At 41.7% G+C, this 288,358-nt stretch overlaps 9 protein-coding genes, 1 long non-coding RNA gene and 3 gene segments (V, D, J or C); 8 read left to right on the plus strand and 5 right to left on the minus strand.

Annotated features, from left to right (window-relative positions):
- Nucleotides 1–3,876, plus strand: part of LOC308078099 (cornifelin homolog B-like) — an 8,056-nt gene extending 4,180 nt beyond the window's left edge. The window contains exons 3-4 of the mRNA XM_080419175.1: nt 1,163–1,317; nt 2,311–3,876. Coding sequence (XP_080275301.1) covers nt 1,163–1,317; nt 2,311–2,547 — 392 coding nt within the window. The 3' untranslated portion in view covers nt 2,548–3,876. The remainder of the gene's footprint in view (nt 1–1,162; nt 1,318–2,310) is intronic.
- Nucleotides 3,877–24,573: 20,697 nt separating this feature from the next.
- Nucleotides 24,574–27,417, plus strand: cldn5b (claudin 5b). Its single transcript, XM_080419676.1, has 2 exons — nt 24,574–25,156; nt 25,692–27,417. Exons 1-2 carry the CDS (start codon nt 24,830–24,832, stop codon nt 26,007–26,009), a joined length of 645 nt encoding a protein of 214 aa, XP_080275802.1. The 5' UTR covers nt 24,574–24,829; the 3' UTR covers nt 26,010–27,417.
- A 4,291-nt stretch (nt 27,418–31,708) lies between these two features.
- On the minus strand, nt 31,709–42,205 carry acads (acyl-CoA dehydrogenase short chain; the record flags this gene model as incomplete). Its single annotated transcript, XM_080419704.1, is given in 11 exon segments — nt 31,709–32,052; nt 32,308–32,364; nt 33,090–33,185; nt 34,103–34,240; nt 34,383–34,553; nt 35,249–35,400; nt 36,280–36,391; nt 38,742–38,891; nt 39,753–39,824; nt 39,830–39,912; nt 42,178–42,205. Coding segments are annotated over 11 exon segments (1,212 nt in total). The 3' UTR covers nt 31,709–31,899.
- Nucleotides 42,206–46,886: 4,681 nt separating this feature from the next.
- Nucleotides 46,887–48,098, minus strand: LOC308078953 (Ig lambda-3 chain C region-like; the record flags this gene model as incomplete). The annotated part of the segment is given in 2 exons: nt 46,887–47,453; nt 48,059–48,098.
- Nucleotides 48,099–51,550: 3,452 nt separating this feature from the next.
- Nucleotides 51,551–53,466, plus strand: LOC308078954 (Ig lambda-3 chain C region-like). The segment is given in 3 exons: nt 51,551–51,569; nt 52,884–52,999; nt 53,263–53,466.
- Nucleotides 53,467–56,222: 2,756 nt separating this feature from the next.
- LOC308078448 (Ig kappa chain V region Mem5-like) lies at nt 56,223–59,279 on the minus strand. The segment is given in 4 exons: nt 59,214–59,279; nt 58,531–58,825; nt 58,044–58,075; nt 56,223–57,007 (listed from the first exon to the last, which is right to left on the minus strand).
- A 2,315-nt stretch (nt 59,280–61,594) lies between these two features.
- LOC308078497 lies at nt 61,595–64,284 on the plus strand. Its single transcript, XR_013932525.1, has 3 exons — nt 61,595–62,503; nt 63,412–63,530; nt 63,782–64,284. It is a non-coding gene; the product is annotated as an uncharacterized lncRNA (long non-coding RNA).
- Nucleotides 64,285–66,680: 2,396 nt separating this feature from the next.
- Nucleotides 66,681–69,609, minus strand: crybb1 (crystallin, beta B1; the record flags this gene model as incomplete). Its single annotated transcript, XM_080419016.1, has 5 exons — nt 66,681–66,855; nt 67,431–67,573; nt 68,031–68,163; nt 68,699–68,817; nt 69,487–69,609. 5 exons carry the CDS (start codon nt 69,607–69,609, stop codon nt 66,681–66,683), a joined length of 693 nt encoding a protein of 230 aa, XP_080275142.1.
- Nucleotides 69,610–76,178: 6,569 nt separating this feature from the next.
- Nucleotides 76,179–79,388, plus strand: cryba4 (crystallin, beta A4; the record flags this gene model as incomplete). Its single annotated transcript, XM_080420294.1, has 6 exons — nt 76,179–76,313; nt 76,415–76,480; nt 78,179–78,297; nt 78,468–78,609; nt 78,920–79,062; nt 79,241–79,388. 6 exons carry the CDS (start codon nt 76,179–76,181, stop codon nt 79,386–79,388), a joined length of 753 nt encoding a protein of 250 aa, XP_080276420.1.
- A 1,616-nt stretch (nt 79,389–81,004) lies between these two features.
- grk3 (G protein-coupled receptor kinase 3) lies at nt 81,005–156,866 on the plus strand (the record flags this gene model as incomplete). The annotated part of the gene is made up of 21 exons (XM_080418709.1): nt 81,005–83,321; nt 102,948–103,024; nt 128,597–128,670; nt 129,180–129,281; nt 130,973–131,047; nt 134,522–134,583; nt 135,480–135,531; nt 136,072–136,163; nt 137,153–137,252; nt 137,882–137,960; nt 139,257–139,387; nt 141,515–141,609; nt 141,987–142,094; nt 143,175–143,241; nt 149,785–149,885; nt 150,540–150,606; nt 151,306–151,401; nt 152,420–152,582; nt 153,584–153,720; nt 155,891–156,004; nt 156,705–156,866. Exons 1-21 carry the CDS (start codon nt 83,209–83,211, stop codon nt 156,864–156,866), a joined length of 2,067 nt encoding a protein of 688 aa, XP_080274835.1. The 5' UTR covers nt 81,005–83,208.
- Nucleotides 156,867–177,513: 20,647 nt separating this feature from the next.
- On the minus strand, nt 177,514–181,908 carry LOC308078956 (uncharacterized protein; the record flags this gene model as incomplete). Its single annotated transcript, XM_080420295.1, has 1 exon — nt 177,514–181,908. The coding sequence occupies one exon, from the start codon at nt 181,906–181,908 to the stop codon at nt 177,514–177,516; it is 4,395 nt and encodes a 1,464-aa protein (XP_080276421.1).
- Nucleotides 181,909–183,620: 1,712 nt separating this feature from the next.
- On the plus strand, nt 183,621–230,110 carry myo18b (myosin XVIIIB). Its single transcript, XM_080419203.1, is given in 48 exon segments — nt 183,621–183,769; nt 188,074–188,266; nt 190,310–190,311; nt 190,313–190,450; nt 190,567–190,746; nt 191,909–192,265; nt 193,804–193,867; nt 194,024–194,136; nt 195,032–195,199; nt 195,557–195,767; nt 197,535–197,677; nt 197,882–197,982; nt 198,757–198,820; nt 199,127–199,271; nt 199,815–199,985; nt 200,324–200,414; nt 200,600–200,801; nt 201,302–201,382; nt 201,635–201,755; nt 201,851–201,998; nt 202,165–202,348; nt 202,890–203,040; nt 203,284–203,393; nt 203,628–203,693; nt 204,351–204,479; nt 205,440–205,583; nt 205,908–205,997; nt 206,365–206,484; nt 206,615–206,720; nt 207,509–207,633; nt 208,212–208,366; nt 209,247–209,370; nt 209,644–209,844; nt 210,334–210,444; nt 211,018–211,122; nt 212,227–212,391; nt 213,031–213,144; nt 213,364–213,480; nt 214,185–214,268; nt 215,736–215,873; nt 216,429–216,614; nt 221,766–221,899; nt 222,518–222,559; nt 224,219–224,401; nt 224,965–225,317; nt 226,067–226,380; nt 228,087–228,489; nt 229,931–230,110. Coding segments are annotated over 46 exon segments (6,681 nt in total). The 5' UTR covers nt 183,621–183,769; nt 188,074–188,223; the 3' UTR covers nt 228,474–228,489; nt 229,931–230,110.
- Nucleotides 230,111–238,173: 8,063 nt separating this feature from the next.
- Nucleotides 238,174–288,358, plus strand: part of sez6l (seizure related 6 homolog (mouse)-like) — a gene marked incomplete at its 5' end in the record, with an annotated part of 81,704 nt that continues 31,519 nt past the window's right edge. The window contains 5 exons of the mRNA XM_080420296.1: nt 238,174–238,234; nt 279,073–279,446; nt 280,523–280,658; nt 282,413–282,552; nt 284,128–284,323. Coding sequence (XP_080276422.1) covers nt 238,174–238,234; nt 279,073–279,446; nt 280,523–280,658; nt 282,413–282,552; nt 284,128–284,323 — 907 coding nt within the window. The remainder of the gene's footprint in view (nt 238,235–279,072; nt 279,447–280,522; nt 280,659–282,412; nt 282,553–284,127; nt 284,324–288,358) is intronic.

Genomic DNA, 288,358 nt, shown 5'->3' on the forward strand with positions numbered 1-288,358 from the left:
TAAGCTTTTTATAAGCGACTTTTGTTAGGCACTTGTTGTGGGCTTGTTTTCATAGACCTGGCTGCTTATTTCTCTCGCAAGTTGTCGCAACCTGGCAACACTGGCTCGCTGCAAAGCAACATGTAGTGAGCGGCTATTTTGTGCCTGGTGTAACATGACGTAATATTAAAATACTACAAACGCACACACGGTGAAATGCAGTGCTTTTTAAAAGCTATTATAGGCCTATAGATTGATATCATTAATTTAATTCCCGCACTATTTCACCCGCGGTTTATCCAATATTAATTAATAATTATATTTGATAGACCCAAATCCACCCAAACTGCGGTTAACTGCGGCAACCGCGGCTAAAACCGCGATCCGCGCATCTCTACCACACGCATAACCGTTAACTTCACCAAAGTAAGATGACACCGACATGCACAGCGGCGAACTTCACCCTGTCAAAACAAGATGGCACAGAGACAAGTCGACTTGCTTGGTCTCCATACAACCTTTGATTTCCTACACTAATACATCTGGTCAAAATTCATGTCAGATCCTGTGTGAGACATGACCTTTGCCACGATCTAAATGTCTCAATAAAGAGGCGAGCGGAGGGGGAAGCCAGAAACACGGCAAATGTGAGAGCAGAAGTGTGGCCAATTGCATTTTAGGGAAGAAAAAAAAACTGCCAACCTAAAAGTACTCAGTACTTTACAGCCTTTCTAGAAATGTACTTGAGTAAAAGTTAAAAAAAAATCTTGGAAATGTACTCAAGTAAGAGTAATAAGTATTTAAAAAATCTAATACTCAAGTAAAGTACATATCCTCAGAATCTGTACTTAAGTACAGTACTCAAGTACATTTACTCCGTTACTGTCCACCACTGGGTGTAAAGACCAAGACTAACATAGATATGCAAATGTAAAAAGGGACTTTATTAAAACACAACAGATTCCACAATCTGAAATTACACCTCCTGGAATCTGAGAAAGGAAACCGTCATCTGCTCGTCATTTCCATTCACATATTCAAAACATATACAGTATTTCTAAATTAAATCATTTTCATTTCTGATAAGCAGCAAGCTACAGTGTGCTTTGAATGATTTGATTTACAGTAGGACAAATCACCCACATGTATGATTTCATTGTCTCTGACTCTGCATGCCTTGCAGGTTGCTTTGGGTTTTGGTGCCCATGGTGCTTGAGCTGTCAGACCAGCTCAGATTTTGGAGAATGTCTGTGCTTGCCTATGGTGGAGATGGGAGGCTCTGTCCCTGCCATTGGTCTGGCCATGAGGACTGCTATGAGAGAGCGCTACAACATCCAGGTAAATATTACACAGTTAAAGGAGCACTTCACCCACTTTCAACCGTATCGCTCCATATAATTGGTCCTCACTAATGCTCATTATAAGATCTGCGTCTCATTGGTGGACTGTGGACAGTTCAGAAACCCATGCCTACCAATGACATCAATGAAAGGAAAGTTAGCATGCTGAAATAGAAGCCAATACTATTGCATTAATAAACAATATATCAAAGAACAAGCCAAACCTGCCTACAGATGATGTCACTGGTGGTAGGCAGGTTTATGAACTGTCCACAGCCCTCCTCTGAGACACAATTGAGTAGACACAAATGGTGCCATCTGCTCCTTTAGTAACTATAGTAACTATTCAAATTCAATGCCCCCAACAAATGATTATGGAAAAATACAATAAAAGTGAAAAAAATATTATATTTTATTGAATAGAGTATAGAGTTATTGAATAATGACATTCACGTTGATATTTCAATGACAAGATGATCCTTAATGGTCAAAACAATATTAGAAATGAATTATGAATATCAGAATTAGTTGGATTAGACTTATTGCACCTGTTTTTACTCCTAATAATGGCCAAGCTATGGCCAAGGTCTTCGGAATAGCAAAATGACCTTGACCATGACCTTTTAAGGTCAAAATCACCCAAAATGGTCATAACAATATCAGAAATGAATTCCACACACCACAATTAGTCGAAATGGAGGTACAGTATTACATGTGTATATACACAAATTGTTTTTTATCATAGCCGATGGCGGACATATTTGACTTGGCCATTGCGCCATTCGTGGCACTATGGCGGACAAGCACCTCTGTGATTTTTCATGTTTAGGGACTAGGTCTACAGGCCAGGTACAGGACTATAAGATTTTAGCAATTTCGGTTCCTTAACGAATTCCTCTTAACGGTGTCCACATAAAAAAAAGAGGCCACACACCACATCCCATGATAAAATGAATTATGTGCCTCTCCTCTCCTCTGCATGCCTCGTCAGGGCTCCATGTGTGAGGATTTCTACACTGTCGCTTTCTGCAACTGGTGCTCTTGGTGCCAGATGCACCGTGAGCTGAAGATACGCAAACAACAACAGGCTGTCCGACAAGTTGTCCAACAAGTCCAACAGCAACAACAATACATCCAACAAGCTGTCCAACAAGTCCAACAGCAACAACAATACATCCCACACCCCTCCTACGCAACTGCATCAACATCACACCTGCTCCAGCAGTAACAGTCCAAGCTGAACGTACAGTAGTACCTCTCCCAGTGGACTTTAATAGAGTATCGACGTCATGACGTCACTCTGTTATCCCTTGGGTCACACAGTATTTTTCTTCTATTGAAAAAAAAATACCATAGGGTCGGTAATCTTAGAACAATGGTGCTCTAACTTAAAAATGTCAAGGTCTCCCTTCAACTATGGAACCAAATGGACCCATTAGGGTCCATTTGGTTCCATTTGTATACTGTCAGAGTTACAGACTTGTAAGGGTCAGTTTAGACCCCCCTAAAGGAACCCAGAGAGTCCCTGCAATCCACTTTGAGAACCACTGATCTAGAATCACGTCATATAAGAACTGTGTTCCAACAATAAACAAATCAGCCAGGTCACCTGATTCTGTCAGGTAGGCCTATGTGACTCTGTGTCGTTTATGATAATATTGACTTACATTTGATAATGTCTGTCGAGAAAATGTATACATTTTAATTTTTCACCATGAGTTGATGAGTAAAATCGCCAGGCTCATTTGTTTATTTTTGGAACACAGTTTTTGTGTACCACGATGCTATTGAGACCCTATGGTATTTTCAATAGAAAAAATAACTCCATGACCCAAGGGGATAGCGGCCTCTCAGTGATGTCAGACTTCGGTTCTCTATGGAGAGGATGATAAACGTATCCACTGCTACATCACGTATACATGTCACAATGCTTTGATATTTGTAAAAGGTATTTACAGGTAGAATGTCTGAAAAGGTGTCCAGAACATTAACTATGTATGTGCAGTTTGTCAACCTGTGGATATCTATAACAAAATAATATATTTCTAATAGTCAAATAAGAATATCATAAATGTGTCCTGTTTTTCCAGAAATAAGGTTAATAATTCATTCATAATCATTCTGCTCTAATGGGACGAAATCTACCCGGACATACATGTGGTGATGTCATGATGATTCGGCCTATTTGGTGGACAGTTACTTCAGCATGTTTATAGTTTTTTTAGACTTTCAAATGACTTCTCTACATTTTGACTCAACTACATTTCTTTACTCATTACTTATTATGTTAAGCATAGCTTTGAAGTCAGCTGTCTGCTGATTTCTTTCTTTTGCAATTCGCATTTGGTTAGCCCCCCTAAAAACGAAAAAATACTAAAATGAACAATGCAAATCTAACTATAACTAAATGGAATTGCATGTAAAAATCATCTTCAATTTGCACTAAAGGACCACACCGAACAGTTAACGTACTAGTTTGTTCCTCAAGGTGGCAGCAATGTAACATAGCAGAGGATGGCTGCCAAAAAATAACAAAGTGTGTGTGTGTGTGTGTGTGTGTGTGTGTGTGTGTGTGTGTGTGTGTGTGTGTGTGTGTGTGTGTGTGTGTGTGTGTGTGTGTGTGTGTGTGTGTGTGTGTGTGTGTGTGTGTGTGTGTGTGTGTGTGTGTGTCCATTCATCCTCCCCTCTGCTCTCCACTAAACTCTTTTTTTTTTTTACAAATCAGTCAAAGAGCAGGCTGTGCAACATGTTTTCTTAAATCATTTTTAATCAATGAATTAATTAGAACATTTGACCTTGTTATTATAATTTTACATATTTTAAACGTTTGTTGGCCTACAGTGCATGTTGCAAATAGTTTTTCCACAACAAAGGGGAAAAGAAGGTTAGCCTAGTATAGATATGGGGGACTCTGGTCCAATGAGTATAAAGCATGATGAGCTTCTACTTAGATCCACAGGTGATGAATACAAATAAATAGCTCCAAACTTATACTGTAATTGTTACGCTTGTGTATGAACTTATTAAAGCGTTTGTTAAAGGGATAGTTCACCCACAATATTAAAATGTTTCTATCGATTAGAGCACAAGTAAGACGCGCGAACGCGGTAAGCGAACGCAAAAAAATAATAATAATAATGAATAAAAAAAAATAAAAAAAAGTAACCAATAAAAAAAAAAAAAAAAAAAAAAATCTGCGTTAAAAGGAGCATCTTAGAAAAATACAAATTGACAAAAAAAAAACTTTGAATGTTTTTGAACAATTCAACAAAGTGTTTGAAGTGCCTGTTTCACCCACTTCCGGGGGGCGGAGCCAAAATCCGAGCCCGAAGTATTTGTTCGTAGACCCCCACTTAGGGGGGGTAGAAAAAGTTTCGGAGCGATTCGGGCACTTTTCATTTAACATGGGGTTTCAATGGGGAGTTTTTAGTAGCCTTCTCCGGGGCGTGGCTTCCGGGGGAAGGGGCGGGCTTAAACGCAACCTTGACAGGTGTGTTCAGTTTTCAAAGACCTTTCATTTGATGTATGGTACGTCTAAATTGGACATTTACTTATCTCAGAGGAGCTGCACACAGGCAGTGCACACAGAGACACAGAGACACAGAGAGAGACACAACCCGAGCACGGTTTCATAGTAAGCTCCACTTGCGCGGAGGCGCGCCTTCGGCGCGCCTACTTGCGCTGCGTTCGCAACAACCCGAGCACGGTTTCATAGTAAGCTCCACTTGCGCTCCTTCCGCTGCGTTCGCAATTAGACTAATCAATAGAAAATGTGTCATTTTAAGCAGTGGTTCTTAAAGTGGGTTCCGGGGACCTCCAGGGGTCCTTGAGGGTGTTCCAGGGGGTCCCCAGCGAAATTAGTTAATATAGCATCAACATCAGTTAAACTTTAACCCTAATATACATTGGCTGGTTGAAAATAGCAGATCTACAAGCTCAACGCATCGCAATGACATAATGGTGATAGTGAGATAAAACAAATTATTAATGTAGCCGTGATGAAGACCCTTGTAGGTAGAAACATGTTGGCGTTTGCCTTGTAACCACTTACACCTCGGCATCCCCATTGTGGGGAAAGCTTTCGCTGAAAATAGGCTTGTATAGAGCCCCGAGGGGCTCAACCATATGGCGCTTAAGTGGTTAATAAAGGCTGTTACCTCCTTTTTACACTGAGTGCCCGGATCCTCCGTTTTTTTTATCTGATGTATAATTCAGTGTGATAACAGGAGCATCTTTGACAATTGTAAAAAAAAATTACTACTTACGTCTCCAGTGAGCACCACCTGGTTGCTGTGTTTTCAATGGTGATAGTGATTTGAAGACATTGCGACTAGCCCTAATAGTTCAGAGTGAGCTCACCTGCGCCTTATTCCCCTGATTGCGTGAGAGTCTTTAACCCATTTAGACCTCTTACACCTATAGAGCATCGCAGTTCCCGCCCACTTCCTGGTTTTTCGTGGTGCCGGAAGGAAAAGCTCAATGCATTTTTCCCATTGACATTTCCAAAAATATTTATATCAATTGAATTTAAGCCTCGAATCAAGCCATCCAGGGTCCTGGTGAATCATGACCATAAAACGTTTGATTCTGTGAAAACTTTTTTGAAAACGGCAAAACAGAGGGTATTTATTAAATATAGTATATCATATCATTAAATATAAAATAAAATAAAATCACAGAAAAAAACGTTTTATGGTCATGATGATGGTCATGTTTTATTGGCTTGATTCGAGGCTTAAATTCATCTATATAAATATTTTTGGAAATGTCAATGGGAAAAATGCATTGAGCTTTTCCTTCCGGCACCACGAAAAACCAGGAAGTGGGCGGGAACTGCGATGCTCTATATGTTGCTGCATACCTTTCAAGCTGCATGGGAACGCCTCTGTGTCATTTTAATTAGTGCTATTGTATATCGTTGCTGTCGGCAGAAACCTCCCATCTCCATATTCTAACTTTTTTCGTAGATTAACGCCCTACTTGATCATACTACAGCGTCACACACACAAGTAGCAGATCTACAAGCTTGCAGCTAGGTCTGCTACTTTAGCTTTTTTTTTCATTTGAATTCTTTAATTAATGAACAATGCATGCTATTTCAACATACTAACTTTCCAGAAAGAGAAAGGCTGTACTTTCTATTCACTTGGATTCCCCATCGACGATGTCATTGGTAGGCAGGTTTCTAAACACAGCCCTCCTCTGAGACACTTGAGTGGACAGAAATGGTGCCATTGTTAAGGTTAAAGTCTATAGGTGAGCCCAAATGCAGACTCCGACACGGAGGCAAGGATAAGTTTAAAAATAAATAGTTTTATTGCCAGCCCAGAGAGCAACAAAAGCAAAAAGGCAATAGCAGGCAAAAAGGACAAAACAAGGAATAGGCCAAAACTTGAGGCTTAGGCTGGCAGAGCAGGCGAGGCGAGGTCCAGGGACGCCACAAAAACAGAACAGGAATCCGACAGGTTCTGGTTTCAGAAAAAGCAACAAAAAAAAGTTACGGATCTGACAAGAATTGGAGAACAGGGCAGAGCTTATATAGAGGCAACTAGATTGCTGAAGAGGTGCAGCTGAGGAGGCTCCAACTAGCCGCCACACCCCTGTCTCTATAGTCACCCAATCCACACACCACAGCCAATGTAACAGCCATTTTATAATGAGCATTAGTGAGGACCAATTATACGAAGTTATGGTTGAAAATGGGTGAAGTGCTGTACTGATGCAGAAGTTGGTTAGGTTGCTTGTTTATGAAAATCAATCGTTAGAAGCTTTAGCTGTTGTCAGAGATTCTTGAGTTTGTGTTTTTCCCTAAAGAGGTGTATTTTGAGTCATTCTTTTTCCAAGTAAAGTCTGCTTAAGGTCCATCCTAGTTTGATCAGTCTTATGTTCTGCACTTTGGGTCCAACCTGAGTTGGAATTGGTGTCACAGGTGGCATTGACTGTTGATACCAACAATCTGAGAGGCAGAGGAGGAAGAGATTAACTCTTTCCTTCTTTTGTTTTGGTGTGAGCAACGGCAGCATCATCTGCAGGCATTACATTCTGTGGTGGTTTGGGACAATGTCACCGTGCTTTATAGATCAGTGCTTCTCAAACTTTGTGAATGTCAGAAACCCCCAAATTAATATGTATTTGGCCCGCCAACTGAAAATATTTTGTGCCAGGGACCCCCATAAGAGAAGATTTGTGTCGATTCAGAATTTTTCCAAATGTTTCGAAAATAGCCGATCTACGAGCTTACAATGCGCTGCAGCGCGACGCGTTAGTGAGCTTGTAGATCTATAAAATAGGGCTTAAGTGTGTAAACTGATCGTTGTTTCGCTGGGGACCCCCTGGAACCCCCTCAAGGACTAAACATTGATAAATCAGAGAGAATAATACCTGGGCACTTCAGGAGAGTCTGATAATATACTGAAGCACTCAACTCAATAAATACGTGCAAACTGGTCTATTTTGCAATAGTGACTGGCGTTTTGAATTACGTCTTCCTCAGAGTCAAACCAGTTACTGAAACCCCTACTATACCACAGACAATCTATTACAGACAATGGAATAGGCTCTATGCACAGCAGCCATATTGGAAATAAATTGGGCCTCTTCCTTACTTCCTTCACAGGTCTTACCTTAATTTCAAAGATCCTCATAACACTGAGAGTGCAAAATGGAACCTTACATATCCATTTGACCCCCCTCCCCAAACCTAACCTCTAAAATGTCTAATCCTAACCTTAATTTCTGAGTATCTGTGCTTTGCTTGTGTGCTTACATTATTATGAATTAACCAATTACTGATCAACGTCGACAATCACGACGCATTGTGAGCTCTTGCTGAAAAAGACAGCTTTTGAAAAATGTCAGTACTTTTACTTTTGTGAGGCCAATACTTTTCTATTTTCTCCTCAAGTAAAATTCTGAATACTGGCCTTTTAACACATTATCACACATTATCATTATTATTTTTTCACATTATCGTCTCTGTCGGGTGGAAACATGTCCAAAACTATAACTTTTCAGAATTCGGATGCAAATTCAAAAATAGCAAAAGTAGCAGATCTACAAGCTCGAAACGCGTCACGCAGCATTTCGAGCGTTGTGGATTTTCTTCTTTTGATGCTTTTGTGTGACGCTGTAATATGATCAAGTAGGGCGTGAATTTACGAAAAAACACAAAAAAGTTAAAATATGGAGATAAGAGGTTACGACAACAGCTATATATTGTGGTATTGTTTCTTCTTCCAGTACAGCTGTATATCACAGTGAGAAATGTCAGTGTGTTTCCTTCCTCATTATGACTTCAGAGGAAACGGACTCACTCAGGAAAGTGTTCATACTGTCTGCCTTGAAAAAAAAAGGCACTTCCTTTTTACATTAAAGACAAGGGCAACATATAAGTTGAAATGCTGGAAATTCACATAATGTGGTGGGGAAAAAAATATATCAGTAATTATGCAGTCATTTGGGCATTCTCATAAACAATGAATTATGTTATATATATTTCAGAAATCTGTGAACAGCTAAACCCGCCCCCAACATTTTCCATACTCAAGGCCAGGGGTCTTTCAACGTTTTTCAGGCCAAGGACCCCTTAGCTGAGAGAGAGATGAAGCAGGGACCCCCCCACTACTTATTGTATACAATTGTGTTTCAGATTAAACTTTTTCATAGATTTCATAGATAACTTCATAGACTTGGTTGACAGCACTAGCATCATCATTAATGTTTTTTTTTTGTTTACACAGTTGTGTATTTTCAGACATTTAACCACTTAAACTCTCAATACTTAGTAAACTTGACCTTTGGCTCTGTACTTGGTCTGTTCTTATTTCTCTCTACACCAACCCCCCCCCCCCCCCCCTCTTCAGGAGTGTAGACTAGGGGTCCCAGATATTAACAATGGTATCACTATGGGGTCCACCTATGCCCGCCTAATGCACAGAAACCTTGTATGTCCAAAACTGTTCGTTTTCAGGGAACTGCTACTTTTGCTATTTTTTTATTTGAATCCTGAAAAGTAGCCTAACTGTTTTGGACATATCAGGTTTCCACCCGACAGACAAAATTTAAATATACTAGCGAAATAGCCAATCTACAATCTCACAATGCGTCGCACCGTGACGCATTGTGAAACATAGTTAGTGATACATAGTGATACACGCGTGCGTGAGCGCCTGTGCGTGCATGTGTGTGTGCGTGTGTGCGTGTGCGTGTGCGTGTGTGTGTGTGTGTGTGTGTGTGTGTGTGTGTGTGCGTGTTGGTCTACTTTTGTTATCACTGTGTGTTCTGTGGAGACGGGAAACGGTGTTGTTTGGCACAGGAAACGAGCTGATGGCAGAGATGGAGAGAGAAATGTTTGTTTGTTCCCATCATAGTTCACACACACACACACACACACACACACACACACACACACACACACACACACACACACACACACACACACACACACACACACACACACACACACACACACACACACACACACACACACACACACACACATACACACACACACACATACAGTTTTCTTTGCCGTTGCTGTCAGGCAGAAACTCCATATTTAAACTTTTTGTCATAAATTACTGTTTTTTCATAAAATGTACGCCCTACTTTTATCATACTACAGCGTCACACAAAAGCATCAAAAGTAGCAGATCCGCAAGTTCGAAACGCGGTGCGAAGCGTCTATTTTTGCAACTTTTGTGTTTGTCAAATTTGTCAAAATCTTTTGAAATATGAGTATAAAATAGGGCTTAATTGATTACTGTATGTTTTGTAATAATAATCCAAATTAAAAGTAAGTTGTGTAAGTTGTAGTGGAGTAAAAAAGTACAATATTTGCCTCTGAGATTTAGTGGAATAGTAGCATAAAGTATTGAAAAATCTATAGTAAAGTAAAAGTACCTCAAAACTGTAATTAAGTATAGTACTTGAGCAAATATACTTAGTTGCTATTGTAGCAGATAACAGCATGGCTAACCCAGTGTAAACAAGTTGAAAATATGTAGTAATGTAAACACATGCTATCGGTCACCACTAGGCGGACCCTCCCCGGAAGCAGAGAAGATTAGCTTCATTAGTTCCATGCATCATGCATCTCAGGTCCTTAAGTTAAATCCTCATTTCCTATAGTTTGCATTCTTTCCTTGCATGTTAGTCCCTCCCACTGAGGAAACATGTAGGAGACGAGAAGAGGAGAGGAGAGGAGAAAGCAAGGAAGTTAATGAGTCAATGAGGGCCAGGTGGACCAGCTTGTAAATAATCACTATATCTGAATGACTGAGACCGTTGTAAAATACCCGGTCCAGGAAAATAAAAGAAGACATAATATCACACATTGTTTTCTGCTGTGTTGCTTTTCGACGTGTACACTGTATAATTTTATAGAGGTATTTAAAGAGCACAAAGTAAGTTTATGAACATGCCAAAGTATCGCGAGACTGTCCATCATTGCCAGTCCATCATCTCCATATTCTAACTTTTTTCGTAGATTAACGCCCTACTTGATCATACTACAGCGTCACACACACAAGTAGCAGATCTACAAGCTTGCAGCTAGGTCTGCTACTTTAGCTTTTTTTTTCATTTGAATTCTTTAATTAATGAACAATGCATGCTATTTCAACATACTAACTTTCCAGAAAGAGAAAGGCTGTACTTTCTATTCACTTGGATTCCCCATCGACGATGTCATTGGTAGGCAGGTTTCTAAACACAGCCCTCCTCTGAGACACTTGAGTGGACAGAAATGGTGCCATTGTTAAGGTTAAAGTCTATAGGTGAGCCCAAATGCAGACTCCGACACGGAGGCAAGGATAAGTTTAAAAATAAATAGTTTTATTGCCAGCCCAGAGAGCAACAAAAGCAAAAAGGCAATAGCAGGCAAAAAGGACAAAACAAGGAATAGGCCAAAACTTGAGGCTTAGGCTGGCAGAGCAGGCGAGGCGAGGTCCAGGGACGCCACAAAAACAGAACAGGAATCCGACAGGTTCTGGTTTCAGAAAAAGCAACAAAAAAAAGTTACGGATCTGACAAGAATTGGAGAACAGGGCAGAGCTTATATAGAGGCAACTAGATTGCTGAAGAGGTGCAGCTGAGGAGGCTCCAACTAGCCGCCACACCCCTGTCTCTATAGTCACCCAATCCACACACCACAGCCAATGTAACAGCCATTTTATAATGAGCATTAGTGAGGACCAATTATACGAAGTTATGGTTGAAAATGGGTGAAGTGCTGTACTGATGCAGAAGTTGGTTAGGTTGCTTGTTTATGAAAATCAATCGTTAGAAGCTTTAGCTGTTGTCAGAGATTCTTGAGTTTGTGTTTTTCCCTAAAGAGGTGTATTTTGAGTCATTCTTTTTCCAAGTAAAGTCTGCTTAAGGTCCATCCTAGTTTGATCAGTCTTATGTTCTGCACTTTGGGTCCAACCTGAGTTGGAATTGGTGTCACAGGTGGCATTGACTGTTGATACCAACAATCTGAGAGGCAGAGGAGGAAGAGATTAACTCTTTCCTTCTTTTGTTTTGGTGTGAGCAACGGCAGCATCATCTGCAGGCATTACATTCTGTGGTGGTTTGGGACAATGTCACCGTGCTTTATAGATCAGTGCTTCTCAAACTTTGTGAATGTCAGAAACCCCCAAATTAATATGTATTTGGCCCGCCAACTGAAAATATTTTGTGCCAGGGACCCCCATAAGAGAAGATTTGTGTCGATTCAGAATTTTTCCAAATGTTTCGAAAATAGCCGATCTACGAGCTTACAATGCGCTGCAGCGCGACGCGTTAGTGAGCTTGTAGATCTATAAAATAGGGCTTAAGTGTGTAAACTGATCGTTGTTTCGCTGGGGACCCCCTGGAACCCCCTCAAGGACTAAACATTGATAAATCAGAGAGAATAATACCTGGGCACTTCAGGAGAGTCTGATAATATACTGAAGCACTCAACTCAATAAATACGTGCAAACTGGTCTATTTTGCAATAGTGACTGGCGTTTTGAATTACGTCTTCCTCAGAGTCAAACCAGTTACTGAAACCCCTACTATACCACAGACAATCTATTACAGACAATGGAATAGGCTCTATGCACAGCAGCCATATTGGAAATAAATTGGGCCTCTTCCTTACTTCCTTCACAGGTCTTACCTTAATTTCAAAGATCCTCATAACACTGAGAGTGCAAAATGGAACCTTACATATCCATTTGACCCCCCTCCCCAAACCTAACCTCTAAAATGTCTAATCCTAACCTTAATTTCTGAGTATCTGTGCTTTGCTTGTGTGCTTACATTATTATGAATTAACCAATTACTGATCAACGTCGACAATCACGACGCATTGTGAGCTCTTGCTGAAAAAGACAGCTTTTGAAAAATGTCAGTACTTTTACTTTTGTGAGGCCAATACTTTTCTATTTTCTCCTCAAGTAAAATTCTGAATACTGGCCTTTTAACACATTATCACACATTATCATTATTATTTTTTCACATTATCGTCTCTGTCGGGTGGAAACATGTCCAAAACTATAACTTTTCAGAATTCGGATGCAAATTCAAAAATAGCAAAAGTAGCAGATCTACAAGCTCGAAACGCGTCACGCAGCATTTCGAGCGTTGTGGATTTTCTTCTTTTGATGCTTTTGTGTGACGCTGTAATATGATCAAGTAGGGCGTGAATTTACGAAAAAACACAAAAAAGTTAAAATATGGAGATAAGAGGTTACGACAACAGCTATATATTGTGGTATTGTTTCTTCTTCCAGTACAGCTGTATATCACAGTGAGAAATGTCAGTGTGTTTCCTTCCTCATTATGACTTCAGAGGAAACGGACTCACTCAGGAAAGTGTTCATACTGTCTGCCTTGAAAAAAAAAGGCACTTCCTTTTTACATTAAAGACAAGGGCAACATATAAGTTGAAATGCTGGAAATTCACATAATGTGGTGGGGAAAAAAATATATCAGTAATTATGCAGTCATTTGGGCATTCTCATAAACAATGAATTATGTTATATATATTTCAGAAATCTGTGAACAGCTAAACCCGCCCCCAACATTTTCCATACTCAAGGCCAGGGGTCTTTCAACGTTTTTCAGGCCAAGGACCCCTTAGCTGAGAGAGAGATGAAGCAGGGACCCCCCCACTACTTATTGTATACAATTGTGTTTCAGATTAAACTTTTTCATAGATTTCATAGATAACTTCATAGACTTGGTTGACAGCACTAGCATCATCATTAATGTTTTTTTTTTGTTTACACAGTTGTGTATTTTCAGACATTTAACCACTTAAACTCTCAATACTTAGTAAACTTGACCTTTGGCTCTGTACTTGGTCTGTTCTTATTTCTCTCTACACCAACCCCCCCCCCCCCCCCCTCTTCAGGAGTGTAGACTAGGGGTCCCAGATATTAACAATGGTATCACTATGGGGTCCACCTATGCCCGCCTAATGCACAGAAACCTTGTATGTCCAAAACTGTTCGTTTTCAGGGAACTGCTACTTTTGCTATTTTTTTATTTGAATCCTGAAAAGTAGCCTAACTGTTTTGGACATATCAGGTTTCCACCCGACAGACAAAATTTAAATATACTAGCGAAATAGCCAATCTACAATCTCACAATGCGTCGCACCGTGACGCATTGTGAAACATAGTTAGTGATACATAGTGATACACGCGTGCGTGAGCGCCTGTGCGTGCATGTGTGTGTGCGTGTGTGCGTGTGCGTGTGCGTGTGTGTGTGTGTGTGTGTGTGTGTGTGTGTGTGTGCGTGTTGGTCTACTTTTGTTATCACTGTGTGTTCTGTGGAGACGGGAAACGGTGTTGTTTGGCACAGGAAACGAGCTGATGGCAGAGATGGAGAGAGAAATGTTTGTTTGTTCCCATCATAGTTCACACACACACACACACACACACACACACACACACACACACACACACACACACACACACACACACACACACACACACACACACACACACACACACACACACACACACACACACATACACACACACACACACACATACACACACACACACATACAGTTTTCTTTGCCGTTGCTGTCAGGCAGAAACTCCATATTTAAACTTTTTGTCATAAATTACTGTTTTTTCATAAAATGTACGCCCTACTTTTATCATACTACAGCGTCACACAAAAGCATCAAAAGTAGCAGATCCGCAAGTTCGAAACGCGGTGCGAAGCGTCTATTTTTGCAACTTTTGTGTTTGTCAAATTTGTCAAAATCTTTTGAAATATGAGTATAAAATAGGGCTTAATTGATTACTGTATGTTTTGTAATAATAATCCAAATTAAAAGTAAGTTGTGTAAGTTGTAGTGGAGTAAAAAAGTACAATATTTGCCTCTGAGATTTAGTGGAATAGTAGCATAAAGTATTGAAAAATCTATAGTAAAGTAAAAGTACCTCAAAACTGTAATTAAGTATAGTACTTGAGCAAATATACTTAGTTGCTATTGTAGCAGATAACAGCATGGCTAACCCAGTGTAAACAAGTTGAAAATATGTAGTAATGTAAACACATGCTATCGGTCACCACTAGGCGGACCCTCCCCGGAAGCAGAGAAGATTAGCTTCATTAGTTCCATGCATCATGCATCTCAGGTCCTTAAGTTAAATCCTCATTTCCTATAGTTTGCATTCTTTCCTTGCATGTTAGTCCCTCCCACTGAGGAAACATGTAGGAGACGAGAAGAGGAGAGGAGAGGAGAAAGCAAGGAAGTTAATGAGTCAATGAGGGCCAGGTGGACCAGCTTGTAAATAATCACTATATCTGAATGACTGAGACCGTTGTAAAATACCCGGTCCAGGAAAATAAAAGAAGACATAATATCACACATTGTTTTCTGCTGTGTTGCTTTTCGACGTGTACACTGTATAATTTTATAGAGGTATTTAAAGAGCACAAAGTAAGTTTATGAACATGCCAAAGTATCGCGAGACTGTCCATCATTGCCAGTCTGACAACCAAATCTCGCGATACTACCGAGCCTGAAACGATACCTGCCTCTGTTTAGATGCCTCAGCCTCAGTAAAACTACCAACTGTGCACATGGAAAAAACAGTGGTCACAAAACAACCTGCGATAATGATGTCTTCTTTTATATTCCTGAACCGATTATATAACAACGGTCGCAATCGTTCAGAAATAGTGTTTGTTCACAAGCTGGTCCCGCCGGCTCTTACTCACTGCCATGTATTTCATCAAACTTCCAGTGCAGGTTTTGCAACCCATGAGTGTCATGGCGCATGCCTGGTGTCCAGCGTCTGTTCCTTAATCTACCTTCCTTGGGGGAAAGGAGGAAATCTTTAGTTTAGAGAAGTGGGATGTAAAATTCCTCTTAAAGGGTAAGACCACTTTGGTAGAGGTTTGGGTTGTGTAGTTACCTTGCCATGATGTAACCCCAAAGGCGGGCAAGAAATCAAAAATAATTTCTCCATTGATTAGAAATTGATCATTCAAAAATATGCTCCTCATTGCCTTACATTGTATGGTAAAACAGCTCTCAAAGTCACTCTTTTAGCACATAAATGAACCCAAACATAGCTGATTCAGGCAATATAGAACATCACCAAACCCAGTACTGTTTGTTTTTTTAATAAAAATGTCAACTTCCTGTTGATTTTACTATTTGAAGATCTGGATCCGGATCCGCGGATCCAGTCCAGGTTTTCTACTTATTAAAAATGGCAAAATCAACAGGAAGTTGACATTTCTATTTAAAAAAAAAACAGTACTGGGTTTGGTGATGTTCTATATTGTCTGAATCAACTTTGTTTGCGTTTGTTTATGTGCGAAAAGATTGACTTTGAGAGCTGTTTTACCGTACAATGTAAGTCAATGAGGAGCATATTTTGAATTATCCATTTCTAATTAATGGAGCAATTATTTTTTATTTCTTGCCCACCTTTGGAGTTACATCATGGCAAGGTAACTACACAACCCAAACCTCTACCAAAGTGGTCTTGCCCTTTAAGTGTCATGTCGTGCAACGTCCATTTCTGATGACAACAACACAGGTGACACGCCCCCTCCCTTGTAGGGGCGTTATATCGCCTTATCCTTTTAGCCTTAATGCCTGACTACCACGTGCTGTTTACATTTCTGACTATTAAAGTATTCAATCAATCAATCAGGAGGAGGAGCAGGAGGAACCAAGTCTAAGTAAGTTAGTAATATTCAACCAGGAGAATCTACGCTGAGCACTTTGTACACCACTGCATGTGATGGACAATAAAAAACATATCATGTGGAAGGGAGGGGTAAGGGGGGGGGGGCATTCCCGGTGGCCTGTAAAGACAATGGACTCAAAGGGAAGTGATAAGAAACAGGACATCCTCACACTTCATCTTAACCGTCCACTAAACATCATCTGACATCTGTGTCACTCATCTTCCTTTATGTAGTTAGAGTGACCATCTGTGTCACTCCTCTGACGTCAGGTTAGGACGGTGAACCTTTTTAATCTCAAGGATTTTCCCCCACTTTGATATCATGTCTCCGTCGGGTGGAAACCTCATATGTCCAAAACTGTGACTTTCCAGGCTTCAGATTGAAAAATAGCAAAAGTAGCAGATACACAAGCTCAAAACGCGTCGCTTCTTGGTGAATAGTCACCAAAAAACCTATAAATTGCACACATATGGGGCACTACAGTTACAGCAATGTCAAACATTTCAAATGGCCGTAACTTGGTGACCTTTGATCAGCGCAATATAGGATATAGGATAGGATATTCAAAAGTGCATGCTTTATAAAATACTTAGGAAGTATAAGATCGGCTATTTTTATTTATTTTTGTATTTGATCTTTTTATTCATTTATCAAACCATTTGGATGAACTTGAAGAAGTATCTACAGTAAATGTATTCTGAACTATGTTATTGCAGAGCATAAATTATGAAAAGTACACAATTGCAGGACAATATTTGACCAAATGCCAACATTCATTATGCCATAGGAAGAAAAAAAAGAACAGGATGCATCTGGCCCACCGAGGACGCACGTGCACACAGGCAGACACACACACAGGCAGACACACACACACACACACACACACACACACACGCACACACACACACACACACACACACACACACACACACACACACACACACACACACACACACACACACACACACACACACACACACACACACACACACACACACACACACACACACACACACACACACACACACACACACCCATTGTCTTCATGTATGTGTTTTGTATTACTTTAGACTGTGATTAAGCTATTAGTTTGATTAGACACACGGATTGGACTGACTCACTGACCTACTACATGACATCACTTCCTGTTCTAGTTATCAGATTGGTGTGGCACACACACACACACACACACACACACACACACACACACACACACACACACACACACACACACACACACACACACACACACACACACACACACACACACACACACACACACACACACACAGTGATGCATTTTCCAGAAGGAGCAGTGATTGTTTGCTAAATGGAATGTTGTTCGTCAGCATGTTGACAGCTATTGTGGACACGCAACACCTGCAGCCACACACACGTACACACACACCTGCTCGTGTTAACTGCAATTTTAGGAATGATCTCTGCTGTCAGGAACAAATAGCAACAGTTAACACGTGCACACACTGTAGAAAGCTGCCCCCACCCTTGGGACTTTTAAAAACATGCTTAAGACCCACCTTTTCACAGTAGAGGACTCCTATTATATAGGTTCACTGGATGTTTTGTGTTTTTTGTGTGCGTACGCACGTACGTGCGTACGTGCGTGCGTACGTGCGTGCGTACGTGCGTGCGTACGTGTGTGTTTTGTTTCGAGTCCCTCCTGTTGTGACTGACTGACAGTGTGGGAGCACGGCAAAGTCACAGCAGGACAAAACAGGGCACAACTGACAGGGAAGGGGGACACCCGGGAGGAAAGAGACCATGACCGTGACCCTATTTGTTCCCCCATAAATTAATGCCCTAATGCAGGGGTCTTCAACGTTTTTCAGCCCAAGGACCCCATAGCTGAGACAGAGACGAAGCAGGGACCCCCACTACATTGCATATATGCAATTGTGTTGCAGATTAAACCTTTTCATAGATTTCATAGATAGCTTCATTGACTATCATCAGTGCTGTGTAAATTAATGCCTTTTGTTAATTTCAGACATTTAACCACTTAAACTTTCAATACTTGGTACTTGATTTGCTCCTTTCCCAGAGAGTTCCTCGTACTTTGTAACACTTTCTGTGATTATTATTAGTAGTACCACCTTATGTGGACAATGCGGTCGAACCTGACACTCTGCACCTTAATCCCATGTGCAACACGCTGATATGTATTATTCTTGCGCTGTAACTAACGTCCATATCATGTACAGTATATGTCTGCTGCTATGCTCACACACCTTATGTCTAACCTCAGGTACAGGACATACCATGCACAGGATAGATACTATGTATAAATATGTAGATACATCGTTTTTTATTGATCTTGTGATCTTCTGATTTTACACTTGGTCCTGCAACCGAGTGTAAAATCAGCCATTACGATGCCATCAAGGCCCACCAAAATACATTTTTGTCGACTAAATCAACTGTAGATTTAGTCGACTATAATCTTATATTTTGTAGACTAAAACTAGACAAAAACTAAAACATTTCAGATGACTAAAATATGACAAAAACTAAATGGAATTTTATTCAAAAGACTATGACTAAAACTAAATCAAAATTTGCTGTCAAAATCAACACTGGTCCATATCATGTACAGTATATGTCCCCTCTTCTTCCCTTTCTCTGGAAATAACAGAAACGTTGGAGCTCGCACAAAAACATATTTCACCCTCTGTTTTTCACCTGTAAACCTTGTGATGTGACTATAAAGTTTATTCAGATTCTGATTTATTTTTTGTACACTCAAGACAAAGATATTTTTGTTTAGTTTAATTGTTTTAGTTTGCCTAAGACAAATTCTTTATCTCATCCAGCCAGTGTTTCCTCCAGCTTGTTAGTGTTTATCTACTGGGTCATCTCCCCTTTCCGCTAACCTCCAGAATAGACAGATATGACGAGCAGACCTTGGTTATTTGTTCTCATGTTTTTGTTACTTAGGCTTGTTTTTCTTGACCACAAAGTTAATATTTAGAATAGCAGGTTATTTAGACAGATGCTAGGTCCATTGTTTACCTGGTATCCTAATAGTTTCAATGCACAGATTATTATTTTGATTGTACAGTATATTGTTTAGACTGATGCTAGGTTCCTGGTTTACCTGTGTCCTAAATCTTGATTTACTGAGGCACTACACTGTCACGTTGCATTTGATGTATGTGTTTACCTTGCTTAACATCGCTCTGGATAAGAGTGTCTGTTAAATGCCTACATTGTAAATTGTGATTGCATAATGATTAATATGCTACGATAAGATGAGTAATGGCACCACCGTCTGAGTTTTAGGCTGTCCTGAAAGTGTTTTTTATTGTATGTAGTAGCCTTTACTTATACTAAAAATAGAATTTTGCCGTGAGACACTGTCATTGGACGGAGCATGAGATCAGGCTTAACTGATTGTAATAGTCACTTACTGTAAACCCTAAAAGACACAGTAGTCACTGCCCCATCTCGTACTGTATACAGATGCTATCTTACTGAGCGCTAGACCCCTACAGTAGAAATGACTCATCATCCTAATGACTCATTTATTGCTGACTCTAGTTAAAGATATGCAATAGTACTGGTGCGTAATGACATACAGTAGGCCTACTGTGGGGAACAGGGCCATTTTTGCCTATTATTTGCAACAGCAATGGGCCTCCTTACTTACTCCTTCTTCCTTCCGCCTCTTTAGGGGGTCTCTGGGTATACACTGCAAATTAGGTTTATTCACCAACTTGTCAGCTGTTTGCAATAAACAAACCAAATAAGAACAATTTCATTAGCTCAACACAACTAATATTACAAGTGGGTTTCTTCCAAATTCAACAACAATATTCCACTTTTCAAGGACTGACTGCTGTATTGTGCTTCATCGATTTCAAAAAGGCATTTGGCTCGATCCACAGAGGCATGATAATGAAAATCCTTAAGGCCTACGGTGTTCCTCCCAACTTACTCCGGGCAATAGAGACCTTGTACGCAGGAACAAGGGCCAAGGTGGTGACCCCAGATGGCAACAGTGAGGAGTTTGACATCCTAATGCAATGCAAGGGGACACCCTAGCCCCCTTCCTCTTCGTCATAGTCCTGGACTTTGCGCTCAGGAAGGCCATCAGTGGTCGAGAGCAGGATCTTGGCTTCACTCTAACACCAAAGAGGTCGAGGCGACATCCCACAGTAGTCCCGACAGACCTGGACTATGCGGACGACATCAGCCTGCACTCCAACCACGTGGAACAAGCACAGGAGCTCCTGAACAGAGTGAAGTCAGAGTGTGCCATGGTTGGCCTTCGGCTAAATGCCAAGAAAACTGAGGTTATCACCTATAACATCCTATCGGAACATCCACCTCTGTCAACAACAGGAGGCACTGCTCTGAAGGAAGTCAAGGACTTCAAATACCTGGGCTCATGGGTCAACTCAGCTGAGAAAGACCTTAAAGTGAGGAAGGCACTTGCATGGAGGGCCCTGAACGGCATGGCCAGTGTATGGAACTCTAATCTCCCCCCCGACAAATCAGCTTCTTCTATGCAACGGTAGAATCTGTTCTCCTATATGGCAGTAAAGAACAGGGAAAACTGTTGCGCCCTTCTTTGTCCTTTGGTCACGGTTGACTGCAGGTGCGGTGGTCTGAAAACTGGCAGAAAAAGACTCGCTCGCTGTATAAAAATTAAGGAAAACTCCTTTGACAGACTAAAGAAAATATTATTTCTTTATTTTAAATGCTCATAATGTGCTCTGTGCTCATAGTGAGGGGTGAATTTAAAAAAGCAAACGTCCTGGGACCTTCGCGTCCTGGGATAGCACTGACGAAGGTCCCAGGACCGAAACGTTTAATTTATTATTTTTTGTGTGTGTGTGTGTGTATGTGTGTGTGCGTGTGTGTGTGTGTGTGTGTGTGTGTGTGTGGCCCTCCACTCACTTTATCAAAGTCAGTATGACCCCCTGCTCTGGGGAAACAATGCTTCCCAGCCCTGATGGAGGCTATCTTAGGTCAACAGCAGGAACTTGTGAGTCAGCGCATTCTGATGACAAACGGGTGACGAGTTGTTAGACATGAGGGGACGCTCCCACTATGGTGCATGTTGACCAGGACACCTTGCCTAACCCTTCCCCCACCCCTGACCCTAACACTGACCCCAACCATTCCACACCTATGCCTAACCTTAACCTTAACTTTAACCATCCCTCCTTGTTTTAGACCTGGAACACTAGATACAGTACGATGTTATACCTTTCAATCCGGGAACACCTTTGTGTAATATTAGCTGTTGCTACCTGTATATATAGCAACATATTGTTTTTTGAAATGTTTTAATAAAAATCAGAAGTTTTTCAGAAAACTTCAGATTTTTAGAATCAGTTTTTAGAATCGGCCTCAGGTCTAAATGGGTTAAGTGTTTTTGGCAGAATCGTCAAACCTATTAGTTGGGAGTGAGAACAGCACTTCCGCATCCCAGTGTGGGCGATACTACGGCTGGGCAAGTAACCGAAAATATATCAAAACCGATATTTAAAACCAATAACAATCGACTTAATCTTGCTCATGTAGGTTAATTGAATAATAGAGAAGCTTTTTTTTTTGTATTATATATATTTTTCTTATATCAACAAATCAACACGAAAACATTCTGACCACACTCTATTATACTTTGTTGTACAACGGTGGGATACAGAAATCGTGAAAATATCCGATTTACAAGCTTGTGAGCTTTGAGCTTCACAAGAATCTTCCTGGCAAACTCATGCACTGCATTCCGCGAGGACCCTGGTGGGGGATTTGAGGGTCCCAAATAAACCCCGCAAGGATCCCAAAAGGCACAAACATCTCTGGTAGGGGTTCACCGTCTCATATTGTCTCAGTCGTGTGGAAACCTCATATGTCCAAAGCTGTTAGCCACTTTTCAGGGTTAAACAAATATATATAGAAAAAGTAGCAGATCTACAAGCTCAAAAGGCTGGCTTCGCGCCACGTTTCAAGCCTGTGGATGTGCTACTTTTGATTTGTGTGTGATGCTGTAGTATGATCAAGTAGGGCACTAATTTACGAAAAAAAGACAACAAGTTAGAATATGAGGATAAGAGGTTTCTGCCCGACAACAACGATATTCTCATGGATTTTCTCAGGAATATCTAAAATAGAAGGGGACCCACCCAGGCCAGGTCAGGTCCACCAAATGGAACCCCTGAAAAACAAGATGGCAACAAAAAAGGCTGAGGGAACATTACGTCAACACTGTCAGAATACAATGGTTTGTGTCAACAATGACAATCTTCCTATATCCTCTGCATGTAATGCATCCTGTGTCACTGCATGGGTACGTGCGTGTGTATGTGTGTGTGTGTGTGTGTGTGTGTGTGTGTGTGTGTGTGTGTGTGTGTGTGTGTGTGTGTGTGTGTGTGTGTGTGTGTGTGTGTGTGTGTGTGTGTGTGTGTGTGTGTGTGTGTGTGTGTGTGTGTGTGTGTGTGTGTGTGTGTGTGTGTGTGTCCAGGAGCTGAACCTGGCTGTGCATTGTCAGGTGATGAGAGGATAAGGTGTGTGTGTGTTGTGTAACTTTCTTGGACACACGGCACTGAAGGGTTTGCAGTCTGACTTAAAAAAAAGGAACCCTCCATGGTTAGTATTAAGCCTTGTATGCCTTGATTTAATACACTAGAATTGCCCTCTTCTAGTAAAGTAAATATATATATATATATATATATATATATATATATATATATATATATATATATATATATATATATATATATATATATATATATAGGCTATACATAAAATATTGTCATTTAGATAAATAATGACAATTTCCCATACATGGGAAAGGGGGATGAAGAAGTGTGTTGTCCCTGGGTGTGGTCCGGCCATTGTCCGTCCCTATGGGATGTAATAAGAGCTATTTCAAATATTGTCTTGACACTCATATTAACTGGAGAAAGTATTAGGTTGTTTTATGTTAAGTACCATTATCTTTTGTGCCTGTAAAGAGTTGAATTAATGGCATTGTTCATGTTGCATTTACTGTGTGTGGACGACATTTCTGCAGTACGTGTAGTTGACTAGCAGGTGTTTTCTTCATTATTCACTGTAATGTATTGCATGTTGTTCCTTCACCTTTCACCTTCACCTTTCCGCCACACCTGGTGTCAGATCATAAACAAACAGTTTACTGGCAGCGCTCGGCTCCTCTTTTCTTTGGATTGGATCCATTACGTCCAATCCAAAGGATTAGATCCAATCCAATGGATCAATTTCCTGAAAAGTCAGAGTTTTGGACAGACAAAGTTTCGTGACAGTGATGGTCTTGCTGTTCAAAGTTCAAAGTACAAAATGTGGAGTGACGGCCAAGTGACCCAAAGGTTACACACTGTAGCTGAAAATCTATGAGAATATATCAGGTACAGTTAAATATGACAACTAGGTAACACAATCTCAGATGGCCTTGCATAGCCTACATCAACTCAATATGAAGCTATAGGGATACACATGATTATGATTATTCATTTGTTTGGTAAAGTATAACTAAAGATATATTTTTCCCAAAGATGTAAATTATTTTGAGCTGAGAAAGTGTGCAAATCCTGTCTGTCAGTGAGTCAGAATCTTGTGTTATAAGGAGGACCAAATAAATTACAATGTCATTCTATTCTATTTAAATTTCTTGTTTGAATATATATATTATGTATGTAGCACAATCTGAGGGACAAGTCCCAACAACATTTCACTGCTTGTGCATGTATATAAGTCAGCGACAAATAAAACTTGCACCTCACTGTTCATCCATGAGTGACTAAATGGGTTTAAACATAAACAAATATATGGACCCAAACATAACGGTTCTCTCAAGTGCACATATGCATCCTCCTCATAACAACCCTCACCAATGCTACTGGTCTGGTTCTCCTACAATGTCATTGGCAGAGGCTGCGACCAGCTCTACAGCTGATTGGCCAGAAGTTGGTGCGCTTTATTTTCGTGTGTAAACAATAGTGCCAGCTGGGGGTGGGCCGTGGGGTGGGGGGTCCCATGAATGACAAGTCACACACCACCGGGAGGAGGGAGGGGGAGAGAGAGGGAGAGAAAGAGCCGACACCCTTAATAACCAAAAGAGCATCTGAACGCAACAAGACCAGCAGCACACAAGTGCATAAGGGCTCCATTTCCATTGGATTCCATCTCAGGACTCAGGAGGACACAATTAAGACACAGTAAAACGACAAGAGAACATCTTATTGACTGGAAACAAGCGGACATCGCACACTTTGGGCTACAATTCTAATTCTAAGAAAGAAGGAGAGCAACAAAACAAAAAAGCCGTTATGTTTTCTGCGTGCTTGGAGCTCCTGGGCCTGGGGATGTGCGTAATGGGCTCGCTGCTGGTGATGGTGGCGTGCGGCCTGCCGACGTGGAAGGTGACGGCCTTCATAGACTCCAACATCGTGATCGCGCAGACCATCTGGGACGGCCTGTGGATGTCGTGCGTGGTGCAGAGCACGGGCCAGATGCAGTGCAAGGTGCACGACTCGGTGCTCGCGCTCTCCCAGGACCTGCAGGTGTCGCGCGCCCTCACGGTGGTCGCGGCCGTGCTGGGGGTCTGCGGCCTGACCGTCATGATCGCCGGCGCGCAGTGCACCAACTGCATCAAGGTAAACTGTCGACTGTTTTCTTATAGCGACTATGTTCTTATGTTCTAACTTCAATCAATTACTTTTTTTTTAAATTAAAAGTGATGTTAGTCAGTGGTTCTCAAACTTTTTCATATCAAGGACCCCCAAATTAACATGTATTTGGCCGTGGAACCCCATCTGAAAATATGTCGTGCCAGGGACCCTCATACATTTTGTATAGGCCTATTTAAAATGTTTCAAAAATATATTCCAACATGTTCTTAGAGTTTTTGTAAATATCTACAAGCTCACAACAAGGGTTAAAGTTGTACAACTGATGTTGATGCTTTAGGGCTTAGGCTATTAAGTAATTTAGCTGGGGAACCCCCTCAAGGAATCCTTAGGGTCCCCAGACCCTGAAAAAGCTCTATATTCTGATAGTAGCCTAATCATTGCTATAGTGTGATAGTTCAGTAACAGGGTTAAATAGCTCTATATTCTGAATTCGACAGGTGGACAATTTTTTGGGGCGAAGTATTTATTTAACCGTTTCATCCCTAATATACATCAACAGGACGAAGTGGTCAAAGCCAAGGTGGTGTTCGCGGGGGGCGTGGTCTACATCGTCAGCGGGCTCTTCGTGCTGGTGCCGCTCTGCTGGATGGCCAACAGCATCATCGTGGACTTCCACGACAACCGCGTGCCCAACTCCAAGAAGAGGGAGATCGGGGCCGCCATCTACATCGGCTGGGCCGCATCGGCCCTCCTCTTCATAGGGGGGTCACTGTTGTGCTGCTCCTCCTGCCCCCACCGGGTGAAGAGCGCTTATCCCATCAAGTACACTAAGAGCATCACCATCAACGGAGACTTTGACAAGAACCATTATGTATAATTATAATTATTTTAATATTTATTATTATTATTAATAATACCCCATCAAGTACACCAAGAGCATCACCGTCAACACAGGAGACTTTGACAAGAACCATTTGTACTCTATAAAATGTATAATTATAATGATTATTTATTATTATTATAATATTAATAATCATTCATCATTAATAATAATGAATAACATCCCATCAAGTACAGTATCACCGTCAATAGAGACTTTGACAAGAACCATTATGTATAGACTGTATAATATTATAAGAACTATTATGTATAGAACTCAATAATATTATTGTACCTGGAGCATTTTGTTTTAAAGATGGAAGAAGTACTCATTTTTTTAAAACTAAAAGTATCAATAACATAATGTAGACATACTCTGTTACAAGTAAAAGTAAAAGGTTTTCAAATGTATAAAATTTATAAAAATCCTTTGAAAATAGCAGATCTCCAAGCTTACAATGAGTCACAGTGCGACGCGTTGTGAGCTTGTAGTTCAGCTATTTTCAAATAGTTGAAATATATGATTGAAGTGGTTAATGAAGGTAATCATAGGCAAGATCTACAAAGTAACTAGAAACTAAAGTTTTCAAATTATTGTAGTGGAGTAAAAAGTACAACATTTGCCTCTGATATGTAGTGGAGTAGAAGTAAAAGTATTGAGAATTGGAAATACTCAATTAAAGTCAAAAATACCTCAAATTGTACTGAAGTACAGTACTTGAGTAAATGTACTTTCCACCACAGTTTAAAGCAGATACTTGACCATGTAAGATCAGCTATTTTAGCCTTAAAGTGGGTGTAAGTGACTATTGCATTTTCATGTCAGACTACCAATTTGATCCAATCAGGAGAGAGAATGTTTGTTTATCCTGTGTGTCTGCCTAGGCTTTATGAGCTGATTGGGTCAAATCGGTATCCAGGGGGCTAATATGTCTTTTTAATATTTCACAGCAGTGTTATGGTAATGTACAAAGTCTAAAGCATCTTTCAGGAACTTTATTGGAAGTATTACAGGACATTAAATGTACAAAGAACAACACAAGCTATGAATGAAAGTAACGGAAATGATTTGATGTTTATTTTGATGTTTATGTTTTATCTAATTGTGTCTCGTGTGTGACACTGGAGCCATATCGTTATAAAAGGCATACATGCGTGTCTATTATATCAAAAGGCTTTTAGAAATACTGTGTAAATAGTTATAACCTTTTCTTTAGAGTTCATGTGAATGGCTCATGCAGCCTGTTCAGACCAATGTGCACTGAGATTCTGATTAAAGGATGGCCTACATATTTGCATGTCAATACATGTAGGCTAGCCTATTGTGCTTTTTAAACACTGTAATTTTCTATGACAATGTTTTTTTTATAATAAAGGGAACACAGCAATGTGTCTATTTATATGTATAGTCAAGTGTAATGCATTGCATGTAAGATAACTGTTTTATACATCAAAATCTTTTAAAATAAATATTCAGACACATATGCGACAGCATGCAACAATAAACAATAGGCCATAAGGGAAATAATAACTCTTATGTTAAGTGTCACTGGAAGGTTCAAATACTTCTGGGATATTAACACTTTAAAACATGTCACTGCATGCATTGTGTTGTGCGCAATATACAATAAGATTGCATTGTTTTGTTATTGTATGCTGCGTCCCATTGTTCAGTCTATGGTTATTGTACGTTATGATGTGAATATCCTGGAGTTGAGGGGCTACAGCGCTTATCTACAATCAACCACTTAAAGCTGATATATATTTAGTTTACCGGGGTCCCCCAGGGGTCTGCACAAGGCCTCGTCCCTTTCCCACCATTTACACTAAACATCTCTCCACCTCAGACTAGGGACGCTATAGAAAGTGCATTTTGCAGGTCAGGATACCAATTTTATCCAATCAGGAGAGAGAACTCATACGACACAGGATACACGATAAGTGAAATTTGAAGTATTCAAAATGAGAAAATGAGCAGACAAAATTGGGAACTGGCACACTCAAATGGATAAATTATTATTTGGGGTGTTCTCTCTCTTGATTGGATGAAGTGGTGATCCATGACCTGAAAATGTATTTTCTGTTTTTACTAAAGAGCTGGAGAGACTAGGAGACGCCTGTTAACTGAACAAACAGCATGATCACTATCAGAATACAGAACATTAACTTATCGCTTACACACAGTTTTTTTTTAAGGCCGTTTTGTTGCAGTGGGAGTTCCAAGATGACAGGGCAAAGAGCTCTGATGGGATGGTGTGATAGTGGGGGTGGGTGGGGTCCGACTCTCAAAAAGCCTACTACAGCATTTGACCTAGATCAGTGGTTCCCAAAGTGTGGTCCAGGGACCCCTTAGGGCAAGGGTTCCCAAACTTTTCAGGCCGCGACCCCCCAAAATAATCATATTTGAACTGGGGCCACTTTGACCCCCCACCCTGACAAGCACTTGGAATTGTAGGAATTTCATTTGATTCGGTTCCACAGATAAATAATATTGTGGAAATAGCTGAACTACAAGCTCACAACGCCTCGCACCATGGGTCCATTTGGATCCGTTTGGTTCTTAAAAGTCATTCAATTGTAACTTGAAATGTGCAGATACCCTGTATAAAATTACTGTATATGTTGGTTTAACCAAAAATAGCCGATCTACAAGCTCACATTGTTGTTGTCGTGAGCTTGTAGATCTAGGCTATTTTCGATGTGCAACATGCTTCCATAGAAGACATGCTGGCTTCTATTGAATCCAAATGACTGAAATCACAGTCGTGGTGACTGAGAACTTTACTCCATGAGTCATGCCTGTAAGCTGAGGGAGTGTGGGGCCTGTTTTGTGTAACAGACCTACAGTTTATTTCAGTGGTTCTCAAACTTTTTCATATCAAGGACGCCCCACATTGATGCATATTAAAGGCAGTTTCAGATCCCCATCTGAAACTAGTTTGTGCCATTGACCCCCATGCAAGTTTTTTTTTGTTTTCTTTTTTTATAGCCGATGTCTATAATGGTTAAACTGATTTTGATGCTAGCTTGTGGGGAGGGAACCCCCTGACCCCTTCTTAGCCCCCCCCCCCCCCTATGCTATCATCATCATAATCAGTGTGGTCATTAAGCTGCTACTGGGCCAGGAAGCTGGATGTGGGTCAGCGTGCACTGTACCCCCCCCCCCCCCCACACACACCACTCCTACTGCACATAACATGAACATGCAAAGGACAACAACTTTGCGCGCAAACAGTCACATACGCAGGGAAACAAAGGAATGCAGCCAGCCAGCCAGCCAGCAAGCCCCCCCCCCCCCCACACACACACACACACACACAATAGAAAACCTGGGGTGACTTCTATTGTAGTGGCTAGTGGGCAATGTATGACACGTCACACGCTAGAAAATAGCATATCCTCTCTGTCGGGTGGAAACCTCATATGTCCCAAAACCTTTCAGGATTCAAATTTAAAAAATATTTTAAAGTAGCTTGTAGATCTGCTACTTTTGATGCTTTCGTGCGATGCTGTAGTATGATCAAGTGGCGTTAATTCACGAAAAAACAGTTAAAATACATTGAAGATAAGAGGTTTCTGCCCAAACAGCAACAATATGCGTATCCACACATGTGTCGCAAGACTCGCAATGCAATCTTGTATCTCCATATTTCAACGTTTAGTTTTTTTTCCCGTAAATTCATGCCCTACTTCACCATACATGAGTGTCGCACAAAAGTAGTGAAAATAGCAGATCTACAAGCTCATAACGCATAGCCGTAGAATAGGCCATCTACGGCGTAGATGGTCTATTTTCACTAAATATTCTTTTTTAAAGGAAAGATTTTGGACATCCAAGGTTTTCGCCAGGCAGCAACTATACAGATTTTCCATCACTCTTTCTTAAGTGACTGTAATATTAGTCATTTTAGCTGCTAATGAGCTTTGAACATGTGAGTTTGTGGGATCATCACATAGGCTACTATAGATCAGTGGTTCTCAAAGTGAGGTATGGGGGGGGGGGGGGGGGTCCCCCAGCAAAATGTTTAATACAGCATCACAATCATTTTATCCATTTTTGAAAAATTCTGGAAAAATTTTGAAAAATTCATTGTTTTTTGAATATTTTGAATACACAAATCTTCTCTTCTGGTCGTCCCTGGCACAAAACAGTTTCAGATACATATCAATTTGGGGGTCCCAGACATGAAAAAGTTTGAGAACCACTGCTATAGATGCCAAGCTCAAATCAACAGCAGAAATTATAAATGTACCATTATGTTGAACCGCAGTGGTATATTAATTACTCAAAATTCAGACATGTAATCATGTGTTTTAATATCATTTACACAACAGCATAAATTACAATGAAATATGTACAGTTTTCTATTGAGGCACAAGAGAGTGGGCTGCAAAATGTCATTAGAAAAGACACATTTCAACATGTAGCTCCTTAGTCCTGATAAATTAAGTGTACTGTTATTGTTGGCTGGATCATTTCATTGCACAGAACAATAGGCATTGTGTGTCAAGCACATTTAATCAAGTGACTAATTGTCCTATGGCACCCGAAACACAAAAAACACAAAGAAAAACTAAATAAAACAAATAATTTCCCCATCAATACAGACTCAATAAGTGTTCCTTTTAAAACATTCTGTGCTGTATCTGCTTATTATACTGAAATTAAACATTGTAATTCCTGGAGACACTGAGGCACACGTGCAGTCTGTTGTGGAATCCAAAAAAAACACAAGGATCACCACTGCCCTCTTGTGGCCAGCCTGTGCCATCGCACCATCATTGAACAGCAGATAATGGAAGCAGGAGTGGATGAAGTGGGATCTGTTCATTCACACACAAGTAGGGTCCAAGAACTGTTTTAGACTACAAATGGGAAATGGCTATTTTAGGTATTATTAGTTCCGAGTTGTGGGTCCCACCTCCTGAAAATGGCCTTCTAATGAGTCGAAGCATAATATAGCTTGCTGCTAAGCAGAAAATAGACATTTCAAAATATATATATTTTAAGATATATTTTTTGGAAATGACGAACAGATGATAGCTTCATTTCTGGGCTTTAAGAGGTTGTAGTTCCAGACTAAATAGTACTGTATATAGCATTCAGAGATTGTGGAGCAGTTGTCTGGCTAGGCTACTACTACTTAGTCGTTGTAGTTTAAAAGAGACATAAGTGTGTAATTCTGACGTGTTTATGAGCTGGTGTTGACAGCGCACACTAATGTCTGAGTTTGGAGATGATTCTCTAAGGACAAAATGCCTTTCATTTGTTCAAAAACATTGCAGAACAACTTTTGAGTGCCTTGAACTACGAATTAAACAGCGGCAAGGGATACATGTAAATTATGTCTGATTTATACCTTCTTGTGCAGCGGAAAACAGACGATCGACCAGCTCACAACGTGTTGCAGCGTGACGCGTTGTGAGCTTGTAGAGTCTATTTTCGGTGAGCAACACCGGCACGCAAACCATGTATAAATCCTCCATTTAGGACCTCTGAGAGCAATGTTTTTACGTCACTTAATGCCCTAATTTGTCGTACAAGAGTGTCAAGCCTAAGTAGTGAAAATAGCAGATCTAGATGCTCACAACGCGTCGCAAGTGAGCTTGTAGATCGGCTATTTTCAGGTTTTCATTCCGTTTCCCGAAAAGTAGCGGATTTTGGACACCCGATAGCGACGATATTTTTTGGAAAGGTGGAGCTTGACACAGCAAATCCGGCTCCAGATGGCAGAAATCTTCATTATCCTCTGACTTCTTCTTAGCTCAGTGATGTGCTTCTGGTCACAGTGACTAGTAGACAGAGGTCTATGGCTGGATCAGTGTCCAGGCTGGATCATATAGACAGATGTATCATATATAGACAGAGATCATGTAGACAGAGGTCTCTACTGCTTGTATTCCTTCAGTAGTTGTCCAGCGATCACTAATCTCTGGATCTCGCTGGTTCCCTCGTAGATCTCGGTGATGCGTGCGTCACGGTAGTGCCTCTCCGCCGGCATGTCTGTCACGTAGCCCATCCCCCCTAGAACCTGGATGGCCTTTTAAATGGTACATAAAAGATAATAAAAATAAATAAACATGTTGGGAGGGGTTAATTTAGTGTGGGTGGGACACACACACACACACACACACACACACACACACACACACACACACACACACACACACACACACACACACACACACACACACACACACACACACACACACACACACACACACACACACACACACACACACACACACACACACACACACACACACACACACACGTTTGAATAGTGTTTCTGTACCTGGTGTGCGCAGTACGTGGCCGCTTCAGATGCTGCCAGTTTAGCCATGGCTGCTTCCTGTGGGTCAGGGAGGACAAATGAAGGTCATGAGGACTGGACAGGCTGGTTCACATGGCTGTGATCTGCTTCAAATATAGCAGCATCATACTGTACCTCTTCTCTCTCCTCAGCTGCCAAGTGTTTTACTGGCAATTATTATTGTGATTCATTGTCCTTTGGTGTTATGACTGAATTCGCTGTGAAAAGCCTGGTTTCCAATCCATTTTAAATCAGTGCCATCCACCTTTGAACCCCCCTTCTTCAAAACTAGATCTGGTCATTTCCACACACACAATACAGCACATGCACGCACGTTGCACACGACCGTTTCCGTATCCGGCTGTGTGAACCTTTAGATCCCCGTCTGTCTATCTGACCGCGACATGTAGCGTCCGGGGTGAAAACTACAACAATTCTCTGTCCTTCTGCTTGTTTTCTGCACGGCGAGATATCCGTGGACGGCCGAGAAATCGTCTGTAATGTCTGCGACCGCGGAAACGCAGAATCCTGGGGGGAGACTAATTAGTAGGTCAGAAATGAAGCATACTATTGTGTATTATGCTCAAAAGTATGTCGAAGCATGTCAAACGCAATGTTGTGTACCTTAGTGAAGGGTTTCTGGTGTGAGTGTTGTGCATCTTACTGAAGGGTTTCTGGTGTGAGTGTTGTGCATCTTACTGAAGAGTTTCTGGTGCAAGTGTGGTGTACCTTAGTGAAGGGTTTCTGGTGTGAGTGTTGTGTACCTTAGTGAAGGGTTTCTTGGCGTCTCGTAGCAGTGCAGACTTCCAGGTCAGCAGACGGGCGCTCTCCAGAGCCAGAGCCATGTCAGCCAGTTTAAACTACATAACATAGAATGATACGCAACGGTCAAGTCCTTTCACACAAACTGGACTCCATCATAGCTCCATAATGGCTATGGTTTTGGACTATGTGTGCATAAATTGGCATTACTTTATTTATCATATATTCTTTAACCACATTAACCCTATAGCATCCATATTCTGAGGGGCGAACATTCTGTTCGGCTAGATCGGCTATTTTCAGCGAAGAGATTTGATCAAGAAGGAAAAAAGGAAGGGGGCCTAATGTAGACCCCTAGGGGACACCGGTCAACAAAGTATGTAGAGTTTACACCAGTCCTCTTGCATATTTTTAACCAGAGTCAACACTAAATGAGTCATTTCTACTGTAGGGGTCTGGAGCTCAGTAAGATAGCATCTGTATACAGTACGAGATGGGGCAGTGACTACTACTGTGTCTTTTACAGTTTACAGTAAGTTACAATAACAATCAGTTACTGTAAGCCTGATTCACGCTCTGTCCAATCATGGTGTCTCACGTCAAAATGGTATTTTTAGCATGAATTAAGAATTACTAGGCTATTACACATTACATACAATGGAGGGGTCAAAAACGCTGGTCGTCGAGAGCGCTGAAGCGCTGGACACAGGCCCTTAGGGCAAGGGTTCCCAAACTTTTCAGGCCGCAACCCCCCCCCCCACAATAAACATATTTGAACCGGGGAACCCCCACCCTGACAAGCACTTGGAATTGTAGGCATTACATTTAGTTTGACTCGGTTCCACAGATAAAATAGTCCCCAAATAATAGGACTCCCCCTGGGTATCGCAATCCCCAGTTTGAGAACCAATGCCTTAGGGAAGCTATAGTCCAACTCAGGATGGGATAATATTCAAACCTATCAGATTAGAGAGTACAGATAAACAGATGTGTGCTTATTGGTTCTCAGCCATACCTGGATGGCCTGCATCTTGCTAATAGGCTCTCCAAACGCAGTGCGTTTGAGTGCATAGTCTGCAGCGCAGTCCAGAGACGCCTGGGCGATGCCAAGAGCCTGGGCTGCGATACCAATACGCCCACTGTCCAGGGTTTGCTGTCGAGATCAAACAACAAAGACCATCAGAAGCAATAACAACAACTATTATTGTAATAATACAAGGTTTCTGCTCGACAGCAATGATATAATATTCATATAACATGGTGTAAAGCATTGTAAGTGAAGTGGTGCGTAGTACCATGGCTATTTTGAATCCAGCACCACGAGGGCCCAGCATGTTGCCCAGAGGTACCCTGCAGTCTTCCAGGATGATGTTGGCAGTGGATGAGCCTCGGATGCCCAGTTTGTCTTCCTTCTTTCCCAGTGAAAGGCCTGGATGTGGCATGGGCACCAGGAACGCACTGATACCCTATATAGGATGGGTCAATGGGGTAAAGAAACAATAGACAGCCGTTAATGGCACTTCATAACCTTAACACCCCCGTTTCTCATTGACATTGGTCCCAGGCTCCAGCCAGAGCAACGGGAGTTCATTTCATCTCTTTGCTGTCTGTGCGTGTCTTCATGGAATAATTATAACAACTCAACATGGACAGGTAGCTAGCCTATAATAACAAAATACTGCTGAAAACTTCTTTTTCAGGGAAAGATCAAACGCGTTTCAGAAGCCATAATCAGCGTCGCGCTGACACACACACAAAACTCAATCAATTGCATGTAAAACTATCGTAGTTTTCCACCTGTTGACGTCACATGCATTCTATTATCCTACCTTTGTATTGCTTCTATAAGGCATTCCTTGAAAAACGCTACAAAGCCTAAAGAAAAGAACTAAACAAAAGAATGGTCAATATTTCTAACAAACTATTTCAGCACTTGTAAACCTAACAAAAAAAATATCTAAAATCAAACTAAAAATGGCCTGGTCGGAGAGTCTCTGTGCGAATTCGCGATCGTGCGCGTGACGTAATTAAAATAGCGTACGTCCAGCTATAAAATCAGCACTACAACACTGGGAGTGAGAATGTGTTGGTTCTCTATATCAGCCAGTGAAACGGTCATGTCAACAACGTTATGGACCTTTTAAAACCAAGCCAGACATACCTTGTGTTTGAGTTTCTTGTCTGTGGTGGCAAACACCACGGTAGCAGAAGCATCCCAGCTGTTGGTGATCCAGGCTTTGGTTCCGTTTAGAACCCACTCATCTCCCTCCTGCCGCGCCGTTGTGGAGGCCGCACCTGCATCACTGCCGTTACCTAGAAATATAAAATGATGGTGCGATTTATTAGGAAGGGCTTTTTACTGAGAACCTAATGTCTAAATTAACAACATTTCTAATTTGTCGCATTCAGAACAATCTAGAAGCTCTGACCTTTATCAATTCCTTGTTAATCAATGTATGTGTTTCATACATGGCATTTTTATTCTATGTGCTTCTCCTAGCCCATGTTTACGTGCCACACATTGATAATGACTTGATTAAAAAGATCCATAAACTGTATTTATCTGTTGTGAAAATCTCCATTGTGAGGGTCTAGCAAGCATCTATAGGTTTAGAGGTTATGTGCATTGTGGAGGTCTTCCTAGCATCCAGGTGTCTACAGCAGGGGACTTCAATAGGGGGTCCGGAGAGTTACTACAGGGGGGCCGCCAAATCTTTGTGTGATGGGATTTTTTTTTTTTTACATGAACGATTTGAACCCTAGCATCCCTATTTTAAAGGAGAACTTAAGCCAAAAATAGCTGATCTACAAGCTCACAACGCCTCACACTGCAAAGCGTTGTAAGCTTGTAGATCGGCAATTTTCGGCAAAGAGAGGGAAAAAAGAGAAAATCCATGAAATCTATGAAAAAGTTTAATCTGCAACACAATTTTATACAATAAGTAGTGAGGGGTCCCTGCTTCATTTTTCTCTCAGATAGGGGGTCCATGGCCTGAAATTTGTTGAAGACCCCTGGTCTACAGTAGCTATATGAAATCATGCATCCCTCAGTGTATTTTTTTTTTTATCATTTCCAGTTTGCAAAATGATCAGTCATACTTTATGAAAGTCAAGACTTTTTCATGAACATACCGTTTTCTTCATCTCATGTATTTGAGTGACAGGGAGACAATAAACAAGGTATGTTATTACCTGGTTCACTGAGTGAAAAGCAGCCCACTTTCTCTCCGGTGGTGAAGGGAGTGATCCATTGTTGTTTCTGTTCTTCTGAGCCATTCTTCAATATCGGACCAATGTAGAGAGACTGCAGAAAACAATCACACGCACATTACAAGTGCTGCACCATCTACGAAGTTCAACAAAGCCATATTGTATTCATATTAAAGGAATGACTATTGGTGCTTTCATTAATTATTTACATAATCATCAGCAATGCTGATGCCTATATAATAAGTAAGGTTGGTAAAGGCAAGGCAAATGTATTTCATGTGTTCAAGCCTGGAACTAATGGAGACGGAAAAACTAAAACCTTTTTGAGTTCAACTTGAACTTTTGAACATTCCTCATTTCCTTCTTTTTTTTTTTGCTGCTGAAAGCCAGTCAGTGTAAAGAGGTACACTCAATCAACCACCACAAGGACAACAGGTCATTACATTGCTTAACAGCTTAAAAGCTTTTTGGAGTACAGGAGTCGAGACCTAATATACAATATGGATTCATGGATTGCTACTTAACAATGATGAACATTGCAGCTTGTGTGAGTTCAGAGACTTACATCACTTTACTGTAAATGCAACCTTTAACCACTTAAACCCCATATGTAGATATGTAGACTGTAGATTTACAGATACAGTAGATACTAGTAGATTATAACCACACAGAGGACATTCAGTTGCCAATGGCAGGATAGACATGGTTCCCTCATTTTCCCCCCCTCTACACAAAATAGTTTTGCCAAAAATAGGCCATCTACAAGATTGGATAATTCACCTGTTCGCCTAGTGTCGCCTATTAGTACGGCATGGCCAGAATAGGGACGCAAGGGTTCATGTGGTGAAAAGCAGGAAAAGACAACACTTTATGCCACATCACAATATTACCATATCCAAAATCCCAGAACCATATCTAGTCTCATATCGCAAACTCCTCAATATAGTATTGATATATTGTGCAGCCTTATCAACACCTTCTTAGCCTGTGTAAACAAGACAGCATGGTGGAAATGGATTGGGCATGCAATGCGTAGAGAGCAGGACAACATCACCCCGACTGCCCTTCCCTGGACACCAGACGGTAAACATAAAAGAGGCCGATGACCCAAGAACACCTGGCGTAGGACAGTGGAGGGAGAGCTGAGGACGTATGTCTCAAACTCAGTTTAGTATATACTACAGAGGGTCTAAAACATGTAATTCTCTGCCATTACATCTACTGGAGTTGTCTTCTCACCAATTCAAGAAAGATCTGAAATCTCTTATCTTATCCACCAAATACTTTCCAATTCAAGAAAGATCTGAAATCTCTGATCTTATCCACCAAATACTTTCCATAAAGTCTGCCTAATTAACCTGGGTCCAGTCAATATTTTCCCCAGAGGTTTCGTTTTTGTGACTTTTATTGTTGCGATATTATTTTGTCGTTTATTTTCTTTGGTATATTGTCCATATTGTTTTTTCTCATCTGTATGACATGTCTAATATTGTATTTGTAATAGATGTGTATGTTCCACATTGATTTTATCCTACAATGATGTACTTTTATCCTACAATTTTAGGCATTCTCCTTCACATTTTTACTGATTAGTTACTGATTTAATGATACACAAAAGGTGTATCATTATTTGATTCTGTTGCAAGTGAAAATAAACAAACAAACATGCCAGTCGGCATAAAAGGACATTAACAACTCCTTTAAAGGGTCTACACCATGAAAATCACTTTTTTCTTGTTTTTTTGTATTTCTTGGGGTCCCCAGTGTCTCTTAATTCAGTCATTCCTTCTCATTTCATGGATTTCCAGAATGGGCGTGTCTGAACAGGCGATCTCAGAATGGAAATGTTTATGATGTCACAAACATTAATGATGGCAAACCCAATGTTAAATGAAAAGTGCCCGAATCGCTCCGAAACTTTTTCTACCCCCCCTAAGTGGGGGTCTACGAACAAATACTTCGGGCTCGGATTTGGGTGAAACAGGCACCTCAAACACTTGGTGGAATTGTTCAAAAATGTTCAAAGTGTTTTATTTTCGATTTTGTATTTTTCTTATATGCTTCTTTTTATTATTTTTTTAAATAATTTTTTTAAATATTTTTTTTAATTAACAGACAGAATTGCTCAGTAGCCCCCCCCTGCACAAGAGGACGTTTTGGTATTGCAGCTGAAAGTGCTGTATAAGCCAGAGACAATTGACTTGGGATGAGTATATCTGAGTGATGATTTAGGCTCAAACCTTTTGAAAAAGGTTTGAGGGACATACACCATATGATATTAAATATCAAATATTTTTTTTAAATTCATGGTGTAGCTCCTTTAACAACTCCAATTGACAACTCCTCGTCTCATTCTTTAAATTCTGTTGCAAGTGAAAATAAACAAACAATATAGGACATAAAGGACATTAAGTAAGTATCCATCAGATTGTGTGAGTACTTGCATTGTTAACGGAGACCACTACTCCTGTGCTAGCACAGCCTCTGCTGATCTCCTCCATGGCCAGGCTGTATGCCAGGTAGTCCATCCCAGCCCCGCCAAGCTCCTCTGGGACCTCTATGGCCATCACTCCCATGGCACCTAACTCCAGGACCTGGAAAACATGATCAGAGCAGGTTTCTCATCCATCCTCTCCATCGTAGGATTGTCTCCCATTGGTGGATACCATAGTAACTTAGTAAGTATATTTACTCAAGTACAGTACTAAAACCGGATGTAACTTTTTTAAATGAATACATTTTTACTTTGTCCAATCTGTATGGTAGACTATGTTAACACATTGACTGCCAATCGCGTAGATCTACGCAAACCTATTTAAAGCCGCCACGTGCCAATCGCAGTTCGCGTAGATCTAACAAAAAGTGCACTTTCTGAAATTTTTGATCCACTTCCGGTAGCACCACCGGAAACGGAATTATTTGGGTTCCGGTTTTTTCGATCGTATCCGCTTCCTGTCTGGGATCCTGTCTAAAACTTGATTTTCTCAGTTGTTTTTTTTCTCCTCGCTGATCACTGTTTAGCGTTCACCGCTGTATCTTCAAGATGGCGGCTCGGATTTGGAAAGGGTTTTCGCTGGCCGTTTCACACAGATCCCCTGTGTGTTTAGAACCAAATGAATGCGCACTTTTAACTTATTTAGCGAGGTCTGTGGCGACATGAAAAAAAAAAAAAAAAAAGCACTGGTGAGTACATTATGATATTAACCTCTGGCATGGAATGTGTTAATACAATATAACGTATACAATTGGGGTGGTTGTATTTTGTCTCCCTGCTCTTCTATTGAGACATTTAGATCGTGTCAAAGGTCATGTCTCACTCATAGACATAGACGCGTTGTGAGCTTGCAGAAAGGCTAATGTTGGTGCACAACATGATTCCATTGAAGACTTCTGTGGAATCCAAATGACTGAAATCAGTGGTGTCGTGGCGACTGAGAACTTGAATCCATGCGTACCTGTTTGGCAGGGTACAGGTGTTCTTTATCCAGTTTAGCAGCGATGGGGGCCAGCTCTCTGTCTGCGTAGTCCTGCACGTCTGCCTCAGCATCTGGTGCATCTCTGGTAACTCTGCCAGCTGGCTTAGACTTCTACAGCCACTCACACACAGACCCACAGCTGGAAAAAGACAATTTACAATGTAGGCATTTAGCAGACGCTCTTATCCAGAGTGACTTACAATAAGCAAGGTAAACACATACATAGAATGCAGAGAGACAGTGTAGTGTCTCAGTAAACTAGGATCTCAGGTAAACCAAGAACCTAGCATCAGTCTAAACAATATACTATCAAAAATAATAATCTATACATTGAAACTATATGTTATTAGGTAAAAAAATTACCTAGCATCACAGCCCATTAGAAACATCACAAACGTCAGCAGTTCACTATTTTTAATCTGTCAACCACGGAGACCAAACCAATCAAAAATCAAGATTGTTATAACCTACACAGTATGTGTACACACACAAGGAGTACAATTATTTGGTTTTGGTTCCTCAACATTGTAGCAGTCAAAGCAAAACAAAACAAACATGGTTCTTAAGACAAAACAAAACAGGAACACACAAGTGCTAATAAACCACTTCATGCAGTTTGTAAGTTGTCCATCTCTGTTCTCTGGAGTGTGCAGTCCCTTTCTTACGCAAGGTCCATCCTTTTTTAAAGTTTATATGCCTGCTGCCTAGCACCTCCTATGTTTTTTTTGGATGTGCAGGAGTCCTCTTTGTTCTATATTATATATGTAGTAATAAATGTATATCCAGCATACCTGCACTCACATCATACAGTAAAGACATATCCTCCTGTCCATCAATATCCCAACTCCTCTATGATGAACATTTATTAGGACCGCAATGGAAACCCAGGACGTTTTTGTGTTATCCTTTTAGCCTAAATGTCTGACAGTACCTTGTGCTGTTTACATTTCTGACAAATAAAGTATTCAATCAATCAATCTAATTGATTGAGCCAGAAAAATGTCCCATAGTTTGCTAGTTTTGTTTGGAACATCATTTACACTGGTGGCAATCATACTTTAAAAGCAGCCGTTTCGGTCATGAGTTTCAGCCACTGTGTACATTCTGGCATAATGTGGACTCTTCCAGTTAAGTAAAATTAGCCTGTCTGCTACAGCCTACAATAAAACCTGTTCCTACTTAAATCCCATCTCTGCTGACATGAGGGATTTGTCCCCTAAAAGACACATGTGGGGAGACACTGGTGAACTTTGTTTAATCCAGTATTTCAATACCATCTTCCAAAAAGGCAGTACCCCAGAGTAGTCCCATAAAGCATGTAGAAAAATAAATGTGTTTTTTTCTTCTTCTTGCATTGTTGTTGTTTGCATGTTGCATTTCCAACATTTATTGTCTTGGGTTAAAGCCATTCTTAACAGTTTCATGAAGTGTAAAATATTTGGCCTGGAATCCAGACTAATTATTTTTTTCCTCATTTCGCTACTCAGTGAGAAAAAGAAAGACTCCAAAGGTAGCAATCAGTCTGGATTCTAGGCAATAAAATAAATCCATTATGTAAAACATATAGCCTATCTATCTCGTTTCTCTTTTATGTGTGAGTTAATATATGTGTTCATCATTCAGATATCATTGCATGCCATGAGCAGTGTGTGGCCACCACTGAAATTATCAGAATATAAAACAATGATAAAAGGGGCCAGTTGATCTATTAATCTAAATGCTTTACTATTCATTGCTAACCTGTCTGGGCTATATCTGGGTGAAAGGTCATGTTCATCCACTTACACATAACCTCTGTCCCAGTTGGTAGACTGTAGCATGAGTTAGCAAAACATGTCTTAAAAGCAAGAAACATCCTGGTGTTATAAAGGAAATGACTTTTACTAAACTATGTGTCTAAAGTGCTTCTTCTATGCGTCTTGTATAAGCATTTGACACGTTCTGTTCACCAGGGTATAGTTAGGTAAGGAAGCTAGCTCAATGCATAGTCGTTACTCAACCTAAATTAGCAATACAACTGTTCTTTGAGACGAGGTTGATGCTACTGGTGACATGCTACTAAATTAAACTTTTTAAGCAATAATTAACGACAAAGTGTGCACACAAAGATAGCCTCAGATGACCAGAGAGGGACATTGTTACATGTTGACATTATACCGGGGTCAATTCACTTTGCAATCTGCAGATCTGGTCTAGAACGGATACGGAAACGGTCTTGTCAGTGTGTATTGTCTGTATGCATAGAAACTACCGGATACAGTAGGCGGGCTCTAGACCGGATGCGAGCACTGAGAAGTACATAGAGCTCACAAGGCTTGTCGCGAGGTTACATGTATGTGATTTTGTAAGCAATAAGTCATAAAGGCAGCGAGCACTTTTATAATATTTAAGAAATACTACTGACCTCTCCTCGCCTTAAAAAGGGCCGCCATTCCTCCTGGACTTGCCTGTAAAGTTAAACGAATGTGGAAATATAACTCATATACAGCGAACAGTCACACATAAACACAAGCTGTGTGTGTGTCTACGCTGCGACGACGCGAGTCAAAGCGGCAGATGACGTCAGATGACGACGACGTATCAAGGAGTAGGAGGGTCTTTTTCTTGGCTTTAAATCAGGGGTCTTCGACGTTTTTCAGGCCAAGGAAGGACCCCTTAGGTGAGAGAGAGAGATGGAGCAGGGACCCTCACCACTATATTGTATTCAATTGTGTTGCAGTTTAAACTTGTTCATATATTTCATAGACAGTTTCATAGACTTGTTTGACAGCACTGTCATCAGTGTTGGATTCATGTATGTGTATTTTTTAACGGTATCAAGAAGACTCACTCCAAAACCAACTCACCCCATTGCTAGGAAAACTCACTCCGGAAAACTCACCCCACAGGGTAGGAAAACTCACCCCCAAGATTTTCGGGGGTAGGAAAACTCACCCCAGGACCTGAGAAAACTCACTCCGGAAAACTCACCCCAATGGTTTTTAACTTTGTGAGCTTTCCATTTTCACAGAATGCTTGGGGTAAAACTTTTTCAGTCATCCGCAGACTTCTTTTTTTCGCCGATAAAGTATAGTTTTGGACCATGACGGAGGCACGCCGACTCAGCAGACCTTGAGGCTGAGGAGTTGCGCCCGAGCGCCTCCAGGCGCGAGTGCCCGCAACGACCAGCCGATGGTCTGCTAGTCGAATCAGCGCCGTCCGAGTTATGTACCGATAGGGACAGAATAGTAAATATTTTTGGTGGGGACTGCGTTTGCCCCACTGACTGCGTTTGCCCCACTGACTGCGTTTGCCCCAACTGCCACTCAAAGTGACTACTGGCCAATCACAGTGCGTCTCCCCCGGGGTGAGTTTTCCTACCCCCGGGGTGAGTTTTCCTACCCCCGGGGTGAGTGTTCCGGAGTGAGTTTTCTCAGGTCCTGGGGTGAGTTTACCCACCCCCCGGGGTGAGTGTTCCTAGCTCCGGGGTGAGTTTTCCTTTTTGAGTTGGGGTGAGTTGGTTTTGGAGTGAGTCTTCTTGTATTCTTTTTTAACCACTTAAATCGTCAATGCGCAGTAAACTTGACCTAGCTCTGGACTTGTCTACTCTTTCTTCCCTCTACACCAAACCTCTTTCCTGAAAATAGCCGATCTACAAGCTCACAACTCTTGCAGCAGGAGGTGTTGTGAGCTTGTAGATCGGCTATTTTTTGGCAAAAGTTCCTCAGAATACGGATGCTATCAGGGTTCAAGTGGTTCACTTAAAAGAATATGCTATCATACAAAGATTTGGTGGCCCCCCTGTAGTAACTCTGAGGACCCCCTAGGGGTCCCGGACCCCCTGTTGAAGACCCATGCTTTAAATGTAATGTTCTTGGAGTTTAAATGTAATATTATGATTGACAATTTACAATGTATTTACTTATTTAGGCATTTAGCAGATGTTCTCATCCAGAGCGACTTACAAATAGGGCTTTGTTTAGGCTATTATTTGGTTAATAATGAATGTTTTGTAATGATAATCTAAATCTACAAAGTAACTTGTAACATAAAGTTTGCAAATAGTGGAGTAAAGAAAAGTACAATACCTGGCGTAGGCTACTTGCCTCTGAGATGTCGTGCAGTAGAAGCATAAAGTATGGAAATATAAAGTAATTGTACAGTAGGCCTACTTGAGTAAATGTATTTAGTTACTTTCCACTATTAGTTGACAGGGTGTCAGTCTTACTCAAGGTCACATGGGTGTTAGCCTCGATCTCCAGGCTTTTATTGTTGGGTGTTGACGGAGACGGTAATCAAGGTGATCAAGGACATGGTGGCAGTCTGGCAGACATACACATTATACGACACTGATAGCAGGTAACAATAAGTATAGCCTTTCAGAGCCATGATGTGGCCCCACAGGGTCAGGAGCCTATCTATGTTTCTGTAGCGTGAGGCAGCATGTTGTACAAGTACATCCCCTGGATATGACCCAAGAAAACTCAAACGTTTTACTCAAGTAAAAGTATCAATACTGCAATGTAGAAATAGTCTGTTACAAGTAAAAGCATGGAATTCAAAATGTACTTGAGTAAAAGTACAAAAGTATTGGTATCAAAATGTACTTGAAGTACTCATGTGCAGAATGTCCCATTTCACAAGTTTTCAAATGTATAAACATCTTTTGAAAATAGCAGATTGACAAGCTCACATTTTCAAACGGACAAAATATATATAGTAACTAGTAACTAAAGTTTTCAAATAATTGTTGTGGAGTGGAAGTGCAATATTTGCCTCTGAGAGGTAGTGGAGTAGAAGTAAAAATACTCCAGTAAAGTCAAAATACCTCAAAAAGTATGGTACTTGAGTAAATATACTTAGTTACTTTACACCACTGTGTCCAAGTACACCCCATGGACCCCATGGATATTATGTTGTAGGGACTTGCTCATCCAACCCTTGATGCAGACCATTTGTATAGTCTTTGGTATGACTCAGCCGGGGATTGAACCCCTGACCTCCCACTCTCAGGCTAGACACTCTCACCATAAGGCCACTGAGCTAGTTTATACAACAGTTTAAACATTTACATTTCTCATCTCATCTAATCTAATCTCATATTAACAGATTTTTACCTTAATTTCATATCTTATTTGACATGGGATCTCATCTCCTTTAATCTCATGAAGTGAAAACCAGTGGTGGAAAAAGTACAAACTCATATACTCATCTACTTAAGTACAATCTTAAGGTACGTTTACTTTACTTGAGTATGTCCATTTTTCAATACTTAATACTTCTATCAGCACTACATCTCAGAGGCAAATATTGTACTTTTTACTCCACTACAATTATTTGAAGACTTTAGTTACACTTTACTTTGTATATTTAGATTATTATACAAAACATACATTAGCCCTATTTTATACTATGGGCCACATGGCTCGGCAAGGCTTACTATTTCTACATTGTGCTATTGCTGTACTTTAACTTAAAGCTGCACTATGTAACTTTCCTCCTCTACCCCAGATTTGAACCTGTTATCCTGCGCGAGGGCAGATTTTTTTTTGTCATTGAGCTAATAGAGACTGCCTGCTTGCTCAGGGGATAAATTGAATATTGACCCTCAGGTCAAATTTTGTGTCAGATCCTGTGTCTAGGTGAGACATGACCTTTGACACGATCTAAATGTCTCAATAGAAGAGCAGGGAGATCTGTATTGTAGAATGAATATTCTACAATACAGATTGGACAACATTACATTTTATTCATTAAAAAAAGTGACATAGTACCACGTTAAGTTAAAAAAAAGAAATCTGAGTGCTTCTTAAGTTCCACCGATGGTGAAAACCCTCTGACTTGCACCAACATGTAGAATGTTTGCTGCTTAACTCAAGCAAAGCTTGGTTTTCACAGTAAAATATGATGACAGTATCAATATCAAGTAGGAGTACAGCATCATCATTTATAAATCATCACAGAAATGAAACTCTACAGCATCTGCTCAATGGAGAGTGAAACGGTGATACATGTCAGCTGTCCCGGGGGAATCAAACTAAGATTTGCATCTTCAAGTTTCACCAGTTTGTCCTGTGACCCATTCTGAAGAGACTTCATGATCATCAAGATACTGTTCTTAGCAGAACACTGGTTGTGATCCACAGGAATTTATTATAGAAACTCTGTTCCTTTATAAACAGTGATGTCACCATCAAGACAAACTGATTCCCCCTGGAAAGAGAACAGAGCAACATGTTCAGCACATCCTCACAGCCCAGAGGAATCCCATGAATGAATAGTTGAATTGAACTGTATATGCCTTCGGTCTTTGATTTGCATAATCATGGTACAGTGGTCTGTGCTGCTGACTAGAATAGAACATCAGAAGCTCCCAGATGTTCTGCTGTTTCCTCAGAGACACCAAACACTCCATCAGGGCTTTAATGCTTCATGGAACACATAATGTTCTGAACCGTCTGAATGTGTCTTTTATGAACCAGTGTTGACATACAATTATTCACGTATACTGACATACTGTATAAAGAACAACTTTAATAGAATAGGTGGTGCACAATCTAGTATTCCAATACATAAGTATACTGTATATTTAAAAAGATCTACTTAGAACCCTATTATTGCTGTTGTCAATCCCAGCAGATTAGAATAAAAACTTGCAATACTGTTTGACCCACTATATTTGAAATATATATATATATATATATATATATATATATATTTACTGTTTGAAATATGTGTAAACCATGACATTATGTAAGCACCAACATCTTCTCACTCCTCCCACTGTGAGTACAATAATTTCATTTTCTTTTTCTTTCTGTAAAGCCTTCTACGTCTTTGTGTGTTGGATGAAGCAATCATACAATCGAATGAAGCATCTCTCTGCATCCCACAGTGTAACAGTAAAAAATAATGACAAAATGCTTACTTCATCAACATTTATAACATTTTTTATTATCTTTTTCTTTATAAAGGCCATCGAACCAAGCCAGTAGTCAGTCAGAGCATCTCTCTACAGCCCACAGTGTACGTACGCTTACGGTATTAATGACAAACAATGACATTCATTATAATCAACCACATCTTGATGTTTTGTATCTTGTGTTCTATTGATCTCTGAAAAATGGACACATAATCTCTTTTGACTGTCATTGAAGTGTCCAAACTTTCCTAAACCTTTGAGTTGTAGAACCATACACAAACATAGCAACAGTCAGTGAGTTTTAGAAGCCTAGTAAGAAATGTAGACAAGCAGCTATCTGTCGCTGACACTGTGAGAGTATTTATGGCAATGACTACTGAACATCATGTTTTTTGTATTTACTTTTTATTTACTTCTATAAAGCCATACATGTTCAGAAGCTCTATCAACATGTTTCTACTTCCCACACTGTGTCCTGGTGATTTCAGTGGACTGTGTGTCTCCTTCATGGGTCACCTTGCAGCTGAACACCTCTCCCTGCTCCCACAGTGCCTTGCTCATGGTCAGGGTGCTGCTGCGCCCGTAGCGGCCGTCCTTCTCCACCTCCTCTGAGGTCAGGACCCCGGCCGTCACCTCCTTCCCGTCCACCTCCCAGATCACCTGGGCTCCTGGGGGGTTGTAGCCACTGAGCAGACAGGCCAGGGTGGCTGAGTCCCCAGCAGAGAGCTGCTCAGATGAGGGAGGAAGCAGAGAGACAGAGGGCCTGACCGGCACACCAGCTGGACAGAAGAGAACACAGTGAGTTCTATTTGTACCTACAACTAGCATAGAACCATACAGTTATACAGTACATATAGAGAGAATAGATAATTAATTATATCAACTTGATTTTACTTTGTATACAACTATCAGAGCAAGCATGAAGTCATTTAGTGTCTATGTATATTGTGTAGTACAACAGCAAGAAATTATTTTTCACTATGGAACAACCAACCCTTGGGTACAAACAGATGCTTTGTGGGGGGAGCTGACAATGAACGTGTAAAAGTAATTAAGTCAATACATATGGGTAAGCATAGGGTGTTCTAATTAAAATTAACACTTTCTAAATTGTTCTAATTATATGTATTTATATGTTTAAAGAGAAAGATTTTGTGATATTCGTGATATTAGATATATCTCTGTTAATTTCTTTTAAATTGATGAACACTTGGGAAATTTATTTTAGGATAAAAAATAAATATTGACTACTTAATGACTCAGCTATCATTTAATAATAAATGAACTTTTGCATCAAAATTCTTCAATCACACGTTTTGAGAATAAATCCAAACACAGGTCAGTCATCTATGAAGATAAATGGAAAAATAAAATCACTACTTACTCTTGACAATGAGTTTGGTTCCTCCACCAAACGTGTACCACAGTGATCTATAGTGGTGAAACCATCGTACAAAAACCTCCTCTACACATCAATGACTTCACTCACTCACATACTGTAGTAACACTGCAGCTAAAGCATTATGAATAACTGACTAATACTTTAATATGTTATTTATATATTACTAACAATGATCTAGTACTTTTTAAATACTTATGACTGTTCACACACTCAGTGAAATGATTCAATGTGTAGTGTAAAAGTGTAATGTTTTGAATTTGTATTAATGCATCAATTGTAATTATAACAATATCTTACTTAATTCTTATTAACTAAGTAATAACTTTGTGTATGACAATAAAAAATGTTTTTATTCTGTGACAAAAACAAAAATTTAGCATTTTTGATATTTTTTATTCTGGATAAGAAAATAGAAAAAATGTGCCATTTTTTATTTTTGTTCTGTACGGGGACGAAAATCACAAATGTGATTTTGGAAATGTAATTTCAAATTGAAAATCTAATTATACTAAGATCCCCAGACCGTATTCAGTAAATATGAGTCTTACCACAGACAGACAGGAGCCATCATCTTGTTTCAGTCACTTCACTTGGTGTTTTACTGTAGGAGGTTTTTGTACGACTCTGTATCACTGTGTGAACGGAGTGTCATAACGCTGCTGACAGTGGTAAACTCCTGCATCTTCAGTCTGGATGTTACTGATGGTTAAACTGAATTCTAGATCACGTTTACTGCCTTGGTAACGACCGGATGTGGAACTTGTATAAAAATCCATGATTAATTTAGGAGCTTGTCCTGGTTTCTGGTGGTACCAGACACAATAACTACCGATGGCACTACTACTAGCTGTACAGCTGATGACAGCAGACTCTCCTGGCTGTACGGTGACAGATTCTGGAGTCTGGCTCATCACATAGTCTCCAGTACATCCTGAAACACACAACATAGGAACATTAACTCACCTTGTTCTCATATTATGCTGTTTAGACCTATAGCCATGTATTTATGAGTCTTATTTATCTATGCCAAAAACTCTTGAACCGATCTCATACCAAAACTGGGTTTCTTATAGGGTCGCTAGGGTTCACGTGTTTCATTGTTAATGCTATCTGAACAGTTTCTGAGTCTACAGTATATCTGCCAAATCTTCCATGTAACACTATTTATGTTACACCTTACAACACACAAATATGGGAACATTAATTATGTTATACCTCTGACAGCTTTGATGCATAAAACAAGCAGCTCAAAATGTTAAGCAGAAAGTAATGGTGTGTTTTATGAGTTAGAAATCACTCACCTTGGATGTAAAGGGTGATGAAGATGTACATGCAGATGACAGACATGTTGCTTTAACAGTATGATCTGTAGCACTGAGGAAAAAGAGTCACGCTGGCAGATATAAAGCACAGTGTCCTCTCTATGCAAATGAACAGTGGACTGACTCATTTTACTTGTTGTGTGTTGAGACTCCATACTGACATGTTTTCATTTGTAATGGTCTGGACAAGAGAGGCTCATTCTATAGATATTGACTTGATTGTTTGTGTAAAAGTTATACAAAAAAAGTTATATAAACAATCTTGTGTATTTAATACAAGGTGTTTACTTGCCACATGGGTGTCACAGTCATAACCACGACAAATGCATGTTAAATGCAGGTAAGAATTGACAACCATTTTTTCGTAATGCATTTTGATTAGATTTGTATGTTATTATAACACAGCGGTATTATAACATTAGTACTGTGTCATTCAGAAGGCATTAGTTATTCATTAAGTAATTTTTAAGCAATTTAATAAAACTGACAGACCTACAATAAATGACAAACAGCTTTGAGGTAGAGCAGAACTGGAAGGTGTGTGTGTGTGTGTGTGTGTGTGTGTGTGTGTGTGTGTGTGTGTGTGTGTGTGTGTGTGTGTGTGTGTGTGTGTGTGTGTGTGTGTGTGTGTGTGTGTGTGTGTGTGTGTGTGTGTGTGTGTGTGTGTGTGTGTGTGTGTGTGTGTGTGTGTGTGTGTGTGTGTGTGTGCTCGTGCGTGAGAATGGGTGAATGTTACATGCCTTATATAGAGATAAAATAGAAATGCAGAACACACTATGAATGAAATATTCAACTTTACTCATTTTTGTCATAAATTGTCATCATCTCTCATTCTTCATCTACTCAAGGTCACATGGGTGTTGATGGACAAGGTGATGAAAGTGGACAAGGACATGGTGGAACACAGTTAAAAAAAACATTTCCATTTTACATTTACCTAATCTTATATCTCATACTATTAAATGATTTTACCTTATCTCATATCTTATTGTATGGTGGTATCTCATTTAATGATGCAAAAACCAGTGGTGGAAAGTAACAGAGCACATTTAAAAAAAAAAGTAATTCTGTATAATGAGCACTTTTCTTTTTGTACTTTAAGTATATTTTGATGCCAATATTGTTGTACTTTTACTCAAGTACAATTTTGAATACAGGCCTTTTACTTGTAACAGAGTATTTCTACATTGTGGTATTGCTACTTTTACGTAAATAAAACATCAGAGTACTTCCTCCATCCCTGTTCATTTGCATAGAGAGGACACTGTCCTTTATATCTGCCAGCGTGACTCTTTTTCCTCAGTGCTACAGATCATACTGTTAAAGCAACATGTCTGTCATCTGCATATACATCTTAATCACCCTTTACATCCAAGGTGAGTGATCTTTAACTCATAAAACACAACACTACTTTCTGCTTAAAACTTTGAGCTGTGTTGTAAGGTGTACCATAAAATAGCGTTACAGGGAAAAATAGGCAGATATACTGTGTAGACACAATAACCTGTTCAGATAGCATTAACAATTAAACACATGAACTCTAGCATTCCCATTCGGGAGTGAACATTCAGTGAAAATAACAGATCTATTTTTGGCTAAGACTGTTGGTATGAAGAGAAAAAGGAACAGACCATAGCCCTGGGGGACCTCGGTCAAACTATACTATAGGGTTAAAGTGTAAACACCGGGATAGTTACTTACTAGATAGTAGTTATAAGACCCATACATGTATGGCTATAGGTCTAAGCAGCATAATGAGAACAAGGTGAGTTAATGTTCCTATGTTGTGTTTTTCAGGATGTACAGGAGACATTGTGATGAGCCAGACTCCAGAATCTGTCACAGCACAGCCAGGAGAGTCTGCTGTGATCGGCTGTACAGCTAGTACTGCCATCGGTAGTAATTGTGCCTGGTACCACCAGCAGAAATCGGGACAAGCTCCTAAATTCATGATCAGATTTTCTTCAGGAATGACATCAGGTCGTTACCAAGGCAGTGGACGTGATCCTGCATACAGTCTAACCATCAGTAACATCCAGACTGAAGATGCAGGAATTTACTACTGTCAACAGTATAACGCCTTTCCGTTCACACAGTGATACAGAGTCGTACAAAAACCTCCTTCACCGAAACACCAAGTGACTGAAACAAGATGATGGCTCCTGTCTGTGGTAAGACTCAAAGTAATTACTGAATACAACCATTTTGTATTATTAATAAGAAACATAGTTCAAGTATATACCTTATGTACATAATATATTTTTATATATTCAATGTGTGTGTGTGTGTGTGTGTGTGTGTGTGTGTGTGTGTGTGTGTGTGTGTGTATATATATATATATATATATATATATATATATATATATATATATATATATATATATATATATATATACACATATATATATATACACATATACATATATATATATATATATATATATATATATGAACTGAAGTCATTAATAGTTATCATAAATAATTTTTCATTATCCTCTGAATTATTTCACAAAGTGTGTGAAAAGTGTGTGAACAGTCATAAGTATTTAAAAAAGTACTAGATCATTGTTAGTAATATATAAATAACAGATAAGTCAGTTATTCATAGTACATTAGCTGTGGTGTAATTACAGTATGTGAGTGAGTGAAGTCATGGATGTGTAAAGGAGGTTTTTGTACGATTGTTTCACCACTATAGATCACTGTGGTTGACTTTTGGTGGAGGAACCAAACTCATTGTCAAAAGTAAGTAGTAATTTTATTGTTCCATTTATCTTCATAGATGACTGACCTGTGTTTGGATTCATTCTAAAAGTTTGATTGAATAATTTAATTTATTATTAAATTCTATTATTTTGTGAAGAAAAATTGCATGAAATTCACTTTTTAATAAGCAAAAGACCCGCAATATTTACTGTTTAGTCATTAAAACAGAATAATAGTCTGTAAAGCATTAATGAAATATATGCTTATTTACTTTACTTAAATAAGTGAATATTTTTAGCAGTTATGCTCTGCATGTTTTGTTATACTAATAATAATAATATCATAATTAAATAGCTTATGTAGCATTTTTACGTCTTTATTTGATGTGAAAACCATGACTTGTAAAATTCTAAAATAGGTTGAATGGAAAATGTTATATAATTAAGTAAATGTCAAATGAAGTGCATATAATTCATAGCTTCTTCCATGTGTACGGTATCACTGTAGGTGATTTTATGCCACTTGTACAAATATAATTCATTTTGATTTGATTTGTATTCAAATACAACATTTCACTATGCTTACCCATATGTTTTGAGTTCATTACTTTTGCAAGTTCATTGTCAGCTTCCCCCACAAAGCATCTGTTTGTGCTCAAGGGTAGGTTGCTCCATAGTGAAATCCCTGTGCAAAAAAAGGAATTTCTTGCTGTTTTACTTCACAATACAGAAACTCTACATGCCATAACGCTTGCTCTTTATGGTGTTCTCTTCTGTCCAGCTGATGTGCAGGTCAGGCCTTCTGTCTCTCTGCTTCCTCCCTCATCTGAGCAGCTCTCTGCGGACTCAGCTACCCTGGCCTGCCTGCTCAGTGGCTACAACCCCCCAGGAGCCCAGGTGAATAAACCATTCCTAATTACTGTACAACCACATGGCCAAAACATACACTACATATAGTAAGTTATGTCTCATTGTTACATAGTGCATAAATATATATTACATATTCAAGCAATGTGTAGATCATGAAAAGTTCTCCTTCTGTTTGAATACATAACATATGTGAACTATGTTGCTTATGGTGAGAGTGAGAGTAACTTATAAGTACATACGTAGCCACATAAGTATCCATTGTACGTTTTGTAATGAGATGGTGTTGCCAGGTGATCTGGGAGGTGGAGGGGAAGGAGGTGACGGCCGGGGTCCTGACCTCAGAGGAGGTGGAGAAGGACGGCCGCTACGGGCGCAGCAGCACCCTGACCATAAGCAAGGCACTGTGGGAGCAGGGAGAGGTGTTCAGCTGCAAGGTGACCCATGAGGGAGACACACAGTCCACTGAAATCACCAGGACACAGTGTGGGAAGTAGAGAGACGTGTTGATAGAGAGCTTCTGAATAGGTATGGCTTCAGAGAAGGAAAGAAAAAGCAAATAAAAACACATGACATTAAGTAATGTGATTGTCATTAATACTTTTGTGATCAAATTCATGCACATCCCCCCGTGTTGGTGAGTCAAACAGTAAAACATGAAGAAGCCTTCCTTTGAAATTGACTTAAATACTTTCACAGTTTCAGAGGCAGAGAGCTGCTTAATTTCTTCAAAAACTCAGTGACTGTCGCTTTATGTTCATGTATGATTCTAAAACGCACAATTACTGTCATCAGGTTTGAGTTCGGCCACTTCAGTCTAATCAATATAGATTCTGTGTCCATTGTTCAGAAATCAATAGAACACAAGATGTGGTTCATTATAATGAATGTCACTCTTTGTCATTAATATCGTACGTACATTCACAGTGTGGACTGTATGCTCTGGCTACTGGCTTGGATGAATGGCCTTTACAAATAAAAATAAATGTTACATCTGCATAGTTTGAGTTCTTCAGACACACATACTGTACTGTACATCATATCTGCTGGTGATAAATCAAATAGTGGGTCAAACAGTACTGAAAGTATGTTTTAGTATTAAGTATGTTTTTGTTCTAATCTGTTGGTATTAACAAAGCAATGATCTGATTCCAGGTAGACGTAAAAAAGAAAAGAAAACCTCTTTATTGGAATACTATATTGTGCGTAGATCACAAAGTGAAAACTCAATATATAAATCACCACATTACTCTTTGTCCTTTATCTGTGACTCATGTGAATAATTTTATGTCAACCCATTTTTGAATAAACACTGGTTAAAGACGGTTGGATCAGAACATCTAGTGTTCCATGAAGCATTAAAAACCTGATTGTTTAGGTGTGTTTGTAAAAGCAGTGTGAGTCTCTGAGGAAACAGGTATAATATTTCTATTTGATCCCTCGGGGGAAATTCAGTTTCCAGCTTCACCCAGCTGATTGCTCTTCAGTTCAGACTTCAGTGCTGGGGGTAGTTAGGGGTCTTGCTCAGGGACACCTCGACACATTGCTGGGGCTCAAACCTGGGACCTTCTGCTTCACCAGCAGACATGGTTACTTTAGTTTAGACCCTTACATTTATGTCATATTAAGATACAGTATGTCACGAGGAAAACTTCAGACAATATCCGTTTCCATTAGGACAGATTGAAAATAACTTTATACTTCACGTTTAATCATTCGAACATCCCAGCATCCCACATTTGCCCAAAATAGCAGATCTATAAGCTCACAATGCGACTGCTATTTTTGGCGAAGAGATTTGACGTAGATTAAAAAAAAAGAGCGCACCAAGTACAGTGCAACTCAGCTCCGTTTCACTAAGTATGGTGGATATAAGTGGGTGCCACAGCACTCACTTTGAGAAACCCTGCTCTATAGTTAGCAGCATAAACCACTCTACCATAATGACCATGCAAATCTAAGTCTTAAGGGAAATGCTAACAGTTAGCACAGTTTCACTGTCCACTGAGCAGATGTTAAAAGTTTCATAATCAGGTTTAAGACAGTGAAACTGCTTTTAGCTGTGAGTTGTGTAGAGGCCCCAATATGTGATTACAATTTGGGGATTGGACGATGCGTTCATGATTTTAGTCATTCTTTTGTGAAATAGACCCCTCCTACAAACTTTGGATGGCAATTACAGGCAATCAGAATGGAATATGAAAAATCGGACTCATATTATCGCATGTCTCCAGAGATAATGTAAGTGTGAGATAATAATGGCCGTGGCCTATATGGGGAGTTGCCATGATCCAAGGAATCCAGGGAACTTTCTCTCTTTAATTGTATGACCCCACAGTTCAAGAGTTATAGGCCAAAACGTAAAGTGGCCAGGTATAGCGCAACCATGAGGCCGATTAGAAACATTTTAGGTGGAGTGTCTTCCTTGGCCTACTTGACGTTGCCATTGAAAATAAGCCCATCTGTCTTGAAGGGCAAGTGGACAGGGGAGATAAAATGTGTTCTCTTTTAAACAGTGAGTTCATCATCAAGACAAACTGATTTCCCCTGGAAAGAGAACAGAGTAACATGTTCAGCACATCATCACAGCTCAGAGGAATCACATGTATGAATTAATTGTGAATTGAACTGTTGCCTTCAGTCTTTTATTTGCATAGTCATGGTACAGTGGTCTGTGCTGCTGACTAGAATAGAGCATCAGCTCTCCCAGATGTTTTGTTGTTTCCTCAGAGACACCAAACACTCCATCAGGGCTTTAATGATTCATGGAACACTATATGAACCAGTGTTTATTCAAATGTGGGTTGACATAAAATTATTCACATGCACTGGCAGATAAAGAACAACTTTAATAAAAGAGGTGGTGTTTATATTGAATCTTGTCTTTGTCGTCTACACTCAATCTAGTATGCATCTTAAAACATATTTCAGCTGTAATCAGATTACTGATTTGTCAATCCCAGCAGATTAGAATAAAAGCTTACAATACTGTTTGACCCACTATATTTGATGTCCTGTAAGACCTATATATGTCTGAACAACTCAAACAATCCAGACGTATCCAAGATAAACCATGACATTATTTAATCACTGACATCTTCTGACTCCTCCCACTGTGAGTACAATAATTTCATTAAATTGTTCTTCTATAAAGCCTTCTACGTCTTTGTGTGTTGAAGCAATCATACAATAAAATGAAGAATATCTCTGCATCCCACAGTGTTACAGTAAAAATGAATGACAAAATGCTTACTTCATCAACAATTATTTTTATTAGCTTTTTCTTAAAAGCCATTCATTTTCATAAGCATTGAGCCAAGCCAGGAGTCAGAGGATCTCTCTACAGACCACAGTGTACATACGTGTACGGTATTAATGACAAACAATGACATTCATTATAATCAACCACATCTTGATGATTTTATCTTGTGTTCTATTGATTTCTGAACAATGGACAGAATCTATTTTCACCGTCATTGAAGTGTCCAAACTTAACCTAAACCTTTGAGTTGTAGAACCGAACCGAACCGAACATTTAGCAACAGTTAGTGAGTTTTAGAAGCGTTAAAAAATGTGGACAAGCAGCTCTCTGTCTCTGACACTGTGAGACTCAGTATTTATAAAAATGACTTTACTCAACATCATATGTTTTTATTTACTTTTTATTTCCTTCTGTAAAGCCATACATGCTCAGAAGCTCTCTATCAACATGTCTCTACTTCCCACACTGTGTCCTGGTGATTTCACTGGACTGTGTGTCTCCTTCATGGGTCACCTTGCAGGTGAACACCTCTCCCTGCTCCCACAGTGCCTTGCTCATGGTCAGGGTGCTGCTGCGCCCGCATCGGCCGTCCTTCTCCACCTCCTCTGAGGTCAGGACCCCGGCCGTCACCTCCTTCCCGTCCACCTCCCAGATCACCTGGGCTCCTGGGGGGTTGTAGCCACTGAGCAGACAGGCCAGGGTGGCTGAGTCCCCAGCAGAGAGCTGCTCAGATGAGGGAGGAAGCAGAGAGACAGAGGGCCTGACCGGCACACCAGCTGGACAGAAGAGAACACCATAAAGAGCAAGCGTTATGTCATGTTTCAGCAAGAAATTCTTTTTTTTTACACAGGGATTTCACTATGGAACAACCCTACCCTTGAGTACAAAACAAAGCCAGACATCAGACATCAGACATAAAAAAAGAGTGTAGGAGGAGGCTTTGTGGGGGAAGCTGACAATGAACTTGTAAAAGTAATGAACTCAATACATGTGGGTAAGCATATAGGTTGTTCTCATTTAAATGAGTGCTTTGCATATTGTTTTAGTTCTATTCATTTATATGTTTTAAGAGAAAGGTTTTGATATCAGAAGGTTTTAGTACCTCTGTTATGTTTGTTTTACATTAAGGACCACTTGGGAAATAAGTGTTTTTAAGTGCTGTCCTCATGGATTTTTGTTTCATGATGCCACGAGATGTTGTGTTTGAATCCAAATAGAAATCAAATCAAAGTTGATTCTATTTGTATGTACAGTCCAGCTAGCAGAATCACCACAGTAATACAGTGAACATAGAGAGATGATAATGAATTCTATTAACTTCATTTGACTTTGTTTGTACGACTATGTACACGTAGCCTACTACATGTATATGAACAGAGAGAGAGACGGTTGATTCTATTCACTTAAATTACACTTAAAGTCTACTGTATTATTATTATTAGTATTAGTATTATTGTTATTATAACATGCAACACATAACTACTACAACTGTAATAAATAAATACAATTATTGACTACATAATGAGTCAGCTACAGTATCATCTAAATAAACTATACTAACCATTAGTAAAGCAAAATTATATCTTTCGTAAATGTTTTACTGATAATTGTACGGGGATTTATTTTCCAAAACAGTACATATTACAGGTCTGCTTATTAAAAAGTGAATTTCATGCTACTTTTCTTCCCAAAAATGATTTAAAAAAGTGTTTAATAATAAATAAGCTTTTGGAACAAAATTCATTTATAAATAAATCCAAACACAGGTCAGTCATATATGAAGATAAATAGAACAATACAATCACTACTTACTTTTGACAATAAGTTTGGTTCCTTCACCGAACGTGAACCACAGTGATCTATAGTGGTGAAACCATCGTACAAAAACCTCCTCTACACATCAATGACTTCACTCACTCACATACTGTCATAACACTGCAGCTAATGCATTATGAATAACTGACTTATACTTTAATCTGTTATTTATATATATATTACTAACAATGATCTAGTACTTTTAAATACTTATGACTGTTCAAGTGAAATTATTGTGTGTAGGCCTATAGTGTAAAAGTGTCATTTTTGTATTTGTATTATTGCATCAATTGCAATTCTAACAATATCTTACTTCATTATTATTAACTAAGTCATAACTTTGTGTTTGTATAACAATACAAAATGGTTGTATTCAGTAAATACATTGAGTCTTACCACAGACAGACAGGAGCCATCATCTTGTTTCAGTCACTTCACTTGGTGTTTCACTGTAGGAGGTTTTTGTACGACTCTGTATCACTGTGTGAACGGAAAGCTTTGACGCTGCTGACAGTGGTAAACTCCTGCATCTTCAGTCTGGATGTTACTGATGGTTAGACTGAATTCTAGACCACGTTGACTGCCTTGGTAACGACCGGATGTGGAACTTGTAGCAAAATCCATGATGAATTTAGGAGCTTGTCCTGGTTTCTGGTGGTACCAGACACAATAACTACTGATGTCACTACTACTAGCTGTACAGCTGATGACAGCAGCCTCTCCTGGCTGTACAGTGACAGATTCTGGAGTCTGGCTCATCACAATGTCTCCTGTACATCCTGAAACACACAACATAGGAACATTAACTCTCATATTATGCTGCTTAGACCTATAGCCATGTATCTATGAGTATTATTTATCTATGCCAAAACTCTTGAACTGATCTCATACCAAAAATGTTTTTCTTATAATTCTGGTTCACCTCTGAATAGGGTCGCTAGGGTTCATGTTTTAGTAATGCTATCTGCACAGTTTCTGAGTTTACAGTATATCTGCCAAATCTTCCATGTAACAATATTTATGTTACACCTTACAACACACACACATGGGAACATTAATTATGTTACGCTATACCTCTGACAGCTGACAGCTTTGATGAATAAAATAAGCAGCTCAAACTTTTAAGCAGAAAGTAGTGCTGTGTTTTATGAGTTAAAGATCACTCACCTTGGATGTAAAGGGTGATTAAGATGTATATGCAGATGACAGACATGTTGCTTTAACAGTATGATCTGTAGCACTGAGGAAAAAGAGTCACGCTAGCAGATATAAAGCACAGTGTCCTCTCTATGCAAATGAACAGTGGACTGACTAATTTTACTTGTTGTGTGGTGAGACTACATACTGTACATGTTTTCGTTTGTAATGGTCTGGACAAGAGAAGCTCATTCTATAGATACTGACTTGATTGTTTGTGTAAAAGTTTGCAAACAAAAGTTAGGTAAACAATCTTGTGTTTGTGTTTGTGTGCGTGTGCGTGTGTGTGTGTGTGTGTGTGTGTGTGTGTGTGTGTGTGTGTGTGTGTGTGTGTGTGTGTGTGTGTGTGTGTGTGTGTGTGTGTGTGTGTGTGTGTGTGTGTGTGTGTGTGTGTGTGTGTGCGCGTGTGCGTGTGCGCCGTGTGTGTGTGTGTGTGTAGTAGTGTGTGTGTGTGTGTGTGTGTGTGTGTGTGTGTGTGTGTGTGTGTGTGTGTGTGTGTGTGTGTGTGTGTGTGTGTGTGTGTGTGTGTGTTACATGCCTAATATAAAGATGCAATAGAAATGCAGAACACAATAGAAATGCAGAACACACAATGAATGAAATATTAAACTTGACTAATCTTTGTCATAAATTGTCATCATCTCTCCATCTTCATCTACTCAAGATCACATGGGTGTTTATGGACAAGGTGGTGAAAGTGGACAAGGACATGTTGGAGCACAGTTTACAACATTTACATTTTACATTTACCTAATCTTATATCTCGTACTATTAAATGATTTTACCTTATCTCCTATCTTATTTTACGGTGGTATCTCATTTAATGATGTGAAAACCAGTGGTGGAAAGTAACAGAGTACATTTACTCATGTACTGTATTTAAGTTAAAACATTTTTTTTTATCAAAAGCAACCAATCAAACCCTATGTTATTTGATGTATATTCGAAAATAGCCAATTTATTACTCTTGAAGACGTTTGAAAAGACATGTGAAATGGGCCATTCTGCATAATGGGTACTTTTCTTTTAGTTCTTTTAGGTTTTGATGCCAATATTGTTGTACTTTTACTCTATTTATTACTATTTTGAATACAGGCCTTTTTACTTGTAACAGAGTCTTTCTACATTGTGGTATTGCTACTTTTACTTAAGTAAAATCTCATACTTCTTCCACCCCTGTTCATTTGCATAGAGAGGACACTGTGCTTTATATCTGCCAGCGTGACTCTTTTTCCTCAGTGCTACAGATCATACTGTTAAAGCAACATGTCTGTCATCTGCATATACATCTTAATCACCCTTTACATCCAAGGTGAGTGATCTTTAACTCATAAAACACACCACTACTTTCTGCTTAAAACTTTGAGCTGTGTTGTAAGGTATACGTAAAATAGCATTACAGGGAAAATTTGGCAGATATACTGTAGACTCAGTAACCTGTTCAGCATTAACAATTAAACACATGAACTCTAACATCCCTATTCGGGAGTGAACATTCAGTGAAAATAACAGACCCATTTTCTGCTAAGAGTGTTGTTATGAAGAGAAAAGGGAACAGACCAAGTATAGAGCCCTGGGGGACCCCGGTCAAACCAAGTATATAGGGTTAAAGTGTAAATAATTAAACCGGGATAGTACGTAGTTATAATACCTATAAATATAATGACTATATAGGTCTAAGCAGCATAATGAGAACAAGGTGAGTTAATGTTCCTATGTTGTGTGTTTCAGGATGTACTGGAGACATTGTGGTGAACCAGACTCCAGAATCTCTCACCGTACAGCCAGGAGGCTCTGCTGTCATCAGCTGCACAGCTAGTACTGCCATCGATGATGACTTAGCCTGGTACCACCAGAAACCAGGGCAAGCTCCTAAATTCATCATCGATTTTGATACAACAATGACATCAGGTCGTTACCAAGGCAGTGGACGTGATCCTGCATACAGTCTAACCATCAGTAATATCCAGACTGAAGATGCAGGAGTTTACTACTGTCAGCAGCATGATGACTTTCCGCTCACACAGTGATACAGAGTCGTACAAAAACCTCCTACATAACCAAGTGACTGAAACAAGATGTTGGCTCCTGTCTGTCTGTGGTAAGACTGAATGTATTTACTGAATACAACCATTTTGTATTGCTAATAAGAAACATTGTTAGAAATAAATGAGTATATATATGTACATACACATACAGTATACAGATTTTTATATTTAATATATATGTGTGCGTGCATGTGAGTGTGCCTGCGTGTGTGCACGACAGTGCATGCATGTGCGTGTATATGTTTATATGTATATCAAAAGTTATGACTTGGTCAAGAATAGTTATAAGACATTGTTATAGTTACAATTGATACAATAATACAAATTCAATGACATGACCTTTTACACTACACACTGAATAATTTCACTGACTATGTGAACAGAATGTATTTAAAAAGAACTAGATCATTGTTAGTAATACAAGTAAGACGCGCGAACGCGGTAAGCGAACGCAAAAAAAGAAAAAAAAGAATGAAAAAAAATATTTAAAAAAAAGTAACCAATACATTTTTTTTTTTTTTTTCAAAAAAAATCTGCGTTAAAAGGAGCATCTTAGAAAAATACAAATTCACAAAAAAAAAACTTGGAATGTTTTTGAACAATTCAACAAAGTGTTTGAAGTGCCTGTTTCACCCACTTCCGGGGGGCGGAGCCAAAATCCGAGCCCGATGTATTTGTTCGTAGACCCCCACTTAGGGGGGGTAGAAAAAGTTTGGGAGCGATTCGGGCACTTTTCATTTAACATGGGGTTTCAATGGGGAGTTTTTAGGAGCCTTCTCCGGGGCGTGGCTTCCGGGGGAAGGGGCGGGCTTAAACGCAACCTTGACAGGTGTGTTCAGTTTTCAAAGACCTTTCATTTGATGTATGGTACGTCTAAATTGGACATTTACTTATCTCAGAGGAGCTGCACACAGGCAGTGCACACAGAGACACAGAGATACAGAGATACAGAGACACAACCCGAGCAGGGTTACATAGTAAGCTCCACTTGGTCGGAGGCGCGGCTTCGCCGCGCCTCCTCCCGCGTTCGCAATAAAATAATATTACAGTAACAGTATTAGTCAGTTATTCATAATGCATTAGCTGCAGTGGTATTACAGTATGTGAGTGAGTGAAGTCATTGATGTGTAGAGGAGGTTTTTGTACGATGGTTTCACCACTATAGATCACTGTGGTACACGTTCGGTGGAGGAACCAAACTCATTGTCAAAAGTAAGTAGTGATTTTATTGTTGCATTTACCTTCCTTAGATGATTGACTTGTATTTGGATTTATTCTAAAAATGAGTGATTATTTTTATACAGAAGCTCATTTATTATTAAAATGTACTTATTATTTTGTGAAGAAAAGTGGCGTAATAAGCAAAAGACCTGTACTATGTATTGTTTTGTAATTAAAACAGAATAATTATCTGTAAAGCATTAATGACATACTGTGCATTTTACTTAAATATTAACTGACTCAATATGTAGTATGTTTTAATGTAATGTCATTAAAATTGTAGTAGTAGTAGTAGTAGTAGTAATAATAATAATAATAATAATAATAATAATAATAATAATAATAATATCATAATATCATAATTAAATAACGTAACGCTTTTTTACATCTTTCATTTAATAGGAAAACCGTGACAAAACTTTTTCTTGAATGTAAAATATGATAGAATTAAGTAATTAATCAGTAATAACATGCTTACTAGTAGTAAGTACTAAGTAGTAAAGTAATACTATGTATATCACCAAAGTTAACTAGTTATTTAGCTGGGATTTTCTGACTCTAATCTATGCAGTTAATATAGTAGAGACGATACAGTTAATAATAGACGGTACAGTTAGACACTTATGTTACAGTAGATGCTGTACCATGTTAAATGTAGTGAATAGTAACTGTCTCTCTTCCTGTTCAGCAGTGCTCTTCTACAGTACTGAATGTCTTAGTGCCGTGTTCTAATAATGAACTTCATCTATTGTGTATCTGTTTGCTGTATGTGATTCTATATTATAGCTGTACGTCAAATGAAGCTCATATAAATTCATTGTTTCTTCTCTCTATTACATGTGATGATTCTATGCTAGTTGAAGGTACAAATAGAATTCACTGTGTTCTCTTCTGTCCAGCTGGTGTGTCGGTCAGGCCCTCTCTCTCTCTGCTTCCTCCCTCATCTGAGCAGCTCTCTGCTGGGGACTCAGCCACCCTGGCCTGTCTGCTCAGTGGCTACAACCCCCCAGGAGCCCAGGTAAACTATTAACCGCATGGCCAAAACGTACACTATAAGTTGTCTCATAGTTACATAGTGCATAAATATATATTTAAACAATGTGTAAATCATGAAATGTTATTATCAGTTATGTATTTTACTAGTTTTACATTTTAACTACAACTCAACATGTTACTTATGGTGAGACATAACTTATTCTAAGTACATACGTAGCCAGTAGCACACAAGTATCCATTGTACATTTTGTAATCATGAGATGGTGTTGCCAGGTGAGCTGGGAGGTGGAGGGGAAGGAGGTGACGGCCGGGGTCCTGACCTCAGAGGAGGTGGTGAAGGGCGGCCGCTACGGGCGCAGCAGCACCCTGACCATGAGCAAGGCACTGTGGGAGCAGGGAGAGGTGTTCAGCTGCAAGGTGACCCATGAAGGAGACACACAGTCCACTGAAATCACCAGGACACAGTGTGGGAAGTAGAGACATGTTGATAGAGAGCTTCTGAACATGTATGGCTTTATAGAAAGAAAGAAGAATCTAATAAAAAACACATGATGTTAAGTAAAGCCATTGTCACCTGAAGAAGCCTTCCTTTTTTAAATTGACATAAATACTTTCATGGTGTCAGAGGCAGAGAGCTGCTTGTCTACATTTCTTCTAAAACTCAGAGACAGTTGCTTTAAGTTTAGGTATGATTCCAAAACTCTTGGCTCAATGCTTATGAAAATGAATGGTCTTTATAAAGTAAAAGCAAATAAAAATAAATGTTGATGAAGTAAGCATTTTGTCATTCATTTTTACTGTTACACTGTGGGATGTAGAGAGATGCTTCATCCATAAGATGTCGGTGACTAAATAATGTCATGGTTTATCTTGCTGCTGCAACACCCCAGCACCCCTATTCTGGGGGTAACATTCGCCCAAAATAGCAGAGCTACAAGCTCACAATGCGTCTGCTATTTTTGGCGAAGATATTTGGCGTAGATCGAAATGGAGCGCGCCAAGTACAGTGCAACTCAGATCCGTTTTAATAAGTATAGTCATTTTCAAGTAGTCAAACTGAAGTCACCCTAGGGTGCCACGGCACTCACTTTGAGAAACCCTGCTCTATAGTTAGAAGCATAAACCACTCTACCATGACCATGCAAATCTAAGTCTATACGGAAATACAGTTGGTGGAAATTACCTACCTGTACTTAAGCACAACTTAGAGGTACTTTTGCTACTTGAGTAGCCTATGTAGATTTTTCAATACTTTATACTTCTACTACATCTCAGAGGCAAATATTGTACTTTGTAGGCTACTCTACTGCAGTTATTTGAAAACATCACCTTATAGTTATTTTGTAGATCCAGAATGTATATATATATTTTATATAACATACATTAAGGAAGGAATGATCTTATGTTGACCATGTTGCTCTGTTCTCTTTACAGGAGAAATCAGTTTTTGCTGAATTATTGCATGTTGGGTCAAATTGGTGGTTAATGCTGTGATTAGAAGGTGTCTGCTTATACTATAGTTTCATGGTTAGAACATTATGAAGTGATCACATTGTTTCTCATTCTGATGGGCTTTACATGGTATATTTACAGTACATTTATGGACATTGAATTGAAGAATTATTCGTTATAACTTTATATTTTACTTTTGAAACTAACTAAAACATACTAGTGCAAACAGCATATTCCATTCCATGTTGCATCTCTTCTCTTTACAGATGAAATCAGTTTTTCTTGATGATGAAATCAAGGTTTAAAAGAAGAGAACAGAGTTTGTATCACTATTCCTGTGGATCACAACCATATAGTGTGCTCAGAAGAACATCTGAAGATTATCATGAAGTGTCTTCAGTGTGTGGAGAAACCAGAGAACCGTGAAGATGTAAATCTCATGGAGTCCCCTGGGACAGCTGACATGCTAACAGTTAGCACAGTTTCACTGTCCACTGAGCAGATGTTAAGAGTTTCATAATGGGTCTAAGACAGTGAAACTGCTTTCGGCTGTGAGCTGTGTAGAGGCCCCACAAGATGTGATTACAATTTGGGGTTGATTGGACGTAGAGTTCACGAGTTTAGTCATATCTTTGGTGAAATAGACCCCTCCTACAAACTGACTCATAAATTAGCAATCTGACTCATAAATATTATCACATGTCTCCACAGATAATTTAAGTGTGAGATAATAATGGCCATGGCCTATATGGGGAATTTCCATGATCCAAGGAAAGCGAAAAGCGGCTTGGTATAGCGCAACCATGAGGCCGATTAGGAGTGTCTTATCCTTGGCCTACCCCATTTGACTTGAAGGGCAAGTGGACGGGGGAGATGTTATAGCCTACTTGCCATGCACAGATTGCAAAATTATTCTGAGAGCGTCTCATTGATTGTGAGAGTGATTGGCAGAGTGGGGCAGGTGGTCAGCCACTGGACCTCACCTGGGGTTGATTGAGGAGCCTATATACACTGCAGCAGTTTACTTTATTCCCTCCTTTGTCACATACAACACCCGGTATGTGACAGTTACAGTATATATGACTAAATATGACTACTTATTTTTTCTCTAACATAAAAAATGCATGTTGCTTTATTCTGGATAGATTACCTGCAATACTCGATATTAAACCAGTAGGCCTAGTTGTTTGTCCCCTGTCTCCAACAGACAAGGTCACAAAATATGTCATTATTATTTTTTTAAATGTATGCCTGTATAGGCTATATTCTGTAGGGGTGCCAACCATAGACTGTAAAAAAGAATGGACAAATTGGTGGTGCCAACAGAAAATGTGGGAGTGCTTCAACACCCCCTACAAGTGGGCTAAAATGCCCCTGATGGAGCTCATTGGAGGTTTAAACAGAATGTTTCACTTTGATGTGTTGTTGCTGGAGGGCCCTGAATAAAAGTTAGTCCACCCAAGAGGCTCACGTTTTTCCAAACACGTTTATTTTGGCATAAAAAGTCAGTTAAGGCTGTCCGGTACACTGTTGTCATTCTTTATCCTTTTGGGCTGGGGGGGAGGAGGGGGGGGGGGGGGTAGAGGGGGTGAAGGTTGGGGGGAAGGGGGGAGGGTGTTCTGGGCCAATGAGGGGGGGTTAGAGAAATAAAAAGCGCCGGATGGGCGGTTGAGAGTGAGACTGGTTGCAACTACACCAGGTGTCCAGCAGAGGTCACTGTTCACTTGCTGGCGGTGAGGTTGAAGCATCCCCTCTGGTGGAACTGCATGTCCCTAACGCGACGAATGGACTGGATCTGAGGCTGGAAGGCGCAGAACTCGTTGTAGTGTCTGTAGTCACCACACTCAAACAGGTACTGGTAGCCTCTGTAGCCGGGGTACTGGTAACCCACCCAACTGAGGACAAACACAAGAGAAACTTCATTAGAAATGTGTCTTTGACCCCCCCAAACAATGTGCCCTTTCTCTTTGCAGATGTATAGAAATGTTAGTCCTTGGGTCTATTTTCTATCTATCTTCACTTTAGTTTCTACTTCCTCTGAGCACTGTATTTAGTATGGTCTAATTCTCTCAAGGTTATGTCGACATTATTATTCCTCAAAGTACTAAGCCTTTGTTCTGTCAAGCATAAATGTGAAATGTGCCCGTGGTCTATTTTAGAAGTGTGCTCTGTCTTCTTCTCAGCCTTCTCATGTTGACATAGAACTGAACCACTTTTAAAACCAGCCCTCATTATTTCTGGTCATGTCATCAGAGAAAAGAAATGATGGAGCTTGTACGAAAAAAGCTAATTTCACCTGTAAAATCTGTGATGTGACAATGAAGCTTATTCCGATTCTGTATAGCTCTGGATTCTGTGTGTGTGTGTGTGTGTGTGTGTGTGTGTGTGTGTGTGTGTGTGTGTGTGTGTGTGTGTGTGTGTGTGTGTGTGTGTGTGTGTGTGCGTGTGCGTGTGTGTACTGTGTACTCACACTCCTCCGGGCACCCTCACGCTGCCCACTCTGTCGCAGAAGCCATGCGCCCAGAGGGTGGGCACGTCATCCTCCTGGATCTCCATCTTGTTGCCCTTGAAGTCGGAGAGCTCAAATAGGCAGATCTTGTGCTCCATGCTGTCCTGTGGAGGGGAGGGGGTGGAGTGGACAGGTTTTAGCTCAGTTTTCTGTGTTGTTCAACCTGTATGTTGACTACTTCAGAAGGTCGAGGTCATACTCCTAACTGCCACTTATGTTTATGTTGAAATGTCTTGTCTGATATATGCTGCTATATGATGTCTCAGCTGTATGAAAGACTATAAATCCCAGTCCACACCAATGCAACTAGTCGCAACTTGCATCCAGGAGCAAGAAGTTGCAGTGGTCTGGACTGACCAGTTGCAGACCGGTGCCATTTGGGGATAATGGCTGCAAGGAGTTGCAAGTAGTTGCAGTTGCAAGGAGTTGCATTGGTGTGGACTGGCCTTTAGTCTAACTTCAGGCACCGTGGTAGGTAGGCTAGGTAGTGGTTCTCATGAGGCAGTCACTGCCGTAAGAGTTGTACCTACAGTAGTAGCAGTAGGCCCTACTGTAACTCACCATGCGGATGGGCCTGAGAGACATGAGGCAGTCACTGCGGTAGGAGTTGCTCCAGGTGTCCCAGCGAGGATACTCTCCCTTCTCCAGGATGAACATCTCCCCACGGAAGTTAGTTTGCTCAAAGGCGACAAAGCTGAAGAGGGGGTGCAGCCGCCGAGGGCAGGGAGAGCACAGGGGGGGAGAGGAGGGGAGAGGAGGATTATTGGAAAGATAGTGACCCAAAAGGAAAGATATAGTGACCCAAAAGGAAAGATATAGTGACCCAAAAGGAAAGATATAGTGACCCAAAAGGAAAGATAGTGACCCAAAAGGACACCTTGAGTGCCCTCAGAGGTGGACACTCACAGTCATTTTAAGTGCATTTACTCTGCATTTAAGCATAACCTAGAAAGCTACCCAACCATATATCATCTGTAGTATTAAAGTGAGCAATCACATGATGTACTGTATATGATTCCGAAATGGGCATTCTGCGTAATGACTACTTTTACTTGTTTGTTACCTGATTGTCCCGACTTAGATAGCAGAAGTACATTTTAGAATGTGTTTGCCTCATATTAGTGGGTTACATTTGGGACCCATTGGGTGTGTGTGTGCATGCATGTGTGTGTGTGTGTGTTGTGTGTGTGTGTGTGTGTGTGTGTGTGTGTGTGTGTGTGTCCACTTACGGGCCGCACTCAACAATGATACTACGCACTCTATCCATGCCGCGGTCACACACGTTCATACACTCGTTCTGGACCTCCATCATTCTGCCCTGGAAGTTCTCCTGGTCGAACAGCATGATCTGAAGAACAAGTTAAACACACAAGCACATGTTCATGATCTGGAGAACAAGCTACACACAGAAACACATCTTCATGGAGTACTGGATTCTCTCTTCATCTCTAGTCTCTCTCTCTCTCTCTCTCTCTCTCTCTCAACTTATGACTTATGTTGAATTACCCATCCCTGTACTGCTTAAGATTTATGAAGAAAAGAAGTATGTAGGCTTCTGTGTAGCCTATGGATAAATACTTGAAAACAATGGCAATACCATAACTGTGTGTACAATGTACAACATCTACTCTGTGTGACTATACCTCACCGCCAACAATTAAAAAACATATTACAACATTTTCTAAAGCTGCTGTTTTTGGGGAAATCGGCTATTTACCCTATCATCATAATGAAATGCCAACATCTCAATTAGGTTTCTTTAAAAGTGAATTGATCGTGACCCCTGGTAAGCAATAAGCTGCATGTGAAGTTCTGCTCCTTTTTTTTTGCTGTTTGCCCCCAGAATAGGGACATTCAAGTTGGTTAAAGAAGAGTAGGATGATGTTGGACATAAACAGTAGGATGTTGGACACAAACAGTAGGATGATGTTGGACATAAACAGTAGGATGTTGGACATAAACAGTAGGATGTTGGACATAAACAGTAGGATGATGTTGGACATAAACAGGGACTCACTCTGAAGTTGCCCATGCCAGGCTCTCCGGTCTTGGTGGCCTTGCTGCTGGCAGCGGGGGCGGGGGCACCCTTGTCCTTGGCATCGGTGCCCTGGCTAGAGGCGGACTTGGCGGTCTGAGACATGGCTAGTGAGTCTGCGGTGAGGAGGGACAGAGGAAGAAGGCAAGACGGCAAGATGGTGAAAATAAAGTCATAGTGGTAGCATAGAGAAATAGAATGGCTGAATGAATGAGAATGGGAGGGCAGAAGACCAAACAGTCACGCCCGATCCCGGAATAGGTGGCACTGGCTTAATGGTGACAGGTAGACATGTAGGCTTGCTGGTGACAGGTAGGCATGTATGGGCTTTTTCTGTACAGGTTCTATATCCAAAAGGAGTGCAACGATCGATTCTTTTCATAGCGAATATTCTATCGATTACTTTTTCAATTAATCATTCAAACGTGTATTGTTATTTATTTATTGATTTTACATCAATCAATCAACGCGGGAACAACTTTTCTAACCGATTCTTTTATGGACTATATACAAAAAATATAGTCACGCAGAAATGGCAACAATTGCCAATATGCAAGCTCACTTGTGAGCTTGTAGATAGGCTATGTTAGATCACCTATTTCCGCCATTTATTAAAATAGATAATTGTTTTATAATCAATTAAATTGATTAGTTTGATTAACTGTTGCACTCCATAGGTGGTTGGGATTTGGACTAAAAGCAAGGCATCCCAGGACAGGAGCCTGCTGTTTCTGTGACACTGGCAGGCCTGGGCTTCTGTTTGGAGTCTTTCACCGCCTGTGGGTGGGTCGTGGTGGGTACAGGGAGACTAGTGCTATGGCTGTGAATGTGTGGTGGTGGTCCCTGGTTATTACTATGACAGTGGATGGATGGCCTATGTTGGCTGTCTGCTGTAGTGTGTGTCTGTGTTGTGTCCTTACCTGTGTTATACGGCTTGCGGTGCCCGTGTGTGTGGGTGGCTGGCTCGTGCTGGTCCCTTCAGACCTGCATCCAAGCTTTTATACCCTGGCAAGGGCCGAGTGCAGGGGCTCACAGTACAATGAAAAGCCCCTCGTCATCACAGTCGGCCCGTGCCAAAGCCAGCGGGTCATTGCATAGCCTAGAATCGCCACTGGCCATGCCTGTAAGCAGTTTGCTTGTCAAAGGAAAGCCCTGACAACGCACTTTGTGCACTCTGTTGGTGCCGTACGGGGCTCTGAGCTGTAGTTGAATATGGAGAGAGGCAATGCAAGGGACCAGAGTGCTTAAAGAGTTAACTTTATTCAATTTATTACCCACCCCACCTACCCGCACAAACACAGCTTCAGTGTTGAAGTTCAGTTTATTTGTAGACTATTTGTTTTCGTTTTTACTTGTGTTACTTGCTAATTGTATAATTCAAGTTAAATGTTCTTTTCATTTATTGAAGTTTATATACTAAAACATTTTATCTATCAGAAAGTTATTTGTGTTTATATTTTAAGTTGCTTTACGGTAAGTTAAATGTTAGCTAGAAACTTTAATCTAACTTGTTCTCCTTTTTTTTCTTTGCACTTTTTGACAAGATATTGCTCAAAACATCAGTAATTGGTGGTTTAGGACTCTGGCATCGGTCAGGCTCTGATTGGATGCCTTAAGAAAAGTCACTTTAAGGCAGTGGTTCTCAAAGTGGGGTCTGCAGACCCCCAGGGGCCCTTGAAAGGGTTCCAGGGGGTCCCCAAAAAGATTAGCTAACAAAGCATCAAAAATCAATATAACCACTTCAACCTTATTTTATACTTTGGCTATAATTTGGCAACACAACGCTCACAATGCAGCACATTGCGAGCTTGCTATCTGCTATTTGGCTGTGTGTTGAACAATTGTAACAACACAAATCTTCAATCATCAAGTGTGCAGTGCTTCTTGAAATAACTATGAAGAACAACATCCAGAATACAATTGATTTATAACAATACAGTTGCTGTTGTTGCTGTTGTTGTTGTTATTCTGTGTATCAGCAATCAAGTGCAAAGTGGAAAATTTGGCAAATCTTTAAATTGTTTTGGAAAATGACAGACAGACAGACAGACAGACAGACAGACAGACAGACAGACAGACAGAAGCCTTTCCCTCACAATCCAAACAGTCCTAAACAGATATCAGCATCAATGAAATTTTCCTGTTACGTTATCAAGTACACTGTTACAGTACATGTTTGATATTATGAACTTACACGCAGTCATGATTCATAGAGTTTGCGTTTATACACACAGATTAGAATCAGACGGCTTATTATTGGATTACATCACTTAGACTGTGATTATTTCTAGCGGAGGGATCGGGGTTAATCTGATCATGTAAATCTCTCACATCACCATCACTGTGTAGATTTCATCCCATACAACTGCTACATTATGTAATCCTTCACGCTCTATGCACTGCAGCCATATTGGAAAAAATATTGGACCTCTTATTTACTTCCTTCCTTCCTTCCACAAGTCTTATCATCAATTATACTAATCAAGGCTCTGTACCATTTAGTGTAGCACAGTGGTTCTCAATCCTTTTAATTTCAAGGACCCCCATAACTCTCATAGTTACTGTACACATCCTTAAGGGGCCATTCGGAAACCTCTCAAGGAACCATGAGGGTCCCTGGACCACACTTTGAAAGCCACTGGTGTAGCAGAGTGTTTCCAGTGAGCCAACATGCACAATATCAGCACCCTGACTCTGTTTGACCAGAATGGAACAGAGCCTTCAATAGTATCATTGAAAACACCTATGAAGGAAGTAAGGAAGAGGCCCAACTTCTTTCCAATATGGCTGATATGCATAGAGCCCATTCATTTAGTATTTATAGTGTAAAGGTTTGCAGATGTAATAAAAAATATATATATATATTTTCTAACCGATTATTCTATTGATTACTTTTCGATTAATTGAATACTTTGTTTTTTTTAATAAATCAATGAATCGATTTACCATTTAAGTCCTATTTTATACTTTGTCACACAACAGGGTTGCTGACATTGAAAATAGGTGATCTACAAGCTCACAACGTGTCACACTCCTATGCGTTGTGAGCTTGTACATCGGCTTTTTTCAAAAGTTGTATTTTTGTGGAATTTCTTTTTTGCTGGGATTTCTTCTATGTCATGCCCAAAATAGAGATAGATATTGATTATTTTTGTAAATTATCAATTATTTTTCATAATTGATCATATCGATTAGTTCAATAAACTATTATGATAAATAGCCAAAATAACACATAAATGAAATAATTAATTTTTGCAATTTGGATTGTAAGTAAAAAAGAAAAGGTCATTGAGCATTAAGTCGTGACTGTTAATAATTGGTATTTATAGAAATAATCATTTGGTAAAAAAAAAAGAGTGGAAATGTCTCAGCTATGCACTTGGTGAAGAGATTCCAGAGTCATATGACAGTAATTGCAGGGTCCATTAGGCACGGTTGGCATGAGAGTTAGGTACTTAACTTCCTTTGAGATCTGCAGTATTGTTCACATTCTGTGAGCAGCATGAGCAGGAATGTGGACTTACTGCCACAAGCAGTGTTTGTGTTCACTAGTACAGTGGTCCTTTGGCTGTTATACACCAATGTGCACGCACGCACGCACGCACGCACGCACGCACGCACGCACGCACGCACGCACGCACGCACGCACGCACGCACGCACGCACGCACGCACGCACGCACGCACGCACGCACACACACACACACACGCACACACACACACACACACACACACACACACACACACACACACACACACACACATATTGTGCAGATGCTATTAGCGATTGATATAGTTACTATATCTTGGGCACTTGTTTTTGTGTTTTTTTTTTATTCTATGATCGATTTGTTCATTAGACCACACATATTAAGAATTTTATATTTAGATAGCATGTTATTTAGAGAGATGGTAGGCTCATTGATTAGCTGGTATTCTATAGTTCCAAATATACACAACGTGACTTAGAGAGCATGTTGTTTAGAAAGATTCTAGGTTCATGTTTACCTCCTAGTTTCTTTGAGGCCCTGTAAGGTTCTCTCTGCACTCTATTTATGTGATTTAACCTGTTATTGACTAGAGACAGAGTTCAATAAATACTTGGCTCTGTATAAGGGTAGGTAGGTACTTTATTCATCCCCGAGGAGAAATGAAAGTGATACAGCAGCTCTCAGAGAGACATCAATAAAAACACATTAAAATAAAGAAATAAAAAATAGGCATCTAAGCATAGTCAACCTACTATATACAAAAGGTCTGCTAAATCAATAAATTGTAATTGTAATTGAGGGCTTAGCTAAATTTCCATGAACTGCTGTAATACAGCAGCCTCCTGCAGAATATTAGTTTTTCAATAATATCAGTTTAGTTTTAAAAATAGAAAATAATGAAGATATTAATTTAGCCAAATGAACCATGGCGTCCCTATTCTGGTGAGGAACATTTGTCAAAAACCTACAGTATGAGCTCACAACGTGTCACAACGTGTGCTTGTAGATCTTTCGCCAAAGAGATTTGGTACATAAATGGGGGGGAAAAGTGTGCGGGCCTAGTGAAGACCCCTGGGGGATTCGGGTCGATGAAGTATTTTACTAGTAGCGTTTAATTGGTTAGAGATATTGGATTTCCTTTATTACATCAACACACCTGAAACAGAAAATAACACATCTCGAAGTGCTCGGGTGGCGCAGTGGCGCAGTGGTGAAGTGCCTTCCCGCCACCATGGGGGTTGTTAGTTCGAATCCACCGTGGTGCATCCGGCTTTGCCGGGAGACAACACTATTGGCCCGTGTTCGGTGGAATGACGCCGGGCAAAGAGGGTGATGATTGTCACTGCATGTACTTCTTCCTACATGCTGGGGCGGCACCTGTCATCAGTGGTGTAAAGTAACTAAGTACATGTACTCAAGTACTGTGCTTAAGTAGGCTACACTTTTGAGGTACTTTATTGGGTATTTTCAATTTTTCAATACTTTTACTTCTACTCCACTGCACCTCAGAGGCAAATATTGTACTTTTACTCCACTACAATTATTTAAAAACTTTAGTTGCCAGTTACTTTGAAGATCACTTTGATTATTATTACAAAACATACATTAATCACTTCAGCCCTATTTAAACTTTGGCTATTTGAAAATAGCCGATCTACAAGTTGTGACGCACCACGTTGTGAGCTTTGTAGATCTGCTATTTTCTGCTAAGATTTTCTAAGATTTCTGCTGAGATTTTTTATAAATGGTATACATAATGATAATTTGTGAAACATTCTGCATTATCAGTACTTTTACTTTTGGTACTAAGTATATTTTGATGCCAATACTTTTGTACTTTTACTCAAGCAAATTTTGATTACTGGACTTTTACTTTTACTTGAGTGTTTCTACATTGCAGTATTGAGACTTTTACTTAACTCTTTCACTGCCAGACTTATTTCTGGCTGCGTGCACCCATTGCCATCGATTTTCTGATTTTCTTACCTTACTGGAGAGAATATTTATCTCCAGTATGATCAATCCCCTGATAGTTGGTAATCACGGGGTGTTTCACTGTGCTTCCGTGAAAAGAAAAGATTAATGTCATCCGCGACCCCGGCAAAATAGTATGTCTCGTCAAAAATACATAATAAAACACAGGAAGCGAGATACAGACGATTTCCCAAAGTCGTTAAGTACAACATTTTAGTACCTTTCCCACCACTGCCTGTCAAAAAAAAACAAATGAAAAGGAGAGTAGTAGGAAAGGGGGGAGACAATAAAATTAAAGAATGAAAATTGCATTCTTGCTATAACTCGTATGTACACTGCTTTGTAAACTCTACTATGTGTAATTTTGTATGCTGTGTTCATGAATATGTTCTGACCCTCCTAAATAAACAACTAAAGTAAAGTAAAGATGAGCGAAACAGACATGGTCACAGTCTTTTCTCGTCCGTCCATGATGAAGGCCAAAACAGGTTTCTGAATCGTTTCCATATGAACTGGCCTGGAATGAAAGCTTTTGAACTTTATGAAGACTGAAGAGTTCCATTTTGTTTTTGATTGGATGTTCTCTCCCCTCTTTGAGACACAGATCACCTTCTAACAACTGTTCATTTGTCTTGAACACCGTAAAGCGCTCTTTTTTTAAATCCAACCTACAGACCAACCTCTTTTCTATTGATTTTAGCTCTGTCTAAGGGCAACTAACTCCTGTTTTTGCAATGGCCACTGAACATAACATAATGTAGATTCTGTATTGTAAATTTCTGTGTTTAAGTTTTTTTTTTAAAGGGTTTTTAAATTGTATTGCTATTTATGTTTTTAGTTAGCCTATCTATATTTTATTTTTTAATTGTTTTCTGTGGTCCCTAATTTTGAGGTCTATTTCATGTTATTTTGAATGGAAAGCACTTTGGATAAACTTGTGTTGTCTTTAAATGTGCTATATTACAAGTAAAGGTGACTTGACTTGACTTCTCTCTATTTTTAGACAAGGCCAGTCGTCTGGCTTTGAGGCGGTCATCACTTGTCTCCTGTCCACCCTATACCATCTCCTCGGCCTTGGCCATTCTCTCTGCTGCCCCTGCCGGCTGGCCGGCCGCGTGTCTCTCAGTGTCCATGGCACCCATGGGTGATACTGTGGGCGTCTGCACTTCTGCTCCCTCCATAGATTAACCCTGCCTTTGTGGCGCGGGACAATGCGAAGCCCCTCCCTCGCTGCTGAGCCGGTGCTTTCAGCATGGCCCCTTGCCAGGGGAGGCTTTAAAAGGGTGGGGGCGCGTGCTGGCCCTCACTCTCACGCCAGGACATCCCCCCAAGGGCATCAAAGCAAGGTGAGTTCCTGTCCCCGTTCTCCCTCCATTAGCCCAGCCAGCCAGCCAGGGCCAGCACAGCCACACATAGGCCCCACACTCACACCCTCTCGCCCCCCTAGCCCCGCACCACACAGCCAGCCTTCCACACACACAGGCTCCAGGGCCAACAACACCGCCAGTCCTTGGTGAGTTCAGGGGCGATTTTTACTCTGGTCGAGCGAAGGGGTCGCGCACCAAAAATAGGCGATCTACAAGCTATTTCTTTTTAAGCTTATATTATATATATACGGTAAGCTAAAATATATTTCAATATATTTTTATATATATTTTTTTTTTTACAATTTGCATTTTGTTTTATATTATTTATTTACTGTTATATGTTGCTACTATTGTTTGAAAATAATGATATTCATTTATTCATTCATTTATTTATTTATGTATTTTTCATTTATTTATTTATAATATTAATTATCAGAGGCCTACAGCGCTTGTAGATCTGCTATTTCCGGTGTGCGACACACACAGTACAACTAAGTACAATCCGGCAACAACCTGTGGTGGTGGTGGTGAGCACCGATGAAATTTGAAAAAAAACAAAAACATGTGAGATCAGGTATAGAAAGAGGAGGACAAAGCTACAGCTCTCCCCAGATGAGGCCTCCCCTGGCTTCTTTTCCTTTCCTGCATTTGTGTAGTCTAGTAACTGTAAATAGATGCTGATGATGCTTTCAGTGCTGGAAATTATTATGCACCCAGGCCAGGCCGACCCTGCATGCTATTCAGGCCATTCTACTGCTAGTGCTGTGGAGCCCTCTCTAATAGAATGTAGCTGCATTGTGCCTTTTCACACACTGCATTGTAGCACTGCAAGCCTTTCATTGCAGAGACAAAAGAACTATGTAGTGTAAATGGAGTTGTGATGAATACTTTATAACACTGACAGTGTCCTGAGGTGCTGACCTCCTGCCTATTGGAGCGACAGTACTCTGTGTGGATTTTCAAACACCATCTTTCAGCTCCATTTCTCCATTACTGTTCAGCACTGCAGCTGTCTAATGTGTTTACTTACTAGCTCAGGGGTCATGAATTTGCTGTATAGTAAGCGTTGCAAGGTTTTGATGGTTAACTTTGTGTGTTGAGCCTGGGAAATGGAGAGGGGTGTGTGTGTGTCTGTCTGTCAGTAGTGTGATAGATAACATATTAGAGAGCCTATTTTCATAGTGAATGTTACAGGTTTTTGCCCCAAGTCCCCTTAAAAAAGTATTTCTTTTTCTTTTTCTTACAGACAACATGACTCATCATTGCACCAAGTTTTCCGGCCACTGGAAGGTGAGAATATTCATTGAAATGCATATTTAATGTCAATGTCAAGAACACCTCTCAAACTTGCGTTAGTCTAAGTCAGGATAAAGTCAACTGTTTCTTGCGACTTGATCTCAAAGTCACACAAAATATCCTCCACACGACTTGTCTGGAATAACAGTTCTTTCTAGTCTTGAAAACATAAAGGTCTATTTATGTCTTAGCAGAAGAATACTATAACAGAATAAATCCAGATGAAATACTGAACATATTTAAAGTACATAGCATCACTTTCCCTTCTATAATGAGATGCTGTACAGAGACATAGGCCCACACCACACATCCTAAACAAAGCATGGCGACAATCTAGGCTGTTTGCCTGCCAAATACATATTAATTTGGAGGGCCTGGGACCCTGCAGGCTCCTTGAGGGGGTTCCAAATGGACCCTTACAGGTCTGTAACTAAGTTATGAGGGTCATTGAAATTAAAAAGCTTCCAGCATGTGCACTTCCTGTCCCTGCTTGTCCCTCAGATCATGTTCTTTACTAAAACTGTCCTGTCCCTGCTTGTGTCTCTCAGATCATTGTCTTCGACGAGGAGTGCTTCCAGGGCCGTCGCCATGAGTTCACCTCCGAGTGCTGCAACGTGATGGAGTTCGGTTTCGAGACCGTGCGCTCCCTCAGGGTGGAGAGCGGAGCGTGAGTACACTTTTTACACGATCACAACATAATTATACAGGATATAGACTAACTGGGTTTGGGTTCAGTTTTGGTCATATTAGTTTTAGGGATAGTTATAAGTCTATATACATCATCATCATCATCATCATCATCATCTACTCTTGTGCCTTCTTTGTCTGGGTGTGTAGCTGGGTTGGCTACGAGCATGCCTCCTACCAGGGCCAGCAGTTCGTGCTGGAGAGAGGAGAGTACCCTCAGTGTGATGCTTTCGGAGGCAGCAACGCCTACCACATCGAGAGGATGACTTCCTTCAGGCCCATCGCCTGCGCTGTAAGTCAAACGGCAACAACAACCAAACCAAACCGGTCTTTGCCACCATCGCTTTTTACTACATCTGTTTCCATTATGCTAGTTTATCTTTGTTTGCATCCACAATATTCAGTGTTTAGCCACTTCAAACCCTATATATACTTAGTTGACCGGTGTCCCCCGCAGGGCTCTATAGGTCCGCTGGTATTTCTCTCTATACCAAACCCTGTTGGCTTATAGATCTCTGGAGCCGCAACTAACTATAAATCAGGCTTTATTATTTACTGAGCAAATGAGTGATGTGTTTGTATTGGTGCCTGTTGTCCTGCAGAACCACAGGGAGTGCCGCATGACCATCTTTGAGCGTGAGAACTTCATGGGCCGTAAGGGCGAGCTCAGCGATGACTACCCCTCCCTCCAGGCCATGGGCTGGTGCAACAACGAAGTGGGCTCTCTGAGGGTGCAGTCTGGATCGTGAGTGGCCATAAAATAACATCTCTCTCATCTTTTATGTTCTATTTTTGTTTCACAAGCATCATCATAGCTGGTTTTCCTGTAAGACTTGGTTCACACATGCACATCTCTCTGAATGGATACAGGCCTATATCTTCATCTTCATGTATATTGATGTATTTTTTCTTCTTCCAAACAGCTTTGTGTGCTACCAGTATCCCGGTTACCGTGGATACCAGTACATCATGGAGTGCGACCGTCACTGCGGAGAGTACAAACACTTTAGGGAGTTCGGATCCCATTCCCAGACCCCTCAGATCCAGTCCATCCGCCGCATTCAGCAGTAACCACTTCAACTCCTGACCCTCACTCTCCCATGTGATGCTTCACCTTTGACCCCTCTAATGCTCTTCCCAAATGCTGAATAAACTGTCTTTCTTAAACCCTACCGACCTCCGACCCTATGTGTATCTATATGTGTGTGTATATTATTATGTGTATTCAAATTAGAATGGATTAGAAAACAGTTGTTTTCCAACTAACAACTCAAAAGGGAAGTTGAGTATGTGAGTACCATTGATTGATTGATTGGTACTTTATTTAGTAAGACATGAGAACAACAGTACATGGAAGTACAAATTCACAATACAAGGTCTACTAAACTGGAAGACTCATTAAGCACTGAGCTTGTTTAAGATGAGATCCCCATGCACACAAATCATGATGACATATAAGAGACAGACAGATATACACACTATATACAGAACGTCATACAATCAGCTTACAGGTTACTGGTATGAAGAGAGAAAAATATGTACAAGAGAAGAAAAAAACGGGTAGGTTAAGACTTAGACAGGAACCATTTTCGAATTGCAGCCTCCTGAAGGTGTATCTTTAGGGCAGTTTTGAAAGTGAGTAGGGTTTTACACTCCTTTACTCCTTTTGGTAGGGCATTCCACATTTTTGTTGAATAGCATGAGAATGAGTTCATTCCCTTTGTTGAGCCAAATCTGGGTTGAACATGATTCGTGGAGCTGCCCTTGGTGTTATGATCGTGGACTCCATTAACGTTTTGGAAGTATTTTGACAAATACAGGGGGATACCAATGTTGTGGTGTATCTTGAAGACCAGGCCCATTGTAAGTTGCTGTACTCTGTCCTCAACCCTAAGCCATCCAATCCTAGAAAAATGAGCAGTCATCACATATTACCAGTGGGGAAAGGGGTAGCTACACTGCAACTTGTATTCATTTTCTAACTGGATTTTCTCTCAATTTTATGAATTCTTTAAAAGTGTAAATAAAGAACATAAACTATTTTAGATATTAAGATGTAAAGAGCATTACCGTTATTGGCCACTACACGGCACTACATTTCCATGTTTGTAAAAAATTAGATCATGGAGTCATTCTATCGAGATTTGGTTTTGTTTAAAAATGTTAGGAATTGCTGCTGTATAAAATGCTATTTCTAGCGTTGTAACATGTTATCAGTTGAGGTTACAAACATGGCATTTAACCTCCTGAAGCCAACACAACACACACACACACACACACACACACACACACACACACACACACACACACACACACACACACACACACACGATGTCCATCTTCATTCAGTGCTTTTGGATGCTATACATACACACAGTATCCACTATTATAGTATCTGTTGTAATACACTAGCACACATGGTCAGGTGCAACGAAGATTAAAACAAAAAAGTGTGTGTGTGTGTGTGTGTGTGTGTGTGTGGGGGGGGGGGGGGGCGCAAAACATTTTCAGATGGGGGGGTCCACGGGCAAATAATACCAATGTGGGGGTCCTACTTGAAAAAGACATTATTTGACTCCGTTCCAGATCCCCCGACTAGCCTCGGCTCCTCCAGCTCCATGTTTTGCGGCTGACCTCGCGCCGCAGTGGGAGGAAGTTGGTAGTCAGAGAAAACGCAACACTGAGCTTTAGCAAAGAGGAAAAGGAGAAGATCTGTGAACGTACCGTACGGAACGGGATTTAAAAACAAACAGAACAAAGATATATATACATATATAAATATATATTGAATCTCCCCTTGCCTGCATGTGTGTGTAAAGTTTAATAACATGAAAACGAACGGCGTCGTCGTCAGGATCGATACGATTATAGCAGCTTCTTCTTCAAGCATCAGCAGGAACCCAGTAAGAAGAGGACTAGTATGAATAGTTGCTAACAGCAGTACACAGCAGCTACTGAATGTAATCTGCTGCCTGCCTGGGAGAGGGATATTGTATATATGACATACTATGGACCACATATTATATATACATATTAGCACAATGCCGCATTAATATATATATATATGTGCGTGTCGGGCGTTTATACACGTTAAAGGGAGACTCTACAGTGTTTGTTAGAAGAATCACTCAGCCCCTCCCCCATCCATCCATCCCTCACAGCCGTCACAACCTCCTCCTGACGCCCGCGGTTCAACGCTGGTCGCCGGGCTGCTTCACAGCCACCGACCCCCTGAGACCCAGAGAGCCACCAACCAACCAACCAACCACCACGCAATGGATTATTATTACCGTCATTATCTACACCTGTGTTATTTTTTTAAACGATAATAACGTTGGATTATTATATACCCCCCCCCTTTTCGTGGCTTTATTATTGTGGGAATCTTTTTTTTTTTGACGTGTTCAACTTGTTGCTGTTTAGGTGTGCGCGTGCGTGGCGTGCGCGTGTGGAAGCAAGCAGCAGTATTTCTCACGTCCCAGTGTGTCGCTAACGTTAAAGCTAGCTCCGCTCGAGCGGCCAAGCCAGCGTGAGAGGGAAGGTTCGGTGTCCTGCTGCGACAGAAAAAAAAGGGACATTTTGGCCCTTATTGTTATTATTAATATCAAGTGATTTGATTTAACAAACCCACTGGCGGTTGGAGATGTATTTTGTTATTTAACAATATTCGCTGGCTAAACCCTGCTATGGCTAATGCAAAACCAGTGCTATAGCTAGTTAAACCTGTATCATCGTTTAAACGGAGAGACGTTTCACACGCGTGGTTTGGCTGGATGGTCCCGGATCCTTCAGCCCTGTTTGTTTGTGTGACTTCATATTTTTTAATGTTTTAAATCTTCCCCCTCGTTGGACCGAAGGACTGACTGACTGGACGGCGGTTGCTAAAGCTTCTTATAGCTTCTAAAACAACCTTCCATCCATGATCCAACATTTTGTGATTGATTGAGCCGATAAGCAAGCATCTAATCCCGGGGAAACAGGAAGCCAGCGGACCGACGGCAACATAAACATCCATCGGGGCGACGTGGTGTGGATTTCATGGAATGCAAATCATCATGAATCTTGTCGTTTCCCCCCCATTTTTTCCTTTTTAATCCACTTTCTCGGTAGCTGTGGTGTTTTATTCTAACATTTTTTGGACTGACATTATTAATAATACCTCCTCCCGCGATATACGTCTCAAAGAAAGACCATTTGAGGCGGTCATCTTTTTGTTTTAATTACAAATTGAATATGCCTTGGGCATTATTAGTGAGTAAACGACCATAAAACGCACACATGTCACCCTAGTGACTGGAGGACAGACAGAAGCGGTATTTGTGGACGTCGCTGCCAGCATTATTCTGTAAGACCCGTGGGAGCTGAAGGCTGCATGCATGTAGATCTGGCAGATCACATTACTACAAACCAGCGTTACCTTGCAATATTTACACTTCTGAACAAGAGGCTTCTATAACACCCCCCCCTCATTTTGCACTGAATGGGATTGTATTGATCATCCATCCAGCGACCTTGGTAATAACAATAATACGTGATCATCGTCAAGTCACCCCAGATGTCTTCTTCCTCGCCTCCGAATGTCATTTTCTCTATCACACTGATTGTCGTTTGACACGGAGCGTGTGACTGACTGAGTGTGTGTGGACCCCCCGAACGAACAGTCGATGGTCCGGACCCACCACCACGACCACCACCACCATCATCAGCCGCCATCAGATCACCCACTTCGGTCCCGGTGTTGTCATTATGCACGTTGGTGGCCCTTGATGCAGGAGGCCACAATTTTGCCGGACATTTGTTTTATACCCCCCCTGTCCCTGTAAAACATTCCAAATTGTAATCTGACGTTGTGATCGACTCGTCGTCGATCGCTTTGGCCCAGGGGTTGAAGATGGCGGACCTGGAAGCGGTTCTCGCCGATGTCAGCTATTTGATGGCGATGGAGAAGAGCAAATCTACCCCGGCGGCCCGGGCGAGCAAGAAGATCATCCTGCCCGAGCCCAGGTAAACACTATATAGAGATGACATCTGTGCTTATTTACCTCTCCGTGTAATTGCATATGTCAGTGTCTTCTGTGTAATGTATACATGCAATTACACAGAAGACACTGATATATATCAGTGTCAAAAAGGCGTGTTACACTCTTGCAACGGTCACTAGTCTAGTGACAAAGTGAAAGGGGGCTTGTGAGCATCTTTAATCATTGAACAACAGAGCATGTAACACTCAGACATGTAGCACCTGCTGTGTAGTAAACTGATTATTAACTAGCAGCTGTGCAGTGACTCCTTGCATCGTGACACATCCACAGCAACCTTGCATTCGGGTTCATTTTGCATGCTGCTGCCACATTACAATATGAATATTTTTATGATGCCATTTCCTACATGGAAGCATCTAGCCCGCATGTTTCCTGGGATTTTCAGCTAACTTACTATAAACACAGTGTGCTTGATATTGTACAGTATGTTTTGTCAAGATGCTGTCAACTCTTAACCCACTTTTCAACCTGTTGGGCCTATTTTGGACATATTGTTTTGCAGACGCAAATGTAAAAAAGAAAAATGTGTGCAGATTTTTTTAAAACAATGTCAATATTTTCCCAATATTTTAAGAGATTTTCCCATTTTATTAGATTTCTTTTGTTAATAGCAGAGGAATCAAATATTATTTTAAGTAGTGTTTGAGTTATGAGGAAGATTGCAGGACCTCGCTGTGTTTGAAGCTGCTCTAAGGCCTGACCTACACTTGCTCACATCACACATGCACACTGGATTGTCATCTGTCTCACGATGTGTGCATTGATCTGCTCCTTTACAGAGAGAACGGCTAATCTTATCTTAATATCTTTACTGCTTTACAAGACCTTTGTACTTCCATAATTAGCCCCACTTGTAACTGCTGCTTTTTTATGTCGGCCTGTTCTCTTTCGTTTTGAGTTTGGGTGGGTGCCACTAATTAAATCTAACCCTTTAGATCAGCTGCTTATAATCAAAGTTTGCATTGGCATCCATCTCTCTGCAGTCTGCACAATGCAAATCCTCAGATTGCATAACATTAGTTGTTCTAATTGTTCTTTGAATTAGACTGTGATGTCTAGGCAGTAGAGAGTAGGTAGCAGATAAACCGTCTGCGACTGGCCCGAAAGAGGATGTGGTTACGGTTTAGTGATACAGAGGGTTGCCTTTCATACAACAAGGCCTGTCTCATTTCTCACTGATCGTAAGCTTTGCTGACATTTATAACAGTCAATGTGAGCCAGCAGATCTCTTCACCAACTTAACAGTCTGGTTGGCACTTCAGCACAGTTCGACATCATACAACACTCTTTGTCAAATTTGGGCCGTGCAAGTTTTGCACTTGCAAGTTTATTTAGCATTCACTCAGTGAAATGCAATTTCACCGACTCGTACTTCTGGTAATATTGGCCCAATACTCTGTGATTTCAAAGGATTAGGCTACATATTGGACCAGCCAGTCGTATGATTGATTTGTGTTAGTGTCTTGTACTTTTAAGGCAGTTTCCAAACATAAGCAGAGACTCGATGTCAGACAGTGTTGGATCGCACATGTCACTGCTGAAGATCCCCCGGCTTCCTGTTTTGCCAGTCAAAGCATGTTGCTGGGGAGGTCACAAAGGAGGAAGTTAAGGTCTTCTTAGCCAACCCTGCACATTTTAAGCCTCAGTTATATACTTTAGTTGCGTGGCGGTGTCGTGCTCAGTAAATAGCAGATCTGCAAGCTCACAACTGCGTCACGAACGCGACGCAGTTGTGAGCTTGCATATCTGCTATTTTACGGCGTGCAACACCGATGTGCGACCAAAGTATAAATCGGGCTTTACTTGATACCGTCGTGAGTTGTTCCTTGTAGCTGCCTATCATGTTGAGTCAGCCAGCCCTTGAAAAATAAACCCTTGAGATGTGCATTGTGTGTACATAGCACTCAGGCTGGGCTTTGCACAGTGGAAACGTTCACAGTTCACACAGATTCAGTTCCCTTGAAACTAAAAGTTGCACTGACCTCAGCTGCATAGAGTGTAGAAACGTCTGTCTGACTGCGACAGTTATACAGAATACAGATATTTCCATTTTGTGAAGTTATCATGCCAGTCAAAAACCAGATGACAATGTCAAACGAATGATTGTGAATATAAGTTCAAGCGATTTATTATTTACTGAGTTCTTTGTCGTCTGGATTTTACTAGTTGGCTGAAGGCACCCTCAATGTAAGAGCTGGGCAATATGACTTCAAATCTATATTGCAGTTATTTCAAACTTTTGCCTCGATTACGATTAATGAACGATTATTCCTTTTTAAATAGTGAAAATAGCAGATCTGCAAGCACACTGGTTGCGTTGCCTGTGACTTTGAGACTATCATACATGGACATTATGTTTCAAACAACAACATTTTGTGACCTGCAATAGTTGAGTGAAATTTTGACACTGTAAAGCCAGTTTTGGTTAGGTCTGACTCTGCAACAGTTATCAATATCACTTCAGTTTAACTACATAGACCCTCTATGCTTTGTACAACGGACCTGAGTTGCACTGTACTTGGTGCATTCCTTTTTCGATCTACACCAAATCCCTTTGCCAAAAATAGCCGATCTGTAAGCTCAAGTGAGTTGTGAGCTTGTAGACCTGCTATTTTTGGCGAACTTTCCCCCCCAGAATAGGGATGCGGGGGTTCAAGTGGTTAAATGTCAAGTATAAAGTCATTTTCAATCTGTCCTATAATGGAAAAACAGATATTCTCAAGTTTTCCTCCTCGAGCTATACTCTATCTTAGCGGGAAAGATTTACATATCTACGATGTGCCGTAATATATGACATAAAGGTAAGGTGCTGTAGTTTCAGGGGTGCCGTGGATTCACGGGGTGACGGGGCTGACCTGAGCCAAAAAGAAGTTTGAGAACCACTGCAGTAGGGAATGGAATTGGGAGGGATGGCACGTTGCATCCTCCCGGTGATAACTCCTCTCTCAACACATGTCACATGTAACATCTGAGCCACCATAATCAAAAGGATAATGCGGAAAGAGCCTACAGCTCGTTTCCATGGCGGTCCTTTAGTATGAGGTGTGTGTGTGTGTGAGGTCATGAAGTGTGGTGCTGGTGAGCGCATGAAATGTATAGAGTTCATGATGTGCTAATGTGTGTCCCTGGGCACATATATGAAGAAGTCTCTGAGTGGATGCGTGGGTGTACCTGCCGCTCAAAGTGTGTGTGTGTGTGTGGAGGGGGGGATACATAGGATCAAATACATACTTACGATATACCATCTACAATATCGATACAGGTCCTAAAATGTGTACAAATCTTTGAATAAATGTATTTTTTAAAGTGAAAAATGTTCCCTTCGGCGGCCAAATACATATAATTTGGGGTGGTCCTTGACATGAAAACAGTTTGAGAACCACTGATTATAGCAATATAAGTTTTTAAATGCCTACTACCTACTCAGTTAGCAGGCCTAAGGGTTGGCAGTGACCACTGACCAGGACTATGCAAACTTGGCGATGACTAAATTGGACAGAAGAAAAAAACAAAATCTACCAAGTTGATGAATAAATAAAAAAGTGCTTCTTGAAAAATAGATTAAATGCTAAGAAAACAATCAATAGTTGCAGCTCTATTTTGGATTCCAATGGACAGTTTTGCACCTGTTCTACTAATATATCTTCACTTGCGAAAGGATATGTCAGAAATGTTTCTGAACGTTTTATCCTGTCTATGGATGAGAATTTATACAATTTAAAAAAAAAATTTTATTGGGATTTTGAACCAATTGTAACAACCTGTCAAAAACCCACTTTCCTGGTAGTTTATTTGGCAGAGTATCTGTCCACCCAATTGTGAAATACCCACTTTCCTAGAAACTACCCCATTTTCTGCAAAACAAATTGGCTCCTGAACCGGTTCCCAATGTTTACAAGCTCAGAATCTGGGAACGTGAGGTCATGCAACCTCAGTACCCTGACCCTAACCCAGTGGTTATCAGACTTTTCATGTCAAGGCGGGCGGACCCCCAAATTGATATGCAGGCCCCCATCTGACAATATTTTGTGCCAGAGGGGGACCTCACACAAGATTTGTGTTGTTAAAATGTTTATTAGATATTCCAATATTTTTTTGTTGAAAATCTACAAGCTCACAACGCAATTTTCAAACAGCCGATGCATAGAGGGTTAAAGTGGTTACCCTAACCACATATTATCATGATCGACAACAAGCGTCATGTTGTCTTTCTCCGCCGTCTTTGGGGCCGGCTCTGTCTGTGCAATGCATTGTGGGACATGGGTATGATACTGGGGCATCATGGAATAGCAGAGGATTTTACGCAGTTACAAATCAAAATGAAACGTATGTGTGCAAATGCGAAATTGCACTGAATTGTGAGTTTCCACACTTGTCCGAACCATTAATTGCCTAATGATTCTTCCACGTCTGCGTTAACCACTTAAGCAAAAAACAGCCTATCTTTTATTTGTGAGATTTAGCTCCAGACACACAGACAAACATGCATACACAAGACCCTCTTCTAAATGGAGGATCCACGGCGTAAAAATGAAAGATACTGTAAAACTCATTACTAGCTGTGCCACCAACGGTGAGAGGAAGCAGAACAAAACACATGCACATCATTTTTCATGCTGTCAAATACCGTAGTTCCCAAATATTACCGAGGTATATATGTTATTATTACCAGGTAGGTCATTACAAGAAGGGGGAAAAAACATCGCAGGGGGCTGGAGGGAGCTGTTCTAATATCATCCAGTTGTTTACACTATTCCATCTGTCTTGGATCTTAATTAAAGCGGCATGAAACCTGAGGCAGATTTTTCTAGTTAGTTTGCTTAACGTTTTTCAGGTTGAAAGCTACGGAAGCGTAAAAAAACATGGCAGGCTAGTTGAGCAATGCAGCTTTCAGCTAATCCAGTGGGTCTCAAGCTTTTCTCCATTAGGGCCCACTTGAAAATCTTGAAAGCGTTTCGGCGGCCCACCCATCTGACCACAATAAAGGTCCCTAGTACTTACATGCTTCCAAATGAAGCCATCCACCCACCCAAACTTTCTTCCTATCACTCATCCACCTAAAGTTCACCTAAAGTATTGATGAGACACCATCAATCCCCGCCTCCCTGTGGTTCTGATGGGGTTGGTGGGTGGAGAGCAGGGGTGTACTGGAGGTTGGGACGGCGCTACACTGGTTCCAGAGCCTTTTGACTAGTTGTTTGAGCTGCTGGGAGTCCCTGGAACAACATATTTTGAGATGGGGGGGGGGGGGGGGGGGGGGATCGTCCGTGGCCAAATACATATCATTTTGGGGGTCCTTGACATTGAAAAAGTTGGAGCACCACTGATATAGCAACATACTCTAGAAAAAAAAGATTTTGCCTGTGGACCCCTATCTCAAAATGTTTTGTTCCAGGGACCCCCCCAGATTCAAGCCAACGATTTGAGTTACAAATGTTCGCTTCAAAAAACAGCAGATCTACAAGCTCATGGCGCGGCACTCGGTGCCGTGCCATGAGCTTGTATATCGTCCATTTTTTTTAATAGCCAAAGAAATCTTAAAAATGACAGATGCGTTCCCGGATTGAATGGGTTAACATGATAGGAATGACCCTGGCTGGATACATATCAACGGTCCATTGTGTGACCCGATACGTAAGTACTGTAGGGTCCATTGTGTGCAGGTCAGATGTTCTGACGCAGTCTATAGAGAACGTTTGGATAACAGTGGCTGATGGGTTCATGAACTAAATTACAGAGGTGACGGTGAATGCCATTATGCAAGTAAATGGAATAAAATTTGAAATATGTATTGTGGGTTAATAAGTAGGCCTACGTATTAAGGAGGCTATTTCAATCGGCGATCACGCGTCTATGCGCGTGCCCATTCACGTGACGTAGCGCTCCACTCGTAAAAGAAAATCCACAGTACAGTATACCACTGGCGGAGAGTAAAATCAGCTGGGTGTGCTGAGGTGACCACCGTCCTCACCGCTTATCACCGCCGTTCAGTGACGTCAATTCGTAGCAATCCATCCACCCAGTGGACAGAGCCATGGGTCTGAGGTGCCAGGTGGGTGTGTTAGATTTGGTGTTGCACAGCAGTGGTTCTCAACCTTTTCAGGGCCCCAAAATAATCACATTTGAACTGTTGACCCCCCGAAATATTCATATTTGAACTGGTCACCCCCCCCCCCCCTACCCTGACAAGCACTTGGAATTGTAGGACTTGAGGCATTACATTGTGTTTGACTCGGTTCCATAGATAAATATTGCAGATCTACAAGCTCACAACGCATGGCGAATTGTGGGCACTGGGCAGTTCTTGATGGTGTGTCACTTTTTTTAGCTTCATTTGTTTTCTCCCCAATTTAGTCATTATGCCAATGATTTCCTCCCCACGCGCATTTATTTCTGTGTGTTGTCACTGCTGTTGTATCCTACTGTGTACTGACTCACCTGCCACGGTGAGGAGCCCCCACCGGGAGGACGTAGAGCCTTTAGTCCTGCTCCTCCAGCCCAAGCCCTGCTTGTAGGATTACATGCAGTAACAAATATCACCCTCCCCGCCCGGCTTCCCTCCCCCCAAACACGGGCCCAATTGTATCCGTATAGATAGACACTCAACAAAGCCGGATGTACCACGCCGCTGGATTCAGATCCACAACCTCCACGGTGATGGGCAGACCACCCGAGCGCCCACTTAGGCTCTAGTTTCTATTAGCTTAGAATCGATGATGGCACTGGTAGGCAGGTTTCTGAAGTGTCCATAGCCCTCCTCTGAGACACAGAGCAAGTAGACACTAGACAGAAATGATACCATCTTATAATGCAGTGGTTCTCAAACGTTTTCATGTCAAAGGACCGCCAAAATGATATGTATTTGGCTGCGGACCCCCCCATCTCAAAAATATTTTGTGCCAGGGATTTTTCAAAAAATAGCAAATCTACAAGCTCGCAGCGCGGCACTCGGTGCCACGCTATGAGCTTGTATATCTGCTATTTTTGAATAGCCAACGTATAAAATATGGTTAAGTGGTTAAAATGATTGTGACGCTATATTAACTCATTTTGCTTGGGACCCCACTTTGAAAACCAATGTTATAATGAACCTTAGAGAGGACCAGTTGCGCTATATGAAGATTAGGTCGAAACTGGGTGAGGTGCTCCTTGAATGAATGAAGTTGGCAAATGTTAAACATAGTATGTTGGCCTATCATTAAACACAACTCTTTATCAGGTAGTCCAAATATTCTTCAATCAGACTGAGAAGACAAGTGACTCTTTTTTTTGTTTAGATTAGTGTATGTGCTAAATATTCAAGAGACTGGTTTGTTTCTGTTTGAATATATCTATTCAGTTCTGTTGGCTGATGTCTGTACTGTCGCTTTAATACTAACACAAAAGGTTGCAGGTTTGATTACGTCATTGCTAGGTGTCGTTGAGTCATATCTACTACAAACTAACGTGTCATATTGCAACACGTTGTTGGCTTGTAGATCTTTTTATTTTATTTATTGGGACATGACAACATCCATTATACTAGGGACTGGAGATAGCTCTGGTCCATAGCGTTAGAAGGAGTCAGAGTGTATGTTTTGGTGAGTAGCGAAAGTGATTTTAAAAATGTTTACTACAGCCGAAAGGCTGCGCAGCCGACTGCGCTACCGGGGGTGTGCGGGCAACGGCTCTAAAGTAACATAGCGTTAAGGGGAACTCCTTCTAACGCTATGGACTAGAGCTAGACTGGAGTATGCTTTTAGGATTTCCCTGATGTGCAATGTGAGCTGTGTTGATATTGACGGCTGTGTTCGACTAAATTCAAATACTTCATTGGACAATCGACCATTTGTGCACCTGTTAATTTGATTAAATGACATGATTCTCGTCTATCGATTCACGATGTCACTTCAGAGACCCACTAGACTTGATAGGGGTATTGATAAGCTCAAACCTTATTGATTTTTCAGGGTTTCGATAAATCGATAAATGAATAGATCCGGGTTTCGGTCCCCATCCCTAATTACGAGAGGGAAAAGACAGAAAGTTTCGGCCACACTGGCGTCATTATTATGCAGCTCAGAATGAAGATTATTTTTTCAGATCTGCAGATCAATGCCAACATGTGCAGACAAGTTAGGTGACGTATAGAACAGATGAGGTATTTTCACTAGCAGGGTAATGTCACACAGCAGGATGCCTACATATAGGATAATGACTTGTCATGCTCCATTCACTATGACTGTGTCGCTCGCCAAAAATAGCCGATCGAGGCTATTTTTGGCGAGCGACACCGTTGTATGACGACGTATAAATCAGAATTTAATCTCCTCTGATGTGTACATAAGTCATGAGTTGTGCTTAAAACAGCCTACAGTATAACTGATTAACCACAGCACAAATGCCTGTGCTGTGTGTGTATGTGTGTGTACGCTAGCATAACAAGGCTGGGTTCACTTCACACCGGGCACCTTTTTTAAAATGTTGTAAATTAAACCTAATGAGAAATGACCAAAAAGGTGACGCACAGACCGCATAGTGGCCGCTTTTAGAATGCACTGGGTCAGAGGAGCACTTTCTGACCGAGGAGTGCTTTGAATAGTTGTAACTTTTTGTGGAGATGTGCTGTGTGATGTGGACTTTTTATCAGCTGTGTCCAATCACAACTGTACACAAAGACAGAGTCTCTCTATGGACTGTGTTGACGGACCACAAAGTGGGTTCGGAAAAGGTTGAGAATCACTGTCTTAACCCTATTGTTTGCTAAAATTCATCATTGCGTCGTTATTATCTTAACCCATTCAATCCGGGAACGCATCTCTGTCATTTTAGATTTCTTTGGCTATTCAAAAATAGCAGATATACAAGCTCATACGCCGCGCTATGAGCTTGCAGATCTGCTATTTTAGAAAAATCTTGAAAATTTGTGCAAATCTTGGAATGTGTATTTTTCAAAGCGAACATTTGTAAAATATTTTGTTCCAGGGACCTCAGGAAGCAAAGATCTGAGTTACAAATGTTCGCTTTAGAAAATATATATTCAAAGAATATCAAAAAAATAGATGATCTACAAGCTCATAGCGCTATGAGCTTGTATATCTGCTATTTTTGAATAGCCATAGAAATCTAAAAATGACACGCGTGCTGCGTTACCGGTCTTAATGGGTTAAAGGCAGACCTATTTAATATGTGGCCGATTCACCCACGTCAGCTACACTCACTGCTCCAGTACGTACAGAGAGAGGTGACAGCTTTTAAGGGGAGAGACAGCAGGAGGTGACAGCCGGCGAGGACAAACAGACATGTCTGTGTGCGTGTCTGTCTGACAGCTTGTCTATAAGCGATCAATACATTTTAGGCAAGAAATATTCCATGCAATTGCTCAGTCCTGATTTATGTCACATATTACACCCGCTAAGTTGTCAATATTCAGTACGTCCCGTAGATTTATATTGGAGTCTTGTTTATGCCAATCCCCTCGCTTGTTTATTGTATCGATTCTCCACTCTTCAAGGGCCATGTGGTACAGTGGTTCTCAAAGTGGGGTCCCCCAGGGGTCCTTGAGGCGTGGGGCGGGCTAACACTCTGTTAGCTGGGGGTACTACATGTTAGTTTGTGGATCTGCAGGCTTCCAGAACTATTAGACAACAGCAATGCACTTTGTAACCTTGTTTTGAAAAGTGCAAGTAAAGTTAATTATTATTGTTATTACTAAGAGTCACTGGGTTTAGCTAGCTTAGCTAAGCTATCGGCTATGTAGCGAGACAGACATTTTGGCTACTAATACTACTTTACTGTCAGCTCTCACAGAAATGTGTCTGGCGACACAGTAGCCTTGTATGCAACACATAATACACATATTTTACATAACGCAGACACAAACAAATGAGTTGCATACATACAAACATGAAGACGAGGCTTACCCCTTGGCCAGATTCTAAATTTAGCCTCAAAATCGACTGATGAACAAAGGACTTCTTTAGTCTGACCGTATTGAACTTTGGAACTCTGTTAATCCTTTTTGAAGGTAGCAACTTATATTCCACATACAGAACAGGCTAGTGTTTGAAGAGATATTCCTTGTCAACCTCAATATACTGTTATTATATGTAGATTGGTTGATTGATTGAATACCTTATTAACAGTTTGCAAAAAAGGCACGGTGGTACAGATTCGTGCCATGAATGCAGGCTTGTAAATCTGCTATTTTTTTTAATTTTAGAAAAATCTTGAAATAGTTTGAAACACATATCTTCTCTTCTTGGGGGTCCCTGTCACAAAACATTTTCAGATGGGGGTCAAATATATATATATCAATTTCGGGGTCCTTGGTGTGAAAAAGGCAACAGACAAACATCCATACCAGGTTTTTACTACAGCACTGAAGAACAGTCATAATCTCAGAGGTCATTCATCACAGCACAGCAGCACGCTGTTTCACACTGGTGGAAAGAAGAAGGTATAGTCACTTCAAAGGCTGTGCACACACTTACGACATGTGGAAAAAAGGAGAAAAATAAGACAATAGCAGTACTGTGAAAAGACAATAGCAGTAGTGTGAAAAGACAATAGCAGTAGTGTGACAATGGGGCGTGTTTCTACCTTTATCTGAATCCTTTCGAGACACCGCCCTTCTTTCACCAATTCACAAATGACCCCCCCACCCTTATTTACAATGTAGGCATTTAGTAGAATCTCTTATCCAGTAAAGCCAGGTAAACACATACATAATATGCAGAGAGACAGTGTAGTGCCTGAGTAAACTAGGATCACAGGTAAACCTGAAGAACCCGCATTGAAACTATAGGAGATACCAGGAAAACGATGAACCAAGCATCTGCCTAAATAACCTCTAAATATTTACATTCGTTTTTGGGAAATAAAAATGGATTTGATTAATATTGTGTTGGCCACAGACAGACCGACCTGTTGGCCTTGTAGTGCAGTGGTTCGGGGACCACCAGTGGTCGTTAAGGGTGTTCCAGGTGGTCCCCAGCTAAATGATGGAGAGTTCGTAACCAAATGGACCCTGTCCAGCGTAAAATGAAACCAAATGGACCCTTATGGGTCCATTTGGTTTCATTTTAAGAGTTAAATTATTGTTGAACCATCTGCATTACTTAATTTACAGGAAGTCTACACAATTAGAGAATGTAGAAGAATTGTTATTTTGATCAACGTTTGCCTGTCGTCTTTCCTAATGGTACCAACAAAATCTCATCCAACGACAACAAAATATTCTAAGTCTTGGGGTCTGAGAGGCTAGATCTCATCAAACGGTGGTTCCGTGACTCAAATGCCGAATAAATAATGGACCTTGATATGAAAAAGGTTGAAAGCTACTGTGGGATTGATGGCCGAAAGGCACTGCAGTCATTGTGAGCCAGTCAAGAGTAACTGCCTTATTTCTCCCCCTCTATACAATCACCCTCATCTTTGCCAGGGTGATAAATTCGTTTCCAAATGGAGCCCAGAGGAGAGTGATCAGACGTCCCAGGTTTGGCAGGCATTGTCCCGATTACAAGCCTGCGTGTCCCGAGGTCTCGACAAATGAAATGTTAAGTGGTCGTATGGGCGGGCCACGTGCATTTTCGAATGTTTATATTGTAATGATCAATCAATAGATTGTGTTCCGGCTTGGATCAATATGGAGCTAACACAGTATGTTGACGTTCCCGTTTATAGGTATCACTATGAAAACGAATTTTTCTAGATTTATAAAGGAAGAAAAATACCGTACATTTAGTTTTTTTTTACACAATTACCATTAATGTTATATTGTCATTACAATCTTAGTCGTTTTACCGATTACTTGGGGCCCCACTACTTGCAATATTATCCTCACGGCCCACCAACTGGGCCACGGCCCACAGCTTTGGAAGCGCCGCTGTTGTCAGTAAATTGATGACTAAAGACCAGCAGTAATAAAAGAATATTGATTCGACAGACGGTTTGGTTGATCTTTCTGACCTTTGCATAGTTCAGATGGCTTGGCTTTAGAGAAACTATTTGTTTTTAATTTGATTTGAATAAATCAGATGATGACGAGGTCACCTTGTGACCTCCTGAAAGTAGTTATACGGGAAAGAAGACGGAGACGACTATGTGTAATAAAATGACAAAGGAAATGCTTGCATAGCTTAAAGTTCGCAGTCGTTTGGATTCCCTAGAAGCCGGCCATGTCTTTTTCTGCCTTTTATTGATAGAATACAGTATACTGACAGGAAATGGGGAGAGGGCGATGGGGAGCGACACGCAGCAAAGGTCGTCGGGAACGGGATTCGAACCCGCATTAGCAGCCTAGGTGCCCGGACCGGTACGCCAGCCGTCCAGGCCTAGACGGCAGCCATGTCTTATGTGGAATCATGATGTCGCACACAGAAAAAAGCAGATCTGCTATTTTCGGTTATTTAGTTATATTAAAGGGGTACTTCACTCTCGGGCCGGCGACACATTTAAAAAAAATATTAAAAATAAATGAAAAAAGTTATGGAAAATTCATGGCCCCCTCACGACACGCAGTGTCCTACTAATGTGTGAGGGGGCCATGAATTTTCCATAACTTTTTTCATTTATTTTTAATATTTTTTTTAAATGTGTCGCCGGCCCGAGAGTGAAGTACCCCTTTAAGATTAAAGAGTATTTGAAGTGGTCAAACTACCGATAGAATACATGTTCTGAAGCATCTTCCATAAAGCGCTAATAGTCTGGGATATTTCATAAAAGGAGAAATTGGCTCGTGTTCGGGGGAGGGTGATATCTGTCGCTGCACAGGCTGGGAGGCGGAGCCTGTCAGCAGGGACTAGGGAGTGTTGGGCGGGAGGAGTAGGATGAAGGCTCTACTACGTCCTCCCGGTGGGGGCTCCTCACTGGCAGGTTGACATGTTGAGTCTAGTTGCTTGTAGCTTTGGCTCTCAAAGTGGCGTCCGGGGACCCCCAGGGGTCCTTGGTGAGTTCCATCGGGGTCCCCAGCTAAATGTTTTAATACAGTATCACAATCATTTCAACCACTCAATCCATTATGTTACACGTTGGCTATTCAAAGATGGCAAGATATACAAGCTCACAGCGCGTCACTATGTGCTTGTACATCTGCTATTTTTGAACATAAAAAAAAAAAACGAAGATTTTGTTTTTAGTTTTTTTTACTTTTCAACACAAATTATTCTCTTCTGGGGGTCCCTGGAACAAAATGTTTTCAGATGGGTGGGTTCGCGGCTAAATACATATCAATTTTGGGGTCCTTGGCAAGTAAAGGTTTGAGAACCATGGCGTGGAGATCGTTCGTTCTGTGTGTGTCAGTGTGGAGGTTTAGCGTGGCGGCGCTACATTCTCTCTGGGCCCAGGCTGGGTCTGCTGGCAGGGAGGTGAGACTTTGACAGCACCACTGCAACACAGCTGAGCTCACATGGATGCATGGGGGGAGGGGGTTTCTGGTTTTGTTTTGTTTTGTTTGATGGACCCCTGTGTTTTTGCCCTAATCGCAATGATTACATAATCGCCTTTTAATCGCAATTATTTTAGATAGTCACAGTTTCCATGTAGATTTTTTTTTTATATATTTCAAAATTATTTTCAAAAATAAATAGCGGAAATGACCACTTGCAACACCCTCACGTCCCACCAGTGGGCCCCGGCCCACAGGTTGAGAACCGCTGACAACGTGCAACAATGAATAAGTGCCCCGCCCACATCTCTAATTACATGTACTGTAAAAACTTTCCCTGGAGGGCCGTTCACCAAACAGGCTTCCTATCCAGGCTGTTCATTAGAACGAGGACTAGGGGACGGCACACACTAGGACTAGGGGACGGCAATTCATCTGAAATATATCCAAACCCATATTTAGAGCCAATAAACTTATAGCCGAATTATCAATAAGCAAGGTTTTTTTTTAAAATAGTTTTTTCCTTATATATCAATAAATTGACAAGAAAAAAATGTAAACAAATTTTTCATATCGATTAGTCTCATTAACCACTTACAACAAAGAACTGTATATTGGTGGCGTGCGGAAATAGCGTTGTAAGCTTGTAGATCTGCTATTTTCACTATTTGTATTCTTAAATACCGTAAATTTCGGACTATAAGCCGCGACTTTTTTCCCATTTTTCGACCCTGCGGCTTTTATAACGGTGCGGCTTATCTATGGATTTTTACAGCTAACGGCCACTAGGGGACCTCCTAAATCTATGGATTTTACACCCGCGGCTTATAGTCCAGTGCGGCTTATATATGTTCCAAACATTCAATTTAGCTGCTGCGGCTTATAGTCAGGTGCGGCTTATAGTGCGAAAATTATGGTAATTGTTCATTAATCGTAATTGAGGCAAAAGTTTCAATAGTCGTGTTATTGATTGGAAGTCATATCGCCATATCGGCCAGACCTATAACACACAATACAGGAAGACTGGGGACCCCCCAAAATAACCATATTTGAACTGTGTGGACCCCCCAACACAACAAGCTATTGCAAGGAATTGTAGGAGTTGAGGCAGTTAGTTTGACTCGGTTCCACAGATAAACATTGTGAAAATAGCAGATCTACAAGCTCAATTGTGAGCTTGTAGATCAGCTATTTTCACAATCTTTGCCTCTTTCTTGTGTTATTTGACAATTTGGCTAATGTTTGACCAGTTTTTATATTATAGTTTGTTGATTACTTGTGATGCAGTGATCATCATCATCATCATCATCCTTAAATTGTCACTTTAGTGTCATGTGGGGACCCCCCCTGGGGGTCCCGACCCATAAATTGAGAACCACTGGTCTATGGATACTGACTTGAGTGTCAGAACATGATGTCTGGGTGCAGGACACAGACACAGTGGAAATGAAAGCCAAACACTGTTGTGCAAGAACTTAAGAAACAGATTGCAAAAATGTATCTGAAATTTAAATAAGTTATATTATAGTTAGATAGTAGACTATGTGCAGGCCTCTCTTTGAAAGGCTAATTATAAACACATATACTGTATATAAAACATTTTTTTTTTATTTCTTTTTTTTTAATGGAGGTACTGTTGGCAGCACCACACGATATTTGGCACAGATTGGTCCAGCTGTCTGCAAGATTAGCCCTGATGCACGCACATGGCGTGCGCGCGCACACACACACACACACACACACACACACACACACACACACACACACACACACACACACACACACACACACACACACACACACACACACACACAGAGAGACCCTCTTTTAAACGGCATGCCTCCTACAGAACAACATCGTAACGAACAAGAATTGTTTTGTGTAAATTAGTTATCGTCACGTGATAAATTGCAGGATACATGAGATTGGTGCACAGTATAGGGATGGGCATTTGGAGCTTTTTTTGGTAAACGTGTAACCTTTGGACTGTGGCCGGTTAACCGTCTATGACGTCATATCAATAAATAAAGTTGTAGTCCTGTGTGTGGGCAGTTCAAATGGCGCCAAAAACATGTTTTTTAACGTATATATTAGGTCTATAGCTCATTCTGTAAAGGTTGTTGGCTTCTCTTCAAATGTGTTTTTCTTTATTAGGTATTGTGAAATGTTTTATGAGGAACAATTATAGATTATATTTGTTTAATATTAGTATTCTGTTAATATTTTATTTATTTTTATATGACTTAATGTCGGTTAATATCGGTCATGAAGTCCAAAACCGTGGGTGGCACACTGTTTAACTGTCCCATCCCTGGCGCACATACCTGCGTATTCCAGATAACTATGACAGCATTTTAAGCAGTGTGCCTGAGGCATTTCCGAGACCGATATCGCTACAACTCTACCACTGAGTAATTGGTTGGTTCTCCAATCAAATCAGTCGTATTAACTGTTGTAATTTATCACTGGATGCAATCTGAAACCTGTTTCATTGATTTTCATACTGTAACTGAAATTAAACTGAATCCAGTGACTTCCCGGGAAATCTAACTAATCGCGTAGGTATGTTTTGGTAAAATGGTCGGCAGGGATGTCAAGAATAGTAAATCAACGGAGCTTAAATATGCCAGCTTACTGGCATGGTCCTTTGTAAAGTTATGAGCTTGAAAAGCTGAATTAGTTTTTCATCACTGAGCTAATAGAGCCTGCATGCTTGCTCAGGGGAGAAATTGAATTTAGACTTTAAGGTCAAAATGTGTCTCAACCACCCCAATTGTATAAAGTTATATTGTATTAACATACTCTACCATACAGATTGGACTAATTAAAAATGTTTCACTAAAATAAATTGCATAATAGGGCTTTGATGTTACATTAAAATCGTAGTGTTTCGGCCAATTATTTGGGGGGCCCACCTGCAATACCCTCGCAGCCCACACGATGGGAATCACTGAATTCATTAATGAATTTATTTATTTGGAGATAAAAGGAAAGCACCGAGGATATCACGAGAATAAAAATTTCCATTGTGGTCGTCTAAAAACACAGAACAGTCACAACATAAACAAAACGACCGCATCCGGCAACCGCAGCAGCATTACAGTTTACTGGCAAACAGTCTACGCACCTTTATGTATTCTAATTTACTTACTAAACCATAAAATTATGGCATTGTTGGGACTGATTGGGACTTATTTGACATGCTGTCAAATAAAAGGAAAGAGCCGAGGACATGCTGTCAAATAAGTCTATGAAGCTGCCTATGAAATCTATGGGGAAAAACAATATTTTATACAATATCTAACGGGGGTCATGGCTTTATCTCTCTCTCAGCCAAGGGGTCCTTGGCCTGTAAAACGTTGAAGACCCCCTGTTTATAATGTTGTTTTGCATGTCAGCTGCTCCGTGACTCAGAGGGTTCAGAAGCAGGCTGCCTTAAATGAGGAAGTGTTCAGGCTACTTCCTGCATTCTTGTTCCTGTGGCTTATAGAGTTTATATGCTGCTGTTGTGTGTCACTCATCCTCCCCCCAGTCCACCGTTCTATCAAATGTGTACTGGTTGGTTCACAGAAACATGCTGTAGGGTGACCACCACACGCCCCGGTTTGGCCTGGGATTGTCCCGGTTTTCAAGCTGGGTGTCCCGAGTCCCGACACATATCTCTAAAAACACTTCACCTCTTTTAGTTGGCCTGGTTTTCGCCACAATTAAAATATGTATAGACTAGGTGTGCTCTTCAGACTCCACTTTAGCTCGTAGCACTTGCCCTAGCCTTGATGACCATGCAGTCTTATGCAAAGGTTAAGATGTAATTTAGGGCCCGGACCGCTGGCGTAGCTCAGTGTAGCCTGACAGCGTGTCGCGGGTTCGAGTCCCGATCCCGACGGCCTTTGCTACGTTTCACTCCCCATTTCTTGTCAGCCTGCTGTCCTGCCAATAAAGGCATAAAAGTGGCCAAATGCATATAATTTTGGGTGGTCCTTGACATGAAAAAGTTTGAGAACCACTGACATAGCATAAGTAACTTATAACTTAGAAAACTGGATTTAGAAGACATTTTGTAGACTCGGAACCTCAGGCCTTAATGGGTTAATGCTCACAATTAGCTGCATTTCACCTGAGTTTTTGACCACTAGCTAAATGTTGGCAAACATCTATGGATGTTATACTTTATGTACTAGCCTCTTCGCTGCACGACAGAGACAACCAGAACTCTGTGATAGTGCATGCCGCCATTATTTAGTGCATGATGCTTCTGGTGTACACACACAGGGGGTTGAGTGCAGGTAACACGTGTGTGTGTTTGTGTGCGTTTGTGTGTGTGCTTGTGCTTAGGGCACTGGTGTGGTGCTAATGGGCCCGTGGAGGGGGTGCTAATTGATTCGCTGTCCCCAGCCTTGTTGTCATTAACACGCTCTCCCAAGGTAGCCTGCTCCTCACCATACTCCCTACTGCTGCTGTCCTCCTCCCCTGTGCCGTGCCCCCCCCGCCTTGCGTCCCCTTCCTTCCTTCCCTCCCTCGTTGCCACTCTGACTTTGTCAGGGGAACAGGTGGCAGGGAGAGTCCCAAACTCTGGGGCACGGATCACACATGGAACACGGAAGCAGGGAGGGACAGGACTTAATAACTTTAGTCATATATTTATAATGATAACGTAGTCTCTCCACTCCTTTGGGATACTTTATGTCAGCATAGTTACATTTGCTCTTTTTGAGAAAAAAATTTAAGCAAACATTTGTTACTCAAATCCCTGGAACTAAATATTTTGAGATGGGGGCCAAATACTGTTAGGATTTAGACATTTTTATATATCAGTTTATATCGGTTCTCAAACCTTTTCATGTCAAGGAACACCCAAAATTACATGTATTTGGCCGTGGACCCCCCACTCAAAATATTTAGTTCCAGAGACCCCCCAGAAGCAAAGATTTGAGTTACAAACGTTCGCATTAAAAAAATATGTATATATTCAAAGATTTGCACAAATGTTCATGATTTTTGAATAGCAAAAGTAGAACATAATGGTTAAAGTGGTTAAAATCTAAAATGACAGATGCTTTCCCGGTCTTAATGGGTTAATCCAGCACCCAGGGTCCAGGGAGCAGTTGGAGGTTGAAGTGTCTTTGCTCAGAGACACTTCAACACATAGACTGGGGCTGGATGGATGGAACTGACTGGGGGACCAAAACGGGGACCTTTTCTGATGCTGTGGCTTATTTTTTCCATTGCGTTCTTGTTATGAGCGGCTCGGCTTCTTTTGCAACGTGTGTGTGTGCGCTGCCGCATACCTGTGTGACCTCAGACTGAGTCATGTCATACCTGTTGACAGTTCTCAAAACATACTGGTCAGGTTACTACTAGGCCCTCACACCCAGAACTCACCTAACCTCTGCTCATTATCCCATTCATTCCGGGAACGCATCTGTGTCATTTTAAGATTTAAAAAATAGCAGGACCTACAAGCTCATAGCGCGGCCGCGTTATGAGCTTATATATCTGCTATTTTTGAATAGCCAAAGAAATCTTATATTGACACAGATGCGTTCCCGGTCTTAATAGATTAAGCTAGGGTGGGATGGCTCAAGGTAGAGAGGACAGAGTAAAGCAACTTGCAATGGGGGCCTGGTCTTCAAGATGAGCGAGACTACAGGGATACCCATGTACCTGTCAGACTACTTTCAATAGCATAAAGGACACACACAGGAGGAGCCCCACTGATCTCACTGAACCCGGTTTCGGCTCAACAATGGGGTCAAATTCGTTCTGCCGCCAGAATGTGGAATGCCCTACCAACAGGCATACAAAAGTGTGACTCCTTTACCCTCCTTCAAAACCGCTCTAAAAGAGCACCTACGGGTGGCTGCAAATTGTAACTGGCCCCTGTAAAAAGTCTAAGCTTATCAGCGGAAATGACTATTTACTGTAAATATCTTTCTTTCATATTACTACTCGTATATATGATGTTATTTTTTTGGTTGCATGCTATTGTATATTATTGTTTGTCTTTAAATGTCTCGATGAATTCAATACACAGGAGCTTAATGGAAACAAGCCCTGAGGGCTTATCTGGGTTATCCTTTTAGCATTCTTTACATTTATAATGGGGACATGCCCAAAAATAGGGGAACTTGAAAGTGGTTAATGTTGTACCGTAGATGACCAAATTAACATCAGATATGCATATTAATGTTTTTTATTTCCCTACTCTTCTTGTGTCGACAGCATTCGCAGCGTGATGCAGAAATACCTCGAAGAGAGAGACGAGCTGACGTTTGACAAAATCTTCAACCAGAAGATTGGTAAGTTTGATCCTTTTCATTAAGACGTTTCATTAACCCTAAAGAGGGGCCTGCTGGATTGTCTTTGGGACTAAATGTGATGGTGACAGACAGACAGGCTGATATTGAGCATGGTCAGGTTTTTTTAAAAGGCTTCTTTTCATCACTGTCAGAGAGGGCTTGGTTTGGGGCCCTCTGGCCTTCATCAATGCCTCTGGGGGGATGGATTTGTTTCCATCTTGAATTAGATGTTCATCGTTATAGTATTAAAAAAAGATTGTACAAATGTTCATTTGGTTATCTAATTGGTCATTTGTTGCCGTCTGTATACTCCGAAATCATGCTGTGGATTGACTACTAAATCCTCCTGTGGCAGGCAGGGTTTGTGCCAGAATGTCTTGCACAAGAGAGCCTGTAGCAAAAAATAGCCTGAGCCTGAAATCTCCAATCTTTTCTTGTTGTTTACCTGGAAAACGACAAATTTAGACAAATTGAGTGGGTGGTATCTGCCCCCTGATCCAGTTTTCTTTTTTAGTTTTTGGTGGAATAAAATGGCATTAACCACTTCTTCTTTCCCTTTCGGCTGTTCCCTTCTGGGGTCGCCACCACGATTCATCTTCCTCCATCTCACCCTGTCCTCTGCCTTCTCTTCTCTCACACCAACTAACTTCATGTCCTCTTTCACTATATCCATACATCTCCTCTTTGGTCTTCCCCTAGGCCTCCTGCCTGGCAGTTCCAACCTCAGCATTCTTCTACCGATATACTCACTAACCCTCCTCTGTACATGTCCAAACCATCTCAGTCTGGCCTCTCTGGCTTTATCTCCAAAACATGCGCTGTCCCTCTGATGTACTCGTTCCTCATAAACCCTATATATATATACTTTGTTGCACGTCAAGTAGCGTAAATAGCAGCTCTACAAGCTCACAGCGAGTTGCAACGAGAGGCAGGCGATGTTGATGGTGACTAATGACTGACCATGTCAGATTAGGTGATTATTATAATGCCAGGCAACTCTGCATGACCTTCTGGTACTTTTAATTCTTAAAGGCACGGGCAAAATACACCGGCACATTTCGGCGTCAAGCCTTCCTCATGCACGCTGAGGAAGGCTTGACACCGAAACGCATCCGTGTATGCTTTCCGTGCCTTAATTAAATAAAAATACCAGAAGGACTTCGGAGTGCTGGCTGTTATTTTCTTATTGTGAGTCTTTGTGAGCCATTTTGGAGGAAGGTCAAGAAACGGTTAATCATGGCTACAGAAGCGCACCAGGGTTTTCTCGTTTTCTCCCCACTTTAAGGCATTATGGAAAATGTGTTTTTGATGAGAATGCCAGAAGATGTGGTAATTAGAACATTGAGGATAATGTCAGGTCTATACTATAGGACTAAACAGGAATGTACAGCTTAATATATTTTATGTTATTTTCATTACGTTACATACACTGTACAGGAGCCTTCCACCTGCCGTGTCCAAGTATCCAATGGCCTTTCAATTACAATTTACAATGTAGGCATTAAGCAGATGCTCTTATCCAGAGCGACAGTAAGCAAGGTAAACACGAGCATCAAATGCAGAGAGACAGTGTAGTGCCTCAGTAAACTAGGATCACAGGTAAACCAAGAACCTAGCGTCTGTCTAAATAACCTGCTATCTTACATTTTTAACATTGTGGTCAAGAGAAAACAAGCCCAGTAAGTAACAAACATAAGAACAAATGCCCAAGGCATGTGTGCATGGTTGTCATTTCTAGGTCAAGTATTAAGGGCTGAGTCTGAAGAAGTGAAATTTTCAGGTTACGGCAGAAAATTGGGAGTGAGTCTGCAGTTCTAACTGCAATGGGGAGTTCATTCCATAGTTTGGGAGGGAGAAGGGTTGTCTAGGGTGTTTTTAGGGAAGGAAGAAGAGTCTAGGACGTGTGGAGCGTTGTCCATAGTGTTTTTGGGAAGGGAGACGAGTCTGGGACGTGCGGAGCGTTGTCCAGTGTGTTTTAGGGAAGGTTCAGACGGCTTTCCTGTGATCTGAGTGAGCGGGAGCTGTTGTAGGGTTAGATCTAGGGGTATGGGGGTGCCATACCTTTGGTTCCTTTGTAGGCCAACATCAGTGAGCCTATGGCACTGTGTGTTGTGTGACGGAGGGAGTGCGCATGGTGCAGTTAATACGGTGAGAAGCCTGAAGCCGGTAGGTATACAGTATAAACATATCAGAACTGTTTGTTCATTTTACGGCAATGACACTATAGACTTTGTACAAAGAATAGAACAATTCCAAGTAGAAGCCATGTGAGTTTAATACCTTTCCACCTTCCTCCAACACATTTTAATCATACCAAAGAACACATTCAGATGATAACATAAATGATGAATGCCAATTCTGTTTGTGGAAACGTTCAAATGAAATCCATATTAGTCTAATCTTTCCTCAGTCAAAGTGGGTGTCAGCCAGCCAGGCAGAACTTGAAAGCACCTCGGGGATGACGTCACATGCACACTTGTTCATGGCTTCCTGACACGTACACTGGCTTCATGTGTCTGTGTGTCATTATGAAGCGTATAGCTATTGTTTACCATAGGCTGTCTTCTTTATGAAGCGTATAGCTATTGTTTACTGTAGGCTACACCAGGCTTTGTACACCATAGTGTACAAATGGAACCAAATGGACCCTTATGGGTCCAACCCATTCGTTTTTTTTGGGGGGGTGGGGCACCACCTCCCTTTTTTGTCTTTGGCCCCTCCCCTTTCTTAGTCCACTTCCTCCCGGGTGCTTGCGTGTTAATTCCTAACTAACAACACAACGTGTTTAAGGAAGTGGTCAAGGCAGTGGCGCTGACCACTAAGAGATTACTCCTCGGGGGGAAGAGTTGCGCTGGACAACACATGAACCACACGGTCAGCTGAAGGCGCTGTTCTGCACCTGTGTGTTATAAGAAGTGACTCCATAACAAAACTTTTCTCCTACAGTCTCAGAGGCTTTCTCTCAAGATCATTTTGAGTGAAACAAATGTTTTTGCTACTCCTCCTGGACAACAGGGGCACTGTTGGCTTTAGGCCATCATGGATGCTGCTTTGTGAAGGTTATGCCTCTTCTTCTAACGACTGTACAAGGGTGCTGATTGGACAATCATTTCTCTAGGCGGGGTTATGGCTCGGATGCCTTTTGCACCAGAAGGTTTTGCAAACCACACACACATGGTTTGCATGAGCGACACCACTGTTTCACAACCTGAAGCACAGTTAGCACATTGTTTAAAAAAATATGTTTTAAAAATGACTACAAGCTCACAAGTTGTGAGATTGTAGATGGGGTATTTGTCATACAGGGCACAGTTAGTTACCATGTCTTAAAAACGTGTGTATGTGTGTGTGTGCATGCGTGCGCCGTGCGAGCATGTGTGGAGGGTCTCAGCTTTGTCAGATGTAACAAAGAGAAAAAGGTTGCACTATACGTTGGAGCTGTTTGCTAGAGTTGACCGATACGAGTATCTGCCTTGTTTTCAAGTGATTAGAGAAGTCAGTGATGCTGGTGTTGTCATGGTTTGTGAAATGTTCTGCTGCAAAAAGACATGGCCACTTGTGTTTGCATCAAGCCTATCCATGGCTGTGTGGTAAAGTGATCCAGGGTTTTTTCCTGCTTGCTCTTGTACTCCCCAACGCTTGATTTTAGTTGCGTCTCTTGCGTGCCTAGTGTTGCACGCTGGAAATAGCGGACCTACAAGCCCACAACGTGTTGTGGTGCGAAGCATTGTGCGCTTGAAGAGCGGCTATTTTTCCAGCATGCGACACTGTATAAATCAGCTTTGCTACTATGTTCATTGTTTAGCTGGTATCAAAGTTTCCTCTCTCTTCTTTACCTTATGTATTGACTAGAGCTCATGCTTACACCGCTTATGTAACAATATAATATCTAACGATTTCAGACTTGTAAGTAAGGCTGGATAAGAGCATCTGCTAAATGCCTACATGGTAATTGTGCTCAGGCTCCTGGAGTGAGTGAGTGTTCCCATTCTCTGCAGACTGACAGACAGACAGACACCAGGGGACCACAGCAAGCCCTACAGGCCTCTAACAGTGTTACTTACTCTTCTAGGTCTCATCCTTCCTTAGAGAATCCACTGCAGTAATTCTCTCTCTCCCTCCTGTATTCAAGATTCAATAAGTTGTATTTGTTTCTGACTTGTATACAGGTACAAGCAGCAAAATAAAATATTAAGCAAGACTATAAAATAGAATGATAGTAATACAAATATGATATATACAGATATACGACTATACCCTAATCATAGACTGTAAAAAATAATGGACAAAGCGAAGCCATTGGTTTCTACAGAAACCAATGGCTTCTTTAGCCACTTTTTTGGTGAATAGAAATCCGCCCCTCTTTGAACTCCTGGTCCCAAAATGCTACCGGAAACGACTCCTATTGGCTGCAACCGCAGCGAGGGCGGGTCTTCACTCGGAAGAACCAGTAGAAACCCTAGAAACCCTTCTTTATCATTATTTTTTTAGTAAAAGTACAAAAGTATTGGTATCAAAGTGTACTGTAGGCTGTACATGTACAATAGGCTGTTATTAAAGGAGTAGTTCACCCAAAAAAGGACTTATTTCCTATCAATTACACACCCCACGAAGCCTTGAATTCATGGCGATTTTTTAGTTTGTCGCATTCCTGAGCCAATGATTTTATGACCGGGTCATCGGTCGTCAGTAGGATACTCAGTAGGAGACTCCGCCAGTCATCAAATGATTGGCTTAGGAATGCGACAAAAACTGAAAGATCTCCATGAATTCAAGGCTTCATGGGGTGTGTAATTGATTGAAAACAATTATTTTTTTGGGTCCTTTAAGATAAATGCAGTTGGGGGCATGTAGTAGTAGTAGTAGTAGTAGTAGTAGAAGAAGTAATGTGCAAATGCAGCATAAAACAATGTGATCTTGTTCCAGTGGAATAATGAAGTAATATATATTTCCTTTCAACAGAGGCTGAAATGCATAAACTGAAAACACGAAACCTAGGCCTGAACTTGGCCCAGCCCCAGCTTGTAGATTGGCTATTTTCGACCCTCTGTCAGCCAGCCTATGGCTAAAACAATAGTGATAAGTAAAATGAGCAGCTGTGTTAACCCATGTGGACAGGTTAGAACAATGCAGTGCTGTGCTGAGAAACCCAGCATGGCTGGAAGCCACCGCTGCATCATGTGGTGGGAAGAGTGTCACAACAAGGTTGTAACGGTGTCAGCGGTACGGAGTCATTCTCTTGTTTTACCCCGTGATGTAAAACCCTGCATTTGTCATGCAAATCCACTCAGCGTTTGCATGATGGACCTCTACCTCGCCGCTCTCACACTGAAAACGTTACATGCAAGCTAGAGCGCCTCGCAACATGGTCTGTGTTTGTACAACAGTGGTTCTCAGGCGCTCCGGTGGTGCAGCGGTAAAGTGCCTGGCTCCCCACCACCACGGAGGCTGGGGGGTTGAATCCACCGTTGTGCATCCGGCTTTGTCGATGGCGTCTATGGCCCGTGTTTTTTGGGGAACGGACGCCGGGCGGGGAAGGAGGGTGATATTTGTCACTGCAGGTAATTCCTACGGGTTGGGGGCGGAGTCTGTCAGCAGGGAGTGTTGGGGGGCGGGAGGAGTAGGACGAAGGCTCTACGTCCTCCCGATGGGGGCTCCTCACTGGCGGGTGAGTCAGTAGTAGGATACAGCAGCAGTGACAACGCACAGAAATGTGTGAGGGGAGGAATTAATTGGCGTAACGACGACTAAATTGGGGAGAAAAGGGGGTATATCAGCAAAAGTGGTTCTCAAGCACAGCTATTTTTGTACATGTTTGAAGATGTGTGCCTATAATGATATGCCCAAACATAGGAGGCGGGGTCCTATAATGATATGCCCAAACATAAGGAGGCCGGGTCCTATAATGACATGCCCAAACATAAGGAGGCGGGGTCCTATAATGACATGTCCAAACATAAGGAGGCGGGGTCCTATAATGACATGTCCAAACATAAGGAGGCGGGGTCCTATAATGACATGTCCAAACATAAGGAGGCCGGGTCCTATAATGACATGTCCAAACATAAGGAGGTGGGGTCCTATAATGACATGTCCAAACATAAGGAGGCCGGGGTCCTATAATGACATGGCCAAACATAAGGAGGCAGGGTCCTATAATGATATGCCCAAACATAAGGAGGCAGGGTCCTATAATGACATGTCCAAACATAAGGAGGTGGGGTCCTATAATGACACGACCAAACATAAGGAGGCCGGGTCCAAAGTGTCAAGTGCTCAATTTCCTGTCTGCAGTCAGACGACACTCAGACAACGGCAGCAGCCAAAAGAAGAGATTCGATTATTGCTGTCGGGCAGAAACCTTGTATCTCCAAATCGCTACTTTGTACGTTTTCTGTAAATGAATAACCTACTTTGTCGCACTAGAGTCCCGTGCGAAAGTAGCGAAAATAGCAGATATGCAAACTCGCAACGTGAGATCTACAATTTTTTTTAAGTGAAAGTGGTTAAGTGTGGGTTTTATAAATATTTCACCAATGAAAAGCATTAACACATTCCATGCCAGAGTTTAATCTCATAATGTACTCACCAGTGCCAGCGTTTTATTGTTGTTTTTTTGTTTTTATCATGTCGCCACAGACCTCGCTAAATAAGTTAAAAGTGCGCGTTCATTTGGTTCTAAACACACAGCGGATCCGTGAGAAACGTCCAGCGAAAACAGTTTCCAAATGCGAGCCGCCATCTTGAAGCTACAGCCGATACACGCTAAACAGTGATCAGCGAGGAGAAAAACAACAAACCGAGAAAATCGAGTTTTAAACAGGATCCCAGACAGGAAGCGGATACGATCGAAAAAACCGGAACCCGAATAATTCCGTTTCCGACCGAAAACCGGAAACGGAAATGGATCAAAAAAATTCGGAAAGTGCACCTTGGGCGATTAACATGGGAATCGGCGGTTCGCGTAGATCTACGCGACTGGCACGCTGCGGCTTTAAATAGGTTCGCGTAGATCTACGCGATTGGCATTCAATGTGTTAACAAGGGTTAATAATAACTGCATTGAATCCACTGGAACACAGGTCATTCTTTTCCTGTTTTGGACATACAAGGTTTCAACGTGTTGCAATGCGACACGTTGTGAGCTTGTAGATCGGCTATTTCCGATGTATTAAGGGTAAAAGGGGTTTAACCGATTCAGGCGCTATATTAACTCATTTTGCCGGGGACCCCTGGGGGACCCCCTCCTCAAGGACCCGTGGGGGTCTCCGGCGCCCACTTGAAGAAGCACAGTTCTAGGAGAACCTAATGAGACGCTGGGAGCTGCTAATGAGCACATATTGGTCTGCTTGGTATTAATGTTTTTTTTCCTAGGCAGGTTGGAGCACTATAAAAATGGACACATTCAGACGGGTTGCTAGTTTGTTGGAATCACAATTAAATTGTGCAACGGTGAGAGAGACCTTTTTAATACTGGGGAAATGTACTGAGGAAAGGAACATTGGAGCTGGGGGACTTGAAAGAAAAGAAAGGTAGAACGGAGAAGAACTGTTCACTTCAGAGCAAGGTTATTATGGTTCATTAAAACTAATTAAAAATGCAAAGTCTAATGTTGCTTCAGGGATATGCCACGGGAGGGGGGCTACTGTAAGAGTTGGTTTTAGGGTTTATGGGATCCTTTAGGATTTGAATCATTATGGTTCTTTAACGATTCCCTCTTAACGTTCTGATTCCTTAAAGGGCAAGACCATTTTGGTAGAGGTTTGAGTTGTGACCTTGCCCTGATGTTACTCCAAAGGTGGACAACAAATCAAAAATAATTGCTCCATTAGAAATTGATGATTCAAAATATGCTCCTCATTGACTTACATTGTACGCTGAAACATCTCTCATTTTACTATTTGAAGATCCGGATCCGCGGATCCAGTCCAGGTTTTCTTCCTAATAAAAATAGCAAAATCAACAGGAAGTAAACATTTGTATTAAGAAAAAAAACGGTACTGGGTTTGGTGATGTTCATTATTGTCTGAATCAGCTTTGTTTACGTTCGTCTACGTGCGAAAAGAGTGACTTTGAAAGTTTCACCGTACAATGTAAGTCAACGAGGAGCATATTCGGAATTCTCAATTTCTAATCAATGGAGCAATTATTTTCTTGTCCACCTTTGGAGTTACATCATGGCAAGGTAACTACACAACCCAAACCTCTACCAAAGTGGTCTTGCCCTTTAACATTATCATTATGACAACCTAACCTTAGCGTGGGGACATTCTCCTTGGAATGGTAGAAGAGTAAAGGATGGCATGCATCCTGCTCAGACCTATTTGGAATTCACAGTAAATATAGGCAAAAAGGATGCAAGCGAGAGAGAGAGAGGACTTCATAGAGAGAGAGGGGACATCATGGTGAGAGAGGGGACATCATGGTAAGAGAGGGGACATCATAGAGAGAAAGGGGACTTCAGGGGACGTCATAGTGGGAGAGGGGACATCATTCAGAGAGAGGTGACATCATACAAAGAGAGGGGACATCATACAGTGAGATAGGGGACATCATACAGAGAGAGGGGACATCATAGAGAGAGAGAGGGGACATCATACAGAGAGAGGGGACATCATAGGCCAGATGGCTTGTGTTCAGAGCCTGTGTCTTTGTGGTACAGACTCCACACTGAAACGCTACAACACCTACTTGACATGTCTCTCATAGAATCTCTTAACTATACCAACATTGCTCCTGTGAAGTAGTTCTGTTCATATCAGTAGTTTATAGAGATGCCTGTCTCTTCAACATTGCACCTGCTGATGCACACATACGAGACAGCGAGAGAGCAAGAGAGGGAGAGAGAGGATATCAATAAATTGTCCGACATGACACCATACACACTGCACACCTCTGACAGGGGAACATGTGTGCACATGCACGGTTCAATGGTGTCTCATTGTGAAGGTTATGTAAGCACTTTGTTTACATAAGGTACATTAGTCAACTATGACCGACCACACCATCAAATGTTACACTAGACTTGAATTAAAAATAGAAGTTTCCGGTAAAGGCCTTTTTTAAGAGATGCTACCACGCTCCCCTTTAACCTATCAAAGGTTAATCGGTTCGTCCTTGACCATACAAATCAGTTTCCCAAGATATCCTGAACATTTTGAGATAGATGTTTCTCTCTGTATGTATCTACATTGAGGCTGGTCTCTGTCTCGGTATGTATCTACATTGAGGCTGGTCTATATCTCTGTATGTATCAGCATTGAGGCTGGTCTCTCTCTGTATGTATCTACTTTGAGGCTGGTCTCTGTGTCCGTATGTATCATCATTAAGGCTGGTCTCTCTCTGTATGTATCTACTTTGAGGCTGGTCTCTTTGTCCGTATGTATCATCATTGAGGCTGGTCTCTGTCTATGTATCTACATTGAGGCTGGTCTCTGTATGTATCTACGTTGAGGCTGGTCTCTATCTCTGTATGTATCTACATTGAGGCTGGTCTCCCTCTCTTCTCTGTATGTATCAGGATTGTGAGGCATATTCTTCAGTGCTTTGCAGCCTTCATTTAGCTTACAGTTGCCTAGTAACTGAAGACATCGCCGGTGACAAAGGGATACAAGCCGGGTCAGTTGACCCATAAGTTGTGATAAACCAGGCTGTGTTGGACGCTTCACGTTGCCTTCAATTTGAAACCACACATTTTGTGTCACAAACAAACCACCCAATTTTCTGTGTGACGTACGCTCACCTGTCATAGGTCCTAGTTTTATAAATAATCATAATGTTGCACATACGAGGCTGCACTTGTTCATGTTGATATAGCCGTGGAAACTAGGAAGCCTCAGAAAGACAATTTCTGAGACACTATAGTAATAAACACTGTAGTAAAAAAAAGCAAATTACATTTATTTGTGACTAAATTATATACCGTAGTAGAGAAAAGCACCTTTTGTGTGTTTGGCCCCTTTCCTATCTGAAAGCGTCCCCAACACTCCCGCCCCTCCTTTGAGGATAATGTATGATCATGTATATTGTATACATACGATTAATCGATTCATTCTCATCATAATAATGACAACAGTATCAGAATAATCCAACATGATTTTGGTCATGCATTGCACGTCCCTATTGTTAGGCTTGTAAAGGGACAGTGCTGATGAAAATCCGTATCTCCTACATTACATGAGTTCAGAAGCTTAGATATTTAGTGTGCACAATTTAGTCATTGTAAACACACACACACACACACACACACACACACACACACACACACACACACACACACACACACACACACACACACACACACACACACACACCCTAGCATCCCTTTTCTGACCACGTGAACCCTAGCATCACTATTCTGGGCATCCTGTGAATATGGGCAATCTACAGGTGACATCGCAAGTATAATATTTTTAAATCCCAAAAATATTATTGATTATTAGTATAATAGATTAAATGGACTAGCTTGATTAACCGTTGACACCCTTGCTTGTATTCCTCTCCTTAAACCTCCCCTCCTCTCCATTTCCCTTCTTCTCCTCTGCTCTCATCACCTGTTTTATTCTTCCTTTAATCAATTTCATTTCTCTCCCCGTCGACGATAAAAAAAGAAAGAAAAACACACACACACGCACAAAAAAAACACACACACACTGCACAGGAGTTCTGGTCAGGTTGCCGTGGCAACTGCTAGTTGCTAAGCAACGCACAACTCTCCGTCATCCATTCCTGAAGTCTGACAGATGGAGAGAAAGAATGCCAAGGAAAAGAACGAAAGAGAGAGAGACAGACAGAGAGAGAGAGAGAACAAGAGAAAGAGAGACGGAGACAGAAAAAAGAGGGAGAGCATTTAGAGAGACAGAAGAAAGGAATGAAGGGAGGGAGAGAGCACTTGTAAATAAAGTAATCAGCATATCATTCTCCATCCCTCCTTTTGTATCAAGTATCATTATGGCAGTGGTTCTCAAACCTTTTCACGTCAAGGACCCCCAGATTGATATGTATTTGGCCGCGGACCCCCATCTGAAAATGTTTGTGCCAGGGGGACCCCCTGAAGAGAAGATTTGTGTTAACAAAAAATCTAACCCTAACCTCACAAACACTATGCTTGCCTAACCCTAACCTCAAAACCACGCCCACCTGGGCAAAACACCGGGAAAAGAGAGAGTCCGGGTCCCCTGCTGCTGGGGGGTCCGCGGCTAGATGTAAAAGTTGGGGGTCCGTCGTTGACATGAAAATGTTTGAGGAGCGACACCACTGCTTTATGGAGTGGACATCATATGTATCCCAGCCCTGGTGTTCTGTACTTGATATTGTTCACACGTGCGTCATGTTCATCTATGCATGATGCCACGGCCCTGGGGATCACCGACCCACTACGGGGAATTCACTCTCATTAACTAGTAAGATTGTTTGCAAGCTTTAAGTGTTGAGGGGAAATAATTGTGTGTGTGTGTGTGATTGTATACTTGTGAGGGCCAGATGTCGCCACAAGCATTGTAGAATTTGAGAAATAGACCTTGAGAAATGCTTGTTTTATGGTTAAAAAAATACTTTTAGAGATGGCTTAGCAATTAGGAAAAGTCTGTGCGTGTGAGCGCGCGCACGCACGCACGCACGCACCCACACGCACGCACACACACACACACACACAGGCGTCCAGTAAAGTGTGATGGATTGTCATGTGTGTGTGTGCTCAGGCAGACTGGTGCATTAATTGGCCAGTCAAGCACATCATTTCCTCTCTGTGAGACTGACTGGAAGGAAGGACAGAGGGAGGGGCCTTGATGATGTTAACAGAGAAAGAAGATACTGATGCTTTGATGTGATGGAGAATTGATCTTCACACACAGTCATGATGATCACAGTTATCGTACACTACGCAGCATATAGACTTTGATTGATTTGATACAAGTTTAAAAAAAAACAGTTCAAAAAGCTATGCTGATAGGATAACACAAACAATGTAGGCATTCAGCAGACGCTCTTTAACCAGAGCGACTTACAATAAGCAAGGTAAACACATGCATCAAATGCAGAGAGACAGTGTAGTGCCTCAGTAAACTAGGATCTCGGGTTAACCAATAACCTAGCATTAGTCAAAAATAATAAGCTGTACATGAAACTACAGCATACTAGAGATGCACCGATACAGGTTTTTTCAATTCCGATCCGATATATCAATTAGGATATTTTTCGATATCCGATATATATGCCGATATCCGAGCAAAACTTTAAATACAAAAAAAATGCATTACCTTTCAATTAAAGACATTTATTACTGAATATTTTAAAGTACAATAACAGTAGAAAAAAACCAAATACACTATAATCTATCACCAAAAGAAAATACCTACAAATAATAAATTACGGTATCGGTATCGGTGCAACTCTACAGCATACCAGGTAAACAATGAACCTAGCATCTGTTTAATCTATATCTGTCTGTCTGTCTAGCTATTGTGGTCAAGCAGATTCTCGAAGCGCATTTAGGAACGCCTTACTGCAACTGCTTACACCCTATATACTAGGGGTCTATCCATCCTCCCCCTCCTTTTTTCCCTCTACACCAAATCTCTTTGTCGAAAATAGCTGATATGCGAGCTTAATATAGATCTTCCCAGAATAGTTGGGGGACATCAAGTTACAGGAGGTTAACTTGTTGTGGAGGTTGTAAACAAGAAGTTGTTTGAGGATCAGCTGACTGTGTGCAAACTGCAGTGACAGGCCTGCAGACAGTTTTACCTCCATCTGTATCACTCTATATCGATTCTGTCTCGCTTTGCTGGCTGGCGCTTTTCTGGCTGCCTGCAGCTCCCTGGCATCTGCTGTGTGGTGTGTTTATCAACTCTTCTTCTTCACCGGCCGTGGGTTTCTCTCTCACATATTCACACTAGACTGTTTATCTGTATGCCAAGCACTTTGTTTGGGCCGGTTCATGTGGTTTTTCTTTTTTTCCTTGTAAGTTTAGAAGTGTAGATAATATACAGACTCCACACCACTGTGACCGTATCAGAATCTAACAATATTTACATTGTCCAAGATTTAGATTGTCCAATATTTGGATTGCTTCGGCTAGCCATCTATAAGTGTGTGTGTGTGTCCGGAGATAATCTTGCAAACCACCAGACCGATCAGCTCTAAATGTCTTGTGCACACTGCCGGTAGACTAACGTAGTGCCTCCACAAATTTATTTTCACATAATGTATGTTTTATACTTATTCTTAATATGTAACTTTCATTTCATAACGGAATTCAAGGCAGCTCTGATCGGGGCTGAAACGAGTGATGTCATAGACTACTGATAGTCATAGACTGGAGCCAGGCCGTTCCTCTGTTAATCCTGAGATTCACCATTCAATCTTTGTTTTTAAATATTATTAATAACGATCACCTCTGAACTGTAGCTGTTTAATCACTGTCAACCTAGTGCCACTGTTCTGGGCTCTGTTCTAGCTTGTAGATCGGCTATTTGTTGTGTGAGCTTGTAGATCGGCTTATTGTTGCTGTGAGATGCCATCGTACGATGAACTATAAAACAGGGTTTAAGTGGTTAATGAATACACAGTCAAAGAGTCAACAGTGCTATCATACTGCTATCACTCACATGAAGTTATTTGTACATGTCGTGTTTACAAAGCTGAAGAAGACGGCTGGTTAAAATGACTGTGATGCTAATATATTAACAAACTTAGCTGGGGGACCCCCTGGAACCCCCCTCCCAGGACCCCTGGGACTATAGAAGTTGACATTTAGCAGTGTCCATAAGTTGAATGAAGCTCACTACGCTCAGGGACAGTGTTGCCATCTCTGCTTATTATAAGCGACTTTGTCCTTGTTTTTCTTTGAAGTCGGCTTGTAAATATTGGTAGTTTGCGGGTTGCTGCTTTTTGGGCTTGCTTCCTAAATGTTGTGTAAACCAGTGGATCTCAGACATTCGCATGTCAAGGACCCCCCCAAATTATAATATATTTGGCCACGGATCCCCATCTGAGGCCAGGGAGGTACCCCCCAATGCCATACGAGATTTGTGTTGTTAAAATGCTTCAAATATATTCCCAATATTTTCTAATAATGATAGTAATGTCTCAAATTTATATAGTGTTTTTTCGAAGTACCCAAAGATGCTTGAAAATAGCCGATCTACAAGCTTGTACGAGCTTGTAGATCGGCTATTTTCAAATAGCCTATGTATAATAGGGTTCAAGTGGTAAGACTGATTTTGATGCTGTATTAACTCATGTTGGTGTGCGTGTGTGTGTTTGATCATGCTGCCTATAGACACTTCTCCTGAGCTTGTTGATCGCTTGTTTCTCTCACAGAACCTGGCAACACTGCTCGGGGAGCATGGTCAGTATAGCCAGCAGTCTATAAAGTAAACACACACTCAGAAGGTTTTTCCAGGGCCACATCCGCTCAGTCATTTGTTTAAGTTCTTCTGACAGTCTTTGTGGGGAAGATAAAGTTTCTCTCAACTTATATAAGTTTTGATGCTAGTAACAGTTACCAATGTACTTTTAGTAAGAGGATATCCATTATTGTTTGAAATTACACCATTTATTAAATAAGGTAATCATGAATCATGATGCACTCAGCTAAAAGCATGAGTGCATTTCATAATTTCAGTCATTTGGATTCTATAAAAGTCAGCATGTCTTCTATGGAAGCGTGTCATGATTGTGCTAGCGAGCTTGTAGATCGACTGTTTTCGGCAATTGGTTATGTTAAGATTAAAGAGTATTTGAAGTGGTCAAACTAGCAATAGAGTCCATGTTCAGAAGAAGCATCTTCCATAAAACCCCCATGATCTGTTCAACTGGTTGGCTGTATGTATGTAGAACAGCAAGAACCCAGGTATAAGGTGGCGCGGTGGCGCAGTCAGTAGCGGTGTCGCCTCACAGCTAGAAAGTCCTGAGTTCGATTCCCGCCGGTGATTCTCCTCCGCGTCATCAGTGCACATACCCTAGGTGGGGTTGGCGAAAGGGCCTTTCTGTGTGGAGTTTGCATGTTCTCCCCGTGTCCCGGGGCGCCTGATGGAGGGGAAAGGAACTGGTTGGAATAACGTGTTCCTTCCACGCGCTCCGTCCTACCCCCGCCTGGGGAGGGGCCCTCCCCAGGCTGGCAGAGGGAGAGTAGCGCCCAGGATTACACCGTAGGCATTGGCACTAGGGTGACAAAATGTGTTGCAAAATAACCCAGGTTTACAACTAAACACCTGAACACCATAATTCTGCATATTGTGCTAATTGATTAGGAGACAGTGCTAATGTGTTTGTGGGGGGGAATGCTGTTTCACAAATCACAGATTAGGACTTGGCCTGGCAACAAAATATTGCAGTCGGTGAGTTTTTATTTTGCTTTCATCCATACTGTGTGCCTAGGAGGAGCGTCAAGTCAGAATGTACAATCAACCAATTTAGCAGCTCAGCAGTTGGGAGTGTCCGCCCTGAGACTGAGAGGTCAGGGTTCGATCCCCCTGTCGGGTCATCATACCAACAACTAATGGGACCCAATGCCTCCCTGCTTGGCCCTCAGCATCAAGGGTTGGATTGGGGGTTCAGTCCCTGTGACATACTGTGCTAGCATCATGTCCAGGGAGGGTACTTGACTTGTACATCCTCCTTGTATACAACCTATACATCAAGCCGCCTCACGCTACAGAGACAGGAGATACAGTATAGGCTCCTGACCCTATGGGTCATAAGGCTGTCACCATTACACATTTAAGTCGACGATTAATTGTCTCGCTGATATTTGCGATTAACGATTTAATTATGTTTTTTGGCATTGAACAGTGGAACATAATGAATAAAAAAATACATTTCTGTTTCCCTCGTAATACAAAAAAAAATGCACAGGGCAGATATGAAAAACAACGAAACAAAGAAATTGTGATTGACATTTATTAATTTTATACTTAAAAAAAAGAAGCTTGTAGGTCAGCTATTTCAGCTTTTTTTATGTTTGAACATATCGATGAAGATTATGATGATTATGACAAAAATAATTGCGATTATCTCAAATAATTGCGATTAGACTATTCTGTAATAATTGTGGTTCACATGGCTCGGCGACCGTTGGTTCCCAAGGCTTGCTTACTAACGGACCGGTCGAGAAGATCCCCTGTTCACGCATCTGTTGGCCAATTTGATTTTTTTAAAAACATGCCTGTCTTGAATTATGTCTAAATGTTTTGTCAATAAAAAGATGTTCCCGTGTGCCAGTAGTGTGCAACAGTAGACGAGTGAGACTGTTTTTGGATCCGTTTTTGGGTAAATGCTTTCTAGACCTCGCCAACCTTTTAGTTGTGTAGAAATGTTAACCCATTCAATCCGGGAACGCGTCTACAAAATGTCTTCTAAATCCTAACAGTTTTCTATAATATCAGTGGTCCTCAGACTTTTTTCATGTCAAGAACCCCCAAAATGATATGTATTTGGTCGCGGACCCCCATCTCAAAATATTTTGTTCCAGGGACCCCCCAGAAGCAAAGATTTGAGTTACAAATGTTCGCTTTAAAAATATATAATCAAAGATTTGCACACATTTTCACGATTTCCCCCAAAAAAGCAGATCTACAGTACAAGCTCATAGAGTGCCGGGCTATGACCTTGTAGATCTGCTATTTTTGAAAAGCCAAAGTATAAAATAATGGTTATAGTTTAAAATCTCAAATGACACGGATGCGTTAACGGATTGAATGGGTTAATGGAGTAAGGCAGCAGCAGCACAGTGCCCTTTGGGGAGACATAACCAGAGCCTTAGTTTAGTCGAACCAGGACTTTGCTGAAGTTCGCATCACTGCAGCAGGGCCATCCGTCAGGGGGAAACAGGGCTCTGCCTCACATTGTGGTTACTCAGCTGCTTTTAGGACAGCAGTGAGAGTTAATGCCCAACTCGCTGTGCTTTTTGCAGTGGGGGCACGTTATAGAGTAGACTGTGTACTTCTTTAACCACTTCAGCCCAATATGACAAATGGCAAACAAATATACAAGCTCATTGACTTACATTGTACGGTTACACAGCTCTCAAAGTCACTCTCTTAGCCCCGTAAACAAACACAAACAAAACTGATTCAGACAATAGAGCATCACCAAACCCAGTGCTGTTTTAAAAAAAGGAATTACAAATGTCAACTTCCTGTTGATTTTGCTATTTCCATTAGGAAGAAAACCTGGACTGGATCCGCCGATCTGGATCTTCAAATAGTAAAATCTACAGGAAGTTTGTTTTACGGGCTAAAAGAGTGTCTTTGAGAGCTGTAACGCAATGTAGGTCAATGAGGAGCATATTTTGAATGATCAATTTTCTAATCAATGCAGCAATTATTTTCGATTTCTTGTCCATCTTTTGGAGTTACATCATGGCAAGGTTACTACCCAAACCTTTACCAAAGTGTTCTTGCCCTTTAAGCCCAATATAGTTATGATATATATATAATATATATAATATATATAATATATAACGACAAATAGCTAAAAAGATCTACAAGCAAAAAAAGATCTGCAAGCTTGTAGATCTGCCTCTTTTTTTTTTACAACAATGACATGCCCAAATTAGGGACACGCCAGCGGGGTTAAAAAAGGTTAAATCCTTAATCTAGTGACTCCTCCTCCTATATGCTTGAGCTCTAGTCTACACACAACCACGCGTTAATGAATGCAGCACGAACAGTCTGCACAGCCAGGAAACTGCTGTTGGAGTGAAAGTGAAAGTGTGGAAAGAAGTCGTCTGCCTGTCGGTCGGCGGTCTGACTGTGCGTGTCAAAACGTGCCCCCTGTGAACCTCCTTAATTACGCCGTAATTGTTATTTTGAAGCACTTTTGTACTTTGTTATAGATTGTTATCGCACGGATTAAAGTTCTCAGTCGCCACGACTGATCTCAGTTATTTGGATTCCCATACAAGTTCAGCATGTCTTCTATGGCGGTGGTTCTTTAAAGTGGGGTCTGAGGACCCCCAGGGGTCCTTGAGGGGGGTTCCAGGGGTTCCCCAGATAAATGATGGATAGTTGGGAACCAAATGGACCCCTTATGTTGCTGTTACTCTTGAGAGTGTACAAATGGAACCAAATGGACCCTTACGGGTCCATTTGGTTCCATTTGTACGCTCTCAGAGTAATGGTGGTCCATGGTCTAATGCATTGGGTTCTCAAAGTGGGGTCCGGCCGGGGACCCCCAGGACCCTATATACACGTCAGCCATTTTCAAACAATCTTGATATCCTTTGAAAATGTTTGAATATTTTTGACATTTTTAACACCACAAATCTTGTATGGGGTCCCTGGCACACAATCTTTTCAGATGGGGGTCCGCGGCCAAATACACATTAATTTAGGGGTTCTTGACATGAAAAAGTTTGAGAACCACTGTTCTATGGAAGCGTGTCACCCAATGAAAATGGGCGCCGAGTTCTTCTTCTGAAGTGATTTGGTGAGATTTAATTTTAGCTTTAATCCATGTTATTCTGAAGCACCTTTAGTACTTATAGGTGAAGAATATCTTCACAGTCGGGGCAGGAACCTAGCATCTCCATAATTCATCTTTTTATTTATTTATTTATTTTCATTAAATTATTATTTTTTAAGTAGCCCATCTACATGCTCACAACACCGAGCATGTACTGTAGATTGGCTATTTTCACAATATTTATCTGTGGAACTGAGACAAGCAAAACTTGTTCGCCTCAACTCCTACAGTTCCAAGTGCTTGTCAGGGTGGGTGGGGGTCGTCGTGGTGGGCCTGAAAAGTCTGAGAACCACTGCTCTAGCACGTGTGAACCAACCAACCAGCAGCCATTCAGCCTGCATAGTGCAGCTTCACGCATTGTGGTTTCTGTGTGGCTTTGTTCTCAAACTGCACACCCAGTCAGTGCCATAGTGTCTAGCATTTCCGGGGGCCCTGTGTGTGTGTGTGTGTGTATGTGTGTGTGTGCATGCGATGTGTGCACAGTGCAGTTGAGATGTTTCCTGACTGTCCAATCCCAGCGTTCACAGAGTTCATCCATCCACAGCGTCTGTACATCGGTGTTGATTTTGACAACAAAATGTTGACATTTAGTCATAATCTTTTGACTTTAGTTTTTTTTTGTATTTTTGTCATCTGAAATATTTTAGTTTGTCAACTAAATCTACTGTTGATTTAGTCGACCATAATTTATTTCAGCGGGCCGTTTTGCTGTCGTAATGCGTCATTTATACCTAGCTGCATGCCGAAAATAGCGGATCTGCAAGCTCACAACGCGTCGTGAGCTTGTAGATCGGCTATTTTCGGAGCGTGACGCCCGTGAGCAACCAAGCATAAAGCGACTTATCTTAGTTCTACTGGATCTTTTCTCCACTAGTCCCTCTTATCCCTAACATTTAGTCTAGTTTTCATTTGTTGACAAAATTGTCAGTATTTTAGTTTTTTATTTAGTTTTCATCAGTGAATTTTTTTTTTTTTGTCATAGTTTTACTCTACGAAATGAACACCGCTGTACGTCAATGCATCATGAGTAGGGCTTGTTTACACTCGGCGCTGGTCCTCAACCTGTGGCCCGCGGCGCCGCTGGTGGGCCGTGATCATATTACAAGCGGGGCCCTTGTCATACGTCATAAAAAAAAGACTATATATACAAATGGCTTTGCACTCAGCAGCATCAAGGGGCTGCGACATACTAGTGTCATGTCCAGGGGGTGTACTTGTACATCGAGCTGCCTCACATGCTACAGAAACCCTATGGGCCACATGGCTCTGTCTGGAACCATTGCTTCCCAAGGCTACTTAACCCATTACATCCAGGAATGCATCTGTGTCATTTTAGATTTTTAGCTACAGTATAACCATTATTTTATCCCAAATCGTGAAAATGTGTGCAAATCTTCTGGCAGAGGGTCCCTGTAACAAAACATTTTGACACATATCTAAACAAAAATTCTAATTCCAAGCAGTATCTTGCTATATCAGTGGTGCTCCAGCTTTTCCATGTCAAGGACCCCCAAAATGATAGGTATTTGGCCGCGGACCCCCATCTCAAAATATGTTGTTCCAGGGACGCCCAGAAGCACAGATCGGAGTTAAAAAGGTTCGCTTTAAAACATATATATTCAAAGATTTTCCACGATTTAAAAAAAATGTAGATCTACAAGCTCATAGTGCCGCGCCATGAGATTGCTATTTTTGAATAGCCCAAATAAATCTTAAAATGACACAGATGCTTTCCCGGTCTAAAAGGGTTAAGAGGACTTTACAACCTCACGCTACCCCCCCCCCCCTCTCCCCCCTATAGTAATGTTAAGTATGTAAGCTGCTGCTGTTAAGCGGATGTTAATACTACTTCATATTTATTTGGTTATCAGGCAAAACAGTGAGGACATGAATAAAAAACACAGAGATTTAAAAAACAACTAAAAGCAAGAGTGAATAATTAGGTCTTGAGCTGTGCTTTAAAGCTATCCACAGAGACTGCCTGTCTTAGGTGTAATGGGAGTTTATTGGGAGACTATAGCTTGGCTATTAGAACAGGTTCCTCTGTAAAAGGTCTTAGGGATAGATAGTGGAGCACTTGTTTTTATGTACTGTATGTTACTGTCATTTATTTTGTATTGTAAAGTGTTTTTAACGTATTAGTTAGTTAGTTGCTTGTGAGAGGAACCACAATGGACAATACATCTTAGGACTTTGTTGTGTTTATCCTGGACTGCTGTAACCCTTTGGTTTTATTGCGTTTCAAATCAAATCGAAAGATACTATAGAAATTATCTTTTACTTTTTTGAAAAACTAATACAAAAACAGTTTTTGTATTAATATGCATAACGTGTCAATTTCTAATACATTTAGTGTCTTGACTCTTGTACCCAGCATATAGAAGTTATCCTTTTTTACAGTAACTATAAGCAATTTTACAGTACTTTATTGGCATTTCTTTGCCAGTTATTAACTGTACATTTTACAGTCAATTCGTTACAGTGTAGCTAATGGATGTATTCGCATAAACTGACACAAGTATCTGTGGGAAAAGATTGATTGTTTTTTTTACAACTGGATACGTTTAATCCTCCTTGCACTGTGCCGTTAACAGCCTTTCTCTTCCTGGAAAGTTAGCATGCCGAAATAGAAGCCATATGTTCTTGTATAAAACAACAAAACAGCACCAACAACAACATAGAAATCTTGCATGAAATTACCAATTCCGAACTGTCCACAGACAGAACAGTGAGTAGACAGAAATGGTGCCATCTTATAATGAGCATAATTGAGGACCCATTATGATGAAGATAGGGTTGAAAATGGGTGAAGTGCTCCTTTTTAAAGCATGTTGTGAAAACGGCTCAATTTTCCCATTAGTTGCGACACACTGGCATGCAGCTAAGTTTAGATGTGGCTCAAAGTTCACAAAGAGAGAATAAATGACAAAGAGGGCAAAAATTGTATTGCGGTGTGTGTGTGTGTGTGTGTGCGCGTGTACGTGCACGTGTCGCTCCACAGTCCACACACATCCCAGACTATTCTCTCTTCTGGCTCCTACGCTGTGGATCAAACTCCCCATTGCAGTTAGAACTGCAGACTCACTCAGACTCCACCTTTAGCCCGTAGCACTTGACCTTGCCTTGACGCCCATGCAGTCTTATGCAAAAGGTTTTAATTTAGATAGATACAGCGTGCTATTTATTTAGACAGGTTCCAGGTTCATTTGTTGACCCTGGCATCCTATAGTATCAGTTTGTATAGTTTCAATGCACAATATCATTTATTTGATATTATACCGTTTAGACTGGTCCTAGATTACTGAGGCACTACACTGTCTCTGTATTTAATGCATGCGTTTACCTTGCTTATTGTAAGTCGCTCTGGATAAGAGCGTTTGCTAAATGCCAAAATTGTAAATTATGTGTGTGTGCGTGTGTGTGTATGCGTGTACAGTGAACACGCCGTACACCACAGGGCCGGTAGTCAGTAATCAATTGAGAGTGTGTGTGGAGCGCAGCAGAAGATGGGAGCCATTGTTGAAATGACCCGGCCGACCGGGTTATTTTTAGAGCGTTCAGGTGATCTCACTAATCAGCCGAGGCACAGAGCAGCTCATGTCTGATTGTGTGTTTGTGTGTGTGTGTGTGTGTGTGTGTGTGTGTGACTGTGTACAGTGCTGAAGTGTCCTTCCATTAAGGTTAAATCCCTGACTCTTGGTGATCTAACGGCTTGATTTATAAATGGCCACGCGCCGGTCGGTGTCTCTGACCAAAAATACCAGATCTGAAAGCTAAGAGCGTCTGCTAAATGCCTAAATTGTAAATGTACTTAGTTCCTTCCCTGCAGTGGAGTGTCTACATTATTTGTGGAGGAGCAGCAGCAGTGACTCCAGTCAGCAGAGGAAATGCTCCATGAGGTCTGTTAGGTCTGATAACGCTCAGAGGGAACACATGAACGTGGATGATAGCAGATGATCTCAATAATAACAAACCGTTGGCAACAGAAAAGAAACGCAGGCTGATGAGCTAAAAAAGAAGCAGAAATAAGTAATACAAAAACATCTTGTCGTCCTCTTTTCATCCACTGGGTCTGTTCTCCAGGCCCTTGGGTTCCAGGCTGGGGTGGAATCAGACTGGTGATCCAGTCAGGATGGGATCTAATAAGATCCCATCCTGACTGGATCACCAGCCTGATTTGGAATTAGTGCCACTGAAATAGATTAGCTAATAGCTCTTCTATTTCAGTGGCACTAATTCCAAAACACTAATCAGGTAACACCACAGGTCAGGGCAGACGTGCGCAATGACCATACTTAACCACTTGAACCCTTATATGGTTGACCGGAGTCCATCAGGGCTCTATACTAGTGTCTTTTCTGTTATTGTGGGGAAAGCTTCAGCTGAAAATACCCTGGCGATCTGCTATTTCCCTGCGAAAGCTTTCCGCAAAATACGGATGCAACCATTTGAGCTTGTTATACTTCGTATAAAAAAACTGATCTACAAGCTTACAATACATCACAGCGTGATGCACTGTGAGCTTGTAGATTGGCTATTTTCGTGAAAAACCTTTAAAATTGTACCTATAATGATGTGCCCAACATAGAGGAACGGGTAGGTTGAAAGTGGGCTGAGTGCCATAGACTGTAAAGAAATGATGGTCAAAGGGATCGGTGACGTCACCTATTGGTTTCTACAGACCCCGTTTTGAAGCCACTTCTTCTGCGAATTCAAATCCACCGTCTTGGAACAAATCCCCATTGTAATCAATGGCGTGGAAATGGTTCTGCAGCCAGCAGGGAGGGAGGGGGGAAATAGCGACACCTGCCAGGCCATTAATGAGAACTGCAGGGAATTCCGCACTTCCTTGTGGGCTTCATTTTAAAAACTGGATGCTTGCCGGTACTGGGTGTACTGGGGAGTGTGTGTCTGACACCAGTAGACACCAGTAGCTCCCAGTGCAACAGGAGACACCCTTTAAATCTGCTCTGTTCCTCTTTCACTTCCACTGTAGCTGCAGGGCCTGTGGTAACAACACCCCCCAAACCCTGTCTCTCTCACACACTCACACACACACACACACACACACACACACACACACACACACACACACACGCGTACCCCACACACATGCGGCATCCTCTGTACGGGTAATTACCATAGCAACACAGAGGTTTCATATCGCTGCTGCATGTCGGGTGGATAAACCTCGTAAGCCCAAAACCGTCAGTGTTGTATTTTTATACAACAAAAATAGTGAAAATAGCCGTTTTTCATTTACAAGCTCAAGAGGCGTTGTGTGAGCTTGTAGATCGGCTATTTTCACTACTTTTGTTCGCCGCTCTTGAATGATGAAGTAGGGCGTTCGTTTTTTAATCTTTTAAACATAAAAAGTAAGAAATATGGAGATACAAGGTTTCTGCCCGGCAGTCAGACGATATCTGGCCACCGCTGTAGACGTGTTCCACCAGATACTGCTTTCTGACAGAGAGATCGGTAGAATGCTTCCATTGTTCATTGTGTGTGTGTGTGTGTGTGTGTGTGTGTGTGTGTGTGTGTACAGTACACATGTACACGTTTTGTTTATTTGTTTATTAGAACAGATCCCCATTAGCTGCTGCCTCAACGGCAGCCAATCTTCCTGGGCTCCAACAAGACAGCAATATACATTAGCAATTATATATCGTTGTTGCTGGGCATATGGGGAAATAACATGTCGGATACAATAATGAGCGCTGTGTATGTACACATGTTACACATCAGTATGTGTGAGTGACAGAATGGTGAGTGTGTGTGTGTGTGTGTGTGTGTATATGTGTACGCATGTACACATCAACGCCAGTGGTCTTGACGAGGTCATGGGTGGCTTGATTTATAGATTTGAGTTATACCGAATATAGCAAAGCTAACAGTGTGCCACGGCCCACCGAACGACCTGTTGTGAGCTTGTAGATCGGTTAGTTTTCGGTGTGCATCACTCGCCTCGAAACTATGGATAAATCAGATGCTTCAGATGTCATTTGTCATTGGTTCTCATGTTTTTGTTACTTAGGCTTGTTTTGTTTAGTTTTTCTCTTGACCACAAGGTTAAAAACTCATTTGGATAGCATGTTATTAGACCGATGCTAGGTTCTTTGTGTGCCTGGTATCCTATAGTTTCAATGTACATATTATTATTTTTGATAGTATATTGTTTTAGACCGATGCTAGGTTCTTGGTTTAGCTGTGATCCTAGTTTACTAAGGCACTACACTGTATCTCTGCATTTGATAGTAAGTGGCTCTAGATAAAGAGTAGGCATGGGATAATCGTTATTATCGTTTATCGTGATAAAAACGCTCACAATAATCGTATCGCAGAGATTTTAATTTATCGTGAAATTGTCCTCCGTCATACACTGGGATCAATTCACCTTTGCCGAGCTGCATATCCGGTACCACTTAAACCCTCTATAATTGGTAAAACGCACCTGTAAAGAACGTACTTGATACAGTCTTTTTTTCACTCTAAATCTCTTTGTCAAAAATAGCGATCTACAAGCTCACAACGTGCCGCAAGCTTGTAGATCTGCTATATTCCACCCCAGACTATGGATGCTGGGGTTCAAGTGGTTAACAAAAGTGGCATTTTAAGAGTTTAAGCATATTGTAACTGTAAAAAGCCTGGTGCTCTACAGTTTGTCAAAAACTGTGGTGCTGTGTGTAAAATGAGCTGGTCTCAATAAGAGGAAATCATTCATTGACTAACAGTGGCTCCATTACACAACTCTTGTTGCTTTTAATGTTTGTGCTTTAATATTGTGCAATGTTTTTCCATGTTGTGCTCGTTGGCCTTATTATTATTGATTTGTAAAACCCTCAAACCAACGTGGATTCTTGCACCAGTAGTTCTCAAAGTGCGCCCCCAGAGGTCCTTGTAGAGAACTTGTAGATCTGCTATTTTTAACAAAAATAGTGTATGGGGGGTTCTTAGCAACAATTAATTTGGGCGTGCTTGATACAAAAATGTTTGCGAAGCACTGCTCTGTTAGTTGTAGATGTCAAACGTGTGGATTGGTTGGTGATTGTCAACACACATCATGTTGTCCCAGCAGCTAATGTATTCTTTGGTTTGTTCCAACAGGCTTCTTACTCTTCAAGGACTTCTGTCTGAACGAGATAGATGAAGCTGTCCCTCAACTCAAGTTCTATGAAGAGGTACCTGTCTGCCTGTCTGCCTGCCTCTCTGTCTGTCTGTCTTGAATATAACTGAAATTTCCACACCAACCCTGGATTGAAAATTACATTTTTCGTCTCCTTTCCCAAGCCATAGACATAGTGTGTGTGTGTGTGTGTGTGTGTGTGTGTGTGTGTGTGTGTGTGTGTGTGTGTTTTTGTATTTGGGTGTGGTGGGATTAGTGTGCACCATGTGATGATGCGTGAGAGAGATTAGTGTGTAATCCTATATCTGTGTTCAGATTAAGACCATCTAGGAAGTAGTGGCCTGGTCTCTTTGTTGTTGTGCTGCGTGATAATCTGACCCGATGTGATAGTCTCAGATTAACAGTTAGCTGTGCTGCTAATCTGATTTGCTGTGATAGTCTCAGATTAACAGTTAGCCGTGCCGCTGATCTGACCTGACGTGATAGTTCCAGATAAACAGTTAGCTGTGCTGCTTATCTGTTTCATATTAAACAGTTGGCTGTGCTGCTATTAATCTGTTTCAGATTAAAGACTATGAGAAGCTGGACTCGGAAGAGGAGCGGTTGTGTCGCAGCCGACAGATTTACGACGGCTACATCATGAAGGAGCTACTGTCCTGTTCGCATGTGAGGATCTGAATCTATACTGCGTCACTAGCCCCATAACCCTAAGACATGTCATGTCCATAGCGCTCACACACACTGTGGATATCATGTCCATAGTGCTCACCAGTGGTGTAAAGTAACTAAGTACATTTACTCAATACTGTACTTAAGTAACATTTTGAGGTACTTTTACTTTAATGGAGTATTTCCAATTTTCAATACTTTTACTTCTACTCCACTACATCTCAGAGGCAAATATTGTACTTTTACTCCACTACAATTATTTGAAAACTTTAGTTACTAGTTACTTTGCAGATATAAATGATTACATTATAAAACATAAATTAACCACTTTAGCCCTATTTTAACCTAGGCTATTTGAAAATAGCCGATCTACAAGCTCACAACGCGTCGCATCGCGACGCGTTGTGAGCTTGTAGATCTGCTATTTTCAAATATTTAGTACTTTTACTTTTGGTACTTAAAGTATATTTTGATTCCAATACTTTTGTACTTTTACTCAAGTAAATTTTGAATTCCAGACTTTTACTTGTAACAGAGTACTTCTAGATTGCAGTATTGATACTTTTACTTAAGTAAAAAATGTCAGTACTTTTTCCACCACTGGTGCTCACACACAGTGTGGGTATCATGTCCATAGTGCTCACACACAGTGTGGATATCATGTCCACAGCACTATCAACTATCACTATCAACCATTAAGGTGCTCACTGCTCAAACGTCCTGTCATCTGTAAAAGTAGAACTGTTTCCAGCTTGAAGCGTCCAGGACGCTGTGCCAAAAACCGCTGTGCGTCGGGAGCGCTGAAGTGCGATGGTCGGGCGCTGGGAAGAGGATAGAGCGCACCAGCACGTCTTAACCATAGTAATACATGGAAAACTGTGTGTCTTTACCATAGAAATACATGGCCGACTTGCGCTGCCAGCTCAAAAGTTAGTTCTCTGTGGACACGACCCCCTAAACTGCTGCTCCCCTCGGAAAGCTCCATCTGAACGACATTCATCTGCTGGATGAATGCATAAAAGTGATTTCCCCCAGCCCCCCCCCGGGAGACGATCCGGTACTTTCCTTTCCCAGTGTCACTCTGAGAGCACAGAGAGACATAATGAAACATTCTGCTGAATTCCTCTCATCCACTCTGGGCTCCCCTGAAATCCCCCCTTTACTATTTTATGATGTTTGTTGGTCCCTGTCTGAGAACACACACACACACACACACACACACACACACACACACACACACACACACACACACACACACACACACACAGGTTTGTATTACTACTGCCTGTGAGGACATCAGAATTTAAGGATGGAATTGAAAATGGCTGAAAATAGTCAAAGAATAGCCGGAAAATTGCCGTTGTGAGCTTGTAGATCGGCTACAGCGCGCCACAAACGCGCTGTGAGTTTGTAGATCGGTTATTTTAGGCACACAGCTAAGTATAAATCAGGCATTACGACGCCATCACGGTCCACCAAAAATGATCTTTAGTCGACTAAATCAACTGTAGATTTAGTCAACTAAAACATTTCAGATGACTAGAATATGACTAAAACTAAATGAATTTTTTTTCAAAAGACTATGACTAAAACTAAATCAGAATTTGCTGTCTAAATGAATACTGGTGAAATGACTGTACATGAGATCTTGATCCTCTCTCCACTTGTCTTTACATTGTGTCTTCTAGCCGTTCTCCAAAAAGGCCGTGGACCACGTTCAGACCCACCTGGCAAAGAAACTGGTGCCTCCGACTCTCTTCCAGGTAAGCCCCTATATTATATGCTGTATGTCAGGGGTCTTCAACGTTTTCCAGGCCAAGGACCCCCTAGCTGATAGAGAGATGAAGCAGGGACCCTCACTAAATTGTGTTGCAGATTAAACGTTTTCATAGATAGCTTCATAGACTAGTTTGACAACACTATCAGCAGTGTTTCACTCTGTTCTTAGTCTGCTCCTTTTTCTCTCTGTACACTAAACCTCTTTGCCAAAAATAGCCGATTTACAAGCTCACAACGCCTCGTAGTGGGAGGCGTTGTGAGTAAAGTTCTCCTCAGAAAAAATGATGTGCATGCTAGGGTTCAAGTGGTTAATGTAAAAAAGAAAGTCACACACAGATTTGACAGCCTGTTGTAGTAGTTTACTGTTGTAACTCTGAGGACCCCCTAGGGGTCCCGGATCCCCTGTTGAAGACCCCTGCTGTACCTCATTGTACTATGAATAACAATGTATCGCATTGTCAGCTTGTAAGTCGCTTTTATCGTTATTATTAGTGGTTAACACTTGTGTGAGGCACTAAAAAATGTATGCATTAGTTGATATTGGTCACTGTACTTGGCCCAGTCCTTTTTTTTAATCCCTGTACACTAGTAGTTCTCAAACTTTTCGTGTCAAGGATCCCCAAATGTATACAGTATGTAGTTGGCCGTGGACCCCCATCTGAAAATGCTTTGTGCCAGGGACCCCCAGAAGAGGAGATTTGTGTTAAAAGAAATTCAATATTATTCTTAACATTTTCGATGTTTTCTTAAAAAAGAAAAATAGCAAAATAGCAGTAAAATGGCAAACGGTATATCTGCTATTTTTGGTTAAAAAAAAATATTGCAAAAACAGCAGATATACAAGCTCACAGCGCGCCACTTCGTGCCGCTCACAGTGCGATACGAAGTGGCACGATGTGAGCTTGTATATCTGCTGTTTTTGAATAGCCAACATATAAATGGATTAAGTGGTTGAAATGATTGTGATGCTATATTAACTGCTTTTGCTGGGGACCCCCTGGACCCCCCCAGCCAAAGACCCTGTACACCAAATCTATCAGTGTTTAGCTGAATGTTGGCCCCCAGTCAGAATAGGGAGGCTGGGGTTCATGTGGTTAACACATAACAGACACATGGCTTCAGTGCCATCAGGACATCAGCTTTGTGCAAACGGCAAAACTGTTGACTTTATTTACACTACTGATCCATGCTGGTAAAACAACCTTGGCAAGACCCTGGATTTCATATTCATGTGCCATACAATGTGCAATACATGTTTGCATGCACACACACACACACACACTGTGTGATCACAGGTTAACGGTCATATTTTAGTCATCTGAAACGTTTTTGTCCAGTTTTAGTTGACTAAACATCATAAGATTTTAGTCGACTAAATCTACAGTTGATTTAGTCAACTAAAATGTATTTTGCGGAGGCACGGTGGCGCAGTCGGTAGCGCTGTCGCCTCACAGCTAGAAGATCCTGGGTTCGATTCCCGCCGGGGACGCTGTGGGCGCTGGGGGCGTGTCTTCTCCTCCGCGTCATCAGCGCCCATACCCTAGGTGGGGTTGGCGAAAGGGCCTCTCTGTGTGGAGTTTGCATGTTCTCCCCGTGTCTCCTAGGGTAGTTAATACCCTCACAAAAACATGTAGTAATCCTGGTCACTAGACCGCCTCCCCCATGACAGCCGGGGCGCCTGATGGAGGGGAAGGGAACTGGTGGAATAACGTGTTCCTTCCATGCGCTACGTCCAACCAGGGAAACTCCCCCCTGTCAGGTGACAAGAAGGTCAGTTGGCTCTCATGCATTGAAGGAAGCATGAGCTCGGCCCTGGCCTCCCTACTGTGGGGGACTGGTGTAGTGCTGGTGTAGGGCTGGTATAGCGACCAGGATCACTTAGGAAATTGGCACCGGGTGAAAAGAATGGGTTACAAAAATCGCGGGATAAAAATGTTTTAGTATAAAAAAAAAATATTTTGCATGCTGAAAAAAGCCGATCTACAAGCTCACAACGCGTCGCGCTGCGACGTGTTGTGAGCTTGTAGATCGGCTATTTTCAGAGCACCCAAGCGTCTTTTAGTTCTACTGGATCTCTTCTCCACTAGTCCCTCCCTAACATTTTAGTCTAGTTTTTATTTGTTGACGAAATTGTCACTACATTTAGTAGCTTCGTTTTTTTTTTTTTCGTCAGTGAAAAAAGGTAGTCGACGAACATTTTTCGTCATAGTTTTAGTCGACGAAATCGAGGCATAACCCTTATTTCCGTATTTTTAAAGACACATAACTTATTGCACTAAAAAGTGTAAATCCTTCCACCATTATAGCAGCACTCCTCTTCTGACAAAAAAAGCCCACTCCTATAAAAAACAGCCTAGCAACAGTTCTTCGTTAAGCCCTTTAGGGTGTTCAGTCTGTAGGGTGTGAATCCACCACGCCTCTCTCTGCAAGAGAGATCTCTCACGATCCCCACCTCTTTTTAATGGCTGAATAGCGTCTTTACCCTGAAACCTCAGAGAGCAAACCTCATGTCCCACCGCATTAAAATGTCTAGCCACAGGCCATTTTTTATCCTCGTTTCTAATATTACTTTTATGTTCTGAAATCCTCACTTTAAGTTCTCTTTTGATTTTACCCACGTAACATAGGCCACAAGCGCATTTTTTCTTGTGATACTGTATGTACTGTTGTACTTAAAAGTTGTTTGGAGTCTTTTATAATACTGTGGTGCTATCTAAAAAAAAATCTGAGTGTCTATATAGGGGTTTCAAACTATTTTTCTAAAAATGGACTATTTTGTTGTTTTTCTTTCTTGTTTTTGACCTTCCTGTAGAAATATTGTAAGTGTTTGATGTAAACATGCAAATATTATCACCTGGACCGCTTTGTGCATTGCACCGAGGTCCCCTTTATAAGCGACACTGATTTTGTATGCTTCACACACGCTGAGGAAGGCCTGTGAGGCCGAAATGACCGGTAAATTAGTCGCTGCTGGGGGCGATAAGACTGTGAATAAAAAACAAGATCCTAAACGGATGAAAGTGAGTGCTGTTATTCCTTTCAAAGAAACGGTTTGTCATATTGCCACGCTCCATACTGTAGGCCTACCCAAAAATACAATCTTAACCACTTAAAACGTTGACATTTAAAGGACCCCCATACTGTAACTCTGAGAGTGTACAAATGGAACCAAGGGTAAGGGTCCATTCGGTTCCATTTGTTCACTCTCGGAGTTACTTGTGAGGGGCCTTTTGGAACCCCCTCAAGGAACCCTGAGGGTCCCTGGACCCCACTTAGAGAACCACTTAAACCCTAATACACTTCATTGACCGGGGGATCCCCCAGGGCTCTATCTTTGGCCCACTCCTTATTTTCCCCCATCAACACAAAATGTCGGGGGAAAAAATCTGATCTACAAGCTTCATGTGATTAAGTGTGTGTGTGTGTGTGTGTGTGTGTGTGTGTGTGTGCCCTTGCAGCCATACATTGTGGAGATCTGTGACAGCCTGCGAGGAAAGATCTTCCACAAGTTCATAGAGAGGTGAGAGGAAGGAATCTTAATTAAGCACAATGTCTAAATGAATGAATGTCTTAATTAAGCTTAATATCTTAATTAAGCACAAGGATACTTTGAGGTTTGGGTTGTTGTGTAACTCCAAATATTGGTGAGATGTCTTTGCTCTGTTTCTCTTGTTGATTAGAATTAGAAATATAATCCAAAACTATTCTCCTCATTGAAGTACATTGTACTATGAAACCGCTGCCACTCACAGTCACTCTGTTAAACCATAAACCAACGCAAACAAAGAGGATCAATACAATGTTTTTATGTCAAATTCCTGTTGATGTTACTGTGGATCTGAATCTGTGGATCCAGTCCGGCTCTTCTTCCTAATACAAAGAAAAGCTGTACTGGGTTTTTTGTGATGTCATATATTGGCAAACATTGCTTTGTTTATGTTTGTTTATGAGCTTAAAAGAGTGACTTTGAGATGTTTTTTGAAATTGCCCACAGCATTAGGCGTCGGTAGGCACATTTCTGAGCCATCCACAGTCTACCTGTGAGACGCAGACATGGCAACCAACCCAGAGTGCAGAGGTTGTCAAACTGTCTTTTATATAACTCTAGAGAGCGTACAACTGTACCCGCTCAGAGTTTACAGACCTGCAAGGGTCCATTTGGTTCCATTTGTACGCATTCAGAGTTACAAACCTGTAAAGGTCCATTTGGAACCGCCTCAAGGAACTACCATAGTGAGCATTAAAGATTAAAAAGACCCATAATGGAGATGATACAAACCTTTTCCTTTCTTTTCTTTTTTGACATAGTGTGAAATCTTTGAACATTTGCCCAAAATAAGGACACCAGGGTTGATGTCTTTTAAACTATGGTCACTTAATTCACTTTCTTTGCTTTGTTTCTCTTTCTCCTCTCAGTGACAAATTTACTCGTTTTTGCCAATGGAAGAATGTGGAGCTCAACATCCATGTGAGTAGTACCATTTATAATTTGCAATTTAGGCATTCAGCAGACGCTCTTAACCAGAGTCACTCACAATAGGTAAGGTAAACACTTAACATCAAATACAGAGAGACAGTGTAGTGCCTAGTTTACCGAGGCACTAATACCGAGGCACTACACTGTTTTTTTTTAAATCACAAAGAAAAAACACGTTTTGTCAATGGGGGGGGCCCCATTGACAAAACGTGTTTTTTCTTTGTGATTTAAAAAAAAAAACGTATAAAAAAAAAAACAATTGGCCTGGGGCCGCATTGAGTGACGGTGCGGGCCGCATTGCCCATCCCTGGTCTAAACAATATACTGTCAAAATAATAATCTGTACATTGAAACTATAGGATACCAGGTGAACAATGAACCTAGTGTCTGTCTAAGTAGTACCAGTACCGTCCAGTATCTTGTGTCTTCATCAGAGCCAGACCCAATGCCAGAGTTTTCGGTCCCCCTAATAATTGAGCGATATATCAGGTTCTAGCCTTTTATTGCATGTTCCTCTCTTCCTCTGTGCAGTTGACCATGAATGACTTCAGCGTGCATCGGATCATCGGCAGGGGTGGATTTGGGGAGGTTTACGGCTGCAGAAAGGCTGACACAGGCAAGATGTAAGTATCCAATTCTGCACTAAATGATAAAAGATGTAAGTATCCCATTCCGCACTAAATGATAAAAGACGTAAGTATAAGTATCCCATTCTGCCCTGAATGATAAAAGATGTAAGTATCCCTATTCTCCACTAAATGAAAGATGGTGGGGCGGGTACTCTACGGTGGCAAGCTAAAAGACTTATCTACTTGTCCTGAAAATTGCAGACAGAAGCTCTTTTATAGTGGTTTTGAATGACGATAGTGAGTCACAACGTTTGATGGGTAGGGCCTTCCACATTTTGGTGGCAGAATGGTAGAATGCATTCATCCCCATGTTTGTGCCGAATTTGGGGGCGATCAATGTGTTTATCATACCAATACACTTATTCGGCCTCTGCAGGAGTGTACGAGTGTATCTGTCTGTGTATCTGTCTGTCTGTCTGTCTGTCTGTCTGTCTGTCTTATACCAGTTAATCGTACAAACCACTCCGCCAATCAGCGACACATTTCTTGTGCACACTGTGCAGTACTGAGTGCCAATATTCGGTCGGACCAACAGTTTCCGAGAACCAAAAACTGTGAATATCTGTCACGCACCGAACCTCAACATGGGGTTCCCGGGGACCCCCAGGGGTCCTTGAGGGGCGTCCAGGGGGTCCCAGCTAAATGAGTTAATATAGCATTAAAAAAATCTGTATAATCAATCACTTTAACTCTATATATTGTTTCTGGTATTCGAAAATAGGTTCTGATTGGTCATCTGCCACTGTACTATATAGCACTATAGGGCCGATATGACTGACTTATTATCACCCTCTCTCTCTCTCGGCCCTGTTAATTGCCTCCCTCACCCAGACAGTGCAAATAAAAGGCTGATCAAATAAAAGGCTGATCAAATAAATTATACATCTAATGTTTACCTCCTGTTGGCTGCCCTGCAGGGGTGTCTTTAGTTGTCTGTTTTCTGATCTACCGTGTGTGTGTGTGTGTGTGTGTGTGTGTCTCAGGTATGCCATGAAGTGTTTGGATAAGAAGAGGATTAAAATGAAGCAGGGAGAGACTCTGGCGCTCAACGAGAGAATTATGCTGTCATTAGTCAGCACGGGGGTGAGTTACGCACACACACACACACACACACACACACACACACACAGAATTTTTAGGGATTTTATGAATGCCATTTTTTATTTTTTTCTGGCATTTTGTCTTAAGCCGAAAAATTGCAGATCTACAAGCTGACAACACTTTGTGCTGCGACCCCCACACACACACACACACACACATGAAATAATACATCTTCATAGGGTCATGACGTACACACACACACACACACACACAGAGAGATGAAATAAGGCTCTATTAAGATGATGTGTGTGCGTATGAGCGACCTCCATCTAACTAAGGACCTATAATAACAATGTGATTTGATGAAAGAAAGAAATGCAGTTTTGACACATCCACACATTATTATGTTCCATGTTACTGAAGTAGAATGATTCAAACCGTGACACATACTCAGTGCTGTAATATATGTTATGAAAAGTAAACATTAACAGTAACATTAATATTTGGTGTTCTTTAGTGTAAAATCTCTCTGTCTCTCTCTCTCTCTCGCCAAAAATATAGACATCTCTATAGTAAAAAGTAATATATAACTATTAGACAACATTGTTGATGTACAATGTTTGGTTTTAGGTTAAACATTGTTTAAAATGTTTTCTCTCCTGTCTCTGTAGGACTGTCCGTTCATAGTGTGTATGACGTATGCCTTCCACACCCCTGACAAGCTCTGCTTCATCCTGGACCTCATGAACGGTACGCACTCCTCTCCTCTCCTGTCCTCTCCTCCTTTCTCCTCTCCTCTCCCATGCAGCCCTTCATCCCCCTGCCCTGTCCTCTCCTCTCCTTTCTTCCAAACCTCTCTTGTCTGTCGGCACCAGCTGACCCCTAGTGGCCCTATTCTATTCTGGGGTGAACATTCTGAGAGAATAGCTGACCCGTATGTGTTTTTAAAACATTTTAACAATACAAATGTTTGGAGGGGTTGACACAAAAATACTTTCAGATGGGGGGTCCACGACGGCATAATAATACATATTAATTTGGGTGTCCTTGACATGAGAAGAATTGGAGAACCTTCGATGGGCATGAAGGACACTAACGTGCTTGGCTTTATGACCTCGGTGACTCCCCCCAATACCCGGAAGGAGGGGGGGGTCCCTAGGGGACGTGTGTGCGCTGGGTGTGAGCAACTTTCATTTTGAAATGAGTGGGTGGGGATTTCCTGTGGCCTCTCCTGGCTATTCTTGGCTATCAAAAAATAGCAGATCTACAAGCTCATAGCGTGGCACGAGTGCCGCACTATGAGCTTGTAGATCTGCTATTTTTTTTTTAAATCGGGAAAATTGAATTATTTGAATTGAAAGTCTTTGAATATATATCTTTTTAAAGCGAACTTTTGTAACTCAAATCTTTGCTTCTGGGGATTCTACAAATGTCTTCTAAATCCTAACAGTTTTTTTTTTAAACGCATGTTTCTATAATATCAGTGGTTCTCAAACTTTTTTCATGTCAAGGACCACCCAAAATTATATGTGGACTCCTAGCCTGGCATTGGCCAGACTGATGACGTGGATCCACTCTCACGTTCCTCCCCGGTATCGGTATCAGTCCCCGGTATCAGTCCGGCCCATAGGGAGCGAGTATGAGAAATCAGAAAATGATCGGGCCAATCAGTGACTGCGTTTCAACTGCTGTCAGTATAACAGTGAAAAGCATCAAAATCATTTTCTGATTTCTCATACTCACTCCCTATGGGCCGAAGTCCAGACTGATTCTGGGGAGGAACGTGAGAGTGAATCCACGTTATCAGTCTGGCCAATGCCAGGCTAGCGGACTCCCCCCATCTCAAAATATGTTGTTCCCCAGGGCCCCCAGAAGCAAAGATATGTGAGCTTGTATATCTGCTATTTTTTAATAGCCAAATAAATCTAAAATGACACGGATGCTTTCCTGGTCTTAACGGGTTAACAATGGCATTTTTTTTTTTTTTACCATTTATAAAATCATGTGTGTGTGTGTGTGTGTGTGTGTGTGTGTGTGTGTTTTCAGGAGGGGACCTGCACTACCACCTCTCTCAGCACGGGGTCTTCAGTGAGAAGGACATGCGTTTCTACGCGGCTGAGATCATCCTGGGTCTGGAGCACATGCACAACCGCTTCGTCGTCTACAGAGACCTCAAGGTACCGTCTGTCATTCATTAATTAATCCATTAATTCATTAACCCATTAAGACCTGGAACTGTGTCATTTTTAGATTTGAGCTAAAAAGCATTATTTGACACTTTGACTATTCAAAAATAGCAGATATACAAGCTCATAGCGCGGCACCGAGTGCCGCGCTACGAGCTTGTAGATCTGCTATTTTTGAAAAATCGTGAAAATGTGTGCAAATCTTTGAATATATATATTTTTAAAGCGAACATTTTTAACTCAAATCTTTGCTTCTGGGGGGTCCCTGGAACAACATATTTTGACGGGGGTCCACGGCCAAATACATATAATTTTGGGGGTCCTTGACATGAAAAAGATTGAGCACCACTGATATAGAAACATACGTTTTTCAGAAAACTGTTGAGATTTAGGAGACACGTAGAATCGGCTTCAGGTCTCAATGGGTTAAGCCAGTCTCCTCTCTCTGTTCCCTTGTCTACTGTTGCCCTTTGCCCCATATTCACATAAAAGCACTGCTTCCCAAACTGCGGGGCGGGACCCCAAGGGGGGGGTCCCCAAATTATTTTGGCGGGTCCCCAGATGATTAGCTTAATGTGCAACATTGCCACAGCAAACAAACCAGCATACGGTATACGTGTATACAGGGTATCTGCACATTTCTAAAGTTACAATTTAATGACCTTTAAGACCTTTGTAATACCAAATTGCCCAAATTGTCAAATATTACCTAAGAAAGAGGCAAACGCTGCGAAAATAGCCGAGCTGCAAGCAGTGCAAGGCGTTGTGAGCTTGTAGATCAGCTATTTTCAAAATATTTGTGGAACCGAGTCAAACTAATAAATGTAATGCCAACAATTCCAAGCGCCAGTCGGGGTGGGGGGGTGTCCCCAGTTCAAATATGATAGTTTTTGGCGGTCGCAGCCTGAAATGTTTGGGAACCCTATAGTCAGGGGATATTAGCAGAAAGATTTTCAATCTTGGAATAAATTCCTTACCTAAAAAAATCTTCACCAATGTGTTTGTAAAGGTGTCTAGTAACACATCTCACAAAGACTGAAATGCAGTTTCCCTAGGAGAATTTTTGACAGCTGCTGAAAGTTGGGGTACCCACCATTTCCCTGCATTTCCATGCAGGGAAAATAAATCAAAATTTAATTCTGTTTTAAGTAGCATGTGAGGGGTCAAAATAGGGTGTTTTTGTGATTCTGAATCCATTGCAAGCATTTGTTTTGCACCAAAACCACTCCTTGGGCTAAAAACAGCCCAATCTCAATGGGCTTTTTACACAAAAAGTATACCTGGAAAAGGATGGCTATGGCCGTTTTTAGCCCAAGGAGTGGTTTTGGTGCAAAACAAATGCTTGCATTTCAGTCTTTGTGAGATGTGTTACTAGACACCTTTACAAACACATTGGTGAAGATTTTTTTTGGTAAGGAATTTATTCCAAGATTTTTTTAATATCCCCTGACTACTAGCAATGTTGTAGTTAAAGGAACACTACGCCTACTTTCAACCTTATCAACGCGAATGCTATTTTTTTCACACAAGAGATGTGTTTCTGAAGACCTTCTGCTTTTCTTCCATTTGTGCTGTTTAGGACCGGTTGCCATAATAATACTGTCCTGAGTCTGCTCTAAGTCAGCCAGCACTTTAACTACCTTCAATAAACAATGCACTACAATGCAGATAACTGTGTGTGTGTGCCAGATGTCTCCACAAGTATAGTAGAACTTGAGGAATCGACCTTGTGAAATGTTATTTTCATAGATAACAATGTTTTTTTTTTAGATACAGTAATAAGGGTACAATATAAGAAGGTATGTATAATTTGATGAGTGGTGGAAAGATGCTCATGTCTCCGGTAGTAGACTCCACAAGTCTCCTATACCGGAGACTCCGCTGGTCATCAAATCATTGGCTCTGGAATGCGACAAAAACTAAAAGAATCTCCATGAATTCAAGGCTTCATGCAGTACTGTATGTAATTGATAGAAAATAAGTATTTTTTTTGTGGTGAACTACTCCTTTAATCCCTTTCATGTTTTTTTTATTTTATTTTTCTCATGGTGGACGGAAATTATGGGTTGGCGTCCTACTTCACATCTTATCTGTGTGTGTCTCTCCTCCTCCTTACAGCCAGCTAATATCCTGTTGGATGAACACGGACATGTTCGTATCTCAGATCTGGGCCTGGCCTGTGACTTCTCCAAGAAGAAACCGCACGCCAGCGTGTGAGTAGCACACTGTGTGTGTGTGTGTGTGTGTGTGTGTGTACGTGTACGTGTACGTGTCCATGTGTGTGTTTGTCCCCACAAGCAGTACAAAATGTACTCACATTATACTTCAATGTAGAAATACTCTGTTACAAGTAAAAGCCTGTGTTCAAAATGTTACTTGAGTAAAAGTACAAAAGTATGCCCGGGGTTCAGGTGGTTTGTGTAAAAAAAAAAGCAAAAAGATATCACATAGATATGGCGTACCCCCTGTAGTAACTCTGAAGGCCCCCTAGGGGTCCCTGGTTTAAGTCACTCTGGATAATTCACATTGTTAATTGTAGGTATACAGTAAATGAGAGTGTAATCGTTTGTGGTGTGTGTGTGTGACGCAGTGGTACCCATGGTTACATGGCTCCGGAGGTCCTTCAGAAGGGGACGGCGTATGACAGCAGCGCCGACTGGTTCTCACTGGGCTGCATGCTCTTCAAACTTCTCCGAGGGTAAGAACCGCTCTCTGCTCTTTCATACCGTTGTGTTCCTCTCTCCATCTCGTTGTGCACTTTGTCTTCGTTTAACCCATTAACTCACTGAGTGCCAGAATTATTTCTGGCTATTTCTGGCCAGTGCGATTTTTATTTTTTATTTATTTTTAAGTACAAAAAAAGTGCTTAGGAAGCGAGATACAGCCTTTTTCAGTTATAAGTTAAACAAGGAGTGGATGGAGCTGCAAAAATGTGAAACACGTTAATGGCACGTTGCACCATAGCGGTAAAACACGTGAAACACGTTAATGGCACTCAATGAGTTAAGACCCTGGAACGCATCTGTCATTTTTAGATTTCAGCAAAAAAAAGCGTTATTTTACACTTTGGCTATTCAAAAATAGCAGATCTACAAGCTCGTAGCGCGGCATCTGCTATTTTTGGAAAAAAAAGTCTGAGCACCACTGATATAGAAACATACGTTTTTTTCAGAATACTGTTGGGATTTAGAAGACATTTGTAGAATCGGCTTCAGGTCTTAATGGGATAATGTCGTCTGTGTATCATCTCGTCTTTGTGTCATCTTGTCTTTTTGTAATCATCTTGTCTTTGTACATGGATTAAAGTCTGGTCATTTGGATTCTATAGAAGCCAAGCTCGTCTTCTATGGAATCATGGCGCGCAGCGAAAATAGCCTATCTATAAGCTCTCAATGTGTCGTAGATGGGCCATCTTTGGTTATTATTTTAATATTACAGCATTTGACGTGCTAGTAGGAATGCACGCAGGTAGTCACACAGTATGTCCTCCCAGTGGGGGCTCCTCACTCCCAGGTCAGCCAGCAGGGTACAACAGCAGCGGCAAACCCAGTAATATGTGTGGAGGATGAATTGGCACGACGACTAAATTGATAGGAAAAAAAGGGTGAACATACATGAATGGCTACTCTAAATACATTTTAAAAGATGCACTTAGAAGCGCTCCTTCCCTGGCCCATGGGCTGGGAAGACAAAAGGCAGATTTCAAGTGGTGTTTGTGTCATTTGGCGTGTCGGGAAGACGGTGTTGATGACAGTCATGTGTTTTTTTGTCTCTATAGGCACAGTCCTTTCAGGCAGCACAAGACCAAAGACAAACATGAGATCGACCGCATGACGCTCACTATGGTAAGACTCTACAAGCCCTGAATGCAAACACTTGTCTGTGACGCTTCACTTAACCAGGAGGTAGAGCGCACTGGTTCAAACACCTTAACGCCTTAATACCTGGAACGCATCTGTGTCACTTTTAGATTTCTTTAGGCTATTCAAAAATAGCAGATCTACAAGCTCATAGCGCGGCACCGAGTGCCGCGCTACGAGCTTGCAGATCTGCTATTTTTGAAAAATCGCGAAAAAATATTCTTTATTTTTTTCAAAAAACTGTTAGGATTTAGATTTTTTTTAAAGAATCGCCTCAGGTCTTAATGGGTTAACACCTTGACTTACCAGGAGATAGAGGGCACTGGGGACCCCTTGGGGACCTTGAAGGGGGTCCACAGCTAAATGATTGATAGTGAGGAACCAGACAGAAGTTTGAATGAGTTTCAAATGGGTCCTTGAAATGTAAGTCATTATAATTCAGTGATTCGCACCAAAAAAATAATAAAAATCAACGACCCCAGTTTGACATGCATTAGGCTACGGAGTACGGATTTGATACTCCCAATTTGAACTCTCTGGGTTACAGACCCAAAAGGTGTGGCTCCTAACTAATCAATCATTTTACTGGGGGACCCCCTGGAACCCCCTTCAAGGACCGCCGGGGGCCCCTGGACCCCACCTTGAGAACCCACTGTTATAGTGCATTAAGTTATATTGCGTGATCTCACACACACACACACACACACACACACACACACACACACACGCCACATATACACACGTTGCAAGAGGTCTGTGTACACAGTGAAAAATACACATGCTGTGTGAGGCATCACACAACGACAAATACGCACGCGCGCGTGCACACACACACACACACACACACACACACACACACACACACACACACACACACACACAGAAGTACTCGGATATTTTACTAGTAAAAGTAGCAATACCACAATAAAAATACTCTTGTTACAAGTAACACAATGTTCAAAATGTTACGTGAGTAAAAGTACAAAAGTATTGACATCAAAATATACTTAAAAGTACCAAAAGTAAAAGTACTAATGTTTGAAAATAGCTGATCTAGGAGCTCACAACGCGTCGCGATACGACGCGTTGTGAGCTTATAGATCGGCTATTTTCAAATAGCCTATGTATAAAATAGGGCTAAAGTGGTTCATGTATGTTTTATTGTTAATATAGTAATTTATATCTGCAAAGTAACTAGTTACTAAAGTTTTAAATAATTGTAGTGGAGTAGAAGTGAAAGTATTGCAAATTGGTAATACTCTAGTAAAGCAAAAAGTAACTCAAAATTGTACGTAAGTACATGTACTTAGTTACTTTGCACCACTGGTTATAGCTCTATGCATAATGTACTGCGTTGCCTGCAAACCACTGTATTCCCCCCTAAACACACTTATTTACAGTGTGTCTGATCCCTTATCGTTTAGGTCCAATTGAATTTACTTCAGTAACTTTACAATCAGATTAAACCAGCATCCTTATAAGAACAATGGAACTGAGTTTTTTTTTTTGGTGCCTCTTATAGCGCTGGTTCTCAACATCCGGTCTGGGGACCACCAGGGGGGTCCCAATGGACTCTTTTACAATCCACTGGATCCGTTGTTGTGCAAAAGTAGCAAAAAATTGCCGATCTACAAACTCAAAAACACGCCGGGATGTGAGCCCAGCACGCATTGTGAGCTTGTAGATTGACTATTATTTTTTACAAATATTGAACCAATGACTACAAGAGCTTGTGACTAAATAATAACTACGTTTGGATCCATTGGAACATTGGTTCTCAACCAGTGGTCCTTGGTGGGGGTACCAGGGGGTCACCAGCAAAATTAGTTAACATGGCATCACAATCACTTTAACCACTTAGCTTTGGCTATTCAAAAATAGCACATATACAAGCTCATAGCGCGGCATCTTGAAAATGTGTGCAAATCTTTGAATATGTTTTTTTAAAGCGAACATTTTTAACTCAAATCTTTGCTTCTGGGGGTCCCTGGCACAAAACATTTTCAGATGGGGGTCCGCGGTATATCAATTTAGGGGTCCTTGGCATGAAAAAGGTTGAAAACCAATGCATTGGAACACTGGATCCCCATTTCTTGAAAAGCAACAGTTTTGGACATAGGCCTACATGTTTTTTTTGTGTCTTTGAAATGAAAAAGTTTGAGAAGCACAGGCTTGTACTGTAGGTCGGTCATGTTTCACCACCATACTAGCACACTGGCATTACAGCGTGAGAAAAGAGAACAAGGTAGGGAAGTGATGGCAGAAACATTTGCATTTGATCTTTTGCATTCCTTTATTTGTTCTGCTGATGATTCCGCGCACGTGTCACTCAAATTACATCTGTGCACGTTCACTTCAGTGTATGAACCACATTAACCTATTCATTGTTAATTCACTCATATCACGGCACCGAGTGCCGCAGCTATGAGCTTGTAGATCTGCTATTTTTGAAAAATGTGTGCAAATCTTTGAATATATGTTCTTCTATGTTGCTATATCAGTGGTTCTCAAACTTTTTCTTGTCGAGGACCCCCAAAATCATATGTATTTGCCTCGGACCCCCATCTCAAAATATTTTATTCCAGGGACCCCCCAGAAGCAAAGATTTGAAAAAAAAAAATAGCAAAAATGTTCCCTTTAAAAAAATATATAAATATTCAAATGTTTGCACAAAATGTTCAAAAATAGCAGATCTACAAGTTCATAGCGCGGCACTCGTTGCCACGCTATGAGCTTGTATAATATACTATTCAAAAATAGCATATATTATCTGCTATTTTGGAATAGCCAAAGTATAACATAATGGATAAAGTGGTTACACAGATGGGTTCCTGGTTTGAAGGGGTTAAAAGGCGTTAACCTTTAATGTGGTTGATGTGGTTTTAACACCCTGACATTATACAGTAGGACAACTTTCATATATTTACATACTATTCACTTCTCGTGTCAGCGTAGTTTACCACAATAAAAGGCCTTACCTTCGATGTGGTTCATGTGGTTTAATACACTGACCTAATAGGACAACTTCACATGATATATTTACATACTGTTCACTTCTTATGTCAGTGTGTTTACCACATTAAAGGTAGGGCAAGAGATAAGGGACAACTACTATCCTGCGACATATCTAGACAACAGCATTGTCTATATCAGTGGTTTTCAACCTTTTTCATGCCAAGGACCCCTAAATTGATATATATTTGGCCACGGACCCCCATTTGAAAATGTTTTGTGCCAGGGACCCCCAGAAGCGAAGATATCAGTTAATTTTCGCTTTAAAAAATATAAATATTCAAAGATATGCACACCTTTTCAAGGTTTTTCATAAAATAGCAGATCTACAAGCTCATAGCGCGGCACTCGGTGCCGCGCTATGAGCTTGTATATCTGCTATTTTATGAATAGCCAAAGCTAAGTGGTTAAAAATGATTGCGATGCCTCCATGTTACCTAATTTTGCTGGTGACCCCCTGGTACTCCCTCAAGGACCACTGTTGGTCCCCGGACCACTGGTTGAAAACCACTGGTCTATATTATAATGACTGGGAGCTGATGGTAGGCGTGGCGCTCCACTTCAGCGATCCATCTCCCAGGGCTAGCACATTGTAACCACTCCCACGTTCTCGGGTGATACCGATAATAAGCCTCTCCGACCTACTTACCTACTGTACTGTATATCGGTTGCTTTTTTATATTTGATTATATGGAGATTACGGTACTTTAAAAAAAAGTTCTGAAAAGTTCTAAAAAATCTTTTAAAAAAGGAAAATAAATAGACAATCAATTAAAGATGTATAAAATTAACATTTAAAAAGATAATATAAAAAATAGAGTAATGTGGAAATCTAGGTAAAAACAATGCTAAAAAGATTTATTTTAAAACTGTCTGCAGGCTGTTCCACATTCTAGGACCATAATAGCTGAAGGCTGCTTCTCCATTTCTTTTTGTTCTAGCACCTGGAACAAAAGTATCTGTTGCCCTGTCTTAACCCTGGCATTCCTATTTTTGACAATGTATTTATACCACTTTTTATTTTATTTTTTATTTTTAATAGCCACTCTATAAGCTCAGAACAGAAAATTGCTGATGTAGAAGCTCACAACTCTTCGCGATGTGAGCTTCTACATCGACAATTTTCGCCATCACGACGAAGCATATAGGTCTCTTAAAGCTGCACAATGTAACTTTCCTCTTCTACCCTGGATTTGAACCCGGCTTCCTGCGCAAGTGCTGTCATTATTTACCATTGACCTGCTTGCTCAGGGGATAAATTGAATATTGACCATGAGGTCAAAATTCGTGTCAGATCCTGTGTCTAGGTGAGACTTGACCTTTGACACGATGTAAATGTCTCAATAGAAGAGCAGGGAAACAAAACACAACCACCCAAATTGTATAAGTTATATTGTATTAACTCTGAGTACAGAGTCTGTACTCTATTGTACTCTATTGTATTAAATATGTTCATATTGTGCCAGCAACTTTTTTTTTTTCAGTAAAAAAAAAGTGCTTAGGAAGCGAGATACAGCCTTTTTCAGTTATAAGTTAAACAAGGAGTGGATGGAGCTGCAAATCTTCAGATAATGATATCTTGGGTTCTGAACATTTTTTTCCAAAGAAATAACGTTCTTGGCACTGAGGGCATTCAGAAAAAACTTGGGATATCTCGTTGTGTGGCACTGAGAGAGTTAACATACTGTACCATACAGATTGGACAACATTTAATTTTATTCATTAAAAAAAGTGACATAGTGCTGCTTTGAGTGGTTAACACACAACGTCACGATGTGTCATTCACACATTGAGGAGGTTAGTGTCTCTCTCTCTCTCTCTCTTGCACACACACACATAACAAGCCCCGGTCGCCCTCTGACCAGAGAAAAGCACACAGCCTTAATCTGCATCATAATAAATCCAGATTAGGATTTCCATCCAGCCACTTAAATCTGCTTCATCCCCGTAATCCTCCCTGTCTGTCTGTCTGTGTGTGTGTCTGTGTGTGTCTGTGTGTGTGTGTGTGTGTGTGTGTGTGTGTGTGTGTGTGTGTGTGTGTGTGTGTGTGTGTATGTGTGTGTGTGTGTGTGTGCCGCTGGGCTGCTCTGCGCCGTGCGCTGGTCCACCCGCAGCGTGAGTCAGTCCTGACTGACCCAGCGGGGCTAAGAATAGAAGAGCCATCTCTAATAGATCCTCACCACTGTTGGGGGGGAAACCCTGTATGTCCCCAAACCCTCACTTTTTTCAGAAAACGGCAGGCTCTAGAAAAAGTGGAGCCTGCCTGCTTGCTCAGGGGATAAATTGGATCAAAATAGACATTAGACAAAATAACATTTTGTTCATTAACTAAAAAGTTACATAGTGCCGCTTTGATACTTTTCATTGGCTCAATATTTATCTCAAAAATAACACACATGACACAATGAACCACTTTGCGCTTGTACGTTCAACACTTTTAAGTGTTAAACTTTTACAAAAGTATTCTTTAAAAATACTTATGTGCGACACTCTTGTACGATGAAGTTCTGCATTTAATTCACAAAAGAAAAAAAAAACACAAAAAGTTGAAGCTTGGAGATAAGAGGTTTCTGAGTGTTTATTAAAGGTTGATTAATGGTTTTTATTACATAAACATGATAGAAGAAGACAGCAGAGAACTCAGTGGCCCAGAAACGGGGCGGGAAAAGTGCAGTGACGTAAGAAGTACTCGCATTCATTACTTAAGTAAAAGTATCAATACCACAATGTCGAAAATACTCTGTTATAACGTATAAGTCATTCAAAATTGACTTGAGTAAAAGTACAAAAGTATTGGCATCAAAATATACAGTACCAAAAATAAAAGTACTGTATACACATCTTTTGAAAATAGCAGATCTACAAGCTCGATGCAACACGTCGTGAGCTTGTAGATCTGCTATTTTCAAATAGCCAAAGTATATGTAGGACTGAAGTGGTTAATGTATGTTTGGTAATAATAATGAAAAATCTACAAAGTAACTAGTAACTAAAGTTTACAAATAATTGTAGTGGAGTAAAAAGTACAATATTTGCCTCTTGAGATGTAGTGGAGTAGAAGTAAAAGTATTGACAATTGGAAATACTCCATTAAACTAAATATGCCTCAACATATTACGTAAGTACAGTACTTAAGTAAATGTGCTTAGTTACTTTACACCACTGAGTACAATATTGAGATTCTTTACTTGAGTATCTTTTCCAATAATTTAATATTTCTACTCCATGTCACAATATCTGTGGAACCTAGTCAAACTAAATGTAACGCCAAGTGCTTGTCAGGGTGGGGGTCCCCAGTTCAAATATGATTATTTTGGGGGGTCCCCAGTTCAAATATGATTATTTTGTGGGGTCCTCAGTTCAAATATGATTATTTTGGGGGGTTGTGACCTGAAACGGTCTGGGAACCCTTGTAGAGTATAGGGACGTCAGGCTGGTTAAGTTGTAGAGGTGAAAGTGATTAGACTGTCTTGTCTTGTTGTGTTTGTGTGTAACTTCACTTCCTCTTCATGGCAGAATGTGGAGCTTCCAGATTCCTTCACAGAGGAGCTGAAATGTCTGCTGGAGGGACTGCTGCAGAGAGACGTGGCCAAGAGGCTGGGTTGTCTGGGACGAGGGTACGACACACGCACACGCACACACAGACACAGTTATTAACCTCTTAGTCTCTCATGCCAGACTATCTTGCACAATCTTCTAATGCTACAAAGAGTCTGTGTACACAGTCGAGAACAGGAAGCCGTCATCTGCTCTTCAGACTGGAAGGGTATTCGACCAATCACGGCACAGTGTTCAGGACAATGCGAAACATCTTGAAAATAATGGTTTTACATTGATGTCATGTCTGTCAAGCAGACAGTTTCGTTTCCAGCAGCATTTATTTGTGTGACTGCACAGGCTAAACGGAAGTGGGGAAATGACATGGCAACCACTTTATTCTCCACGCGTTTTAAGAGCTTCTTTTAGGTAGAAGTATTTTAAAGTTAGCCAACACCTTGAGAGACTGCTGTAATAAAAACCTGTTCATAAATGACTTAACGACTTCTGCTAATGAGCCTCCGTTTATGATTCTAGCTGTGGTATTGATGGCTGTTCAAAGTGTTTGGTTGGTGTGAAATTATTGTGGTCAACACTGCCACCTGCAGCATGGATGTGGGATAACATGTTTGAAAACAAGTTCTCTCTCTCTGTCTCTCTCTCTCTCTCTGTCTCTCTCTCTCTCTCTGTCTCTCTGTCTCTCTATCCCCCCCGTCTCTCTATCCCCCCCACAGGGCCCCGGAGGTGAAAGAGCATCTATTTTACAAAGGCATAGACTGGCAGCAGGTGTACCTCCAGAAGGTGTGTGCTGCTATTTTCTGCATCACTTACATTGTTTAGTGTTGTCAGTGAATGTTCTTTGTTTAGTAGTTTTAGTTCAGCTATCAGCCGGCTGTAGATTAAATCTTTACACATCATGACATAATGATGTGTAAAGATAGACGCTGTGTGTGTGTGTGTGTGTGTGTGTGTGTGTGTCGCAAGTCAGGACTGTTTCTGCACAACCATGTATCAGCTTAAATTTTATAGTGTTCCAGTTACAATTTTGCGTTCCATCTACATTTGTTTTAGTTGAGTTGAGTAAAAATCATTTGATATTAGTCAATTAAATCTTCAGTTGATTTAGTGGACTAAAATGTATTTTGGCAGGCCATGGTGGCGTAGTAATGCCTGATTTACACTCAGGCGTGTGCCGAAAATAGCTGTAAATCGGCTATTTTCAGAGCCTGACGCCCACACGCGGCCAAGCATAAAATGACTTATCTTAGTTCTACTGGATCTCTGCTCCACTAGCCCCTCCCTGACATTTTAGTCTAGTTTTCATTTGTTGACGAAATTGTCAGTAAGTGTAGTCATAGTTTTACTCATCATAGGTTAGTTTAGTTTTTGTCAGTGAAAAAAGGTAGTTGACGGAACATTTTTCTTCATAGTTTTAGTCGACGAAATGAATTGGTCGTGTGGAAAGCATCTTTATGGCCGTATTGTTCTTCTGTCCTCCAGTACTCCCCTCCCCTCATCCCTCCCAGAGGAGAGGTCAACGCTGCCGACGCTTTTGACATCGGCTCCTTCGATGAAGAGGATACCAAGGGCATTAAGGTAACACACTCACGCACACGCACACACACACACACACACACACACACCACACACCACACACACACACACACACACACACTGACACAGGTACTGTATGTATTAGTACACTTGCGAGTACATCCACATTTTAGGACAGCAATTTTAAAACAAAAAAATAAATAAAAGAGGGTGGGGGGGGCATGTTTCCATTGTGGTCCATCCTGACGGTTTTGGACATGCAAGGTTTCAATATGACAATATTTAATAAATATATGCATTCATAAGTAAGTAAGTGAGTGTGTGTGTACAGTGCATTCAGTGGGCTTATGGTTCTAGCTTCTGTGGAGAAGTGCCATTGTCTCTGCTGCCCCCTTGTGGAACGTGGCTAGAAGGACACTTCAGGTCAAAATCATTTATTTGTCACTGTCCTGCTTTTCAAAATGACACCGTGTTCCCCTCTGCTGCCTGCTGCCAGGGTCCATGTTCCACTTGTTTGCTATTCTGCGTCTGAGAGTGTTAAAGGAACACTTCACCCAATAAATGACTTCATTTCTATCCTTTTCTTACCCTGTGATGTCTTGAAGACACAGAGATTTTTTGATTGATTGATTGAATATTTCATTAACAGTTTGCAAAGACAAGCACAGGGAAGTACAGTTCAATACAAGGTCTGTTAAGAGGATTTTAAGCCCAAGAAAGCACTATGGCTTGTTTCCATTGGGGTCCTTTGTACTCAATTCATCGAAATTGGTTGTAATGTATTCCCTAATGGTCAATGAAGAATCTAAAAACAAAAAAAAAGAAACTTGATGACTTTGAAGTGAATCGGAGACCGAGATTAACAACAGCAAAAAGAATACCAAAAATATGTTTATTAACTCCCAAACACCGCTCATAGTGTGTCCCGAATGTCTTCTATCCATTTGTATTAATGGCTATAAGTGTAGGTGCTCTATTGTTTTATTGTATTGTTTTGATGTGTCTGATACATAACCGTAACACCTTTTCGCTCCACAATCTGCGTGTCCTCCCTGTCTAGTTGCTGGACAGCGACCAGGAGCTGTATAAGAACTTTCCCTTGGTCATATCGGAGCGCTGGCAGCAGGAGGTGGCAGAGACCGTCTACGAGGCCGTCAACTGCGACACGGATAAGAACGAGGCTCGCAAGAGAGCCAAGAATAAACAGCTGGGTCATGAAGAAGGTGAGAGCCTGCACTCATTATTACACTGCATATATATATATTGTTGTTGTCAGGGCAGAAACCTCTTGTCTCCATATTCTAACTGTTTTGTGTTTTTTCGTAATCTGCGTAACCACTTTAACCCTTATGTTATACTTTGGCTAATCAAAAATAGCAGATATACAAGCTCATAGCGTGGCACAGAGTTCCGTGCTATGAGCTTGTAGATCTGCAATTTCTAGAAAACATTTTTGCAAATCTTTGAATATATATCTCAACATATTTTGAGATGGGTGAGATGGGGGGGGGGGGGGTCCGCGGCCAAATACATATAATTTTGGGGGGTCCTTGACATGAAAAAGTTTGAGAACCACTGATATTATAGCAACATAAGTTTTTTCAAAAAAGGATTTAGAAGACATTTGTAGAATTTACAGAAGCAAAGATTTGAGTTACAAATGTTTCGCTTTTATATATATTCAAAGATTTGTACACATTTTCACGTTTTTTCAAAAAACTACAAGCTCATAGTGAGTCCTCACTATGAGCTTGTGTATCTGCCATTTTTGAATAGCCAAAGAAATCTAAAATGACACGGATGCATTCGCGGTCTTAACCCATTAAGACCTGAGGCGATTCTTAAAAATGTTTTCTAAATCCTAACAGTTTTTTGAAAAAAATCAACAACAAAAAATTTCTTGATTTTTCAAAAATAGCAGATCTACAAGCTCATAGCGCGGCACTCGGTGCCGCGCTATGAGCTTGTATATCTGCTATTTTTGAATAGCCAAAGAAATCTAAAATGACACAGATGCGTTCCCGGTCTTAATGGGTTAATAGATTAACGCCCTTACTTCACCTGCTACTCAACTAAAATCTTTTTTAGTCTAACTAAAACTAGACTAAAACCAAAACATTTCAGATGACTAAAATATGACGAGAACTAAGTGGAATTCTATTCAAATCAAAATGTGCCGTCAAAATGAACACTCGCTAACGTCAGACTGTCTTTTTGTGTGCAGACTATGCGTTGGGGAAGGACTGTATAATGCACGGCTACATGCTGAAGCTGGGCAACCCCTTCCTGACCCAGTGGCAGCGCCGCTACTTCTACCTGTTCCCCAACCGAGTGGAGTGGAGGGGAGAGGGAGAGTCACGGGTGAGTCACGCTAGTACACTACTGACTAAGTCACACACATACATACACACACACACACACACACACACACACACACACACACACACACACACACACACACACACACTCTTCCAAGCAGACACACTGTTCTTTACAGCGTCACAATCACATGTGTCTGGAAGTCAGCTTGTCCTACGGTTACAGTATGCCGTGTTCACACTGCTGGCTGCTGCGTTCACACCGGCAGATGCAAAGCTACAGGCTACCATTCAATGGAAGCCCAGCGACATGGAAGATGCTACGTTTGTAGCCGCTACAAAATCTACAGAGCTGCAAATCCCCAAGTTGAGCTGGCTTCAACTGAAGCTTCAAAAAAGCTACAAAACGACTTAAATTGACAAAAGTGTTGTTTAACCGTTTCAACTCACGTTCGCTCTCCACACAATTCCTGCTTGTAATTGGAGGGGGGGCCTAATAATTTCCTTCGACTAGTTTCATGTTCTTTTTAACCCCAGGCTTTATTATTTTCCTTTATATTGTTCTTGCTCGTCGGACGCTAGCTTGATGACGTCAACGAGACAGTCAGTCGGTCCTAAAGATCAGAGAATTGAGAAACGAGTCAGACCTTTGAGAAACGGGATTTGAGATTCAGATTTGAGAAACGCGTGGGATTTGCCTTCAGCGTGAACAAAGCCCTTTTGTCGTCTGTTGTGTTTGTCAGTGAATGAACGTTTGTGTGTCTTGTCTGTCCAAACTCCACACTGTAGGAGAAGTGGCTAAAACTTTTTAAAGCCGACACGGTGAGTGCTAAAAAACCAACACCAGCAAAACCTCCCTGTTACGATACCTAGAACTGGGCAGTTAACCCATTAAGTCCTGAGGCCGATTTCTACAAAAAGTCTTTTAAATCCTAACAGTTTTCTGAAGAAAAAAAAGTTTGTTTCTATATGAGCGTTTCTTAAACTTTTTCATGTCAAGGACTCCCAAGATTATATGTATTTGGCCGCGAACCCCCATCTCCAAATCCCAGAAGCAAACATTTGAGTGAAAACTTTTTGCTTTAAAACATATATATATTCAAAGATTGGCACACATTTTCTAGATTATTTTTCCAAAAATAGCAGATCTACAAGCTCATAGCACGGCACGAAGTGATGCGCTATGAGCTTGTAGATTTATTTATTTAATATCCAAAGTACAAAATAATGGTTAAAGCGGTCACACAGATGCTTCCCCAGTTCTAATGGGTTAATATTTCGAAACCGATATTATTAGAAACCAGCCCTGCCTTCTACCCACGTCCTGTGAATAGAGATGGAGAATTATATGCACATTATACATGGTTTAGAGCAGTGTAATGGACAGTGTCCTGCTCTAGGTGTCAGTAGAGAGCCTCCTTCCTCACACCCTGGCCCAAGCTTCCTGCTAGTAGGTCAACCGATCTGGAAACCCTCTGCTTTCACTCTTAGTACAGTGGTTCTCAAACGTTTGGACCCCCAGCACTCTTGAGAGCGTGCAAATGGAGCCAAATGTAACCCCCGTAGTAAGGGGTTCTCAGAGTTACAGACCTGTAAGGGTACTTTTCAAACCCCCTTAACTCATTCACTGCCACAATTATTGCTGGCCGCGTTTGCCCACTGCCAGAGATTTTTAATTGAAAAAAAGAAAGTACTCAGGAGCCGAGATACAGAATTTTTAAGTTTTAAGTTAACAAGGAAGTGGATGGGAGTATCATATCTCCTTGGTCTTTGGGTCAAATTTGAAAAAAATAATTAAGAAAAAATAATAATAAATAAATAAATAAAAATTGAAAAAAAAAAAAATACGTTTTTTACGTCAGTGGCAGTATTGGTAAACGGGAATAATTACGTCAATTACGTCAAGAGGCAGTGAATGAGTTAAGGAACCCTGAGGGTCCCTGGACAACCTCTTTGAGAACCTCTGGTCTAGTAGTTCAACCTGTAATTTATTTTAATAAGTAATCGCTGTCAGATTTAGGCGCGCCAATGTTGCAAGCTTTGACGATACTGTTGAAGGCTGTCTTATGCTTTGCACACTGGCACGCCTTAAATCTAACACACCCGTACGATTATTTAAGCCCTTGTTTTGACGCTTCTGTACAGGACGACATACTACAAAATGTCCTTTTTTTTTCTGTCAGTGGATTTGATTTGAACTTGTGATCCCACAGCAAAACCTGCTGACCATGGAGCAGATCGTGTCGGTGGAGGAGACGCAGATTAAAGACAAGAAATGCATCCTGCTTCGCATCAAAGGGGGGAAACAGTTTGTGTTGCAGTGTGAGGTACGTACGACACCACTGTTATTGTTTCACATTGTTCTGCAAATGTTTCTTGTTAACCACTTTCGAGCTACTTTTGGGCATGTTGTTGTCATTATAGGCAGAACATCTCAAAATGCCCTAGGGCCTGCCCTGTGTGCTTAAAGCTGCAATCCATAGCTTCTGCAACCTTTTTGACATGAAGTGCCACGTTTTAATTGTCTTGATCGTCAGTGTGCCACGTTAACATGTTTAATTATGACAACACATACACATTTTGGCTGTCCATATAGTACATGCAAACTTTTTCTTTCACATCAGGACATTGTAATGATCATTAGACTGAGACTCGTATCTCCCAGACTCCCACCCCATCTTATTCATCAGTCAAGAGTTTGCATACTTGGACAGATCAAGTTTTATCGACTCTGCCATGTCTGCTTGATCTTTGAAAGAGAAAAAAAAAATCCTCTCTCTCACACTTATGCCAGTGTGCCAGTGATTACCCTTCCCCGTGCCAATGATGGCATACGGTTGCCTACCCCTTAGTGAATAGAATTTGTGCGTACCAATCGGTATGTTAAAGGGATAATTCACCCCAAAAAAATTATGGAGACTTGAATTCATGGATATTTTTTTGTTTTTGTCGCATTTGCATTTGTCATGCAGAGTGACCCAGAGTTTAAACTGACCCTTGTTGTTTGGTGTGTTTTGTGTCATGCAGAGTGACCCAGAGTTCGTCCAGTGGAAGAAGGAGCTGACTGAAGCGTTCACCGAGGCCCAGAAGCTGCTGCGCCGCGCCCCCAAGGTCATCGGCAAGGGCCGCGCCGGGGGGGTGGAGCTCTCCAAACCCCCTCTCACACACCGCAACAGCAATGGCCTGTGAATTAAAAAACACATGACACAAACACACACACACACGCAGACATACACACACACACACCTATTATAACACACACTTGCACACACACTGCATCCCCCACCCCCCACCTCCTCCGTATCGGCCATTGTCTACGTGCCCCTGAACACCTGCTCCTCGATCCGTCCCCCCGCCCCCCCCGTCCCCCCCCCTCACAGAATAAAGCCTCACACAACCGTTGACGTGCGGAGCGTTGGACGGACCCCCACCAGCTTCTTTTACTGTATTGACCACTCTTATATCGTTGACCATGTCGTTAAGCACGTGACGGAAAAAAAAACGTGCCAAAGAAAACGTTGCCATAGGACTTTTAGCCGACCGGTCAAGGAAATGGAAGGATCGAAATCAAAGATGCGGAGAGAGAGACGGACGGAATGTTTGGAGAGAGAGAGAACCCAGCATGTTTAGAATAATCTGCATGTATGTGATAAAGGAACGTTGATTTCTCCCTGTCGTATACTCTCTACGTCTCCCCCCACCCCCCCCCCCCCCTTCCCTCCTCAACACCAGCCCTGGAGTGGGATTTAATCAGGTTTATCTGGGGAGGGGGGGGCTCTCCTCCTTACCGACAGTAACCTAACATGCTTGACCCCGGCGAGCCGGCCAGGGCGCAGGCTGCCAAACCACAGGCTTAGTAAACGTTTGACTCATCGCCGCATCGCTCTCTCTCTCCCCCTGATGTATACGTGCGAGCCGGTGTCAACCGCGCCAAAAAGAGAGCCAACCGACGAGCTCACAACCGGTGTCATGCAACACCAAGTATTATTGGAGCCTTTAGTCTTACACTCACTCAAAACAACACACGCATGCAGACAGTCACACACACACACACACACACACACACACACACGCACACACGCTCAGACGTCATGTCTTGGAGAGTGGACGGTCTGTGTTGTGCTAGCCCCCTACACCCCCCCCCCCCCCACAGTACCGTATCCACTCTTCTCTTCACCTGAAGCCCCAGAAGACTGACTGGCTAGTCCAGCTCCCAGGCACGCCTAGGCTGGATCACAGGAGTGAACAAGGGGGGGGCGACAGCCAGATGACAAACAAAAACAAAATGAAAAGAACGGACAAGACTAAAAACTCAAAAACGGCATCGCTCAGGACAAGGATGCACATCCATGTATGTGTGTGTGTATTTGTGTATTTTGTTTCTTCTCTTCAGAGTTGAGTCTTGCAGGATTTAGTTGGGGAATGTATTTGTGTATTCTTTCAAGAGAGAGAGAGAGAGAGAGAGAGAGGAGAAATACAAGGCTGCTTGACTTTGGTCCCCGCCATCCTTTCCTCTGTCCGTTCCGCATTCCATGATTAAAAACGTGTATGAAGTGCCAACATCAATATTTACTTGAGTCACCTGATGCACCCAGGATCACCTGACGCACCCCAGGATCTGAGTCACCTGATGCACCCAGGCGGATTGAGGACCTGCTTGACAGGAATATTTACAGGGGGCGCTCCGCTCACCATTCCAGTGCAGAAACGGGAACGTAGGCAAAAAAGGACCTCACTTTTATTTTGTTTCCAGAACGGCTCCTTTTACAGCCAGTTGCCATAGAGACCGAGAATTGGTTGACACACGAAACAGCAGCCGTTGCTATGGGAACCTGTAACCACGAAGGTGGGTATATCTCTGGGGAATGGCTAAACTATTGGCACCGATTGTAACTCTCGGCGTATGGCGGTTACACTCACAGAGAGAGATGATGTAACTCTCTGCGTATGACGGTTACACTCACAGACAGAGATGATGTAACTCTCTGCGTATGGCGGTTACACTCACAGACAGAGATGATGTAACTCTGCGTATGGCGGTTACACTCACAGACAGAGATGATGTAACTCTCGGCGCATGACGGTTACACTCAACAGGAAGAGATGAGAAGGATCCAGTTGACTGACTGAGGAGAGCGTAGCCTTTGGTTTTTTGAGTGTATATATAACGCAACTGTTCCAATGTGCATCTCCAGTATATTACTCTCTACTCTACAGCCTGTTTGCATTAATGGGGATTTCTCTGTTTTGCCTGTTTGTAAATCTGTCCTTCTGTCAGGCTTGGTGGTGAGGTAAGGGGAGAGAAAGAAAGGGGGTGGGGGGGGGGGGGCATTTCCGTGGTGTTTTGGGGGCGGGCGGGTGGAGGCGGTGGCGTGTATCTTAAGTCGCTTGGGGGGGAGGGGGTTTGGTCTGACAGCTTTCAATGGACTGGCTGCGCTCATACCTCAGTTGTACTTAGTTAGCCGGAACGTAAAAAGCCCCATTTACACTTTGCCGCACAGCAGTGTCGGAGTGGGGGGGGGGGACAGTAGCCGATCAAGCATTTGAACGTAACGCGTGGAATCGGCTATTTCCGTCGTGCGACACTTTGCCGTATGATGATGACGGCGCCTAAAACTTAAGCATATAGCGCTCTGTGTATGTTTCAGACACCCGGCCAAAAGTCCGCATGTCCTTCTCATCGTAGTCTTGCAGCCATTCCAGGTTAGAACATTGGATGTTCCCTTTCGCTCACAAATAATCATAATCGTTGGTTTATGCTTTCAGTTTAGTCAGTGGTGCACCGTGTCAAGACGAGTTTTAGGTGAACGTTATGATTATAATACTCCGGTTATATGATTTTTATTTTTTTATACAGCCTTTTTTTCCGGACGCGACACAGAGCCCAGATAATAATAATTTTAAAAAAAACAGGTGTTAATAGGATATTAAGGTTTTTTGCTGATTGGACTTAAAAGTTTTTACTCGTTTTAACTTAAGGTCTACGAAAACAACAAAAAAAGTGCTGCTGCGGATTGTGTAAAAACAACAGGCCAGCGAGAGAGAGACGAGGGAGGAGAGGATTGTTGAACTCAAATAATTTCAGGGGTTTTAATTTTTCATGCAGTTACAATGTTCCTCATCTGTGTTGTCGATGCATTTCCAGAGCTGTGACATGCGTGTGTGACTTAAAAACAGTATAGGAAAAAGGGGGTTTGACTAGGGCTGTGTTTGTGATATTCTATAGTAGCCTTTATCCAATTATAGGGGGGGGGGGAGATATTGTCTTATAGAGAAAATGTTGTCACCTTTTCTAGGTGTCTTTTATTTTTGTAAACCAAACCGGGTTTTACTTTGTTGCACCTTTTTATTTTTAGCCCAATGTGTTACTTAATGGTTGTTCTATGTGCCAAATAACCTGTTGCTGAGTGGAAGCCATCATCATCATCACCCCCCCCCCCCCCCTCCTTCTCTGGTGTTTAACCCATTAAGACCTGAGAACGATTCTACAAAATGTCTTCTAAATCCTACCAGTTTTCTGGAAAACGTGTGTTGCTAATTCAGTGGTTTCATGTCAAGGACCCCCAAAATTATATGTATTTGACTTTTAAAGCGAACATTTGTAACTTGCTTCTGGGGGTCCCTGGAACAAAATATTTTGAGATGGGGGTCCGCGGCCAATTATTATATTGGGGGTCCTTGACATGAAAAAAACACTGCTCTAGAGTAGTATCATGTCCTCAGAAGGGTACAAAACTGTGACCAAATGGAGCAGGAGCTTGAGGCCGTTCGTTCGGTGTGTAATCGCTGTGTTTTCCACAAACTGGCAAAATTGGACTTTTTTTTTAAAGAAAAACAACAACACAAGCCGCCAGCTCTCTGCTTATTGCTCCTGGCAGGTTTCTGTCACACTGTCTCTCTGTGTAAATGTGGTGAGTGCGCGCACGCAACGCACGGCACGCGCACGACGTGCATCCTTATGGCTTTGTGCGTTTTATTCAGTGAAGATGTTTTTCTTTTTTTGGTCATTACACAAATTCTTGACTCACATAATATGCTCGACAGAAGACAACGAAAGGATGGCATATAGGAAGAAAAAACAAAACAAAAAAAACAAAATTTTAAAGTATATATAAATATATGTGTATATGAAAAATGGACAAAAATGCTCTAGGTTTATTTAAAAAAGATTAAATGTAGAAAACAAAACAAATTGTTTGCGGGGGAAGACTAGGTTTTTTTTTTTTTTATGTGAGTATAATTGTTTGTGGTGAAGACTTTACGGCTCGGATCTTGCACATAAAGAGTTTAGATATTGTACCTGCAAGTTACAGATGATTATTTTTTTTTAAATACCAAGAACTCCTGCGCTTTTCATATTTATTGTGTTTCTTTTCGGGGACGTCCCCCTCCTCCCCTGTCGACAAACACCCCTCCCCCGAGATCTTCGCTGTAGAAATACTCTTGGTTTACACCCATCGGAAAAACTTGTTTTTCATAATGCCATAAAAACACAAAATACTACTGGCTTTTGGGTTATTATTATCACCAGTAAGGTCATGATGATACTGATATATTATTGATAATATTATTCGATGATTATTGTTATTAAATTTATTTTTATTTCAATGACTTTTTTTTGTTTTCAAGACAGGTAGGAACTTTACGTGTTGGACTGGTTGTAACAAAGCAGTTCAGAAATAAAATTCTTTTTTTTTTCGTGTTATATGCTGTTGTGTGTGTGTTTACATGGACTGAATCATTCTATCAATCCTGCATGGTTCTTTAACTTCTTTCATTTAGGATGGCTTCTGCATACGGGTGCAGGGACCCTCCAGGGGCCTTGATTCATAACTTCTTGTATAGTTGTATATATTGCAATAATGTGTGTAATAGCACCTCAGAACAGAAGACATTCCAAAACGATGTGAAAAGGAGAAGGTCCCTAAGGTGAACACACGACTATACGGAAAAATCCTCCTCCCTCTCCTACCTGAGGGAGGCGGGCTACATCAATCCTCCTCGCTTTACAAACATTTTTAACCATAATACTGACTGACCATGATACTGACACATGATGCTAACATTATACTGGACTTAATACTGACATGATAATGGACATTATACTGACTGATACTGGACATGATACTGACATGACAAGTGGAGTAAAACACCAGGGGATAGATTGATCCATACTGATCCATGAAAGGTTGCAATAGCATGCAACACCAGGTGGTACATTGATCCATGACAGGTTAAAACAGAGTGAAACACCAGGTGATTGACTGATCCCTATTAGTCCATGTGCCAGAGCCCCAAAATTGAGCAATGATTATCGAAAGAGTGGGCAAAACTAGGTATCTATATTAAATTGTTTATAGGGTCAATATAAGTAACTAAATATATGATTGATAACCTTTCCACAGGAGCAGCTTTTTCATATTTATCACACATTTTGTTATTTTCCCCATACGTACATGACAGGTGAAAAAATGACAACATTTAAAAAATAGTTATCATAATGAAACTTCCCCAGTTGATTACTTACATGAAGACAATGATTTATCGTATTACAAGTTTTCTGAAATTGTAAATTTAAATATGCAAATTAGGCATTTAGTCCATGAGCCAGAGCCCCAAAATTGAGCCAGATATTGAATATTCCCTCGTTAAAAACCTTTGACTCTAACATCTTAACAAAATGAAATAAGAATGTTGACTCTTGGCTTTGTCCAATGTTCCAATTTTGATTCTGGAAAGTTATGCAAATTCGGGCATATTTTCCTATTGCCTAATTTTAAAAAGTACAATATTTGCCTCTGAGATGTAGTGGAGTAGAAGTAAAAGTATAGAAACATGGAAATACTCCAGTAATAATAATGTCTATAATTGCAATAGTAAGGTCTATAATAATAAGTGTGCTTATTATCATGTTCTGCCAGCACTTAAGTTGCTCTAACGTATATGTTGCAAAGCCTTAGGATCCATAGCATTGCATGGACACCATATGTCCGACGTTTACTTGAAAGGGTGTGCCAGTTGATCCTAACTGCACAAATCCCCATGAAATAACACACAAAAAAAGACTACAAATACAAGTGAAAGCACTTAGTGAACAGACAATGTCCAACGCTCCTTGTGTGCGTGCGTGCGTGTGCGCGTGCATGTGTCAGCATCTCTGTCACAAATAAACTCAGGGCGGAGCTAGAAAACAATGCTCAGTAGTGGAAGAAGTACTCAGATCAGGGATCATCACCATGCCATTTTTCATCAAACCTTACTTTTGCCAAGGACATACAGTACACAAAATGAGCGGTCAACAATCTATTACCAGAATAGACCTAGTGTCTATGCCAATGTGCTACACATTTTAAAATTATATTAATTCTGCATTAATTAAATCAGTGTCCTACAAGTGATTGTTTTCCCCAGATTTATTCGACAAGCTGCTTGTTAACTTTTCTTCTAATATATAAGACAATCAAAGACCAGTGTTCAAATTGGCTTATAAGCACCAGGGCCACTAGGGAGCAGACATGCAGCTACTTGGTCAGATACATGTTACATTCATGGAAGCAATGTCATTGGGCATCCAGGTGTCAATCAACACTAGTCAACATAGCAGGTTCTGACAGGGGGAGGGACTAAAAAAAGCAGGAAGGAAGACAGTCTGAGAAACAAGTGAAAACAGAGATGTTTATAAATTCAATAATCTGGTAAATGAAGAGCTAGGGATTAATATCAGTGTGGATATATCAGCATGTTTGTGTGTTTGGAGCTGGGGTTTCACTCTGTATTTCTACCATAACCAGCTGACAATAAGAAGTTGGGCTGTGGCTGGTCAACTAACACTGTAAGCCTGGAGGAGAAGAGAGTGTCTGAGACATTTCAACACGTTTCTGAGTGAGTATGGACGCTATCTGAGAACTGTAATGACATGGACATTTAGTTAAAGTATAGGACCTTTATAGCCCTAGAAGGCTGTGATACATTTAGTTGACACAGGAGGGCATAGGAGTGATCTATGGCTTTGTATATGGAATACATGGAATGAATGTATTATCAAGCCATTCTAGGACTATGACCTTTAATAGTGATGTGTTTTGGATACTGTGCTACAGGACCTGCTACCAAAGCTGTTGCAGTAGAGGTGCTCAGGACCTGTCAGTGCATACCAGAGGATCCAGGTGCATACAGACAGACAGACAGGTGGGGTACTGAGTTCTCTAGCACACAGACAGACAGGTGGGTTACTTGGTTCTCCAGCACACCACTCATCTTGCAGCAGCTGTCTAAAGTTTTCAGTTCAAAGGAACTGTGAGTACAGACAATACTTTCATTGAGGATTTCAAATAAACTCCAACAAGCCTTCAGGACAAACAAATGTGGCTTTTGAAGCTACCTGTACAAAATGTTCCTTTGGAATGGATGGGTCCTCCTTCATGTTAGAATCATTTAGAAATGAAAGCAGAGTGATCCACTGCTTCTTTCTCTTTTTCATCTGTGATTGAAATGTCAGTGACAGGCCTGTCACAATTATTATATAATCGGCGTCATAATCGTTTCCATGTTGCAAAATGTTCCTATATTTTCAAACATTTTCCAAAGTAGTGGAAATAGCTGATCTATAAGCTCACAACACATCGCAATGTGATACGTTGTGAGCTTGTAGATCGTCTATTTCAAAAAAAAAAAAAAGATACAATAAAAAACAAGATTATTAATGTTAATATTTTTAATTATTAAATATGGCCTATTTTGGCCATAGTATATTAATATATTTTGATATCATTCATTGGTATCATTCATTTCTTCGTGTATTTAAGTTATAATTATGCATTTTTTGTTTACAAAGCCTAAAAGCTAAACATAATTGAATGTAATTTATATATTCCAATGTTCAGACAATTAAATTGTTAATCGCAATTATTTGTAGGACAATTAATCGTCAAGTTGAATTTCATGATCATGACAGACCGAGACACTGATCTAGGATCTGATCCTTATACTCCTTACTATTGGTTGATTGTAACAGTTGACATTCTGTTTCTCTCTCCACCCTCAGGTTGAAGAGTAGATCGCTGCATGTCTGGCTGACATCTCACAGTGGATGTCTTGTCTTCTCACCACCTTAAGCTGAACCTAGACTCCAGACAAGACCGAGCTTCTCTTCTTCCCAGGTAAGTCCTGCCCCATGCAGGATCTCACTATTTCCATAGACAACTTCCTGGTGGCTTCTGTTGGTGTTGTCCTGGACAGTCAGCTCTCATTCAAGGCAAACATTGCAGCGGCCACTCGAGCCTGTAGGTTTACACTCTATAACTTTTGAACCTACCCAGGAGTCAGCCCAGCTCCTTATCCTGGCTTCAGTCATATCAAAACTTGACTACTGTAACTCGCTCCTTACTGGCTCCCGGCATGTGCACTTTTAAGCCCCATCAAATAAAGCATGCCCTGGTCTTCAACTAGCTAGTTAGCCCCCCCCCCCCCCCCCCCCCCCATACCTTCACAAAGCCTGATCCAACCCCTCCCGCTCACTCAGATCAGCTAACACAGGGAAGCTGTCAAAGCCTTCCCTAAAACATCCCGGACAACGCTCCACACGCCCCAGACTCTTCTCCCTTCCGGTTCCCAAACTGTGGAATGAACTCCTCATTGCAGTTAGAACTGCACACTCACTCCCAATGTTCCGTCGTAATCTGAAGACTCACCTCTTCAGACTGGACCTCAGCCCTTATAGTCCATGAGCCAGAGCCCCAAAATTGAGCAATGATTATCGAAAGAGTGGGCAAAACCAAACCTATATTAAATTGTTCATAGGGTCAATACGAGTAAATAAATATATGATAACCTTTCCACAGGAGCAGCTTTTTCATGGTTATCACACATTTTGTTATTTTCCCCATACGTACATGACAGGTGAAAAAATTACAAAATTTAAAAAAGAGTTATCATAATGAAACTTCCTGAGTTGATTACTTACATGAAGACAATGATTTATCGTATTACAAGTTTTCTGAAATTGTATATTTAAATATAGGAAAATATGCCCAAATTTGCATAACTTTCCAGAATCAACATTGGAACTTTGGACAAAGCCAGAGTCAACATACTTATTTCATTTTGTTAAGATGTTGGAGTCAAAGGTTTTTAACGAGGGAATATTCAATATCTGGCTCAATTTTGGGGCTCTGGCTCATGGACTAAATGCCTAATTTGCATATTTAAATATACAATTTCAGAAAACTTGTAATACGATAAATCATTGTCTTCATGTAAGTAATCAACTCAGGAAGTTTCATTATGATAACTCTTTTTTAAATTTTGTAATTTTTTCACCTGTCATGTACGTATGGGGAAAATAACAAAATGTGTGATAACCATGAAAAAGCTGCTCCTGTGGAGAGGTTATCATATATTTATTTACTCGTATTGACCCTATGAACAATTTAATATAGGTTTGGTTTTGCCCACTCTTTCGATAATGAAATCTTGTCTGGCTCATGGACTATTAGCACTTCACTCTCCCCATACTCCTTCACTCAGTATTTCCACCATAACCAGCTGACATTAGTAACTACAAAGTGGGCTGTGGCTGGTCGACTAACACAGTGGTTCTCAAACTATTTATCTGTGGAACCGAGTCAAACTAAATGTCATGCCTTAACTCCTACAATTCCAAATGCTTATCAGGGTGGTGGGGTCCCCAGTTCAAATATGATTATTTTGGGGGGTCACGGCCTGAGAACTAAGGTTGAGAACCACTGGACTAACACACTAGCCTGGAGGAGAAAAGAGCGTGAGACCCTTCCACATTCTGCTCCATTGATGCTAGCGACTGACCTACATATGACGACCATGGTCATTTGTTCTCATGTGTTTGTTACTTAGGCTTGTTTTTCTTGACCACAATGTTAAAAATGTAATATATCGATAACATGTTATTTAGACAGATACTAGGTTCATTGTTTACCTGGTATCCTATAGTTTCAATGTACAGATACAATTGTGTCGCAGATCAAATAGTTAGCTTCATAGACTTGTTTGACAGCACTGTCATCAGTGTTGTGTTGCATTCATGTTAATGTGTATTTTCAGACATTTAACCACTTAAACCCTCAATACTTAGAAAACTTGACCTTTGTCTCTGTACTTGGTTCTGTTCATTTTCCCTCTACACCAAATCTCTGCGATGCGTTGTGAGCATGTAGATCGGCTATTTTACGGTGAATGTTTCCACCAGAATAGGGATGCTATAGGGTTCAAGTGGTTCACCCATTAAAACCGCCAAAGCATCTGTGTCATTTTAGATGTTGCTACAGTATGTATATAGCAACAGGATGTAGTTTTTTGGGGGGGAAAAAATAGAAGATTTAATGAAAATGTAGGTTAGGATTTAGAAGGTGTTTTTAAAATCGGCCTCGGGTCTAAAAGGGTAAAAAATATGAATTTCCTATCACACAAAGATTTGGTGGCCCCCCTGTAGTAACTCTGAGGACCCCTTTGGGCCCCGGACCCCCTGTTGAAGACCCATGGTTTAGACTAATGCTAGGTTCTTGGTTTACCTGTGATCCTAGTGTACTGAGGCACTACACTGTCTCTCTGCATTCTATGTACTGTATGCATTCTATGTGCTTAATGTAAATCGCTCTGGATAAGAGAGTCTGCTAAATGCCTACATTTTAACGTCACTGATCTAGGATTTGATCCTTACTCCTTACTATTGGTTGATTGTGATGATATTTATCAGTGGTGTAGCGTTACGGCCCCAGTGCAGGCTGTGTGTGTGTGTGTGTTTGTGCGCGCGCACACTTAATGTTAGTTGTTAACTTCTTTGAACACAGTTGTACATTAGAGGTGCATTCTGAATCACTTACAAAGGGCCGTAGTTGACCCAACATACCACAGGTGGTGGGCACTAAACTATAATAATCTTCCCCACCACCCCACGGGCCCCAGTGCGACCGCTCTGGCTGCTCTGTCTATGGCTGTAGGATCTGATCATTATTCTACTGTTGTAAAAGAGAAACAGTGAAATGAATGGATTATAAATATCACTGTGTGCATCGGTTTGTGACCTATGACCTTTGTGTTTGACCTCAGTGTGGATCCGTTTTGAGGGAGTCGATCAGGATCCTGATGCAGAGAACTCCACCTTCTATAGACCATGCACACCCTAGTTGAATGCTACCAGAGGGTAAGAATTTAACCCTAGCACCACAAGAATATACCCTGACACCACACCCTGCCTGAGTGTTATCAAAGGACAAGACACCCATATTATTAATGTTATTTTAGTTGTATGGTTAATTGGAAATTGAATTCATTAATGTATTATTTATTTAGTTTTTCTGTAATAATTATATATGCTCTCCTCCCAACAGACAGACACACACGCGCACACACATGCGCGCGCACACGCACACACACACACACACACACACACACACACACACACACACACACACACACACACACACACACACACACACACACACACACTACAAAAAAGGACCACAATGGAAATTATTTTGACGGATGTTTATTCATATGCATTTGTCTCAATAAAGATGTCTGAAATCAAAACCCATCTTTTCATGGTCTTTGACGACATAGGGTTAGTTAGGTTCATGTTCATGTTTTTTGACAGTATTATATTAAAGTATGTTGTCATGGGATACTATGTAGTGTCCTATGACATGAGTTTTTTTTACTGTATTGATTGTTATATTGAACATAGCATAGTATAAACATGAGGTTTTTATGTTGTAACAATGATATTGAATGGAAGTGGTTGGCACAGCTTAACTCTTTGACTGCCCCGGACGGGAATTCCCGTCCGATGGCTCTATGGCTATCATGGCCAATGACGGAATGACGAAAATATATTTTTTTCTGAATTTTTTGGTCTTTTTTTTTTGGGGTTTATCTCAAAGGAACTAGGAGATAACGCTATCCAAAACATTGCTGCTCCATTCACTTCAATGTTAAAAAACAAACAGAGGAAAAATGCACCTTTTTCCTGGCACTGGGACGACACAGTCTGAAATAAGTCTGGCAGTGAAAGAGTTAATTGTTCATTAAGTTGATATGCTGCATGCCATGAGTGATATATATATTTTTCAGTTAAACTCATTTCAGATAATCAGAGAGAAGTTTACGTATGGGTGTAATATAGTGGCTATAAGGTTGTCTGACAAACTTATAGCCACTAATTATTTTAATGTAAAGACTAAATTAATGTAAAAAACCCAACAGCTAATATGTTTGATTAGAAAATGACTTCAATAATTGTGGTAATCTAAAATTAATAATCACATTATTCAAATATGATGAAAAAATGAAACACCACATTAATAAATCTAATATTAATATGAAAATATTTAAACATTTGAATATTTGTATCTTTTGACCTAACAGCTCTTCCCTCAACATCAAATAACACCTAAAATATTTGACTGGAGTGAAAGGCCTGGTGGTGTAAAGGTAAAGCACAGGACTCATATGCAGAAGGTTGGGGGTTTGAATCCCGGCTATAGCTATTTTCGTTTTTTGTTCATAAGAAGGTTGTACAGGGGCTTAAAATTAATTAAAATAAAAAAAGTTTTTTTTTTAAATAAATGTTTTTTCCCCTTTTCCTTACTCAACTCTCTGCCTCCTTTCATCTCCACCACCTTGAGCCGTTCGTTTCGAGGCGTTGCTTTGGGAATCTCGTGGCGTTGTTTTGGAATCTCGTTCGTATCGAGGCATTGCATTCTGATGTCTTCTGTCACCATGTTTGGAACTTGGTCTTTCACCATCTTTCGGAGTTTATCTTTCACCATCTTCCGGGGTTTCTCTTTCACCATCTTCCGGGGTTCCTCTTTTACCATCTTTCGTAGTTCCTCTTTTACTTTACCATCTTCCGGGGTTTCTCTTTTACCATCTTTTGGAGTTTCTCTTTCACCATCTTTCGGAGTTTCTCTGTTATCATCTTTCATCATCTGTGGGCTTTGAACTCACAGTCTTTGCACTCCGAGGCGTTTATCTTATCCACTGCACCACGGTGGTTCATACTTAATCTGTTCTCTTGCACGCTGTTAAGTGAAGGATTAGAGGTACATGTACAAGAGCCAGATACAAACTTGGAAAAATGGAATTGCTGGATTTGAACTCGGAACCTTCTGTGTGTTAGTCCTGTATCTTCACCACTGCACCACCGTGGTTCATGCTTGTTCTGTTCTCTTGCACGTTCTTCACTGAAAGATTAGATAAAGGTGCAAGAGTCAGGTAAAACTTGGACATATGTTCTGGCTGGATTTGAACCTGAAACCTTCTGGTTGTAAGCCCTGTAGCTTAACCACTGCACCACAGTGGTTCTTACTTATTCTGTTCAGTTGCGTAATTTTCACTGAAAGATTAGATTAAGGTGCAAGAGTCAGGTAAAGGTTGTAAAAATGTCCTGGTTGGTTTTGAACATGGAACCTTCTGGTTGCAAGTCCTGTATCTAAACCATTGCACCAAAGTGGAACTTACTTAATCTGTTCACTTGCGTGGTCTTGATTGAAAGATTAGATAAAGGTAAAAGCGCCAGGTAAAAATTGGAAAGATGCCCTTGCTGGTTTTGAACTCAGAACCTTCTGTATGCAAGGCCTGTATCTTAACCACTGCTCCACTGTGATTGATACACAATTTGTTCAATTATGTGCTTTTCACTGGAAATTTGGTTACAAGAGCCAGGTAAAACTTGGGTGGGAAAAAAAAGAAAGAAAGGAGAAAAAAAAAGCAATAACAAAAGGTTCTGCTTGTGGTAATGCAGGTACAAACTTGGAATAAGCATCAGATAAAAGTTGGGAAAAAAATCACGCTGGATTTGAACCAGGTATCTTCTGGTTGCAAGCCCAGTATTTTAACCTCTGCACTACAGTGGTTTACACTAATTCCGTTCTCTTGCATATTAAGTGAACATTTTGAGGTACAGGTACGAGAGCCGGGTACAAACTTGGAAAAATTTCATTGTTGGGTTTGAACCAAGGATCTTCTGTTTGTAAGTCTTGTATCTTCACCGCTGCACCACCATGGTTATTACTTGGTTTGTTCTCTGGCACGGTCTTCATGGAAAGATTAGATAAAGGTGGAGAGGTCAGGTGAAAGTTTGAAAAATGTTCATGTTGGAATAGAACCAGCAACCTTCTAGTTGCAAGCTCTATATCTTAACCACTGCACCGCTGTAATTTTTATACTTGTTCTGTTCAATCTTATTTTCTTGATTGAAAGATTAGATAAAGGTGAAAGAGCCAGGTAAAAGTTGGAGAGAGTTCCTTGCAGGTCTTGAACTCAGAAACTTATGTGTGCAAGGCCTGTATCTTAACCACTGCTCCACTGTGATTAATACATTGTCTGTTCTATTATGCGTTTTTCACTGGAAATTTGGTTACAAGAGCCAGGTAAAACTTGGGTGGAAAAAAAAGAAAGAAAGAAAGAAGAAAAAAAAGCAATAACAAAAGGTTCTGCTTGTGGTAATGCAGGTACAAACTTGGAAAAAGCGTTAGGTAAAAGTTGGAAAATAATTATGCTGGATTTGAACCAGTTATCTTCTGGTTGCAAAACCTGTATCTTAACCACTGCACTACAGTGGCTCATGCTGACTCTGTTCTCTTGCATATTAAGTACAAATTTTGAGGTATAGGTACGAGAGCCGGGTACAAACTTGGAAAAATGTTCATTGATGGGTTTGAACCAAGGACCTTTTGTGTGCAAGTCTTGTATCTTCACTGCTGCACCACCATGGTTCTTACTTGGTTTGTTCTCTTGCACGGTCTTAAGTCAAAGACTAGATAAAGGTGCAGAGTTAGGTAAAAGTTGGAAAAATGCTCTGGCTGGTTTTGAACCTGGAACCTTCTGGTTGCAAGCCCTGTATATTAACCACTGCACTACAGTGGTTCATCCCATGTCTGTTCTCTTGCATATTAATTGTAAAATTTGGAGTACAGGTACGAGAGAGCCGGGTGCAAACTTGGAAAAATGTCATTAATGGGTTTGTACCAAGGACCTTTTGTGTGTAAGTCTTGTATCTTCACCGCTGCACCACCATGGTTCTTACTTGGTTTGTTCTCTTGCACAGTCTTCACTGAAAGATTAGATAAAGGTAAAAGTGCCAGGTAAAAATTGGAAAGATATCCCTACTGGTTTTGAACTCATAACCTTCTGTGTTCAAGGCCTGTATCTTAACCACTGCTCCACTGTGATTACTACACAGTTCGTTCTATTATGTGCTATTCACTGGAAATGTGGTTACAAGAGCCAGGTAAAACTTGGGTGAAAAAAAAAAAGAAAGAAAGAAAAAAGAAAAAAAAGCAATAACAAAAGGTTCTGCTTGTGGTAATGCAGGTACAAACTTGGAAAAGCATCAGGTAAAAGTTGGAAAAAAAATCACGCTGGATTTGAATCAGGTATCTTCTGGTTGCAAGCCCTGTATCTTAACCTCTGCACTACAGTGGTTCATCCTTAATCTGTTCTCTTGCATATTAAGTGAACATTTTGACATTTTGAACATTCAAGTACAGGTACGAGAGCCGGGTACAAACTTGGAAAAATGTCATTGTTGGGTTTGAACCAAGGATCTTCTGTTTGTAAGTCTTGTATCTTCACCGCTGCACCACCATGGTTATTACTTGGTTTGTTCTCTGCCACGGTCTTCACTGAAAGATTAGATAAAGGTGCAGAAGTCAGGTGAAAGTTTGAAAAATGTTCATGTTGGAATTGAACCAGCAACCTTCTGGTTGCAAGCTCTATATCTTAACCACTGCACCACTGTAATTGTTATACTTGTTCTGTTCAATCTTATGTTCTTGATTGAAAGATTAGATAAAGGTGAAAGAGCCACGTAAAAGTTGCAAAGAGTTCCTTGCAGGTCTTGAACTCAGAACCTTCTATGTGCAAGGCCTGTATCTTAACCACTGCTCCACTGTGATTAATACAGAGTCTGTTCTATTATGCATTCTTCACTGGAAATTTGGTTACAAGAGCCAGGTAAAACTTAGGTGGAAAAAAAGAAAGAAAGAAGAAAAAAAAGCAATAACAAAAGGTTTTGCTTGTGGTAATGCAGGTACAAACTTGGAAAAAGCGTTAGGTAAAAGTTGGAAAATATTATGCTGGATTTGAACCAGTTATCTTCTGGTTGCAAACCCTGTATCTTAACCTCTGCAAAGAGCCACATAAAAGTTGGAAAGAGTTCCTTGCTGGTCTTGAACTCAGAACCATCTATGTGCAAGGCCTGTATCTTAACCACTGCTCCACTGTGATCAATACTAGGACTGTTCTATTATGCATTTTCAGTGAAAGATTAGGTTACAAGAGCCAGGTAAAACATGGAAAATTTTAAAATAAATAAATAAAAAAGCAACAACAAAAGGTTCTGCTTGTAGTAATGCAGGTACAAACTTGGAAATAAATGTCTGTTCTATTATGCGCTTTTCAGTGAAAGATTAGGTTACAAGAGCCAGGTTAAACTTGGAAAATGTTCTTGCTGGTTTCAAACAAAGAACATTCTCACTGCAAGTCCTGTATCTTAACCACTGCACCACCATGGTTCATACTTTGTCTGTTCTCTTGCGCACTCTTCATTGACACGTTAGGGACAGGTACAAAAGCCAGGTACAAACTTGGAAAAAGTTAAAAATTTAAATGAAAAAACAAAAATAAGAAATCTGCTTGTGGTAATGCAGGTACAAACTTGGACAAATTTGCTTGTTGGTTTTGAACCAAAACCCTTGTGTTTAGAAGGCCCATATCTTAACCACTGCACCACCGTGGTTTGTACTGAATTCATTCTCTTCTTCCTTGTTGGTTTTGAACCAAGAACGTTCTGGCTGCTGGCCCTGTATCTTACCCACTGCTCCACTATTGTTCATACCTGATGCGCTCTTCACTGAAAGATTCAATAAAGGTACAAGAGCCAGGTAAAAGTTGGGGAAAAATCCTTGCTGGTTTCGTACTTAGTATCTACTGTTAGTAAGGCACAGGTTTTAACCACTTCACCACCAACATGATTTAGATTTGATATGTTCTCTTGCACACTCCTCTCATCAGGTGCCTCACTGAAAGATTTGATAAAGGTACAAACCCCCCATGTTTACCTCTCAGGAAACAGAGAAGTAAACCCCCCTATAAGGCTGTACTTTGTGTGTATACTTATTGATTTAATTGTTAAAAAAAAGTACACTGATGCTTATAAATGTAACATTTGTTTTGTTTGTAAAATATGTAAATCATTTAATTTCTCATTAAGTGAATAAAGGTTATTGCATTAATTGCAAACTCATCTATAGTCATTTACTCTTTAGAAGAATGCTTTTCTACAGTCCTTTACTTACTTATTTTTCAATGTATTAAGAGTATACAGATTCTATTAAACTTTTCTGTCATGTATACAAAAACTGCAAAGTACAATAATTCACATGCAGCAAGGTATGAGATATTGGCAGGTCCCATTTTACCAATATACAATACCACACAGACTGTCCAACATGTGGAAGGCTTTATCTTAGTTTGATTACTATATACAACATAAGCATGGCTTAATTTAAGCTCAACCGTATGAAACATTGAACATCCAAACCACTTCATCATGTTAATTGGTAGTGCAAAACATTATTTGTCTCTCATGATGTATATCTAAAAAAATCGGACAATTTTGAAATCAAATTAAACCAATATACAAAAGTTGATTGACGGTTTAAGTATCGGATTCTCCTCCAAAGTTGGGGTTGTTGAAAGCAGGCTGAAAGTGCACAAAGTGCACCATGTTGTGTTGTGAGCTTGTAGATCTATATATTAAACAATATTCCCACCAATGTGGAGAATAGTGTCATAGTTTAGTATTTGATCACTTAAAGGGGCATGAAATGCTACGCTATGGGTACGGTCACACCGAACTTTGATTCTACCAATGCGGCGGATTCTGCCAATGCTTTTCAATGGGAATTAACGGAGTGATTTGTTGCCATTCGTGGATTTCCGCCCAAAAAAAATGCTCCGTTCCCATCGAAAAGCATTGGCAGAATCCACCATATAGGCATAGGTGACCGCACCCTAATTGTGTAGTTTGTTTTCCTTTTCAGATTAAAAACTACAAAAGATTAAAAACATGGCAGGTTAGCAATGCTAATACAATTAATAATGGGTGTGGCACACTGGCAAAGATCATTAATTTACGAAAACAGCCCACTAGTACAAAAGTCTCCTATGTGGGTGCAGTCACTCCACTTCTCAATTGGAATAGTCTCTGTGCATAACTATAGTCCCAGGTTTTCAGAAGGTACAGTACAGCACACCCATTTCATGTTCCAGTTTATTTTCCCGTAGCTTAGTTTGATTGGCTCAGCAGCAGCTTTGAACCTGAAACACATCACACCTTCACATGTGTTTCCAGTTCAAATCTGCTGCTGAGCCATTGAAGTGAATCTATGGGGAAATGACAGAAAACAGGTATATGCCAGTAATGCCACCTTCTGGAAATCCGGGACTACAGTCAAAGATCCTTATTTTAGGAAGATACATCATCCCACGCTTCGCCACTAGGAACGAAACGGTACACACATGGGTGTGGTTGCCCCTGTGGTTGCAGCCTGCTGTAGTTTTAAACCTGGACTGGAAAACAACCTGATACAGTGTGGATATCATGTCCATAGTGCTCACACACACAGTGTGGATATCATGTCCATAGTGCTCACACACAGTGTGGATATCATGTCCATAGCGCACACACACAGTGTGGATATCATGTCCATAGTGCTCACACACAGTGTGGATATCATGTCCATAGTGCTCACACACAGTGTGGATATCATGTCCATAGTGCTCACACACAGTGTGGATATCATGTCCATAGTGCTCACACACAGTGTGGATATCATGTCCATAGCGCACACACACAGTGTGGATATCATGTCCATAGTGCTCACACACAGTGTGGATATCCATGTTCATAGCACTCACACACATCATAATGCCCCGCACTGTTCCAACCCACTGTATCAACCATTGAGGTGCCCACTGCTCAAACGTCATCTGCGTTATTAGCACAAGTAGCGCAGCTGAAACAATGTAAACAAGGGCTTCTCATGGTTGTAGAAATGATTCAACGTCAGGTTGTCACATCACATAATTAATCAGGAGGATCAAATGACCGGTGCTCCTTTTCCAAAAGTTTAACTGTTTTCAGCTTGAAGCGGCCAAGGCGCTGCAGCCAGCGATGGTCGGCACTGGGAAAAGGAGCGCTGGGTGGTCCCAGAGATAAGAATTGTGTCAAATGGGGGTCCGTGGCCTAATGCATATTTAACTGGGGGTCCTTGAAATTAAAAAAAAGTTGAGTATCACTGATCTAAATGAACATTCATCCCAAAATTCATCCCCAAATGTTTGTGTTATATACAGATATAGTCCTTGTCGACACTTTGCCAAACCCTGTTGTTTGGTCTGGACAGAGTGTAGAGTTCCCCTACACATACACATGGAGTCACCTGCCACTTCTTTTCAATTCAATTCAATTCGATTCGATTCAATTCAATTCAATTCAATTCAATTCAATTCAATTCAATTCAATTCAAATGAGCTTTATTGGTATGAGAAAATATATATATAAAATATATTGGCAAAGCAAGTGTCAAAACATAAGAAAAACTATTTAAGAAAAAAATGGGGAAAGTATATACAGTTGGAGAGGGTACAGTTTAACACAGTAACATTGGGTTAAACAGAGCTATGTCAGATTGCAACGTTATATATATACATGTTGGCAAGAGTATAAAGCTTTTTGAAACAAATAGCAGAAATCTCAAAATTGGGACAATCATTTTCCCCCAAACTATTTAAAATAGTATGCACATTGCCTCAGATTTCAAATGTGTTTAAAAGTCAGAGGTCCACTCGGTACAGATAGTGCAGGAAACACAATTCCATTGGCTAACCTTCTTTTATCACAACAGTTCACAAATGTTGTTGCTGTGTTTGCACATTGTTGTTTATCTCCCGGTAGGTATGGGAGTTTTGTGTCGTTGCTCATGTTTCCAAACTCACTTTGGATGTATGTAATCTGTGGGAAGTGTGTGTCTCTGATGTCTTTTCGACAGTGAGTTTTACTTTTGCTCTCTGCTGAACAGATGCCCCAACCGACCTGTAGGAGTCGCTATAGTGCAGCGAACCAATTTGTGTTTGTTGGAGCCCCCGGCTAAGCCGTGGAGGAATCAAATGCCAATGTCCTCAGTGGTGGGCACCACCCACAACAACACCTGTGGACGAGTAAAAGTATAATAAGAAGAATTATACATTTTAATGGAAAATCCAATCCATAAGAAGTGTCTCGGTATCGGTAAAGCACTCGCCTTTTAATCGCATGGTTCTGGGTTTGATGTCAGGCACCGTCAACTCAGCCAATGACGAGAACAATGTAGTGAAGGGTTTAATGGCAGATTATATTGGAAATAGTACAGTAACTGCTTCCTTAACTCGTTTACTGTATGTTTGTTAAAAGGTGCTTAATGTTTGTTTTGTTATTTGCTACACAGTAATGATTGATTTTAATAATGAATGTTGTTAAAACTCTTTAGTTCCACTGCCTTGGTGCCATGGCTCCCTCGAAAAAGAGATATTGACATCTCAACGGGACTTAAATAAAGGTATAATAAAAAAAAGGATAAAAAAAGTCAAATCAACTCATGGGAATTGTGACACAACGTCTCGTTGCATTTTCGGGTCTGAGGGTTCCCCGCTCACCCTGGCCAAAGTCTTTCACCATTATGCTATCGTGTTCTTTTGTAGCCTAGCCCCACTCCTGTTCCACAGTCTCTACACCAAACTTTCTCCACCTCCACTTCCTTTAAAAGGCCTTCATCGCCATCATCTCTAGTTTCTCTTTTCTGATTTTGTTTTCCCTCAAGGCCTTGATGAAGAGTTTCCGGAATGTCTTGATAGTTCCAAAAAGATCCTGTAGGGAGAGCTGATTAGCATCTTCACATAGGTACACGGCCAGTTCACTTCTCTTTCTGTCAATCTCAGAGAACCTCTCCTCCAAACCTCTGCATGCCTGCAGGCTTTCCTCGATGACTTTTGTATATTGCTCCACCACATCTTCCACAGAGTTGGCAACGTCCTTGGCAGTGTCCTGCAGTCGTTTTAATAAGACACCGACCTCTGCTTGACTATGCTTAAGGTCAACTCCTGCTGCCTTATCACAGATCTCTATATCATCTTTTAGTGCCAACAGTTCGGGGTGGTTCAGCTCTGCTTCCTCCAGGATGTGATGAAGCAGTGTGATCTGGCTCTTGTTGGCTTTGGTGTCAGCAAGCTTGGGCAGAGAGCTAATTTTGAACCCGACTGCGTTCCCTATGTGACTTCCATAGTTAAGGAAGTTTCCCACATCCAAGATAAGTCTGCAGAAACTGGGCAAGAGGAGGCTCTCCCTGAGGGACAGGCAGGCTTCCTCCACCAGTTTGGCTTGGGGTATGATCATGTTCAGCACTTCGTTTGTTTCTTCACAGAGTAGCATACACTCAATCCTCAACTGATAACATGGGATCCTGAGTAGTGAGTAGTAGAAGCGGTCTACATAAGCCAACCTTTCTTTAATTCCTTGGAATGACTTCAGATTTTCAATCTCGTGCTTTTCCGGAAGAAGTTTTAGGAGTTGTTTAAGCACCTCCACGTCAAACATGGTCCGATCTCCATTCTGGATCATAGCTACAAAGTCATCTTTCGAGCATTTGAAATGCTTCAGGAATATGCTCAGATTAAAGTTTTTGTTCGGCTCAACGAAAGTAATCTCCTTTTCAGACTTAGGAGCAGGAGCAGTTGGCCCTTTGTCTTTGTACTCGGGAGCAGCCGGGAAACAGAACAGTTGCTCGATGCTGTTGTAGTCGGGCTCCAGGCGGGGAGGGTCTTTCTCGGACAACACCCACATGGAATGACCTTCAGAAACAGCATGAAGCTTTTGCCAGTTGAGCTTCTTCATTGTCAGAGTTGGGCATCGCCCTGCTCCTGCTGGAGGGCATTCCAGAGACTGCACCTGGATGATGGATGAAGGAGGAGGAGGAGGAGGTGGAGGTGGGGGTGGAGCAAAGGGGGGACAGATTGGCAACTGGGTGATTAAGGTGCTTGAGGTAGTAGTGCTTCTGATAGTTCTGTGTTTGCCTCCAACCATCAGGTCTGTCTGAAAGATCTTGTCCACGTACCTGTCCAGTTCCAGCAGGGTGTCAGCTTTCAGCTGCACAGCTGCAGGCTTTTCTCCCGGCTCTGCCTCCACTGAGGGTTCAGGGCTGTCAGTCGCTGTATAATCCTCCTCCGCCTCTTCCTCCTCCATCTCCTCTTCCTCCTGGTCCACACCTGGTCTGTAGTAAGAGATAGGTTGATTTGCATGGGACTGTGGGCTCTGTGGAACTCGCATTACTCTCTCTCTTGGTCCCTCCTTGTCAATCTGTTCAAAGAACTTCTTGATCTTCATGACCGACGGCCATTTCAGCTCCACGTCAGAAGGCCCCAGCTGTGCCTCCGCCCACCGGCGTTTAGGGCTGGCAACCATCGCCGACCATTTTTGTTCGACGTCAGATGGCTCAAACTTTTCCTCAGCCTCCGCCGAGCGGTCAAGAAGCCATTTCAGGTCCTCGTCAGAAGGCTTCACATTTTCCTCAAAGTCCGCCCACCAGCGGTCAGGGCTGGTAGGGGGCGAAGGCCATTTCATTTCCACATCAGAAGGCTTCACCTTTTCCTCAGCCTCCGCCGAGCGTTTAGGGCTGACAGCTGCCATAGGCTTGTCCTCCTGGCGCACACTACGTCCAGAGCCAGCAGCAATGGGGGCTACTCGGACGGGGATAGTGTGGTATTTCATTTCCGTGAGGAGAGCAGCAATGCATGCCATTTCCTTGACTTTGACCGAAGGGTGGTGCCTCGTGTCAACCTCAATCTCCTCTTTCTGTTCCTCCACCGAGCGTACAGGGCTTCTAGGCGCCACAGGCTTGGCCTCCACCCAGCGTTCGGGGCTGGCATCTGCTACAGGCTTGTCCTCCTCCTGGACCACACCTTGTCCGGAACGAGCAACTGTTTTCACAGGGACCACACCTTGTCCGGAACCAGCAACTGTTTTAGCAGGGACCACACCTTGTCTGGAACCAGCAACTGTTTTCGCAGGGACCACACCTTGTCCAGAACCAGCAACTGTTTTTGTAGGGACCACACCTTGTCCAGAACCAGCAACTGTTTTCGCAGGGACCACACCTTGTCCGGAACCAGCAACTGTTTTTGCAGGGACCACACCTTGTCCGGAACCAGCAACTGTTTTCGCAGGGACCACACCTTGTCCGGAACCAGCAACTGATTTTGCAGGGACCACACCTTGTCCAGAACCAGCAACTGTTTTCACAGGGACCACACCTTGTCCGGAACCAGCAACTGATTTTGCAGGGACCACACCTTGTCCGGAACCAGCAACTGATTTTGCAGGGACCACACCTTGTCCGGAACCAGCAACTGATCTTGCAGGGACCACACCTTGTCCGGAACCAGCAACTGTTTTCGCAGGGACCACACCTTGTACGGAACCAGCAACTGCTTTCGCAGGGACCACACCTTGTACGGAACCAGCAACTGTTTTCGCAGGGACCACACCTTGTATGGAACCAGCAACTGCTTTCGCAGGGACCACACCTTGTCCGGAACCAGCAACTGTGGGGGCAGGCACAGGGCTGGGGCATTTCACCACAACAGGAGGCACCACCCCTTCCTTGGCCTCCACCCAGCGTTCGGAGCTGGCACCCGCCGCCACAGGCTCGGCCTCCACCCAGCATTCGAGGCTGGCATCTGCTACACGTTTGTCTTCCTCCTGGACCACACCTTGTCCGGAACCAGCAACTGTTTTCGCAGAGACCACACCTTGTCCGGAACCAGCAACTGTTTTCGCAGGGACCACACCTTGTCCGGAACCAGCAACTATTTTCGCAGGGACGGGAGTGGGTATGTAATTCTCTTTGAGCTCCTCATATGTGGGTATCAGCTTGTTTACTGTGCTGGTCAGACCCGCAAAGACTCCTACGCGTCCCTTCTTAGATGAGGGGCCCGTAAATGTGATTATTCTGAAGACCGAATTGCACATGAAGTTCTGAAAGCGTTCTGAATAGAAGCTGGGCTTGCTCACCGATACAGTACTCCCATCATGGATGGCAGCCTTATAGTAATGTTCAAGCTTCTTTGCTACTGTATAGGACTGCAAGATGTCAATGATGCCGACGTACACCAGCAGCCTCTCACCCTTGGTGTTTTTTGCTGGTATTCCTCCAAAATGATCCTTAACCGTAGCCAACTTACAGATAGATCTCTGGCTTTGTATCCGATGGTCCATAGAACTCGCCTCAGCCTCCTTTCTGGACTGCTCCAGGATTGCCTGGTCCAAGTTGTGGACACCCACCAGCAGGCTGTAGTCCATTATCTCAAAGCTCTGCAGCACCAAACAATCTGCCTGGATGCTCTTGCTGAGGGCACTGTACTTGTCGGCATCCAGTAGCAGGCCGTCGGGCATGTCCGTGATGAAGTCCAGGTCCTTGTAGGTGGGCATCGCCTTGGTTCTCTCCTTGGACGAAGCTGTCCGATGAAAAGAGGAGCCCTTCAGGTCATATTTGAGGTGCACCCGTATGCCGCAGGGGATCAGATTGTTCATGACTACGAATCGAATCTTCTTCACCCCCGTCTGTACGCAGTAGAGGCCGTAGAACTTTGGCAACAAGGTCTCTTTGTTCTGATTCAGATTCATGTAGTAACCAGGAAGCAGCCTCTGCAAAAACTCGGCCTCTTTATGCTGCACCGTCTTAATGATGAACTGGTCATCGCTGGAAACGTAGAACACGGAGCCGCTGGCCCCCGGGTTGGACAGCTCTATCAGAGACTGGTTGAACAGTGAGCGCAGGTAGTCGTTAGGCCCGATCTCAAATATGTCCCTGAAGTAACGAAAGGCCATGGGAGCGTACGTTGTGAACTTGAAGTCACTGTGGGTGTGGGACGGTGTCAGGTAGCTGCCTCTACCGGGGAAGAAGATGGTCTCCGACACTTCAAAGTCACACACCAATATGTCTCTCTCGGGGTCCTGGCTCAGGCACCCCACCGTATGGGTTACGCCGAGCTCGATGGCGCCTTTCAGAGCCGACGAGGTTGTCTTCTTGTAGGTAGTCTCCCCTGTGGAATCGATTCCACGATGACCAATCGTTTTCTTTTCCTTTCCCTTCTTTTTCATTGTCTGAGCTGAACATGGGCCTGCTGACGACTTCAAAGATGCAAATTCCTTTGTGATACTCAAATAGGAGTATTTATCATCTTTAAAGCGAAAACAAATGTTTGTTTTGCTTTGGGTAACAGCCTTTAAACATAGCTTCCCTGTATCTACAGTATACGTCATCAAATAATGACGACAGCCTCGCCCCAAAGATGGAGTTCCACAGGCTCTTCCAAGTGCTTTGGTTGGATATATGGTGTAACCATGGCAACCTATTTCAACAAACATGCCATTAGAAACCTGGACCACGGGTGAGATTGCTCGCTTCTACTGCAGCGCCACCATGAGACCGATTTGGAAAAAGTTGGGGTGAAGTGTTTTCCATGGCCCACTAGGAGTGTGCATGCAAAGATTGTGACAGTAGGTGCACACACACACACACACACACGCACACGCACACGCACACGCACACACGTGCGCAAAAACACTCTGCCACCTCCTGGCCTCTCAGCCTGTCAGAGATAATAAAGCTGTCAATAGTACAGCTAAAAGCTGCAATGGTGAATGTGCAGAATGGGGGAGGGTGGATGGGGGGGGGGGGGGCTAATCATTATCTCCCAGAAGTTTCTCTTCCTTTCTCTCCTCCCTCTATCCAAATGACTTTCATCCCCTTTCATTCATCCCCCTATACAGACTGCTTCTCTCCCCCCCCCCCACACACGCACGCACACGCACACACACACACACACACACACACACACACACACACACACACACACACACACACACACACAGTTCAGCTGCTCGCTGTCAGTCACTGAATTTCGACAGCTGACAAGAAGCAGGTTGGAGACGCAGGCTGTTTTTCTAGCTGTTGCCAAGGGACAGTCTGGAGGCGGACCTGGTAAACTATCAATGGCTCTCACACATTTTCATGTCAAGCACCAACAAATTGATATGTAGCCTTATTGGCAGATCTACAAGCTTGCAATGCATCGTGTTGGGTTGAGCTTGTATATGAAATCTGGCTCAAGTGTTAAAACCTCTCCTCATTTTGTTGGGGACCCCCCTGGAACCCCCCTCAAGGACCCCTGCGGGTCCCCGGACCCAACTTTGAGAACCAGTGCTCTAGTCTACATTATGTGTTTGTACTTCACTTTGGACCCTTCTCTCTAGGCTTCCTTTTAGTTTACTTTGTGTGGCTCTATACCTTCACACATCTCTGGAAAATGCCACCATGTCAGTCGTTAGTGAATGTTAGTGTTCTTAACATTATTTGATCTGGTTTATATATAATACGGTACATTATAGTTTTGTATCTCTCTTTAATTCTCACTTCTCCTGCTTTACTTTCCTCAGAGAAGGTGTGAGAAACCTGTAGCTCTCCAAACAGGGGTTGGGGGGTGGTCCCCCAGCCCCCCAACCACGGATATTTATAGAGGAATCAACTGTCAACCCAGCTGCACCGCTTATCTCTCTGCGTGTGTGTGTGTGTGTGTGTGTGTGTGTGTGTGTGTGTGTGTGTGTGTGTGTGTGTGTGTGTGTGTGTGTGTGTGTGTGTGTGTGTGTGTGTGTGTGTGTGTGTGTGTGTGCGTGCGCGCGACACTATTCCTGTCTGTATTGCAGCATGCATGCCCAGCTCAGCCTGTGGCCTAGCAGCGTGTGTGTGTGTGTGTGTGTGTGTGTGTGTGTGTGTTTGTGTGTGGGTGTGTGTGTGTGTGTGCGCGTGTGCGCGTGTGTCACAGTGGGGTTGGTGTTGGTGACTGCATGGTGGTCACACACTCTCTCTGTCTCTCTGTCTCTGTGTCTCTCCCATGTGAAGGATTGTAAACTGTTTCTTATTGTTTTGGAGTTCCTGTGCTGACTGCGAAGCCACTAAGAGGTATGTTTTTAATATTTCATCGCTGTCAGGCAGAAACCTCAGAAACACCTTTGGACATATGAGGCATCCGGTTGTGGGGCTTGTGATTTTTTTTTTTTTAAAATGACTATAACTGTTTTCAAGTTTTGTTCATGGATTAGTTTATTGGGCTGAAAAGGCAAGGACAGGACGTGTGGCACAACAGCTGACATGGCCTTCAGTCACCCAGGCACTAACTAAATTAAAAAAAAGTCTTTGGTGGCTTATAGGCCGCCATGTCTCTACCATGTTTGCTTGTTTGTTTCAGGGGTGACTGGATTCTGTCCTCTAGAATACTTGCTGACGCTCTGAGAGTTCCTACTGTATTAGCCATGACGACTGTAACACTTCCTATGAAGGCCATGTCTACAATGCATTATAAACACACACTTATAAGGCATTATAATCAGATTATAAGACTGCATAGCATAGTTATAAGCACTCAAAAACTGAATATAATGATAACAATCATAACACATAAAGCATTTCAGAATGGCTCATGAGGTCAAGTATAAATGCAATGTAATCTGTTTACAACAGGGTAGATTTACAGTTATAAGGACTTATTATGCTTCATAACAATAATCATAACACATGATAAAGTATTGTCTAATGGCTTATTAAGGTGAAGCATCATTCGTGAAGCATCATAATGACAGACCCTTTTCTTTTCGCCACAATCAGAGTGTATGATAATGACCATAGCCGTAATACATTATAATAATAATGTTATAATGCATTATAAGTCACTGATAGTGGTGGTTGGCTGCTTTAAGTCAGCACGGTTCATGGGATGCATTTTTTACAGAAATTATATTCTAGAAAACATGGGTTATAATGTGTGAGACGCTTAAGAGGGACTTTCAAGAGCTCATTGTTGCTTTTATGTTGAAGGGTAAATGTATTTGTATTTAGATTTAACCACTTAAACCCCAGCAACCATATTGTGGGGAAAGCTTTCGCTGAAAATAGCAGATCGACAAGCTCACAAGCTTGTCGATCTGCGAAAGCTTTCCACACAATAACAGAAAGCCGAAAAGACACTAGCATTGAGCCCTGAGGGACTCCGGATACCCATATGGGGTTTAAGTGGTTAATGTCTACATGTAGATAGTCTCGCGAGCCAGACTGTTGCCTCCCACAATGTTGAAATGCTCCCGTCATACAGTCTGGAGCAACGGAAGCTCTGAAAACGATCAGGGGATAAAGAAGCGGATGTGACGCCTACTCCCCGCTTCCATTTCCTCTTTAGAGTCGTGCAAATTTGTCTTAATATAAATAATAGCCTAATAATAATACAAAAATAATCGAAGCATATGCTTATCAGAAATGGAAATTCTAAAATAAAATGTAGAGAGAGACGTTTTAAAATATATTTTTGTGAACGGAAATGACAAACAGATGACAGCTTCCGTTCTAGGCTTTCGGAGGTGTAGTTCCAGACTCTATATAGCATTCGGAGATTGTGGAATAGTTGTCTGGCTACGTGAGACTTTAAACATGTAGCCATCATTCTGCCTTCCTGTCCTTTCCAGGGGTTGGTGTAGAACTCAGTGGTTGTGTGCCTCGCTACTGACATGGGAGTCTTGTTACAGTTGTTTACAGGGACTTGTACAGTAGCACCAGTATGTCGACATGTGGCATTATTCACCCTTCATATTCTGAACACTCTACAATGAATGCTGCTAAATGTTTTGCCTTTATTTATTTTTTTAACATGCATTATATTTTATGCCCAGTATTATAGCTTGTTGTTACATGTTGTTATTGTTAGCACAGTTTGTGGAGAATGTCACACCAACATTTTACGGCTTGTAGGCCAGCGTTTCAAATACAAATGGAACCAAATGGACATGTTTGCAGACGTCCATTTGGTTCCATTTGTACAGACTCAGAGTTATGTTTGAGTGCCGCTGTTGTATGTAGGCTATACTTGTCTGAGTCTGTGACAGATATATCCCTTTGAATCTTAAATCTTCGAAACAAAGTGTTCCTTTAGGGATATAGCATGTTCCAGTCAACACACATCAGTAGGAGTGAGTTGAACGACCTTTTAGTTGGCTATTTGCAACAGTATAGGTCAAATTTGTCCTCTGCATTTATACCATTCGATTTGGAGCAGTGGCTGCCATAAATGGCTCAAGTGCCAATTAAAAGTGTAAAAGTTAAATCGGGGGCCCTGAAAATAATGTCAGTCTAAATATCTACTGCATGCCAGCCCCATGCAGACTGGCCTCTGCTGATTGGCTGAGGACAGGCTACTGGCCACTGGACTGAAATATGAGAGCTTAGAACCAATACAGTATGTCGCAGTAACGTCTTATCTCCAGATTTTAACTTTTTATGTTTTTTTTTCATAAATGAATGCCCTACTTCATCATACTAGTGTCACACAAAAGTACCAAAAATAGCTGATCTACAAGCTCAAAACGTGTCACATTGCGGCGCGTTTTGAGCTTTTTCAGTTTCCATCCGACGGCAACAATGTGTATTTGGGGCAGTTGATCACATTGTATAACTTTGCGTTAGTCACCTCATAACTATAACATTGAGGTTAGACTATGATGGCTCTGTTAGTCATAGAGGATTAGATTACTATGTGTAGTTAACATGACACATGCCGTATAAAGCGCCATTCACACTGAGCATGATAACGATAACATAAGGATAATTATGTGAGCATATCCACACTGAACAACGATAACGTTCTGTAAACAGTGGCACAGAGAGGGGGAGAGAGAGATCGATCTCCAACCAAGACGCAATAGAATCTGACTCTGATTATTAATTATATAAGGAGGTAGTTGTTGTAGGTAATAGTTAGCCTACCAGCTAGCGTTAGCTTCATAATAGTCTCCTCATCATCATCTACATTAATGACAAAACATTACGAGGGTGAATGACAGATTGCATCCCGGATGTCTGATGGATTTTGAATGGCGGTCAATGCTTCTGTCCAACAGCAACTCTGAATTACATTTTCTCTGCTGCTCATGTGACGTTTGTGTTCAGTCAGTGATGAAGATTGTTCATCTTCTCAATACGTTGGCTGGAATATAATGGTATCAGTCAAGTATTTGATGTGATTTCCTTTCCTGTAAGAAGTGTCAGAATAAGAGCTCATAGGCCCGGAGGTGTGAGACCTCTCACATCTGAAGTGTGATTTGACCCCTGCTTGTGTGCCATCCATGTTATCAAGAGTTAAAGGAACCCATTTTCAACCTTATCTTCATACTGTAGGTCTTCACTAATGCTCATTATAAGATGGCACCATTTCTGTCTATTCACTCTGTGTCTCAGAGGAGGATTGGGAGAGTTCAGAAACAATGGTGATTCCAAGCTAATAGAACATATAGCCTTTCTTTTCCTGCAAAGTTATCAAACTGACATAGAAGCCACCGTTGTATCAACAAAAACAAGATGGGCTCTAATAGCACATGGCTCCCATTTGGCCAGTCTAGTATGACATTATCAGTCATATCTATGAAGTATCTATTATCAGAACGAGTTTGGAGGAGGACCCAAGCAGGTGACAGAAGGCAGAACAGTTCAACTTTAAGTATTTATTAGACTACCTCAAGGTTCTTCCAGAATGGGCCAAACAGGCAAGAAATAATGAGACTTTCAGAATGCTTCAATGCATTCAGCATTCACATTCACTCAATATTGGATTAGGAACTGACAAACACATACTGAAACAGTGGGGTACGAATAGACAGGGAACTAACTAGAGACGGGTGAACTCGACAACAATCAACACAGGTACAGGTTAGAACTAAGGGAGACACAGGTGGGGACAATCACTAAATCATCACAAGGCGGGTGAGTCAAGACAAACAACAACAACAAGGGCAGACAGGAAGTACAGGAGCATTACTACAAAATAAGATGCATGAGAAACACCAGGAGATCAACAAACTAACACAGAACTAGAAGACTAATACAGAACTGAACCTCAAAGACTAAGTAAACAATCAACCGGGCATGAGTAGAACACCTAAACCAAACAGAACAGGGATATATATATATCCATACATATATAGCCTACATATGAAATGACCACCGGTGACATCATCAGTAGGCAAACTTTCGCACCATCTGTGAGATACAGAGCATGTAGACAGAAATGATACCAAGGAGGAGGACCCACAGAGTATATATGGAGATGATGTTCAAAAGAGGTGAACATTTTTCCTTTAACGGCTGTTGAAATCATGTTTACAACCCCACTCTCTCTCTCTCACAGTCCTTTTCTCATCTGTCTTACCGAATCTTCTCATCCTCAGGTTCTCTCTCTCTCTGTTTGTGTTTCCCCCACACACCCCTCCCCCTCCTCCTCTCTGATCATCATCACACCTGGCCAGCATCTGTGTGACTCCTCCTCCTCACCCCTTGAACCCTTGAGTCTAGCAGCAGCAGGCTTCAACAACAACACCATGGCATTATCTTCACGCTTAAAGCTTTGGGAGAAGAAGGGAGGTGCAGACACGTGGCACGCTTGCATGATCTGAGTGTAAAAAAAAGCCTGATTTATACTTTGTTTCGCGCTGGCGTGGCACGCCGAAAATGCGTGTTGGTTGCTCCCAACCAAGTTCCGCTGAAAAGCCCCCGCTCCCCCCACATCCACTTCACAGACACCTCCCCATCCCGCACTAAAAGGTTAACATTATTGAAGGGGGATTTTCAGTGGAACTGTGTTGGAAGATCGAACCAACAACGAAAATAGCCGATCTGCGAGCACTGCGATGCGTTGTGAGTTTGTAGATCAGCTATTTCCGTACGACGAAGTATAAATGTGTGTCCTGCATGAGGACTTATTCTTCCCACCGTATGTTGAGTGAACGCTCTATTCTAATCCATGACATCTGCTCATACACTCACAATGCATGCTGCCATGTTAGTCATCATGCATGTCAAACTGTAGAGTGCTATTAGTTCAGCGTTATCCACATTCCTTCCATATATATCTATGGGAATATCTAAGATATTCTATAAGATATTCCCTCACGTGATGGATTGTGTTAAATCATCTATTTGTCAGGTGGTTCCTGAGATGTTTGCACTTCGCACATCCTGAGCACACTAATGGCGCTTTTCCATTGCATAGCATCAGCCCTACTCTACTCTACTCTACTATACTCTACTACCCTACTCTACTACTCTACTACTCTACTACTCTACTACTCTACTCGCGGGTCACGGATAAGATATGGGAGAGAAAGATGAGGCTGACTATAGGCACTGACGGCAAGCAAAATGGAAAAGCTCCAATAGTGGTGATGGTTGTCCAGCTGACCTTTAAAAGTAGATTGTATCTGTTGTCTAAATCTGAGATGCCTGTGTCCACCATTCTCTTCTCATTGTTATGCTGGTCACTGGTCATCATTTACTGTCAGATTTCCTACCAAACCCAGCAGCAAGGACAGACAAGAGCTCTGTCAGTAGAAGCTGGGAACAAAGTGCATCACTGTGTTATGTTATATTATGTTATATTATGTTGTGTTACATTTGCGTGCGTTTGCAAGCAACAACAAGCCTTGTGTTCGTACTCATTCTTTGATCATAATGACTGAGCAGTGATTGCATTTAGACAGACATTGAATGCACGGCCTTGCTCATGCATACTGTACTTCTGTATGTAATATTCAGTTGTAGATAGACATACTGTGTAGATAGATAGACCTTTATTGATCCTGCGAGAGAAATTCACTTATTCGTCATAATAGCATTGTATAAAACAGATACAGATAGGTGTAGAGAGGCATACAGCTAAGCTTCTAGAGTAATAATAATATAAATACCAAAAGGAGATTTAACATATGGCCTGGCCATCTGCACTTGGACTGACAAGGATTTGCATGATGTATGAGCGATTAACAGCTATTAAAGGTGGTTTAAGTGATATGTTTTGTTAAAATAACAGAGCTTGAGAGACCCCTGTTACTGAACAAACACTCTATTTAGCAATTTAACTTTTTACTATTGGAATATGGAGCTTTATTTAAAAAAACTAAACAAATTAATTTAGTTTTTAACAATAAAATATTGCTTACATCACCTTTAACAGTTATAAATAGTATTGTATCCAAGCCTTTTTACTCAAGCAAGAGGCTTGACAAGCATGTAGCATGAGTTCCTCAGGAAGGCTAGCTGTCACTTGGGTGACAGCTTGTGGGGTTCCTAATAAAAAAATAAACAACAGGTAGGCTACATTACATAAACCGATCAAATCAACAATAGGTAGGCTATACAGTACACTGAGTCTAGTACCACTGCTTCTCAAAGTCAGGTCCAAATGGACGTTTACGGGTCTATAACTCTGAGAGTGTACAAATGGAACCAAATGGACGGGTCCATTTGGTTCCATTTGTACACTCTCAGAGTTACAGACCCGTAAGTGTCCATTTGGGTCCATTTGGACCCCTGGTGTTGTTGCTCCCCGGACTCCGTACATTGAGAAGCCAGTGGTCTGGTACCGTCACCCCTGCATTCATGTCCTCCACTGTTCTCTCCATCGTACAGATAAAGGAGGATAAAACCCCAGCGGAGCCCCCTCCTCCTCTCGTCGCGGTGCCAGGGGGCTTCCTCAAACAGCTGGTCAGAGAGACCGAGAAGGAGACCAAACTGAAGGAGCCCGAAGCGAACAAAGACGACAAAGTTACCGTGAGTTTGTTCTGCAAGACTGCAACAGTCTCCCATATACTGTCTTAGGTTTGGATAAAAAAAAGGTGACAGGTCAAAGGTCATGTACTGTACATGTGCGTTCCCTCCCTCTCCAGGTCAGTAAACTAAGCGACAACCTGGTGGGGCAGTTCCTCCTTCCAGACCAGACCCCTGGAGGCATCCTGGAGGCAGAGATGGCGCTGCGAGCAGAGCAGCAGGCGACCAGCGGCGGCGACCGCGCCCGACGCAGCTCCACGTCGTCAGACCAACGCGCCAAGACGCCAGCGGTGGACAAAGTATGTACTCAACTTAATGTATAGTTTTACTCAACTTAAGTACAAACTATGATGTACATTTTGTCACTGTCGGGCAGAAACCTCTTATCTCCACATTCTAACTTTTTGTGTTTTTTTCGTAAATGATGATCATATTACAGCCTCACACGAAAGCATCAAAAGTAGCAGATCCACAAAGCTTGAAGGTTTTGAGCTTGTAGATCTGGTATTTTTGCTATTTTGGAATTTGAATCCTGAAGAGTTGGAGAGTTTCCACCTGACAGAGACGATTTACATAAATTGACAGAAATGTTCTGAAATGTTTAAATATAGCGAAAATGGCAGATCTACAAGCTCACAATGTGATCTGTTGTGAGCTTGCAGATCAGAAGAACCACTTCAGCCATTTTCAACCGTAAGTTCATATAATTGGTCCTCACTAATGCTCATTATAGAGGAGGGCTGTATAGTGTATAGTTCAGAAACCCGCCTACCATTGACATCATCGATGGGGAATCCAAGCTATAGAAACTGCAGGCTTTCTATTCCTGGAAAGTTGGCATGCTATAATGGAAGCCATTGTTCTCGTATTAATAAAAAAGAAAAGAGAGAAACCCACCAACCGATGATGTCACTGGTAGGCAGGTTTCTGAACTGTCCACAGCCTTCCGCAGAGACACAAATAGTACCATAATGAACATTAGTGAGGACCAGTTACAGTATATGAAGATAAGTTGAAAATGGGTGAAGTGGTCTTTTAAGTGGTTAATTTCTTAACATATCAAAGTCAAAAGTACAATGATCATTTAGCATGACGCTTTTATCCAAAGCTTGTACAAGAGCTTGTACAAGTAAATGATATGAAATGTAGTGGAGTGAAAGTCATCAGCTTGCACTATGTAAACTTATTTTTGTTAATACAATATAGCTTATGCAATTGGAGTGGTTGTATTTTGTCTCCCTGCTCTTCTATTCGATCGTGTCAAAGATCATGTCTCACCTAGACACAGGCCAAGATGGTCAAGATTAAATTTATCCCCCGAGCAAGAAGGCAGGCTCTATTAGCTCAATGGTAAAAATGTCAGCACTTGCGCAGGAAACCGGGTTCAAATCCAGCTTTAAGTAGCCTACAGTACTCAAGTGAATGTACTTACAGCAGTTACTGTCCACCACTACAAAACAGACAACAACATCACCAACACCAACAACAACAACAACAACAACAGCACAACAACAGAGACAGACACCTGAGCTGAGCAGCAAACAGAAGAGCAGGGCTGGAAGCCCGGAGACGCCCAAGCAGCAGCAACAAGAACACAGCAGGTCAGACCAACAGGGGACAAGGGACAAGGAGACGCAAAGGACAGAGAAGGTGGCACCACAAAGGACAGAGAAGATGGCACCACAAAGGACAGAGAAGGTGGCACCACAAAGGACAGAGAAAGTGGTGAAGGAGGTGAAAGAGGGAGCAAAGGAGGAGAGGCTGGAGCCAGAGGGAAGACAAGCAGACGCCACCATCATAGAACACCAGAAGAAAGAGGTATGCGTTTCACATGAGCCGTGCACGTGTAACGTCTCCCGTGTGGGAAAGCCAATATCTAAACCACTAGCCTAAAGAGGAATTCCCCCTTGGCTAGGGGGAGATATTAGCCTGTTGGTCATCAGGCTGGGGCTCTGAGCCACTACACTCACACCGCCCTTTTGACCTCCCACCAGCGGGAAACTCGATCCGGGCCTGGGAATGCATCTGTGTCATTTTTAGATTTATTTGGCTATTAAAACATAGCATATATAAAAGCTCATAGCATACATAAAAGCTCATAGCGTGGCACGACTGCCGCGCTATGAGCTTGTAGATCAGCTATTTTTTTTTTTTACATTGTGAACATTTTTGCAAATCTTTAGTTTGAATAAATATATATTATTTTTTAAGCGGACATTTTTAACTCAAATCTTTGCTACTACAAATGTCTTCTAAATCCTCTTTTTTTTTTTTTACAAAAACGTATGTTGCTATATATCAGTGGTTCTCAAACCTTTTCATGTCAAGGACCACCCAAAATTATATGTATTTGGCCGCGGACCCCCATCTGAAAATATTTTGTTCCATTGACCCCCCAGAAGCAAAGATTTGAGTTCAAAATGTTCCCTTTAAAAATATTTATTCAAATGTTTGCACATTATTACAATTTTTTCCCAAAAAAATAGCAGATCTACAAGCTCATAGCGTGGCACTCGGTGCCACGCTATGAGCTTGCAATGTATATCTGCTATTTTTGAATAGCCAAAGAAATCTAAAATGACACAGATGCGTTCCCGGTCTTAATGGGTTAAAATGACCTGCCTATCGATGAGGTCACTGGTAGGCAGGTTTCTGAACTGTCCACAGCCCTCCTCTGAGACACAGAGTGAGTAAGACAGAAACGGTGCCGCCTCTTTGCCGAAAACGGCAGATCTAGAAGCTCACGAGTCGATTGGCTATGTTCGCAGAATGATCGCCCATTACGACATGCCCAGAATAGGGACTCTAGGGCAGTGTTTTTTTGGCTCAGGTCACCCCTGTAAATAACTTTTTCATCCACGGCACCCCAGAATGACATTGTTACTTTATAGCACCTTGCATTTATGTCATATTACGCTACGTAAATATGTAAATCTTTCCTCCTAAGATACAGTACCTCATAAGGAAAACTTGAGATAATATCTGTTTCCATTAGGACAGATTGAAAATAACATACTTGACGTTTAACCTCTTGAACCCCAGCATCTCTCGTGGAACATTAGAAATAGCAGATCTACAAGCTCACAATGCGACGCGTTGTGAGCTTGTAGATCGGCTATTTTTGGCAACGAGATTTGGTGTACATGGAAAAAGAACGTACCAAGTACAGCGCAACTCAGGTCCGTTATAGAGGGTATAAAAGTGGTTAAACTGAAGTGATAATGATAAATTAATGCGTCACACCTATGGTGCGTCACAGCACCATAGGATTCAAGTGGATAAGATGTACATGTTCTATCACACATTTCCTAACTCCTTGTGTGTTTCTGTCCTTCTCGTTTCTTGTGTTTCATCAGGTGAGAGACGTGTGGTATGAAGTTGGAACTGTGTGGTACGCCCGCAAGGATGGCTTTGTCCTCGGTGAGTCACACAAAGAGCCATCCAGGCACAACTTGGCATAAAGGGAACAGATTCTTTATGTCAACTGTACTTCCTCTAAACGCTGGTGTGTGCGTGCGTGTGTGTGCGTGTGCGTGTGCGTGTGCGTGTGCGTGTGTGTGTGTGTGTTCCTTTCAGCCACTCAGCTGAAGCCAGACGAGGGCACACCGGATCTCCCAGAAGGCCGAGTTCGGGTGCGACTGCAGACGGACGGAACACTGCACGACGTCACAGAGTATGAGATAGAGAAGGTATATTCATATACTGTATACTACACTATAGGCCCTCTCATTACTTATTATTTAAGTCAATATGTTTTTGTAAAAGAAAAAAAAGAAAATTACAACAAATGTGTGTTGCTATATACTGCACATAGCAACAACAACCCCAAAAGGTGTTCCCGTCCTGAAAGGTAAAGTTACAAATAGGGGTTCCCGCCCAAAATGGGATAAACAAGTGCTAATGGAAGTGATGAAACAAAAAACAATCAGCCAAAACCGGAAGCCGATAAATGGGATCTCTCTCTCCCGAGTCGATGAAATTGGTATCTCAACCTGAACATTTATTTTCTATCTATTAACCCATTAAGACCGGGAACGTGTCTGTGTCATTTTAGATTTCTTTGGGCTATTCAAAAATAGCAGATATACAAGCTCATAGCGCGGCACCGAGTGCCGCGCTATGAGCTTGTAGATCTGCTATTTTTTGAAAAATCGTGAAAATGTGTGCAAATCTTTGAATATATATTTTTAAAGACAACAACTTCTGGGGGTCCTTGGAACAAAATATTTTGAGATGGGGGTCCACGGGGGATATGAGAACGATATTATAGCAAATATGTTTAAAAAAATATATATATATGTTAGAAGACATTTGTAGAATCCCCAGAAGCAAAGATTTGAGTTAAAAATGTTTGCTTTAAAATACTATATTCAAAGATTTGCACACATTTTCAAGATTTTATGTGCTTGTAGATCTGCTATTTTTGAATAGCCAAAGAAATCTAAAAATGACACACAGATGCGTTCCCGGTCTTTAAGAGGGGATAAAGAGCTGGAGAGACAGGGAGCCCAGTTCTCTACAGGGGGTCTGGTGGTTAAATGTCTCTTGTGGTGTGTGTGTGTGTGTGTGTGTGTGTGTGTGCAGTGTAACCCTGCAGAGCTGGACCTGTGCGATGACCTCAGTGAGCTGCACAGTGTGAATGAGTGTGGCCTCCTCCACACGCTGACCAGCAGGGCCAGAGCCAGCCTGCCCCTGACGCACGCTGGACCCAACCTGGTCAACTTCTGGCCCCCGTCCCACCCTCACAGCAAGGTGAGTGCAACACATTGTTTCCCAAACAGACCTTTGGGTCGCGGGACCAATTTTTATATGGGTCGCGAGTGAATATCTCATTTAGTCCGTTTTCTACATTTAAAAATATTAATACAAAATATATTGTTATTTCTAAAGATTTAAAAAAAAGTTTAAACAAAATAAATCACAGCTTTTCATCAATTAAAAACTATTCCAAAAAAATCCAAAAGTATTTCATAAATACATTTATTTTTTTAAGAAGTAGGAAAAATAGAAGATCTACAAGCTCACAACGTGACACGCGTTGTGTCTAAAAAGCTAAAATGTTTGGGAACCACATGGTTTAAGTTATTGTTTTCCTCTCCTGCCCTCCAGACCCCAAAGTCCCGACGGGGGGAGTCGGTGTGGGAGGCCCCCCCGGCCCTGTCGGCCCTGGTCAAACAGGTGTATGTGTCCATGGTGGGCAGCAGGAGGGACTACAGCGTGTGTGCCATGGGGCGCAGTGGCACGGGCAAGACCACGGTGTGCCAGGCCTTCACAACCACCCTGCTGAAACAGGCTGGTACCACCGGACCCAGTATGAGTGGTGAGTAGTACCAAAAGACAAAAAAAAAGAAAAGAAAGACTGCCCAACTGGCTTTTACTTCCTGTTTCTGTGTGACGTAGGTGGCCCCGCCTCCTTAGGAGACCGGAAGCAGGTTGGAGTCTATTAATTCCAATGGGAGAGTGAACGTGAACACAGCTTCTGAAGGATTCTTTAGCCAAATGCTCACTGAACTAAATATTGGAAACAATCGTCACCAGCCACACAATCTTCCAAACATTCGGACACTAAAATGGCTTAAAATGTACTAACGTACTATTTTGGGTGGATTATGAAACTGTGCCAGTTTAAACTGTGAATATCGTTTCATGGTATGCTGTTTTTATAACACAATGCTTTCTGACCTGGGCCGTACAGAGAGCACTGAAGGGGCAGGTGCGGGTGGGGTCCCTTGTGTCATTTCACACCAGAAATGTAGAATGTCTTATGCTAAAGGAGCTAGTTGTTCCACAATAACTTGGCCCATGTCATTACTGCTATTACCCCCCCCCCCTCTCCTCTGCCTCCTGCATCAGTACAGTATGTTAACTTTAAGATGAGGGCAAAGTAACTCATTTCCTTTGACAGCTTCAGTCCATGTGGGACTTTCATCTGTGCAAATTGCAGTAAAATAAGCTACCATGTAAAAAAGAAATGTATTAGTATTTCTCTATGTAGCCTAAATATTGGCCGTTAGTACAGACAGTATTCCCATTTTCAAATGAAACAGACAAGGCAGGTAACTTACCATAATGCTTGCAGAGTGCCTGTCTCAAGTCATGTTGTTGGCAGCTGCAAGGTTAACGAGGTGGGAGGACACTATGACATCACTGCATCAGGTGAAAAGTGAAACCAAAACTGACTGATGGCAGCCAGCCTGCTCATTTAAATTATAATAATAAATAATTATAATTATAATATATTATACCATTATTTGTCAAATGTTCCTCTTGATAAGGGCCAGTGGGTCACAAATGTTGGGCAGAAATAAATTTCCCCTTATATCTCACTCGTAGTCTGTCATAGCCAGACAATAAGATATCTCTGCTTGACAAGTCTGTTGACATCTAAATTCATTGACAGCGTTAGAACTGAGTGGAAACAATTCAGAAACATAAACAAAATAACAGCTTCACAGAACTCAAAGGGGATGGTATCAGTATTGGTTTTCAGGGCAAAACTCACCCATAACTGGAACTGGAACAATGCAAAACAGAGGAATCCAAGGCACTCTTCAAAAAGTTTAAAACTAAAAAGCTAGTTCATAATGGAACAGATCAAATGTCTTTTTGGCCTCCGGTGGTCTTCTTCAGGGTAAACTAACTAAGCCCTGAAATGGACCACTTAAGGCCTTCAGCCCTTTCAAAAAGATTTTTTAACTTTTTGTGAAGAGTGCCTCATGGATTTGTTCCTTTTGTATTATTGATGCTTTTTTCCTTATTTTTTAGACCGAAAAGCACATAAGCTTCCAACAAGTTTGCTTCACTAGCCGTAAGCCCAATTCATACTTTGTCGCGCGTCATTGTCAAAAATAACAGCTCTAGAAGCTCACATTGCACGTTGTGAGCTTGTACAGTAGATCTTCTATTTTGGTTTCGTCATGTGACAGAGCATAAATTAGGCTTCAGGAATGCAGTTGCCCTCCTCTTGTTCTGTTTTTAACTTTGGTTGTAGTGTTTGATCGTGTGTACTGTACTTTGGTTGTGTGTTTGATCGTGTGTACTTTGGTTGTGTGTTTGATGGTGTATGTTTGTGTGTTGCGTTGTGCAGTGGAGCGAGTCCAAGCTGTGTTCACCATCCTGCGCTCCTTTGGCTGTGTCAGCTCTCAGCACAGCGACGCTTCCAACAGATTCGCCATGGTCTTATCTATAGACTTTAATCACGCTGGACTGGCAGCCGCTGGACACCTACAGGTAAACACACGCACGCACACTCGCACACACACACACACAGACACACACACACACACACACACACACACACACACACACACACACACACACACACACACACACACACACACACACACACACACACACACACACACACACACACAATGTCTTCTTCAATATTTCATTCATCCTCTCTCTCTCTCTCTCTCTCTCTCTCTCTGTCAGACCATGATGTTGGAGAAATGGAGAGTGTGTCGTAAGCATGAAGGAGAGAGTAACTTCCTGGTGTTCTCTCAGATGTTGGCAGGACTCAGTACAGAGCTGAGGTTTGGTTGTGTGCTACTTTACCCTACACCAGTGGTTCTCAGGGGTCCTTGAAGGGGTTCCAGGGGGTCCCCAGCTAAACGATTGATAGTTAGGACCAAATGGACCCTTATGGGTCTGTAACTCTGAGTGTGTGCAAATTGAACCAAATGAACCCTAACGGGTCCATTTGGTTCCATTTGTACACTCTCAGAGTTAAATTAACACAGATGATGGTTACAGTGACAGTGTAGATTGGGGTCCCAGAGATCAAAATGGTATCAAATGGGGGTCCATGGCCTCATGCATATCAAACTGGGGGTTTGAAATTAAAATGGTAGAAAATCACTGCTATAGCTGTAAAAATCTCCTCTTATCTTTTTAAATGGGGGTCCGCGGGCCAATATGTGTGAATTTGGTGGTCCTTGACATGAAAAGGTTTGAGAACCACTGCTCTACACACCCACATTAGATGTACTAAACACTACCTGTATTGAAATATGCTTGTTAATAGAAACACAATGTCAGCTCCTATAAACACAAGAAACACAACTATAATCACTATACACTACAGTATAAACCCAATTAACCCTGACTTCAGTATTTGGTCTAGGTGTACTTTTCAGAATGAGAGATCATCATTTCTGAAAGCACTGAGCCCTGAGAAGCTATATGCAAAAAGGGGCACATTACCACTAAATATCACCTTTAATATAGAAGTAGAAGTATTAATTGAGTCTATGAGGTCAAACAGGTTTACTGTTATCAATTCTTCACTCGTTGTTTTATCCTAACAGGACAGATCTGCAGCTGCACCAGTTCGGTGAGGCCAACTGCTTTGGTATTGTTCCTCCCACCAAAGTAAGGACCACTTCATTTATACTGACATGTATTGTTTTAAATGTCTGTTGTTGTCGTTGTTTTCTTAACCACTTGAAATGTAAAAAAATTCTCATCACTTTGAATCCACATATCATCTAAATATCATCTGATGTAAAAAAGTGACTCATCACTTTGACTCGTCAGGTTGATAAATATAATGTAAATAATGACTCGTCACTTTGAATCGTCAGGTTGATAAATATAATGTAAATAATGACTTGTCACTTTGAATCCTCAGGTTGATAAATATAATGTAAATAATGACTTGTCACTTTGAATCCTCAGGTTGAGGAAAAACAACGAGCATCAGTTGCCTTCAACAAGCTGCTGGCTGCCATGGAAACGCTGGGCTTCTCAGCCAATGAGCAGAAGGCAATCTGGCATGTGTTGGCTGGCATTTACCATCTGGGAGTAGCTGGGACCTGTAAAGGTGACTCATCACTATCACTGCATGACTCAGCACTATCACTCGATGACTCATCACTATCACTGCATGCAGGACTAGGGCTCATAGACAATGAATCCATTAATCGACTGGTACTTTGGTCTCAGTCAACCAAGACTTTGTTAGTCGGTTAGTAGTTTATTATTATTATTAATGTTTCCATGCTCATCATCTCTTGTAAACTCTAGATATACTGTAACCCTTTTAATTCTGCCAGTCTATAACGTTCAATAGCCAGTAGATATTTAGAAATCAACATGAAAATGTTCACCTACCTAAAAAGGCTGCTCTGCATGGTTGATTGCAGCAAACACACTTTTAGTTATCAACTAAAAGTGTAATCAATTAGTCTAGTAATCAATTAGTCGACAAATTCCTTTGGCTATTAGTCGACTAAGAATGTCTTTATGGGATGACAGCCCTATGCAGCACCAGTCCTTATATATTCTCATTACATTAAGAAACAAATGGTCTTGCCATTAGTTTTTACCGATCAGGTGTTCTAACCCTAACCCTCTCCCTCTGCAGTGGGGAGGAGACAGTTTGTGAACTTCAGCAGTGCTCAGGTGGCCGGCAGTGTTCTGGGATGTGAGGGAGATGAGCTGGACACCGCTGTGTTTAAACACCACCTCAGACAGTTACTACAGAGAGCCACCGGAGGCGGCAGAGAGAGGCATTCTGTTGCAGAGCCAGACGATGGTGAGATTATGCACAGTGCATTATACGCACGCACACACGCACGCACGCACGCACGCACGCACGCACGCACACACACACACACACACACACACACACACACACACACACACACACACACACACACACACACACACACACACACACACACACACACACACACACACACACACACACACACACACACGCATTGTAAGAGATGCTTTAAAAGAGTAATATTAATGGATGTGTGTGTGTGTGTGTGTGTGTGTGTGTGTGTGTGTGTGTGTGTGTGTGTGTGTGTGTGTGTGTGTGTGTGTGTGTGTGTGTGTGTGTGTGTGTGTGTGTCTCTCTCTCTTCAGGTCCCAGGTTAACTGCTACACAGTGTGTAGAGGGAATGGCCTCTGGGCTGTATGAGGAACTCTTCACTGCCATAGTTTCACTCATCAACAGGTACATTACATGTCTGTCTGTCTGTCTGTCTGTCTGTCTGCCCTTTTCCCCTCTACACCAAATCTCTTTGCCGAAAGTATAGACGAAAGTGAGCGATCTGCTATTTTCGCAGAAAGTTTGCCCCAGAATAATGATGCTATGGTTCATGTGGTCAAATAAACGTGTGATACGTGATCCCGCCACAGGGCCCTGGCCTCTCAGCAGCTGATGACGCTAGGCTCCGTCATGGTGGTGGACACGCCCGGCATGAGGAACCCCAGGCACAGCGGAGAGCCGGAGAACCGCGCCGCCGGCTGGGCCGAGCTCTGTCACAACTACCTGCAGGAGAGACTGCTGGAGCACTACCACACACACACCTTCACTAACACCCTGGAGAGATACACACAGGTAACTACACACTATACAAGTGGTTCTCAAACCTTTTCATGTCAAGGACCCCCAAATGTATATGTTTTTGGCTGTGGACGCCATTTTCAAAAAAGTTAAAAAATGTTTAAAAAAAATTAATGTAATGAATTACATTTAATGTAATTAAATGTACAAACAAAACAACAATTTCAACAATTTTCAACAACAACATGACCTTTGTGCAAGTAGAAAATGATGTACTTGTACAAGTGCCTCTTAGACCTTAGCGTCAACCCCTGTATAATGAGCATTATTGAGGACCAATTATATGAAGATACGTTGAAAATGGGTCTAGTGTGCGGTTAATTTATCCATTTATACTGCTGAGAGTGTACACATGTGACCACATGTGTATCACATCACATGTTTACATGAACATTCAGGATTTTACTGTGTACTGTACATGGATATACACTACACACAGCCAGGTACAGTACATACGCACAGACCCTAATATAGATGTGTTCTGGTTGCTTTAGGAGAAGGTTCCTGTTAAGTTGGAGAGTCCAGAGAACAGTCCAGCTGAGGTGGTGTCTGCCATCGACCAACCTGCTATACAGGTACGCACGCACTCACGCACGCACACACGCACACACGCACACACACACACACACACACACACACACACACACACACACACACACACAATCCCTATTATTTAGGGAACATTCGATGAAAGTAGCAGTTGTGAGCTTGTACACTGAAAATGTATAGTTTCTAACTACACCTGTGTCATTGTGTGCGTGTGCGTGTGTGCGTGTGCGTGTGTGTGTGTGCGCGCGTGTGTGTGTGTGTGTGTGTGTGTGTGTAAGTTACGGGCAGCGGACGGAGAACCCAGGGGTCTGCTGTGGCTGTTGGATGAGGAGATGGTGACCCCCGGGTCCACCGAGAACACCGTGCTGGAGAGAGTGTGCAGCTACTACAGTAACACTGGTGAGAACACAACACTGCCCTTTATATTTGGTGGAGTTAATTTTCCACGGCCATAAACATGGGTAATAATATAAACGTGTCCCCTCCCCCCACAGTGCGTCAGTGTGAGCAGCCCCTGCAGTGCGAGGTCAACCACCTGATGGGTTCTGACCCGGTCCGCTACGACCTGACCGGCTGGTTCGCTCTGATCCAGAACAACCCGTCTGCCCTCAACGCCATCTCTTTGCTCCAGAACTCATCCATGTAAGTCTATACTCAGAGAGATTTGTGTTTAAAAAAATCTACATTTTCATCATTTTTCAAAAATGTTCCATAGTAGCAGATCTACAAGCTTGTTGATTTTTGAATAGCCAACGCTAAAATCTAAAATCTCTCTCTCTCTCTCTCTCTCTCTCTCTCTGTCCTCCAGAGGTGTGGTGAAGGCCCTGTTCTCCCCCAGGGCCTCGGTGCCCCCACTGGTTCGGGGTCTGGGAGGGTTGGAGGGGAACAGCCAGCGCTGCCTGCAGAGGAACGGGACCATCAGGAAGACCTTCAGCGGCGGGATGGCGGCCATACGCAGACACTCCCACTGCATCTCGGTCAAACTGCAGGCAGTGAGTATCCTACTATAAACTCTCACTAGTCACTACATTAGCTAACCTCGCGTCACCAGGCTTTCGTTTCCACCGCGGAGGAAAGCCTGGTGTTCGTTCTAAAACTGAGCCGTGTGATCCGGTTTAGGTTCCAGTGGTCTCGCTAGTCACGCCACGAGTTAGAATAAAAGAGTATTCTATCAAAAGATTATTACTGTATACCAAAATAAATGAAACGATTATACCAAACTAAACACATTTTAAACTAGGGGAATCATATTGGAAAATGGTATTGATCCCAGGCTACTGCAAAGCAGTCAAACTGTAGGCAGCGAGTGTCCTAATAATGCACCTCTCTTCTCACCCCCGCCTACTCTCCCCCTCTCTCTCTCCTCCTCCCCTCTCTCTCTCTCGCTCTCTCTGTCTGTCTCTGTCCCTCTCTCTGTCTCTGTCTCTGTCTCTGTCTCTGTATCTGTCTCTCTCTCTGTCTGTCTCTCTGTCTCTGTCTCTCTCTCTGTCTCTCTGTCTCTGTCTCTCTGTCTCTGTCTCTCTGTCTCTCCAGGATGCTCTGTTGAACCTGATCCGCAGGGCCAGGCCAGTGTTCCTGCAGTGTGTGTTGGCCAGGCCAGACAACGGCCTGTTTGACATCCCCAGCCTCCGGGTGCAGCTGCACTCCACACAGATCCTGTCTGCCTTGCAGATCTACCGCACAGGTCGGTACCAATGACCCCCAAGCAGAAAGAAAGAAATAAAGACATCCCAACTAAATAAAGCAGAGATCCATTGAAAAAAGAACATCATTGTTGTTGGGGGGGAAACCTCATATGTCAAACCTCAAAACGCATGCGTTTCGAGCTTGTAGATCTACCATTTTTGATGCTTTTGTGTGACACTGTAGTATGATCAAGTAGTGCATTAATTTATTGAAACAAGCCTCTCTCCCCATCATATTCCAGGTTACCCAGAACACATGCCCTTCAGTGACTTCCGCTGTCGCTTCCAGGCTCTGTCCCCTCCCATCATGAAACGCTACGGTTCCATGTTCATCTCCCATGATGAGAGGAAGGTACGTACACACACACACACACACACACACACACACACACACACACACACACACACACACACACACACACACACACACACACACACACACACACACACACACACACACACACACACACACACACACACACACACACACACACACACACACACACACACTAACAGCTACTAAGTCTTATGGATGTTGAACCTAAAGTAAATGTGTGTTATTTATTTCCTCTTATTTCTTTATAAGGCGGTGGAGGAGTTGCTGGTTGAACTGGATCTGGACAAGAAGAGTATAGTTCTGGGTGCCAGCAGGGTAAGAAAATATACTATTATAATAATAATTTAATATATATTAATATAATAATAAGACTTTTGTCTGACACACGCTCAATTGTTTACAGCGCTAAAGCCTATACTTTGTCGTACGATGGTGTCCCCTGCCAAAGAATAACCAATCTACAAGCTCTCAACGCGTCACAACCAACACATTGTGAGCTCGTTGATCTGCTATTTTCGTGACACAATTGTACAATGGAGTATAAATTACGCATTAAAAAGTTCATTACACCGGGGTGCTTATTTCTCCTTGCGATTAATTCACCTGAAAATATTATAGTTTTGAACAGTTGTTTGTGTGTGAATACATTCACAGAGAATCAATCAATCAATCAATCAATCAATCAATCAATCAATAATCATCAGGTACAAGCAGCCAAATAAAGCAATGAAGCAACATTATTTTTTATTCAGATCGAGGTTGATTTTTCTGAGCCTCCGCAATGAATGCGAATAAAGTCATCAACCTCTATGAATGAGGCATCAACTACTGTATATGAATAGATTTGAAGCTAAATATTTGCCAGAGTATTCAGACCTTAATAAGGGGAGAATACTAGGAGTTATAATATATAAATATATTAATATAGTTATAGAGTTGATGGTTTGACACCCTGCCTGCTCTATACTTCAGGTGTTCATGAAGCGTGGGGTGCTCCGCTCTCTGGAACAGCGCAGGGACCAGCTGGTCAGTGGCTGGCTGCTGCAGTTACAGGCTGCCTGTATGGGACATCTGGCCAGACAGTGGTACCGCAAGCTAAAGGTTAGTCTGTCTGTGTGTCTGTCTGCGTGTCTGTCTGTCTGTCTGTCTGTCTGTCTGTCTGTCTGTCTGTCTGTCTGTCTGTCTGTCTGTCTGTCTGTCTGTCTGTCTGTCTGTCTGTCTGTCTGTCTGTCTGTCTGTCTGTCTGTCTGTCTGTCTGTCATGTATGGGACATCTGGCCAGACAGTGGTACCGCAAGCTAAATGTTAGTGTCTGTTATATATATATATATATTTTTTTTTTTAATGTTTTGAAACATTTTGAACAACTTTTTGAAAATAAATTCATATTAAATTGTATTTTCTTTTTTGAAAGGTTACAGGAAAAATTCTCACGACCCATTAAAAAAAATTCTGCAACCCAAAATGGGTTGCTTGGTACTGTACATACTGGTTTAGAAAGACACACATTCATCCAAGGAAATGATGAGTCCTTAAACTGTAGTGTAGATTTTCAGATATTCAGTTCAATCTATAAATTTAAGAAAACGTTTAAAGTTTAAAATAGTAGATATACAACTTTATTATAATCCATATACAATTATTACCAGTATGTGAAACTTCCATAACGTTTGTCTTTGTTTTTGTCTTTTGTATCGTTGTTTTGCCATTGTTTCTGTTTCATATATTATTATTATAAGGTAAAAAAGGATAAGGCATTATAAGCTACAGCTTCAGCCTACACCTTTTCAGTCCAGCTGTTGTTGTTGTGCTGTTTGTTGTGAATAACTCGTACATGGCTTAAAGCAGCAGTATGTAACTTTTTAAAAATGAATAAAATGTTATTTGGTCCAATTAATATGGTAGAGTATCTTAATACAATATACATTTGGGTGGTTGTATTTTGTCTCACCTGCTCTTCTATTGAGACATTTAGAATCTAAATTTAGATCTACAGCTTGTACTGCAATTTTTTGGCTAAAAGTGGTTAAGACCGAAATCAAACCATTCATTCATTCTCTAGGTGCAACAGATGGCAGTGAGCTGTGTGCAGAGGAACCTGCGTGCACTGAGAGCTGTGGTTAAGTGGAGCTGGTGGAAACTGTTCTGTAAAGTACGCCCTCTGCTGGACGTTAACATGGACAACCACTGTCTCAGGACCAAGGAGGTACTGTACACACGCACCGCGCACGCACGCACGCACGCACGCACGCACGCACGCACACACACACACACACACACACACACACACACACACACACACACACACACACACACACACACACACACACACACACACACACACACACACACACACACACACACACACACACACACACACACACACACACACACACACACACACACACACACTGCATTGTGATCCTTTTTTATTTATACACTTTCAAAAAAATATTTTAAATGATTTAAAAAATGTGAAAACTTTTCACATTTCATTTTTTTTTATGTCACATATATTTCCCATTCCTAGGATGAGATCTCAGCTTTGAGAAGACGCCTGGAGAAATCAGAGAAGGAGAGAAATGAGCTGAGACAGAATACTGACACACTGGAAACCAAGGTATGTGGAACACACTCTCTGTGACTGTTAGGATATGAATGGAAAACATGTTGAAACCTACTGTCCTCTATCATGATCAATATGTACGGTAGGCCTATAGTGACAAATCACGATCCCTTTTATTTGACCACTATGTCTATGTAGTGTGTTATTGTGTACAGTCTTGTAATACCTGTAGACATAGCATACTAAACAATGTAATAGATGCACGCACACGCACACACACACACACACACACACACACACACACACACACACACACACACACACACACACACACACACACAATGCATACACATATACTTGCACATATTGTATGCACACGCACGCACAAACACGCAGTTAATCACTGTGTGTAACCCTGTAGGTGACAGCAGTGACCTCTGAACTGAGTGATGAGCGTTTCCGTGGCGACGCGGTGGGTCAGGCTCTGGACGTAGAGAGAACTGAACGACTCAGACTGAACAAAGACAACAAAGACCTGCAGGTGCCTGTCTGTCTGTCTGTCTGTCTGTCTGTCTGTCTGTCTGTCTGTCTGTCTGTCTGTCTGTCTGTCTGTCTGTCTGTCTGTCTACACACAGACATCAGATGACAACATGCTGTGTGTTCTCTTCCAGTCTCGTCTAGATCAGTGTAAGGTTACCATAACAACGCTGGAGAAACAGCTGGCTGAGGAGAAACAGAAAGTCCTGAACAAAGACAAACAGACTGGACCAGCCACAGGTAGGACAGTAAGCACACGTGCGCAAACACACGCACGCACATGTCATGTACTGTAGCTAATGAAAAAGAAACTAAGAATAACTAGAAAAAGGTGGTCCTCGTAGCAGGCCAGGTAGCTTATTGTTGAAAAAGAAAAACACAACATGGCGTAAAACCTGTCAGGTGGAAATGGGCGCGGCTTATTTGGGGAGTTGCTTAATAATCCAAGGAATCCAAGGGATTTTTTTTTTAATTGTTTGACCTACGGTTCAAGAGCTACAGTATAGGGCAAAACGTGAATCTGCCTGTTATAGTGCCAACGGTACCAGAGATTAGCTGCATACGGACACACACACAGACACGCCTTCGGGCCTGGCGGAGACAAAAAACATCAATACATTGTAGCCCCTATAGAGCTGTCCTCGACTAAATACATTCTTAGTCGACTAATAGTCCGAGGAATGCGTTGACTAATCGATCGGATCTATAAAATAGTGTTTGCTGCACAAAAAACATCAAAGTGGCAGCACACACTTAGCCCAAGTGCCAGTTCAGTTTTTTCGCGATCTTTTGCTGTTCCTGTGAACTTACTTGCTACATACACACAACCATGCAGAGACCAACCTTTACAGGTTGGTGAGGAGGACAACAGATCCTTCTAATGTTGATTCAGTTCAATTCAGTTGATTGAGTCTGGTAGAATTAAAGCCTTATATCTAAGGCTTACAAGAGATGTGCATGGAGAGAGAAAAAGCATAAAACCCCCCCAGTGATCTTCTAACAAAGTGTTGGTCTTACATCTCCTACAGACAGTGAGCTGAACCTGCAGCTGGAGTGTTGTCAGACGGAGGTGGAGTTCCTCCGCAGGCGACTCAAAAGCACTGAGGAGAAACTGGAGTCTGAGAAACAGGCCAGACAACAGCTCGACGCCAAGGTACACAAATCTGTAAAAATGTTGCACAATTTGGGAACATTTACTACATTTTCGTACCATCTGTCGTACAGTGGTATGAGGTAGTATACTGTATAAAGCAGAGCTTAAAGGACGACTTCACCCATGTTCAACCTATCTTCATATAATTGGTCTTCATTGATGCTCATTATAATATGGTAACAAAGAAATTGGTCTACTCGGTCTGTGTCTCATAGGAGGGCTGTGGACAGTTCAGAAACCCGCCTACCAGTGACGTCATCGTTAAGGAGATTTAAATGTTTTCATTTTGTTTCTTATTTAAGCAAGAACAATGGCTTCCATTATAGCATGCTAACTTTCCAAGAATAGAAAGCTATTAGCTTGGATTCCCCATCGATGATGTCACTGTTAGGCAGGTTTCTGAACTTTCCACAGCCCTCCTCTGAGACACAGACCAAGTAGAAGAAAATGGTTCCATATTAGGCTATAATGAGCATAAGTGAGGACCAATTATATAAAAAATGGTTGAAAATGGGCGGAGTCGTCCATTAAGTTGTTTTACCCATTTGAAGCATGTGACACTGTGTACGTGTGTGCAGGTGATGTCCCTGCAGACCCATTTGGAACAGTCCAGGAGGAGCGTGACGGACCTAAAGCGCCAGATCCGCCGCGTGACCTCCGACCTCCAGGACGCCCGCGTCCTGACCGACAACCTGCAGGGCCGCACGCACGAGCTGGAGCGCAAGCGGAGGAGGTCTGTCTGTCTTTTATTTTACACATTTTTTATCCCCATTTTTTCTCCTGTGTTGTCACTGCTGTCGTGTCCTACTGATTCACCTGCCACCAGTGAGGAGCCCCCACCGGGAGGACGTAGAGCCTCCATCCTACTCCTCCCGCCCAACACTCCCCGCTGACAGGCTCCGCCCCCCCAGCCTGTAGGAGTACATGCAGTGACAAATATCACCCTCCCCCGCCCGGCTTCCCTCCCCTGAACACGGGCCAATTGTGACATAATAGTGGATTCAAACCGCCAGACTCTGTGGTGATGGGTGGCTACTTAACCAATTGTGCCATCCGAGCGCCTGGCACTCTCAGAATTAACCACTTCAACCCCATATACTTCATTTACAGGAGTCCCCCAGGGCACTATCCTTGGACCACAACACCGCAACACCTCTACACCAAATCTCTTCACCGAAAATAGCCAATCTACATGTATGTTAGATATTTTCAGCGAACGTTTGCCTATCATCACATGCCCAGAACAGGGATGCTAGGGTCCATGTGGTCAGAACAGGGATGCTAGGGTCCATGTGGTCAGAACAGGGATGCTAGGGTCCATGTGGTCAGAACAGGGATGCTAGGGTCCATGTGGTCAGAACAGGGATGCTAGGGTTCATGTGGTCAGAACAGGGATGCTAGGGTTCATGTGGTCAGAACAGGGATGCTAGGGTCCATGTGGTCAGAACAGGGATGCTAGGGTTCATGTGGTCAGAACAGGGATGCTAGGGTCCATGTGGTCAGAACAGGGATGCTAGGGTCCATGTGGTCAGAACAGGGATGCTTGGGTCCATGTGGTCAGAACAGGGATGCTAGGGTCCATGTGGTTAACTGTGTTTGTTTGCGTTGTACAGGTTTGACAGTGAACTGACTCAGGCTCTGGAGGGAGCTGACAATGAGAGAGAACACAAAGACAAAGCCGTCCAAGAAAACGCTGCTCTGTGGACCGAGATATACACCCTGAGGAACACCCTGCAGGTGTGTGTGTGTGTGTGTGTGTGTGTGTGTGTGTGTGTGTGTGTGTGTGTGTGTGTGTGTGTGTGTGTGTGTGTGTGTGTGTGTGTGTGTGTGTGTGTGTGTGTGTGTGTGTGTGTGTGTGTGTGTGTGTGTGTGTGTGTGTGTGTGTGTGTGTGTGTGTGTGTGTGCGTGCGTGTGCGTGCGTGTGTGTGTGTGTGTGTGTGTAGAGGTGTCAATATTGTGACCCTATCTTTAACTTTGTATCAAACTACTTTTTTTCTTTTTTTTTTGTAGGAGAGCCAGGGGGAGGCGAGTCGTCTCTCCAGGCAGAAAGAGGAGCTGTGTTCTCAGATCCGTGACCTCAGCCTGCCCCTGGACCTGACCTCTGAGTCCCTGCCTGACCTCAAGAAACAGCTCCGCCTCCTGGAGAGCACAGCCAATGAGAGAGCGGAGGAGATCACCAAGCTGACCTCCAAGATACAACAGCAACAACAGGTTAGCATGCACCACACAAACACACACACACAGACTCAGCAAGGTTTCTGGTTCGATCCCCGGCTCAGTCAAAGTGTCCTTGAGCAAGACACTGAACCCCTAACAGCTCCCAATGAGCATGCATGGTTTCCTCCTCTGTGTGTGTGAATGGGATGAATGTAATGCACACTGTACACTGTTTTGTTTTGTATTGTATTTGTACTGTATTGTATGTATTACTGATGAATTGAGTACAATGGACCACAATGGAAACAAGCCCCTGGGGCCTTTTATGTTATCCTTTTAGCATTACCTTTGACTGTACTTCCTGTACTGTTAATAATCGTGTTAATTAAGTATTCAATCAACCAATCAATTGTAAATTTGCACACACACTTTTACACTCAAAGGTGTACCTTTGACAACAATGGTTATCAGCTGTAGAGCTTTATTGTATACAATAGTACAATTATATATATTCATGCATAATTATGTATTTTGTTAATAAAGGTTCACATGCGCTTTGAGCTGGAGCTGGAGAGAATGAAACAGATCCATCAGAAGGAACTGGAGGACAAAGACGAGGAGCTGGAGGACGTTCACAAGTCTTCACAGAGACGAGTAGGTCAACACCACCCTAACACCACCCTTAAACAGACAACAACACCATCCTTAAACAGACTTCAACACAATCCTCAAACAGACATCAACACCATCCTTAAACAGACTTCAACACCATCCTTAAACAGACTTCAACACCATCCTTAAACAAACTTGAACACCGGCCTGTCATTAGAGGTCAAGATTTTCGTGAAACTTTCCAAGTTTTTGTCATAGCAAATGATGTAAACTACTCAGTCCCGCCTCAGGACCCCAATGGAAACAAGACCGCTGGACTTTTTTGGTGTTATCCTTTCAGACAAAGTGTTTGACTGTACTTGTGCTGTTTTACATCTCTGTCTAATAAAATATTCAATCAATCAATCAATCATCCAACCTAACCCACCGGCCAATCACATGCATTTACTTACAACGGACACACATTTTTGCAACATGTGATTTGCAACTAAGTAATTATTGTATGTCCTGGACATGTCATTTAATTTCCCCTTCCGTCTGTGTGTGTGTGTGTGTGTGTGTGTGTGTGTGTGTGTGTGTGTGTGTGTGTGTGTGTGTGTGTGTGTGTGTGTGTAGATAAGGCAGATGGAGATGCAGTTGGAACAGGAGTATGAAGGGAAGCAGATGGTTGTTCATGAGAAACACGACTTGGAAGGACTCATCGCAACGTTGTGTGACCAGGTACACACACAGGACCGCACACACATTAACCCATTAAGACCTGAGGCCGATTATACAAATGCCTTCTAAATAAGTAGTTCTCAAACATTTTCGTGTCAAGGACCCCCACACTGATATATATTTGGCTGCGGACCCCCCATCTGCTGCTGACCCCCCCCATTTTTTTGTGCCAGCCAGGGACCCCCAGAAGAGAAGATCTGTGTTTAAAAATATACATATATTTAAACATAAGCAAAATAATCTAGCAAATTGAAAAGGAGGCAATAACCAATTCCATTACTATTAACTACTTAAGCCACTGCAGAGAAGTTTTGTCTTGTCTTTGACAAGAAATGCTAGGTGTCACAAGGTGTTGACAAGGTGTCAGAACTTTGTCTTAAGTCAAGTAACTTAAAGGTTTCATGACGTTCAGTTTTACCACACATTAAAAGTCTTTGTCATGGTCCTTCAAACGTGTATAGAAAGTTTTAACAAAAAATTCCACTCCATTGATCCATGGCAGGTGTTTTTCTCTCACATTTCTAAAGCCTTTGAAATGAAAAAAGAAATCTTTGCCTGCGGGTGTCGCTGGTGAGGGATTTTGCCTGTCAATCATCGCCTCTGCTCCGCCCCCCCCCCCCCAAAGGAAAGGATAGGGGAGGGGAGGGGTGAGGAGGAGAGTGGGCGGGATTAATCGGCTGTGACCTCACTGCCGAAGGGCCAAGCTCAGATTACTTTTCAGCCTAATTATTCAGAAAACCCCAGACCACAGAAAATCCACTGAATGTTCAAAGTTCAGATTTTTTGAGTGTAATTGAGGTCATAAAACCCCCCAAAAAACATAAAAAATAAAAAAAGTGAAAATGAATGTCATAGAACCTTTAAAATGTAAACCCTAACTAACCATTAAAAGTTGTGAGCTTGTAGATCGGCTGTTTTTTGCTGAATGTTCGCTAAAGAATAGGGACGCCGGGGTTCAAGTGGTTAAAGAAATAAACTTGCAAATACTATCTGTTGCACTGCTGATCATAGCCCCGGTGGGTATGTGCAGTGTTTCATGCACTGTAACATCTTCTTGTCATGCTGGTGGGTCACAGTATTTCATGTGTTATTATTATCATGCAGGTGGGTCACAGGGACTTTGACGTGGAGAAGAGGCTTCGCAGGGACCTGAAGAGAACCCATGCTCTGCTGGTGGACGCCCAGCTGCTCATGTCCACCATAGACCAGCCTGGACAGAACCAGCCAGCCAACGGCAGCAAGGATCACATAGAGAGGCTGCACTTCCAGGTGACTTCACTAGACTGTTAACATTTCACCAAAGATGCTTCATTTAGGAAGATAGCCCTTACTGGTGCCAGATCTCGCGAGAGTGTGTTGCTGGGAACAGAGAAAGGGCGATAACGAAGTTGATTTTCTCCTGATTTGCCATTTTAGTCTTAGTAACTTTAGTCAAAGAGTTGGGAAGATTGTGTAGCTTGTGACGACTGGGTCCAATATTCAGTTCAGTGACCATGGGGCTAAAGAATGGTTCAGAAGCTGTATTCACTCTCCCATTGGAATTAATAGACTCCAACCTGCTTCCGGTCTCCTAAACCACTTAAACCTCAGCATCCGTAGTGTGGGGAAAGCTTTCGCAGAAAACAGCCGATCAACAAGCTTACAACGCGCCGCGCTGCGACGCGTTGTAAGCTTGTTGATCGGTTGTTTTCAGCAAAAGGTTTTCTGGTTCCGTGGGAAGTGAAAATGGTTTTGCAGATTCACCCAGCTGATGACTGCTCAAGTCAAGTGGCTTTGATGTAACTACGGTTATACAGATATACATACATCCACCTGTCCATTTACACAAACAAACCCAGGTACAGCGAACATGTTATCCAGCATTATTCAAACCAACCATGCTGTCTGTCTCCTTGCCCTCAACACTAGATGGAGGAGAACGAGGCCAGATGCACCGAGGCTGAGAACAACCAGAAGACCCTGGCTCAGGAGCTGGAGAACGCTCAGATAGAACTAGAGAACATCTGCAAACAAAAGAGTCTGGTAAGTCTGCTTCTTCTGACTCTGTGTGTGTGAATTTATGGGTGGTCACAGGTTAGTCACAGGTTATAGTGACTATAAGTCAGAGTACTACCAGACAGTGTTGGGTGAGTGTAGATGTGAAAGTGTGTGTGTTCCTGTACATGCAGGTAGATGAACAGATGTTAAACAGATGTTAGACAGATGTTAGACAGATGTTAAAGTGTATTCCTGGTCCTACAGGTAGATGAACAGTTAAACCACCTCCAGCATGAGAAGCAGGACCTGCTGAAGAGACTGGAGGAGGACCAGGAAGACCTCAATGAGCTGATGAAGAAACACAAGGCCCTCATCGCACAGGTCTGAGTTTAAAACCTTACACTGGTTCTCTGTGGGTCAAACAATTGATTTCTAAAAACTACTGTTGGTCTATAAAGCATTGCATGGTGGGGCAGAATACATTTCTGATCTTGTGTGATATCATGAGCCATCCAGATATATCTGGTCATTTGGCAAAGGTCTGCTTTCTGTCCCTAGAACCAAAAATAAACGTGGGGAAGCAGCATTTAGTTTTTATGCATCACATATCTGGAACAAACTTCCAGAAAACTGCTGCCACTCTTAGTTCTTTTTGCTGCCTTTCATTGAGTTTATTTTATTATATTGCACTGTGACTTTTATTTGTAAAGGCGGTTACACACCGGCGAATATACGAATATACGCAAAATTCGGACTCGTTCCGAATAATTAAAAGACGCTTTTTTCGCTCCGCGAAACTGGTGTGGAAGCTTGCATTGACTTTATAAGGTTTAAAAAAAAAACGTAATATTCGCATGAAAAAAATCGCCCCGGTGTGTAAGGACCTTTTTTTTTTGCTTCTTTGCTTTTGTTATTGTATATTAATGTTCCGTTATAATGTGTTTCCTTTACTTAATGTTTTGTGTAAAGCACATTGAATTGCCTCGTTGTTGAAATGTGCTATACAAATAATGATTATTAATAATATTGTTATTATTATTATTATTATTATTATCACTAACAGCCTCTCTCTGTGTCTTGTTCAGTCCTCCAATGACATTAACCAGATCAGGGACCTTCAAGCGGAGTTGGAGGAAGTGAAGAAGCAGAGACAGACTCTTCAGGAAGAGGTACATCTCCTTACATTGTAGTGCAATAGGCTACTTTAGGGCACTGGTTCTCACATTCTTTCAAGCCAAGGACCCCCAAAATGATTTGTATTTGGCCACGTACCCCCATCTGAAAAGGTTTGCCAGGGACCCCCTGCAGAAGAGAAGATGTATGTAAAAGAAAATCCAAATTAGTCAAAAATGTTTTTTGAATAGCCAAAGTATAAATGCATAAAGTGGTTAAAATGATTGTGATGCTGCATTAACACACAGCTTGGGACCCCACTTTGAGAACCACTGCTGTATGGTTAATGGAGCACTGCTGGATTTTATGTTATTTGTCATTTGACTCAGACGTAGAAAAACTGGAGCTGTCCTCCAGTGGGGTATATTATTATTTATACCTCTGGAAAAAGGTAGGACATGCACATCCCCACAGTTCTTCAAACACGGTGCTGGACCCAAAAATAATCATGGAGAAAAAGGGAATGTCCGTCCGCACACGATAAATTGCTCTCCCGTCTTTTTTTTCGTTTTTTTTATTTAACCAAAAATAGTGAACATAGTTTCGCCCTGCATGTGTAAGACTTCATCAGGTTACAGGCATATGGCTTTGGAACCCTTAAGTGGGTCAGAGTCAGTGGGTGTCATCACTCAGTCTAATAAACCAATAGGTAGGCTGCAGTTCTCTATGTGAGGTTCCCCTCCACAAAGATACATCAATTAAGGGGCCATACTTCTGAGCAATGGGTAAAAAAACATAAAATACACCAAAACATACACAATCAATGTTACATACAATATAAAAATCACACCCTGTGTGAAGTGGGCGGTGTCTTGCTAGCTAATCACAATACTGAATGGAGTCAACCAATCATGTACAAAAAATAAATACATTTATTGAAACACCCTTTATGATGGACGGAACCATAACTTGAAAAAAACAAATTTTTGTTTTTTTTCAAGTTATGTTTTTTTATATAGGGCTATGCACATGTGTCATGTGTCACTGGCCAATCACAGTCCTGAATAGACTGTGATTGGCCAATCACAGCGCAGGATAATTGTACAAATTTCCTGGGCCCAGATCACAGCGCAAGATAATTGTACAATTTCCAAACCTCACTTATAGGATATACTGTACATAGGCTATATACACAATAATCCATATAAAGGCTCTTAAGGCAGATATTTTAAAGAAACGGTCTAATATCAAAGTCCAAGTTCATACCAGAAGGTTGTAAAGTTTCGAGTTCATAAATCCATATACGTATACAGTACCTCTGATTACTCAAAGTGGATGAGATGACATTTGGGAATAGGCAATGTTTTAAATTATAGCTTTAACTACCCTGTTACAGATCAACATCTACCAGGTGTGTACACTGTGCTACAAATGAACCACAACATGCATGCATTCCATCTTTGCTTCTAAAATGTGATATCACATGAATCTGGCCTCTCTCTCTCTCTCTCTGTTCCATGCAGCTCCAGCAGAATGTATCCAGGGTGCAGTTCTTAGAGGCGTCCACTGTGGGGCGCAGTATTGTCAGTAAACAGGAGGCGCGTGTGTGTGACTTGGAGAACAAGTTAGAATTCCAGAGAGGACAAGTGAAGAGGTTTGAGGTGAGTCAAGATGACATTCATCTCCATTTGAGGCCTGTTGTGTCTTATTATATTTTATGTTAATTAAAGCTGCACTATGTAACTTTCCTTTTCTACCCTGGATTTGAACCTGGTTTCCTGCAAAAGTACTGAAATGTGTACCATTCAGCTAATAGTCTGCCTGCTTGCTCAGGGGAATCTCGGTCAAAATTCATGTCATATCCTGTGTCTAGGTGAGACATGACCTTTGACACAATCTAAATATCTCAATAGAAGAGCAGGGAGACACAACACAATTGCCCCAATTGCAGGGCCGGATCTAGGCATAGGCAAGGGGGGGCAATGCCCCCCCCAAATGCCCCCCCCCCAAAAAAAAGTCCACGCCCCCTCAGTATTTCCTATTGCCCCCCCAATAAAAAAATCCTGTATCCGGCCCTGCCCAATTGTATATGTTATATTACATGCTCTACCATACAGATTGGACAGAATTATTATTTTATGCGTGAGAAAAAAGTGACATAGTGCCGCTTTAACTCTAATAACCGTGGTGTGGTGTGTATGGGTGTGTGTGTGTAGGTGCTGGTGCTGCGGCTCAGGGACAGCGTGGTGCGTCTGGGAGAGGAGCTGGAGCAGAGCGCCCAGACCGAGGCCCGAGAGAGAGACAACTCCCAGTACTACCAGCAGAGGCTGCACGACATGAGGCTGGAGATGGAGGACCTCAGCCACCGAGAGCAGGACAGCAGCCGCAGGCGCATGGAGCTGGTAACACGTCACCACCACGCACTGTTCATTCTGACAGCACATTTTCAGTTAGTTTTAACCCTTTAAGGCCGGGAAGGAAACGCATGTGTGTCATTTTAAAGGTTTCTTTGGCTATTCAAAAATAGCAGCTATACAAGCTCATAGCGCGGCACCGAGTGCCGCGCTATGAGCTTGTAGATCTGCTATTTTTAGAAAAATCGTGTCCCTGGAACAAAATATTTTTAGATGGGAGGGGGTCCGCGGACAAATACATATTATTTTGGGGGTCCTTGACACAAAAAGTTTGAAAACCATTGATGATAATGATGAGCAACATAAGTAAAAAAATATGAAAAAAAACTTTAGGAAAAAAAATATGTTAGGATTTACAAGACATTTGTAAAATTGAGTTTTATTTTTAGTGAATTTGTAAAAAGATTTGAGTTAAAAACTTTCGCTTTAAAAAAGTATATATATATTCAACCTAAAGATTTGCACACATTTTCACAATTTAAAAAAGAAATAGCAGATCTACAAGCTCATAGCGCGGCACTCGGCACTCGGCACTATGAGCTTGTATATCTGCTATTTTTATATAGCCAAAGAAATCTTAAAATGACACAGATGCGTTCCCGGTCTTAAAGGGTTAAGTCATTAGTCTTTTGAATAAAATTCCATTCACTTTTTAGTCATGTTTCAGTCATCTGAAATGTTTTGGTTTTAGTCTAGTTTTAGCTGCACTAAATATCATAAGATTTTAGTCAACTGAAATTTATTTTTGGCAGGCCTTGATGGCGTCATCATAATGACCGATTTACTCTTAGCTGCGTGCCGAAAAAAGCCGATCTACAAGCTCACAACGCATCATAGCTTAGTTGTTATTCCGTTTTCTTCAGTGAAAAAAGGTAGTCGACAAAAAAATGTCATAGTTTTAGTTGACAAAATTAACACTGAATGCATGCTCGCACGCATGGATAGAAACGTGTGCATGCATGCACACTTGCAGGATTCGATTTGTAAAACTAAAAATAACCACTAAATAGCCCTACATTATATAGCCTGATATACGACATAGTGAACATAGCAGATCTGCAAGCTTGTAGATCTGCATTTTTTTGTTGTTGCTATCTTTTAATTAAAAAAATGTAATGCAATGCAAAATGTCATTGCATTAAACAAAATAGGGACACCGGGGGTTAATGTAATTCATTTGAATTTAAATAGTGATATTACCAAACGCAAATATCAAACATATCAGACAGTCTACATTTCCCGCATAGGAAAGAGAGGGGGATATCAAAAGCAGAAGCATCGATTTTGATGAGCAACACACACACACACCCTAGCAAATCAACCCCTGCACACACACACACACACACACACACACAAAATGGTTCCCCACATTGTACTGTTGCCTGACCTCAGAGCCAAGGACGGAATTCAATTAAGCCACATTGTCATTGAAACACGCACGCACGCACGCACGCACGCACGCACGCACGCACGCACGCACGCACGCACGCACGCACGCACGCACGCACGCACGCACGCACGCACGCACGCACGCACGCACGCACGCACGCACGCACGCACGCACGCACGCACAGAGATACCCTTTAAGTACATAATGACACAGCTAAGCAGACACACCGCCCTCGTAAACAAAAACACCATTACTGTGTGTATACACACACACACATTCACGTGCGCTCAGACATATTCAGCCACCTCTCCTCCTCTCCTAGCCGCTGTTCTCTGCGGTTGTGATTAATTCTCATTGTCTCCTCAAGGTTATGGACACCACACACACACACACACACACACACACACACACACACACACACACACACACACACACACACACACACACACACACACACACACACACACACACACACACACACACACACACACACACACACACACACACACACACACACACACACACACACACACACACACACACACGGCGTGTCTCTATGACAACCATTACACCCCCCCACCTGTCTCCTCCACCAAAGCCAATAACTTTGAAAGCCTGCGTGTGTGTGTGTGTGTGTGTGTGTGTGTGTGTGTGTGTGTGTGTGTGTTACTATACTTGTGAGGACCAAATGCCTAGTTATAAGGTCTAAGGTATTAATAGAATTTGAGAAACAGACGTGCTGAGACCATTTTGTCTGGACCTCACAAGAAAAAAATGTTTTATGATTGAAATTTTTTTTCTAGAGATACGTTTACAGTTAGAAAAATATGGGTTAGACATTAGGTTTAGGGATTAGAGATAGAGTTATGCCTTATTTACACCTTAGTCGTGCGCTTTGTGTCGTGCACCGAAAAATAGCTGATCTATAAGCCCACAACGCTTGTGGTGCAAAAACTGTGAAAATGGCATTCATACAATCAGCGTCCGAAAATGTTGATGTCCTCACAAGTGTAGTAATACAAACGTGTGTGTGTGTGTGTGAGAGAGAGAGAGAGAGAGAGAGAGAGAGAGACAGAGAGAGAGAGAGAGAGAGGGACAGAATCAACAGTGTATCCAGATTGTCCAGACAGTCAGACTCCCTGATGCTCACAGCATCATCAGAGTGTACACACAGAGCTATATAGAGCATGCCAAAAATCCTGAAGGGGGCGTCAACAAGTGTCTTTTGGTAGCGGCGGACATCTTTGAGGGGTAAAAACCAGGTTGACTTAACATTGCCCAATGCCACGCCCAATGCCGCGCCCCCCCCCCCCCCCCCCCCCCCGTGGTGACGACACGTTGGCACGCTCTATACAGTACCATAGAGCAGTGGTTCTCAAACTTTTTCATGTCAAGGCCCCCCAAAATATGTGTTTGGCCACGGCCCCCCATCTCAAAATATTTTGTTCCAGGGACCCCCCCAGAAACTATAAGATTTGAGTTACAAATGTTGGCTTTAAAAAACTAGATATTCAAAGATTTGCACACGTTTTCAAGATTAAAAAGAAATAGCAGATCTACAAGCTCATTGTGCGGCACAGAGTATTTTTGAATAGACAAAGTATAAAATATGGATAAAGGGGTTAAAATGATTGCGACGCTTTATTAACTAGTTTTGTTGGGGACCCCCTGGTACCCCCCCCCAAGGACCCCGGGGGGTCCCCGGACCCCACTTTGAGAACCAATGCCATAGACCAGTGGTTCCCAAACATTTTCATGTCAAGAAAACCTCCCAAATTGATAGGTATTCGGTATCTATTTATTGTTTATTTGCATTTAAAAAACGATAACAAATTAAGCAACAACAGCATAATAGTGGGTAGTGCAGGTGAGATTTAGAAAACCCCAGAGGGGTCCTGAAAATATGTTGTCCCAGGGACCCCCAGAAGAGAAGATTTGTGTTAAAAAGAAAATCTAAACGGTTCAAAATCTTTAAAAAAAATAGCCGATGTACAAGCTTGCAGCGCTGTGAGCTTGTATTATCTGCAATTTGTTTTGAATAGCCAACGTATAAATGGATAAAGTGGTTAAAATGAATGATAGCTGCAGGGACCCCCTGGAGCCACCCCTTAAGGACCCCACTTTGCAAACCACTGCCATAGATAGACAGTATTATTGATGAGGTGGAGTGGGTGGTAATTACTGGAGTCAAAAGGGAGACTTATCTTTTAGACTTTAATTACTGGCACTGCGGAGGTCGGGGGGGGGAAAAAACCTGGGCGTTCTTGGCTCTGGCAAACGTGTTTTCCATGTTGTCACTTTGCCTAAAAACATCCTCTAATCCCAAACACAGTGAAATCCATGAGTGCTAAAGCTGCAGTTGGTGAGATTTATGTCTTAGAACCCGGGGTATACTGCCGGAACAGGTGCCAGAAAGTCTAACTGCTGACTGAGCGAAGACGGAAAGAAAGCCCCCTTTGGGCAGGAGACATATCATTACGCTTTGGATTTCATGCAAAAACTCGACTCATACAGAACATTCAAGTACCTTTAGTGATTGAAAGAACAGAGCCAGGTGCTCACAGGAGATATAAAAAGGTAACAATAGTTAAACGTGTCAATGGTGCTGCACCGAACAAACATGAGAAAAAAAACAACAGAGGATCCGGGCACTCAGGGGTAAAAAAAGGAAGAAAAGCTGTTATTTATTAAAAGGCAACAACTGCCAACGTGTTTCGACCCCGGAAGGTCTTCATCAGGGCGAAATTAATATACAGACGGGAAAAATCATTAAATAATACTAGGACACGTGAGAATAGCTATGCAATTATAGGCAATTAATTAACAAGTGTGTCCAAGTGCACGTGGGCACCTACAGTATCAGTTGATAGATGGTAATTGCATACAGTAGGCACAGTCAATCCATCAACAACTTTGAAGCTGCATGTGGGTATGCGATTGTCTTTGTACTTATCAATAGGAATAGGGAGTGTGTAGGAGATGTCTGCTCTCACTGAGCTGAGAGATATAATTATGTGCCTGTGGAACAGCTTTCCTATCGATTTGAGAGCACAGCAGACACTGGACTCTTTTAAAATAGGCCTGAAAACTTGTTTTATTTCGGAAGGCATTTTCGTGTTAAATTGTTGTTTTACCACATTTGTTTTTAAACCCTCCTTTTTAACCTTCTATGATTGATCATGTGTTTTTACCATGTAGCACTCTGGGATTCCCTAAGAATGAAAAGTGCAATACAAATAAAATGTATTATTATTATTATTATGTGGAGTCACATTGGCAACATTTGTATAATGCAGGGGTCTTCAAGATATACTACTACAGGGGGGCCGCCAATCTTTTTGCGATTGGAACTTTTTTTTTACCACTAACCACTTGAACCCTAGTATCCCTATTCTGAGGGGAACATTAGCCAAATTTTTTTCGATCTACAAGTTCACAACAATGCCTCTCCCAAAATGATATGTATTTGGTCGCGGGCCCCCATCTCAAAATATTTAGTTCCAGGGACCCCCAGAAGCAAAGATTTGAGTTACAAATGTATAACAAATATATATAAATATGTAAATACAAATATATAATCAAAGATTTGGAAAAAAAATCAAGATAAAAAAAAAATATAGCAGATCTATTGCTCATAGCGCGGCACTCGGAGCCACACTATGAGCTTGTATATCTGCTATTTTTGAATAGCCAAAGTATAAAATAATGGTTTAAGTTGTTACAAAGATGCGTTCCCTCTTTGTTTACAGGAAATGCAGGTGGAGGAGCTCAGTGCCGTCAGGCAGACATTACAAGCCGATCTGGAGACGTCCATCCGTCGCATCGTTGATCTGCAAGCTGCCCTGGAGGAAGTGGAATCTAGTGATGAGAGTGACTCTGAGAGGTAATTGACCATATATGGATATATGCCTCTTTCTAATTAGACAAAAAAAGAAAAAGAATGAACCTGCACACTCATCTGCTCCAATGTCAATTAATGACAAGTCATTCAATTACAGTGGAGCAGATGAGTGTGCGCGTTCATTCTTTTTCTTCATATATACTTTCCAACCCAGAACCTCAACCAAGTGATGTATCATGTGCGTATTCTATTAGTTTGTATCTTTCTAATTAGACAAAATATGGATATGGCTCTTTCTAAGTAGACCAAATATGGATATGCCTCTTTCTAGGTAGACAAAATATGGATATTCCTCTTCCTAATTAGACTGAAGTTTGTTGTACCAAAACCTGGAAATTAGTCAGTCCTTGAACATTTAGGAAGCAAGCTCCAATAAACAACTACAAACAAGCCCCAAAAAACCCTGCAACTACCAATATTTACAAGCAACTTCACAGAAAGACAAGCCCAACGTCGCTTATCGTCTCTGTCGGGTGGGAAACTCATATGTCCAAAACCGTGACTTTTCAGGATAAAAATTCGATCAAAAGCATTGTTTCTTTTAATTTATTTTTGTATGTTTAACCCCTTCCTTCCTTCTTCATGTGCTCTTCAATGCAGCGTTCAGACTGCAGTGGAGTCTCTTACTAAACGGAAGGAACTGTAAGATACTGTGATGGATGTGTGTGAACTGAAAGCTTTTCTGTTCCTAAAGGAGCATACCAGCCTTTTCACATGCGTTACTTTGTCAATCTGACTTTTATAGGGATTTAATTCCTCAAAGCCTGAAGTTTTCTTTTTTTTAAATCATTATTGAGATATATCGCATATTCGTGATTGTCACTAAAGATCACACAAAACGTATCACACTTAATCAAAAAGCTATTCTGATGTTGGGTCTTCTGATCTCGCTTAGATTTGGGTATCATTCATGCATAATTATGCCGATGTATCTCAATAAAGGAATTAAGGAAAAAAGATGAAACCCTATCAAAGTGAGAGTGACAAAGAGTGTAAAAAAAAAGCTGATAATAATCAGCTTTTTAATGCTCCTTTAGCTCCATCTGGCTTGGTGTTGAGTCTGTCTGTTAAATGTTATCATCATTAATCACAAAGTAATTCACGTAACAGTGCAATGAAGGTTTGATGTGAACTTAGTTTTTGACCAGAGTGAAGATAAGTCTATGAAGTGAAGATGCTTAGATGCATGGCTACTAACTGTCCATTGGTCGTCATTGATGGACCATGTTGTGGGTCAACTGTGACCGCTGTCACTGTGGAGACCTTGAGTTCTCAACTTTTAATGCTTTACTGTCCTTGAGCTGAGTCTGACTGCTGAAGCTGTCATGTCAACCTATCTCCATTAGGTGATGTGCATGACTGACCAAAAACTAGCTTTCTTGGGACCAATTTTTCAAACCATCGAGACCCCTCCAGTGTGTGTGTGTGTGTGTGTGTGTGTGTGTGTGTGTGTGTGTGTGTGTGTGTGTGTGTGTGTGTGTGTGTGTGTGTGTGTGTGTGTGTGTGTGTGTGTGTGTGTGTGTGTGTGTGTGTGTGTGTGTGTGTGTGTGTGTGGCTGGACTGCAGACACAGGCTTGGCATCGTTGTACTGTATGCGCTGGAGATGCGTTTTATATCTACAAGCAGGCGTGCATTGGTCATCTGTAAGCTTTGCCCTTGTTGTCCCTTGATAATAGGCTGTTTGCTCTGGTGCCATCAGGCAGCAGCAGTGATAAATGTTCTCATTAACACTTGTCATTGCTCCCTTCCAGGCACGTCAAAGGGGGCTTCCTTCCCGGGGCCCTTTCACCCGTCTGTTAAAAAAGCGCCCTCTCTCTCGAGACCATGAGTTCAGCAATTTGCTATTCCTTCTTGCCCCGACGGGGGAAATTCGGTTTCAGCACAACCCAGCTGATCACTGTCCACAAGGGGCGCGGGGCAGTTAGAGGTTAGGTGTCTTGCTCAAGGACATTTCGACCAGTCATATTCGACACATTGCTGTGCCAGGCCTGGAGTCGTACCTGGGACTGCGATTCCCCAGGCAGACTCTCTCACCATTCAGTTATGCCTTACCCGAAGGCAGCATTCAAGAGAATCGCCTCCTGACTCTCCTGAACTTGAATGCACCATTTTATGGTTGAAAGAATTGCCCTCTGCTTGATTATACTTAATTGAGAGCGGAAATAGACGATCAATGCGACGCGCTGTGAGTTTGTAGATCAGCTATTTTTGGGCTATAAAAGTGCACTTTTAGAAATGTCAGCCCGTGCTCCTCTAAATCTTCTCTGCATGTCCCTGCTTGCTTCCCTCTCGTCCCTGCAGTGACTCTGTGTCCAGCGCTAGCTCTCTGGGGGCCGAGGAGGTAGGAGAGGGGATCCGCCATTGGCTGGGAGTTCCCCGAGGAAGCAGCCGCCAAGGTGGTGGCTCTCCTTACGGCAGCAGTACCATCAGCAGCCAGGGGGGGCGCCAGTCTGTCGCTGACACCATGAGCACTTATAGCTATCGGTAAAATGCATTGTTCATTTTGATGTATTAGTCATTAGTCTTTTGAATAAAATTCCATTTAGCTTTAAGTCATATTTTATTTATCTTAAATGTTCAAGTTTTAGTCTAGCTTTAGTTGACAAAATATCATAAGATTTAAGTCAACAAATATTAGTAAAATACAGTTGATTTAGTCGACTAAAATGTGTTTCGGCGGGCCTTGATGGCATCATAATGCCTGATTTATACTTAGCTGTGTGCCGAAAATAGCCAATCTACAAACTCACAGCGCGTCGCAGATGCGTTGTGAGCATAATAGATTGTCTATTTTTGGAGCGCACCCCCTGTGCAGCCCCAATAACATTGTAGTCTAGTTTTCATTTGTTGTCTCAAAATTGTCAATATATTTAGTGATTTTAGTCATAGTTTTAGTCATCATGGCTTTGTTTTTATTTCGTTTTTATTTAGATTTCGTCAGTGAAAAAAGGTAGTCGACGAACATTGTTGGTCACAGTTTTAGTCAACGAAATGGGGAAAAAGTCCTATTGTTTGAAATGTCTTTCATACTGTGTATGTCTCTGCAGCTCCTGTGTGGACCCTGACGACGAAGCATCCGAGGCTGGCGGTACGGGGACAGGAACGGGAACAGGAAGTCTGGGTCGAGCGTCTTCCTCCCTGGCCCTCTCTGAGCTGCTGGAGGGGCTGCGTAAGCGCCGAGGGGGCGGCGGTGGCGATACGGGAGGGGAAGGGGCCGGCAGCACCGCCTCTCTGCCCATCTACCAGACCACCGGAGCGTCCACTCTCAGACGGAGGTCTTCGGCCCTCTCTCTGGGTCCCGAGGACCTCCAGGAGCCCGCCTCCCGGCAGGGTCCCGTCAGCATCCTCAAACCCCCCTCTCCTCTCCTGACCCGTGCTGCGAGCATGCGGGCTCTACAAGGTTAGTGTGGCTTTAGAGTTTTCATTGGTCTGTCAGCACTTGGTTTGTCAGCACTTGCACACGGCACAGTAGCTCCGGGTTCAAATCTGGGGCAGAACAGGAAAGTTCCATTCTAGATGTGACATTCCAAAGCTTCAAAGAGTCTGCCATTATTGGCACTTCAGTGGACCATCAGTGGAGATGGTCCAAAGCCTTGTCACAGAGAAAAGGGGGACATTTGCCAGGTGTGAAATGGTTTTGGCTTAATTTCACACCTGGCAAATCAGGCACGACAATGGGTGGGGAAAAAATGCTTTACAGGGAAAGATCAGGAAAAGTGAAGAGAAGAAATGTGAAGAGGTCAGATTGTTTTGTGCCAAGGACCCCCAAATTGATATATGTTTGGCCACGGACCCCCAGAAGAGAAGATTTGTGTTAAAAGAAATCAAACATTTCAAGATTTTTCAAAAATGTGAAAAAATAGCAGATGTACAAGCTTGTATATCTGCTATTTTTGATGATACTTAATGAGCAGTTTGCCCAAAAAAAAGGCATGGTGGCACAGATTTATACAAAATAAATGCTAAAAGGATAACCCAATAAGCCCAGGTCTTGTTTCCATTGAGGTCCTGTGTATTCAATTCATCGAGACATTAAGAGTTTTTTTGAAGAACTTATGTGGCCTATATGTAAATAGCTAAAGTATGAAATGACACGGATGCTTTCCCGGTTTCAATGGGTTAACTGTAATAAACCTGCTTGCCCTCTAGGAGGCGACAGCCAGGCGTCCAACGGAGGCGCCAACGGCGGCTCCAAACTGTCCAGGTTCAACTCCAGCGACTCTCTGGCCTCTCTGCCCTCGTTGCCCCGCCTCTCCTCCATGGCGTCCCCGCCCACCTCCCGCCACCGCCCCTCCGCCCTCTCCATCCCGGAGGAGGACTCTGACGAGCCGGCGGCTCATCATCGCCCCCTGAGCTCCGCCTCCTCTGCCCAGCGCTCCCCTCAGCCGCCGCTCAGACGCCGCATGCTGGGCAGCCTCGTCAGCGAGACCGGAGGAGAGGGCTCCCTGTCCTCGGAGCCCATGGTGCGTATAGCCTAGCGGCTAATAACATGACATTACTAATACACTGTTTCCCATTTTCTTTCTTTTTTTCTCTCATTATTTTATTTTGTTTTGTTTTTTGAAAAGTTCCATAAAGTTCAGGAGTTCTTCCAACTCTCTTAGTCGTTTTGCTCAAGGTTAAACCACGACTTGCGTGGCTTATTGCTTTTTCTAAAAGGGCAACCTGAAAACCATTTAACCATTGTGATTATGTTAATAGTATTGGCATAGTTCTCTGGGGTGGGGGGCTATGGGGAGGAAAAAGAAAAGAGAAAAGGGGGAAAATTATATATATAGATATGTTTGACCTTCTCTTGATGTTGCAAACAACCTCTTTTATGAAATATATATTAATATTACTAAAATAAAAGAAAAAAAATCTGATTAAAACCGTTTTAATAAACAATTTCACCACAAGAATAATTTCTACAAGAAACCATAGTCCCCGTGACGGTCAGCAGAAAACCAGGGAGTCGCTATGCAAATGAAGATAGATACCTCTAGTGGCTTTCTGCTTTATTTTAAAAGCATGCACACATACACAGGAGGAAAAGGATGCTGCTCCTACTTTGCCATAATGAAAAACTAAGTCCTGAACGGTAATAAATCCATGGAATTGGCTCGGTGAATATAGAAAAACAAGACGTGGGCGCAGTGATGCTGATACCAGCGGTCTTAGGAGTGTGTTATCAAGTAATTTGGCATGGGACTCAGCCAATCAGAGTCGGGATAGGCTCCTATGCACAGCAGCCATATTGGAAAGAAATTGGGTCTCTTCCTCACTTCCTTCACAGGTGTTACCAATGATACGAATGCAGGCTCTGTTCTATTTAGTGTAGCAATTTCAAGGACCCCCATAACTCTGAGAGCAGAATTACGCACCCGTAAGGGGCCATTTGGAACCCCCTCAAGGAACCATGAGGGTCCCTGGACCACGCTTTGAGACCCACTAGTGTAGCAGAGTGTTTCCAGTGAGACAACATGACACAACATCAGCACCCTGACTCTGTTTGACCAGAATGGAGCAGAGCCTTCATTAGTAGAATTGGTAACACCTGTTACAAGGAAATAAGGAAGAGGCCCAATTTTGTTCCAATATGGCTGCTGTGCATAGTGCCTATTGGTAAGGATTGGGACTATCCGTTTCAGGCCCTGTTTAGACGACAACGGTCTCTAAAGAAAACGGCAAAATAAAATACCTGATGTGCCTTAATTCCGTTTGGACGGCTACAGCATTTTCGGGGGTTGAAACAGCAACAAAGTGAAACCCCCTTCCAGAGTGGAAATCTTTGAAAATGCTCCACCTGGCGTCTCCATGTAAACGGGCAATACGGGGAAACCGCAAAACGTGTGATGTTTGACTCACGTCGGCTCACGCTGCATATGCTATTACATTGGAGGGGGGACGGGAACAGGAACTGTACGAGGAAAAACAGCGACACTGTAAACAAACCGCTGTGATAGGAAGTAGAACGGGAGTGGTTCTACGCATGCGTGACTGGTCTATCTGGCAGCGCGTCACACCGTCACCTAGCCACCTGTCATGCACACTACAGTGTTTTCAATCACTGTTGCGTCTCCGTGTAAACGCAGAATAAAAAGTGAGAACGCGACGGCACTTTGTAGTTTTCTGTTCTGAACGTTACCGTGTAAACGTGGCCTTAGAATCTATATTTTCTCTATAACAGGTGTTCCAGAACCGCCGCCTGATGATGGATCAGGACAACGACGACGCGGCCTCGGACATCCTGCCCGCCATCCGCAGGGCTCAGTCCACCAGCAGCCTGGCGGGGTCCCTGAGGGGGGGAGGGGGCCGCCGGGCGCTCAGCGTCCACTTCGGAGAGCTGCCGCCCTCCACGCGCAGCAGGAGGGGCTCCGACACATCCGAGTCGTCCAGCTCCGGGGGGTCGGGGTCCCAGGAGGGGGGGCTGGGGGGGAGGCGCAGAGCCGGAGGAGGAGGAGGAGGAGGGCCACAGGGGGAGAGACTGGAGGCGGAGGGCAGTGAGGCAGGGGACGTGGCCTCTGTCATGAAGAGATACCTAAGTATACCTAAGGATACGAAGGAGGTCGACTGAAGTGAAGTGGATGAAGGTGCGTTGATACAGCAGATACACCAAACTTTTTAATGCCAAGGACGGACGACCCCCCAAATTGATATATGCAATGTATATACAGATCAGATCATGGGCAGAGCCCTGTGTCAGCAGATAAATAAGAAAACATGTGAGTAACAGTATAAAGATAAGGACATGGACAGGGCCCTGTATCATCAGAGGACAGATAACACCTGAAGCTATCGCCATTCAAAGGCAATTACAATGAATGCAACATCAGGCAACAATATAGCCACCATATAGCCTCCACTTATGAGACCATAATAAAACACTTAGTAAACAGGACCTGAGTTGTCTCTGGGCTTGGACCGCTTTCTGTCTACACCAAATCTCTTTGCCAAAAATAGCCGATCTACAATCTACTTGTAGATCAGCTATTTTTGGCTAATGTTTCCCCGAAGAATATGGATGGTGGTTAATGATGCTGATAATTAATTAATTTGTAAAGCGCTTTTCTAAACAAGGTTATGAGGTGCTTTACAAAGCAAGGTAAAAACCATGAAACAGCAACATAAAATCAGCGGATAAAATAACATGAAATAAAAGAAAGAATTATAGCAGTATAAAATGAAGAAAGAAAAACTGGCTGGCAAGAATACCAAGAAAAGGACTTAACATAGAGGAGAGTTTTCAGAAGTGATTTAGATAGATGACACAGATTGTGTAAGCCTTAGATCCTCAGGTATAGAGCGTTCCAGAGCCCTAGGAGCCCGGCCTGCATAATTAAGGATGAATAATATTAAGCCTGAATAATGTGTGCCAACTATTACACAGTCCACAGATGCACAGTATATAGCAGGGGTCTTTGGGTTTTTAAGGCCAAGGACCCCTTAGCTGAGAGAGATGAAGCAGGGACCCCCACTACATATTGTATAAAATTGTGTTGCAGATTAAACTTTTTCATAGATTTCATGGATAGCTTCATAGACTTGTTTGACAGCACTGTCATCAGTCTGTGTTGGATTCATGTTAATGTGTATTTTCAGACATTATTTAACCTCTTAAACTTGACTTTTGGCTCAGTACTTGATCTGCTCTTTTTTTCCCTCTACACCAAATGTCTTCACCAGAAATAGCAGATCTACAAGCTCACAATACATCGCAGTACAACACGTCGTGAGCTTGTAGATCTGCGATTTTCTGCAAATGTTGCCACCAGAATAGGGATGCTAATAAAAAGCTGATGTTGGCACTTAGTGCCACACTGCAAGCTTGTTCATCTGCTGTTTTTTGAAAAAAATAAATTGGAAGAATTGGATTTCTTTAACACAAATCTTCTCTTCTGGGAGGTCCCTGGCACAAACCCTTTTCGGATGGTTAACCATAATAAGCGGACCTGGCAACACTGATCAATTGTATGTATTATTATTATTATTATCAATAATATGCACTCATCTGTGTGTTCTCTGTTCCCACAGCCTGCGTTTGAACCAGGAATCATCAGAAAAAAACACTGTCAACACTGACCCTGGATCAGCATTATTCAAGACATTTTGTCTTGCAAGTCAATGAGGATGCTATTTGGGTGTATTGTTTTGCTGACACTTTATTTTAAGCCAAAGAAAAGGCCAAAACACTTAAGAAAGACTGCATTTTCTGATCAATCGGTTCTGTTTGTATATGAATAATAATAAAAAAAGAATAAAAGATTGTGAATAATAGTCTACTCCTTCAACTGTGTATAGGTTGCACGTGTTTTATTAGGAAATCAATCCTCCACGCAAGTAGATCCGTATTATATGTTATGTAATAGTATAATGTTTGTTGTGGGTTATTATGAAACCGGATACGAATAGAACTGGCAGATTCTTGTGGTACTGTTCTGCACATTTTCACTTTCTGAAAAATATGCAGAACATTATCCTTCATGTTTTTTTTCATGATCTGTCCATAGTACTGAAATAGAGAAAAGTAAAATTTTAACTCTTTGACAAAATAGGTGTGGCAGGTGTAAAGTGGTTAAACCATTGTACCTGGTTGGTACCAAACCCTTCCTCAACAATCTCTAGACCAGGGGTCTTCAACAGGGGGTCCGGGACCCCTAGGGGGTCCACAGAGTTACTACAGGGGGGCCGCCAAATCTTTGTGTGATAGGATTTTTTTTTTTACATTAACCACTTGAACCCTAGCATCTCTATTCTAAGGAGAACTTTAGCAAAAAAATAGCAGATCTACAACCTCACAGTTAGTAGCGCTGTCGTCTCACAGCTAGAAGGTCCTGGGTTCGATTCCCGCCGGGGACGCTGTGGGCGCTGGGGGCGTGTCTTCTCCTCCGCGTCATCAGCGCCCATACCCTAGGTGGGGTTGGTGAAAGGGCCTACTCTGTGTGGAGTTGGCATGTTCTCCCCGTGTCTCCTAGGGTAGTTAATACCCTCACAAAAACATGTAGTAATCCTGGTCACTATACCGCCTCCCCCATGACAGCCGGGGCGCCTGATGGAGGGGAAGGGAGCTGGTTGGAATAACGTGTTCCTTCCACGCGCTACGTCCTACCAGGGAAACTTGGCCAGGTCAGTTGGCTCTCATGCATTGAAGGAAGCATGAGCTCGGCCCTGGCCTCCCTAGGCTGAAGGGGACAGGTGTAGCGCCCAGGATCACTTAGGAAATTGGCACCGGGTGAAAAAAAAGGGTTACAAAAATCGCGGGATAAACATTTAAAGAAAAAAAAAGATCTACAACCTCACTTTGCGAGGCGTTGTGAGTTTGTAGATCGGCTATTTTCGGCAAAGTGGTTTGGAACAGCAGACTAAGTACAGAGTGAAAGATCAAGTTTACTAAGTATCTAGGGTTTAAGTGGTTAAATGTCTGAAAACACACACTAACATGAATCCAACATGACAGTGCTGTCAAAGAAATCAATGAAGCCATCTATGAAAATGTTTAATTTGCGACACAATTTTATACAATATGTAGTTGGGGGTCCCTGATTCACCTCTCTCTCAGCTAGGGGGTCCTTGGCCTGAAAAAATGTTGAAGACCCCTGCTTTAGACTTTCACCATGTGAGCTTTTAACCTTTTCGACCCCACATTGAATTGCCTCTTCGGGAGGGCAGACTGCTGACCTTTTCCCACCAAGATTCATGGTCAATCTGCCCATCATCATTTCTCAATTTTGACTGTGACCTTCAACGTTGTTTGAACCAGAATGTAAGCGTCTCTTCCTGGACAGCAGCCTACCCGTCATTGCCACCAAGCTTCATGGAAATCCACCCAGCCCTTCTCAGTTGTAATTATTTAGGATATTATTCTTCAGCATTTCTGCTTTGTTTTGATAGACACGGTGAGTAAAGGGCGGGAAGGGGGGGAAGCAAAGACCCTGTGGGTGGGATTCGAACCCGGCTGGCGGCAGGATGGACTTACCACTATTTGTGAATGAGGTCTGCACTCTTAGGAAGTGAGCCACGAAGGTCGTGATCGGCTATTTCCACTATTAATGTTTTTTTGAAAGAGTAAAATACTTGAATATGTGTATTTACTGCCGTGTGCAACTTTTGTTTACGAAGCCTAAAAGCCAGCAAAAAAAATGCATTTTTATTCATAGTGTTCCAACTACAGAAACACAATTAACAACCCTAGTGTCTGACACTGATGAGCATGGGTAGCCAACACGTAGCAGACGTAAGACGTGAGTCATGGATCAACAATAGTCCAACCCCAAAGCTTATATATGGCTCATTGTATATCGTTGCTATCGCGCTGAAACCTCATATGGACATATTATGTCCATATTAGATTTTTTATTTTTGTAAATTAATGTCCTACTTCCTCATACTACAGTGTCACACGAAAGTAGCGAAAAATAGCTGATCTACAAGCTCACAGCGAGTCGCAATGCTTTGTTTTCTTTTTCAAACAAGATTAAAAATGTTAGATTTTTCGATTTTTATTAACGCGAGAACAATGGCTTCCATAATAGCATGCTAACTTTGCAGGAATAGAAAGGCTGCCGTTAGCTTTGATTCTCTGTCCATGATGTCACTGGTAGGCGGGTTTCTGAACTGTCCACAGCCCTCCTCTCTGTGAGACAGAGCGAGTAGACAAAAATGGTACCATATTATCATGAGCATTAGTGAGAACCAATTATATGAAGATAGGTTGAAGACGGGTGAAGTCGTCCTTTAAGTGAGTCTGTGGGTTTTATAAAGATTGAATATATACATAAAAGGTTTCCACCCGTCAGGCGGAAATATTATGCTTAAGGAAAATATCGCAATAGATGATCCTCTGAGGGCATCACGGCTATTTTTAGCATCATCTATAAAACCAGTGTGATTCAAAGACTGCTGGATGGACTGGATGAGTAAAGCTATAGTGCACAAATTAGGTAACAAACTAACAATATTATTTACAAACTGTGAAAGAAGCCACAAGCCAAGACTGTTCTCTCAAAACACCAATACACACAAAAACGTGTAACATGGAAATACAACCTCTGATTTCAACAGCATACTGTAAATAACACTTCGCAAAATCAATATATAGAATTTTCCACTCTATGCATGCCCCCCCTCTCTCTCTCTCTCTCTCGCGCTCGCTCTCTCTCTCTCACACACACAGACACAGACACAGACACACACACACACACACACACACACACACACACACACACACACACACACACACACACACACACACACACACACACACACACACACACACACACACACACAAATATTACATTCTTATACAAATGTATGCATATTCCTATACATACCCATACAGTATACACAGCCATGTACAAAAACAAAAAAGGAACAATAGTCTAATAATAAAAAGCTGCGTACTCTAGAGGGTGCAGTTCCCCTAGCTGCTCTCAGGCTCCTTCATTAAGTGAGATAATTAGCCTACTGCAGGGCCGCTCGTTAAGAGAGATGAATCATTGTTCTTGATGTAAATAACATGTTTATTCCTACAACCACAACACACAGACATCTCACTTCTATTGTGTTGATGAACCAGGCAGCAAGCTTTTTTAAATTAAACCAATAAGAGGTTTTTTAAATTAAACCAATAAGGAAGTGCCAAATACCCTGCACTTCTCATTAACCTTTTTTTGTAATTTTTGAATAAATATTTGATTTTTTCACTTTTCTAGAAGTTTTTTAGGAGGCATTTTGGGAATCGGCCTCAGGTCTAAATGGGTTAATGGCCTAGCAGGTGTCGCTATTCTTATGAAAAACACTGGTTACACCAAATGACACAACCCAGTTACACCACTTGACAATGTTGCTTCTAAAGTCTAATTCTACTCTCTGCTGAAGAAAGGGTCATTGAAAATCAAGCATGAGTTTCAATACAATTAAATTGTTCCTCATGAATTAATAATGTGTTTTTTAAACACTTATGCCCTATATTTTCTTACGTGTCACATTGCGATGCATTGTGAGCTTGTAGATCGGCTATTTCCAATAAACATTTTATTTTTCACAAATGTTCTCTTATGGGGGACCATGGCAAATGGAGGTCCGCGGCGAAACACATCTCAATTGAAATGAAAACGTTTGGCAGAAATCACAGAATCACAGAAATCACCACACTACATGACCTCATAAACACCTCATACTAAAGGACCACAATGGAAACAAGCTCTAATCTTGTTAGTCTTATCCTTTTGATTATGGTGGGTATGTTATTGTAATTGTGACATATGTTTATTTCATGAAGTTAGATCTGTATTGCTTCAGGGCTTTCTTCCAGTGACGCTAAAGAGAAGGGTTCGCTCTATAAAGCTCTGCCCTGCTTCAGGGCTTTTTTTAACCAGTGAATCGAAAGGGTTTAGTCTATGATCTCCACTCTACTAGATCTGTATTGCTTCAGGACTTTCTTCCAGTGAATAAAGAGAAGGGTTAGCTCTATAAAGATCTTTCTTCCAGTGAATCTAAAGAGAAGGGTTGCTGTAGCACTATAAAGATCTTTCTTCCAGTGACTCTAAAGAGAAGGGTTACTGTAGCTCTGTAAAGATCTTTCTTCCTGTGAATCTAAACAGAAGGGTTATTGTAGCTCTGTAAAGATCTTTCTTCCTGTGAATCTAAACAGAAGGGTTACTTTAGCTCTGTAAAGATCTTTCTTCCAGTGACTTTAAAGAGAAGGGTTACTGTAGCTCTGTAACGATCTTTCTTCCTGTGAATCTAAAGAGAAGGGTTAGCTCTATAAAGATCCTTTTCTTCCAGTGAAAAGGATCATAGAGTATCTAACACCCTATCTGCTACCCACGCTGCTACACAGTACAGCCAGGGAGACAGGCTGGTTAGCGGGGCACAATATTTATCACTTCCCTTACCGTATCCAGCACATAGTGAGACATACAGTACACAAGTTATATAAAAACAATCTCTTTTAGATCAGAATCCACTTTATCAACCGTATACCCCCCCCCCCAACCTAAAATAATATACCAACAAATACTGTTTTCTGGTGCAGAGAGAGACTGAAGAGAGAGATAGACAGAGAGAGAGACTGAAGAGAGAGGGAGAGAAAGAGAGACTGAGAGAGTGAGACAGAGAGTGAGAGAGAGAGCAGGCTGTCAGTGAGCTTGGTGCGCTGCAGTCTTATCCCCTCTCACTCACATTTATCTCCAAAGAGCGAGCGCGCGCGCACACACACACACACACACACACACACACACACACACACACACACACACACACACACACACACACACACACACACACACACACACACACACACACACACACACACACACACACGATGGCAGTGTGTAAATACTAGAACCAATCGTGACGAGGGAGAGAGAAGAGACATTGGAGCTAAAATGGAGAGGGGGAGGGGCTAGGATGAAGAGCTGATGATGATGATATTGTTGATGATGATGTGTCCCAACCTGTGGCCCAGGGCCCACTGGTGTGCCATAGGTGGGCACACCAGTGCCATGATAAGCACAAAAAAAAACTATGATTTTATTGATAATATAACTATTTAAAAAAAATACAAATAAAGGCATGGTATTTATTTCTTTAAAAAAATACCTTTAAAAATAATTCAAAGTAAATACTACGTCAGTCCCATTGATCCAAACCGGAACACAACAGATTGAAGTGATTCAGACCACAGCAATGGTCACTGATGAAGAATTATGGCTGAAGGACTTTTGAAAGTCAGCATTTGAATTTCAAATGATTCCTTTTGAATTTCAAATGATGAAGCTGTGAATAATAATAATAATAATAATAATAATAATAGTGATCTGCTATTTTCGGCAAAGAGGTGAAAAGGAGCAGACCAAGTACAGAATCAAATGTCAAGTTTACGAAGTATTGAGGGTTTAAGTGGTCAAATGTCTGAAAACATACATTAGCATGAATCCAACATAGAAATGACAATGTGTAAACAAACAAACAAAAAACAAACCATAATGTACACAACACTGATGCTAGTGCTGTCAAACAACTATGAAGCTATCTATGAAATCTATGAACACGATTTTATACAATATGTAGTGGGGGTCCCTGCTTCCTCTTCCTCTCCCTCTATCTCTCTCCCTCTCTCTCTCTCTCTCTCTCTCTCTGCTAAGGGGTCCTCCTTGGCCTGAAAAACATTGAAGACCCCTGACCTGATGGTTGTGTTCTACAGTGCAGGGATGGGAGGGACATGTCCTGAAATGTAATGTCACGTAATATAATGTCATGTAATGTGTCATGACATCCAGACAGCCAGAGGACACTGGGCCTGATCACAGCAGACAAACTGAAAGAGCTCATTGATGTGATAGTATAGGATACTGAGGCCGAGGGGAATACTGTTTATTGTTTATTATTGATATGATATTAGGATACTGTTTATTGTTTATTATTGATATGATATTAGGATACTGAGGGGATACTATTTATTGTTTATTATTGATATGATATTAGGATACTGTTCATTGTTTATTATTGATATGATATTAGGATACTGAGGGGATACTGTTTATTGTTTAGAGCAGTGGTTCTAAAACATTTTCAAGTCAAGGACTCCCAAATTGATATGTATTTGGCTAAGGATGCCCGACAGACAAATCGGTGTCATTTTTTGATTTGAGCTAAAAAGCATTGTTGTTGTTTGTCATGTCTTATGTTTGATTATTATGTTTAACTTGATTATTATGTTTAACTACTTGTTTATTATTTTTTTAGGTGAGAACCCTTTATAAGCCCTTTATGGGTTTCTTTATCTCACCTGCACTTATTTCTGTATTGTTTTTAATAATGTTACCTTTGTAATGTTTTTTATTGTGCGAATAAATAAATCAAGAATCGGCTTCAGGTCTTAAAAAAAGGATATACAGCAATGTTCTATGCTCCCATTGATGTATTTCTTTTTTTTTAAATCTGAACTGGAAAACAAACTACAACATCTGCCTATACTATGGTTACATGCCCTATAAGTAAGGATCTGTCCATGGTGCTGAAATAGACAATGGTTAAATTTTAACTCTTCTCCTTTTTAGCACCATGGACAGAGCCTGTAGGATGACTCACTGACTCACTTTGTGTTCAGCAGTGGTTCTCAAAGTGGGTCCTTTTTGGGGGGGGGTGGGGGGGGTGAGGGGGGCACCAGCAAAAGTAGTTAATATAGCATCACAATCATTTTAACCACTTTATACATTTATAAGTATAAATGTATCATTTTGAATTAATAAATAAATGAATAGCCTAAATCCATGGTTCTCATCCCCCCCACAGGGGTCCGTGGGGGGGTTCCAGGGGGTCCCCAGCAAAATGTGTTAATATAGCATCACAATAATTTTAACCATCTTAACCTTTTATACTTGGGCTATTCAAAAATAGCAGATCTACAAGCTCATAGCGCGGCACCGAGTGCCGCGCTATGAGCTTGTAGATCTGCTATTTTTGAAAAATCTTAATATTTTTTTGCAAATCTGTGAATGTATATTTTTTAAAGCGAAGATTTTTAGCTCAAATCTTTGCTTCTGGGGGGTCCCTGGAACAACATATTTTGAGATGGGGGTCCGCGGCCAAATACATATCAATTTGCGGATCCTTGACATGAGGAGGTTTGAGGACATCACATCACGTCACGCTGCTCTCACACTCTGTCAGTTTCTCGTTTCATCATCACAGTGCATCATAGTATCATTCATTATGCTGCTAGCCTGATTAAGTTTTCAGTGCACGTGTGTTGGGGGGAGAGAGAGAGAGAGAGAGCGAGAGCGCTACAGAGAGAGAGAGAGAGAGAGAGAGAGAGAGAGAGAGAGAGCATCAGCATGCACAGAGGACAGATCAGAGCCAGTATAACGGGGCTCGTTTGGTTTCGCGGAGTTCAGTCAAGGGGAGATAATGCTGTAACAACATGAGCTCCCAGTGATCCTCCACATTCTACCGACCACCTCGTCCAGGCTCTCTACCCGGACCGCAGTGCGCCCACCGCCGGGTCCACAGCCCTGCAGCCAGCGTGGAAGGAAAGACTCCACCAGTTCAGTTCAGTCACTGAACATTATCTTGGGAACATCATTTCTCCTCGGGTTATTTTTTTTTATTATTTTAATTTAAAAAGCCAACCTGGGCTCGGCTGGCTGGGCTGGAGCTCGCTGGTCTCTTGTTGTTGTTATTGTCGCCACCACGGTACCATGCCACCACCAGTTTATAACCGAAACCGTTACAACCGAATCCGAACCCTCCGGAGTGGGAGCACATTGTCAGCGATGCTCTTCTGGGTCGGATTGTTGTGGATGATGATCATCGGCGTCACTGAGGGGCATGAAGGTAAATAATAATAATCCCATCCCCAGATTATCATATCTGTTAAATCACTGAGGGGCAAGGTAAATAATAATAATAATCCCATCCAAGATTATTATACCCATAACTAATAGCCTTGGATCAAGAAGACTACCAAGGCTAAAATGACTGTTAATAATGTGTGAATTATGCTCATCTGAGACAGCAACAATGTTGCAGTGTAACTATGTTGTATTGATCACAGCCTTGATCCATGGCTATAATTACTGTTAATAATGTGTGGGATACATTGTGTTCATCTGATCTGTCTCCAAGCAAGGCAGCAACAATGTTGCAGTGTAACAATGACTTTATGTTAATAATGTGTGGGATATATTGTGTCCATCTGAGCTTTCTCCAAGCAAGGCAGAAACAATGTTGCAGTATTACTGTAACTATGTTGCAGTGTGTAACTCTGTTGTGAATGTGAAGGAATAGGAGGCCCTTGTGTTTGGATGTTTGTTTGTGTGGTTCTTCTGTCTCTCATGAAGAAATGAAAGCACACAGGAGTCCATAGAAGTGTGAATGTTAATTGGCTTGTTTTGTTTGTGTTCATTGAAGTTGTGCTGCATGGCATGCTAGTACAGTACAGTACAGTACAGTACAGTACAGTACAGTACAGTACAGTGCAGTATATATTATAGCCTAACAATGAACTGGTCAGTCTTCCTGTGCACTTATGTCTGTGTGCGTGGGAGCCGGATGGATGGATGGTAGATAGATGGATGCTGGAATGCAGAGGGCTTGTGTACCAACATTCAAATTAACTCCCCCCTCCCTCCCTCCCCCTCACCCTCTCTCTCTCCTCTCTCCATCTCTCTCTCTTTCGCAACAGTGGTTGTGTGTGTGTGTGTGTGTGTGTGTGTGTGTGTGTGTGTGTGTGTGTGTGTGTGTGTGTGTGTGTGTGTGTGTGTGTGTATTACTATACTTGTGAGGACCAAATGTCCCCATAAGTATAGTAAAATGTCAGTAATAGACGTTTTGAGGAGGATCATTTTGTCTGGTCCTCAACAAAGAAAAATCATTGTTTTATTATGGTTGATACATTTGCAATTAAGAAAAAGGTCCAGGTTGGGGTTAAGGTTTAGGATCAGACATTTAGAGGTTAGATTTAGGGATTAGAGATATCGAGATATGCCTCATTTAAACTTAGTTGATGTGTGCTTGTACACATGTAGATCGCGTTGGGAGCTTGTAGATCTGCAATTTTTCGGCTTCAGGCTCATGGTTAAAAAAAAGCTAAAGAATGTAAACATCAGCGTCCAAAAATGTTGATGTCCTCACAAGTATAGTAATAAAAACGTGTGTGTGTGCGTGTGTGTCAGAGAATATAAATAGACAGTGACTATATGTGTATACCGTATATGAATCAGTCAGTGGTTCCCAGCTCAATCATTTCTCATCCATTTACTGTCTATGAACTCATGGAGTGAACCTTATATCATAACCTTCTATCATATTTATATCATATCACCACCGAGAGCCAAGGAAATGATAATAGCAGGCTGCAGGGACCAATGAGATACAACTAATGACACACTGTTTATTTACGCTACAATAGGAACAGAAAATAGTAGATCAACAATTCTAGATCCAATTCTATGTCCTGACAGACAGACAGATTGATTCATTGATGAATGATTAATTGCGTGCTTGCTTGCTTGATTGCTTGCTTGATTGATTGATTTCATGTGCTGTTTTACATGTTTGATAGGGTCATGACCTAACAAAATGCAGGTGATGACTTAAGTGTTTTGAGAATCCATAGTGAGTGTTTTCTACCAAAGGGGCTGTTGTTGAATTTCGCAGGGCTGTTGTCCATTTAAAGACCTATGTGTCCTATACAACAGTGTCATCATGCAAAAACCTTACAGTACTACGGGCTGTAAGGTTTAAGTGGTAAGTTGACTGGGGTCCCTCCAGGGCTCTATACTAGGCACTCTAAGTTTTTAGAGTGGGCTTAGGGCAGCCTGGTAAACCATCCCAGTCGCGTGAATTCACATTATCATGTGTTCTTCTGCAGACCGGTCTGGCCCCAAGCAGTGGGTGGGCGTTTTGCAGAAACCAAAAAGTGGAAGAGCCAATTGGCATCTGTCAATCACAGGGCCCAATCAGCGCAGACGCTGATTGGCTCCGCCACTTTTTGGTTTCTGCAAAACGCCCACCCAGCCCTTGGGGACAGACTGGTCTGCGTGATAACATGAATTCACGCGACCGGGATTCTTTACCAGACTAGGCTTATAGGGATCAATGTCTGTTCTTTGTTGTTGTGCATGGATTAGTCACCACAACTGATTTTAGTTTCCATACAAGCCAGCGTGTCTTCTATGGAAGCATGTTGCACAGCGAAAATAGCCGATCTACAAGCTCTCAATGCGTCTGCGACGCATTGAGACCTTGTAGATCGGCTATTTTCGGTTGTTATTTTAAGATTTGAGCATTTGAAGTGGTCAAACTAGCAATACGTTCAGAAGCATCTTTCATAAAATCTTAATAGAACAAAAAATGTGTAAATAAACAAACACACAAACAAACAAACATGAATTGACACAACACTGATGATAGTGCTGTCAAATAAGTCTATGAAGCTATCTATGAAATCTGTGGAAACGTTTAATCTGCAATACAATTTTATACAATATGTAGTGGGGGTCCCTGCATCATCTCTCTCTCAGCTAAGGGGTCCTTGGCCTGAAAAACTTTGAAGACCAACGGCAACGGTATAGATTATTATTTGGACAGTATTGTTTCGAGTGATGCTACTGCAGGTTCCTGGTTTTCCCGTGATCCTATAGTTTACTGAGGCACTACACTGTCTCTCTGCATTCGATGCATGTACGCGTTTACCTTGCTTTACTGTAAGTCGCTCTGGATAAAGAGCGTCTGCTAAATGCCTGCATTGTAAATTGTCTTGGTGCCTGACTGCGTTTAATCAGATCTCACCGCAGAGCTTTTTAGTGTCATAGAGCCAGGCTGCGGGGGGGGGGGGGGGGGGAGAGAACTGCTGGGAAGTTGTATAGCTTGTAACCACTGAAAACATAGTTTGTTTTATTGTTTTATTGATTATGGCTCTAACCACATTTATAACAGTAAGATACTGTGTGTGCGTGAAAAGCATCCATGTCTTTGCGCTATAGGCTGGTAGATCTGATGTATTATTCTATACATTGGCTATTCAAATATAGCAGATATACAAGCTCATGGTGTGTCACTTCGTGCCGCGCTATAAGCTTGTGGATCTGCTATTTTAGAAAAATCTTGAACATTTGTGCAAATCTTTGAATACATACAGTACATTTTTTGAAGAGAACAACAAATCAAATATTTGCTTCTCGGGGTCCCTGGAACAATTTTTTTTGAGATGGGGGTCCGCAAATACATGTAATTTTGGGGGTCCTCGACATGAAAAGGAAACCCCCTGTTGTATAACAAAGTGAATGTGAGCTTGTAACCACTGAAAACATACAGAATTGTTTTATTGACTGTATGGCTCTAACCACGTTTATATCAGTAAGATATGTGTGTGAAAAGCATCCATATGGCTTCTGCTATTCTGTTTATCTCTCTCCTCTCCTCTCTTCTCTGCTCTTTTCTCATTGCGTCTCGTTTCCTCTTCTCTTCTCCTCTCTCCTCTCCTTTCCTATCCTCTCTTCTCCTCTCCTGTCAGTCCAGAAGTCATTCAGGCGTAGTCAGTCTTTCTCTTTCCATCACATCACCTTGCCAATTTCTTCTGCATGGCTGACATTCTCATGTCTTGAATCAGTTTCCCTTCTGGGGTTTTATTATTTGTGAGAACCCCAGGGTGAGGGGGGTGGGGGGCAGAAAGAGTGAAGTACAGAGTCATCATGGCAGAGGAGATTCTTCTGGAGTTTCTTGTGGTTGGATATATTCATTGTCCATACTCTACTTCTGGATGCTTGGGCTCATAACTGTATTGAAAAAGTGGTATGTAGAGTAAGCTATTGTATCTCAAAGAGAGGTCCGGGGGCCCCCAGGGATCCTTGAGGGGGTTCCAGGGGGTCCCCAGCTAAATTAGTTAAAGGACGACTTCACCCATGTTCAACCTATCTTCAATGCTCATGATAAAATGGTAAAAAAAAAAAAGAATCTACTCGGTTTGTGTCTCAGAGGAGGGCTGTGGACACTTCAGAAACCTGCCTACCAGTGACATCATCATTAGGCATAAGGTGAAAAAAACAACAAGACATGCTAACTTTCCAGGAATAGAAAGTCTGCAGTTTCTATTAGGTTGGATTTACCATCGATGATGTCACTGGTAGGCGGGTTTCTGAACTGTCCACTATCCTCCTCTGAGACACAGACAGGGTAGACAAAATGGTGCCATTTTATCATGAGCATTAGAGGATCAATTATGTGAAGATAGGTTGAAAATGGGTGAAGTCGTCCTTTAACTCATTGGCCGCCATTAACGCATTAATGCGATCTAATAAATAGTGCGCTTGGCCGCCAAGATCGCGTTAATGCGTTCTATTGAAAAAAAATAAACTTTTTTTTTTAAAATTTGACCCTAAGACCTAGGAGATATGATTAGTTGAAGATCTAGACTCCTATCCACTTCCTTGTTAACTTAAAACTTTAAAATTCTGTATCTCGGCTCCTGAGTACTTTTTGTTTTTCAATTAAAAATCTCTGGCAGCCAACAGCTAAAAATCTGAAATAACTCTGGCACCCAATGAGTTAATATAACATAAAAATCAGTTGAACCACTTTAACCCCCATATATATATATATATATATATATATATATATATATATATATGCTTTTTGAAAATCTGGAGGGAAATGTGAAAAAGATTTTGTTTTGGGGGCTTTTTCTGCCTTTATTGATGGACAGGAAACATGGAGAGAGAGATGGGAAGAGAGCTGGGGAGAGACATGCAGCAAAGACCCGAACCAGTGGAACGGGACTCAAACCCACGGTGCGCTGTCAGGCTACTTATGAGCCTAGATGCCCCGGAACGCAAGGCCAGCGGTCCGGGCCAAAATGTGAAAATGTATATTTCAACATCATAAATCTTGTATGGGGGGTCCCTGGAACAAAATATTTTCAGATGGGGGGCCGCAGCCAAACACATATTGACATGAAAAAGTTTGAGAACCACTGACATAGAAACATACTTTTTTCAGAAAACTGTTAGGATTTAGAAGACATTAATATCGGCCTCAGGTCTTAATGGGTTAATTTGGGGGTCGTTTACATGGAAAACTTTTAGAACCACTGGTGTAAGCAATAGACATTGTAATGGAAATAGGGGAAATTGTGTGGCTGAAGCAAACTATTATTTTTTTATAATGAAATTACACCTCATTGCTATGTGTGTATCTACCTAGTCTCAGCAGTGAGCCGTTTGCAGTAATAAGGAGATTAGGGGAGTCTTTGTGCAGTGGGAAGCACTCAGTATACTGCATGCAGCTATTTCCTTCTATATCGCATTTGTGAGCAACCTTCACCTTCTTTTCCTTTATAGGCAGCCATGACTGTTTAAATCAGTGGTTCTCAAACATTTCCACGTCAAGGACCCCCACATTGATATATATTTGGCCGCGGACCCCCATCTGAAAATGTTCTGTGCCAGGGACCCCCAGAAGAGACGATTTGTGTAAAAAAAAAAGCAAAGATTTTTCAAAAATGTATAATAGCAGATATACAAGCTCACAGCGCGGTACAATGTGACGCGCTGTGAGGTTGCATATCTGCTATTTTTGAATAGCCAATGTATACATGGATAAAGTGGTTAAAATTATTGTGATGCTGTGTTAACACATTTTGCTGGGGACCCCCTGGAACCCCCTCAAGGACCCCTGGGGGTCCCCGGAACCCACTTTGAGAACCACTGGTTAAAAAGGCATAGTACGTAACTTTGCCCTGTGTTTACATAAAAGTAACAATTATTTCGCTCTATACTAGCAGTTATCAGTCACTAGAATAGTGTGGTGGTGTTTACCTGCAGAAACAGGGCAACCAGTTGTGTTTCTGCAGGTAAATTAGCCGATCTACAAGCTCACAATGCTTCGCACCACGAAGCGTTGTGAGCTTGTAGATCGGCTAATTTACCTGTTTCGCTGAATATATTCACCCCCAGAATAGAGACACTTTCACAGTCTGCTTTGGCACGCTGTTTGTCATAGGCAGCCATGAATGTTTGACATTCTAGGCAGCCATGAATGTTTTTAAGTGCCAGATTCAAATGGAAATGACATGAAATGTTTGGAGATGATTTAATTGGTATTTAAACAAGTTAGTTCCAGTTCCAGTTGAGTCATGTAATTGGACAAGATGCAAGTTCCATTAGTGACTCATTTCTCCAAAGTTGTTTTTGGTTCATTCTGAACGATTGAATCACCTAATTGAATGTAATTACTTGACACATTTATGTATTAAAAAATAAATGTTCTCAGTTAAGATGCCCCCCCCACGCACACACGCAACTTTTGTGTGACACTCTTGTAGGATGAAGCAGGGCATTAATTTATGGAAACAAAAAACATAAAAAGTTGAAAAGTGGAGATATGAGGTTTCTGTCTGACAGCGACAATTTATAAATAACTAGGCTATAACTACTCGGGAACGATGCAAATGGGGAATTCATGGCACACCTTGTTATGCAATACCCATTATACCCTTTGTCAGAGTGCCCGTTGCAACCGTCTGTCTGTCTGTCTGTGTCCCTTTTGTGCCCATGTGGAAAAGTCCTTGTGCAGTGGTAAACGTGTGTGGACAATGTGTGGAGAGTGCAAACTGACTGTGGAAAGTGGACTGACTAAGTCATCAAATGGCAGGTGTGGGGAATAATGATCTTTATTTATATTGCACCTTTCATACATAAAATGCAGCTCAAAGTGCTTTACACAAAAAAATAAAGATCATACAATAAAACATTTAAATAAAAAAAGAGATAAAGACTTAAAAAGACAAATCTGCAGAAAACTATTTAAAAAAAAGAACAGAAAAAAACCCCCACTGAATATCTGTCAGATTAATCATTGCGATAAGCAAGGCAAAATAAATATGTTTTAAGATTACATTAAAAAATATCTACTGATTCAGCCATTCTCAGATTGACTGGCAGGGAGTTCCAGAGTGTAGGGGCAAAAAAACGAAAAGCAGCCTCTCCATGTCTCTTACCATTGACCTTTGGAACTTCTAAACATTCAGTGCCAGACAGCGACCTACAGTACTAGGTTCATGCCTTTCGATCATATCTGACATGTATTTTGGTGTGGGGACAGTTCTCGAATGACAGATGTACAGAGATTCCGTCCATTTATCGTATAAGATTGAGGCATTTCTGGTGATAAATAGAACCATATTTTGGTCATCTGCTATGTTCAGGCACTGAGCTATATTCTTGAGGACCCACTTTTAGCGTTGGCTTCATTTTCAGGCGCTCCCTGAACGGGAGCGGTTGACTTGAAATAGTTTGAGTAGCACTGCCCTAAACTTCACACTCTTTCTTGCCTTGGTCTTGCTTTAAGTGCTCTTGAAAACAATACTACTAAAAAATATTAAGTCGTCCAAACCAGTGGTTCTCCAAAGTGGGGCCTGGAGTCCCAGCAAAATGTGTGAATATTGCATCACAATCAGCACTTTAATCCTAATATAATTGGCTATTTAAAAATATATGATATGCAAGCTACAACTAAGCTGATCTACAAGACATGGACAAAGTTTAAGAGTCACTGGTTCTGACCGCATGTTGCCATTGAAAGATTATGGCTGAAGGACTTTTGAAAAGTCAACACGACTTCAGCATTTGAATTTCAAATGATAGCTATGAATATCAAATTATGAAGTTGTGAATAATAATAATATAACGTCCCCACAGTCCTTGGGGGGTGTTTTCATCACCGCGTCGTCAGCCTAACTAGCAGGAGCAGTGGGTGGCCCCCGCTGGGTGCTGCTGTATTAAGATGGCACCCTTGGGTGTTTTGCCTGATTCACTGCCTTTTTTTGCTATTGTTTTAATGTTGTTTTATGCTTTTGCTTTTCTTTTTTTGCGTTATTGTTAAATTATTTGTACTTTTTCTGTTAAGCACTTGTGCTTTATTCTTGCTCTGTAAAGCACTTTCAGCTGCATTTCATGTAATGAAAGGTGCTATACAAATACATTTTATTATTATAATTATTATTATTATTACTGTGTTAACACATACAGTGCCAAGATCGCATCGATGCGTTCTTTCAAATCCATCGCTTGAGTGCCAGGATCGCATTGATGCGTTCTTTTGAATTTTCATTGTTTAATCTGTGATCGCACGGCTGTGTTTATTTCTCATCAACACTTTCGTTTTCCACTTACGTCACACTCACCCGGAGCCGGATGTAAAAAAAAAAATTAATTTCCGGGTCACGTTGTTTTTCTCCGGTGATTTTCGGCCAGAATAAGGAAAAACACGGTTTTTCACACGGTATAAAAGACAAACGGACAGCTCAACTTCTATTTTCTTTGGTCCGGGTGACTAACAGTCATCGTCGTAGTGTATCACATCGTTTTCAGGCTGATCAGCGGGCCGGTTATTGTCGAAAACGTCACATCCTTTGAATGACCGGATATGACGTGGGCCTGTTTGGGAGGGGGTGAGCGAGGTGATCAATGTTTGGATGTGCTGCTCTCTACTGGTGGAACAATCGTAGGTGCTTGACAACACAATCAGAGAATGTATTTGAATGAAAAATTACAAAACAAAAAAATTAAAAAACACGCAAATTGCTGGCACAGGGGTGAGTACATTATGAATAAACTCTGGCAGTCAATGTGTTAAGACAGCACCGACTGGGTGCTACTGTGTTAAGACAGCACCCCGGGGAGCTGCTAGCTGTCAAGTGCCTTGCTCAGGGACACTTCGGCACACAAACAAACCTGGCGGACCGGGGAATGAAACAGCAAAAAAAAAATAGCCTGTCTTGTAGAAGCTTGTAGCAGTGGTTCACAAAGTGGGGGGCTCCGGGGCCAAATACATATTAATTTGTGGGTGCTTGACTTGAAAAAGGTTTGAGAACCCCTGGATGTGAGTCTTAGTAAATCATATAGACTAGAGTACAGAACATACCTTATGTTTTCATTGTCGCCCTTAATCACAGCTTTATCGGTGCGATTAACCCGTTAAGACAGGGAAAGCATCTGTGTCATTTTAGATTTCTTTGGCTATTCAAAAAATAGCAGATATACAAGCTCATAGCGCGGCACCGAGCTATATGAGCTTGTAGATCTGCTATTTTTGAATCTTTGAATATATATTTTTTAAAGCAATTTTTTTGTACTCAAATCTTTGCTTCTGGGAGATTCTACAAATGTCTTCTAAATCCTAACAGTTTTTTTTTTAAACGTATGTTACCAAAATAATATCAGTGGTTCTCAAACTTTTTCATGTCAAAGACGTTCCAAAATGATAGGTATTTGGCCGCGGACCCCCCCCATCTCAAAATATTTTGATCCAGGGACCCCCCAGAAGCAAAGATTTGAGTAATTTTTTTTGCTTTAAAATATTATATATATATATTCAAAGATTTGCACACATTTTCCACGATTTTTAAAAAAAATAGCAGATCTACAAGCTCATAGCTTGTAGATCTGCGCTCAGCTGTGCTTGTTTCCGCGTTCCCGGTCTTAATGGCTTAAGACTGTCTGCAGAGCTGTATGAAACAAACCTTCATAGTTCACTTCCCATTTGCTTCAAAGCTGCAGCTCCACTGTCTCTCTGCCTTTGATATGGGAATCCCATTGAAGTGTCTGCTATAACTGTCAGTGTGGCTCAGGAGGGAGGTAGAGCTGCCGCTTTGGAAACACAAAGGTTCCCGTGGTTCAATGTGCATTCCTGTGTAAACCCAAGAGGCCCCTAGAGGTCTTCAACAGGGGGTCTGGGGTCCTCAGAGTAAAAAATCTTTGTGTGATAGGAACTTTTTTTTTTTACATTAACCACTTAACCAAAAATAGCAGCTCTACCAGCTATTGTCGGCAAAGAGGTTTGGTGTAGAGGGAAAAAAGAGCAGGCCAAGTACAGAGTCAAAGGTCAGGTTTACCAAGTATTGACGGTTTAATTGGTTAAATGTCTGAAAATACACTTTAACATGAATCCAACATACACTGATGACAGTGCTGTCAAACAAGTCTATGAAGCTATACATGAAGTATACAATTTTGTACAATATGTAGTGGGGGTCCCTGCTTCATCTCTCTCTCTCAGCTAAGGGGTCCTTGGCCTGAAAAACTTTTAAGACCCCATGCAGGCTGTTTTAATGCCATCAAAAAGTCATCAAATGTAATCATCAGGTTTCATCGCTTTAGTTAAGTAGTCAAATTAATTATATGACTTATTATGATTTTAGGGGGGGTGTAATCATTCATGTGTAATGAAGTAATCTAGCAGCCCCTGTGTGTGTGTGTGTGTGTGTGTGTGTGTGTGTGTGTGTGTGTGTGTGTGTGTGTGTGTGTGTGTGTGTGTGTGTGTGTGTGTGTGTTGCGCTCAGAGAAGGCATCATTATTTGGTCCTTGTCTCATGCATGGTGAGAGTGCAGAGTTGTGCTGACTGTTACTTATGCTAATGCTCGGAGGGGCATACATTATCATAACAATTCACAATGCTTACAAACTCTATCAAAGGAGAGTGTTTGTGAGAAAAGTCTACTTTTCACAAACTTTATTATGGGGAACTTTATATTCTTCATACAATGGATGCATCCTCTGAGAACGCTAAATGATTTAGATTTTGATATTTTTTGTAATAATCCAAACATTTCAATGAAACCCTATATACTTGGGTGACCATGCAGGGTCCTCCAGGGGTCCATCCATGGCCCACTCCTTTTTCCCTCTACACCAAAAGTCTTCGGTGCAAAATAGCAGCTCTAAAAGCTTGCGACACGCAAAACTTGAGTCAATATTTATAAGTTCATTTACAGCTACACTATATCTATCTATATCTCAAAATAAGAATGATATTCTATCCGGGTGGGGCTGTAGACACGAGAAGTATGTTGTCACTGTCGGGTGGAAACCATTTATGTCCAAAACCGGTTCTTTTCAGGAAATGGAAAAGAATAGCCTGTGTTCCAGTGATGTTATCATTTAGTCATGAACTACTTTTTATTGGTTAAATATGTTTTGTCAATCACTGAACTCATCGGGCTATTCATTTTGAATAATGACCGGTGAACTCAATAACGCATGCATGCAGACAGACCGCTGTCTAATCAAAGGCTCAGAGCACCTGGCTCATATGGCCCAATCTGCACTGCTTGATTTTGTAAACAAACACAAAAACGTATCGTTTACAGCTAAACAGTTATGTTACACTCAATAATGTTTTTGAAAATATTTGAGGTGAGAAATAGACGATGATGCAGTAACAGAATATTGATTCACGTTTGATCAACACTTCCTACAGGTATTGTCCGAGCCGACCAAACATGTTCCCAACAAAAGAAAATATAGAGATACCAAGGTTTAGCAATGATATCGTCTGTCGGGGGGAAACTTCATATGTCCACAGATCTACAAATTTGAAACGCGTCGCTTGTGGATCTGCTACTTTGTTTTGATACTTTTGTGTGATGCTTTAGTACGATCAACTTTAGTAGGGCGTTAATTTTGCGGAAAAAAAACACAAAAAGTTAGAATATGGAGATAAGAGGTTTCTGCCCGACAACAATGATATGTCATGTATACTGTTACCATGATGTGTCTTCATCCATTTCTAACTGTCTGCTGGTTTTAGATTCAAAACGGATTTTCTTTCTACCTTCCTCCTCCATGCTCACAATTTAAAACGCCAGCTGGCATTTTTATTTGTGTGTTACTGCGTGTGCGTGTGCGTGTGCGCGTGTGTGTGTGTGTGTGTGTGTGTGTGTGTGTGTTGTTTGCGAGGTGTCACAACAGCAGGTGTTGTGCACATCACTCAGGCGGCAACCAGCTCAGCTGAGCAGATGGCATCATCTGTGTCTCTCTCTCTCTCTCATTCTCTCCATTTCTCTCCGCAGTCTCTTCATCATTCTTCCTGTCGTTTCTCTCTCTCTCTCTCTCTTTCTATCCCGACACATTCTCACAGATCTGTGCTGAGTGTTCACGGTTCACACAGGTGTGTGTGTGTGTGCACATCTGTCCGCACAGCTGTTTGTCTCATTATGTCCCCTGGTTGGTGGACACAGTGGGTTGTCCGTCCATCTGTCCGGACGGACATCCGTCCCCCAACGCTGTGAATGCGATATCCCAAGATTTGCCTTTGAGGGAATTTCAAGACATTTGCATGGATTGAAGTTCTCAGTCACCATGACTGATTTCAGTCATTTGGATTCCATAGAAGCCAGCATGTCTTCTATGGAAGCATGTTGCACAGCGAAAATAGCCGGTATATCGATATCGATATGGTTGTTGTCAGCCGGAAACCTCTTATCTCTGTTTTTCAACTTTGTGTTTTTTCGTAAATTAACGCCCTACAGTATTTCATAATACTACAGCGTCACACAGAAGCATTAAAAGTAGCAGATCCACAAATTTGACCCGACAGAGACGATATACTACATCAGGGGTCTCAAATATTTTTCAGGCCAAGGACCCCTTAGCTGAGAGAGAGATGAAGCAGGGACCCCCCCCCACTACACATTGTATAAAATTGTGTTGCAGATTAAACTTTTTCATAGATTTGGTAAATGTCACCGGCTTGGCGAAGGGAGGCATACAAGCGTAATGCAGTGTTCCCCCCCACCCTACCCTCCATCCCATCCTCTTTTTGACTGTGTGCCTGCTGCTCCCGAAGGCAATGAATGCCATTAACAAAAATTAAGATCGAAATAAGATTAATGAAAACCATCCCCAACTGCTGCACCCACTGCAGCTGTTTCCATTATTGGACTGTGCCACCCTACGGTGCCAAACCGTATCAGAGGTGCCAACCGATTTATTAATATAGTTTTCTAATTCATGAGCCTGGTTTTTATATTTTGTCGTACGATGGTGTCACGTTCACACACTAAATCTACAGTTGATTTAGTCGACTAAAATGTATTTTTGACAGGCCGTGATGGCGTCGCAATTAGTGATGCATTAGTGGTAGCATATTGAAATCGGACGATATTTAATTAAAAGTGCAATATCGTATCGAACCGATGTCAAAATAATCCCGATAACTTTTCACAGATATTTTTTAACCGATATTGACCGATATTTCACCAATATTGACTGACATTTCACAGACATTTCACAGATATTGACACAATAATGTGACCGTTACTGGCTTTGAAAATGAAAAATCAATATAAATATAATATGTGATAATGTAATATATCGGTATCGGTTGATTTAGCCGTGCATATTATCGGATATCGTCCACATTTTTTATATCGTGCATCTCTAGGTGCAATGCCTGATTTATGCTTAGCTGTGTTCCGAAAATAGTCGATCTACAAGCTCACAACGCGTCACAGACGCGGAGCACGACATCTGCGTGCAACCAAGCGTAAAATGACTTGTCTTAGTCCTACTGGATCCCTCCCACATTTTAGTCTACTTTTTATTTGTTGACGGAATCGTCAACATATTTTACAATAGTTTTAAATCATCACAGCTCAGTTTTTCTTTATTTAGTTTTTGTCAGTGAAAAAAGGTAGTCGATGAACATTTCTTGTCATAGTTTTAGTCGACGAAAGTAAGAAGTCTCCGGATTTATTGGCATAGGAATGCGACAGAAACCAAAAAGTCTCCATGAATTCAAGGCTTCATGGGGTGTGCAATTGATAGAAAATAAGTCATTTTTTGGGTGAACTATCCCTTTAAACTACACTGTGGCACGTGTCTCTCTAGCACCACAGTGATCTGTATTGACATATGGATGCATCAGCCACAGGAACAAATACATTTTATAACACTGAGTCATATGTATGTGTTGAGGTCAATGGTGTGCGTGGGTGCATGTGATCGTGTGGACACGGAGCGGTGAATGATGTGTCACATTCAGTAGATTGATGTGGTGATGGTGAATGCACAAAGGAAAGCAGCCTAATGATTCACAAGAAATACCCGAACCAGGATAGTACTGCAAATCCAGACAAACTTGACCTTGTATAGGGCAATGTTTTGGGTCCCTGTGATATGAAATGTTATATTTTCATGGCTAAGAAAGATATTTAGAGCAAAGGTTACAATTAATAAAAGATTCAGCTTTGGGTTAGGGTTAGGACTAGGCAGTCAGGAGTTAGGTTTCACTTGGGGTTAGAGTTAGGACTAGGTTTAACTTGGGGTTAGAGTTGGGACTATAGGTTTAACTTGGGGTTAGAATTAGGACTAGGTTTAATTTGGGGTTAGAGTTAGGACTAGGTTTAACTTGGGGTTAGAATTAGGACTAGGTTTAATTTGGGGTTAGAGTTAGGACTAAGTTTAACTTGGGGTTAGAGTTAGGACTAGGTTTAACTTGGGGTTAGGACTAGGTAGTTAGGAGGTGCGGTGCGTTGCGGTGCGGCGTGTTGTGAGCTTGTAGATCCGATATTTTCAAAGTATTTGTATACATTTTAGATATTTGAAAACTTGTGAAACTGGACATTCTGCCTAATGAGTACTTTCTACATATGGTACTTTAAGGTACTTTACATTTTGATACCAATACTTTCGGACTTTAACTCAAGTCAATTTTGAATTCCAGACTTTTACTTACATGTATTGTGTATTGTTACATGTAACAGAGTATTTCTACATTGCAGTATTGATACTTTTACGTAAGTAAAAAATGTGAGTACTTCTTCCATCACTGGTGAAGAGACCCATCTAAATACTACCACTCTGCCTGCATGCCTCCAGTTAGCACAGTGAAGGAAGAGACCCATCTAAGTAACACCACACTGCCTGCATGCCTCCAGTTAGCACTGTGAAGAGACCCATCTAAATACCACCTCTCTGCATCATGCCTGCAGTTAGCACTGTGAAGTGCAAACTACAAAAAGTACTGTCTGCAGTGCACCTTTCAAATGCCGTGACCAGCGTTGGGGGTCTGTTACTCTAACGGAATACTTTTTTGGGTAACGAGTAAACTAACGTGTTAGTTTTGCAATTAGAGTAATCGGTCACTAGTTACCTTTTCCAAAATAATGGTGTTACTTAGTATCATTTAAGACCTAATTTGTTGCCACAAATGAAAAGGAAAATCCATCCGACCCATTTGCGAGGTTTCCTGATCAATGAACTAGCTCGTCTCTGTCAACGCCACGGAGATTTGCACCTATGTTACACAGAAATTGGTTACCGGGCCAGCAGGCTGTGGTGATTGTGTTATCATTCTATTCGGCTCTGTATTCAACGGGTCACCACTTATGGTGTAACACACACGGGCCGGCTGGCTGGTCTTGTTTTTATCACATCAATTTGCCGCACCTGTACGACATGGCAGATATTGAGAGAAGACAGAGAGGTTGCCCTTTAGTACAGTCATGGGAGTATTCACACTATTTTTGGATTTATTGGTGAAAGGAGGAGAAATCAATGCAAATAGCCTTGGTGAAGCCCAGCACAGCTCCACCTCCACAACACTGGTGATCACTCCGGTAGGCTTTGATTTGATTTGATTTGATTTGATTTTGGTAAAATCATTCACACTAGAACTTAAACCCAGGATAACACATTAAAGCATACGGAGACACTTAATGTGGTCCTGCAGCTGCACTCTTGATTTTATGTTTATCAAACTTCCTGAGGGGAAGGGGTTTGAATCGTCGGTAACGCAAAAATAATCTCAACGAGTAACTTTTCTCAGAAGGTAATCCTGTAACGTAACGGAATACTTTTTAATGGCGGCAATCCTGTAACGTAACAAGTTACTTTTAAAAGTAACGTTAGCCGTGACCAGGCTCGGCTCCAGGATGAAATGACTGAGGGGGCAGATGGAACATTTTTTATATTGTAAAACAATATGTACATAAAACACAAACTGAGGGGGCAGAATTTGCAACAGAGGGTGCCAGGCCCCCTCTGGCACCCCTGTGGCGCCGGGCCTGGCCGTGACGCATAGTCCAGGAGTGCCGCAGAATACTTTGATAATATTTGGAATTTATTCATATCACTTCAGTTTTATAACCACTTAAATCCTCTACAGTATACTTAGTACTCAGCAGAATACATTAAGGAATGAAACTCACTCTTTTGTCTAACAACTGAACAGCAGAACTGAACTAAGTGCTGTTTTCACTACACATCACATCCACCTCCACTGTAAGGACTTCACATTTAGTTGATTCTAAGTTTAACCACTTGAATCCTATAGCTTCCCTATTCTGGGGGGCGAACCTTCACTCCTGTTGTGAGCTTGTGGATCGGCTATTTTCAGCGCATATACCCCTGGGGGACTCCAGACAACCTAGTATAGGGTTTACGTGGGTTAAATGTTTTAATGTTAACAGTAACTGTAGGTAGGGACAAAGCAGGCTTCATTTCAACATGTTTATTTTGTCAAATGAATGAGGTGGAATGTACTCCTTGGTTTTTCTTTCCAAAAAGAGTTGAAATACAACTGCATTATGTCTCAAAACTATGCAAATAAGAGGTCCATGAGAAGCATAACATCAGTGCGTAGTGGGGTGACATTTATGTCAAGTTGTGTCTGTTATCTAACAGTAAACCATTATCCTCTCTATGTCTTTGATCCAACAACACCATGTTCATTTTAATTGGTTGGTGTGCGTGTGTAGGTGTGTGTGGGTGTGTGTGTGTGTGTGTGTGTGTGTGTGTGTGTGTGTGTGTGTGTGTGTGTGTGTGTGTGTGTGTGTGTGTGTGTGTGTGTGTGTGTGTGTGTGTGTGTGTGTGGCCAAGGGTGTATCACTTTTGATATTTGCGTAAAAAAAACAAAAGAATATAGTTGAAAGCTTTTTCCACAAACTCATGAATAATGAATGGGAGACACAGGAGTTAATGAGCACAGAGAGAAGAAGAAGAGTGCTTTTAGTCTCGACCGCAGCGTTTTTAATAACGTCAACAAAGTCAAGCCTCAATAATGAGCTTTATGCAAAATAGAAGCTATACCACTGTGATAGAGACATGTTTGTGCCTTAAGTGTTACATCCAACACAGTTACAAAGGCGTGAAGTAAAAGATCCAGTTTATTCGTGTATATTGACGCATATAGTCCAGGGGTAAAGCAGAATACCTTTTTATTTTTCACGATTTTGTAACCCATTGCCTAAGCCAGTGCCAATTGCCTAAGCTTGTAATCCTGGGCGCTACTCTCGTTTGCCAGCCTGGGGAGAGCCCTGAACTGAGCTCATGACACTACTCTTTTACGCCGAAGTAGGGCATCCATTTATGAAAAAAACTAAACAAAAAACAAAACATAAAAAGTTGAAATATGGTACGGTGACAGCGACAGTATTTATTTATGTCAGTAGGTCATTGTACACAGTCACTAAACATCATCACGTTGCTGTCGGGCAGAAACCTCATATCTCCATATTTAATTAACGCCCTACTTGAGCATAAAAGTAGCAGATCTACAAGCTCGAAATGTGGCGCGAAGCGACACGTTTTGAGCTTGTAGATCTTTGAGCTTGTAGAACTTGTAGATCTGCTATATAACACATATAAGGTTTCCAACCGACAGAGACGATGTCCTGCTAGTGAGACCGAACACAATAATAAACAGAGAAAAAGACAGTTTGACCGTAAAGCTCAAATCAATACAGATCAATAATATATGGAGCTCACATCGATTAGAGACATTTTTAGACATGATGCCCGGCAGCTTTGTTCCATATAGACCTTTATGACTATAGTGTTGCCAAGTCTGCTTATTGTAAGCAACCTTGGGCTTGTTTTTTGTTTAAAGCAGCTTGTAAATATTGGTAGTGGCGGGTTGCCGGTTTTTGGGCGGCTTGTGGGGGGGGGGGGGGGGGGGTAGTAGGGGGTACTAAGTGAAAAATTGTTACGCGGCGGATAAAAGCATGAAATTTGATACAGATGTCCCTTGGGTCATCCTAAAACATCCTAGAAGGGGTGCCCAAAAAAATCTTAAACAGGAAGTGAGTTATGGACAAAATCCAAAATGGCCACCTAAACTGTTGACCGTTGACTCAAAAGACACCAAAATAATCTCCAAAAAGCATAAAATGTGGCACACATGTCCTTTGGGTCATCCTAAGACATCCTAGAAGGGGAGCCCAAAAAAATCTGAAACAGGAAGTGAGTTATTGACCAAATTGAAAATGGCCGCCTAGTGTTGTCGATTGACTCAAAAGACAACTAAAGAATCTCCAAAAAGTATAAAATGTGTCACACATGTCCCTTGGGTCATCCTAAGACATCCTAGAAGGGGTGCCCAAAAAAGTCTTCAACAGGAAGTGAGTTATTGACTAAATTGAAAATGGCCGCCTACAGTGTTGGCGATTGACTCAAAAAGCCTATAGAATCTCCAAAAAGTATACAATTTGGCACATATGTCCCTTGGGTCATCCTAACACATCCTAGAAGGGGTGCCAAAAATAATCTGAAACAGGAAGTGAGTTATTGACTAAATTGAAAATGGCCGCCTACAGTGTTGAAAGATGATGCAAGATACCTACAGAATCTCATAAAAGCATGAAATGTGGTACAAATGTCCCTTGGGTGATTTGAACGCATCCTACAAGGGGTGCCCAAAAAGGTTTTAAACAGGAAGTGACCGCCTAAAAGCAGTTGACACAAAAGAAAACATAAGGGGACGTCATAAAAGTGTATAATTTGGTACGTACATTGAGTGCTTCTTAATATATCCTAGAAGGGGTTATTTATTTGTTTGCTTGTTTATTAAACTTTTTAGGAAGGGACCATGTTGAAGAAATTCTAAATGGCTGTTTAAACAGTTGACCATGGCAGTCTGCATATTATGCAGACTCAATACGACAGGTTATGCAGTGCATAACTTGCCGTATTTTGTAGTCTACCTTCTGTTTTCATTTCTACATCACTTATTTATTTTACTTTCTCTCCTAATTTTTTTATTGTACTCTTTGAATCTTCTTTATTTATCTAACTCTCTGCATATTCTCATTTATTTTACTCTGCATCTTATCTTACTCTGCATATTCTTATTTTACTCTCTGCATCTTATTTATTTTGCACTCTACATCTTCTTGCTTGTTTTACACTCTATCTTCTCATGTATTTTCTTCTTGATCATTACTGTTTTTTTGTGATTAGTGTTTAGTAACTACATGTATTCATGTGTGCCATTTCGCAATTACCAGCACATTGGCATAATGCTCTGCAAGGTAACCCAGCATCCCGGCATCTACACTTTCTCGAACAGAAGGGCTCAGCTTTGCAGCCACACTTGAGTTCTCTACAAACTTAAGCAGCCTCTGGCAAGAGTGTCCATAAAGGTGTCCACGAATCAGCGACTTTAATTTATTTGTCAGGAGATGGTAGAGATTGCATAGCTTTCAGGCTTCTGGACCAAATGCTAGATTGGCTGCTCGATTTGAATATTGTAGCAGTGCAGCCCGTGTGGGAGGAGTGTTTTCCATTGAGAGACTATTCAAACTTTTTTTGGCACCCCTTAGGATGCATTCAGATCACCCAAGGGACATTTGTACCAAATTTCATGCTTTTATGAGATTATTTTTTATGAGTGTCTTTTGCATCATCTGTCAAGACTGTACACAGCCATTTTCAATTTAGTCAATAACTCACTTCCTGTTTCAGAAAATTTCAGGCACCCCTTCTAGGATGTCTTAGGATGACCCAAGGGACATGTATGCCATTATGAGATTCTTTAGTTGTCTTTTGAGTCAATCGACAACACTGTAGGCGGTCATTTTCAATTTTGTCAATGACTCACTTCCTGTTTAAGATTTTTTTGGGCACCCCTTTTGGGATGTCTTGGGATGACCCAAGGGACATGTATGCCAAATTGTATGCTTTTATGAGATTCTTTAGTTGTCTTTTGAGTCAATAGATAACACTGTAGGCGGCCATTTTCAATTTTGTCAATAACTCAGTTCCTGCTTAAGATTTCTTTGGGCACCCCTTCTAGGATGTCTTAGGATGACCAAAAAGACATGTGTGCCAAATTGTATGCTTTTATGAGATTCTTTAGTTGTCTTTTGAGTCAATCGACAACACTAGGCGGCCATTTTCAATTTAGTCAATAACTCACTTCCTGTTTCAGATTCCTTTGGGCACCCCTTCTAGGATGTCTTAGGATGACCCAAGGGACATATGTGCCAAATGTTATGCTTTTTGGAGATTATTTTGGTGTCTTTTGAGTCAACGGTCAACAGTTTAGGTGGCCATTTTGAATTTTGTCCATAAGTCACTTCCTGTTTAAGATTTTTTTGGGCACCCCTTCTAGGATGTTTTAGGATGACCCAAGGGACATCTGTATCAAATTTCATGCTTTTATCCGCCGCGTAACGATTTGGCCATTTTTTGTGCTTAGTACCCCCTACTAGGGGTCACTATTTCTGAAATGTTCAGAAATAGTGAGCCGATCTACAAGCTCACAACGCCGATCTACAAGCTCACAACGCGTCGCGCTGCAACGCGTTGTAAGCTTGCCTTGTAGACCAGCTATTTTCGCCGTTGAGGTTTTGTTGTAGAGGGAAAAAAGAGCAGACCAAGTACAGAGCCAAAGGTCAAGTTTACTATAGTACTGAGGGTTTAAGTGGTTAAATGAATATGAATCCAGCACAATGCTACGCAACACTGACACTAGTGCTGTCAAACAAGTCTATGAAGCCATCTATGAAATCTATGAAAAAGTTTAATCTGCAACACAATTTCATATAATATGTAGTGTGTGGGGGGGGGGGGGGGGGTCCCTGCTTCATCTCTCTATCAGCTAAGGGGTCCTTGGGCTCAAGTGTTCAAAATGCCGTCCTGGCACACAGCTGATAAACTGGAGCTCCGCTTTGAAGAGCCAAAGGGTGGTCATTCCACTAGTGATATGATTATTAATATATTATTTTCCCACATAGCATCTGAGAAACTATGAATTTTAAGTAATGAGAGACTGGGGACGTTTCCAAGAACAGATTGTACCAATATCTACCAACAGCTTGTCCAGCGTTTCACACACAGGGACAAGTAGGCTAATCCTAAATACTAAAAAACCTCACGCTTTGCTGTCACATTATGGAGCATCCTTCCACCTAGAGCTAATTCCATTCCAAAGTATGCGACTGGAAAATGCAGTGAAAACAATGAGATGACTAAATTACAGCAGTTTAATTCAATAGCAGGCCTATAAAACATGTACAAAGTACAAACACACAGTGCAACTAGGGTTGGGAGGAATCCTAAGGATTCCTAATGATTCTCTCTGAACGGTCCGATTCCTTAACGGTTCCCTTTAATGATTCCTATATTTTCAAAAATCATACATATTATATTGGTTCTCAAAGTGAGGTCCAGGGACCGTCTGGGTTACTTATGGACCCTTACAGGTCCGTAACTCAGAGAGTGTGCAAATGGAACCAAATGGACCCGTCCATTTGTACACTCTCAGAGTTATGGTGTTTCTTTCTTTTAAAAAGATTGAGAACCACTGGTATCGCATAGCAGACGTTACCAGCTCTGACAAGTGCGATAAACTGGTTCGGGAAATGGTTCCAAATGTAATGAAACCGATTCCTGGTTCGGGTGGTTCCTCAATGTTGGATCCGGTTTCCTCCGGTTCCGGATCCCAACCCTAACGAGGACCTAGTGGCTGCATATCGGTAATGCAACTAGAACAATGCTGAGTCTTTAGGGCTACAACAGTTAATACAAATAATTGATTTAATTAAAAACTCAAAAATAATGGATCATCGGTCATTTAATGAAATAATACAATTAATAATTGATCTCTATTTTGGGCATGTCAATAGGTGAAAAGCTTTATAAAACATATATATATATATATAGTGAAAATAGCAGATCTACCAGCTCATTGAAATAAGTGCTTAATTCATAATGTTTGGGTTCCTGTGGAAACACCACATTTCTGTTTTGATCTCCAGCTGAAAAGGTTTGGAAAGTGGTGCGCGTGCGCAACACACACACACACACACACACACACACAGGGAAATCTATGCAATCTAACACACCATTAGCATGTTCCTCACTAAGTTCTCAGTACACACCATCAAGTCATTAGCACAGTTTAGGGAGTGTGAGAGAGAGAGAGAGAGAGAGAGAGTGTGTGTGTGTGTGTGTGTGTGTGTGTGTGTGTGTGTGTGTGTGTGTGTGTGTGTGTGTGTGTGTGTGTGTGTGTGTGTGTGTGTGTGTGTGTGTGTGTGTGTGTGTGTGTGTGTGTGTGTGTGTGTGTGTGTGTGTGTGTGTGTGTGTGTGTGTGTGTGTGTGTGTGTTACTACCTGCTCACACAGTAGTGAGGCCAAGCAGGGGGATGGGAGGCTCCCTATACTTCTACCTCTGCTTTTGATAGACTAAGAAGCATCAGTCTAATAGTATAATATACAAACTATAGGATGCAAGGACAGGTCAACAAATGAACCTGGCATCTGTCTAAATAACATGCTATCTAAATTACATTTTAACCTTTGCATAAGTGTGCATGGTCGTCAAGGCCAGGTCAAGTGCTACAGGTTGAGGTGGAGTCTGAAGAGGTTAGTCTTCAGATTACAGGAGGAAGAAGAGTCTAGGACGCGTGGAGCGTTGTCCAGGGTGTTTTAGGGAACGGAGAAGAGTCTAGGACGTGTGGAGCAGTGTCCAAAGTGTTTTAGAGAAGGGAGAAGAGTCAAGGACGTGTGGAGTGTTGTCCAGAGTGTTTTAGAGAAGGGAGAAGAGTCTAGGACGTGTGGAGCGTTGTCCAGAGTGTTTTAGAGAAGGGAGAAGAGTCTAGGACGTGTGGAGCGTTGTTCAGGGTGTTTTAGGAAAGGGAGAAGTGTCTAGGACATGTGGAGCGTTGTCCAGGGTGTTTTAGTGAAGGGAGAAGAGTTTAGGACATGTGGAGCGTTGTCCAGGGTGTTTTAGGGAAGGAAGAAGAGTCAAGGATGTGTGGAGCGTTGTCCAGAGTGTTTTAGGGAAGGGAGAAGAGTCTAGGACGTGTGGAGCGTTGTCCAGGGTGTTTTAGTGAAGGGAGAAGAGTCAAGGACGTGTGGAGCGTTGTCCAGAGTGTTTTAGGGAAGGGAGAAGAGTCTAGGACGTGTGGAGTGTTGTCCAGGGTGTTTTAGGGAAGGTTCAGACAGCTTCCCTTCTGTTAGCTGATCTGAGTGAGCGGGAGCTGTTGCTTAATATGTTCTGTTTATGTTTATATGTCAGAGAGGCAAACATTGTGTGAAGGTAATTAAGGAGTGTTTTGATAAGAAAATAAGGACAATATAGTAATACAAAAGATAACAAAATAATTGTACTCTTACTGTATGTACAAGTACACAAGACATATCAACAAAGAAAGACTGGACCTTGAAATGAGAGGAACAGTGAGAGAGATGGAGAGACTGAAGTCTCTCTCTCTCTCTCACACATACACACACACACACAGCGCCAATTAAGACATAAAACTCAACAAGAAAAGATGCAGCAGGCCTGAACGAGAGGGAAGCTGGCAGTTGGCACAATGAAAACATTGTGTTTCTTTGTGTTTCTTTGTGTGTGTGTGTGTGTGTGTGTGTGTGTGTGTGTGTGTGTGTGTGTGTGTGTGTGTGTGTGTGTGTGTGTGTGTGTGTGTGTGTAGTTAATTGGTACATGCACTGTGTTTATGACTGGTCTATCTGGGATGAGGCCAGACAAATAGAGTGCACACACATATACACACACACACACACACACACACACACACACACACACACACACACACACACACACACACACACACACACACACACACACACACACACACACACACACACACACACACACACACAGAAAGACAGAAAGACACACACACACAGACAGAAAAGGCTCTTTGTATTGAATAATTTCCTTCCCTATATTGGCCATGTCATCATAGGCAAAATGTTTCAAGCAATTTCAGACATTTTCTAGAATAGTGCGGGATGCAACATTTATCCAATCCCCACAAAGATCATTTATTAACTTAAATTTCATTGTGTTACAGTTCCAGTTTTGTCAATTTAGCAGGCATTTAGCAGGCGCTCTTTATCCAGAGAGACAGTAGGCTAAGCAAGGTAAGCACATACATCAAATGCAGAGAGACAGTGTAGTGCCTCAGTAAACTAGATCACAGGTAAACCAAGAACCGGCTAGCATCAATCTAAACAGTACAATATTAAAAAAAAACTATCTCTACATTGAAACTATACAAACTATCTAGGTGCCAGGTCAACAATCCCAACTCGAACATTTATTTTCTGTTTAGCAAAGAGCTGGAGAGACAGGGAGACACCCCTGTTACCCCTCAATGATTAATATCACAATATAGAGCTATTTAACACTTATTTTAACATCACTTTAACACCATCTTTCAGTGTTTAAATGTTGACTATATATAGTTTCAGCTTCCTGTGTGAGTCTGGTTAAAAAAACTAAAAAACATCATGTGTAGGATTGGGACACTAATGTGTCTATCTGTGGAATTTAGTCACTCGGGAGGCGAGAGCACACTGCTGACTTAATGACTTCCTTTGCGAGCCTCTCTAAGTGCTGACACACAAACACCCACTCATGCAAACAAACCCCAACCAACACACACACACACACACACACACACACACACACACTTTCATCGACTGGTACCTTGGATTTGAGCTGAGCTGGAAGGTCGTGGAGTGGAAGTCTTCACCTCAAAGCGGAGCAGCTATTGAGTTGATCAATCAGCTGTGACCTCACAACAGATCAGCATATTGATCATGCTAATTCCAACACCCCCCCCCCCCACTAATACTAGAATAGCTGTACTTTCACCGCATCATCATCATAACCACCCCTAGTGCAGTGGTTCTCAAAAGTGGGGTCCTTAGGTGCAATTAAGGTTCCAGGGGGTCCCCGACAAAATGTGTTAATATGGCATAAAAATAATTTTAACCACTTTATCCATTTATACGTTGGCTATTCAAAGATAGCAGAGCTTGAACATCTCCTATTTTATTTTTTTACATAACTCTTCTCTTCTGGGGGTCACTGGCACAAAATCTTTTCAAAAAAGTTTGAGAACGTGTGCCCTAGTGTACAGCTCTGCTTGGCTCTTTTAGAACTAAGCGTACAGTACCATGGAATGATGCCCACTGCAGTGTAACATATTTCACATGTTCTGGATTTGTTTCCATCAGGCACAGTGCACACACAGACATCAAAGGGGGCTTCAGCCCCCATGCCCTTTTACCCACTCTCCATGCCAAAAAAACAAGAAACAATACAGACATTACAATATAACAACGATACAACGTACAGTAAGTTAACAACAACACTCAAGGTAGATCAACAATAGGTATATATTAAAATCTAATTTAGAGTGGGCCTAGTCTATAAAAAATATTATAAGTTTTATTTCAACCACTGTTTTAATTGTCCTTTGAAGACTGAGAATGTGGGGAGAATGTGGCACACCGAAAATAGACGATCTACAAAATTTCAGCCCCTGCCGCTCTAACATTGTCTGCACGTCCCTGGTTTCCATATACACTACGGCTCCGTTTCAGATAATAGAAGACCTCAGAACCTAATTTGGGCCCTAGTGGTCAGGAAGTGGTACTGATCCTGAGTTCTGGAAACCAAGAACACAAACTAATTCTTTAAATAAAAAAATGTTTCCCCCCAAAAAGTGAAAATAGCTGATACAAGCTCACAACAACGTGTGACGTGATTGGTTTGTGTGGTTAAATGCATTTTGAGCGTCTGGCCTCCATCACCATGGCTGCATTCATCATCATAAGTGTATTTCTGCCAGCTTGGCGTCAAAACATGGATTTATTGGATGATTGTCGGATGCTAATAATGGAGGATTTTGAATCTCCACACACAGCAGCCATAATGATCCACATGCTCATTAATCACTTTAAACCTGGCATTCCTGCCATTATAGGCCAAATGCAAAAAATTAATATATTTTGAACAGTTTTCAGAAATAGCCAAAAAACTGCAGATCTACAAGCTCTACAAGCATCACAACAAGCGTCTTTTCAGGATTCAAATTCAAAAATAGTAAAAAATAGCAGATCCACAAGCTCTAAAGATCGGCAATTTCTTTACTACTTTTGTGTAAATGGACTGCATTTATGTAGCGCTTTTCCATACTTCCATAGGATACTTAACCCATTAAGACCGGGGAAGGTATCCGTCACTCGGTGCCACGCTATGAACTTGTAGATCTGCTATCTTTTAATAGCCAAAGAACTCTAGAATGACACAGATGCTTTCCCAGTCTTTTAAAATCATTTAAAAAAAAAACATTTTGGAGACCCCCCTGGGGGTCCCGACCCACAGTTTTCTGTAACAGTTATGGCACATGGATGGATGGGTGGCCTCTTTAGAACAACATTGACTGGGCTGCATGGTGGCCTAGTTTCCCTACATGTACCGTATGTGCGTCTGTCTAACAGGAGTCTGCCGCTACGCTCTGCTGCTCGCTCGCTGTTTGTTGTTCACAACAACATCAAACTTCTCAAAACTCACGTAAAGCTGAGAGGGCACAAACATAAGCTGACCAAAAAACAGAGTTCATTTTAACAGCACATTTTGTATAAGTATGTAAGTATAATAGCAATGCAGTGTGTGCCTGTGGAAAAGGCTACGCTGTAAGTATAACAGCAATGCAGACAGTGCATGCAGGTGGAAAAGGCTACACTGTCAACATCTTTTTTTTAATATATTGCAACTGTAGTTTAATAAATAATAGTGTAGATGAAGATGGAGCTGCCAGGCAAGAGGAGAAGAGGAAGGCCAAAGAGGAGGTTTATGTATTCAGTGAGAGAGGCTGGAGTGAAGAAGACGCAGAGAATAGAAGCAGATGGAAACATGATCTGCTGTGGCGACCCCGATGGGAAGTAGCCGAGAGAAGAAGTTTAATAAATAATAGTAGTGTATTGAAATAAACTGTATTATAATAGCAAAGCAGTACATACACGTAGAAAAGGCTACACTGTCGACAAAAGACTATTGATATTGCAACCGTAGTTTAATAAATAATAATAGTGTGTTGAAATAAACTGCCTAGTATAATAGCAATGCAGTGCATGCATGTGGAAAAGGCTGCACTGCCGACAAAAGACATGTCGGCAGTGTCAGTTGATATTGTAACTGTAGTTTAATAAATAATAGTGGTTGAGATGTTTTTGGGCATGTGCAGAGGAGAGATGATGGGTACATTGGGGAAAGGATGCTGAAGATGGAGCTTCCAGGCAAGAGGAGAAGAGGAAGGCCAAAGAGGTGGTTTATGGATTCAGTGAGAGAGGACATGCAGGTGGCTGGAGTGACAGAGGAAGACGCAGAGAACAGAAGCAAATAGAAACGGGTGATCCGCCGTGGCGACCCCGATGGGAAATAGCCGAGAGAAGAAGTTTAATAAATAATAGTAGTGTGTTGAAATAAACTGAGTAGTGTAATAGCAATTGAGTGCATGCATGTAGAAAAGGCTACACTGTCAACAAAAAGACTATTGATATTGCAACTGTAGTTTAATAAATAATAGTGTGTTGAAATAAACTGCATAGCAATGCAGTGCATGCACTTGGAAAAGGCTACACTGTCAACAAAAGACTATTGATATTGCAACTGTAGTTTAATAAATAATAGTAGTGTGCATGAAATGTATCTGTTCCTCTCTCTCTCTGTCCCTCTCTCTCTTGGTCCCTCTCTCTCTCTGTCCCTCTCTCTCACTCTGTCCCTCTCTCACTTTGGTCTCGCTCAGACACACAGATACATTATTATTATTATTCACGACACATTCTCATCAGTGATATTTTTATAGGAATAATGAAAAATCAAGTGCTTGAAAAAATTGGGTATCTGCCGTTTCTGAGTGGAAAAACTGGGTTTCTGAGCACAATAACTCCCACTTTGTAAAAACTGGCCGGTGGCAACGAGCTACCGCTGCCTGATGCAATATGTGGATAATCTGGGCCAGATCATTAGTTAATGTTTGAACCTCAAATCTGAGTCCCTGGGAGATGTGATGTCATGTCATCCGTCATGTTGAACATGATTGTGAACCCACTTTACATAGGCAGTGCCCCCCCCCCCCCCCCCCCCACACACACACACACACACACACACACACACACACACACATTGATAACTACAACTCTTGTATAAGCTCATCTCCCATTGGTTACAATGTGCGGCTGTCCCAAAAACCCCAAGGCATAACATGGACATAACATGGCCATCACTTGACGGTACAGTCAAGTGATGGCGGTTCATTTGACCCTGTTCATATAAATAGGTCATTTGACACAGACGTTGTATACTGTAGAGTCAATGGAGTTCACCATTTAAGGAATACTCCATATAATTGGTCCTCACTAATGCTCATGATAATATGGTACCATTTTTGTCTACTCGGTTTGTGTCTCAGAGGAGGGCTGTGGACAGTTCAGAAACAGTGAATTTAAAATAAAGTCGATCTACAAGCTCCATTGTGAGATCTGCTATTTTCACTACTTTTTTTTGTGACAGTCCTGTATGATGAAGTAGGGCGTTAATTTACGAAAGAAAAACATAATATTGACAGCAACAAAATGAAAAAAAAAAAAAATGAAATAAAATAATTTGAAAAGTTGAATAATGATATCATGCCTAGTTGATGGACAAAGTACTATCAGCCAGCTATAAAGGTGCCTACTAATTATATTCATTTAATTTCTCTCCATACTGTGAAGGTATAGTTCAAACCGTTTATATCGTGCAGATAGATCACGTCCACTGATTATGCTGAAGAACGTCGTCTCTGTCGGGTGGAAACCTCATATGTCCAAAACTGTTACTTTTCTGGATTAAAACGTATATCAAAACATACAAGCTCAATAGATCTGCTACTTTTGATGCTTTTTGTGCGAAGCTGTAGTATGATCAAGTAGGGCATTAAAGGAGAGATCCGGACATTTTAAGTGTTATCTTTGATGTGTCGCTAATCACTCACCAACGTTGAGTTATTCCAGAGAATCCCCTGTCGTCCAGTCTGGCGACCCCCTCCGTTGGCATAATGGGAGCCCGTGTAAGAGTGAAAATCGTCTATTATAACCGATGCAAAGTTTTTGGGCGGTGAAACCGCCCCTATAAGTGAGATTTGGAAAAATGTACTAACTCCTGCGCTGTGATCTGGGCCCAGGAAATTAGTAGAATTATCCTGCGCTGTGATTGGCCAATCACAGTCTATTCAGGACTGTGATTGGCCAGTGTCACATGACACATGTGCATAGCCCTATATAAGCAACCATAACTTGAAAAAAACCAAATATTTGTTTTTTTCAAGTTATGGTTTTGTCCATCATAAAGAGTGTTTCAATAAATGTATTTATCTTTTGTACATCATTGGTTGACTCCATTCAGTATTGTGGTTAGCTAGGAAGACACCGCCCACTTCACACAGGGTGTGATTTTTTCTCTACTACTGCTCATCGTGGAGTCTCATGATACTCAAACATGCACTGAATGTCGCGAACGAGCTACCGTTCGTGCAGAACGAGATGACGCTGGTTGCTTGTTTCTTCCACAGACGCCAGGTTCTGTGAGAGAAACAAGCAACCAGCGTCATCTCGTTCTGCACGAACGATAGCTCGTGCAGCAGAGGTTTGCTGCCCGACAGCAACGATATATATTACGTAATAATTTGGGGTCATTGTAAATTGAACGGGTTATCTATTTCAGAATCACCATGTTGTTGTTGTTTTGTTGTTGTTTTAAGCAGAGAGACGGAGAGAGAGACAACTCAAATTGGACTCATTTGATATAGCAATTAACCCATTAAGACCGGGAACGCATACTGTGTCATTTTAGATTTTTTTTGCTATAACCATTATTTTTATACTTGTATACTCTCTCTCTACTATTCAAAAATAGCAGATATACAGTACAAGCTCATAGTGTGGCACAGGGTGCCGCACTATGAGTTTGTAGATCTGCTATTTTTGAAAAATCGTGAAAACTTTTAAAAGCAAACATTTGTAACTCAAATCTTTGCTTCTGGGGTAGGTGGGTCCCTGGAACAACATATTTTTTTAGATGGGGGTCCGTGGCCAAATACACCACTGATTATAGCAACATAAGTCTTTTCAGAAAACTGTTAGGATTTAGAAGACATTTGTAGAATTTACCAGAAGCAAAAATATATGCAGTATATTCAAAGATTTGCACAAAAATAGCAGATCTACAAGCTCGAGCTTGTAGATCTGCTATTTTTGAATGGCCAAAGAAATCTTAAAATGACACAGATGCGTTCCCGGAGTGAATGGGTTAAAGGGCATTTGTCATAGTAGCTATCATCATTCATACATAATTGGTCTCATGCATAAGACCCAGGAGGACACAATCACTTATATTAAAACATTATGTGTTGTTACATAACTGCCACGGTGAGAAAACTCATTCTGCAAGGAGCGTACATTTTCTATATTAATATAAAAGGTAGTTTTCTGAGTTCCCTACGTGAGTTTTCCTTGTAACTGAAGATATACAGTAATAGGCTATGTAAGAGTTGGTCTTTAAGAAGATATAGAGAGTTTTCAAAAGCAGATAAGATCAACACTGGTTTGTCTAGCTGCTGTCAACATGCAACACTACAGTATATGCAATCTGGGAACCCATTCAGTTAAAAAAAAGATATTTTCTCCTTTGTTTTTACCCCTGGGGGCACTACCTCCTTTTTTGTGTAGAAACAGTTCCTAGTAACAACAACACTACATATTTAGGGCAATGGTGCTGACAGATTTAGCTGTTAGCAGAATCTGTCTTGAAAGATTAGACACTAATAGTTAGTTTATACCGTACATGAATGTGAACCTGACTTTGACAGTTCTAATACAATACTCTTCTTCACACCATGTGAGAAGGTCATATTCTATCACTGGTAAACATAACGGTAACATTTTACTGTGCAGAATTGGGAGAAATCTCACTTCACAATCACCTACACAACTCAACACATAATAACCATAATTGACCCGGGGTCAATTATGGTCATTATGTGTCCAACTGTTCTCTAAATTAAAATTCTGCTCATCATTTCCACCAGGCTCTCCAGTGTTTCTGTTCACTTAGCTGCAGTATTTTAACATTGACCTGTTTGAATATTTATGTCTCCTTTGTACCTTATTAAAATTAAAGTATGCGATACAAGCAGAATGTCCTGCGGTGTCTAAAATGACCATATAGCGGGCAAATGAAAAGACATCATCTTAAAACCAGCCATAGAAACATGATGTCTGCTTATTAGAGTGCTTAAGGATGCAAGCTCTTCTTACAGTACTTCACTAGGCTAATTGCCTCGCAGTGTCACAGGGTCCATTTGCTCAGTTATATCTATTCTCTCTCTCTCTCTCTCTCTCTCTCTATCTCTCTCTCTCTCGCTCTCTCTCTCCCCAATTCAATTCAAAGGGGCTTTATTGGCATGAGAAAACATATGTTTACGTTGCCAAAGCAAAAGTGGAACAAAACGAATGTATGCACAGCTAAATGGGAATAAAGACATGTGTTCATTATGTACAGAATTTGTATACGTACCGAGGTCATTCGGTGTTAAAGTATGGGGATTGGAAAGGGGGGATGTAGGTACAGTAGCACGAAGGAAGATATTTTTCTCGATTGAAGTAAGTTCCTTTTACTTATAACCAGGAGAAAAAGGCTCAGGTTTTGATTAATGGAATGGGTTAGTTCTGTACCATATTAGCATTAGCCTCCCGAGTCTCTTCCCTGCTTGATCCCTGTGCGTCTCTCTCTCTCTCTCTCTCTAGTAAATAAACCTACTTATAGAACAGGTGCGTAGGAGTGAACAGCCAACGTATGGAAAAGGAAAACATCCCGACCTGCACACTGTCTGCAACATGTATTGAAGAAAACACAACGTTTTAACCACTCAAACCCTAATATGGTCCCTCAGGGCTCTATGCTAGTGTCTTTAATGTTTTCTGTTATTGTGGGGAAAGCGTTCGCTGAAAATAGACGATTGACAAGCTCACAACAACACGTCACAGCGTTGTGAGCTTGTCCGATCTGCTATTTTCCTGCGAAAGCTTTCCCCACAATACGGATTGCTGGGGTTTAAGTGGTTAATAAAATAGATAAAATAAAATGAAGGATTGAGACACTTTAAAAAAAAAAGTTGCCCCAAAATAGGGGATGCCAGTTTTAACACATTCCATGCCAGAGTTTAATCTCATAATGTACTCACCAGTGCCAGCGTTTTATTGTTGTTTTTTTGTTTTTTTCATGTCGCCACAGACCTCGCTAAATAAGTTAAAAGTGCGCGTTCATTTGGTTCTAAACACACAGCGGATCCGTGAGAAACGGCCAGCGAAAACAGTTTCCAAATGCGAGCCGCCATCTTGAAGATACAGCCGATCAACGCTAAACAGTGATCAGCGAGGAGAAAAACAACAACCGAGAAAATCGAGTTTTAAACAGGATCCCAGACAGGAAGCGGATACGATCGAAAAAAACGGAACCCGAATAATTCTGTTTCCGACCGGAAACCGGAAACGGAAATGGATCAAAAAAATTCGGAAAGTGCACCTGGGGCACTTTCAATGGGAATCGGCGGTTCGCGTAGATCTACGCGACTGGCACGCTGCGGCTTTAAATAGGTTCGCGTAGATCTACGCGATTGGCATTCAATGTGTTAATGTGGTTAACATACTGTACAGTTTAAATTAAATTGTTAGCAAATGTACATATCCAACATATCAGTCTGGTCTACACTGGTCTGACCAGAAGCAGGGATAAAACATATCCCCACCGGTCATAGAAATTAATAATCAAAGGGGGGATATCAAAAGCAGAGGGATGGATGTCCTCCCATCCCCCCTAGCAACTGGAAACTTGCAATAGAACACAGATGGTAGTTAAGTTCACCCATCAGGGGAGGATTGGCCATGGGGAGTACTACGAGAACTCCTGGAGGGCTGGTGTGTCTGTGGGCCGGTGGAAGGCTGGGCTTTTTGTCACAGTCTGTGAAACAGCCGAAGGCTAATAAATAAATAAACAGACGGGAAGGAAAAGTGACGTTTGTGCAGCCTTTTGATGATTGGCTGATTGACAGCACGTGACCTCGTCCGCTGGAACACGGCTGCAGACGGCGGGCGGAACAGAAATCAATAGGTCACCACATTTGGCGCAACGCGTCCTCTAAAAAGCTCCGGTCGGATCAAGAACGTGTCGACGTGCTCGAACAGGCCGTTCAGAGCATTTCTAGGTTCAGGTTTCTAGTTCCTTCCAGCCTTCTTTCCCCTTCTTCAGTTGTACAACGGTGTCTTGTAAACTCCGCACTCCATGGCGGAACACTATCGATATTTATTATGTTGGACTCATCATCATCAATCATAATGCCTGTCACTTTTCAGCCAGGGCTAACCTTCTTCAGACATATTTGTCAATGTATGTCAATATGTCTCTATGTAAATGCATTGATATTTTGGAGACTTTGCTCTTTATGATTTTACATTAACCACTTATATATATAGTATCCCTATTCTGGTAGGAACATTCGCTGAAAATAGCCGATCTACAAGCTCAAAAAGCGTCTCAGAGATCAGCTTGTAGGTGGACTGTTCAGCGTAAAACTTTGCACGCACACTCCCAGTAGGCCAAGGAGTAACTCCTACAAATTGTGTCCAAAACTCACAAAAATGTGTACACATTATCTCCAGAGAACTGTGATCAAGATGTATCCATCAGATTGTTAACATTCCATTCCAATTGGCTATGACTGCCTCCCAACATTTGCGGCCTGGCATAGACCTGTGATCCGAGGAGCCTACTTTTCTAGCGTGTGACTCGTCATGCGGCCACAGGTGTGTGTTTAGAGAGCATTGGTTAAAACAGTGTCAAACTAAAGCCAATCATAATCAAGGACCAGAAACTATCCATTTTAATAAATATCCAATCACAGCGGACCGTTGCAGGTGCGGCCATTTCCACAATGATTGACATTCATAAACCATGCAGGAATCAGGCGAACGTGCAGCTCTATACAGAAAATCTGATGAAAATAATGTGCCTGCATTATTTCTAAACTTGTGCGTACACAGTTTTATGCAAGCATTTTCATGACTGATGTTTGTGCACTCGTAGCATAGAGCTTGATGTTCCTGTTGCCACCTCACGTGTTTCAGAATGATGTAGCCTGTACATTGACAGTTGAATGAATGAATGAATGAATGAATGAATGAATGAATGGTTTATTTCGGTCCTTTAAACATAAACTAAACTGTATTATCTATTCATGTTCTAAGTACACAAATGGCATTGAAAAGGTGTCGGCTGAAGCCGAGGCTTATTATGCCTACCCTATTTGAAGAGTAACTTTGTATCAAAACAAAACAAAAAAGCACAGGTTCAGAACTTAGTTCAACGAAACTGCATGGAAACAATATAAGTTCTTCTAAACAAACCAAGAATGAAGAAATACGCAAGATTTTTTATCTCTCATCACAACTTTCTTGTAGCCGAAGAATGTACATTAATATGATCATAAAAAGTATTGCTTTCTACGCAATCACACTTTCGTAAAGTAACACATTATAGTGATTGCAGCAAGTTAGGAAAAAGATGATTTTTTTTAATCTGAAGGCAACGAAAACTGTGGGGAGTACACACACGCAACAGGAACCCTTCCAGCCCTGTCCTTTTCCCCTGTCTGGCCCGTGACCTAAAATGAGTTTGACAACCCCCCACCCCCCTTGCTTTAGACACATCCTGGGTAAGGTGTGAAGAGTTCTTCATGTCCTCCCTCATTTTATTAACAAAATAGATGGGATTAGGCTGCAGATTTGGCCTGAAGGACAGAGACCTTGGTCCTTGGTCTATGTTCCATGTTCCCTGCTGTGCTGCTAACCCGTTTAGAACAGATCTCCATGTCGACCTTTTCAGGCAATTCATGTAAATTGAAACGCTCCCCCTCCAGCCTATTAGTAGTGCTGCTGGACAGGCCCGGCAGCACTAGAACAAATATATACTTAGAAGGGACATTTGATTTTCATCAAAAGGGCACACAGTCACAAACTGCATAGGCTGCACTAGCCCTGCTTTCGTGTCTAGAGGGGCGGAGAGAATGCGCGTGATTCCATTGGTTCACCGATCTGTCCGTCAGCCCCCGCCCCGTCAACACAACATTACGAGCGACGCCCACTGTACTCTGGTTGGTTGTGGAAATGAAACACTTCCTATACCGGGTACACCGACGCGCTGGTCCAGGCTTTTATTTTTTAGCAAAACTAAACAATAAAAGCCTGGAGATCGAGGCTACAAACTGCACCACATGTGACCACTTTAAAGGGATAGTTCACCCCCAAAAAATACTTTTATTCTATCGATTAGTCACACCATGGACAATGGCGTCATCAATGTTAAGGAAGAAGTCATGAGTGGAGTGAGGGAGTCTGGGCCAATGATTAGGATTTCCGATTTGTTGCAGTTAAGTTTTAGGAAGTTTGATTGCATCCGTGTTTTGACGGCAGGTGGTGATCGAGGGTGGAGTGGGCGGTGGCAGTGATGGTTGTGGAGGGGACTCCACTGTTATGCCGGACTCCACTGTTATGCCGATGATACACAACTCTACCTCCCCTCAGGGGAGGTAGAGTTGTGTATCATCGGCATAACAGTGGAAATGGAGGCTGTGTCTGCGGAGCATCTGTCCCAGGGGGGAGCATATACGGGATGAAGAGGGCCAAGTACTGAGCCTTGGGGGGGACACCATGGTTGGCAGGAGATGTGAATGATTGGCAGTTGTTAATGGAGATGAATGGATGTCTGTCAGAGGAATTTAATACACAATTAAACACCCTGAACAACGGTATAGTGTGTGAGTTGCCACCCCACTGACTCAGATACACAGAGCACTCTCCAGAGGCCATTCTGACATCCTGTCATGGGGACACATTATCACTTATTGAGCCAAGCTGAGCTGCAAGACAACAAGCTTGTTCTGAAGGAACCTAAAACAGAAAACATGTTGCTAGACATCATGGTACAATAATGGACACACCAGGGACAGCAGGACTACCTGTCACTCTAGATGCATCAGTTGGGTGAATGGTTCAGCACCGCCGCCGATGGACAGCAACAGGCAGTGATGCACACTGTGACCCAACTTTGAAAACAGCATAGAGCAGAGGTCTTCAATGTTTTTCAGCCCAAGGACCCCTTAGCTGAGAGAGAGAGAGAGATGTAGCAAGGACCCCCCCACTACATATTGTATAAAAATTGTGTTGCAGATTAAACGTTTTCATAGTTTACATAGATAGCTTCATAGACTTGTGTAGCGCAGCATAACCACTTAAACCCTCAATACTTGGAAAAATGTGTACTTGGTCTGCTCTTTTTTCCTCCTACACCAAACCTCTTTGCCGGAAATAGCCGATCTACAAGCTCACAGTGAGCTTGTAGATCTGCTATTTTCGGCTGATGGAACATTAGCCGAAGAAAAGGGATTCTAGGTTTCAAGTGGTTAATGTAAAAAAAAAAGTTACTTTCACACAAAGATTTGGCGGCCCCCCTGTAGTAACTCTGAGGACCCCCTGTTGAAGACCCCTGGCCTAGAGTATAGGCTGTCTCTCAGTCATCACGGAGGCTGTAGGCTGTGTTGTCATTATTAACACAACAGCTAAGCCTGAATCATACTCCACGTACGTACACATTTCAATAAAGGGAGATCGAAACTAATTATTGAAACGCTTGGACTGAAAAGAAAATGACCGGTTGAGAGGCAGTGATATTTGTAGCAAAGGAGCCCTTACCCACATTGGCTGTTCGCAAATTGAACAAATCTGATTGGCTAGTAGTAGAGATCATGCTTAGAATTGTGATGGCCAATGGCCTAGTGGTTAAGGTGCATACCACACACAGGCTCTAATGCAGCCTGACAGTGAGTCGCGGGTATCAATATCTATAATAAATAATTGAATGAAAGGTTTTGACAGCGTGGGAATGAGACATTGATGTGGTTAAAAACCCCAGAAAAAATAAACTTGCAATTAAAAGCTTGCGTGAACATGTTCATCTCTCCATCTATTTGGACACTGGGTGTGCATGTATTTGGACACTGGGTGTGCATGTACAGCATTTGGACACTGGGTGTTCAGACTTGGACACTGGTTGTTGGGGTTAGCTACTTAAGCAGTAAACGACACTCCATATTGTGTCACTTGGCCCACATCTCTGGTGAACATATTCAATAATGCAGAGGCGTACATACTGTACATGTAGATTTGCATTTGAAACTACAGCCTGCTATATATCTTATGAAAGATAGAGCAGAAGAGGACACAGATGCAAGCAGACAGCTTCATTGTGTTGTTACCCATACTGCTATAGAAGCCCTCGCTGCAATGCACATCATGCCTGCATGCGTCGTCTTACCATTATCAGGTTGATACACATTCTCAGAATGCAGCGACGCGTGAAATCAATCTTAGAACCCACATAGGGGCACCTTGGGTTTTATAACGTCCACTGCAGCTTCGTTGGCTTAGAGAGGGTGACTTTCTATAGCTGCTGCTGTGGTGCTGGACAAAGTACTCAACCCCAGTACTTGAGTCCAAAGGATAGATACTCAACTACAAGGGAATGTTGTTCAGTCAAAGTCAGAAGTACATGCTTGACTTAAAGTATTCAAAGCTACAAATTACTCAGCACATTGTCTTTTTAAGGCCTCACTATGTAACTTGTTTTGAATGCATAAAGTGTAATTTTGTCCAATCTGTATGGTAGAGTATGTTAGTTAATACAGTATAACGTATACAATTGGGGCGGTTGTATTTTGTCTCCATGCTCTTCTATCGAGACATTTAGATCGAGTCAAAGATCATGTCTCACCTAGACACAGGGTCTGACACGAAGTTTGACCTGATGGTCAAGATTCAATTTATCCCCTGAGCAAGCAGGCAGGCTCTATATTATAGCTCAATGGTAAAAATGTCAGCACTTGCGCAGGAAACCGGGTTCAAATCCAGGGTAGAAGAGGAAAGTTACAAAAAGTAGCTTTAAAGGTATTCAAAGCTACAACTTACTCAGTACATTTTCTTTTTAATATCAGTGCATTGCTTTATAAAAATGTAGACATCTTTTCTTAAGAGTGCTAACCTCTGCTTTTGACTTGGCCGACCCAACTATTTAAATAAACCGCCTTGGAGAAAAAAAGGATTGTCAACAGAGACTCATTAGACTGGTTTTGTTCCTACCTCACTGAAAGGAGGACTATTTCTGTTATTATTCTCTGGCCTCCTTTTCATGTGTTGTTCTGTTCCCCAGGGATCCATTTTGGGGACCCTTGCTGTTTTCAATTTTACAATGCAATATTAATTTTCACATTGTTATGCAGATCACGCTCGCACTATGTCCCACTTAAACCGGATGATGCAGACAGCTTGTCCCATATTTTGTCGCGTCTCTCATATTAAGTGCTGGATGTCACAGAACTTCCTCCAGCTAAAAAACCTTCTACATCAGAGATCCACTTAAGATGTTTATTTTTTTATTTCTAATAATTGGCAGACCTTGAAAAGCTCTGCATCTATGCTTTTATTTCATCACCATTAAGACTTCAGTAACTCCCTGTACTCAAGGGCTCAGTAAAAAGGAAAAAAAAAGCTATCTCCTGTCTCCAACTCATGCAAAATTCAACAGCTAGACTTTTAACCACTTAAACGCTATAGTTGACCGGGGTCCCCCAGGGACAGATTCTATTTTCTCCCCCTCTTAGCAACAAATCGCTTTGCCAAAAATAGCAGATCAACAGGGCTCGCTCCTTTTTTCTCGTCATACCAAATCTCTTTGAAGTTTGAGCTTGTAGATCGTCCATTTCCGCCAAAAGATATGGTTCGGGCCATGTTGTCACTCATCTAAAGCTTCTTATACTGTTGGCCTTTGAGTGTCAGAATCAAATAAGATGAAGATTAAAGATTAAGATTTGACTGATGACTTTTAAGCCTGCATTGGTCTTCGTCGTGCTACGCTGCAGAGTGAGTGAAAATAGCAGATCTACACGTCACGACGCAGCCCGGTGCCTTGTGACACACTGACATGTGCATCAGTGTTTCTGTGGGAAGGTTAACGGCACAGTGCAACGGATGCAGAATATGGGGATTCTGCATGTGTGTGCGTGTGCGTGTGTGTGTGTGTGTGTGTGTGTGTGTGTGTGTGTGTGTGTGTGTGTGTGTGTACTACTATACTTGTGAGGGCCAAATGACAATTTTCCTGGTCCTCACAAAAGGATCTTTGATTTATTTGGGGAGTTATAGGCTTTATAATTAGTTAAAGATTAGAGGTTATAGGTTTAAGGGTCGGGTTAGAGTTTTATACTTAAACTTACTACCAAAAATAGCGTATGGTAGTATGGTTATGGTTTTAGTTAAAAAACAAAAATGCGGTTCTGAAATGCTGACGTCCTCAGAAGTATAGTTAGAAAAACAAACAGAAACAAGCCTCTGTGTGTGTGTGTTTGTGGGGAACAGTTTGCCTGTCTTTGCATTTCTTTCATGCCCCCCCCCCCCGTGGTCCTGTCATGCCTGACTGCCCTGCTCCTCCACTTGCTTTGTGTGTGCGTGTGCATGCTCAGCTTGCAAATGAGTGTGTGTGTGTGTGTGTGTGTGTGTGTGTGTGTGTGTGTGTGTGTGTGTGTGTGTGTGTGTGTGTGTGTTTTTTGTGAAACGATGCCGCCAGAGAAAACGTTGTCACTGTAACGTTCCTAACCGATAAAAAAAACAACGTTTGCATATCAACGTCTCCAGATGCAGAACCTTGTCAACTCAGTGCTCAGATTTCCCAGTCCAGTCAAGTACTGTGTGCCTCAATGTCACAGTAGATTACAACTGATAACCCAGCCCCGTCCCCGTCCCCGGACTAAAGCAAAATAAAATGTCACGACTGAACAATTTTGTCAGGCCATGTCCTAATCTGCCATTTGTGAAACAGCGTGAAAGGAGCACAGAGGTACACAGCACAAAGGTACAGACAGTGGTGTAAAGTAACCAAGTACATTTACTCAAGTACTGTACTAAAATGTTGAGGCATTACTCAACTTTACTTGAGTATTTCCAATTTCCAATACTTTTACTTCTACTCCGCTACATCTCAGAGGCAAATATTGCACTTTTACTCCACTACAATTATCTGAAAACTTTAGTTACTAGTTACTTTTGATTATTATTACAAAACATACATTAACCACTTCAGCCCTATATACATTTCCGCTATTTGAAAATAGACGATCTACAAGCTCACAATGCGTTGCATCGCAAAGTATTGTGAATTTGTGAGCTTGTAGATCTGCTATTTTCTAAAGATTTTTATACATTTGAAAACTTGAAATGGGACCTTCTGTATAATGAGTACTTTTACTTTTGGTACTTTAAGTACATTTTGATGCCAATACTTTTGTACTTTTACAAAAGTAACAATGTTGGATTCCAGACTTTTACTTGTAATTAATGACCGGCAGCGGTTCCAGTACCGGTCCGCTGGTCATCAAATTATTGGCTTAGGAATGCAAGAAAAACAAAAAAACATCCATGAATTCAAGTCTCCATGCATGGGGTGAGTAATGGAAGGAAAACAAGTTATTTGTTTGGGTGAACTTTAATGTCTGACTGTACCGCGTCCGGTTTACATTTCTGACTAATAAAGTATTCAATAAAAAAAAACAGACCCAAACCGAAAACGTAACCCACTGTACCCCCTTGGCAGAGATAATTATACAATGAAATAGATTTCTTATGTAATAAAAATGTCCTTGTTTTATGTCTCTTCCAGAAGAAGTGCCCCCCACACCCCAGTGGTGTGGGGGGCCAGTGGTGACAGAAGGGGACAGAGAGGACGGCAGCGGTCCCCGAGGCAGGGGCTCCGCTGCGGGGGCCGCGGCCGGGGGTCTCCTGGAGTCAGTGCTGGCTCATAAAGACCACCTGCTCTCCCATCAGCCCATGGGGGAGATGCTGCCCTCTGCTCTGCCCCAGAACCTCTTCCCTCTCCTGGGCCGAGGGCTGAGTGTGGGCTCCCTTCCCGGAAGCCACTCGCTGGAGCACCAGAGCGAGGGGCTGCTGCGGAGGATAAAGCCCCCGTCGCCTGCCTCCGTCTCGGGCCAAGCTAGTGACGATGCGGCCCCCCTGCCAACCAACACACAGTCCCAGGTAAGGGTTTGATTCGTAAGGCCAGGAATGTAATCATTTTAGGGGTACGGTCGGCCACTTGGCCTTTTGATGTTGTTAAATGTTTGAGGGCACAAAATACCAAATACCAGGGCAGGAAGGTCATCAGATAAAACAATGATTTAAAGGAAACTAGACCGGTGCCTGTAGGGTACCGGACATACGATGCAAGTTGGGAACGATGCAAACAGGGAATGCATGCCTACGGGTCTTCAACAGGGAGTCCGGGAGCCCTAGGGGGTCCTCAGAGTTACTATATAGGGGGTCCGCCAAATGTTTGTGTGATAGGAACTTTGTTCTTTTTACATCTACTCAGCTAGGGGGTCCTTGGGCTGAAAAAACGTTGAAGACCCCCTGTGTTACGCAATACCCGTTATACCCGTTGTCAGAGTATCTGTTGTAACCGTCTGCCTGTGTCCCTTTTGTGCCCATTATGGAAAAGTCTTTGTGCAGTGGTAAACGTGTGCGGAGAATGTGTGAAGAGTGCAAACTGACTTGTGGAAAGTGGACTGACTAACTAATCAAATGACAGGCGTGGGGGAATTCGACAGGTGTTGGGAATTTGCCAAACCAAGCTTATAGGCTGGGGTTGCCAGAGCCTTTTGTACTGTGGGCGTATATCAGTCGGATCGGCGGTTCTGGACAACCGCCCATCCGACCGACTCGACTACGCCGGGCACAAGCTGCACTCCCTCGGGTCTTCTGAGACGCGTGTGCCGAATTTGAAGTCGTCGGTCGTGAGCTTGTAGATGAGCCATTTCTGCTATTTTTGGAAATCTTTCAAGCGAAAGGGAGAGTGGTTAAGAGTGTGTGGTGTGTGTGTGTGTGTGTGTGTGTGTGTGTGGGGGGGGATTATAAATATCGAACCAATGAAAAGTAATAACAAGAGCTTGTGACTAAATAATAACATTGGATTCTTTTTTACAGCTTTGGGACGTACAAGGTTTTCACCCGACAGTGACGATATAAGGTTTAAGTGGTTGAGAAAATAACTCCCCCCTCCTCCTCCCCCCTCCTCTGTTTCTCAGTTACAAATGGAACCAAATGAACCCGGTCAGGCCTCCTCCAGCTCTGGGCCTCCGTCCAGCAGCAGCAGCACCGTGCATTCTGAGCACGTCGTAGACGATGAAGTCTCCACAACAGCCAAATCCCTGCTGGACATCATGGACGTGTGGACAGCTACACCAGCAGCACGTAAGAAACAGACAGGACTTTGTCTGTCCTTAAAAAGACAGGACTTTGTCCTCATAGAAAGACACAATAACACAGTGTTCCTGGCTCTGTGGTGGAAAGTAACTAAGTACAATATACTCAAGTACTGTACTTTTGTGCAATTTTTGGGTATTTTTTTTTACTTTACTGGAGTATTTCCAATTTTCTTTTTTTTTTCTTTTGTTTTTTACTTCTGCTCCACTACATCTCAGAAGCAAATATTGGTCTTTTTTACTCCACTACAATTATTTGAAAACGTTTAGTTATAAGTTACTTTGTAGACTTATTATTGTAAAATAAACGTTATTGTAGATCGGCTATTTTCATAAACTTTAGAACATCTTCATAGAACTAAGTATAAATCATGCATTACGACAGCATCACGGCCCAGCAGTAGCTTTAGTAGACTAAAATGTCAAAATGAACACTGGTGCAGAGCCAGTGTTAGAATTTAGAAACTGCTCTCTGTCCTCAGCTATGTCAGAGAGCATGGTAAACTTCTCGTTGGTCTCTCCTCAGCTGTGTCAGAGTGCATGGTGAACTTCTCTTTGGTGTCTCCACAGCTGTGTCAGAGTGCATGGTGAACTATTCTTTGTTCGCTCCTCAACTGTGTCAGAGTGCAGGGTGAACTTCTCTTTGGTGTCTCCTCAACTGTGTCAGAGTGCAGGGTGAACTTCTCTCTGGTCTCTCCTTAGCTGTGTCAGAGTGCAGGGTTAACTTCTCTTTGGTGTCTCCTCAGCGGTGTCAGAGTGCATGGTGAACTTCTCTTTGGTGTCTCCTCAGCTGTGTTAGAGTGCATGGTGAACTTCTCTTTGGTCTCTCCTTAGCTGTGTCAGAGTGCAGGGTGAACTTCTCTTTGGTGTCTCCTCAGCTGTGTTAGAGTGCGTGCATGCATGGTGAACTTCTCTTTGGTCTCTCCTCAGCGGTGTCAGAGTGCATGGTGAACTTCTCTTTGGTCTCTCCTCAGCGGTGTCAGAGTGCATGGTGAACTTCTCTTTGGTCTCTCCTCAGCGGTGTCAGAGTGCATGGTGAACTTCTCTTTGGTGTCTCCTCAGCTGTGTCAGAGTGCATGGTGAACTATTCTTTGGTCGCTCCTCAACTGTGTCAGAGTGCAGGGTGAACTTCTCTTTGGTGTCTCCTCAGCTGTGTTAGTGTGCATGAATGGTGAACTTCTCTTTGGTCTCTCCTCAGCTGTGTCAGAGTGCAGGGTGAACTTCTCTTTGGGTGAGCTGTGTTAGAGTGCGTGCATGCATGGTGAACTTCTCTTTGGTGTCTCCTCAGCTGTGTTAGAGTGCATGGTGAACTATTCTTTGGTCGCTCAACTGTGTCAGAGTGCAGGGTGAACTTCTCTTTGGTGTCTCCTCAGCTGTGTTAGAGTGCAGGGTGAACTTCTCTTTGGTGTCTCCTCAGCTGTGTTAGAGTGCATGCATGGTGAACTTCTCTTTGGTGTCTCCTCAGCGGTGTCAGAGACTCAGAGTGCATGGTGAACTTCTCTTTGGTGTCTCCAGCGGTGTCAGAGTGCATGGTGAACTTCTCTTTGGTGTCTCCTCAGCTGTGTCAGAGTGCATGGTGAACTTCTCTTTGGTGTCTCCTCAGCGGTGTCAGAGTGCATGGTGAACTTCTCTTTGGTGTCTCCTCAGCGGTGTCAGAGACTCAGAGTGCATGGTGAACTTCTCTTTGGTGTCTCCTCAGCTGTGTTAGAGTGCATGGTGAACTTCTCTTTGGTGTCTCCTCAGCTGTGTCAGAGTGCATGGTGAACTTCTCGGACCCAGAAGGATACATAGACTCGTCTGATGACCCCCCGCTCCCAGACGGAACGTTCCTACACTGCACCTACACAGTGACCGTCTACACAGGCTACGGGGTGGAGCTGCAGGTAACAGACATGACATCTGACCTCTTCACACACTTCCCTGAACCTTTTCCCTGATCTTTCCCTGTAAAGTTGTACCTTTTCCCCCCCATTGTCGTGCCTGACTTGCCAGGTTTGAAATTAGACCATTTCATACCTGGCAAATGCCCAAATGCCCTTTCTCCCTGACAAGACTTGGACTTGAGATACAATTGTACTCGGACCGCTTTTTTTCTGTCTACACCAAATCTCTTTACTAAAACCCTGCTTTGGTGTCTTGGGACATTCGCCCAAAAAATAGCAGATGTACAAGTTCAAAACGCGTCACAATGTGATGCGTTTTGAACTTGTACACCTGCTATTTATTGGCGACTGTCCCCCAGCCCCCCTCCCCAGAATAGGGATGCAGCTGGGGTTCAAGTTGTGTTCATGCCACACATGGTGAAAATAGAAAAAAAGAAAAAAAACAACGTTGTGAGCTCATAGATCAGCATCTATAAGCTCACAATGGGTCACATTGTGACGCCGTTGTGAGCTTCTTGGTCAGCTATTTTCAGCGGGTGACGTGGGGTGCACACAAAGTATAGGCCTACTGTAGAATCAGGCTACATACAAACACAAAAGCGGCACCATCACATACTCAGTGTTTCCAAGTTCACTCTGTCGTCTGCTATGTTAACTATGTCAACATCATAGGTGTAACAGGTGTAAACATTTAAGTGGGTTAAGTTTTTTGTCGTACAAGCTAAAAGATAGAGAAAGAAAGGCGGCGAAAAACAGGTCACATACAAACAAACACATGAGGTGTGTGGTTAAAATAGCAGCAGCTGTAATAACAACAGATGTACATACGGTATGGTATAAAATTGTCGCTGTCGGGAGAAACCTCGTATCCATATTTCAGCTTTTTTATGTTCTTTTGTCAATTGATGCCATACTTCATCATACAAGAGTGTCACAAAAGAAGTAGTGAAAATAGCAGATCTAGCTTGTACTGTAGATCTGCCATCTCTACTTTTAAATGTTTCATAAAATAACAATAAAAAAGGAACGGTTTTGGACATACAAGGTTTCCGCCCGACAGAAATGAGACTTACGTATTTGTAGCCTTCACTAAAGTATGATGGTTTAGTGATGTTGTCCAGCTCATTAGTTCTCTCATCCGTCAGGTTCCTCAACGAGCAACTAGATAGTTGATTAGGATTGATTAATGGGTCATGGTGGTGGGTTGCCAGAGAGTGAAGCGCTATAATTGGTAGAGTGCAGTACTGTAAGGGGTGGAGGGATAGTGCAGTATTGACTGCAATTTTGAATTCATGTTTTCAATTTGTCTTCGTTTTTTTTTCTCTTTTTCTTTTTTTCTCTTTTTTTTTTGCCAATTTATTTTTGCCAATTTAAGATTCAAAAAGTTCAGAGAACTCACCGGTCCACAAGCTCAATACATCGCATTGTTGGAACGGCTATTTTCGCCGAAGAACTCAAACTGAGGACATTTTCTCAATGATTTTAGTTAGTTTTAGTTAGTCGTGTAAACGCACAACACAGTTTCAGTTAGTCATTGTTTATTTGTATAAAGCCTCGTCTTTATGTTCATTTCAGGTTAAGAGCGTCAACCTGTCGGAGGGGGAACAGCTGTCCATCAGAGGGCTGAGTGAGGGCGGAGCCCTGCTGGTTCTGGCCAATCACACGCTGCTGGTGGAGGGTCAGGTGATCCGCAGCCCCACCAACGTTCTGTCCGTGTTCTACCGCTCCTCATTGGACGGAAACATGGGCACGTTTCAGCTGCACTACCAAGGTGAGTCCACATGCACATGCACATGCACATGCTTTAGTAAACAGAAAAAAGAATTCTGGTTGAGATAGCAATTTTATCCAATCAGGTGAGAGAAGCCCACACATTTTCACTCAGTAGGACCAGTAGAAGCCCTAGAAGAATACCGTACTTTATCATTAATTCAAAATTCAAAATCTTTGTTTCTTCTTCATTTACATTAACGACTTTTATAACTTTTTTTAAATGTATTATTAACTCTTTGACTGCCCCGGACGGGAATTCCCGTCCGATGGCTCTATGGCTATCATGGCCAATGACGGAAAGACGAAAATATGAAAAAAAATTGATTTTTTCTGAATTTTTTGGTATTTTTTTGGGGGGGTTTATCTCAAAGGAACTAGGAGATAACGCTATCCAAAAAATTGCTGCTCCATTCACTTCAATGTTAAAAAACAAACAGAGGAAAAATTCACCTTTTTCCTGGCAATGGGACAACACATTCTGAAATAAGTCTGGCAGTGAAAGAGTTAACCACCCTAGCATCCCTATATTCTGAGGGGAACGGTAGCCGAAAATAGCAGATCTACAAGCTCACAACACGTCGTGCTGTGACGTGTTGTGAGCTTGTAGATCTGCTATTTTCTGTAAAGTGGTTTGGGTGTAGAGGAAAAAAGAGCAGACCAAGTACAGTGCCTAAGGTCAAGTGTACTAGTACTATATTGAGAGTTTTAAATGTCTTAAAATACACTGATGACAGTGCTATCCATGAAATCTAAGAAAAAGTTTAATCTGCAACACAATGTTATACAATATGTAGTGAGGGGTTGGGGGGGTGTCCCTGCTTCATCTGTCTCTCAGCTAGGGGTCCTTGGCCTGAAAAACATTGAAGACCCCTTTTCTAGGCCGTTAAGAACGTTTTCATTATTTCCGCATTGACTTCATTTCCAGCGATGGAAAACTTTGCCGCCTGCTCCCAACAGACAGAGGAAATTGCAACGGTGTCCAAACTACGATGAATCATCTAAAGTGTCCAATCCGCTGCGCCATCTGCTTCAAATTACGTTTAGTGACATTGTCACCCAGTAGGTGACCTACTCCCTGACACCAGGGTCTAAACGTCTCTGTGGGAGAGCGGTGAGACCACCTCCAGTCACGGCAGATGTGCTCGTTGAACGTTTTAATTAATACAAAATATGTCTCACATTGTAGCTTTATATTAAAAGAAAATAAAAAAAATACATGACATGGCTCATGTCACATTGAATGTGTGATTATGGTTAGGATTATTGGTTGTCATATCAGGTAAGGGACAGTATAACAGTTCCTAGTGGTTACCAGTGGTGGATAGTAACTAAGTTCATTTACTTGAGTACTGTACTTAAGTACAATTTGGAGGTATTTTTTACTTTACTGGAGTATTTTTTATATTTTTACTTCTACTCCACTACTCAGAGGCATATATTGTACTTTTTACTCAACTACAATTTGAAAACATTAGTTACTAGTTACTTTGTAGATTTTGAATATCATTATTACAAAACATAGCACTTCAGCCCTATATATACTTCGGCTATATTCAAAAGATTTTCATTCATTTTGAAAACATGAAACGGGACATTTTGCATATTGAGTACTTTTACTTTTGGTACTTTAAGTACATTTCGATGGCAATACTTTTGTACTTTTACTCAAGTGAATTTTGAATATGGGACTTTTACTTATAATAACAGAGTATTTCTACATTGTGGTATTGATACTTTTACCTAAGTAAAACATGCAAGTACTTCTTCCATCACTGGTGGTTACATCTGGAAAATGAGCAGGTACGCTTCCTCTGGATACTTTTCTAAGAAGTGGCGCACAGCCACCGAAACAACTATTAAAGAAAGGAACCACACCAAGGTGGAAAAAATGGCGGCACTCCAAAATATGAAACAAATGCAAGACAGTCGTAACTGAGCCACTGTCTTGCATCACTTATTTTGGAGTGCCGCCATTTTTTCCACCTTGATGTGGTTCCTTTCTTTGACAGTTCCTATAGTGGTTATGAGTACAAAACAGTTATCTAAGGACAGTCAAGAATGCCTCCTGTACAGATAGTGGTAACTTTCCCAAAGACATCAGTAATCTCAGCCAATATCTCACCAGTAACATTACTGATATTTCATCCAAACGTATCACTTATCTCAGCCAATATCACACCAGTAACATTACTGATATTTTATCCAAGCATATCACTTATCTCAATATTGTAATCCAAAGAAGATTGTACCAGTAAGGTATCTTCTCCCGGATTGGTCAACAACTTTGATACAGTGTGACGACCTTTTTATTCAACTCAAGGAAGGATTTATCAATCATGCTACAAAATGGAAATCCAATAGACATCCAATAGACGAAGGATGACTAGATCATTGCATGATCATAAGGCATGGCAATTTTATTTGTTTAGCACATTTCAACAACAAGGCAATTCAATGTGCTTTATACAACACTTCTACGGTTGATCGTCCCCCCCCTATTTCTCCTTTCGGAAAAAACTAAAGCGACGGAGCTTGCAGAAAAAAACGATTTTACACCTGTAAACCTGTGATGTGACAATATAAAGCTGATTGTGATTACATAGCCTACTTGCAGAAGTCATGAGTGGATAGAATTTACAGCAGTGATAGAATAATACAACCCTTACAGGAGCCAGTGACTGAATACATTATTTTACAAACAGATGCTTATATTGACAAGAACTGCGAGGAATACAAATGAATGTGAATGTCAAACGTGTATACACACACACATGCACGCACGCACACGCACACTTTGACAGATGTAAATAACATTCAGACCCGCATACACTTAAGCCTCTTAATGAGATGGAAGCCAATTAATCTGAGCTGTAAACAACACATTCACAAGACAGATCTAATCATCATGCTAATTAACTAGATGAGAAGATTAGTGCAATTAGATCGAATATAGGGAAAACAGCATGAAATCAACAGTCCCTTGGGGTATATTATTAACCACATTAGACTGTTCTATACTTTGTTGTGAGCTTGTAGATCGGTTATTTTCACAGTGTGGCAGGTGTATAAATGATATAGGCCTCGGGTAATTTTAATTATAATGACATGCCCAAAATATGGATTGTGATCATTGCTATAGACAATTTACAATCTAGGCATTTAGCAGATGCTCTTAATCCAGAGCGATTTACAGTAAGCAAAGAAAGCACAAGGTAATTCATCAAATGCAAAGAAATAGTAATCTAGGATCATAGGTAAAGCAAGAAATTATCATCAGTCTAAACAGTATAATATTAAAACAATCTTAGATACATTGAAACTATACACACTAGGATGCCAGGTCTACAAATGGCCTGGCATCTGTCTACATAACGTGCTATCTAAATGACATTTTAGCCTTTGCATAAGCCTGCAAGGTCGTCGAGGCTAGGTCAAGTGCTACGGGCGGCGGAAGATTGGGAGTGAGTCTGCAGTTCTAACTGCAATGGGGAGTTCGTTCCACAGTTAAGGTCCTTACACACCGGCGAATATGCGAATATACGCAAAATTCGGACTCGTTCCGAATAATTAAAAGACGCTTTTTCGCTTCGCGAAACTGATGTGGACGCTTGCATTGACTTTATAAGGTTTTAAAAAAAAACGTATTTATTCGCATGAAGAATTCGCCCCGGTGTGTAAGGACCTGGAGACTAGAGTTTGTTCACTATATTGTGATAGTAATGATTGCTATAGACTAGTGTTTGTTCAGTAACAGGAGTACCCCTGTCTCTCCCGCTCTCCTCCTTTAGAAAGGAGGTCAGGATACCACTTGTATCCAATTAGGAGAGAGAACTCAACTCACACATTATTGTTATTGCGGTCATAGTTCTTACTACTGCTGCTGTTGCTACTACTTTGTTAATATTGTTATTGCTGTGATAGTTTTACAGTTTTTACTGTTGTTGCTATGGTTGTTGCTTCCATCGCTCTCCCTCTCTGTGTCTCCCTCTGTCTCTCCTTGTCTCTGCCTCTCTCCGTCTCTGTCTTTCTGCCT

The sequence above is a fragment of the Gymnoscopelus braueri genome (assembly GCF_963280865.1).
Source record: "Gymnoscopelus braueri genome assembly, chromosome: 22".
In the NCBI taxonomy this organism is placed as follows: domain Eukaryota; kingdom Metazoa; phylum Chordata; class Actinopteri; order Myctophiformes; family Myctophidae; genus Gymnoscopelus; species Gymnoscopelus braueri.

Coding starts and splice junctions, on each gene's coding strand:
- cldn5b (XM_080419676.1), top strand. CDS start 24,830: ATGTTTTCTGCGTGCTTGGAGCTCCTGGGCCTGGGGATGTGCGTAATG. Junction 25,157..25,691: donor AGTGCACCAACTGCATCAAG/GTAAACTGTCGA, acceptor ATACATCAACAG/GACGAAGTGGTCAAAGCCAA.